Source organism: Aspergillus brunneoviolaceus (assembly GCF_003184695.1).
Source record: "Aspergillus brunneoviolaceus CBS 621.78 unplaced genomic scaffold BO95scaffold_26, whole genome shotgun sequence".
Taxonomy (NCBI): domain Eukaryota; kingdom Fungi; phylum Ascomycota; class Eurotiomycetes; order Eurotiales; family Aspergillaceae; genus Aspergillus; species Aspergillus brunneoviolaceus.
This window is the reverse complement of record NW_020290756.1, coordinates 194,981-438,747: the sequence shown is the minus strand read 5'-3', so window position 1 is coordinate 438,747 and position 243,767 is coordinate 194,981. Positions and strand designations below refer to the sequence as shown.

Sequence of the window (243,767 nt, the reverse complement as noted above, 5' to 3'; positions counted from 1 at the left end):
GGGGGAGTCGGTCGGAAGGGTCGTAGTAGGACGCTGTGTTCTCAAAACAAAGAGGCTAGGGAGAAAGAGACGGAAAGGGCGGAAAAAAGAGTGGCAGGCCGATCAACGGCGTAAAGAACGTGGGATATTGACTTTGCGACAAAAAGAGTGTAATACTCGACAGACGTCAAGTCGTGAAAATTGGAGGCTAGGTCATACAAGAAAGAGAGCGCACGAGAGGAGAGAAGAGGAAAGAAGATGAAGAGGTTTAGATGAGCGAATGACTGTTGGCGGAAGAAGATTGGGTGGGAGATTGGCAGGCAACAACGCGCATAGCAGAATGCAATGAATCCAAGTGGAGCTCCCAGGCTTGGGGCAATGGGAGTGGGTAGGATACTTTTTTCCCCTCCCAGTCGGAATGTCTGCAAGTCACGGAGTAGTTACGGAGGAGACAAATCTGTAACGTCTGGGGAGGGACCACGCGTGGTGGCTGCCAGGTACAGAGCAGACGGAGCCAGCGCAAGTGACAGGGGAAAGTCAGGGGAGAACCGTGGGATGCAGGTTAGGAGGAAGTAAGGTAGGAGAGAGAGAAAAAAAGAAGAAAAGAGGAAAAGAGGGAAGAGAAGGAGGAAGCTGGTAAGATAATCAAGCAATCAATCAATCAATATTTAATGAGAAGAATTGAAGAATGGATAAATTAAAGAGACCGACAAGGAGATGGAGAGGGAGGGGGGGGGGGGGGGGGGGAGAGACGGAGAGAGTGAGATTGTGAGAGTGAGTGAGAGTGAGTGAGAGCGAGTGAGAGCGAGTGAGAGCGAGTGAGAGCGAGAGAGAGAAAGAGAGAGCCAGACCTGCAAGTACGGGTGGGAGAAGCGACTAAGCCTGAAAGAAGAGGGTGTGGGTGGTGGGTGAGTGGGTGAGTGCGGGCGGGAATTGCGTTGGTTGGTGAATCGGGGGGCTGAGTAGTAGTAGTGACACCCACTGCAGTCCACTCGGCAGTCTCCGCCTTATTCCTGCCGCGTTATCTTAGTACTAGATAGTCTAAGAGAAAGACTCCAGTTGATGGATGGATGGATGGATGGATGGATGGATGGAGTAGACGGAGACCATTCCGTGGACAAGAGAGCCATTCCCAGCATACACTGCATACACTGCATACAACTGCAGTATCATTGCACAACACCTGAACACCCGACTACATTTACAATAATCTGCAATCTGCAATCTGCCACCCCCCTGACACGGACCCAAAAATATCGAACCAAAGGATCGTGTCTCAGGTGCTCAAGTGCAGGTCTCGACCGTCGCTCGGTCCACGTTGCTTCCGTTGTCTTTCTTCGCCCGGAAATTAACACGGCTGGGCCTGGAGACTAAGCACCCACCGGTGTTTTGCCTCTCTACTCAAAAGGCATGGATCCTCTGGACCTCTCTATAAAATCAGTCGACTGACACTGCACTAGTGGAGTAGTTTGATGGGTTGATTGCTCCATCTGCCGAAAATCTGGTCAAGTTGAGTTGTCAGAGATGAGAGAGATCGGGGCCAGTCAGGGTCAGGTGACCTCGCTCCCCCCTCCCTCTCCCTCCCCTGACGGACGGGCCGTCGGCCGCTTTTGGTCTGGTTGCACCGCCTGGCCGACTCGTGTTCTCTCGCTGCAGGAGGCCGCCATGGTGCCGTGCCTACTGTGTACGCTATCGATGGGATGGTACTCCGTACAGTAAGTAACCTTCGAAGTGACTTGTCTATCATATGCTCTAGTACTAGTAGTTCAAATGTGTAATCTTCCATATGGACACTGATCACTACAGCTGACAAGATGCAACTACCTAGTACTGTGCACTCTCGAAATGACAATACATATATTGCTAGCTATAGTCGCACACTCTCGTGCTCCAAGTCCAAGATCATCGTAAGACGACAATTCATAAATTAGGAACGCAACCACTCCAACTGAAGGCTGGATCATCAGCCTGAAGTAAGCGAAAGGGCCCAAGCACGTGCATCGGATGGGTGTGATGTCTACCCTACCTCATCGACCGCACTTCAACAACCCTGACCCAATAATGATGACGATTGAAGCTTTCTGAGTCAAACAAGATGATCGCCAAAGAATACATCTTCCTCAATGGTCTCCTCGGCCCCAACATCGTCGTGCGCGAGAGTAAGACCCCAAGATACATACAATGCCCCTTCGAAAACCCACCAAGACCGGCAAGCCCGTCCGACAGGCTGTACTGAGCGGACGGGTCACTCGAGCACGCAAAGCTGCCATCACTAGCAGCTACAAGGAACCAACTCCACCAGAAGCTTCCCGTAGCGAGGATGCGATTTCGGGGGAGAGCGATCGCCAGAAGGACCTTCCGCCGGTTATGGGAAAGCCACCGGCTTGGGCAGAGGTTTGTCCCATGTAACCCTCATAGAACCTCATGATGAAAGTCCTCTAATGCGAGAGCAGTGCCGGCCTGACCTCTGTGATGCCCTCCCCTGGTTCCGTTCCGCCCAAGGAGGCTACTACTACAATGGCAGTCTGTGCTACGGCTGTCTGGTGGATGCGGACTCGGGAGTCCGGGCCTACATCGATGACGAAGTTGTCATAACTCGAATGCAAGTATCACCGAGGCCACAGCATGCTCAAATTACCTAGCGAGTGCACTCAGTCGACACAACTAACCTCGCAACTAGTGGCGGTGGGTGCACCAAAGACGCAGAGGGGAACCTTGTGCTGCTCAAAGATCAAGACACTGATAGCGCCATCTTAAGCAGCGTGATGAACAGCTGGAGGATGCAGAACCCGGTCGGACTCATCATTGGTACGTAGACGACCGGCTTGACGTGGACATCTCGTGTTAACCCCTTGACAGGAGATCGAAACAAGCAATTGAGCCGGAACCCCCCCCATCGATACAACGTGATGGCCTACTTCCGCATCACAGACGTCTGGCACGAGCGGATCGGCACGAAGAAAGGCGCCAAAGTGCGCTTCGAGAAGCTGGACCTCGCCGCGACAAGCTGGTGGGCGGCCCCGGGCACCACCCCATTGCCCGTGGAGCAACGGGACTTCACACTCGGCCCCGCCACGAAACGCTGCTCGAGCTGTGACCGCGACAGCAAGCAGGTCTACAACGAGGGCTGGATGTGCCTGACGCCGTCCTGCGCCCGGTTCTGGAAGGTCAACGGCGCCACGGCGCCGCCGGGGCACCTCAGCTTCAACGCGGCATTTCTCCGCGCCCGGCTGGCCCCCGACCCGCAGATCCAGCCTCACTTTGACCTGGTCCCGGACCTGCTGGCGACCCTAGCGGAGGACCAGGGCGACCTGGTCTTCAAACGCATCGCCTGGAAGGGGATCGTGTGTCCGCTGTGCTCCCGCTGCATCGCGCGGCGATTCTGGCGCGGATGGAAATGCGCCGACGAGCTCCTCCACAACCCGTCTCAGCAATCGCAGCGGTGCAGTTTCGAGCGATACCTCAAGGTGTCGCCGCTCTCGGTCCGGTCCGTGATTGACGAGTTCGAGATCCATCCCGCCAAGCGGGCGCTATACTTCGACCCGAAGCTGCAGCTCCCGAGCGTCGACGACTCATCCTTATATCCGTACCGAAAGTTAGTGTACACTCTGCCCGGTGTAGGGTCGGTGACGCATCTGGTGGCCAACCGAGCGATCAACACCCGCGCCAACGGGCCGGATGATCTGTTCAGACGGCTTCAGTCGGTGGATCTGGGACTCCAGCGGTATCCGCTTCAACAGAGTGTTGGTGGGTGCGCCCCCCACCCTCGCGGATTCAACGCCCGATCATCACGCTGACCTCTTGCACAGTCCGCGGCACTCTGACGTCTCACTACGCAGTGAACTATGTATGCCCTCCCCCTCCGTTCCTTCTACTATCTATTCCACTCCCAATCCGTCGATCTAACCCTCCACAGGGCTGCCCATACAAATACGTCGTCTCCGTCGCCAGCAAAGGCTTCAACGAAGCCAGCGACGAGGTCCTCCGGGCATTAGGCCGACTCACCTGGGCGACTCAGCAAGCGGTCACCAGCGCGGGAGACGCATTCCTGCCGCCCAACGAGCTCCTCCTGCTGGGATACATGGAGGACATGAAGATCGGAGTAAGCCGAATCCCTGACCCCATACCCCCTTCTCCGCTCCCCCACCCCACTTCTTGGGAACCCCAACGGAGTCATCCCCCCTAACCCAACTCAGTACCACGACGACGGCGAATCCTCCCTCGGCCCCACCATCGCGACCCTCTCCCTCGGCGCCCGCGCCACCATGCTCCTGCGCATGAAGTACAAATACTACCACGGGTACACCAAAGCCAAGCGGCTGGTAGACGAAGACCCCGCCCTGGACGGATGCGCCCACTGCCCCGAGCGGCAGGCGCTGAAGCAGACTCTCGACGCGGGCGAGATCACGCGGGAGGAATACGAGGCGCAGCGCCGGAGACTGCCCGCCCGAAATCGGAGGGGGGAGGCGCCGCCGTGCCTGAGGATGGAGCTCAACCATGGGGATCTGGTGGTGATGCATGGGGAGGGGTTGCAGCGGTTTTATGAGGTATGCTTTTTTTTCCCCGGAGGACACAGAGGGAAGGGCTCATGCCGATGTTTGACGATTACTACTGTAGCATTCGGTGGTCCCCGAGAAGAACCTGCGGTTCGCGCTGACGGCGCGGTATATCAAGCCCGAGTTCGTGGAGGAGGCGGACAGGCAGAAGGGGGTGTTTGCGCTTACGGGGGAGCAGGTTTATGATGGGAAGTGAGGTCCCAGAGGAAGAGGAGTGTGCAGTGCAGTGCAGTGCAGTGCAACGATGGGCGTGCTGGATACCACCCTCTATATAGCTTTGCTGGTTGCTACAATATATCCAATCACTGATCCCGCCAATTCTCCACCCCATAGTCCACCGGGACCGGATGGTAGAAACTGAACCGCTCGAACGGATCCCACTTCCGCTTCAACGCCGCCAACCTGACCAAACTCCTCTTCCCATACCACACCTCGGGCCCCTCGTCCCCATGCGCATAGTTATTGTAGAGCACCAGCTGCCCCCGCCCCTCCGGGTCAACAAACCCACTCGTCCGCGCAAACCACTCCCGACTCTCCACGACCCACGCATTGACCCGCTCCTCCGCCTGGTCATCCTCATCCACAAACGTCGCCTTGAAGAGCACATGCGTCTCGATGTCCCGAAACGCATACGCCATGTCCTCTCCCCCTTTGTCCCCCAGCCTCACCGCCTGCGTCGGAAACCGCGAGAAGACCACCGACGCCGCGATCCGACCATGATACTCCCTCGCAAAGCCGGCAAAGGCATCCGTGTACTCCACAAAAGTAGCGACATCGGTGCGCCTGAGCCCGGCGCCGCCGTAGATGAGCCGGAGGTCGTGCTCGCAGGGGGAGGGATCCTCGCTGAAGAACAGCTTGGAGTAGAGTTTGTTCCAGGGCAGGACCGGGGCGAAGCGGGCGCGGAGCGGGCCCAGCGCGCGGAAGCGCTGGAGGTAGGGCTCGGCGGCCTCGGGCGGGCCGTAGTAGATGAAGTTGACGAGGATGGTCGCCTATGCTTGTTTCAGCATGCACGCCCTTTCCCATCCTATACTAGCAGGCGGGTACGAGGTGAGAAAACATACCATATCCAACCCCGGATTCCACCCCAAAACCACCGTCAACGCCAACACATCCGGCAGATTGTCGTCCCCGTCAAACTCCCGCAACGTCTCCCACACACTCGCGTTCGCGCTCGCCGCAAACAACATATCGCCCTCCAGCACCTGGCCCGCGTTCGTGGCCTCGTACACCTGGTAGGTGGCCTCGACCACGACCCCGAAGTTCCAGCCGGCGCCGCGCACGCCCCAGAAGAGGTCGGCGTTCTCGGTCGCCGACGCCGTCACCACTTCCCCCGCCGCCGTGACGAGCGTCGCCGAGGTCAGCGCGTCGATCATCAGGCCCCGCCGGCCTTGGAGGGGGCCGATCCCCGCCCCCAGCGTGGCGCCGATCGTGCCCACGCATTGGGCGGCGCCGGTTTCTGGTTCCCCTCCCGCCGCATCGCGGTATTAGCTTGGCATTGGGAAGGTATGGAGGTGGATGGAAGGGGAAGGGAAGAAAATAACGTACGAATCTCCTTCCCAGCAGCATACAGCACATCCCACATCTCCTGGAACTTGGTGCCCCCGCCGACGGTGAGGCGGTCGCCGGCGGGATGGAGGCGTGCGTACCGGAACCCGCTGAGGTCGATGTTGATGCCCGCCTGCATGTGGGCCAAGGTGGCGGAGACGCCGTGGCCGGCGCCGGTGGCCAGGAAGGGGATGTCGTGGGCGTTGGCGGTTTTGATCTTGGCTTGGGATTAGCTCTGCTCGTGGGAATACTTGGAAAGATCCACTGGGGTACGGGGGGAAGAAGAGTACAATGTTCTGCACATCCGACACAGTCGCTGCCCGGATGGCTGCCCTATACGACGGGGCCTGGTACGCGGACCAGCGCTGCTGGATCCGGTCCGTCCAGTTCGGCCACGTCGGGTAGATGATCTGCGCGCCGGGCGAGAGGACGGGGCGAAAGAGGGATTCGAGGTCGGGGGGGTTGTGGGGTGCGCTGTCAGTAACATTCTGGGCGTGGGCCGCGAGGGCCAGCGCCAGCAATAGTATGAGGGCAGAAAGGCACGGCATATCGGTTTCGCATGCTTGAACGGTCAGATATGTCAGATTGGCGGGACAAAGTCGGAAATATAGCCTCGTGGGAGGGCATCTGTTGGGCCCAGCTAGTCTCTGCCGCTAATCGATGCTAAATATCTTGGCTGCATTAACCGTTCACGTCGCAAGCCCTAGCCCCGGGTCGGAGATGCTCGTGTCCGAACATGGTGAGATTGCATGTCTGTTCTGTGTTGCTGATAGCATATCTTATACTTGCGTAACCTAGGCGAGGAGACTTGCTGCTGTGGCGCAGAAATACTTATAACTAGTTAGTCTCCACGGTGCTGTCGATCAACCTTGAAGGTAGAACGGCGGCCGTGCGTAAGGCTTCCCGGGGCTATTCAGCCCCCCTTGAGGCGTCTACACCACCCTCAGTAAAGATCGTATCTCATCAATTAAATCTACCACTACCATGTATCAATACCGATGTGCATACATCCCACTCCCCTCAAAACTCCAACTCCTCCACCTCCATCCCACAATCCACACACGTCTTGACCCCGATCCCCGTCTCGGGATTCTCCACCGACCGACCCCATTGATGCACATGCCGCCCGCCATTTCCCAGATCGTCGCCGAACGCCCCGCCGGCCGCGCCCATCCGATTCCGCCGGTACGCATCCACGCGCGTCCGCTTCTTGAGGTCCTGCAGCTTCGTCTTGAACTTGGCCTCGCGGCGCCGCTTCTTCTCGCCCTCGCGCCGCTCGAACTCCGCATCCAGCGCCTCAGGCGACCCCCACTTCTTGTCGGAGAAGGCATACTCCTCGACCTGATACCGCAGGTAGAGCATCATGTTGTTCCACGTGGACTTGTGGGGGTTCGGCCGCTCCAGATGCGGCAGCAACTCTTCGTCGCGGAGCTCAGCTACCCACAAAGGTCAGCATAACCCATCCCTAACCCCCGCCTATATATCCCATACCCTCCCAGAACCGGGGAAAGGGAAAGGAAACACTCACGATCCGTCAAAAGATAATCCTCCTTCGCCTCCGTCTTGGTCAACAGACTGTACCGCTCCGGAAACCGCTCCTTACAGGCATGGCAGATTCGACACCGCAACTCCTCCTCCCACTTCCAATCGATCTCCAAGCTCCCGCACTCGCGACACGCCTTCTGCTTCTCCTTCTCCTCCAGCACACTCAACCCGGGCTCGAAGGGCCCCGCGCGCTCCCGCCGCAGCGCCTTCACCAGCAGCTGCCGTTCCCACTCCTTCTGCGTCATGCCGGCGGGCTTCTGCTCGGCCTTGGGGTCCTGCACGTTCAGCGCCTTGTTGTGGGGGTCGTCGTCCACCGATAAAAACCCGCCTTTCGTGTCCGTCATCTTGCTGAAGTCGTAGTCGACGAATTTCGTGAAGTTGCGCGCCGGGCGGATGGTGTCGAGGGGTCGGGTTGTAGAAGTGGTGGCATCGCGGACGGTGGAGGGGGTGGGTTGCGCGGTCATGGTGGTGTAGGTTCTTTTGACGCCTTTCGTTGCGGCGGCTGCTGCTTCGGCATCACGCTGTTCGCGGATGGCTTTGGCTTTCATGCGGTTGATTTCCTACCAGATTCCACAAATGTCAGGAAGGCTAGAGCGGGGATGTGGAGAAGAAGAAGGAGGACGTACGATCCGCCGCAACTGCTCCGGAGTGAGCGGGCCCCGGGGGAGCTCACCGGGCTTGGTGGTGCCCGTCTGAGGCGGAGGGGTCGAGGGACGGTCGGCTGCCATTTTCTCTGGCCCTTTTAAACTTGTTCGGATTGTAGGCTTTGGAGTGAGGAGGTGTGATGTAGATGTAGAAAGAGTAGGAGGCGTCGCAGTCGCGGTCGAGGCCGTCGCCACATCACGTGCCGATAAGCATTTTAATTGACGGGCGATAAGACTTCCCCCCTAGAAAATGACGTAGGACTACTTTTCCTCTGCCTCGGACTCGTCGCTGCCCATGTGAAGTCAACCCTAACTTCGATTTTCTGGAGTCGGGGGGAAACTCTACTGCCAGTTCATGGTTGGGCAGGCGAGCGGGGAGAAGAGTAGAAAGCTTGTTCTGAGCTGTCCAGATGTTATGGACTATGCTAATTCATGCAAGCTGGGTATCTCAGCTGATGATGAATCATGATCTCCGGTCCTCATGTCAACGACTACGAACTCATACGTTGGATCAAGGAAATGGAAGAGGTGAGCATCGACCCAGAAACAACCATGATCCTGAAACCAGGCATATTGCCTCCACAACAGGTTTAATGCCTAGCGACTCCAGATCAATTACCACAGACAACGGATCAAGTGAACCCCCCCCTCTCAGCCCTGACCAGCAACTCCTCCAGCCGCACAAACTCCATGCCAGCAAAGAACTCCTCCTTCTGCCGTAACGTCTTCTCCCGGGGGCAGCAAATCGCCCCTTTAATCGTACACTCCTCCAGCTCCGCCAGCGCGATATTCGGATCATCCGGGGGTGTCGGATGGTGCTCGACATCGTACTCGATCTGCTCGACGGACCGATACTCCCTCTTGAAGGGACGGCCTGCCATCTCCCGGTGATCAGCACACAGCCTCCAACTCCCTTAGACACAGAATATGATACAAGGCAGACATACCGTAATACTTCTCCAACAACCCCACCGCCTGATTAAACGTGCCCCATTCCCCAGCCACATAAGTCACCGGTTCCTACCACCCCAACAATTAGCATGCATACTAGGTACACCATCCCATCCCATCACCCCCTAACCCCACTCCCACAACCCTAGCCCTTCCCCACTCCAAACAAGGCAAGAAAAACATACCCACCGCTCCCGCCCCAACAACCGCACCACCGCCCTGGCCAAATCCCTCGACCACGTCCACGACTGCGCTTCCTCCCCCGACCCCTTCACATGGTACGTCCACGTCTGCGGATCGACCGGAAACTCGCCGGGGATGTACGCCATGTACGACTTGTGGTCCGGTAAGAAATAGTCCATGAACCAGCCGTGGTGGACCAGCGTCCACTCGACGTGGTGGCTGGCGGCCCGGGACCGCAGGATCTCGCGGAAGGGGGCGCGCGTGCCGCCGTAGGAGCGCGGCAGCAGCGGGAAGTCGTCGACGTTGCCGGCCCACTCGGACGGGATGAGGCGCTTGCAGGTCTGCGAGGCGATGCACGCGTCGAGGAGGTGGGTGTGCAGCGGGAGGTAGGCGTCGTTGGGGCAGCGGATAAGCGAGAGGAGGGTGGTGGCCTGCGTGGTGTTGAGGATGGGGAGGAGGGAGGTCGGGGTGTAGTCGGTTTGGTGGGTGGTGATTTTGGGGTGGTCGGTCCAGGGTGGGGGGTTCTTGTTCTGGTTCTTGTATCAGATAGTGATTGTGGATTCTTGTGAGGGGGGTGGGAATGGGAGATGTGGGGGAGGAGACTTGGAAGAGATAGGGTCTGTACCGATCGAGTTAAGATGGCAACGGCGTAGTCTGGGCTGCTGGTGATGGCTTCGGCGAGATACCGGCCGAATCCGCCGGTTCCGCCGGCGAGGACGATGACTTGGGGAGCCATGATGCAACAGGAATTTCTGGCTTCAATTGTGATGGTGAACGGCGGGATAAGATGCGTGAGGATGAGCTCAATGCTGCAGTGTGCATGTTGGTTGGGGCCGGTATTTATGTACTTTAATTTTCAAACACATGGGCGACAGTTGCTTTCGTCAGTGGATCGACCTCGGATCTAGCTGCGGTGTTACAGTCTCTGACTCAGAGATAATGCAGTCGACTTAACTTAGATGTCCTGTAGGTCGCGCTGAGTCAGAACGTTACTGTCGAGGATGTGAAGTCTCAGCAGTTGCTAGTGATACTCGTGTTCGGGGCACCCTGCGAGTGGGGTTGTCACTGATTTAGGGTAGACATCGAGTTGTGCAACTTGTTTAGCTCGCCGAGGAATTGGAATCCCGAGGCGATCAAGGTTGCATCGATGCGACATCAAGTCAGCCCAGAATGGATTGCCAATGCTGACACACGTTACATCTTCTCAAGATCATGGCTGGTGACCCAAGTATGGTCGAGGAGGCGTGGAAGGGATATCCCAACTTACCAGTCTATGAGATCGTCCGGACTGCCGAGTATAGACCCTGAGAACTGCCATATAATAGCTCCATCCGCTCGTGCCCGCCCAAGTGTCCACCTTGGCAAGACCATGTCCCAGCTGTAGGATTCATCACTGCCTGCACAACAATGACAGAATCACCAACCATGGAACCACCAAGCAGCAAGGGCGTACAATGCGTCCCCAAAGACACGCCCCTCCCCGAGATCCTCGCCCACATGAAGCGCGACGGCGGGGTGATCATCAAGAACCTGATCGCCGAAGAAGACATCGACCGCACCTACGAGGAAGTCAAAGAACGGCTCGCCCAAGACCCGGAGTGGGATGGGGTGTTCTTCCCAAGTGCGCCCCCTAATCCAACCCATCTCTCTGACAACCACTCACGCGCATCTAGAGGAAACGAAGCGCGCCAACTCCATGATCGCCATCAGCCCGACCTACACCAAGACCCAGCTCATGAACCCCATCTACCAAGCCATCTGCACCCACTTCCTGACGACCCGTCACTGGTTCTGGTGGGGCGAGCAGCGCAAGGAGTCCATCTCCAAGCCCTACGTCTCCACCTGCACGGCCATGGAGATCGGGCCCGGGGCCCAAGCCCAGCCGCTGCACCGGGACTCCTTCGTCAACCACACGTGGCTCCCCGAGATCGCGGAGTGGGAGGACGAGCGCGACCGCCACCGCGAGACGGAGATCGGGATGATGGTGGCCGGGTGCAGGGTGACCCGGGAGAACGGCGGGACGGCGTTCATCCCGGGGAGTCATCTGTGGTGCGTACCTAGCCAGCTCCTTACCATACCATCCACCCCCATCTACAAACTAAATAAATTCCCCATCAGGGCCACCGACCGCCCAACCCCGCCGCTTGTCCGCGACACCGTCTCCGTCGAGATGGACAAGGGCGACGCCTTCGTCCAATTCGCCTCCACCTACCACGGCGGCGGCTGCAACACCACCGCCGACCAGAAGCGCCTGTGCTATGCCACCTTCATGGTGCGCGGGTATCTGCGCCAGGAGGAGAACCAGTTTCTGGCCGTGCCGAGGGAAGTCGCCCGCCGGTACGACCGCCCCGTCCAGGAGATCATCGGGTACTCCCTGAGTGACCCGGCGTGTGGGCATGTGGAGCAGCTGGATCCGATCTATGTGCTGCGGCCGGAGTTGTTGGGGGAGGGGAGGCCGAGGGATTGGTGATTGCCCTGGTGTTTGGTGGGATTGGGGCTGTGGTTTGATTCGCAGGGGTAGGACTTGAGGTGTGTTGTAGTCTGTTGTGGTCTGTTGTTTGGGTATGCAAGAAAGTGATCAGGTTATCGGCTGAAGATTTGATTGCTGTGATGAGGTAGTGGTTATGTCTGGTTGGCTGGGGAGTATACTACGCTTGTCATTGTGAAATTGACGCTTCTGAGGTCTGGTAGAAGCAGCGTCCTCTCAGCTTGTCTCAGCATTAGCCTGGTAGCCTTGCGCGGAGAGCGCGAATCAGACCTAGAGGTTGTAACAGTGGCTGTGGTGGTGACTGCTGGGTAACGCTTGATATCTGCGTCATCCCGGTTCATGGAGGCATCCATTACTGTGTGTGGAGTACGGTCAAAACAAGAGTGTTCTTTCGATAAATGCGCTCACTGAGCACCAATGACCGAGTCTACTACAACGAGAGGCATTTACCCCTTCAATAAACTAGCAGATGTTCTCAGATCTGGTACACTATACGCAGATAACTACATAGTACATCTACCGAATACCGCCCAACACATCCCACATAGAAACCTCTACAAGCAAAGAAAAGCAAAGAAACACAGCTATCCCTGAACTTCATTTTCAGACAAACCATCCTACAAAGCACCCACGTCACACAAGGGCTGACTATCTCCAAAAGCAAAAGGAGACCTGCTGATGCAGGTTCCAGCCACCCGGCTCTACCACGCAGCCGGCACGAACCTCACCCCCATCGCCCTGTTTTCAGACTCATGCATCCGTATCCACCCGGCTGACCTGCAAAGCCACCCCAGATCTTGACTGCTCATCCGTGTACCAACCAGCAGAGCAGCTACCGGTGTTGCCGGTGCCACCATCCCCAAACCCAGCCCGAAGGGCGCTTCTCCATCCCAGCCCGAAGGCTCCAACACCCCTAGTCAAGTCCAGGAAAACTAATCCTAGACCCCGCGACCCCGCATCCAGCCCCTGCAAACCAACCCTTGGAACCATCCACTCAATGTTCCCCCAGAACAACAAAGGTCCCGATCGCCATCAGCAAACAGAAGATAGCTATCCCAAGGCAAAAAAGCAATCAGCGCATCCGGCCCAATTGAAACCGACCACAACCCAAGAATAGACAAAACGTACCCAGAACCAAGTTCATGTAGAAATAGCCCACCGCCTCAGTCAACGCCCCGGAGACCAAGGGGCCGACGAACATGCCCCCCTTCCAGGTGACATTGGACAAGGAGAAGGTGCGGGAGTAGCCGCCGTTCGAGCCGAAGATGCCAGGTTTCTCGTCGGCGAGCTCGTTCGCGCCGTCTGCACTCATCAGCATCCTCCTCACTCGCCATAGAGCAATCCCTTGGGGACTGTCGGAAGGGTAAATGACACTAGAACCGCGAGGAGGACGGGATCAACTCACTCAGAACCTCCACCCCGCCATACCCCAGAATCAACGTCCTCCACACCCCAATCGCCACCAGGCTCACCAGATACACCACGGCCCCGCTCGTCCCCAAGAACCCCTGGTGGCCTGGGAGACCCAGCAGCACCAGCGACGGCGCCAGCAGCCCGAACCCCAGGGAGACGGGGTACCGCAGCCCGACCCGATCCTTGAGCCCGCCGACGGGCACCACCAGGAGCAGCGTCGGCGCCTGCAGCAGCAGGAACAGGAGTCCGGCGTGGAAGCTGTCCCAGCGGAAGACCTCGCGGATGTGCAGCGGGATCGTGGCCTCGAAGCTCGCGATGACGACGGCCAGCAGCGTGTCGCCGAGCAGCCCGGCGGCCACGCGCTTCTTGCGCAGGATGAGCCAGTAGATGTTCGCCTTTTCAGGGGTGCTGCTTCCCGCCGGACTTGGGGGGTCGGTGTCGGCGGCGGCGGTGGTGGTGGTGGTGGTGGGGGTGGTGGTTGTGTGGTATGTGTAGGAGCGGGCTTCTGCGGCCGGGCTGGACGGGAGGAGCGGAGCGGTGGTGGCGTCGAGGGTCTGGGCCTCGCTGTCTTGCTCCTCGTCTCGCGTGCCCCGGTCGTTGGGAGCGGTGATGGTACTGGCGCGCGCTCCGTCCCCGCGCGGTTCGAGGACGAGCAATTGCAGGATTAGCCCGGTCAGCAGGACGAGGAACGCGCTCGACCACATGACACCGTAGGAGACGAACTTGTACAGGGCGGCCGACACGGCCGGACCGGTCAGCAAGCCCGCGGAGACCAGCAGGACCGCGACCCCGAACGCCTTGCTCAGGTGCCGCGCCCCGGCCGCGTTGGCGAGCATCGCCATGCCGACGATCCAGATCACCGAGCCCGCGACGGTCTGGATGAGGCGGCCGATGATGAGTCCGGTTACTGCGGGGGTCTTTGCATCAGCTCGGCTCTATGCCTTGGCGGTGAAAATGAAGGGAGCTACCTACGTGTCGTCGACCACGCCGTCACCGCCGTCCCGAACATATTCACCACCCACGCGGCGATCAGCAGCCAGTTCCGCGAGGACAGTTTGTCTGCCACGTAGCCCGTCACGGGCGCGAGGATGATCGAGACCAGGGCGTTCATGGAGAGGATGATGGAGGTCAGCGCCTGGATGCGTGCGGCGGGCTGCTGGAGGCGGCTCTCCAGGATCTCCGGCAGGATCGGGATGATGAAGGTGAAGAGGAAGTTATCTGTGGAATCCCCTGTTGTCAGTATTCCCTGGAAGAACCCGATTGTCCGCAAGGTTTTTGGAGAGTTGGACCAACCTGAAAACAAAGCCACTGATACTATCGCAATGATGTACAGTCCCGAGGATCGCCATCGATGGCCGAAAGGCTTGGACGGTCTCGCAGCGCCCCGTGCCATTGTGCGCAGTCGCCGACGATAGTGAGATAATTGCTCTCTCGACTCATCATTGGATGCTTTTCGGTATAAATGGAGGGTCAGATACAAAGAACGGCTGGAAGTTGCTTCCCATCCCCAATTCAGCAGGTAGTTCCATGGTTACTCAATGGCCGTAACATTGCATATGCTGTTGCATAAGTTCGCTCCGGTGTCTGCCGGGGAGCAGGAATCCGGGTGATACAGTCGAGTTGGGTATACGAGGCTCGCGCCACTCGCTCGGGTGTGCTGACTGGGCGGGATGCGAATGGGTTTAGTGATGAGTAGTGTTTTTTCTTTTTGCTCAGCTTGCGTGATGGGCTCTAGTTGGGTGGGACTGGCTGGTTGTTGCTTGGGAAAGTGTGGATAGTGGTCTACGACTGGCTCTCACTGGAGGACGGACTTTTCGGAGCATCGATGTAGGAGCCCGAGTCTGATATTCGGATGAATATGCTTGCTGCCTTGTGCTTAGGCACCTTAAGCACGTCCGAAGACGTCACTTCTCAAGCTTCATTGTCGTCACCAAGTACAATGTCGGATATGCATTCTATTAAACCCATGTCTATGCTATGAGCCGGAAAGGAAAACGGTGATGTAAATATATCCTCAGAACAAGATGCAGTGTTGCAAAGGCAGGTCAGACCCGCAGCGAGCGGTTAGTGTAGAATCCCGGGCCAGCAGTCTTTCTGTCACCTCTAACTTTTTTTCGACGATCATTAAGCATGTACTCCACATATCTAGGCAATCACAGCCTCCAAGGCCTGCTCGAAGATCTTCAGGCCCGTCTTGAGCTGCTCCTCGGTGATCGTCAACGAAGGCACGAACCGGATGCAGCCCTCACCGGCGGTGATGATCAGCATGCCACGCTCGCGAGCAGCCGCCACCAAGTCTCCAGCCTTGGCGCCGAACTCGGGGGTGAGTTGCACACCCAGGATCAGACCGCGACCGCGGACCTGTGAGATGACGTTCGGGTGCTTCTGCTTGAGGGCAGCAAAGCCGGCCTGCAGCACGGCCGACTTGTCCTCGACCTGCTTCTGCAGCTCGGGCGAAGCCAACCGCTTGACGATGTGGTGGGCGACGCGGCTGGCCAGGGGGTTACCACCGAAGGTGGTTCCGTGGTCGCCCGGCTTGATGTGCGACGCAACCGTCTTCTCGGCGATTATGGTGGCCCCGATGGGGAAGCCGTTGCCCAGCGCCTTCGCGGTGGTCAGGATGTCGGGGTGAGCGGCCTCGCCGGAGGCGGGCGCCAGCGAAGGGTGGCCGTGCGCCCAGAGGCTGCCCGTCCGGGACAGACCGCACTGGATCTCGTCGAAGATCAGGACGGCGCCCACCTCGTCGCAACGCTTGCGCAGAGCAACCAGGAACTCGGGGGTGGCAACGTTGACACCGCCCTCACCCTGGATGGGCTCGACGATCACACCGCAGGTCTTGTCGGTGATGAGAGTCTGGAGCTGCTCCACGTCGTTGTAGTTTCCGTACTTGAAGCCCGGCAGCATGGGCGAGAAGGGGGTCTGGTACTTGGGGTTGGGGGTCGCGGACAAGGCACCCATCGTGCGGCCGTGGAAGGAGTTGTGGAAGGAGACGAGCTCGTGCTTGGCGCCCGAGGGGTCGCGCGAGCGACCGACCTTGCGGGCGAACTTGATGGCAGCCTCGTTGGCCTCGGTACCGGAGTTGGCGATGAACACCTGGGAAGCGTCACGCATGGCACCGGACTCGCGGGTGACCTCAATCAAGAGTTTGCTCAGGGCTCCGGTCCAAGCATTGTAGTACAGGTTCGAGGCGTGGATGAGGATTTCAGACTAGAAAGGCCCTCACCGTTAGTATTTCGGGAGCCAGCATATGTGGAGACTCTGGGTGCACACCTGTTCGGCGATGATCTTTGCGATCTCAGGGTCACAGTGACCAAGAGAGTTGACAGCAATACCAGACGTCATATCAAGGTACTTTCTGTTCTCCATATCCCAGAGATAGCTGCCCTGACCCTTGACCATCACCGGAGGTGGCCGGACGTAGGTGGGGACCATGAACGGGGTTTGAGCATTGATGAAGGAGGAGGAAGCGGAGTCGGCGGTGGGATCGGGGTTGGGCAAGGAGCTTTCATCCTGGAGATTGAATTGATCACACGTCAGTATAGAGTACGATACTCAAGGAATTTCCAATCAGCACATCAGGAAATTCACCTTTGCTTGGGCAGCAGCTGTCGCGCTCAAGGATCGCACGGGCACTGCGGTGAACCGAGGCCGGAGCACGGAGTTGATTTCAGGAACCAGCTTCCTGGCAGCGGGCAGACGCCGCGAGGCAAGTTGTAGAAGAGCCATTGTATGAACAGACACTGGGGAATTGACAACGTGTCGACCTCTGGCAACCGGGGGAACTTTATACCTGGCGGAGGAACTAGGTACTAGGTAGGCAGGTAGGTAGGGAAGCGCGATTTAATGACTCGACGGGCACGCTCGCAGAAGAAGAAACACCGCACCGCAGCCCGACAACCTATCGGAGCCGAGAATCGGAGCGGCAGGCCACGCCGTGAGTCACCTGAGTTTGCCATGTTTGCACTTGCCAAGAGCCGCCCATTCAATGTTAAAGCTAACCCGACAGGGTAAGAACGCGGTGCGGGTCCTCGGACTGCACCGCAATCAATCTTTCAAGCCTGGCCCCGATGTCCGTGTTATCTTCCCACCTGCATGTAACATGATTGAACAGTCACCCCCCCCCCCAGTACGAAAGAGAAATCTGAGGCTATGGAAATGGATCTGGACATCCCTTAAGCAGTGGATTTCAAGATGCTTGAGGTCTTCAGGCATCTCCTGTATGATTGAGTCACAGAAGAGTATCACACGAAGTTGCTACAATACAGCCAAATTTCACTGAGTAGTACTGAGTATTTTGCATAACAGGCTACTCCACAATCGTGTCCACTCCGATTAAGCGATTGTACCACGTACCCACCTGCCTACCCATCAATCATGTCCTTGGCTCTCTGTGGAGGATGCACTGCAGCCGGGTCGTCCGACGAGCACCGCGACAGGTTCCCTGACTCTGTCGCATATTCCAGATAACGGTGAGCCACATCCGAAACACTGTCCACTGCCGTCATACTTGTTGCTTCGCTGGCTTGACTGGCAGTTCGGGTGTTGATCTGAGTTTCTGGCTTGGGTTTGGTGAAGGGGTCTTCTCCCGGTTGCTGCTGCTCCTCTGGATGGATGATTCCCATCTCAACATACCGGTCCATCTCGTCCGTGTCTTTCTGGGTTGACTGTCTCCTAATCTCCCGAACAAACGAACGGCCCTTTGTCCACCAACTGGGTTTCCTTTGGCCAACGCCCATGTCGTCTGCGATGGCACTATCGAGGTCACCGCGACGAGCGATTAGAGCCTGGTCGTCATTCAACTCACAGTGACCACAGATGTTGAACAGGATTATCAGGAGGAGCGGGGGTGTATAACCCAGTCCGTAGATCCAACCGCCGCTGACACCATATCTCAACGGTGACACCGTCCAGTCATACGCAGATGCAATCGCATATCCGACTTTGAACCCGAGTAACACGAGGGCCACGAGGAATTGGGAGGGTGCGGCATTGAGGTAGAACATAAGCTGGCCCCAGGTACTCGTGGGGCGGATGCGGTAGCGGTACAAACTGTGCTCCAGGCTATAGCAGATAACGAGAACGCCACCCATGGCTAGGAAGCTGGCGATGCGCCATCGGATGTCCGTCGCGGCAGGTTTCGCATCCGCCATCTGTTGCTCCAAGCTTCGTTGCCTTTCGATCGGCCCCCAGGAGCGCGGAACGGTCAGGAAGAAGTTCGCGAGGGCTAAGCCGTAGAAAATCATCGGCAGCACGAATTCTTGGCCTCGGCGGGTACTGGACTTGCTGAATGCGTAAGGGTCTCGATCGATGATCTGTCGCTCCTGCCAAGAGCCCCTGGGGGTTGTCGCGGGTCAGAAAAGGTCCGGGAGAGATGGATTCATAGACGAAGATCCTGCTTACCAGTGCCGAACAGCTTCCCACACGACTGCCATCATCACGGGGGTGAGAATGGTATAAAAGACACTCTGCAGAATCAAGGGACTGTTCACCACATAGTCCCGATCCACATCGATGCTCATGAAACAACTAATCGCTCCGCAGCCGGCCAGCACGAGCATCCAGATCCATTTGGCTCGGCGACCCAAAAGTCTCCACCGTCGATCATGCGGTAAGTATCGTCGCCCGTGTTTGCGCAAATTGATCAAGGTGAAGAAAATGGAGATGGAGAACATCAGGGCGAAGGCCAGGCCTGCTGCTGCATGGGAACCCATATCCCGGACGGGCGCATAGCACGAGACTCCCTTGATGACCGTCCCGTTCTCCGTCTGCATATGGGGCTTGAACTGGTTGAATGCAAGATAGCAATCCGTGCCATTGGAGAGCGTCCCGTTGCTGTAGAGCTTGTAGTGGTAAAGATCGAGGGCGGTGCGATTGAAATGAACCTCGTTGATGAGTACATCGGTGGAGTTGGCGCCGGCCTCGAAAGGCACGACAGTGCGAACGTACAGGAGCGTCATGGCGTGGTCGGTTCAAGATAGGATGGCCCCCAGGCGAGAAGGCGATCGGCTTGGAGACTTGCAAGTTCCCGAGCAGGGAGTGAGGCCGATGATCACCATCAGGATAATCCAACAATCGGATGGAACTGATGAGAGCAGATGGAAGAGCGAGCTACAGCTGTTCGGGACGCGACGGAGCCATGACGGCGGGACATCAACGACAAGGTCGCATCCAGGGACGAGTCGATGATGCGCCGAGGACCCAAGCAACCCAATCAGAGTCTGGACCCTGGCTTTTGGGTTCGGGTCATGATCCGTCGAGCGAGGATATGTAGTGCATCCATGGCCGAATTGGAGGGGTGATGAAGATTGCAAACTCAGTATACTTAGAGGAGGGAGAATCAATACTTGATGAAGGACAACGGGGTGGAGGCGAAGGCACTGGCCGCGACTGGAGGAAATGCGACCGGTCACCGGTCTCCACCACGGGAGCACTGGACATCAACCACTGCATACCCCATTCGGGTCTACATGGGGAATCAAAGAGCCCCACCATGAATACTCACATCTGCACCTCGAGATATCACACTCATAGATAGCATATCCAAGAATTAAGAATCAAATGCGAAGGAACGGAAGGCAAGCTAAGTAAGCCTCACGATAATCAGAAGGGCTACTACCAACGACAACCACCATAAAAACCACAAAAAGCTCACAACTGTCAGGAAGCAGCCCGCTTCGCATCGATTCTACTTTTTAAGGCATACTCCCCAACAGTGCTCACGAAAACCCCTCAGTCTAACTAAACAGTCCCCGGGATTTTCATACCAGTTCTTCATCCCGATGGGTGGAGGGCTACTCTGCCTTTTATCTGCTTGCGTCAAGCTAAGGTTCGCCCTCTCCACGGTTCGAACGCAGGCCGGCGGCACCACAACACGTCACCATCCCCGTTGCACCACTCGGCCTGCTGGTTACCGTGCCAAGACCGCTTTGGGGTCATAGCCCAACAACGACTAGCCGTTTTGACCAGAATATTCACGAGATATCGCCGAACCCCAGACTCGGGAGGCTTGGCATGGTTTGCCAAGAATTTGCCCATCCTCGGCGTCTTTCGCTTGTTGTATGCGTAAGTATACCGAGTAGTCGTCTATTGGGCGTAGTTGTCATCTTTGCTATCACCAAGTCGGTTCTATTCTATTCAGAGCGGGAGAGATGATCCAGTAGTCTATTGTATGGGAAGTAGCATGCTCGTGCCCAGTCAGTGTCTTCCATATTTACCCTCTAGCAAGTTCAGAATGGTACGCTACGGACATATCTTGTACTACTTGTACTACTACGGACGGAGGTAAGGTTTCAAAAAGATTCCTTAGCAATTGCCTGATGTTTTACAAGAGTGACTATAGAAGAGAATCGCTTAGAGTTACGGTCGCTGTGGTGGCAGAGCAGACCGATTTCTCACACACCCCGCCCGGTCGGATTGCGCAGTTGAGAGATCTTCCTGTTGCCTTGCCTTGCAGGCATCATAACCAACCAATCTTGAAAAAGATGTGACGGAAGAAGTTTGTCCGGCTGTGTGGAGTTAATTATACTAAAGATGTACTAAAGATTGAAGAAGCACTGTCGGGTTGGAACCATATTACCCCCAAGCCAGCCAGCAAGCTACAATGCATGCACGGTTGTTGGCATTGCGTTCCAGGCTGATTGCAAGCCCCACTCAAGCGGGCTGTCAGAGTGCTAGCCAAACCTGGGGATTGATTGCTTATGCAGTGCTGCAGGAATGCCTCCGCATGACGAAGCTTGTTGCTCACGTGGTGTCCGTGCGCCATGCCTTGCTGCAGACTTGGTCCAGGAAAAGGGGCCCTCATGGAAGGGAGTGCTTCGCTTTCATTCTCTCTCAAGCTCTTCTGCCGCTCGCATTGCATGGCATGATGTTTCTCACAAGGGTTCGGCTGGACGGAAACGGTGCAGAGTAAATGACAGGGACCAATGGGCAAGGACAAGATCGAGACGAGTTCATTCCACCAATTGGTAACTACATTGCATGAACGACCATTATGCCGTGACGAATACATCCAAGCGAGCTGCAAGCTGCCCTGCAAACCTCCTCATCTTGCACCGGATCACTCTAGCTGCAGAGCTGCCGAACGGCGAATCAAGCCACCAGCCCCTCACTCAATCTTATTACTTTGGGTGGTGGAATCGTCATCAGTCCGAGCCGTCTCCGACCTCCTCGTACTGCTAGAGCCAATCGCCAGCAATGCGCGTGCCGCAGGGGTATCTTCATCGCCATCCCAATCCTCCTCGAGACGAGCCCTGACCGCAACCCCGACGGCCAGCCATGATTTTCCCACCATTTGGCATGTATATCGTCAAATCACAGAGGCACAGACGAATCTCCTAGCCTGGCAGGGATCCTGTCCTCGCGCCGGCAAATCATGCTGAAACTGCCGGTTCATGGGGTTTAATCTAAACAATAATCCCACCACGGAAATTCACGCCGCGAGTTTAGGAACTACATCCGTCGCTCCCCAGTAGTATTTAAGGCCAACACCCAAGCCTTTGTCCAAGAAAAGCCAAGTCGACTAAGGACGGGCAATCGAAAGCTTGGTTTTTCTTGTTGTCACTCACGTTGGCTCTTGCGACCATGCTCGTCAACTCGGCCGTTCTCCTTTCGCTGGCCCTCGGGGCCATCACCGTCAGCGCCAACCCGGCCCCTGAGCCCCCTGCGATCACCGCAGCGCCCAAGGTGGGCGATTTGGAGAAACGGGCGACCACCTGCACGTTCTCAGGCTCCAACGGCGCCTCCTCGGCGAGCAAGTCGAAGACCTCCTGCTCGACAATCATCCTCTCCAGCGTGGCCGTCCCATCCGGCACGACCCTGGACCTGACTGACCTGAACGAGGGAACCCACGTACGTATTCCGCTCCCTTTCCACCCTTCCTCCGTACCCTAAATGGATGTCACGCCAGGTCATCTTCGAAGGCGAAACCACCTTCGGCTACGAAGAATGGGCCGGCCCGCTGGTCTCCGTCTCCGGCACGGACATCACCGTGACCGGGGCCAGCGGGGCGTACCTCAACGGCGACGGCAGCCGCTGGTGGGACGACGAGGGCTCGAACGGGGGCAAGACCAAGCCCAAGTTCTTCTATGCGCACGATCTGACCGACTCGGTCATCAGCGGCATCTACATCCAGAACTCCCCGGTGCAGGTGTTCAGCGTCGACAACTCCAACTACCTGACCCTGGAGGACATCACCATCGACAACACGGACGGTGACGATGACGGCGCCGCGAACACGGACGGGTTCGATATCGGCGACAGCACCTACATCACCATCACCGGCGCGAACGTGTACAACCAGGATGACTGCGTCGCGATCAACTCGGGCGAGGTACGTCCGAACGACCCCCAACCTCCCGCTTCTTTTCCAAGACAAGATCGAACAGCAAGCTAACCCACACGCTACAGAACATCTATTTCTCCGGCGGCGTCTGCTCCGGCGGCCACGGCTTGTCCATCGGCTCCGTCGGCGGCCGCAGCGACAACACCGTCAAGAACGTGACCTTCTACAACTCGGAGATCAAGAACTCGCAAAACGGTAGGCCTCTCCCTGCCCAAAAGACAAAAGACAAAAAAAAAAAAAAAAAGTCAAGCTCCGCGTAAGCTAACAGCCCCAGGCGTCCGCATCAAAACCATCTACGGCGACACCGGCTCCGTCTCCGAGGTGACCTACCAGGAGATCACGCTCTCCGAGATCACCGAGTACGGGATCATCGTGGAGCAGAACTACGACGACACCTCGGAGGCGGCCACCACCGGCGTCCCGATCACGGATTTCGTCCTCGATGGCGTGCAGGGCACCGTCGAGAGCACGGGCACTGATATTTATATTGTGTGCGGCTCGGGCAGTTGCTCCGACTGGACGTGGACGGATGTGAGTGTCTCCGGTGGGAAGACGAGTTCGTCGTGCACGAATGTGCCGAGCGGGATTAGTTGTTAGTTTTTGAGGGGGTGGAGAGGGTTGGCGCGTGTGGTGGTTGGGGTGGATGGGATGGTGTATGTACTGTAGCAGAGAGATATTTTTCGGGGGGGGGGTGGTGGTTGAATTTCAGGTCGTGCGTTGAGGATTCTGCCTTCGTTGCGTATTGGAGAGTCTTCGTGGGAAAATATTGATGGGTGGCAATTGACTCACTAGTAGATGATAAGGAGACAGCATCGATCGGTGCGTAGAAGACTTTGGTCTGGGAGGGAAGGTGGTTTGCGAATCCACGATTTGACAACGACCCTTTCTCTGGTGAGCTGCGAGGATTGAGTTAGTCATGGGACTCCTTCGCTTTACGCATATTCTGCAAACCGCTAGGACCGGGGTCTCGGCCAAAACCATTCCAGCACATCTACACACATTGCGCTTACTCTTCGAGCCGCGACGGCGCTACTCTTCCAGCCGAGCATACATCATTATCATCATCATATTTCACGGTCCTGTCAAACTTTTATCTAAGCCCAACCCCCGACCCCAATCTACTGCAACCGCTGAATGACCTTGATCAGATCCGCCGACACGCCCATGGCAGTGACATCGCCACCGGCACCAGCACCCTGCACGATCAAGGGGTTGGCGCCGTACCGCTTGGTGTAGAAGCTGATGATGTTGTCGCTGCCCTTGAGGCCGGCGATGGCGCTGTCCTTGTCGAACTTCTCCAGGCCGACGCGGACCTTCTTGGCGCCGACATCGACACTCCCGACGAAGCGCACGACCTTGCCCTCCTTCTCGGCCCCCTCCTTGATGGCGGTCATCTGGCCATCGAACTCGGGCAACCGCCTCATGAACTCGGCAATGCCCTCCGCCGTCGACGGCACATCGGCCAGCTCCTTGGGGATGAGCGACTCGATAGGGAAGGAGTCGGGGCTCTGGACCTCCAGGCCGGCAATGCGGGCGAGGATGGTCAGCTTGCGCGCGACGTCCATGCCGTTCAGATCATCGCGGGGATCGGGCTCGGTGTAGCCGAGCTCCTTGGCCTGCGCGACGACCTCGCTCCACTTGGCGGAGCTGGCCGCCCCGACGGGCGCGAACGTGTTGAAGAGGAAGGACAGCGTGCCGGAGAAGACACCCTCGATGCGGGTGACCTCGTCGCCGGTGGCGACCAGGTCGCGCAGCGTCGAGATCACGGGCAGGCCCGCGCCGACGGTGCTCTCGTGGTAGACGAGGGCGTTGCCCTCCGCCGCGGCGGCGAAGATCTCCTTCCACAGGCTCAGGTCCGACGAGAAGCCCTTCTTGTTCGGGGTCACGATTGAGATCCCCCGGCGCAGGAAGGTCGGGTACGCCGACGCCAGCGCCGGGTCGCTCGTGTTGTCGACAAGAATCGACCGGCCCGGCGCCGAGGACAGGTACGCCGCGATCTCATCGGGAGTCAGCGCCCCGGACTTGGTCAGCTGCGCCTCCGCCGAGGCGGTCTTCCAGTCCGCCGCGGGGATGGCCGGCGTGTAGGAGGGCGTCGGCGAGAGGAGCGTCTGCGTCGACCGCGCGAGGAGGATCAGTTGCGGGGCGTTGGGCAGGCGCGCCAGCTGGCTGAGAAAGGAGGTTCCCACGCCTCCGACGCCTGGTTGTAGATGGGCTGGTCAGTATGGGTGGGCACTTTGCTTGTGGTGAGGGGGAGGGGTGGCCGTGTTGGTGGGGGAGCAGCAGGGAACACAACGTGCAATTGTCGTTGTGAAAACACTTGTGATTTGCTTTCCAGGCTACTTACCAATAACACCGAGATAGATAGGAGCAGGCATGATGAGATGGTCAATTGGTCTGTTTCTGGTTGATACCTTATCCTGAAGCAGCAGGAAGAGGGGAAGAGGAGAAGACCGAAGCAGCTCAGCTTCAAAAGCCGCTGCGGGGCAGCGCTGACTCATCGTCCTATATCGGCGCACGCCATGTGGCGTGGCAGTTTGAGTGGTGCAGGTACATTCAGCAGTAACAGTACGTACATGATGTCTTATATTTATGAGAAAGCCTGTGTATCAATACTATGCGCGACCTTCACTCTTAGAATCACTTCGTATACTTTTATTCTGGATAGAATTTGGAGGTATGGTGTACACTTGTACCGTCGGAGTCATTGTCCTCATCAGAACAACATATTTCGAGCGCTCTTGGCATGTCTCGCGCGGCTAACCGGCATTGAGTGGTTACGCATTAAACAACAAAGCCCTTGAGAGCAAGAAGCCCCAGCCTAAGTATCTTGTGCCCCAGGATCTCTTTGTGGTCGATTCTATTCTGAGCGCATCTTGTTCGACGGCTTGGGGTGCCATTGTTATGACACAAACAACAAAGACACACATGATATACCATCGAACCAACGAGCAGGTTTATCTTTGATCATATAACACCTGGAGAAAGCATTCTGTATATGCAATCCTTAAGTATTGCATTGTAAGATCATACCTTACAATGTCTACAGCCACAAAGCAATGTGTGAAACTAGCGTTAAAGGACTCGAGCTGTACTTATCCTTCATAGTTGCCCGCAGTGACTACTAAGACCTCTCGCAAAGCATTCACTGTGAACACCACTATCTGCATCTTTTACTTCCCATAGAGAAATTATACTTCGTGCAGAGATCCTATACTAAAGATATTATACTCAAGCATGACCCAGGCAACCTGCAAGACGAAGCAAAGTGCAGCAGAAACCCCACCCACGAAGGTAAGCCCACGTCGCGCACTGCTCTACGCACAGAAACTCAACGATCCCTCGATAACTCCCTCACCATCATTCCTAACCATCACCTAGAAACGACGAACCTCCCCACGGCAAGAATATACAGTCCCCCCACTGGAAGTACCCCCGAGCAGCATCCCCTTCGTGACCCGACCCTGGTGCGCCATCAACGGCGGCAAAGGCACCCCCCTCCCTCGACAACCCCGAAAAGAAAACCAGAGTCTGCTGTGGACCGTCCCATTCGGCTACCGCCCGGATGACGGGGCCTTTACCGTGACCGATGAGCTGCTCCAGACACATTTGACGAGACTGTACGCCCAGATCCAGCGGTTCCGGGAACAGTACTCGTGCAGCCCGGAGGAGATCACGCAGTTAGCGCCCATGAAGAAGAAAGCGATTCTCCAGCATCTGGGATCCTTCTGTCGGTGTAGGGACTGGCCCTCTATCAACAAGATGCTCAGCGCTAGGTCCTACGAGCGGTTTCTGCACAAGTTGCTGGAGACGGTGCTGGTGAAGCAGTGCTTTGAGAAGGTCATCTCGAATCCGTTCTTCTATGTGGCGCCGTCGGTGGCGGTCGACAACGCTGGATGTTCGTCCTGGTCGTTTGGCGCGGAGATTAGGGGGTTGTATGAGATGCTTTTGAGGGGTGAATTTGTGCAGTGGTTTGTTTTGTGGTCCAAGAAGACGTATATCGGGGACTTAGGCTGACTAACGGTTGGTGATGGTGGCAGTGAATCGAGCCAAGGCACACGAATGGCGGCAGATGCTGACGCACCTCCTGCAGGCGGATTATCATGGAGGATCGGACGATTGGCGGGTGGCGTTCGCGGCTGGCGAGAGCTTAGAGGCGGCCTGTCAGAGCTTTGCCCTGAGCATGCTGGAGGAGTGTGAGGCGTTCCGCGTGCTTCTGCGGGACCTTGGGGATAGCGAAGGCAGCGACGAGCGGTGTTGTGATTTGGTGGGGATCTTTCGAGTTGCGGCGGAGCTGTCGGTGGGGTTTGCGGCAAGTAAGGACGGGTTCGTGTTCCATCCGGATGTTGAGCGTGTTTCGCATACAGTGGCGCTGATGCGTGAGAGGGTCCTGACCAAAGGTGGGGCTTGGAGGGGAGTTGACGCCTTCAAAGGCCGGCGTCCGGTTCTCGTTCGGCATCCGCTCATCGAACGTTCAGTCTTGGTTGGGGAAGCTCAGGTGAGCGACCGGGGGAGGTGTAGAGAGGAATGGTGGAAGGCGAACGATTACAGCTTTGATTCAGAGGAGGAACTCGATCGAAGACTTGATTGGCATATGCCGATGTTCGGCGTGGGTGACTCGCACCTTACCCCGGTCTATCATGGCGATTACCATTTCGTGAAAGAATAGGGGCTGGACGAGCTTTTGATATGATTAGCCTACAGATTACATCCTGCTCAGCTAGAGCTCCGTGCAGCCTTCTTCAGCGACGTCTTCGATAACCGTCAAGTGGCTTGTGTGTATAGTAGTCTATGAAATGTAATCCATCTGAGCGAAACTCATAGTACGAACAGTGGATCTCGTGTCGTACGACAGCTGTTCGGTTTCCTCGTCAGAGAAAAGGACTGTAGGATTTAGTGCCTTCGCGAAATCCCGAACGCCAACAGGTCGTATTAGTTGGAATGGAGCCAAGCCTGCAACTCGAGTCCCATACACAATGTCGGAGAGGTCTAATTCAATTGCCCTATCGAATGACGGAACGTGCTTTTTGAAGCATTGTCCCTATATCGATTGTGTGGCAACAGATTTCATTGTCGAAGACGAACTGTCGAAGCTGGGGTTGCGCCAGAGGCGCGGTTTGGTGTGACCTCGAGTGAACAGAGATATCAAGTTCTGCGACTCCTCATCACCTCATATCCATATCCTCATTCTCCTGTCCATTACCACTGCTATCCCCGCCTCGGGCACCTGCATCCTTCCCTCCCAACGTCGCCGCCCCGGGCTGTGCTTGTTGCTGCTGCTCACCAGCCGCAGCCGAAGCCGAAGGGAAACTCAAATACTTCCAATCCTCGATCTCCTCGATGATACACTTGAGCCGATCCCGGATACTCTCCACCGCATACGTCCCCAAGATCAGCCTCAAGGGCGGGTACGAGCAATGCCCAAGCTGCCAGACCAGATGCGCCGCCTTGACCGCACTCGCCGGCTGCTTGTCGCCCAGCCACATGAGCATCCTCTTGGCATGCGCCGCCGGCGAGGTGGAGACATTATACGGCTCGCTGGGCGGCTTGACCAGGAAATGCCCATACAGCGGCAGCGGGGACGCCAGATTATGCTCATTGGTACCCATCCCACCGCTGCCACCAAACAAACCCCGATGCATGTGATCCGAAACCAAGTCCCCGGTGTCATCCCGGCGCATATGGCCCGGCTCGACCAGCGTGGTCTTGATATTGAAATGGTCTACCTCGTACAGCATGCTCTCCATCAGCCCCTCGACGGCGTACTTGGAGGCGCAGTAGGGCCCCAGGCCGGGGACGCCCAGCGCGCCCGAGGTCGAGCTGAAGATGAGGTAGCGGCCGGCCCGCCGCTCGCGGAAGTGCGGCAGCGAGAGCTGGATGATGTTCAGGGTGCCGGTGAAGTTGGTCTCGAACTGGTCCCGGATGTCGTACTCGTCCTGGTCCTCGCAGGCGCCGATCACCCCGTACCCGGCGCAGTTGGCGATGATGTCGATGCGGCCGAAGCGCGCAATCGTCCGCTGGATGACCTGCTTCACCGTCTCGCGGGCGCGCACGTCGCACAGCAGGCCCAGGCAGTTCTCGTGCTCGGCCTCGAGGTCGCGCATCGCCTCGGGGCTGTTCTCGAAGGTCCGGCCCACGGCGGCGACCAGATCATCACGGCTCAGGGCCGTCTTCACGAGGGAGCGGCCCATGTGGCCCGTCGCGCCGAAGATGAGCCATACGAGCGGTCGCGGCGGGTTCTGCGGACCGGGCGGGTCGGTGGTCGAGGGGAGTTGGAGCTTCGGCTCGCGGGTTCCTGGGGTGGTGGCGGCGGAGGGGGAGATGGGGTTGGTAGACGATTTCGGAGGAGAGGCGTAGAGATCCATCGAGGAGGCAGGAGGAGGTTGTCGCACTCCGCGTGTTGACAGGGACGAGCGCCGTCATTCGGTCGCATTTTCCCCAGACGCATTCCCCGCAGCTGTCCGACCGGGCACGTGACACCTTTTGCTTATCGGTCACTGATAAAGAAAGTCCCTTGACAGTACTGCTTAATTATATGATACAACATAATTAGCAGGATGTTTGACACACTTTGAGGAGCATTGTTTACATCCCAATCAACTATAAAACGATGCAACAGGGTGATACGAGACTAGGTGTTATACTATTCTGTGAAAAGTGGGATGATGAATAGGACAAACAGCTGTTATATGCCATAGAAACCTTAAGTCTCATCAAAGGCAGTTATGGAAGCCAGACTGCATTCGAGTATTTTGTTGAATACGGTCCTAATCCACTAAGGGGGATTAGTGCTTCGCAGTACCCATGAGTCATGATCACTACCATAATTACCTTTCTGGCACGCACTTATTCAGCCCCCTGTAGCCCTCCTTGATGCCTAATATCAAGCACATTTGTAGAATATAGACTCCAGTAGGTTTTACGTAGATTCTGTGACTGAGAGTCAAGTTGACACTACGTCACGGCCCGCGGCCCACACTGCCTTTGGGCCGCCACGGGCCATGGCCGCCAGCGCATGCATGACTAACTAGCTTGGCCAGTATCTCGTGTATAAGAACGAGTGCGTCTCTGTCTTCTCGGGCATTTTTCTTTCTACACTGACATCGTCCTTCTGGAAAGGCTGTGGTCTCTCGTTCGGTACCGAGGTTAGTACCTGTGTATAAGGAAGTGGATACTGAGACTAGCACGACGCTACGAGGTTCGGAACGGGCATCAATACTGTACATACACCAACAGTACATCGCGCAATATGACATTAGTTTCTCAAACAACTCTGATTCCATGGCTAGAGAAAGCTAAAGGGAACAATGGTCCGCGGAAGGTGCTGAAGGCTCGCAGCAGGAAGCAATCGCGAGCCCTGGGTAAGGGAACCCGGGAGAAGTGGAAATGGAAGGTGAACGCGAAGGTGAACGCGAAGGTGAACGCGAAGGTGAACGCGAAGGTGATCGCGAAGGTAAACGCGAAGGTGAACGCAAAGGTGAACGCGAAGATGAACGCGAAGATGAACGCAAAGGTGAACGCGAAGGTGAATGCAAAGGTGAACGCGGTGGGCAAGCGAGAGGGGGAGAAAGAAGCGGAGAAAAAGGCGGAGAGAGAGGAGATGAGAGAGGAGATGAGTACCGAAACAGTCAATGTGGAAGAAGACGAGGGTCGGCATAGATGGGCTGATAGTCAGGAAAGTTTTGTGCACGATGATTCTCACTGCGGCTACAGTAAAAACCAAGCGGATCCCTCCAGGTATTCCCCGGGAGTTGAGGACGGACGGTTTGAGGGTTAATTTGGGTTTTGAAGGTATCGAGTCAATAGGCTTGATAACTACTCCATTGTCAGTGATGCTCGCTTTGCACTGAGTAGTAAGCGAGGGGTTCTTTGAACGCGTTCAATTGTTGTTCGACGCGTTGGGGGAAGTGTCTGTCGATCGCGAAGCGCACTTTATTGGTTGAGGTGTCACAAATCATGGATCCTCAATCATGGATGCTTGCTGACCTTGCTGATGGTGGTTTAAGTTGATTTGGAATCGTGATGTTTCTGTTTGACACTTTGTTTTTTTTATGCTTTGACTTATCGGGATCCTTACGTGTTTTTTGTTTGCATGCTTTTGATTTGTATACAGATTGGCAATAGGAATAGGACTCGCTTCGTATTTGTCCACGGGCCACATATCCCAGACTATTACTCCGAGAGGCACTTATATCATATACAGTGAAGAGGACTTGAGCTCTAACGAGTGGTCTAGCCAGTACAAGCTGAAGACAGACCGCCCAACTCTTACCGAGGACAGTACATAAGAGCATCAATCACTATCGCCGCGCTCTCGGCTAGACCCGCTCGGAGACGGCCGACGTGGGGACCACCACCGCGCGGCCGCACGAGTATATCAGCATCTGATCTGGATCGGAACGCCGTCTTCTATTTATCTGTATCAGAAAAAGAAACCAACCCAACCCCCTCTACACCCACCTTACCCCAACCGTTTCCCTCCACACACACCCACCATGTCCAGCTCCCTCCCCCCACTCGCAACCCTGACGTCAGAGCCCCAAGACCGCCAATTCCAAGTGCTGGACACCCTCTTCGAGCCGTCGCCCGAACTACACACCCTCATGGCGCCCGTCCTCGCCCACCAAACCTTCGACAGCTACGCGAGGCTGATCGACGCCGTCGGCGGCCGCATGTCAGCCCTGTCCGCGGCCGACTCCTCCAAGGACCGCGAGATCCTGTACGGGATCCTGGGCTCGCATCCCCGGCTGGGACGGCCCAAGGCCGGCCCGACGGAGCATCTGAGCGAGCTCAGCAGGAAGGAGCAAGCGCAGCTGAACACGGGGGCGGACGAGCAGGCGGAGCGACTGCGGGTCTTGAATGCCGAGTACGAGGAGAAGTTCCCGGGGTTGCGGTTTGTGTACGTTTATTTTCTTTTTCTGATGGGGTTGGGTTTTCTGGGGCTGAGGGGGGCTAATCGATGGTTTTAGGACCTTTGTTAATGGGAGGGATAGGGATGTGATTATGGAGGAGATGCGGGAGAGGATTGAGAGGGGGGATGCGGAGATGGAGGTTGAGGAGACTATTCAGGTATGTTGGCGGGGCTAATCTTGTGGTGGAGGGATGCTAATTGCATGCTTTAGGCTATGTGTGATATTGCGAAAGATCGGGCGCGGAAGTTGGAGTAGGGTTGATTTATATTGTTGAATATTGTTGAAATGCAACTCAGTATCGGGCCACCGATCATTTCTCAATTTGAGATACGCCTATGGCTTTTGCACTAGGATAATGCGACGACGTGACTAAGAATGTATTGGGTCGTTCAACGACTTACAACAGCAATGGGGATGACAAGCTCTCTTCAGATCTATATACACGCTGGTTCCCAGGTCCCACCAGAAATGTGGACAACCTAGTCCGTCATTCTTAACTGTGGCATCTTATTTTCCGAATGCCTCCTTCTGCTCCGGCACCAAGGTGATCATCTCACCCTTCTCAACCGCCGACCGCAGGTTATTCAACACCAAAAGCTCCATCTCCCGCTGCGTCTCGTACGTCATGGTACCGATGTGCGGCAGCAGCATCACCTTAGGGTTGCTGACCAAGCCCGGCTCAATCTCAGGCTCGTTCTCGTAGACATCCAGACCGGCAGACAGAACCTGTGATCATCAACATGCAATCCAACCTTCCTTTTCGAGGTGGTATCTTACCTTGCCAGATTCGAGCGCAGCAACCAAGGCCTTCTCGTCAATCAACGCTCCACGGGCCGTGTTCACGATCACAATCCCGTCCTTCATCTTCTGGAACTCCTTCTCCCCGATAATGTGACGGGTCGACGCATTGAGCGCCAGGTTCAGACTCAAAACATCGGAGGTGGCCAGCAACTCATCGAAGGAGACATACGTCGCGTCTCCCTCGAGCTCCGGAGACAGCCGTGACCGGTTGTGGTACTGGATCTTCATGCCAAAGGCTCTTGCACGGTGGGCCATTTCCTATCCTCCCAGGTCAGCAACCCCAACTCGTCTCGTCTTCCCGGTAATGGACAGCAACTCACGCGACCGATGCCTCCCATGCCCAGAATCCCCAGAACCTTACCCTGGGGGTCACGGCCAAGCCCCGTTTGTCCTAGGAATTTACCTACTCGAATTAATATCTGCATCAACCCTCACACCCCTCGAGTGCAGAATGACCTACCCTCGCGCAGCGAAGAAATGGGAATATAAGCCTGGCGCAGCGCGCCGATCATCAAGAAGATCCCCACATCCGCTGTGGCGTTGTTGACCGCGACGGGGGTGCTCGAGACGGCGATTCCTAAGCCCCGGTCTTTAGCAATTGATGCCTACCAGCAAGCATGGGAAAATACCTTTCTCTGTGCATCCCTTGACATCGACGTTATCGTAGCCTGCCCCGTTGTGGCAGATGTATTTGAGGGACTTGGGAAGGACGGAGAGCAGCTCTGCGTTGAAGGGGCCGGTGAACTACCCAAGCATTAAACGTTGGTATGTTTCATGGAAAGATCAGGGGGGGGGGGGAAGATCGTACCTTTGTGGAGGTATTCGAGCGGTAAATCGCGACCACGTCGTCGTATTGGCCCTCCTTGCAATTGCGGATGAAGTCGTCGCGGGTGCCCTCCGGGAATTCCTAGATCGAACGCATTAAATCCGTGGTCGCCTTGGTGGTTGCATGCGCTCGCTCATTCTCCTCACCTTGAGGGTAAGAATGGAGGACAAATCTTCCCATTCCTTGCGGGAATGGGTGATTGCACCGATCAACAATGCGGCGGGCATGATGTCAGAGTTGGAGGGGTGAAAGAGGGGTGTGCGCGGGGTAATTCAATCTTGGTGGGAGAAATTGCGAGATGCGATTGAGGATGAAGAGAAGAGAAGAAGGAAGGAAGGAAGGAGAGGAGGAGAAATGCAAGATTAGAAAGTCAACTTAACTACTACTGAACTTAAGAGCCACATGTGATTATTCATTATCTATCTCGCAATGACCCCATCGCAGCTTTGCCTATTTCCTTCCTATTCAATCAAGTTCCAGCGACTGGCTGTTTTGATTGTGTCTTGCTCCAGCGATCGCGTGGGGGTTGTGTTGCGTATTACCTGCGGGTTACAGCACTGGGACAGAACTGTATTATACTGGGGTCAAAGGCGGTCCTTTGTCCGACAATCCGACAAGATACTTCAAATGGCTTTCGCACTTGAAGGGCTGAGTGAATATAGCTGTAGCTAGGATTTGATGTGCTTGTCTAGCTATCTTTTATCTGTCCCATCTGTTCATGCTAGACTGTCGTGTATTTTGCCAGTGTGTCAAGAAGATACTGATACTGTACTGTACTATACTATACATCCTCTATGTGCGGATAATACGTCGGCTATTGAAGTAACGGGATCAAAACCCGACGCGGAGAAAAGTCCGGGCTGACCCCACGCCGGGTACCGCTTCAATTCCCAATCCCCTCATCCCTCCACCTGAGTCAAATTAAAACATGAGTGCTCCTCCCCTCCTCCCATTCCAGTCTAGAGACACTATCACGTTCCCCAAACAAGTCTCTGACTGAGCTCACCATGGCTACCCCTACAACCACCACCGCGCTCGTCCTCCACGGCGCCAAAGACCTTCGTCTAGTAAGTGCTACCAACTATATCCAACCCCACATTTCCCATCACAACAACACCGACCACCCATTTGAACCGCAGCTGACCATCACCGCAGGAATCCCGACCCCTCTCTCCGCCCCAAGGCAACGAAGTCCAAGTCGCCGTGCGCGCCACCGGCCTCTGCGGCTCCGACCTCCACTACTACACCCACGGGCGCAATGGCGACTTCGTTGTGCGGGCGCCCATGTGCCTGGGCCACGAGTCCTCGGGCGTGGTGACGGCGATCGGGCCCGAGGTGACCAGCCACCAGGTCGGCGACCGCGTCGCGATGGAGGTCGGCCTGCCGTGCCGCCAATGCGCGCTCTGCCGCCAGGGCCGCTACAACATCTGCCTCAACATGCAGTTCCGCAGCAGCGCCAAGGTCTTCCCGCACCTGGACGGCACGCTGATGGAGCTGACCAACCACCCGGCAGACATGTGCCACAAGCTGCCGGAGAGCGTCTCGTACGCCGGAGGCGCGCTGGTCGAGCCCCTGGCCGTGTGCCTGCACGCGATTCGGCGGTCGCGGCCCCCGACGCGGGACGAGGTTGCGCTCGCGCAGTCGGTCGGCGAGAAGACCCCGGCGCTGATCTTCGGCGCGGGGGCCATCGGCCTCCTGCTGGCCGCCGCGCTGGCCGTCTCCGAGAACTTCTCCTCCATCCTGGTCGCCGATATCGATGCCTCGCGGCTGGCCATCGCCGAGTCGCTGGGCCTGGGGCTGAAGACCGCCCTGATCCCCAAGGCCGATCCCGCCAGCTCGCCGCCGCCGCCCCCCAAGGACGCGCCGCACGCCGAGCAGACGACGTATGCCCTGCAGAACGCGCAGCGGGTGGCCGCGGCGCTGAAGGAGGCGGACGGTGCGACGTCGGGATTCGCCCGCGTGTATGACTGCACGGGCGTGCCGGCCTGCGTGCAGGCCGGCATCTATGCTGCGGCTTCCGGTGCGGTGCTGGTGCAGATCGGGATGGGGAACCCCATCCAGACCCTGCCGGTGGGCGCGGCCGCCCTGCGCGAGGTCGATATCATCGGGGTCTTCCGGTATGACGGCTATGCGTACCCCGCTGCTATCGCGCTGATGGCTAGCGGGAAGTTTGACACCGTGGAGCAGCAGGTTGTGACGCACCGGGTCAAGCTTGCGGATGGGGATCGGGCCTTCTCGCTGGCGGGTAAGGGTGTCGATGAAGAGGGTAAGCCTGTCGTTAAGGTCGTTATCGAGAGCTGAGCGGGCATGTTTCTTTCCTGTTTGATTTGTTGTATGTTCTATTATGATTATACCCGGGAGATGGTGGGGCATGAAAAATTTATGATGCGGCGAGCGATTATGGTGTTACGATGCATGGTGGTGTAAATGTTTGCATGGAGATAGAGATTATCATAGCTGTCAATCAGTTTGGGATTACCCAGGTGAAGATAGAATGAACCAGAATGATTTGACATTTTCGACCGACTCAAGATGTCGTGGATTCGTATTACTGCCCAAATGCCTAAATCGCTAAGGCTGAATACCATCAAAGCACAACGAAGTGGAGAAGAAAAGGCAAGTGACACGGTCGTGACCGTGTTGAGGCCTTGTTTACTGCCTGAGGCGGGAATGACAGGCAGCAGATCGTCAAGTCTATACGCGGCTGGGTTTCCATAAGGAGATCTGGGTTCAAATCCTGTTCCCGGCAGTCTCGCGCCCCCCCCCCCTCCCCCCCTTTTCGAGGGATTTGTGTCATTGACGTGATATGGGAAGGAGGGATGCGGAATGCGTTGGCGTGACGAATGGGCTGCCTCAAATCACAAGCCCACATAGGCTGTGTACAGTCGTGTGACGTTTCGAGGCTAGCGATCCCCATCGAGGATCTCCCCAGAACGGCACACTTCGAGTAGGTTGTCTCGTGCTCTCTTCACCACATGCCAGTGGTAACAGTGATACCCGATTTGCGTCTTCCACCATCTGATTTGCCAAGCCCTTACGTTCTACCTGTCGCAGCAATTGAGTGGTCATCTTACGCCCTGGTCACCAGTCCGCAATGCTGGTCCCCCAAGAGCACTCGCGAAGGCCCCTGAGAATGCTCTCGCATCTAGCCCTGGGCATATCCCCTCTACTACACTCGTACCGCCCTCGTCGATACAGCACTGCCAGAGATCTGCATCGACCGACCGAGGATCCCGTTATTAGTTCAACCTCAATGTAAGCCCGATAAGTGTAGCATAGGCCCCGATACTCAAGGCCGTGAGGATCAACACCGCATTCCCACTGGTCCGAAATTTGTGCCGGTTGATCCCATCCTCGCCGAGCTCCGAAAAGAACTGCTTGTTGCCCTGCTGGCGGCGGTAGAGGCCGATCATGAGCACGCCGGTGCCGTAAATGGCGAACAACGCGCCCGTGCTGTAGAACTCGCTGGTGAAGATCTTCAGGACGACGAGGGCGAAGGAGAACTGCGAGAGGGCGGTGCGGACGTAGGCGCCTTCAAAGGTGCGCTGGGCGGCGCGGACTTCCACGATCTCGTCGGAGGTAAGTGCCACCGTGCGGGCACGGTGCATTCGCAGGCGGTAGCGATCTGCGGCGCGACGCTGTGAGTAGTCCTTGGAATCAGCATGCGACCAGCAACTTGTCATCGAGGACGAGGATTGAGAGGCCCGGGTTAGTTCTTTGGCGCACCTCAAACATTGCGACGCGTCATACAGGTGGTGTCTGATGTGGTTCGTCGATGGAGCAGGGTGAGGCACGGATAAGAGTGAGTTGTGCCAGCAACAGCTTCCCGACGTCAGAGTCGTCTCTTGTTGTTGGCAGACCGACTTTCTCAAGGGAATTTTAAACGCATTCTCTTTTGAACTGGAAAGAGTGTCAGCTGGTTGACCGCTGAGTTTCTTTTTCTCTTGTTGCCGCTCACGTGGACCTGCTGCAGCTGGAAGTGGCTTAGTTTGGAAGACGCGATATTGCATCAGACCATCTTTAGCTGACAGTGTTGGAGATATTTGGCGAGTCTCGGGATGCCACACAGTTTTTGCAGAACATAGCTCAAGCTGGTATAGAGATTTTTGACAAGTTACATCGGTAAGTAGCCCTGTTGGAGTTGTGTAAGTCAGAGGAAGGACTGCACTGCAGTAACAAAGTGCAGTGAACCTTGAAGGGAGTGGGAAGCGATGATATCAGCCCGCGGCCTACCGGGTTTCTCCACCAATGACGACCCTCCCTTCTCTAATCCTCAACGCCAGAACCCGTCGGCTATCGAGATTACCCAACTCGGTCAGAGAGCCACCGCCTCCCCCATCTTTTGAACCTTAGAACGCTTATCAGCCCGCTGCTATCGGTCTTCAATGAGCCGATTAACCGTACTTCCATCTTCCTGCTCGGTTACTAAAATGGGGGTCTGGACATTGCATTCATCCATCCATTGCTTGGCCTGCAACTGCATGTCGGTCCGACTCTCACTCCTTGCCTTGGCTACGCTGCCTTTTCTCCTCACTTCTCCTCTTCTTCTGCTTCCTCCTCTCTTTCCTTCTCCGCATTCTGCTCATTTCATTGTCTCTCATTCTCAATCCGATAGCTGAGCTCTGCGATCCGTCAAGATGAGCAAGATATTCGATGCGGCGGAAGGTATGTTGGATAGCGACTAGCAACTCACCACGATACACTCCATCGTGCTTCACATGAGCAATAGTTCAATGAAGGCTAACGTCCCTTTAGTCGCAAAACACAACACCGCAGAGAGCTGCTGGGTGATCCTCTACGGAAAGGTTTACGATGTATGAGCAGCCCCAATTGTCCTAGTCAAGGCTCATGGTTCAAAAAATTGACTTTATTTGCGAAAGGTCACCAACTTTCTATCTGATCACCCTGGCGGTGCCAAGATCATCCTCAAGCTCGCAGGCAAAGACGCCACTGAAGAATACGACCCAATCCATCCTCCAGGGCTTCTGGAGGAGAACCTCAAGCCCGAAAACTTCCTGGGGACTATCAACGCAGACACCCTACCCAAAGTACAAGCAGAGCCGGCACCAGCAGCCGCAGAGACAGAAGGGCCGCCACCAATGGAGTCCCTCCTGAACATGGACGATTTCGAACAAGTCGCCACAAAAAACATCAGCAAAAAGGCCTGGGCCTATTACTATTCCGCCTCAGATGACAAAGTCACCAAACACTTTAACACAGAAGTATACCGGTCAATCCTTCTGCGCCCCCGCGTATTTGTGGACTGCACGAAGTGTGACCTGGATACGAAGCTACTGGGCCACAACCTGGGGATGCCGATCTATGTCTCCCCCGCCGCCATGGCGCGCTTGGGCCATCCCGCTGGCGAGGCAGGTATCGCGGAAGCGTGTCGCAGCTTTGGTGCGATGCAGATCGTCTCCAACAATGCATCGATGACCCCAGAGCAGATTGTGCAAGACGCCGCTCCGGACCAGGTGTTCGGATGGCAGCTATATGTGCAGGTGGATCGCAAAAAGAGCGAGGCGATGCTGGCGCGCATCAAGAAGCTCAAGGCCTTCAAATTCATCGTTCTCACCCTGGATGCTCCGGTGCCCGGGAAGCGTGAAGACGACGAACGCGGGAATGCTGTCGGGGCGTCGGCACCGGTTGCCAGCGCCGCGATGGCCGCCGACAAGAAGTCCTCGGATGACTCGGCCCAATTAGGCGGCGTGGGCCGACAGCTCTTCGCTGGTACCGATCCTTCGTTGACGTGGAAGGAGACTCTGCCGTGGTTGGCCACGCAGACCGATTTGCCCATCATTCTCAAGGGTCTCCAGACGCACGAGGACGCGTACATTGCCTCCCTTCACACCCCACAAGTTAAGGGTATCATTCTGTCGAACCACGGCGGTCGCGCGCTGGATACCGCGCCTCCGGCGGTGCACACATTATTGGAGATCCGCAAATACTGCCCCGAAGTGTTTGATAAGCTGGAAGTCTGGGTTGACGGCGGCATCCGCCGTGGCACAGATGTTGTCAAGGCTCTCTGTCTGGGTGCAAGAGGAGTTGGAGTTGGCCGGCCAGCACTCTGGGGTCTGGGTGCCGGTGGTGTTGAGGGTGTGAAGCGTACTTTGCAAAGTAAGACTATCCATCGATGCTTGGCTACATTGGTACTAATCATCGATTCTAGTTCTATCCGACGAGACCAAGACTTGCATGCGCTTGCTCGGTGTCGAAAGGGTCGAGGACCTGGGCCCTCAGCATGTAAGTCCTTCTGCTTTCCCTTTCGCCGCATGATTCTAACTCACAATTTCAAAACAGATCAATACCCGCATTATTGAGCAACAAATCTACGATGGTCCCTCGGGGCTCGACAGTGTACGAAATGTGTTCCGTGCCAAGTTGTAGACATATCATATAATGCAGCATGAACTTTCCACTTCGAATTTGTATAAGCAACTTCATAATTGGTCACCATGACCCATTTGAGCCACTGATCAGTCTGCAGAGCCGTCCAGAGTCTAGAAACCAGGTAGGTTAATGATAATCGCCGATCTGTGTGCTTTTGTTCTGTCTATCCTGAAACATATCAGTAACAAAGCATATTGTGATATTCCCTGTTATGTTTTTCCAGTATGGCCTATGTGATCAATTGTACTAAACACTGGCATTGTTATATGCACAATGACATACACAGAGGCTTTGTCTATGCGCAAGTTTTGTGGTTGTGCTGGCTGGATTAACAGAGCCGGCGTGACTCCGCTTGCTTTGTCCACGCGAGGGCAAAGAGACCTTCCTTCCTTTTGCACCAACCTCCGACTCCTACCCATCGGACAACAACTCTCCGTCTTCCAAGTGGGATCTCACGTTCTTGCATTGATTTAGAGGTCAAATTATCATCAACTCGGCAATCTCTCAATCTCCCGGTTAACTTCCCCTGGAGACACCGCCTGTCTTGCTGCAGAGTCCGAGTGTTGCTTCAGGATGCTGTTCCCTAACACCTCTCGACTCTGAAAGTTATATCATCGTCTAAACTCTCAAGCGACCCAGCAACAGACTACGCTCCGCTCCTTTCAAAAGTCTACAGGTGCAAGAAACAATAACAATGTCTTCGAAAGAGCAAACTCTGGCCAGCGTCGTTGCAGACGCTCGTTTGCCATTGTCGTACAAGTAGGTTTTGTTTTTCTTTGTCTGAACTCACAATGTGAGTCACCGTTCAGCCCAAGATTCTTTGTCTCTTTTTCTTCCGCCTTCCACAAGGCCATTATCCTGATCACCTTTTCATAACGGGAAGTCTCAACTCATTTAAGGTGGTCAGTCCCCAGATAGCAGACATATTCCTCATAATTTCTGCATTGACAGAGAAACCCCGGCAGTTACTACCGCTCTGACAAAGACAATATCAAGCACTACTGCTAAACTCCCACAAACGACAACACCGATGTCGGAAGCGAAGAAAAGATCCTCGAGCCAAGCAGGGCTCAGCGATGAGGACTACGAGAACAGCGACTTCACTGTCCACAACGACAGCGACAGTCACTCAGACCCGGACAGCGAGGACCAAAATGATGAAGTGGAGACTCGGCTGATCACCGCCCTGCGCGTGGTCAGCGGCAACCGCCAGAAGATGGCCTCCTCGACGCCGCCGTCGGAAGTCGATGATGCAGGCATCACCGACGGACGACCGGGCCGGGAGGCGGACCGTGACTCCGCGGGTGAGGCGGATGATGAGAGAGAGTCCTCGCCATCATCACAAAATGGCGACGAGAGCGACGATGACAAGGGGAGTCGGCGCCCGGTGGAGCCGGATGACGAGTACGAGGAGCACCAAGATGGTGAAGATGAAGGCAAGCATCCCATGAACAGAAACTCAGCCTATGCGGTCGAAGGTAGCGGAAAAGACTACGTCCCAAAAAGAAAGATCAAAAGACGCAAGAAGTATGAAGCAGAGGCCGATCATTCTGAGGCGATCCGCCAGAAGTACATCGAGATGCGGAAAACCCGCACCCCGATCGCTTGTGACCGTTGCAAGGTGGGTTCACTCCGTTGGTGTTGTTTCTTTCACTCCACTATAAGATAGAGTGATTAAGTAGGGTTGGCTGACCGTTTTTTTTCTTTTCGTGGGAGCAGAACCTGAGGAAAGAGTGCACAATCGATGAGGAAGGCTGCATCCAATGTCAGACCATCAAGATGCCGTGTATGCACACTGACCCAATCACCTTGATAACCGAGCGACGGGGGGCATCCAAGAAAAAGGATAGAACGATCCACGACCTGAAGGCTTATATCCTGAAGCTGCAAAGACAGGTCGCGGTTCAGCTGCACCCATATGGCCCCGTAAGTGTCTTATTCCTCACTCGATCAAGGAACCAAAGTCTAACATCAACATATATCCGCCGCTAAAGCCCGTGGGTCAATATCACTTTCCACAGCATAGGCCGAACGCTTCTCCCAACCCGCGTTCTCTCAGTCCACAGGGCAATTCGGCACGATGGGGTCATGCCAGTAGCGGCAGCAGCGCAGAGAAGGGCTTGGCGTATGCCAACAGCAACATTTTTGCTTCCTCGAACAATCAAAATAACATAGCCCCGTCCAGGAAACCTGGAAAGCGAAACGGGGATCACCCCCCAGTCACCAAGCCTCGTCCACATGACAGTGGTAGCTCGGGCAGCTCTGGGGGTAAATCCGGGTACCTGGCCGAGCTGGACAGGAACATGGGTCCCGGTGGACGGGCCAAAATCAACAGCAACATGGAGAAATTTCTCGAGCGCGACCTGGATTACCAGAAGAAGGCTTATTTCCATTCGAGCTCTCCTCGACCGCGCCAGATGTCTAGTTCCGGCTACGGTTCTCTCTACCAGGATTACCACGAGTTCACCAACAACGCACACTATCCTCCGCCACCCCCCCGGCCGATGAGCACCAGTGCACACCGCATGTATGACCCTCCCTATATGGGTGACCCACGATATGGCTACCCTCAGCCGGGCTATGTCAATCATGCCCCCCGATATCCTACGCCGCCGCCGCCGCACTTCCGCCCGTACCCTGAACGCGCCAACCCAGAGTATGAGCACATGGACCCTCGTCATCACTACGATGCTGGCCTGCGTTCGACTCCGGAGGCGGACAAGGATCCCTATTACGGCTTACCCGACGCCGGGCCGAGCGATTTCGGTGACGATGAATTGATACAGGCCTATAGGACTTTCTATCCGGAGGGTGAGTCGACTTCTGCGGGAGCGGCCGAGCAAGCCCGGGCAAGCCGAACTCGGCCCAAGTTTATACCTCGGGGGATGCCGCCGGGGAATCCGCCTCCCAGGCCAAGAAAGAAGTAAACAGAAGTTGGTTAATGCTTATGATGTTATCTAGATTTTTAGCTCTTGGATCTGGTACGCTGCGCTAGGGTTTCATCGTGTTTTTGGATTTATATACACTGAGCAGATACAATATCTTATTGATGCGTTAATGATTACTGCGTTTAATGTACCTGTACTTTTCCACCTCAAAGCTGCTAGACTACAATTGCATCGGGGACGAATCCCAGGCACCAGAAACTGCTGTAAAGTCGGGAATTTATGGTGTTGTATATTTAACATACGAAGGTATATGCAATCCAGCGAATTCACCCATCAGTGGCCACGCAATCACCAGAATCACGCCGAGCCAAAGACAGACTTGCTCAGCTCATCCATGACCTTCAACCACGTGTTCACCCAAGTGGTAAACTTGTCCCCCTTCTCCTCACCCGTCGTTCCCTGCTGCCAAGGCAACTTGACCAGCTCCAAAGCCGCGACAGCCCTGTCCTTAGTCTGCCCCAGAAACCGGCCTGACTTGTCCGGGTTCGCCTCGTACAACGCCCCCGCAACCTCATCCACGAGCTCCGGAATCAACCGAAGATTCTCCGTCAACGCCTCCAACTTGCCCACCTCCGCCACCGCATCCGCCGTCTTCTTGAGCCGGTGCGTCACGATCGCCGGATACACCTGCGCGATAGGTTTCAACACGCGCAGCGTCGACTTTTTCTGCGCATGCAACGCCTTCGACTCTTCCTCATCCTCATCCTCCCCCTTTTGATCTTCGGCATCATCAGCATCATCATCACCGTCATCATCACTCAACAACTCGTCGAAAAACTCATCCCCCTCCTCGTCGGGATCCCACTCCTCGATCTCCCCCACAGCATCCCGCACCAGATCCCGCCACTGCTCCACCCGCCGCACCACGAACCCCACCACCCCCTTGGCTGCCAGATCCACCAGCGCGTCGCACGACTCCCACGCCCGCGCCGCCGCCAGCGTCACGGCGTCTTTGGCGGGTTGCGCCAGCTCTTCCCCCTTCTTTTTTGAGGTATCACTCCTGCTCGCGATGCTCTGTACCTCCTTGAGTAGCACGGATAGCTCCGTCAGCGCGAGTCGGGTGAGCGCGTGCGCCTCGGTCTGGAAGGCTTGCGTGTGGTCCGTGGCGGTGATGAGGAGGGCGGCGGTCACGAGCGAGGGGAGGACGGATTCGTTGAGCGCGGTTAGGATTGGGATGGCGGCCGTCGGGGTGAATGGGGCCGTGATGGAGACGAGCGAGAGTTTGGTGATTTGGGATTTTAGGGTCAGGGAGGAGGCGGAGAGGAGGGGGAGGGCGTCTTTGGTGGTGATTGTTTCGGTTGTTGTGGTGGTTGGGGAGGTGGAGGATGCGTTGGAGGTCGTGAGGGCGGTTTGGAATTGGTCGAGGAGGGTTAGGGTGGTTGTTAGGGTGAGGTGGAGCTTTTGCGCCATTGTTGTGGGTGTTGTGGGTGTTGTTGGTGTTGTGCTGTTGCGGTGCTTGCTACTGTGGGTTTTGGGCGGTTGGTTGGAGGGTAGGGAGGGCGGTGGATGGGGGGTTTTAGTAGGAGATGGAATTGGGTGTAGGATTCTCCGCGTCCTCGGCTCGGTGAGATATTGTAGAGAGTGGGAGGGAAACACGAGGAATTTGTAGCGATGGTTCAGGTTCCAAAGCTGTCTGGGCTAATCGTATATGAGGCTGAAGGCGTGGAGGGGAAAGTTTTGCGGTGGTGGGGTGAAAGTCCGCGGAGGGATCACGTGAGAAGATTTCCCGCCCATTGACACCTGAGGCAGGATCTCTGGAAGTATTGTCGGCTGGAAGCGAGCGAGCGGCCCCGGTGGTTGTTACGACTACAGGTACATTATGTATAACTTTGCCTTTTCTACTGGACTTGTGTCTCCTGGCAATGGAATTTGACTGCATGGAACGTGTAGCACAACCTAGCAGTAGCAATTATTCAAATCTTTCGTTGCTTGCTGCATCGAATCAATTGAGCCAATTCTCAACTTCTACTACGGAGACATCCACACCCTGTGGCAGCGCATGTACTAAGCTCAGCCTGCCTGAAAAGCAAGATATCACCTCCGCACCAGCATGCCAATCTCTTACTGAAATCTTGGCAATTCATACAGCTGACCGAATAACCAATTATGTCGAGTCGTCAATACTTCCATCTAGTCTCTCGATCTTTCCATTCTGCAACACACAGCCCACGTCCCGAATGAGATAGGATCTCTGATACCCGTCCTTTTTCTCCTGGGCAACTCGCGCCCTGTGGTGCTCCCCCAAGTAGTAGCACCAGTTGTTCCCCGTATGATTCGACTGCGCCTCGAGGGCCTTTTCCACCTGAGAGGTCAGCCCCCCATACTGCAGGTATTCCCCACCGTGCTGCTGGTAGGCATATTTCTACGACGATGTCACAAATCTGATCAGTTTCGGGATGGACTCGCGGCCGTTGCCGGTCACCCAATAGGTATTGCCTCCTTTGACCTCCGCCCCAAGCGTCTCGGCGGTGTGTTGCTGGTCGTAATTCCATGCCTGGTCCCAGGTCTTTTTCACGTCGGCGTCGTAGTAGCACCCTTGCTCAAGGCAGACACTGTCAAGTATCTGAGGCGGTGCCTACAGCCCCATGTACCGGTAGGCAGCAGCACGAGAGGAAGAGTCCTTATATATCTTGAAGTGTTGACCATGAGCCTTTATCACATAGTAAGTGTTCGACAATTTATGAGTTGAGAGAGTGCGTGTTTCCATATTTGTGGATGAATAGGTGAATCTAATTAATCTCTCAAGAGGTTCGACAAGCAACGATGACAAGTCTCAGTCTTTCGGGAGAACAAGCCCAGCGTCGCAGTCAATATTATGCAATTTATCTAGCATATTTGCGAGATATGGCTGGTGGCGATCGCTAGGCTGTTGAGCATGACAGGATCACCGCCTCTTAGGGCCGAGGGGACAGAACCTAGGAACAAAATTAATGTGTTATTGAGCTCTCGGTTGGAGCATGATTTTTGTAGAGCTGGTACGCTTACTACTATATGGAATAACTCCAACATAGTTACGTGGTAGTGGAATATTCACTCGATGGGTACGCTCATAGACTGATCGAGCTTAGAGCGCTTGACTAGACTAAAATCTCGGCAACCCACCCGTTTTCGGTCTAAAGAAGAGATGTTGATAAGAAAAAGGTTAACGCTGCGACAAGGAGCCAATTAGTGTGAATGAGCTTCAGTTTAGGAATGGTCAATGTGAGGGTGGATAAGTACGTAGGTCATCATGCCAGCATGCAAATATGGCACAGTCAAATCAAGCAATGGCTAAGTTGAAATAAGGAAGGATTATGCCCATTACCGGCTTGGCCCGACTTAGCGTGAGATAAGGGCATTAGTAGAGAGTGTTTCTCCCCCCACTCCAACCTGTCAACCATCAACCTTTTCGCCCACTTCAAACATTTCATGCCACTCGAACCCAAGAAACCCTGAGAGCTAGAATGTCCCCTCCAGAGGCAAACGAGCCAGTAATACCCCATGAGTCTCCAGAAACCGAGGTAGGGGTCACAACCGAGCTGGTCAAGCTCCCCAAACTGCTTTTGGTCGCGATCGTCCTGTGCTTGGCCACTGTGTGCGTCGCAGTAGACAACACCGTACTATCCACTGCGGTCCCTCAAATCACCGACGCTTTCGACAGTATTGACGATGTGGGTTGGTATGCAGCGTACGTTCTGCCAATTCTTGCATCGCTTACCCAGCGGGGATCGACTCGAATAACGAGGAAGATTGTAATAGAATATACCCCTTAACCTCGTGTGCATTCCAGCCGTTCTTCGGCAAGGTCTATTCGCTTCTTTCCAACAAAGTGGTCTTTCTGGCCGCACTACTGGTCTTCGAGGTCGGGAGTGCTATTTGTGCTACAGCACCGAGCTCCAATATCTTTATCCTTGGACGAGCCCTGGCAGGGCTGGGGTCCGCTGGGATCTCCGCCGGCACCACCCTGATTCTGGCCGAGTGCGTCCCGCTGCCGCGGCGACCGACATGGAATAGCATCATCGGCAGTACTTTTGCCCTCGGCAGTGTCGCTGGACCTCTGCTGGTATTGCCCTATGTGCTACCAGACATTGATAACTGTTACAGCACACTGACACCGCAAGCAGGGCGGAGCCTTCACCGAGAAAACAACCTGGCGTTGGTGTTTCTACATCAATCTGCCTATCGGGGGCGTAGTCATGCTCTTTGTGACCTTCTTCTACCAGAGCAATCCCAGCGTCACACGAGCCTCGACTGGACTATACAGCCAGATTGCCCGATTCGACGTCGGCGGCACCATCACCTTAATTCTGGCCACAATTTGCCTTCTCCTCGCACTCTCCTGGGGCGGAACGAAGTATGCCTGGGACGACACCTATATCATTGTTCTGCTAACAGTCTCCGGGATCCTCTTCTGCGTGTTCGCCGGCATTGAGCGATGGATGCAAGATAGCGCTGTTATCCCTTTACGATTGCTACACAGGCGAAGCATGGGTGCTGCGATCCTGTTTAGTCTCTGTCTTGGTGGCGTGTTCTTTGTAGGTGCTCGATACGCAACCCTAAGATCCTCCTGGCTGACTAAGATCTCACTACCGTTCCAGGTCAACGTTTATTACATACGTGAGTCACAAAACTCGCTCAAGTGCTCCACTACTATCACTAATCCAAGCCTCCAGCACTCTGGTTCCAACTGGTTGACGGAATCTCAGTCGTCGAGTCGGCCATCATGTTCATCCCGTTCATGTGCAGTGTCGTCGGCGGGTTTGTATGTGCCGGCTTCGGGACCGCCGCCACAGGATACTACACGCCGTTTGTCTACGGGGGCTCGATCCTCATGTCGGTTGGGACGGGTCTGATCGCGACGGTGCGGCCGCACCAGACCCCGCGCGCCCGCTGGATCGGGTATCAGATCCTGTGCGGCGCCGGCATCGGCCTGGGCGAAGAGCAAGGCCTCTACATGGTGCAGACCACTCTCCCCGAGGCGGATGTTGCCACGGGTCTCGGGATCGTCCTCTTTGCGCAGACGTTCGGGGGTGCCGTCTTCGTGTCCGTGGCGCAGGCGGTGTTTTTGGAACATATAACCGCAGCCCTGCGGACGCTGGCGCCCGATGTGGACCCTTACTCGGTGCTGGGGGGCGCGTTGACGGCTACGTCTCCCGCGCTGCAGAGTGTGTATGCCGTGGCGATTAAAGATGCGCTGCGTGTGGGGCTGGTTCTAGCCACCGTGTCGAGTCTGGGGGCTTTGCTGTATGACTGGCACAGTTTGAAGGGGAAAGGTGAAAATGGGAGTAGCGGTGGTCATGAGATGGTGCTTGTAGCGCAAGGGTCGGATGGAGGACAGGGGAAATAAGGACCGACAATGCGACATTGTTGGACAGGAAGCTTGTCTATGGTTGGCTCGGGGGAGGGACTATATTCGCACATAGAGACCAAAGCTGAGCAGCTGGGTAGTAGTACTTAGAACATGCTAACCAAGGTGAGAAGCTGAGATCTAACCTTGAAATGCTGCTGTTCGCTACTTGTTGTGCTCTGCAGAGATCTGTAGACTATGGATTATTGCACCACTGCTTATCCTGAATGCCCTTCAGCTACTGGGAAGTCGGTCCGGAAAGCCCGTACGTAGTAATAATCTCTACATGAGCGAAGCTGTAGGGGCTATGAGTGGATATTGCAGATCAATGAAGCGACTGAGGCTAAGCTCATTAGGGTGCCCGATGTCTGTACCGACTCACCATAATGAAGCCCTAAAGCATCTAGGAAATTTCAACTTTACCAACCACATCTGACGTGAACAAAACCTCTCTTGCATTCAACTCACTGTTGACGCCTCTATCTCATCAGATTCTTGTTGCTTCAACCGCCTGAATACTCACAATGGCCCTCTCGACTGCCAACTTCACCACCACCGCAACCCATGTCATCCAAAGTGGCCACCCGATCTCCCTCCGATCCGTATATGCTAGGACCCTTCGACCACCTCTACCACTTCGCAACCCCCGTCAACGCCGTGTAGATCTACCAGTCCTCGCCCTCCGTCAACTTGCTCCCGGTCGAGCGACTACGCAAAGCCATCAGCCGTCTCCTGGACTACTACCCCCACCTAACCGGCCGACTGCGCATCGATCCCGCGACCGGCGTCCGGTCCATGACCCGACTCGGCACCGGGATCCATCTCTTCGAAGCCCACTGCGACGCACCTCTTCGCTCTTTCGCCCGCAGCCCCTCGGCACCAGACACAGAACTCAGCGTATTCGACTTCCCCAACGTAGAAAACCCGCTGTTCGCGCCATGGGACCTGACCCTCGAAGGCGCGCAGCGCGATTCCGTCCTCACCATCCAACGAACAGAGTTCGCATGCTCCTCCGTAGCCCTGGGGGTGAGGATCTCGCACGTCCTCTGCGGAGCCGGCAGCTTTCTGGGGCTATATCAGGACCTAGCGGCGATCTATCGCGCCATGGCCGACCCAGCCACAGCAGCCGGAAAGAATTGAGTTGACGTCGCCGCCGCACCACCCGCCATTCATGGTCGCCGAAATGCTGCACATGGAAGATCACGAGCGAAGACAGGCACTCGCCGACCCGCTCGCAGCCTACAGCCTGAACGACCCCGACGCGGGGGCGCAAACCCACTCCCAGAACGAAACGGACTTCCAGCACACCCTAGACACAGACCCGATCGTGGGACGAAGCTTAGGCTTCTCAGCGGCAGCTGTGCTCAGTCTCAAAGCCCAGGCGGTCAATCCTGATACACCCAGCGCCCGAGTATCCGGATTCACCGCGCTGACAGCACACATCTGGCAGCGGGTGCAACGGGCTCGTCTGCTCGCCGATACCGATACCGAAGAGAAAACCTTGGGATCCTCCGTCTTCGGCACCAGCGTGAACTTCCTCCCGCACCTCAGCCTGCCCGACCGAACCTTCGGAAACACGGTCGTAACCCCCGTGATAGAGCTGGAGTCAACCGCGTTGACGCAGGCACCCCTCTGGCAGATCGCGGGGCTCATCAACGACCGCATCCGACACGTCTCCCCGGCGGAGGTGCGTCAACTAGGGAGGTGGATCGCCGCGCAGCCCGACACGTCCCGGATCCAGCTGAACTTTCCAGTGGTGGCGGCGGCCCCGTTCAACGCGACGGGGTGGCATCGGTTCCTAGTCCGGTGTTCATGGACGCGTTGCTTGATGGGATGGTGTTTTTTGTGGAACCGAAGGTCAGGGATGGTGGGGTGGTGGCGGTGGCTTCGCTGCGGAGGTCGATCTGGGCGTGTTTGGAGCGGGATGAGGGGTTTGGCGGTGCGTGGGATGGGGTGTAGTTGGTGTGTTGAGGGGGAAGGGTTGGCCAGGTGTTGGAACGAGCCGTTGTCTGACTCTTGTTAAACATCTTCTTCCATCTGGTGCAGTTAGTTTCTTTGGTTTTGAGAGATGCGGTACGGAACGTGCCAGGCCTCGCATTGGACAAACACCTTAACGGTGTTATTGAGGAACTTGTTAGTTGAGATGTTACTGGCTATGAAAAAGAAATACTACTAAGTAGTAGTGGTAATAGTTGTCCTATCAGGTGTAGTATCTGTAATGGTATATAACAGGTAGCCTTCCACTCATCGAGAAAGCTAATCTTTTGGTATCCAAATATATCCCTGGATCTATACCGTGTATCTTGTATTATCTTCACACAAACATGCGAAAGAGCTGCATCTACCCCAGTATACCCCAATCCCAGACATCATGTTACTGAAACAGAAGTAGACACCCTTGGTAGCCACGTAAGCAAAGCCTTCAAAATCTGTAAAAGTTTCTGGTGGACATGGCAAGCTCCCAGGGAGTATCAAGATCAACCACCTTATTCAAGTATACCCATTTCTTGTGTCCCCCCAACACCCTAACCCCTCCTCCGGCCAGAATCTCTCTAGCAAGCACGGCGCCGGTTACCACGAGACACACGCCACCCCTCCACAAAAGAGAAACCCGACGTCCCTCACACAGCATCGTCAATCGCAAAGCATCCTCCACGCATGATTGTCTCGGGATCGATCTACCGTCTCCCCCACCGAGCATCCTTCACCCCCCATCCTATATCTACCGCGACCGCCGTGGTCGTCAGCCCCGCCTCCGCCTCCCCGGCCATCCCCGGCCAGCCCCCCACCTCCAGCGTCCGGCCCACCAGGTTCACCGAGGAAGTCGGCGTGCTGTGCCGATCGTGTCCCGGAGCCCGTCGCCACCGTGACAGTTGGGAGACCTGGACATACCCGGCGGGGTCGCGTTCGGCAACGAGGATCGCGTCGTGCTGGCTGCTGTGGCAGGGCGGGTGGTCGAGGCTATTCCAGTCCCCGTGCAGGATGTGGCAGGAGCGCAGGTGTGGGCCATCCGGGATATCGAGACGGTGGAAAAGGTTGAATATATTGCTGGAATCAATGTTGAGGGAGTCGTTATTGGCAGGCCCTTGGTCGGGGCGCGGGACAGACTGTCGAGCAGGGAAATTCAGCTCCAGATGGTGGAGGTGCGGGAGACGGCGGAGCGGGATGAGGAGGCTGTCAATGTCACTGTCACACTGCGAAGAGGGGAGAAACAAGCCCAGAGACCGGAGGTTGGGAAAGTCCTCGGGGAGTTGATGCAGCTGGGCCGGCGCGAGAGTCGCTGGATCGCGGGATGATGATGATGATGTCCTCAGGCGCAGATGCTGCAGGCCCGCCCCGTGCGCCTCGGCCACCACCGCAACCACGTCCGCAGGCAGGTCCACTCCGATAAAGGTGCGCAGCGAGCGGGGCTGTGTCCGGAGGAAGGCCTCCAGCAGCCCGGCGCGTTGTCGCGCCGCCTCCGGATTGATTCTTCTTCCCCTATTCGTGAACCGCGGCATGCCCAGCTCGAGCCAGACCAGCTCGCGCAGCTGAGCTCCCCCTCTGAGAGCAGGCAAGAGGTGAATCCAGTCCACTGCAACAAGCGAGAGGGACCGCACGCCCTCCCAGCGCAACTGCGTCGCCCAGAGACGACTCTGCGCAGCGCCGAACCGCATCCCCCGGAACGCGAGATGCGCCAGCGTCTCCGGCAGCCGATCTCCGTCCTCCAGCGTGATCAGCCCTCGCTCCTCGATCTCGGCCGCTGTTTCTTCCTCCTCTTTCCCCGGCGCCTCGTTCGCCCAGCGCTGCCCCCGTCGCCACGTCGACCGTCCCGTCAGCGACAGATGCGTCAGCCGCGGACTCCGAACAATCAGTTCCTTCAACGACGCCGGCCGATGCACGCTTCCCCATCCCCTCCCCCGGCCCCGATCTGGGGCCGGATCATACTCGCCGCGGAACCACTCCGCCGCGACAGACCGGAGACACGCGAGCTGCGGAGGCCCCCGGCTCGGCTGATGCAGGTGTATCCTCTGGGTCAGCGCGACCTGGGAACTGAGGATGTGCACCTCCGTCGCCGGGGAGACCTCGTAGAGGCGCCGGAGAATCACCCCGGGCATGTACGTCTCGTACCACCAACTACAATCCCCCCAAAAAACGTAGTCAGAGAGCAGGCCCACCTGAACAAGACGGAAGAGACTCAACTAAAACCGCCGAAGCTCCCTCGCCGCCCCAAACAGATAATACAGCATCGCCTCCTGGGCATCCGACATAACGTCGATGCCATTACCAAGCCCCGCATTCCACGGCTGGTGGCCCGTCACGACGATCGCCCGCACAAAGGCGCAGCACCGCACGGGCGGTTCGGGCGCGGACCACGGGCGTTTCGCCTCCTCTCGCGCCCAGTGATCCATCCCGCCGTTGAACTCGAAATGCAGGGTCCGGAATAGGGCTGATGCGGCGACGGGGTACAGCGCTTGGTTGGTCTGCGCGAGGGCTTTTAGGGCGGTGCGGTCGGTCCAGAAGAGCTTGTGGTTTGGAGGTTAGATTGGTGAGGGCGGGTCGGGGAGAGGGGTAGGGAGGGGGTTGCCTACGACGTTCACGATGTGATGCCAGATTTCGGGGGGAAAATTCCCTGGTAGGGATGGGGATGCTGGTTCAGCGTCCATGGTGTTTGTGTTGGTGTTGGGTGGGTGTGGGTTGGATGGGGCGCGGGTCGGAGAGAAAGGGGAACGGGGAACGGGGGAGCAGAGGTGATCTTATAGCGGGAAGACAAGGCGGGTCGAGCCCTAAATGGTGTTTCTGGCGGGGAGGCATTCACCTGAGGATAATGGGGACGGACCACGAGTGATGTCATGAATCCTGATTCAAAGTAAATCGGATGTGTAGATTTATGGAGTCAAGATTCTACGATCGCGAATCTCATGTTCATGAGTCATAGCACCCCTTGGCCACACGAGCCAGTCATCGTGTCTAGGACCAGAACAACGGCCATGTCGCTACGCTGGCATATGAGATATACTGAAATACTCGGGTGTCGGCCGTTCCGTATGGAATAAAGGTTCTTAATTTCTCACTAATACTAGAGATGTATACCGAGAGAGAGGGAGGCCAGCCACAAGTCCATACCTCTACGGCGCCGCCGCCGTCGTCACCGTCATAGTGGTCGTCCCCGTGGTCATGACACACAGCTTCTCACACTCAATCTGCACATCCGAAGAAGCGTCCTCCATACACTCGGCGCGGGCCTTGGGGGTGCCGGGACACGAGGCGATGCGGAAGTTGAACAGGAAGGTAACGCACGAGTAGTAATTGCCGGTGACGCACAGGTCGCTGAGGGCGGTGGTGGTGATGACCTCGGTTTCAGTGGTGGTGGCGGTGACCAGTGTCGTGCTGGAGCCCGCACACTCGGTCAGCTCATAGCCCGCGACGTCGTAGATGGTGGTGGACTCGCAGGCGATCACGTCGCTGAAGAAGTCGGTGAAGGTGTAGGGGTACGGGTTGTTGGCGTAGTCGATGGAGACGGTGGTCGAGGCGCCCGCGCAGCTGGTGACGGTCGTGCCGTCGCTGACCTTCTTGGTCGTCGAGGCGCACGCTATCTGGTCGCCCAGCGAGTCCGTGAACGTGTACGGGTACTTGTTGGTCGAGGTCGAGGTCGGCAGCACGGTGTAGCCGCACGGGTTGCTGCCCGTCATCGTCGGGATGTTGCTGGCCGCCCCCGTGCAGACGCAGAACGCCCCGCTAATCCCCGCGTCCGGGTCCTCGCCAATCACGCACAGCGGGTCGCTGGAGGCTGAGGCGCTGGCTGTGGTGGTGGGAGACGAGCTGATGGTACACGCCGCCGCCGTGGTCTCGGTGTCATCGTCGTCGTCGCGCCGCTTTAGCGCCGGGTTGGCGTCGGCGGTGAAGTCCCAGGTGATACTGGTGGAGCACACGCTCGAGTACTTGCTTTTCAGGGCCGCGTAGCCCGTGAGCATATCGTTGGCTTCGTCCAGCGCGTTGGTCAGGCCGGAGTTGCCGGCGATGGTCGTCAGCAGCGCCGATTCCGCGTCCATCACCGTGATCAGCGTGTCGATATACCCTTGCACCGTCGTCGTGACCGTCGAGTAGGTGTTCATGAAGTTGGTGAACTGCACTGCAAACTTCTTGGTGTCGGTGTCGGAGTACGTGCTATCGAGGTTGGCGCTGATCCAGTTGTCCAACGCAAGCCTGGCAAGGGAGAGTGATTCCCCGTTAGTATGACTACAAAACACACACCCGCATAGCGAAGACTCACATCTTGTTGTAGATCCGTGCGTTGGTCGATTGCATGTAGTCATTGACGTTAGTATCGGTGATGACCACACACGAAGCCGCCATCTGCCAGAGCAGCTCCATCTTGGAGCGGAACTTGGTGCGCGCTCCCATCGACTGGAGGGCATTCGTCTCGGCGGTTCCCACCCAAGGCGTGGTTGCCTTGATGGCTCCAACTCCCTTCGTGTTGGTCCAATTCTTGAAGGTCTTGCCTCCGTAGTCCTTTTTGGCAATTGCCGCCTTGAGGCGATTGAGTACCTTGCTGATTCCAATGAACTCAAAGTAGTCATCCGATGCAATGGCCGAGTAGATCTACCAGAGAGAAAAGGTCATGAGAGTCAGCGGGAGAATGTACTTGGGCCTCGACGGATACTCACGCTCTGCAAGCGATTGCCGCAGCCGAAGAAGATGACTTCGGCGTCGGCGCACGAGAAGGTGCTCGTGGTGGCACCGGTAAACATCTGGCTGAAGAAGTCCTTCAGCCATCCCATTTCCCCTGTAACACGTAGTCAGTTTCATGTCGATTGTTCCAAGGTAAGCTGAGGCGAGGAGATACTCACAGGCATGGTCCATCGTGGCCACATCGCCAAAATCCGTCGGCAGGTCAGCGACAGCCACCTGGGTCACTTCCACCGCACAACCAGCGGCCGTGGTGGTATGATACCACCGCGGCATGTCCGTCTGCGAGCCCACAATCAGACCATCCGTCTCACTGTTGTACCAGTCGTATCCGTTGGTGTAGGGGGGCACGGTGACGGTGGTATCCGCGCCCAAAGCGCATTTGCCCACCGATTTGATCGTCTCGCGCTTGGCTCCGTCGCGTTTCTCAATGAATCTGCCATGTGCACCTGGCGCCCTGGCCGGCGCGGTGGTCATCCTTGCGCTCGCGGGCTCAGTCCTTCGGAGTCCGGTCACAGTCGCAGTTGCTCTTGCTGTTGACGTCGGCATCATCACGGTGCCGGTGCCGGTTCCGGTCATCCGGGGAAGATCCGCGGCCACTCCACGACGTCTCAGGTCGATGGACGGCCACGCGTACTCGGATTCCGCCAGCATCGGCCAATCGTCCTCGTACGAGGCGTCATCGTCGCCGTAGAACGGGATAAAGTGCCACGCACATGCCTGGCAGCCCGAAAAGCTATCATAGTTGAGCGCCAGATCCGCCCCCGTCGCCACGGCGGGACAGGCGGCCGTGGTCTCCGAAGTGAAGGTCTTCGTTGTGGCGGTCATATCGCATCCGGTCACCGAGTAGCAGGTGGTCGAGGTGCAATCCGTGGTCGCAATGGCGGATTCGGTTGCAATGGTGCAGTACACGTCGCAGTTCGAGGTCGTGGTCGTGCTGGAACATGTCGTCGTGGTCGAGGAGTCGTCGTCGTCGTCGCCATCGCCACTGCCTCCACCAGTGATGTCTACCCCGATAGGGCAGATAGGGCAGTCAGAATCACAGAACAGTACACCTACCACGCAGGTTTCAGAAGTTAGCTTCTCTGTGACATGAGGAGGAAGGGAGAATAATCACTGACAGCCAGTGCCACATCCCGCACAGCCCGCTGTTGCCGTCGGGCTTGGAGGCTTGCCACTCGTCCATTTGGTGGTCTTGCTGTTGAGCTTGGTATCGTGAGTGGTGTCCGTGGTGCTGGGATAGACGACCGGTGTCACCGTCGTAGTCACGGGAGGCAGAATGGTTCCTGAGATCACCGTAGTTGAGCCACCCAGAGTCTCGGTGACAGCCGGCTCCACGTAGGTGTAGTCGCCCCAGACGACAACGTTAGAGGTCTCGGTGGCGGTGGTAGTGGCAGCCGACACCACGGTGGTGCCTCCGATGGTACTAGAATCATGGTCAGTCACATCCAACAGACGGGGTTGAACGGGGGTTGCGAGCACTTACGGAGTCCAAGTAACAGCAAACGGTGATGGCTCAACCGAGGAAGTCAGCCAGATTGTTCCAGTGGTGCTGCCATTGGGGAGATTGACGCCCCAGACAGGAATTGCGGTCGTCTGCACCGGCGGAATGCTGATGATGGTTGGGAACCAGTAGCTAACGTGAGAGGTGACTGCCGTCACATCCCCGCCACTGGAGGCGGACGTTGTCTCAGTCACCACGGTAGTGTAGGTCAGGGTGGTAGTCCAGGGGGGCAGGGTGATGGTTGTCGTGCTGCTGAGGGGCTGAGGGGGCCAAATCAACGAACATCCGGGGACAGCCGTCACAGATGGACTGTCTTCGTCCCAGATCGATGGATCAATGTACACTTCGCAGCTCGATCCCTCCGACGTCGAAGTCGACCCGTTGGAAGTCAGCAGGTCGATCGCCCAGTCAGCAATTCCCAAGAAGTTGTAGCCCTCGTAGAGCTCGGCGCGGCTGGCTTTGATATCATCGTCCATATAGCCCGCCCACTGGGTGTCGTTCCAAACCATGATGTTGGAGTTCGAATCTTCGTCAATGTACGTATAAACCTCCACTTCTTCCGCAATTCCTGCGAGCTCGGCGTTGGAGATATACCCAGCAGTGTCCGTGCAAGCGCCTGGAACCGCTCCCGAATCCGGGCCGGTGAAGGTGCATTCGGGGCCGTAGCAATCGGCCTCAGTCATTTGGAAGGATCGGGCGTAGCTCGCTACTCCCACAGCCACCATGTTCGAGGGCACGCCCGCCTTGGTGATCATCGATAAGGCACTGACAGTCTCCGTCAAGTTCACATGGGACCGCAAGCAACCGCCTTGGGTACAGCCCGGATCAGCATACGTATTGTTCCAGTCCCACTGCCCGTGTAGATCGTAGGCCATCAGGACAATATAATCCACCACCTCACTGATGGCCATAATGGGAATACCCTTCAAGTACCAAAACGAGGAAGGTGCCGTCGTTGAGATAGTCTTATCCGGGGCATCAATTGCCATCTGCATCTGCAGCTCCAGAAGAAAGAGGAAGAAATTGGTCCCGTCATCGGTACTGTCGGCAGGAATATCTGGAATATCCGGCTCAGCAGGATACTCCCAGTCCCAATCCACACCGTCGAGATCGTAGGTGGTGAGTAGATCAATGGTATTCGTGATCAGGGTAGCCCGGTTAGTGCTATCGGAGACTGCAGACCGAAAGATGTCGTACGTGTCCGCGTCGGTCGAGAAATCCCATCCACCCACAGTGATGATGCGCTTGACTCCATCCAACTCGACAAAGTCATTCCATTGATCTTCCAGGCTGGAGATGTTATAGGACAGATCTGCATTCAGCGTGGCGAAGGACATGTGGATATGGGTGTATAGACTCGTATCGATATCCGCAATCATGGTACGCATACAGGCGCGCTCCACATCGTAGCCCTCGAAATATCCAATCTTAAAGACCTCGCTGGGAGCGTCACTCTGTACAATCTCGGTTCCACAGTTCGAGATACAACCATTCGTGTTGTTCGCGGCCGTGCCCGGGTTGCCTGTGGTTGACTCGGTGGGGGTACAGAACTCTGCCGTGATACCACATTGCCCCCAGATATCACAACAGGCGTTCAGCGGGCACTCGTTCAGGGTACTAAGATTTGTTCCATATGGAACACTGACTGTCCCGTTGACTTGCGGCCCGCAGACGGCGTTGGCGATCACCGCAGGCATTGGAGGATAACCCGAGCTCAGACACATGTATTCACCGACGAGAAGATCACCGCAGCCCAACCATCCCCATGTCTCGGTATTGTAGCTCTCAATCTCGTCCTTGGTCAGAGTATATGTGGCGGCGAGGACGTCGCAAGAGTCGCCGGTCTGAATCAGGTATGAGTAACAATAACCATCTGCATCAGGCGAGGGGGCATAATCTGGAGCGGATCCCTCCGTGCAACAGATATACTCGCCCACAGTCAGGTTCGAGCATAAGGTGGAACTGGGGTTGTAGGTACTGAGCTCAGTCGCTGTAATGCCACACTCGGTCGCTAGTGTCGCACACGTATCGCCGGAAACCACCTGCACTGCCGTACAAGTCGTGCTGTCATCGTCATCGTCATCGTCTCGCGAGCGAAGCTGGCTGGGGGCATACCGCTGACGAGCCCACAGGCTGGTGGTGTTGGTTCGGGCGTGTGACACAGTGGGGATCGAATAGGTGAGGTTCTGCCAGATAGTGCTATCATCCAGAGTGGCTATGCAGCTACTGTTGCGCCACGTCTGCACCGCGGTTTGAGCGACCGACAAGTCTCCGCTGGCACTGACGATAACGCCGAAGGCGTACCGGGCACTGTGCTGACTGCTGCAGAGCTGCACCATTAGAGTTTCGGAGACCCCCTTGTCTTGAATCTCTTCAATGAGCGACTCGAGAATGGGAGCAAGAAGGTTCTGGCTGTGCAAGCTGCTGCCCATATACAGACCCACCGTGGTCTGTCCCGCGAGGGCAAAATTGATGGTCTCATTACACGCAGCCGACGGATTGAGTGTCTCGTAGGCCAGCAGTTGGGTCAACGCGGCGACCGCGTCGCTATCAGAGGCTGCTGCCGACGAGGCCGTGTCGCGGGAAATCTGCAGAGACGAGACCACGGAGGTCATGTTCGTAGGCATCTGACACGAAGTACTTCCAGTTTGCGCGGCGGTATCAGCAACCAGGTCCGCCGTGCAGCCACGAAGACCGACTCGACTCTGAGACTGATTGACAGTGGTGTATAGAGCGAATTGCAGTAGCATAGCCTCATCACACAGAGAGAGCCGGTGGACGCCGGAGTAGACCGGCCAGGCCGACGAATCGAGTCCCAGGTCAGTACAACTTCCTGGACAAGCAGCGCGAAGGAACTCCCATGACCGCGACGGAGTGTAATTTCCCGCCACTACGGCAGCTTTCAGGGTCTCCAAGTCGACCGTGGCCTTTGGCTCGGAAGCTGACCGTGTACTGATTGGGTTGGCACTGAGAAAGGCAGACAAGGCCGACTGAGCATCGACACTGTCTGCGACGACCCCTGGACCCAGCAGGGCTAAGCCAGCCGTGAAGGCTTGGGTCATGCGAGGGAGCTTCATGGTAGCTCAGACCCCGAAAGCAGGGTATGTCGTTTAATCAAGAGAGAAGATTGAATAAATGAAGGTATCCGAAAAACAAAATAAAGAAATAGAAAAGAGAGAGAGAGAGAGAGAGAGAGAGAGGAATGAGTGACAAAGAGAGAACGTGTGAGGCTATAGGAAATTCAGGGTCAACATAGCGACTGTGAAGAGCTTGATGCAATGACAAAAAGTGCAGCGGGCAATGCGCTCGCTTTATACCATCCTCAAAGTCGCCTCATCTCGCGCACCCCCCTCCGCCGTCAAGACTGTAAATACTAACACTGCCTCAGAGGACATTACTCGAAGCATCGCTAAAGCACCACACAACCACACCAGACGCCATCGTCTGTAAGTTGACTTACGCAACACAATCAATCTATACTGGACCAACGCAAGGCTATCCTCTCTTTTCATTTTCCAGGTGGAACCCATGCTTTCGCTACTAGTGCAGGAGCAGACTTGAGCCAGCGGCATGCATGTATCTGCCCCGCCTTCACGCCACTTCTGCAAACCACGAGGCATTCGCCAAGTCAGAACGAAGTTAGACCGAAAGAAATTTAGTCTTTAGCCCCCAAACTGCCTATTCCACGTGCCGTGAAAAATTGAGAGATCAGACAATCTATCAACCATATATCGCTAGCTCTGGGACTAACATTGAGGCTAGCTCCGTCCTGCAGGATGGCCAGGATGGCCAGGATGCTTTTGCCTCCTTGTCATTCTAGCGTGGACTATGGTTGGCTCTTGGCTGCCGTTGGGGCTCCGCGCTTAGCGAGCTTAGCAGAGCTTCGCTTGCTGTATTGAGGCTTGGCAGGGGGAGACTATGCCGAGTCAGGCAGTCAATGCCGGCCCTGAGTGCCAAGAAGTTACCTATTATATTGTTCCTAATACTGTTCCAAGTGACAGACCTAGTAACTGACCTAGTAATTTACCTACTACTCCGGCCATCCTTTAGCGGTGGAATAGTGGGAAGGTTCGCATATTGAATAATTCTAGCAGGTGTAGGATGTCCTTGACCGAGCCTCCCTCCCTTTTAGGCTCTATATAAACGATACGCCGGTTCATCTCTTTGTTCGGCAGTCGATCAAGTCTCCTGCACCCTTGCTGGTCGCTTTCTCAACTAAAATGGCTTTTATCACACTTATCGCATCAGTCCTGGTGGCGAGCCGTCTCACTACTGGATACTTGATCGCCCCCTCTGGCACCGCATTCCCCGGGGCGAACTCAGACTGCAGTGAATGGGTCACCTACACGACCGGTTTGACCTGTGCCGACATCGAGGCCACATACTCGATCACTGAAGAGGATTTTCTTGCATGGGTAGGTCAACTCTTGCATCCCGCGACGTGCAGGGTCTGACACATGAAAGTAGAATCCCTACCTCTCGCTACTGTACACCGACTGCAACTTGGTTGCGGGCTATGACTACTGCGTGGACATCAACTTTGAGACCTTCAAGACCACGTCGTCCTCATCAATCTCGTCGACCTCGTCCACAACATCGCAGGCTTCCACTCCATCTGTCGCGAGTACTTTGATTACAAGCACCATCTCTGCTTCCACGACCGGATCTGCGACCGTGGCGAGCGCGGGAATCACCACACCCTCGCCCATTCAAACAGGCATGACGGCCACATGCGACGAGTTCTATCTCGTGGTCTCCGGAGACACGTGCGCGGCCATTGCCTCTAATGCCGGTATTGCACTGTCCGACTTCTACGCCTGGAACCCTGCGGTTGGTAGCAGCTGCGCGGACCTCGACATCGGTGATTATGTGTGCATCGGGGCAACGGGGAGTGCAATCTCCTCCACAGCAGCAACAGCCACGGCCACCAGCAGCGGTACGGGCATTGTTACGCCAGCCCCGATTCAGACCGGCATGACCGCCACCTGCGACGCGTTTCATCTTGTGGTCTCCGGAGACACGTGCGCAGCCATTGCGTCCGATGCGGGAATCGCACTGTCCGACTTCTACGCCTGGAACCCTGCGGTTGGCAGCAGCTGCGCTGATCTCGATGTCGGTGATTATGTGTGCATTGCAGCGACTGGGACTGTAACCACAACCACGGCCACCAGCAGCGGCACTGCCATCGTCACGCCCGCCCCAATTCAAACGGGCATGACCGCCACCTGCGACGCGTTCCATCTCGTGGTCGCCGGAGACACGTGCGCAGCCATTGCATCCGATGCGGGAATCGCACTGACTAATTTCTACACCTGGAACCCTGCTGTCGGCAGCAGCTGCGCTGACCTGGACGTGGGCGATTATGTGTGCATCGGAATTGAGGGAAGCACCACCACTGCTACTGCGACGACAACATCGGCAACGACAACCGGCAACGGAGTCACGACTCCCACTCCGATCCAGACGGGCATGGTGTCGGACTGCGATTCCTTCTACTATGTGGTCACTGGGGACGGCTGCTCGAGCATCGCGAGCACGGAGGGGGTCACCGTGGCCGAATTGGAGGAGTGGAACCCGGCCATTGGGACGGATTGCACGGATTTGTGGACCGAAACCTATATTTGCGTGGGAATCTTGTAGTTCGATCCGGAAGTTCTTGTACCCACATCTAATGAATAGGCGAAGAGGTCATTCGGGCACGCGGCTGAATCGTTTTCGCATTTTGGTCTATATGTAGTTTCGAAGTTGGTTCTTGAACATGTTTATATTGTCATAAGGGACTTTTTGCTTAATTGACCCCTTGTGTAGAATATCCTACTCCTGCGCCATCAGCATCAACACAGGACCCGGCAGCACTAGAACTTGTTTTTCTTGTTTTTTCCCCTTCGACTATCAGCCAGCTGGATTATCCTAGCTTTAGCCTTCAAGCTCTTCGATTTTTTCGGAATCAGATGCCAAATCCGGACAGATAGTACTATCCAATCTAACCCTCCCGGAAAGTGTCCGGTCTTGCACTATTGAAAAATCATGGTCCCTAAGTTAGTCCCGGCTGGCCCCTCTTTGTCGGAGATTAGATTAGCGTAATTAGCACCTCGTATCCAGCCGCTCCTCGTGGCTCGATCCTCAGTTTGACGTTCCTGCAGGACTCCTGCATCCTGCGTCGGAACCGAGGTGTTTTGGCCCCCATACACTAGTATATCCAAACTATATCTTAGCGGATCCGAACAGACCAATCCAAACCGAGGCCTGGAAACTAAAACGGTGAGGAGTGCAGAGATTTATCCCGAGCTATGGGACATGCGGCGAAGGTAATCTTACTCTTAACTCGGTTGCTCAGAGCTTCCGCACATTGACGTTGGTGCATGCGACATACGTTCTCGTCAGGAGAGAAATATGAAATGCTCTTTGGAACACTGACCCCCTGCAACGAGCGGGAGACCATAGCTTGCCCTAATAAATCCCCTGTTAGCCGTAAGTTACGGATAAAGAATATTACCGCCGCTGTACTATACTATACTGTACTGTACTGTACTATATCTGTCAGCGGTCCACTGGTCATGCTGCTGCTCACCGCCCACCCCGGTGGTTCTTAGCTCTGGGTAGCCTGACGTCCCTGAATTGTCTACCTATTCACTTATCCACGTCCCCGACAAACCCTTATCCACCGTCCTGCGCTGCTCTAGTCCACTCATCTTCCTCAAATATAGATGAACTGGCCATTATCATTGCCACAAGCACCCAATCTTCTAATCCAACTTCTTTTCCTCCTTAGTTCACGGAATGTGACCGCTCTCCGATTGCGCCCAACCATACATACCCACAAGAATGCCATTCTGGAAATTGCAGTTCCCCGACTCTTTCGTCGGATGGCTCCACCTCCTCACCCTAACCTACGCCATCTTCATAATCCTATCCCAATGGCGCCAAGAACGTCTCCAAAACCGCCTTCGGGCAGCTCCCATCCCCCACCCCCCCGAACCAGACCCCTCAAAGCAAGACGAAGCAGACCCCGCCCAAGACATCCCCGCCCCGCGCCTCCCCTACAACGAAACCACCCTCGTCGCCCTCATCACCGAGATCTACCGCACCTACCAGCAACTCAACTACATCACCCCGGACGAACTCATCTGGCCCCCAGCCCATGGAGCCGGCCACGCGATCAACGAGCCCCTCTGCGCGGCCCTGCACCTCGACCCCGCCGTGATCTCGCTGCTGAAGCGCCTGCCCTACCCCCGGACCCCGCGGCTCGCCGAAACCGTCCCGATCACCCCGCTCTCGCGCGCCTTCGTCTACCTCGAGGACGAGGAGATCCGCGGCGCTCGGGACCCCAAGCGGTACGGGCATGTCGACGAGCTGCGGGGGGATGTCTTGCGCCCGCAGGAGATCGCGCTGAGCTGCCCCGCGGATGAAGGGGAGTGTTGGGTTTTGGATGTGGCGGAGAGTAAGTACCCCCCTCCCCTTTCCCCTTTCCCCTCTCTTTGTTCCTTTTTGGGTAGAGGCTGTATTGGGAGAGTTCGAGCGGTTGATGTGGATATGATACGTAGATACCATCCGAGTCTGGGAGTGGGATGGGCTCCAGTCCAGCGGCAGCGGCGACGACGCCATTGACTTGCGCGCGTATCACGCCCACCACGCCCCGACGTTTCTGTCGGATCATTTGGAGAAGCTGCGGGCGCTGCAGATGATTCCCTGTGGTCACAGCGGGGCGCGGGGCTACTGGGTTCTGGATTCGGGTGAGGTGGTGTGTTGCCCCCCCCCCCCTTCCTTGCTTATTCCTGCAATCGCAATGCTAAGTTGCACGGCAGTATCCTCGGATCAAGAGAACGCTGCAGGAGCAGTACGGCTGGCCGTATGATTTCCGGGAGGCGGAGTGGAAAGCGGCGTCGGAGGAGACCTGGGAGCGGCTGTTGCCGTTTTGATCCGGCTTTTTGCATGAGGGGTTTCACCTGCATATATGCACGGGGATGATGAAGAAGGATGATGGTTTCGTATCGTTGTTAGGCTTATTCTAAAGTGTAACTTACTGGGCTACACACTTGGTAAGAATATAGTCTGGCCCGATATACACACCGAGGGCAGCTGACCTACCACACTTACCCACGCATCGCATCGTTTAAGGTGCCCATCCTGTCCCCGTCGAAATGTCGAAAACATCACGAAAATCTACATTTAAGGCTGAACCCGCCCCTGGACGCGTTACTTGGTACGCGACGACAGGGGTTCATCTGGATTCATCCAATCACATCGCTGCCTCCGTCGAGATGTCAACTGATCACGAAAATCCACTTCTAAGGCTGAGACTCCTGGACGTGTTATTTGGTACGTGACGACAGGGGTCCAAGTCTGGAGGGGTCCAATCACATCGCTTCCTGCGTCGAGATGTCAAAGCAATCGCGAAAATCCACTTATAGGGCTACAGGAGGCTAGACGTGTTGGTTGGGACGCGCTAGGAGGGCTGCACGTGGCCTTTGATTATCTTGTGTTATCTGATGTTTGGCTCAGTTGGGCAGTGGGTTCGAGGGGACTGCGGGCATTTGCGGTCCGGGCGAAATGCCAGCAGGCATTGTTATGGTAATGAGTCAAGCACAAACAGGTGGTAACCACGGCTTCCAGCCGGAATAACGAAGCTACGTATAAGGCTCGAGTTCCAGCCGCTTATCCTTGGATGTATCGCTTGACTTCCTCAACTAGTGCTCTCGAGGTTTACCCTACAACGGGAGTAGATTTTAATCCTTAAAAGGCATATTAATGACCCAGCACCCAAAGCGAAATGTTCCGGACAAAAATAAATATAAAAACCACACAAGATAATGTTCCCCAAGGACTATTGTATGACTGGTCGAGCCGAATTGTCGGCGTCAATCAAGCAAGATCTCGAAGACAGCCCGGGATCATTCCCGGAGCACAAACTTAAGTACCCGACCTAACTTGCTCCCAATGTAAAGTACCCTTCCATGCACAGCCCAGACCCCCCGATCCTCCGGCGGCAGCCATAGACGTCTCCGTGCACGGGTTACTATCCAATTATCACGTACGGCCAGGAAGGCGGGACACTCGACTGTGGCTGGCGCCGAAGAACCGTCCTGGCCTGGAGTTGAAGCACCCGAGATCGGGAAGGCTCCTCGCTCGGTCAACACATATCTTTCATTCTCGGACAACCGAAGCAGTTGGGTCGGACCGGGGGCCTCGATAATCTGTAGCTTTTCCTTAGTAGCTAGCAACGTCCCAGAGAGTGATCTCGTTGATGGTTTCAGAACTACTGAGTATATACCGACCGTCGCGTGAGAAAGCCAGCGCGCGGACTGGATCCCGAGAGGAGGTCGCAATAGAACCACGGGATCCGTAGCACGGGACAGCGATGTCCGTTAGTTCTGGAAATATAGGACTCAATGTCACGTGCAGCGTGTGCAAGCAATCGACCGTCCGCCGAGTAACATATCGACGTTATGTCTCCCGAGTTATCCCACAGCCGGCGTACAACGATTTTATCAGCCACGCTCCAAATGTCGACTCCTGGTCACTAGCACGGGCTATATATTGACTGTCCGGTGAAATGGAGAGACACCTCGTCGGGGAGGGCACGTCAATCGGCAACGTGTCCAGCATGGTATCCGCGCCGCTGCTCTCCACCTGCCAAAGGTGGATCTCCTTCTCGTTGGAACTGTAAGCCAGCCTCTGTCCATCCGGGGAAAGCGCAACGCTCGTCACTTGGCGAAGGGTGCGAATTCCCGATCCGCGCCAAGAACAGGTCTATTCTTTCGAGGTCCCAGACCTGGACAATGCCATTCCTAAACCCACACGCAAACCGGCAACTAACATGTGAGAAAGGGACGGCACAACAATCCCCGATAAGTGTCTCAATAACCTTAGGCCGCAGATCCACGGTTTGCTCATTCAGGTTCCAGAGCTGAATTGAAGCAGCCTACCAAGCCGCCAGCCACCGGTCATCCCGTGACAATTGGAGTCCGTCGAAGGTCGTTAGATGGGGTCTCAGTCTCCGAATGACTACGCCTTGATTCATCGTGATGGTGTCCAGATTTAGAAGCTTGATCACTTGGCCTTTTTGAGCAGAGTATGCTACTCGCTTGCTGAGCGGCGCAAAAACCATAAGCCCTTCGTCTGACTTCCCCTTCCATATCGGAATGATTGCACTGCGAGAATACGAACCATCATCGCCTTTGTTGCAAATTTTGATATGAGTTCCTATAGACCACATGAGCTGTTGGTCGTTATTTGTGAACCCGATGGCCTCAACGGTTGCCTGCTCGACAACATTAAGCATGGGCGGGCCTCCAGGCTTGGTCAAATCCCACACTTTGATCTCGCGGAAAAATGTGGCCGTGGCGACCATCTGGCTATTGCAAGAAAACCCCATGACTCTGATTGTCGGGCCGCACGATGGGAAATCGGTGTCAAACTCCCCTCGGTAGTGTATACCTGACCTGGGCAACCGCACCATTGGCTTCTCACTGTCAAATACACGCCATATCTGGACTTCGCCATCAAACATGGCGCAGGCTACCAAGCGACCATCCGGTGAAAGGGTAGATGTCTCGACCCAGAGGTCTGGACAATCGAAGTAAGTCTGCACTCGCTGTGACCCCGTCCCCTCGGTATTCCAGAGCTTGGCACTTGTCCTCTCGCAGCTAAAGGCTAGCAAGCAATCATCTGGCCCGAAAGCAAGGGGGCGAACTGGATAAGGGCCTTGAGATGTCTGCAGCTGCGCGCCCCTGTTCATTTCGGACTGTGGTAGCACGGCAAAATCATTCGGCACTTTGCTCTCAAACATTTTCCGTATGAGGGAGATTTGCGGCGTAAACATGATCGCGGACGAATACACTTGAAGAGGACTTAGACTGATTGGTTCCATCGCTCTCCTCACAAATTGGACTGCATCCGGAAGCAGTCTAGCAAGAGGAGTCTCTCGCGTTTTCTAAAATGAGCCATCAGCATCAGACGACCTGGACCATCTCGGGTCGGGCCGAAGGTCTGGATTCACTCACATCTATCAGGTTTTGCGTGCTCCTGAGCTGCGTCAAAACCTCAGATGTCAGACCAAGGATGCTCATTACTTCCAACCATTGCAAAAGGTGTTCTTGAAAGAATGAGTACATGTCTCCTTGATCACTTGGTTCATCTCCATCTAATAGGTGCTTTGACCAGTACCGACAGGCATATTTGAGCACAGGGCTGATTGACCCTGTAACGTCACTGATCTCGCTTTGTAGAATTCCGTCGTTTTCAAGATTGCAGATATTCCGGCGAAGGCCAATCTTCTTGTCAGACATAACACGCAGGCATTGCTTGCCCTTGATTCCTCGCGACCGTGCTGATCTTAGAAGGGATGTCATCGAACGTGCCATGACCTACCAGGAAGTCCGGGAAGGATTGTTGCAGAGGTTCTATTGGGGCATCGGCCTCATTCCCGTCCGGTATGATGAGCACGGATCGGAGGAATTTGAGTCTCAAGTGCACGTCATCTTCCTCCATGTCAAGCAGCAGAGCTAAGGAAGTCGCTGGAAGAGGGTCGTAAAGGGTGATGACTGAGCCAACAATATACCAGAACTCCGTGAGAATCTGCTGTCTGTCAACGTCCCTGGTATCGATGATCATTTGCTCTAAGATTGTCTGATAAGTCTCGACGAGCTGATCGCCAAAATGCCGGTGCTGGAGAATCACACTTGTGCGCTCTACGGGGCTGAATCGTTCATCGTCAATGAATAGGCATATGGTTGAAACGACAATAAACAGCGGGCTTGCACGTTGGGCCAACTCCTTGATGGTCTTCTCTTCAGGCTAAGCGGGAGGAGAAGGGTGATTGGCAGCGATATCGTTGAGTCTAGCATCCAGAAAGGCGGCGATATCACGCTCCACGCCCTTGGTTTATGGAGGGATACTTCTCGACATTGTTTTGCGCCAAGCTGCTAAAAGCCCTCGCAGACCTTCGGCTCTGGTCTCCTTGTGATGAAGAATCGCAGATCGAGTGCTCCAACACCTCGTACTCTGACTAGATTCCTCAAAAGCTGCTTGGTGTCTCTCTTGTCTCTACACTGATCCATGGCATCAATAATGAAGATCAGGATTTGACGTTGATCCACTGGCAGCTTCTTTAGCAGCTCCACGAGGACGCAGTCGATCTGCTCTCTAAGCGTCTTGGTAAATAGGATAGAGTCCTTTTCAAGTACCGCTTGGATTTCAACTTTCAGTGTTGGTAGCAGGGTTGTTAGCTGATATAAAATTGTCGGCACGAGCTGCTTGGGTGAGACACACTCCGTCCGGCGCCCGTCGAAAAAGAAACTTGCCCCTAGAATGCCTCGCGCAGTGAATAACTTAGCGAGGGAGCGAGAAATTGTGGACTTTTCAGTGCCCGCCATGCCGTTCAGCCAGAAGAATTGCTCTCCCTCGGGATCATCCACCCAGCTTACAATCTTCTCCAACTTTTCGATTCTTGTGCCTTCAAAACATAATTCTTCATACCGCCTCTCAAAAGAGCCATAGATAGCCTCTGCGGCAACCGGTAACTTCGAAATTTGGAAAGCTTGGTAGGCCTTCTGGATCTGTGCTGCGTTGCTTTAAAAGCCAGCAAGCGATGCCTCCGCCTGTTCGCTCAGACGAACATTCTGGTCAAGATTGACCCAACTGTTGATGGCCTGATCTTCTTTTTCAATACTCGTTCGAAGCAGCAACAGGCGGTGGCTGGCAAGGTCGGGAACCGAAACACTGGTCCATATCCTCTCCCCAAAGGCTGAGTTGTCGAACACGATCCATCTCGATGACATATCGAAGGATACTGGCGTACAGGTGAATAATGCTCCCTTCCATCCCTTTGCTGGTATCCGCATGGCTTGCCCGCGAAAGCTTCTCCACAACAGTATAACGAGCGAGTATCGCGGACAGAACTTCGGCGGATTCGAACAAGGCGTTCTGAAGTGCGATATCGTTTTGGGCCATCTGTTTACACACTATGGATCAGTATTGACTTGACTGGGGATAGGATGCCCGGAACTTGAGCCCCAGTGACACTATTACCCAGGCGGCAGATGCATGTCCTGTGGGATCAGCGGCAACAATGCCACTAATAGCATCCCGCACTGAGATAGCAGAGTTCAAAGTGCACTTGGCAGCCCTTCTGATTCGATGCTCATCGTCTCTCAGTTTTCGAATCTGGAACTGCGTCTCAACCACATGGACAGTGCCTTGCAGCACTGCCGCGAGACTTGTATCATCGGGCCCATCATGAACCGATCTCAGCCGTGACTGCTCATTCTGATCCAGCGACCGAAAAGCGATTTCCCAGAAGTCCTCAGCAAAGGCAATAGAAGCATGCTCAGCCTTCTGGGTCTGAACGATGGGAGAATTATCTGGCTCGCCGACATGGTTGGTTTGATTCAAGGACTGCTCGGGTGCGTCAACGGGGTTCTCTGAGGCAAGTGTCTTCTGCTTCCTCTAACGCCAGCGCTCGATCAGTCAACAGTTCTTTCCTTTCCGGGAAGACATCCGGTAGTGTCGAAGGCAAGAATATTCTGGTTCTGCCGCATCACTGACCCCGGATAATGGAGGCGCGGGGTAGAGGCTGAGCGGGGCCTTCTTAACCCTCTACTGAAACTGCGTAAATTGCTTTCTGGGAGGCTCTTATCCTACCTTTGAGCTCAGGTAGGCGCCATCGCAAACCGCGGTCAGGGTCTACCCCTCATCTTGAGGCCAATAGAGGCAGGACACGCCAGATTCGCGTAGCACAAAAGCTTCAGTGCTGACGTGCTTCAACGAGTAAAAAGCGCGCAAGACCGAAGAAGGTGACATGCTGGACAGATTTTGACGACAAATCAGACGCCGTCCGTTACCCCAGGTGCTGTGATTGTCTTTGGACTCGCTGAAAGTTTATCTTGAAGATGTTCGGTGTGCCAAGTTGCGTGTGTCAGCTGTGTGATGGTGATGACTGACTACTACAAGAGCGAGCGGCTGGTGCAGGCGCGATGAATGGTCACATGACTCGGCCGGGCTATCGCATTATCTCGTAAAAGTTATCCTCAATGTGGTCTCAACAGCATATCTACTTAGCTCACACACCGAGAACCTTCCCATGATTCTTCTCCAAATAGACACAGTGACTGCTGCATACGGGGGGCACCCTCCATCGAGTGTAGAGCTTGAGAACCGCAGTTAGTCTGCTCTCGACTGGTGAGGTAGCATACACACCGGGCAACACGCGCCAACGTACTTCTACTCTCCCACCACCACACTCAGGCAAGTAAACTCTTACCATGAGCGTAGTCTAAAGAAGCCGAAAAGAAAATGCGTCAATGTTCATGACATAAAAGTTTTTTGATTCATCTCTATCCAATATACTCCACATGCCGCGCCCAGTGCCGATCCCGCCTCAACGCCCGGACATCCCCCTCATTTAAACACGCCATGACGCCCAGATCGCCGTTCTCCGTGCGCGACCAGAAGTACACACACCCCTCGAACGGCGCCGAGGTCGGCCGCCGCACAAGCGAGGGGTGGCCCAATGCATCCCCAAACCCACAGCTGTACAGCTCCGTATGCGCCAGCGACGAGACCCCGATGTCCGTCTCGGGGTCGAAGTCGCCCCCGAACATGATGGTCGACTTGTCGGGCTCCTGTGCAATGAAGGTAGCCCAGCTGCGCACGGCGTACGCGTGGTTGACCTCGCGCACCTGCGCCCGCAGCACGCCCGCCGTCTCGCCCAGGGTCATCGTGTCGAGGTCCCCGTAGGCGACCCGCGTCGTCGCGTTGTACCCCATCTGGCCCATGTACTCCGGGGAGACGTCCATGGCGCGGCGGCTGTCGACGGCGCGCGAGAATTTCGTGCGTCGGTGCGCTGGCTGCGGCCTCTGGCGGCGGCGGGCCGCGGCGATGCGTCTCCAGAGGAAGGCGCAGAGGGCGTCGTTGGTGGAGACGAGGGGGATGAGCTTGTGGAGGGAGGAGGAGGCGAGTTCCGTGTTGGCGCGCTGCTTGATCTGCGCCATTTGTTTGGCGGGGACTTGGAAGAAGTGCCAGCTGGCTGGGGCGCGGGGGGCTGGCAGGGACCTGGGGATGGTGGGGCGGCGGAGGTGGGAGTGGTCGAGCATGGGCTCGGAGGGGTGGAGCAGCGGGATGATCGTGCGGCGGTCGCGGTTGCCCTGGCTCAGTTCGGTGGCCGTGAAGGGCTCGTGGCGCAGGGCTTTGGCCAGCAGCCGTGCGCATTGGAAGAGACCCCCGCCGTCGATGAAGTTGTGCTGCGCGGCGAGGTCAAGGAGGAGCCCGCCCTCGATGAAGTTGGCTTGCATGATGAAGACGCGCGCCGGCTCGATGCTCGAGTCTTCGTATCGCTCCGGGAACGAGACCACGGGTCCCAGCGCGCTGACCGGCAGCATTGAGCATGGCCCTCGCGCGGCGCAGATCTCTTGGTAGGACGGGCAGATGCTCGAGGCATCGCGCACGATGACGAGGTCTTCCGGCTGGCTGAACTCGGGACACGACTGTAGCCGGAAGGTGCCTGAGTTGCCGGGGGTCCGGCCCTCGTGCACGACCTCGGCGGCTAGCCAGGGGAACTCGGAGATGAGGGTCTCCGTGGCTGTGTATAGGGCATTGATGGCTGCCCTTTGGGCGTGTCGGTCTGGGATGGGGAATGATAGTAAGAGGTGGGTGTAGGTTTTGAGGCCGGCCAGCTGGCCGATGTCGTCTTGGAATTTGGAGAGGTCGAACATTGTGAAGTTTGGGTATATGTGGCTCGGGTTGGTTCAATGGAAATCTATGTTCTTGATCGAAAAGTGAAAGGACAAAGCAGTGGGTATAATTCTATTGACGACAATAATGCTAACAGGACAAACGCTGGAATGAGAAGACAAGTCGTAGATTCATGAGGTTTGTGAAGGATATTGAGCCATTATCGTGAAAGCAACCTCCGGCTTATATACTTGCGTCAAGAGTATGAGCCATCGCAGCATCTATACACCAAGATTGAGGTTGTACTTGGGAGCATTGGGGGCCATGGCAGCCGCTTAGGGCTGCTGAGAGTCGGTTCGGGAACGCGTGCATTAGTGCGCCCCTAACACGAAACAGGATCGCAAAACTCCGAGAGGACGTGCTCACAAAGTCCGCTACTCCGAAATGTGCAGGCATCGTGAGATGGGAGCGGGGACGACATGCAGATGAAAGTGAAAGTCAAGTGGTTATGAGGCACGAACTGCAGTCATGGGCCAATCAGGGACTGTTGACTCACGACTTCGCACAGGCACTCTGTTGCCGAGATGTTGAGCTGAGACTTGGCTCAACGAAAACAAGACATCCAGAACTTTCTTCCATTTTACAGATCAGAGCACCATTGGGTCCAGAACTTTGTAGAAATGGTGCCATTGCCGAGACGGACAAGCCGCCTCTCCGATTGAGGCATCTACAGCCACATGGAGACACGTGGAGATACGTGGAGACAACGACGCTGTAGGTCAAGAAGGCTACAACCTTGACTGAAGATGATAAGGTCTAGATGCCAGCTCAGATTATTCGCAAAGGATATTTTTGCATACTCGGTCGCGAGACCATGCCTTGAGATTCTCTGTGAAGACGTTGACTGTTCATTCGGCAAGCCATTTGGGGAGTAGAGATAAAGAATCGAAGAAACGTAGGACTGTTGTCAATCTAGGTACGAAGGTGACTAGACCCAAAATGACAGCTCACTGTAACTTAGATACTGCCCAGTAGGTTCCAGCCCCGTTCGACCCCTTGCCCAGGCATCCAATGGCTGCCTGCTTCACTGCAAGGCTCTGCGAGTTTGGAGAACATCATTGGCTGACGAAGCGCCGGAAGACGGATTAACTTTACCTCACCTTCGAAGTAAATGCTGTACATAAGATGCCAACAATTCAAAAGATCCCTTCGATTAATAGCGCAATTGCTATTCCTACCCCTCTCTGCATGAGCCCTCGGTATCTTTGCCAAGCATAGACTACAGAAATCTCAGTCCGCCTTTTCCGGAACACTATCCTAGCATGGCTATCGAATCAGACGACATCACCTGGTTCGATGAGGATGATCTCCTTGGCACGGAAATGTCCTTCCCATCTGGTTCAGCATGGAGATTGGAAAGCAAAATCTACGAACATAGTTATTATGAGGAACAGTCTGAATGTGAGGCTTTGGGGATTCATTCCGAGGCCCGTGGGGTGTTCTCTTGCTCCAAGGTGTCGGGGAGTGGGCCACCCACTGCAGTCATCAAAATTCGTCAGCAGTCAGTATCCTCCAACCAGTTGGAAGAAAAGCACATGTTGACATTTGATGGCCAGGATTCCGTGGTGGGAAACCGCGACGAAGACGCCCCAAATTCGTGCCAAGCAAGCTTCTTCGGAGATTCCTAGGGCCTTCAGTTCAGAGATCGAGGCCTTGTCCCATCTGATGAAGGCTGGCTGCTCCAGTACCCCTTTCTTGGCTGTCCTGGAAGAAAGACCAACAGACAATTGATGAATGGGTCCCGGGAGGGTACAAGCTGAGTATTCTGATGGAGAAGCTACCGGGATCTAATCCGGGGGACTCGCTTTTTTTCAGGTCAAATGCCTCGTGATGAGCGAGACGCTTTGATGAAGGCCTTCAAAGCAGCATGGCTGTAAGTTGTGGCTTTCGATCAAAGGCTCAAAGAACCAGTGCCGCTGCAATCACCACTGTCCAGGTTATACGGAAAGGCTGACAGGAATTTCAGAGAGACAGTCCGTTGAGGGGTTATCCATGGAGATGGATCGATAAATAACCTTCTTTGGGACAGGGAAAGTGAAAGATGGTCAGTTCACCCACTAAATAATCTTGTGTCTTTATTCACCACTCCACCTCTGAATCTAAGCGTCTAGCTACTTGGTTGATTGGGAGTATTGGCGCTTCTCCAAGGAAACAACTCGCTAGGAAGATCGCCTCTACGTTCGTTGGAATCCGGCACAAGATGGACCGTCACACATCCTTTTCGATATGTCTGGCTGGCGGCTCTAAAGTCGGCATGTAGTTGTTATTGCGCGGTACGCGACTGAAGTCAAGTCGCGAGCAGCAGAGGTTTTCGTCTCCGAAAGACCACTAACTGAGAAATAGGATTATATGCCTCAATTTGTCAGACCTTCTAATAAGATTCTTGTTTCACTGCATTAGTGCATTCCGACCTCCAATGTGCTCGTACTATCTCTCATGGTTGTAATACTCAGTCTGGGCCAAGTGCTGTGCTTTAAAACTCATTTCTTGCCGTTCGTGGTATTGGTCCAAGCCGAAATTAGGAAGAATTGCAAGCCTTAAGAGAAATGAGGGGCAGTTTGACTTATCGGTTATTTTTCATTTGAATAGATAGGGTCCAGTGTTGCCAGCGAAATGGCAAACTTCAATTTCTTCGTTAGTAACGTTTGATGGTTGGTACACATTCCACTAGACACTTTTGCTTGGTAAAGCTGATGGAGAAGGTGCTACGTGTTACTGTTGCATGCGTGAGTTTCTGGTAATTAACTTCTCAGAGGTCAAATGCTTGACTGCTAATCAAAGCATAGAAATTGCAAATAAGCAGGACAAAGAATTGTTACTGTCAAGAAGGTGAGCGCAACATCTGAGGCTGACTCGTCCGGCTCACCTTCCCAAAGCGGCAACAGCCGAAAGAGGCAACAAAGGAGTGAATCATGATCCATGATGAACAACCCGTGACTTACCGAGGTATGAACATGATGGAACACCACCATCATCAGAGCTTAATCATTTCTACCCACTCTGAGAGGTTCTGACTCCAGAGCATCATACTCTGACAGCTAAACGCCCCAATTTTCATGAACAACAACAACACGCTACCAGGCGAACCGGGCGCTCCGTTCTATCGTTGAGGAATGTGTAGCGCTTCATGTAGCCGTTTCCGGCCTACGGGCCAATCCTACCGCGGAGCCCTGACCCAGACCAGAGAAGACGGGTGGCTGCAAAAGAACCATGGACATATTGCGACCAAACCGGAAGAGCAGCGTGGATGGACGAAGACGATGGGCTGCGCGATCGGGATTCGCACCCAGTCGACAACAAAACCAACAAGGCCCCCTCCAACCCGTCGAAGCAGCGCAATGGCCTAAGTTAAGTACTTGAGCTTCACCAACTCCCCAAGCACCACGAGCAATCGACATATACAGCAGCCATGATCCGCCCCGGGTCCGGCTGCCAATGGTTCACGCGGCGGCGTCTGCAACTCTCCCTCGCCTTCGCGGTTGTCCTAGCCTGCATCTACACCATTCTCCCAGCGTCCAGCCGGCAGGACAGCTATGCGAACACCGACAAGGAGCCCCCGCAACACCACAAACTTCCCTTTACCTCTCCCTCCTACGCCCGCTCCCTGTCCGCGAGGGAGCTCATCTCGCGGCCGCGCTCGTCGGACCTCGTCTCCATCCCCAAGCTCATCCACCAGACCTGGTTCCCGGCCGGGAGCAACATGAGCGAGAACGCCCAGCTCTGGGTCCAGACCATGCGGGCCCAGAACCCGGACTGGGAGTACGTCCTCTGGGATGATGAGACGAACCGCCTGCTCGTGGAGACGCATTTCCCGTGGTTCCTGCAGGACTACCTGCGTCTGCCCAAGGAGATCCTTCGGGCGGACGTCGTGAGGAATCTGTACATGTTCTTGTTTGGAGGGTGAGACTTGACTTTTTATCGGGGTGTTCCTGAGCCAGATTACTGATGTTTGATATATGAATAGAATGTACGCCGACGTCGACACCGAAGCCCTCCGACCGGTGGACTCGCTCTTTGCCGGCCACGACACCCCCCTCCGGGCGGCGCACAGCAGCCTCCTCGGGTCGTGGACGGGGAAGGCCAAGGTGCCATCACCGCACGACGCGTCTACGCTCACGCAGCGGGCGTTCCTGGGCCACATGTCGCACCGGGCGGGACTGGACGGTCCTGCGGCCGTGCCTAACGGGTGGATGGCGTCGCCGCCCGGCCATCCGTTCTGGCTGCTGCCCGTGATTCACGTCATCGAGAACCCCAACGGTAGTGAGGATGGCTCGGTGGAGAGTCTGACCGGCCCCACGGCCTTGGCGTTTCTACTGCACCGCTACTTCGAGGACTTTGAGGGCGACGAGAAGACCGTCCGCAAGCATGTGTGCCAGAAGGTGCGGCGCTGGTCCCCCGGGTGGGAGATGTACTGTGGACCCGAGGGCCACGAGGACGATGTGCCCGAGTTGCAGACGAAGGGCAGCAGCGCGCCTGTCGTTGTGCAGGACAAGATGGTGATCCTGCCGCGGCAGCAGATTTACCCGTACAGCTGGGAGGACGACAAGAAGCTCCCCGCGTGCTTGGCGGCGTTCGAGAACCCGCAGTTCGATCCCGAGGCGTGTAAGCGGGCAATCGACGTGGAGGCGTGGCCGAGTTACTTCATTACGTATTGTACGCATTCGTGGTGAGGGTGGAGCAAGGGAGGGCTGTGCGATTATTCTCATCGTCTTTATGTCAATAGTCTTTATTCTGCGATATTTTATTTTCTAGTTCAGCACAGTGTCACATAGAATGAACGCCTTGGTTTTCTGCGGGATCCAAACCAACCACAAACTAGGGCTGCGGGCTGCGGGAGATGCACGCAAACGGAAGGGGATTCCGAGTGAGTCCCAGACCCGTCCACGGTATCCGCGCGAACCGAGACATCCCTGAATGCAATGCGTCATATTCTGTTGGCAGTTCGTATGGGTAGTGGTCGCTCAGGGCCGCAAACAAGCTTTGGGCCCTGAAAATAGGGTGCAGAAACGCTGGTGCCTGGTTCTGGACCCCACAATGTCTGTCACCACTCACCACCCGCCAGTGAATGACCGCTACTCCGTGTCAATTTTTTTTTTCTCGTTTCTTTTTTTCTTTTTCGTAAAGACCTATAAAAAGCGGGGGGCCCGTTTGCGGTCAATGTTGCAGTCGCATCGCCCGCCGAAAAACTAATGACTCCAACCCACGGCCGCAGCCCAACGGGGCCGATACCCCCGCCCAGCACCATCACCAGCACCAGCACCAGCAATCAACAAGCTGCCCGCGGCTCTTGGCGCGTAGACTCGGCGGAAGACCAAGACGGGCTGGTATATATCCCCTCGCAGCAGCCATGTAGTATGACGGGTCCCTCCGAGGAGAAGGGGAGTTTTGGGTCTGATTCCTTGCATCGGGGGTCACTGTCGCTATCGCTATCGCCATCGCCATCGCTCTCCGCATCTTCGCCGTCTCCTTCATCCACGTCACCCGCCTCCCCGAGCAGCATCGACTATCCCTCCGAGGCGAAGATGGCCTACTCGGAGGCATTAACCGCTGCCGCTGCGGACTCGACCAAGAAGCCGATATGGCCGGTGGTATTAGGGGTGTTGTACGTAGATTTCTTTCTCTCCGGGAGAGTATAGAATCAGCCAATTGACATTTTCCCCGGGGGGTATAGAGCCTGGGTATTCTGGTCGAACCTGACCATCCTCTTCAATAAGTGGTTGATCGAGTCGACCGAGTTCCGTATGTTCTTTCCTTCCTTCCTCAGCTTCCTCTCCCAATCTCCCGTATACTGCATCGCGCTACTGAAAATCACCACTAACCTTCCCATGGCAGATTACCGTGAGCGCTTTTCCGAAAGAAAACCCCAAGAATACTAACAAAAACAAAAAGCAATAATCCTCACAACCTGGCACCTCCTCTTCGCGACCCTCGCCACGCAACTCCTCGCGCGGACCACGACCCTCTTGAACAGCCGCCACACCCACCGCATGACGCCCCGCACCTACCTGCGCCAGATCGTCCCCATCGGGCTCCTGTACAGCGGCAGCCTGGTCACCAGCAACCTGACCTACCTGTATCTGAATGTGTCCTTCATCCAGATGCTCAAGGCCGGCGGCCCCATCATCACCCTCCTGACCAGCTGGGGGTGGCGCGTGGCGCGGCCCTCGCTCGAATCCTTCCTGAATATCTTGGTCATTGCGTTCAGTGTCGGGCTGGCTGTTGCCGGTGAGGTGCAGTTCGTCTGGACCGGGGTGATGTTTCAGGTCGTGAGCTTGGTGTTTGATGCCAATCGGTTGGTCATGATTCAGATTCTGTTGAGTGAGAATGGGGATCCGGGGCGTGGGGGGGAGGGGGAGGAGGTGGCGAAGGAGCAGGGCCACGGCCACGGCCACGGCCAGGGGAAGAAGATGGATCCCCTGGTCACGCTGTATTATTCGGCGCCGGTGTGTGCGCTGACCAACGCGTTGATCGCCCTGGGTAGTGGCGAGGTGGCCGGGTTCGAGTGGGGGGTGGTTTGGAGGACCGGGTGGGGCGTGTTGCTGGCCAATGCTGGGGTGGGGTTTATGTTGAATGTGTCGATTTTCGTGCTGGTGGGTTTTTCCCCTATCTTTCCAGTTTCCCATCGGGGGGAAGGGGGGGGATTCGGCTCATGCTAACGTTTCTAGATCGGGAAAACGTCCGGGCTGACGATGACGCTGGTCAGCGTGCCCAAGAACATCCTCTTGATCGTCTGCTCGATCGTCATCTGGGGCTCGCCGGTGAGTGCGCTGCAGGTGGTCGGATATGGGATTGCGTTGCTGGGGCTGTTGTACTATTCGCTTGGGTGGAGGACGATTCAGCCGCTTTGCGACGCGGCCGTCACGAAGGTGAGGGGCTGGCGGCGTGGGGAGGTGTATAAGTATGAGCCTGTCTAGGCTGCGTCGTCATTTGCAGAGATGCATATGTATGATGAGATATAGATCATGAATACTAGGTGTTTAGACTTTGCACATTGTCGTGGTAGCTCAAGCTGGGTATACGTAGTGAATGGTTTTCAACAAACGGAATGCTCGACTTGATTATAATTGTACGATACCAGTGGGAAGGAATACACAGTGTAGTAAGCAATAAGACGACAGCAAAGTTTGTTCATCTAGTATACAAGCTGAAAATTCTAAGCTCTCCCTGCTCACAGAATCTTGCTCTTGACTCCCGGTACAACCCAGGCCACCTTGTCGAGAATTCCCTCTTCTTCGAAGGTGCTCCGAAGGTCCTTTCCAAACTCAGTGAAGTGATGCCACGATTCGTAGTGCACGGGGACGATGCGCTCAATGCCGATCTCGCGGACCAAGCGCGCGGCATCACTTCCGCCCATTGTAATTTGTATTCAAGCTCAAGGCTCTGGCAAAAGCTATTTTCCCGCCACCTGGCACTTTGTCAACGGCTATTTGGTCACACTTGGTATGGATGTCGCCTCGCTCGTTCAACGTTACTCATTTCTGACTGTTCTTCCCTACAGCGCTCTTGACTACAAGTGGGCCAAATCTGGAGGTCCTACGACGACGATGGAGAAGTGGATCGTAGGCGTCAATGCCATTGCCGGGGTGGTCTTTGTTGGTGTCCAGTACTTCAAGGCTCGCCTCAACGTTGCTCTGTCGGTGCTATGGTTAGCGCCTGGTCTTACCATTGCCGCCGGACTTCTCCAATCCCGTTGAGAATGTCCTCTTGTTGCTCCCGAAACAATCAGTAGCGACGGCCAAAGATAGGATTGCTGGTAGATGGTAGATTTAGTCTGTCATGCGGAATCATTAGGGTAGGCAGCATCGTCCGTGCATTGGAAGCCATGCGATCTTTGAACCATAGCCGCTTGATGTCCAATCAGAGCTAGTGTTAACAGAGTATTCTCGACGGCTCCTTAAATTCGAACTAGTATATGTTGGTCAGGGTAACCCATCTCGTGCATTAATAAGGTGGGCCCGGTCCGAATATCAGGACGTGATATCTCGTCGGAGTAGGGGGTGGGGGTGTGGACCCTCAGTAAGGCCCACCACTGCGTGACATCTTTTAAAAAGACCTTTAATCCCACCTGAAGGTCCCGTCCGGATCCCACAAAACCTCAGATTGATTATGTAAATAGCTTTTCACCGAGTCTGTCGTCTTTGTCGCCGCCCCATGGTCCGCATTCAGTCGAGGAACCATCTACATCTTCACCCAGTCGGCGGAACAAGTGTTCAACGGGCTCTACGGCTGGAACGCAACGCAAGCCGGCTACGTGCAGGTGGCGATTGTGATCGGGGAACTGTGCGGCTTCGTCCTCTGCCTGATCTGTAACCGGTGGTATTTCGCTTCGGCCTCACGCAACCACGAGGTCCCCGGCAGGCCCATCCACGAGGCACGGCTTTACGCAGCGCTCGTGGGAGGTCTGCTCGGCAACACGGGGGGCATGCTCATCTACGCTTGGACCGCCTATCCGTCGATTCCCTTCATTGCCCCCACTATCGGACTCGCAATGGTGGGAATGGGCAGCAATGCCATCGTCATCAGTATTGTAACCTACCTACTGGACGCCTATGCGCATTTGGCCGGCAGTGCGATTGCCGCCGTGGGACTGGGCGAGAATCTGTTTCTGGCCTTCCTTCCCTTAGCCAGCAGAGCATGCATACAAGTCTAGGCTACCACTGGGCGAGTTTCCGCTTAGGCATGAACTCCTTTATGTTGGCTCTCGTCCCCCTGATCATGTTCCGGTGGGGGCCTGAGATCCGGGGCCGAAGTCCACTGAATATTATTAATAATAATTTTTTTATAACTCTTACAAAAATAGTAGTTTATAAAACTAGTATCTAAGTTTTTAATTTCTAGATATTATAAGATGTAAAAACAGATAATATAATAGATATAAAAAGATTTATTAAAAAATAATATATTTTTTAAAAGCTATTTTATATTATTAATATCTTTTTTTAATTAAAATAAAATAATAGTTTTTAAGCTTATATACAGGTTTTAAAAAAGATTATTTTCTATTATTAATTTTAAAAAATAAAATGTTTTTTTTATAAGTTAAATATAAAATAATCTTCTGATTTTTTGCAACCCGCGTAATCTGGAGATTTAAAAATAAACAAAATCTAATTTAAAAAGCTTATCTTAATTTAAGTATTATTATAGTTTATAAAAATCTAAAAAATAAAAAAAATTTAGTAATATTCTCTAAAAATAAGCTAAATAATTATAATTAATTTATAATTCTAAGATTATTCTGTATATAATTATTAGGAACTACTTGACACAGTAGACATGCTGGTTAGATAAGACAAGCAAGATAGTCAAAAGTAGTCTTCTATTAATTTTAAAACTAATTCTTAAGAAATCTTCTTCTCTAAAGAATCTTAGAATAATATATTATATAAAAAAAAGAGGTAAATAATATAATAATATAAATATCCGGATTAAAATTCTAATAAATCTGTATTAATCCTAAAGCGGCTATTATAATAATAGATATAAACTATTATAGCAGTAGATATTATATAATAATTATATTCTTTTGTTAAGCTAAATTATTTAGTATAGTAATATAGCCGTAAATAGTTTTATTATTTATTCTAATTAGATATTTCTACTAATAGTATTTTCTAAATAGTAGAATTTACTATTATAATAATAAAAAAATTATTTAATAGGCTGTATATTCCGTAGATAAAAGATTCTAGGATAGTAAATAAAGTATATATTTTATTAATAATCTGATTAGAATCCGATGTAAAGCATGTATATAAACAAAAAAGATTAATATATTTTTATTTATTTTTATATTTTGATTTTTTATCAAATCTTTTTTTTTATATTTTTTTTTCTTATTATTTTTACTTTTATTTTTATTGTTTGTTTTATATCTTGTCTGTTAATTTAGTTTTTTTAAAATTTTTATTTTTATTATTTTTTAATATAATACTAATAACTACTTGCTGTTGTTTAGCCAATATACTTATTATATTTAAAATCTTTTTCTATTTGTATTATTTAAGAACTAGTATTAAGAATTTTAATATTATTAACATAGAAAATTTTATATCTAGCTATATTTTTAATACTGTAGTATTTATAGTATGTAAATATTATTCTAATAGGAATTAGATTTATTACTAAATATATTTTGATAATTTTTTAGTAAATTTCTTAAGCTAATAAGAACTAGACTTTAATTAATATATTAGAAAATATTCTTAAATTTTTATAAATTCTAAATTAGAGCTAGAAGTTTTTTGTTAATTATATTACTTTTGACCAGAATTTAAATTAGAATTTAATATTCTATATTTAGATTAATTATTTAATTCTAGTTTTAACTACCGGTTTTAAAGTAGTTGAACTAGTTTATTATTATAAGTATAGACTAACTAGTACTAGTAAGTCTAAGATTATTATATATTTTTTTATTAATTTTTTGTTAATTTATAGGCTAATTTACTAGTTTAATCTGGTTTTTTATTATTTTTTTATTATAGACTGTTATTCTATCGCGAATAATCCGACTATATTTTGTTTAATATCCGAAAATAATAGATTTTTTTTATAAACTAAAACTAAGTAGATATTTTTTAAGAAGATTTATTATAAGATATATATTATATATAGTAATAAGACCTCCTTCTAGAGTTTTTATATTTAAAAGATAAAATAAATCTGGTTTTTTGCTGCTTATCTTTTATAAGAATAGTACTAATTAGCTAGATTAATCCGGTAGTTTTATAATAAAGATCCGGTTTATTTATAGAGATTTTTTATTTTAATTATATATTTTAGTATTAATCTTTAAATATATCTAATATAATAATTTAATATAGATTTGGTTGTTTTTTTTATATTTAAAAATAAGATATTTTCTACTGTTTTAATTTTTTTTTTTATTTTTTATAACTTTAAATAGCTTGCTGAATATTATTTATAAATTTTTCCGGGATTTATTTATTATATTTATTTAGTTAGTCTGTTTATTTAACTAGAAAATACTATTTATTATTAAAAGTCTGTTTATTTTTAATATTTTCGATCTTAAATTTTTTTTTTAAATTTAAAAGATAGAGTTAGTCTTGTAAATCTATATTAGATTTTTATTATTCTAATAATAATATATAAAAAATATTATAAATTCGACTATAGCAGTCAGACAAAAAAATTTAATATATCTATTTTTTAATAGCTGCTAGAATTTTTAAAAATTTAATATATCGAGAAGCTAGCTTCCGAAATAAAATTTTAATTTTTAAATTTTTAGTAAATAGCTTTACGAGATCTTTTTTTTTAAAAATTATTAGCTGGTATTTTTTATTATAATATTTTTTTATTACTTTGTTGGCTTTTCACTAGTAATTTTATAGATTTTTTTATAATATAGCTAGCTTATTAATTTAATTTTTAGCTGTAAAAAATTTTTTTTTTTTGGTATTAATCTTAGTATAAAAATAAAAATTAGATAAATAGTCTAAAAGAATCTTAAAAAAAGAATAACCAGTAGTTAAATTTAAAATATTATTATAAGTAATTTAAATAAAAAATAGTAAAGTAGACTAGTTTAGATGATTTTTATTAATAAAATATTAAAAATATTATTTAAAAGTCTGATTTATCTTTTTAGTTTAATTATTAGTCTGGAGTTAAAATATTATTAATAAATAAAATTTAATTTAAGTATAATAGATAACTTAGAACCAAAATTTACTAGTAAAAAAAGAATCTTTATTTAAGATTATATTTTAAGATAGTTTAAACTAGAGTTTAATCTTTCTATAAAAAAGTTTAGCAAGTTCTAAAGTAGTTATAATATATAAAATAGATAAAAATTAATACTACTTTATAAATCTATCTATAATAATAAGAATTAAATCTAAAATATTGTTTTTTATTATAATAGAAGATAGATTTATAATAAAGTCTATAAATGATTTAATAAAAAATCGGCTAGAAATCAGTAGTAATTCGAGCTTGCTATATAATTTATATTTAATAAATATAACTTCTTAATATATAAAATACTTTCTAATATAGATAACTATATTTTTATAGAGGTTTATCTAATAGAACTTTCTTTTAAAAAAAGCTTTTATTTTTAATTACCCAAAATAGCCTATTAGCTGATTATTATAATAAAGATTTAATAAATATTACCGAAGGCTTTATTTTATAGAAATATATAAGTAGTATTTATATATAATAAGATTATTCTTATTAATTTTCTAATATTTAGATTTAGAATTATTTTTTAAAATAATAAGTTTTTAATAATATGTTTTTATATCTCCGTTTTAGATTCTTCTGATTAGAGAATATAATTTTTTATTAATTTTAAAATAAAATAAGTTTTTATTTTTATATGCTTGGAATACTACTAATATACTAATATATTTATTAGAAAACAAGCTTATTCTAATAGTTTTAGAATATAATAAGTTTTTATATTTATATACTCGGAACACTGCCGATATATTAATATATAGATTATAAAATATTTTTATTTTAATAGTTTAGTTAACTATTTTTATACCAGTTCGATTATATTTAGATTTTAATAAATTTAATATATACTGGCAGATATAGGATTTAAGACTTTTTTATAAAAATATCTTATTATATTTTAACTAAAGCTTTTCTGAGACTAGCTATAATCTTATAAAAGATTTATTAATTATTTAATATTATATTAATTTTAGAATTTTTGTATTAGACAGGACTAGAGTGGCTAACGGCCAGGTCAGGTCAGGTTAATTGGAATTTTTATACCTGACCGCCAGGTTATGGCCAGGTTAAAAAAATTTTTATACCTGACCGCAGTATAGCTAAAAAAGAGACAGTTAACTATCTTAACTGTTCTTAGTACTAAGACCTGCCCGCTATATCTATTTAGACTCTAGTATAGTTAAGATATATTTAGATTAAGCAGTTATTAATTTAACTATCTTAACCGTTGTCTAAAAGTATATAGAAACAAGCTTTTAAAATCAGAAAAAAATAACTAAGAAAAGTATTAGTATCTTTTTTATCTCTATTTTAAAAAATTAATCAGAAATTCCTGATAATATTAATAAAATTCAGCTTTTTATAAAATTATAGTTCTTATAATAAAAAATATATATAAAAATATATAATTACAGCTTAGTTTAAGCTGTATATTTTAATTATAATATATAATATCAGAAAAACTATATATTTACTAATAATCGGACTACTAAAAATAAATATACTGTTTTTATTTTACTATTCTTCTTCTTACTTCAGCTTAAATAGTCTATTATATTCTTATTTCTATCTAAAAGAGCTGAATTATCTGTATAATAAATTAAACTTAAAAAGAAACCTGTATAATATTATTTATATAATTTTTCTCGGCAATCGTACTTAACAACAACTATTTTATTAAATATCAGATACTGTAAGGGCAGTTTACTATTTTTATTTTTTTAATTTAGTTAATTTTTTTTATTCTTTTTATCCAGTTAATTTTTTTAATCTATTTAATCTTTTTGATTCTAAGCATCTTAGAGACCTGCTATTAACTATATTAATCTTATTTTATTTATTTAGTTTAACTGACTTTTTTATATAATAATAATATATATCTTAAAGTTTTTCCGTATTTTTCTCCTCTTTTCTTTCTTTTTCTATACTTAAAATTCTTGTATTTTAGTACTAAATAGATTAGTTTTTAATTATTTAAACAGCTCTTACAGATACTATATTTTTTATAAAAAACTCTATATAAGTTTTTTTTAGGCTTTTTTTATAAATATTAGAGCGATCTGACCAACCTAATTAATCTAATTAACTAAAATAAATAAAATACGGCAGGCGCCTTAGCTGTATTTAAAATATAATAGATTATATTTATATAAAAGCGTGTTTTAAAGTAAAACAAACTATTTTTATAAAATTTTCTACTTTTTTCTTTCTATATTTATTATTTGCAGAGTAGTCTTAGAATTATAAATTAATTATAGTTATCTAGTTTATTTTTAGAAGATACTATCGAGTCCTTTTTTTTTATTTCTTAGATATTTATAAATTATAATAATACTTAAACTAAGATAAGCTTTTTAAGTTAGATCTTTTTTTTTAAATCTCTAGATTACGCGCGTTGCAAAGAATCGAAAGATTATTTTATATCTAACTTATAAAAAAAAGTACTCTACTTTTTAGAATTAGTAGCAGAAGATAATCTTTTCTAAAACTTATATATAAACTTAAAAACTGCTATTTTACTTTAGTTAGAAGAAGATATTAATAATATAAAACAGCTTTTAAAAAAATATATTATTTTTTAATAGAATTTCTTATATCTACTGTATTATCTGTCTTTATATTCTATAATATCCGGGAATTAAAAATTTAAAAACTAATTTTATAAGCTACCATCTTCGTAAGAATTATAAAAAGAAAATACTATTAGTAGTATCTAAATAAATAATCAGTTAGATACTAAGTAAAGAGCTATTACAGATATTTATTTATTTTTTTAATATAAAATTTTTTTAATTATTATTTTTTCTAGGCCTCTACAGCCTACAATAAACAGAACTTTTAGAATTAAATTTTATATTTTATAATTATATATTATTTATTATTCCGAACTGTCGAGTATATTTAATTTAAACAGATAATTAATTTTATAGCTTTATTTTTCTACTAAAAATTAAGTCCTTCTAATCGAGCGCAGATTAAAGAATATTTTTTAAAGTTATTAAAAAATATATATATACAGCTGTTATTAAAGTTCTTAGATATTAAAAGAATATTAATTATAGTAGACTACTAAACCAGTTCTAATTAAAAAATATTTCTTACTTTAACTGGATATTTTTTAATAAAAGATATAAATTATTATAAAGTTCTACTGGGCTTCCGACCGGTATCTAGATTTTATATTAATAAAAATCTAATTATAATTATTTTATTAGTTTTATATAAATATAATCTATTCTATCGATTATTAAATATAACAATTAATAATACTAATAATAATAGTTTAATATTTAGTATAATTTTATTTAAATTTTAAACTCAGCTTAGTTAAAATATTTAGTTTTATAATACTTTACTTAACCCCGATCTTACAATAATTATTTAAAGCTAGTATTATATATTTTATTTTACTTATATAATTCAGCTTATAATTAATACTCTTCTGCAGAAACTTTAGATTAAGATTTTAAATAATACTATTAAATATATATAAAAAAATTATAATAAAAGTTTTAAAATCTTTTCTGGTATTTTAAAAACTCTTAAAAAAATATATTCTAGGAGCTATTTATAAAAAACTAATATAAAAAGCCTCTATTATAATAAAGATTATTTAAATTAGTCTTTTACAGACAGATTCTAAAGATCTTTTTTTAATAATAGCTAATAATACTAATTTTTAATTATAGATTCAAAAAATTATATAATTTATAAATATAAGCTTTTAATACTATAAAAAGTTCCAGCTTACTTAACAACTCGAATCAGGCTTAATCTACTATTTTTTTCTTAATTATAAAACTTACTAAAACTTAATCTATCTTATAATTCGCCGGGTACTTAATTTTTGTTAAATAATTAATAGTTTTATTTAGTATTATAATTATAGTAATATTAATTATCTTTATTTTACTATAATTAAGTAGAAACAGATAAAGTATTTTTTTAAACTTTTATACTTCTTTTTTCTTTTTATATTTTATTTATCTGAGAATAATAGGCCTATTATTTCTAAAATCTATAATATTTATAATAATTTTTTTAATTATCTAGATTACTTAATTAACCGACTGGTAAGAAAACGGGCATTTTAAAAAAAAAGATTTTTAAAAATTTATAAAATATATATTAAAAACTCTAAAAATACTACTATTGTATTTATCAGGCAGAAGGCTATATTTATATAATTATAACTATTTTAAACCCGATATTAAAATTTAAGAAGTTTAAAAAGAATATCTGACTGGATAATAATACTAACTAGTATTTTAAGTACCGAACTATTTTTAAAAAAATATTCTATTTCTATTATAGTTAGAATCCGATTATTAATATACTATTAACTATCTCCGGATTACTGTTAGACCTGGATAAAATCTTTTATAATATTTTTAAATACTAAAGACTCTCACCGGCAGCCGAGATATTTAAAGAACTTAAGATATATTTAGATATTAAAAATATATAGTTTATTAAAATATCTTTAATTAAACTGATATTATTTTAAATATTATAAAATATATTAATATTCTTACTTACTAGAAGTCCCGCTGTAATTAGTTTTTTATTTTTTATTAGATAGCTAGAGATTTTCTTTTAGTTATTACTAATAGTATTAGTATTAAATATCTATTTAATAGTTCTTAAAATATCTACTACTATTACCGGAGCCGTTTTTATTCTAATATAATTAAAATAGTAATACTTCAGATATATACTAATTATTTTATTATTAGTAAAAAGTACTAGAATATTTTTAATAATCTTAATTCAGATTCGATCATCTTTATATTTAAAATATAAGAGAAGAATAAGATAATTATTATCTTTTATATTAATAAAAATAAAAATATAAATAATCTTAAAGATAATTTAAAAAATAGATTATTATTAAAAATAAAAAAACTAGTTTTATCTGAGTCTTCGAATATTACATATACTTAAATAAAAATAGAAATCTGGTTTTCTTAATTTTTTTGCTATTATAATTATCGTTCTAGACAGTATAAAAAGTAGTATAATCTTATTAGTTTATTTAATATTAAATTTTATATTTCTTATACTAGATTCTATAAATATTTTTTTTAAAGTATAGTATATTCCTCGGGACCACAGAAGAAGAGGTCGAGCAGATTAAATAAATTAAATAAATTAAATAAATTAAATAAGTTAAATAGATTAAATAAGTTAAATAAATTAAACAAATTAAATAGATTAAATAGATTAAACAAGTCGAGTAGATAAGCTAAATCTAGATAATATTACTATATTATAATTAAAAGTATATTATATTTTGTATATTATCTGTATAAAAGAAATATATATATTATTAATTAACCTGCAGTTATTAATCTATCTATTATATTTAATTTTTCTGACCGGCAGGTATAAATAGTTAAAATAATAGTTATATTTTAATCTAACTATAACCGTACGGTTAAAATTTTTTTGTACCTTAATCTAACCGCTAGGTTATGGTCAGATTAAGGTTAAGGTATAACGGTCAGGTTAATCCACTCTAGACAGGACTTCTAAGTCTTTTTTTATTTTTAATAATAAATTAGTAGAATTACGTCTACCGGATCAATATTAAATAATAAAATTATAATTATTAAAATATATATATTATTAAGCCTAACAGCTGTTCATTTTGGGCTGTTTTATAAAAATCTAAAAATTTTAATAATTTAAAAAAACTTTAACAGTATATAATAGCTCTTTAAAATATTAATATTAATACTTAAATAAATAAATAATAGTAAAAAGTTTTTGGTCTAGGATTAAATAATAAGTTTTAGTATTATTAAACTTCTTTGACTAGAATATAATAGAATAGTATATTTTATAATTACCCGGCTGGAATAATATTCCTGTTATATTCTATTAAGAAGTATCTGTTTTTATCCGGATTTTCTATTAAAAATTAAAATATTTTAATAAAAATATAGTTTTAAAACTATAAAAAAGCTGTTAGAATATTATTATTTTTTTACTAGTTAATACTACTCTTCCAGACTTTTTTCTATTCTAGGTGTCTTTCAAAAGAGAGATTAATAGTAATATAATTAAAAAATAATTTTTAATAAAATATTAATAAAAATTATAAAATTTTAAGAATACTTAGATCTTATAATATATAGTTAATATTAATTATATAAAAATATTAAATATCTGTCGGAAATTTATTAATATACTATATAAGAATATAATATATTCTAAAAATTTAATATAATCTTAGTAGAAAATATATTTTAATAGTTTAATATAAAGATCTGCTTTTTATAAGCATTCTAATACTTAATATAAATAAAGAATATGCGTAGAACAGTTCTTTAAAAAAAATAAGAATATTATTTAAATAAGTAATATAAAAAACATCTAATATATTATAAAAAACTAAATAAATATAGTTTTAAAATATAGCCGGAGTATTAATTAATCTAAAAAATATAACTAGATATTTAAAATATTTATAATAAATTTGAAAGACTGTTTTTTATTTATTTTTCTATTTAATACAAATTTGGTAATATATATTTTAAATATTTAGTTTAAAAAAATATTTAGCTTCTGTAATCCTGTCTAGAATTTTTAAAATTAAAAATAAAGAATAATAATTCTTAATTAAAATCTTATTAAGTCTTCTGTAATCTATATATAATTAAAAACCTTTATTTTTCTTTAATATAAAAAGAATAGAAGCTTTTACAAAACTTTTAAAAGATTAAATTTATTCTAATTAAATATTTTTATTAATATAATAATAAAAGGATTGGAGCTTAACTTAAGATAAAAAATAAATAAATCTATATAGTAGAATTTTGTTATTTTTTAGATTAATAGCATAGTCCGAGAATCTATAAAAAAAAAGTTATTAAAAGCAACTAAAAGAGAATATATTTATAAAATTTTAAAGCTTAAAAAATAATATGATTTTATTAGATTTAATTTATAAATAATTTAAGAAGACTTTATTTTTTAGTAGCTAGATATTTTCTGGAAGTTTAATAATAGTATAAATATAAACAAGATTTTAGTAAGTTTTTATAAATTTATAAAAAGATAAAATCTTTAATATTTAGGCCTTATACTACTACTGTCGATTCTATACAGATAGGTAAATATATAGATTTTTTAAAATAATTATTAAAAATAGAATAGGGCTTTCGGAAAGATCTAGATTATAATTAATAATTATATAATATCTTATGAATAATTATATAGTTCCTCTTAAATCAGTAGCGGTAATAAAAATTTTCTATATATTATAGATATTTATAGTAAGACAATTAATTATAGTAACTAATAGGACTATAAAACAGGCTGTATTTAAATAGAATTACTAAATAAATTAATAGCTAATAAGATTAATCTTAGCGCACGAATCTAAGTCCGTATAGGTTTCGAGTGTGTTTCTAAAGCAAATAGGCATATTAAAGTAAGTAGCAGTCTTTATTTTAGGCTAGTTTATTAAAAATATAAAGACTTATTTAATTATTATTCTTTTTCTATTAGTTCTGGTTTAGTCCTATTTTTATTTCTATTAGAGTGGATTAACCTGACCGTTATATCTTAATCTTAACCTGGCCATAACCTGGTGGTCAGGTTAAGATACAAAAAAATTTTAACTATATGGTTATAGTTAGATTAAGATATAACTATTATTTTAACTATTTATATCTACCGGTTAGAAAGATTAGATATAGTAAATAGATTAATAACTATAAATTAATTAATAATATATATATTTTTTTTATATAAATAATATATAAAATATAATATACTTTTAATTATAGTATAATAATATTCTCTAGATTTAGCTTATTTATTTAATATTATAATATAGTTCTAATTCTTCCAATTTATCTACTTAATCTGTTTAACCCGTTTAACTTATTTAATTTATTTAATTTATTTAATTTATTTAATTTATTTGACCTCTTCTTCCGTAGAGCTAAGGGGTATACTGTACTTTAAAAAAGATTTTTATAAAATTTAGTATAAAAAAATAATATCTAATATTAGATAAACTAATAAGATTATATTATTTTTTATACTGTTTAAAACAATGATTATAATAACAGAAAAATCGAAAAAACCGGGTCTTTATTTCTATCTAAGTATATATAATATTTAAAGATTTAGATAAAGCTAGTTTTTCTATTTTTAATAATAATTTATCTTCTGGGTTATTTTTAAAATTATTTATATTCTTATTTTTACTAATATAAAAAATAGTAATTATTTTATTCTTTTTTTATTTCTTAGATATAAAAATAATTAATTAAAATTATTAAGAATATTCTGGTACTTTTTACTAATAGTAAAATAATTAATATATATCTAAAGTATTATTACTTTAATTATATTAGTATAAAGACAGCTCCGGCGATAATAGCAGATATTTTAAAAATTATTAAATAAATATTTAATATTAATACTATTAATAGCAACTGAGAGAAAATCTCTAGCTATTTAATAAAAAATAGAAAACTAATTACAGCAAAACTTTTAGTAAATAAGAATATTAATATATTTTATAATATTTAGAATAGTATTAGTTTAATTAAAAATATTTTTATAAGCTATATATTTTTAATATTTAAATATATTTTAAGTTTTTTAAATATTTCAGCTGCTGGTAAGAATCTTTAATATTTAAAAATATTATAAAAGATTTTATCTAGGCCTGACAGTAATCTAAAGATACTTAATAGTATATTAATAATCGGATTTTAATGATAATAAAAATTGAATATCTTCTTAAAAATAATTTGGTACTTATTATATTAGTTAGTATTATTATTCAGCTAGATATTCTTCTTAAATTTTTTAAGCTTTAATATCGGATTTAGAATAGTTATAATTATATAAATATAGCCTTCTATTTAGTAAATATAATAGTAGTATTTTCAGAGCTTTTAATATATATTTTATAAGCTGTTAAGAATCTTTTTTTTTAAAATACCTGCTTTCTTACCAGTCGGTTAATTAAGTAATCTAAATAATTAAAAAGATTATTATAAATATTATAAATTTTATAAATAATAGGCCTACTGTTTTTAAATAAACAGAATATAAAAAGAAAAAAAAAATATAAAAGCTTAAAAAAATACTTTATTTATTTTTACTTAGTTATAGTAGAATAAAAATAATTAATATTATTATAATTATAGTATTAAATAAAACTTTTAATTACTTAATAAAGATTAAGTATCTAATAAATTATAAGATAGATTAAGTTCCAACAAGTTTTATAGTTAAAAAAAAATAGTAGACTAAATCTAATTTAAGTTATTAAATAAGCTAAAACTTTTTATAGTATTAAAAACTTATATTTATAAATTATATAATCTTCTGAATCTATAATTAAGAGTTAGTAAAATTAGCTATTATTAAAAAAAAATCTTTAGAGCCCATTTATAAAAGATTAATTTAAATAATTTTTATTATAAACAGTAGAGGCTTTTTATATTAATTTTTTATAAATAACTTTTAGAATATATCTTTTTAAAAGTTTTTAAAATATTAAAAAAGGCTTTAAGACTTCTATTATAAATCTTTTATATATATTTAACAGTACTGTTTAAGACTTTAATCTAAAGTTTTTATAAAAAAATATTAACTATAAGCTGAATTATATAAGTAAGACAGAATATATAATACTAGCTTTAAATAATTATTATAAAATTAGAATAGAATAAAGTATTATAAAGCTAAATATTCTAGCTAAACTAAATCCAAAGTTTAAATAAAATTATATTAAATATTAAATTATTATTATTAGTATTATCAGTTGTTATATCTAATAACTAATAAAATAGATTATATTTAATAAAACTAATAAAATAATTATAATTAGATTTTTATTAGTATAAGATTTAAATACCGGTCGGAAGCCCAGTAGAACTTTATAATAATTTATATCTTTTATTAAAAAATATCTAGTTAAAATAAAAAATACTTTTTAATTAGAACTAGTCTAGTAATCTACTATAATTAATATCTATTTAATATCTAAAAACTTTAATAATAACTGTATATATATATTTTTTAATAATTTTAAAAAATATTCTTTAATCTGTACTTGATTAAGAGAACTTGGTTTTTAGCAGAAAAATAAAGCTATAAAATTAATTATCTATTTAAGTTAAATATACTTAATAGTTCGAAATAGTAGGCGACAAGTAATTATAAAATATAAGACTTAATTCTAAAAATTCTGTTTATTATAGACTACAGAGACCTAAAAAAAATAATAATTAAAAAAAATTTATTTTTAAAAAATAAGTAAATATCTATAATAATTTTTTATTTAATATCTGGCTAATTATTTACTTAAATACTATTAATAATATTTTTTTTTATAATTCTTGTAAATATAGTAGCTTATAGAACTAGTTTTTAAGTTTTTAATTCTCGGATATTGTAAAATATAAAAATATATAGTATAATAGATATAAAAAGTTCTATCAAAAAATAATATATCTTTTTAAAAATTATTTTATATTATTAATATCTTCTTCTAATTAAAATAAAATAATAGTTTTTAAGCTTGTATACAGGCTTTAAAAAAGATTATTTTTTATTATTAATTCTAAAAAGTAAAAAGTTTTTTTTTATAAATTAAATATAAAATAATCTTTTAATTCTTTGTAACGCGCGTAATCTGGAGATTTAAAAAAAAAAAATCTGGCTTAAAAAGCTTATTTTAATTAGAGTATTATTATAGTTTATAAAAATTTAAAAAATAAAAAAAAAAACTTAATAGTATTTTCTAAAAATAAGCTAAATAACTATAATTAATTTATAATTTTAAGACTATTTTACAAATAATAAATATAGAAAAATAAAAATAGAAAATTCTATAAAAATAGTTTATTTTATTTTAAGATATACTTTTATATAAATATAATTTATTATATTTTAAATACAGCTAAAGCATCTACTGTACTTTATTTATTTTAAGAAGTCTAGTAAGCAAAGAATTATATTTTAAGCTTAGAATTATAAAAATTAGATTAATTAGATTAATCAGATTATTTTTATATTAATAAAAAAAGCTTAAAAAAGGCTTTTATAGAATCCTCTAAAAAATATAATATCTAGTATTTAATTAGATAATTATTAGAAAATACAGTTGCCGAAAAAGACTATATAAATAGTATTATATAAATATTATAGTATAGTTTTAACTTTTCTAACTTATCTGTTTAATCTGTTTAATCTATTTAACCTGCTTGACCTGCTTAATCTATTTAATTTATTTAATCTATTTAATTTATTTAATCTGTTTAATTTGTTTAATCTGTTTAATCTACTTAATTTATTTAATCTATTTAATCTATTTAATCTACTAAACTTATTATTTCTAACTGCTTATTATATAACTCCGAATCTACTTAAAAATCTTTTTGTTTTTAAATCTCTTTATAGCTCTTTAAGCTACGTTTTGTTTATAAATTTAAAAATAATCTAACTCAATAGCTAGTTAAAAATAAGAAAATAAATTATTAAAATATTATTAGTTTATTATTTATTTTACTATTCTGTCTGCTGTTATTTATATCTATTAGTTTATAACTTAACAGTAGGTTTCTTTTTAAATTTAATTTATAATACAGATAATTCAGCTTTTTTAAATAGAAAATAAGAATATAATAGACTATTTAAGCTAGAATAAAAAAAATAATAAAATAAAAACAGTATATTTATTCTTAGTAGTCTAACTAGTAATAAATATACAGTTTTTTAGCTATTATATAATATAACTAAGATATATAGCTTAAACTAAACTATAATTATATATATTTATATATATTTCTTGCTGTAAAAGCAATAGTTTTATAAAAAGCTAAATTTTATTAATATTACTAGGATTTTCTAATTAATTCTTCTAGATAAAGATAGAGAAGATACTAATACTTTTTTTAGTTATTATTTTCTAATTTAAAAAGCTTGTTTTTGTATATTTTTAAATAATAATTAAAATAGTCAGATTAATAACCGCTTAATCTAAGTATATCTTAACTATATTAAAGCCTAAATAAATATAGCAGAAGAATCTTAATACTAAAAATAATTAAAATAGTTAATTATCTGTTTTTTAACTATACTATGATCAGATATAAAAATTTTCTTAATCTAGCCATAACCTGGCGGTCAGGTATAAAAATTCTAATTAACCTAATCTGACCTGGCTGTTAGCCACTCTAATTTCTATAAAAGTATCGGTTGGCTAAATAGTATTTACTATTATATTTATAACAGCAAAGGATTTTCTTTTTTTAATTTCTTTTATTTCGAGGGGATTTAGACAGAGAGAACTTATTATTAAACTATAAAAATCCAGATTCTCTAAAAGTCTTATTTAAATAATATTTTTAGTTCTTTAAATCTTGTTTTCTCTTTCGGTTTAATATATTCTAATAATAGATAATAATAAATACTATTTTCTCTCGGAAGTCCGGTATTTTTAATATATATTTATAAATATATTAACTAAGTTCCGGTACCAGCTTTAAAAAAAAAGTTAATATATATTTATTATCTTATTTAGATTCGAAGTAATATTTTAAAATATTTAAATAAAAATAAAACTTTTTCAGATCTTAATTAGTTTACTAGTAGGTCTGTTTAAGCTGTCTCATAATATTAAACTATAGAATAACTATATTTTAAATAAAAGAAAAAGTCTATTAGATAAAATAATCCTATAATTTTTTAGTATTTCGGCGGTCTTCCGAGGATTTTTTATTAATATATTAATACTATCTTTGTTAATAAATAGAATTTAAATAGCTAATTACAGCTAGAATTTTTTAATTTTTTATTCGATACTTTCGAGAGGCTTTCTTAAAAGTATATAATAGATTATAAATCTATTCTGTTTTCTGTTATAAACTGAATTAAAAAAAAAATAAAGATTTTTTTAAATTTAATTTTTTTCTTTTTTTATTTAGAAAATAAGATTAAGCTAGTACAGTGTTGTTATAATTCTATTAAAAATTTAATATCTTTATATTCTATTTATAATACTTAAATCTATTTTTTTAATTACTTTAACTATTTTAATTAGTAAATAATAGCTTGTACTTTTTAAATATCTGTTTAAGTTAGATAATATAATTTAAAGACAGACAAAATATCTTAAAATAATTCCGATAAAGATTTGTTAGATAATATATTACTTTTTCTTAGGTAACTAAAAAAAAAAGAATTAGAAATTATTAGAAACTATTTAACGTAGTAGATATACTGATTAGATAAAATAAGTAAAATAGTTAAAAACAGTCTTCTATTAATTTTAAGACTAATTCTTAAGAAATCTCCTCCTCTAAAAAATCTCAGAATAATATATTATATAAAAAGAAGAGGTAAACAATATAATAATATAGACATCCGGATTGAAATCCCGATAAATCCATATCGACCCCGAAGCGGCTGCCATAGTGGTAGATATGGGCTGCTGTAGCGGTAGGTATTGTATAACAAATAGATAATAGATAATTATAAAATATAAAACTTAATTTTAAAAGTTCTATTTATTATAGACTATAAAGGCCTAGAAAAAATAATAATTAAAAAATATTTATAATAGTTTTTTATTTAATATTTAACTAATTATTTGCTTAGATATTATTAATAATATTTTTTTTATAATTCTTATAAAAATAGTAGTTTATAAAACTAGTTTCTAAGTTTTTAATTTCCAAATATTATAAAATATAAAGACATATAGTATAATAAATATAAAAGATTTTATTAGAAAATAATATTTTTTTTAAAAACTATTTTATATTATTAATATCTTTTTTTAATTAAAGTAAAATCGCAGTTTTTAAGCTTATATATAAGCTTTAAAAAGATTATTCTTTATTATTAATTCTACAAAAAAAAGAGTTTTTTTTATAAATTAAATATAAAATAATCTTCTAATTTTTATAATATATATAATCTAAAGATTTAAAAAAAAGAATCTGGCTTAAAAAGCTTATTTTAATGAAAATATTATTATAATTTATAAAAATCTAAGAAATAGAAAAAGAAAACTTAATAATATTCTCTAAAAATAAGTTAAATAACTATAATTAATTTATAATTCTAAGACTACTCTATATATAATAGATATAAAAAAATAAAAGCAGAAACTTTTATAAAAATAATTTATTTTATTTTAAAATATATTTTTATATAAATATAATTTATTATATTTTAATATATAGCTAAGGCACCTACTATAGTATTATATTTTATTTATTTTAGTAGATCTAATATTAAAATATAGATAAATTAAAATAGTAGATATAATAATTTAAGCTGGAAAGTCTTAATAATAGTTTTTTTTATTTTTTACTAGCAACTTGGATTAGGCTATTTTTAGATATATAAATAAAATATAGCTTAAAGAGCTACCAATAGAATTAAAAATAAATAAAATATTAAGCTGGTTATATATTATATTTAAAATAGTTAAATTAAGCAGATTTATTTTTAGTCGGACTGTAGAATTTAAATATTATAAGTTTTAATATTTCGTTTTTATATCTATTTTTTTAAGATGGTCCAGATCCAACAGATTAAACTGGTTAGATAAATAAAAAAAATTAATTAAATAGACTAAATATTCTAAATCTATACTATAATATCTAATTAGCAGATTAGATAGTAGTTAGAAAATATAATTACTAAAAATAACTAAATAGATAATATAGTACAGGTTTTTTATTAAAGATTTAATTTATAAAATAGATAATCTAGCTTTTTTAAATAAGAAATAAAAATATAACAGACTATCTAAGCTTAATTTAAATAAAAAATAATAAAATAATAGTAGTATATTTATTATTAATAGTCTGATTAATAGTAAATATATAGTTTTTCTAGTATTATAAATTATTATTAAAATATATAGTTTAAATAGAGTTATAATTATATATCTTTATATATATTTTTTATTATAATAGTAATAAGCTTTAAGAAAACTAAATTTTATTAATTTTATTAGAATTATTTTATTAATTTTTAGATATAGAGATAAAAAAGGTACTAATATTTTTTTTATTATTTTTTTCTGATTTAAAAAGCTTTATTATATATATTTTTAGATAATAATTAAAATAATTAGACTAATAACTATTTAATCTAGATATATTTTAATTATATTAAAATCTAAAAAGATCTAGTAAATAAATCTTAATATTAAAAATAATTAAAATAATTAATTATTTATTTTTTAGCTATATCGCAGTTAGATATAAAAGTTTTCTTAATCTAATTATAATCTAATAGTTAGATATAAAATTTTTAATTAATCTAATCTAATCTGACTGTTAGCTATTCTAATTTTAATACTAAAAATAATTAAAATAATTAATTATCTTTTTTAGCTATACCACAGTTAGATATAAAAACTTTTTTAATCTAATTATAATCTAATAGTAGAATAACTAACAGCCAGATTAGATTAAATTAATTAAAATTTTTATATCTAACTGCCAGATTATAACTAGATTAAAAAAGATTTTATATCTAATTATAGTATAGCTAAAAAGAAATAATTAATTATTTTAATTATTTTTAGTATTAAGACCTGCTTGTTATATTTATTTAAATTTTAACATAACTAAAATATATTTAGATTAAATAGTTATTAATCTAACTATTTTAATTATTATTTTAAAATATATAGAAATAAGCTTTTGAAATCAGAAAAAAATAACTAAAAAAAATATTAATATTTTTTTTATTTTTATTTTAAAAAATTAATTAAATAATCTTAATAGTATTAATAAAATTTAGTTTTTTATAAAATTATAGTTCTTATAGTAAAAAATATATATAAAAATATATAATTATAGCTTAGTTTAAGTTATATATTTTAATTATAATATATAATATTAAAAAAACTATATATTTACTAATAATTAGATTATTAAAAATAAATATACTGTTTTTATTTTATTATTCTTTTTTTTATTTTAACTTAGATAGTTTATTATATTCTTATTTTTATCTAAAAGAGCTGAGTTATCTGTATAATAAATTAAACTTAAAAAAAATTTATATAATATTATTTATATAGTTTTTTTTCGCCAACTGTATTTTCTAATAATTATTTTATTAAATATTAGATACTGTAAGGACAGTCTACTATTTTTATTTTTTTAATTTAGTTAATCTTTTTTATTTTTTTTATCCAGTTGATTTTTTTAACTTATTTGATTTTTTTAATTTTAAGTACTTTATAGACCTGCTATTAATTATATTAATTTTATTTTATTTATTTAGTTTAACTGATTTTTTTATATAATAATAATATATATTCTAAAGTCTTTCTGCGGCAGGCGCCTTAGCTGTGTTTAAAATATAATAAATTATATTTATATAAAAGTATATTTTAAAATAAAATAAACTATTTTTATAGACTTTTCTACTTTTTTTTTATATCTATTATTTATAGAGTAGTCTTAGAATTATAAATTAATCATAATTATTTAATTTATTTTTAGAAAATATTATTAAGTTTTTTTTTTTTTTTAAATATTTATAAACTATAATAATACTTAAACTAAGATAAGTTTTTTAAGCTAGATTTTTTTTTAAATCTTTAGATTACGCGTGTTGCAAAAAATTAAAAGATTATTTTATATTTAATTTATAAAAAAAAATATTCTATTTTTTAAAATTAATAATAAAAAATAATTTTTTTTAAAGTCTGTATATAAGCTTGAAAACTATTATTTTATTTTAATTAAAAAAAATATTAATAATATAAAATAGTTTTTAAAAAGATATATTATTTTTTAATAGAATTTTTTATATTTATTATATTACCTGTCTTTATATTCTATAATATTCGGAAATTAAAAACTTAAAAACTAGTTTTATAAGCTATTATCTTTATAAGAATTATAAAAAAAATATTATTAATAATATTTAAGTAAAGAATTAGTTAGATACTAAATAAAGAATTATTATAAATATTTATTTATTGTTTTAATATAAATCTTTTTTAATTATTATTTTTTTTAGATCTTTATAGTCTATAATAAATAAAATTTTTAGAATTAAGTTTTATACTTTATAACTATCTATTATATACTATTTTAAACTATTAAATATATTTAATTTAAATAAATAATTAATTTTATAATTTTATTTTTTTATTAAAAATAAAATTCTTTTAATTAAGTGCAGATTAAAGAATATTTTTTAAAATTATTAAAATATATATATATATAGCTGTTATTAAAGTTTTTAGATATTAAATAAATATTAATTATAATAAACTATTAGACTGATTTTAATTAAAAAATAATTTTTATTTTAACTAGATATTTTTTAATAAAAAATATAGATTATTATAAAGTTCTACTAGACTTTTAACTAATATCTGGATTTTATATTAATAAAAATCTAATTATAATTATTTTATTAGTCTTATATAAAAATAATCTGTTTTATTAATTATTAGATATAATAATTAATAATACTAGTAATAATAGTTTAATATTTAATATAATTTTATCTAAACTTTAAACTAAGTTTAGTAAAAGTATTTAGCTTTATAATACTTTACTTAATTCTAATTTTATAATAATTAATTAAAATTAATATTATATATTTTATTTTATTTATATAATTTAGCTTATAGTTAATATTTTTCTATAAAAACTTTAAATTAAGACTTTAAATAGTACTGTGAAATATATATAAAAAATTATAATAAAAGTTTTAAAGCCTTTTCTGGTATTTTAAAAATTTTTAAAAAAATATATTTTAAAAGCTATCTATAAAAAACTAATATAAAAAACTTTTATTATAGTAGAAATTATTTAAATTAGTTTTTTATAAACAGATTTTAAAAATCTTTTTTTAATAATAGCTAATAATACTAATTTTTAATTATAGATTTAGAAGATTATATAATTTGTAAATATAAGTTTTTAATACTATAAAAAATTTTAGCTTATTTAATAACTTAAATTAGGCTCGGTCTACTATTTTTTTAATTATAAAACTTACTGGAATCTAATCTATTTTATAATTTACCGGATATTTAATTTTTATTAAGTAATTAATAGTTTTATTTAGTATTATAACTATAGTAATATAAATTATTTTTATTTTATTATAATTAAAAAAAATAAATAGAGTATCTTCTTAAGCTTTTATATTTTTTTATATTATATTTATTTAAGAATTATAGGCCTACTGTTTATAAGATTTATAATATTTATAATAATTTTTTTAATTATTTAAATTATTTAATTAACCGACTGGTAAGAAAGCAGATATTTTAAAAAAAAGATTTTTAAAAACTTATAGAATATATATTAAAAGTTCTAAAAATATTATTATTATATTTATTAAATAAAAGATTATATTTATATAATTATAACTATTCTAAATCTAATATTAAAGCTTAAAAAGTTTAAAAAAATATCTAGCTGAATAATAATATTAACTAGTTTTTAAATACTAAATTATTTTTAAAAAAATATTTTATTTTTATTATAGTTAGAATCCGGTTATTAATATATTATTAATTATTTTTAGATTGTTATTAGATCTAGATAAAGTTTTTTATAATATTTTTAGATATTAGAGATTCTTACCAGCAGTTAAAATATTTAAAAAACTTAAAATATATTTAAATATTAGAAATATATAGTTTATTAAAATATTTTTAATTAAATTAATATTATTTTAAATATTATAAAATATATTAATATTTTTATTTATTAAAAGTCCTACTATAATTAGTTTTTTATTTTTTATTAAATAGCTAGAAATTTTCTTTTAGTTACTACTAATAATATTAATATTAAATATTTATTTAATAATTTTTAAAATATCTACTACTATCGCCGGAGCTGTTTTTATCTTAATATAATTAAAATAATAATACTTTAGATATATACTAATTATTTTACTATTAATAAAAAATACTAAAATATTCTTAATAATCTTAATCCAGATTTAATTATTTTTATATCTAAGAAGTAAAAGAAGAATAAAATAATTATTATTTTTTATATTAATAAAAATAAGAATATAAATAATCTTAAAAATAATTTAGAAAATAAATTATTATTAGAAACAGAAAAACTAGCTTTATTTAAATTTTTAAATATTATATATATTCAAATAAAAATCTAGTCTTTTTAATTTTTTTGCTACTATAATAATTACTTTAAATAATATAAAGAATAGTATAATTTTATTAATTTATCTAATATTAGATTTTATATTTCTTATACTGGATTTTATAAATATTTTTTTAAAGTATAGTATACTTCTTGGGATTATAAAAGAAGAGATTAAGTAAATTAAATAAATTAAAATAAATTAAACAAATTAAACAGATTAAGTAGATTAAGTAGATTAAATAAATTAAATAGATTAAATAAATTAAGCAGATTAAGCAGATTAAATAGATTAAATAGATTAAGCAAATTAAATAAATTAAATAGATTAAATAGATTAAATAAATAAAATAGATTAAATAGATTAAGCAAATTAAATAAATTAAATAGATTAAATAGATTAAATAAATAAAATAGATTAAATAGATTAAACAGATTAAACAGATTAAATAGATTAAATAAATTAAATAGATTAAATAGATTAAGTAGATAAGCTAAATCTAGATAATATTACTATACTATAATTAAAAATATATTATACTTTGTATATTATATATATAAAAAAAATATATATATTACTAATTAATTTATAGTTATTAATTTATTTATTATATCTGATCTTTCTAACCAGCAGATATAAACAGTTAAAATAATAATTATATTTTAATCTAATTATAACTGTATAGTTAAAAATTTTCTGTATTTTAATCTGACTGCCAGATTATGGCTAGATTAAAATTAAGATATAACAGTCAGATCAATCCACTCTACCTGGTGGTCAGATATAAAAATTCTAATTAACCTAATCTGACCTGGCCGTTAGCCACTCTACTTCAAATACCCCAAGTATTCTGAATATCCCAGATATTCTAAATATTCTAAATATTTTAAGTATTCTAAATATTTCAGATATTCCGAACACTCTAAACACCCCAGATATTTTAAATATTCTAAATATTCCGGATATTCTGAATATTCTAAATATTTTAAATATTTTAAATATTTTAAGTATTCTAAGTATTTTAAGCATCCCAGATACTTTAAATATTCTAGATATTTTAGATATTCTAAGTACTTTAGATATTCTGAATACTCTAAATATTTTAAATATTTTAAACATCTTAAACACCCCAAATATCCCAGATATTTTAAGTACTTGAAGTATTGTAAGTATTCCAAATATTCTAAATATTTTAAGTATTTTAGATATTTTAAATACTTTAGATATTTAAATTATCCAGTTAATCTGTTTTATCTAGTTAATCTATTTTATTTAGTATATTTAATATATTTAATATATTTAATATATTTAGTATATCCAGCAAACCTAGCTAGTCTGCTTATTATAATAATAATATTTATTTTATTTATTTGTTAAGCTGTTCTGCAACAGATAAGCCGCGAACTTATATTTTTTTATACTTGAAATTCTTATATCTTAGTATTAAATTTATTAATTCTGATTATTTAAATAGTTTTTATAATTTTTATAAAAATCTTTTTTTAAATTATAGTATATTCTTAGAATTTTTAAAAAAATTAAGCAGATTAAACACATTAAAGAGATTAAATAAATTAAATAAATAATCTTAATCTATAAGAATATTGTAATATTATAATTAAATATATATTATATTTTATATTTTATTTTTATATTAAAAATATATATATTATTATTTAACCTGCAGTTATTAATTTATTTATTATATCTGATTTTTCTGACCGGGAGATATAAACAGTTAAAATAATAATTATATTTTAATCTGACTATAATTATATAATTATAAATTTTTTATATCTCAATCTGACTGTCAGATTATAGTTAGATTAAGATTAAGATATAACAGTCAGGTTAAGCCACTCTAATTATAATTATAAGACCTGTCTGATCCTTGCAGCGTTTCGGGATATTCTTTAAATATATTATAAATATTATATTTTTTTTATTATATACCTTTTTGTCTAACTTCTTTCGTGAGTATTTTCGCCGGATTAGTTAGCTATTTTATTTATTTAATAAATATTATAGATACTAGATTTACTTCTATACTGTTATTTATTATAATCTTAATTTTTTTTATAAAATTTTTCTATAGAAAATCAGCTATTCTTTTAGCCTCAAGGTGAGATAAATCGCGATATTAATTTAATTTAAAATAAATATTATAATTCTATCTGCTAGTTATTTCGCAACCGGTTTATTCAACTAGTATTTTTTTATTTAATAATCTATTTTTTTAAATTTAAAATAAGCTTTCAATCTGAGGACCTCTGCGGATGCTTATAATATTAAAAAAAATTATTTTAATTTTTATATTCTTCTTACAGGGCTGTTATTTAGATTTCTGATTTTTAGATCTTATCCGCGAAAATAATAAGCTGGTAGTTTTTTCTTAAGATTTATTTATAAAATATTTTATTTTTTATTTATTTATATTATTAGTTTAATATTAGATATAACCTTGCAAGTAATATAATAAGATTTTACTTTATTATAAAAAAATATGCTGCTTGCGAATTTTCTACTAAACTATAAAAAAAATAATAAAAAAAATAAATATAATTATATGATATTAATGTCTTATATTTTGTGGTTCAATTTAGTCTTTATTTATTTTATTATTATAAATATATAAACTTAGATTTTTTTTTATATAGCTTAGTTTTAAGTATTCTTAATTAAATTTTTAATTATTTATTTGCGGTATCTTTTAGCTGCAGCTTAAAAAACTTATAAAAACTAGTTTATTTTCTTTGCGGTAGGATTCGGCTGTTTTATTTTTTTATAGATTTTTTAAAATATAATTTAGGTAGGCTACTACAATATACATTTTTTGGTTTTTATTCTAGCTATTTATTTTCGTAGTTGATTTTTATCTAGTAATAAATATATAATAAACAATATAATTGTAGATATTATATTGTTTTTTGTCCACAAATAAATTAATATACATGTTAGTTTTTTTAATTTTATAGTATCTGAACTGGAATCTTTTGATTATTTCTATAAGTATTTTTTTATAGTATTAAATCCTAATTTGTTTTTAAAATTCGCGATTTATTTAAGTAAATATAATTATTCGCGAAACTTATAGATAAAGATTTATACTTTTTTTGGTATATCAGATTTCTTTTTATAATTAATATATAGTCTTTCGTAATCAAATTAGAAAAATTATTTCTAGTTTAGTTTTATATATTAAATCCGGCTATTATTTAACGGGCTATTTCGCAGGGTATAAATAACAAGATTATAAGAACTAGAATAATAAAATAATATAATAAATAAATAGCTTTTTACAGAGCCTAAAATACTAATATATTATTTTAAGATATTATTACTAATCTGTTTAATTTATAAAATAGCTGTTGTTTTTTTAAATAGCCGCGGCCCGCTCGCTTAAATATTATATAACTGGTGTCTGAGGCCAGCTATATAGATTCCCTTCGCGGATAATCGCGAAGGTTGGAAGGACTGGTTGAGTCCTTACAGATAATCTATATATAATCTAGAGAACTTATAAGTTGCTTGAAGAGTATATATTCTATTCCTCAATCATACTCATCATCACCCTCTTCGTCTCCGAAACCGCGCCTATACGATGAATATGTCACATCCATGTTTCCAGCTTCATACTCATCATCACCCTCTTCACATCCGGAACCGCGCCTATACGATGAATATGCCATATCCATGTTACTAGCTTCATAATCCTCCTGCTCCTTTGCAGGCGCACTTTCGCCAATACCATTGGGATATTTGGCCCACATCTCCGCTCTGTTCTTCGCGTCCGCTTCCTCCTGGGCTCTCCAACGATCGTTTTGTTCCTTTTCTTCCCGCTGGATGATGGCCTTAATGAGAGTCAAGTAATACTCCTTCTCATCGCCGGTCAGCTCGTAACCATTCCACCAGCGGGAGAACTCGACCAAATCGTCCCTCGTGCATCGCGCATCGGGCCCCTTTTCCTGCCAGGTCGACACATAAAGTACGGTAAACTGGGCATCTGAATCGCGTGACTTGACCATCCAGTCCTTCAGTAAGAAGTGCGCGCCGCCGGGAGCAGGATGGAGCCGGAGGTACCCTGCGTGATAGCCCTCGGTTTTGAGAAAGATGAGATCATCAGTCGCTTCGTTGATCGCAAGGCTCCAGCCCGCCAGCAGCGGGCCAGCTTGCTCTTGTTTTTCGAACTCCGATGCGGGAGGACTCAGCCAGTTGCCTTTGCTTTGGTTACTTTCGGGAATCAAAGAGGGAAATAATGGAAGCCGCCCCACTCACAGAGATAGTAGATTCCAGTCCCAATGGGCCCAAGTTCCACCTCGGCTTCCTGTCTTTCCGAGTCGCTCATCGTTGGTAGTAGGCGTGAGAGTTTGCAATCAAGTCCAGATCAAGGTACGCTGGGGATCAAGATTTGAAAAAAGGTGTTTTCTCTGGTAGTATCAGCAGTACTTATAGCTCACTGTGGGGCCCTGCCCCTCTATCACTAGTACTGTACATGGTAATTAATTCAATCGACGATCTGGCGAAGACGTCCTAATTATTCTATGATCGGCACTGAAGGCGTTCGTGATCGTCTTCAGCTAGTCAGCTCCCCTCGGCTCGTGCCTGTCCGGCACAATGATTCGTCGACCAGCGACGTCTCCACTTTGCCTCCTCACTAAGGCCACGTATCGCTCAAAGATCTGGAAAGAGTAGGGCGATTCCTGCTGCAAGCTCTGTACACAATCCCCACACAATTGACTATAGTAGGGATATCTGCGATCGGCGCAAAATGCCCGAGGCATATGTTACTCAAAAGGCACGAATGGGCAGCTCTATATTGACAGCGAACATCAGACAGCCAATATCAAATAGTTCTGCTTTAAACAAAAAGACACTTACAATTGATCCCATCAAGGGAAGAAGGCTTCTCAGCCGACGCTCACCGTTAGCTTAGAGGAAGAGTGGTGAATTTCCAGATGTTTTGTCTACAGAAAATTGTGCAAAACCGGTGGATGGTAAGACTTACGGGGTTGGCTTTCTGAAAACAATTTCTCCACTTCACAAGTCAGTCTATGTATTTATTTTCCGCAGTAATCTGCGGAGTAGAGGGCCTATTAACATATACCGAGTGTTAAACTCTGCTCCAAGAACGTCAACGCTATATATCCTGCAACTACTCCGTAATCACCGGGACTTCACGAATCATACAGATAAGCAGCAATCACCCCGCCCCACCCCCCAGCATTCTCGCTCTGCCGCGCAATAACCGTGCCCCCCTCCACGACCATATTCGTCGTGCTCTTTGTATTCGTCCCGTACAAATATATCGCCGACGAACTCTCCACCTTCACCGCCGTCTGCTGACAGTCGCCCTTGGGACAGTCGCCGTTGTCATTGAAGAAGACCCAGTTGCACCCGCCGTACAGGAACAGGTCCGACGACCCGCTGATGCGCTCGAACAGCGCCATCCGGCAGAGTGCGTCGTCGGCCGCGCACTCCGCGAAGTCCGGGTCGCTGCTCGTCAGGTGTTCGTCCCAGGGGGCCGGGGCCAGGGTGCTCCCGACCCCCTGCCAGTAGGGGGACTCGCTCTGCTGCAGGGCCGAGAAGACGTTGCGCGCGTGGTGGAAGTTGTACTGGTACAGGGTGTTGTGCTCCATGCCGGTGCCGATCAGCCAGGTCGCCGCCGTCGCCTCCACCAGCATCCCCCGCCCCGTCGCGATCGCCTGCGCGTTCTCCCCGTCCAGGTCGTGGTCCGCCGTCCACCCCCACATGTTCTCGATGTACGCCGACGCGGTGCTCGTCAGGTGGACCAGCCCGTACGCCGCCTTGCAGCTCTCCGCGCCGCCCGTGCACTCACTCTCTACGAGGCTGCCCACCGCCCCGCCGATCCGGAAGTGCGTGTTCCAGAATCCCACGTCGCCCGGGTTCGTGCCGGCGATGTTGACTTCGAGCTGTTCCTTCGTTAGGGACTTTCTTGTTTGGATGTAGTACAACGGGGTGAAGGATTGAGACTCACCAATTGACAACCAGGCAGGATATCTGCAACAGTCAGAACCATATCGCTGACTTGAGCCACGCCTGTATCCCCAGGGTATCCGACGCGGATCATCGCCCGCGGGGAAGCCTCGCTCTCGAAATTGTCGCCCACCGCGCTGATGATCGAGGCGAAGGAATCGCCAATGATGCGACTGCCGCCGGGGACAAAGATGGTGTCGGTCACGATGTAGGTGCCCGCGGGGAAGTAGATCAGCTTGCAGTCCTTGTTGCTCGAAAGGATGGCGTTGATGTTGCGCGTGTCATCCGTCTCCCCGTCGCCGTACACCGGCTTTCCGGCGACGTTCTTGATGTTCAGGACCTGGTTGGCCGTATACTCTTGATACGTCGGGGGTGCCTTGGTGAAGTACTTGTTCCCGGATAATAGTGCGGAGGCACGGGGGGTTTTGACGAGTTGTCCGTTGGTGCTTTGCATTTGGTTCGAGCCGGAGGTATACTGTTCGTACGGAGGTTAGTCGGTTGCTGGAGTGGTGGTAGAAGCAGGAATACCTACCATGTGTCCATGTACCCAGGTGTCCGAAACGCCCCCACTCAGCACAATCGTGTCGCCGATCTTCACCGTGTTGCCGTAATTGCTGATGTTCTCCAGAATGATCGAGTTGCCAGCCGTGTCGGACGTGCCGGACGTGATGAAGGTCCCCACGCTCGTCGCGCTGGTATCGATCACCGTCAACGACCCAGATGTCCCGTGCGCGTCAATACCGGTCTGGCATTGCTCGAAGCGGCATCCTACGAATGTGATGTCGGTGCCCCCTGCAACCACGCCGGTCGTGGTCCCGAGGAAGCTGAGGTTCTTGAACACCCACTGCTGGCCGTTGAGCTTCATCCCCACCGCACCGCCTTTGAACCACAGGTCGTTCTGCAAAGGTCAGGTTTCCATTGTTTGGATTCCACAGAAGGTATTTGGGGAACGTACCATGATCAGGTTACTGTTGTAATCATACTGCGTCGTCAATCCGACATGTGTCGCAGAACCAGTGGGCATGTTAAATCCCACATTCGTCAACTGCGTCGCCTGGCTGACGGTCCAATCGAGCAAGGCAATATTCTTACTGTATCCCACGCCCGTCGAGTCCAGAACCACATTCTTCATGCCAATGTAGAAGTTGATGGTGCCCCCGAAATTCGGGTCCTTGGCGTAGATGATGTGGTCATCCGGGAAGTTGGCGGCGGCCTTCAACACGGGCGGGTTGGTCGGGTCTCCGATCAGGACCGTTCCCACGAACAGCTGCAGAGAACTCTCCAGAAGGTAAGTCCCGCCGGGGAGATAGACGATGGCCGGCTGGCCGGTCGTGCCCATCGAGTGGGAGGCGCGATCGGGTCCGTTGGAAGGTCCGGCTATATACAGCGAGAAACCAAGTGTCAGCTTCCGGTCTCAGACTCTCCAGCAATTAGGGCTTCCCCCGTACCGTGAATGGCGGCCTGAATCGCCAGCGCCGCGTCCCGGCTGCCCGTATTATCGGCGCCGTAATCTTCGACCACGTTCCGGAAGACCTTGTACGCCTCTTTGTGGCCGGAGTCGAGGAAGGACGATTGGCCGTTGTGCTCGATGTTCTCGTACCAGTATCCGCCGGAGTTGCTCGAGCTGGCGCAGAGGGAGGGCGAGGCCGTTGCGATGGTCTGGTGCACCGGAGGCCCGTTGAGGCTCACCCATGGCTGCGCGGTGCGGTTTTGGATCACGAAGGGAATGCCACTGTCGCTGTCAGTGGGTACTTCTTTCGAGTATTTTTTTCGGGTGGGACTCACGTCGGATCAGGGATGTAACTTCGTTGGGGGATGGATACCGCGCTTGAGGTCGGAAAAGGCGCAAGTTTCTGAGCGGAGCCCGAGTTCTTCATCCGCGGCATCGAGGTGTTGCGCCATCCATCTTGCGGTCTCGCGAGCACCAGTGAAAAGAGTGATAGCCACGATATGCAAAGCAGAGCGAATGTCGAGTTTGCCATCATAACGGCGCGCGTGGGTTGAAGCGAATGCAATTATACAAGCATCAAAGAAAAAGACCGAGGAGAAAAAAAGTGACCGATCAGGGGGAAACAAAGAGTGAAAGTTCCCCTTGAGTCGGAAATACAAACCTCGATACCTGTTGCTTCGAGAAAAGGCCTAGTCGGACATTGGAATTTCGCCCAGGGATGGCGTATCACACGGTCGGAAAGTGTCAGGGGCCGGGGGGAGGGCGCGCAACGAGTGGAGGCATGATTCTGGGAGCCTCCTCTATTTATGTGGACATTTATTAGTGCATACCTGGACTGAGTCCAGACAAGGATTGTCCAGGTTTGGGAGGAATCTCGCGCGGCGGAAACTTACATACTGGCATGCCTTAGGGCAAGACTTAGAGTAAGGAAGTCAAGCCCATAGTTAAGGTTAGGGCCATCCATCTATTTGTTGATCTTCCGCAGAAAGGGCGGTCGATCAGGGGTTTGACAACAACCACTTGAACTCTACTTGACCAGTCCACTCCTGAGCCCCCAAAAAAGCAGTATCTGTGTGTCTATCTTGCTGTGATCTCATCTACATTTTGAAAAAGTCATCCTGCTCATCCAGACCATTTTCTCAATCGTTGAATCTCTTCTGCCTGGCGGCATTATCCCTTGTCACCACCCCCGCGCCGCCACCGCTGCCAAACCATGCAGAAAACCCAGTTTCGAGACCCTCGTGATAGCAGCCACAACCCTCAAATCGGGAAATACAACCTTGAATCGGTCCATCCTCGGACCAAAGTGTCGTAGGTATCGTCGATGGCATTTAACCCCAAAGACAATTGTCCGAGCCATGCAGCTCTGACGTCTTTCGCGACAGCGAGCTTGCATTCCGCAAGGCACATACCAACCAAGGTTGAGAGCAAGGGATTGCCCGCGCAAGAACCGGCCAACAAGTGCGTGGCACGTTGTAGGGCAGTTTTCTTTCCATGTTGCGATCAGGACCCCTGTGTTTCTTGCTCTGCAATAGCTTGCAGGTTTTTGATGGCTTTTGGCAACAGTAACAAAACCACTAACCTCAGCGGGCCCTGAGTGCTAAGATGGCAGTATTGTGCTATCCTAACACAGTATCTTAATTCTTCTACTATTTCCTGTAGACAGACACACTACTTGCGTCATACAACTTCCAAAGCATAGGTTTCTACATCGCCCATTCAACTTATGATCCCCCCCCCACTGGCGCCCGCCTTGGAAACAATCTGCAACACCACCCCACTCCGCCCACGCGTATCGGTAAAGCTCAAGGATTTATTTGACGCAAGATGCAATCGGTTTGGAAAGCATGAGAAAGATGAGAGTAAGGGTGCAGGCGGTTGAGTATGGTAGTAGTAATCCTCGCGTCTCGCAAAGAGATTCCGCTGTAAAACAAGATGTTCAGTCTTAGGCATAAATCCCGCGGTTTCTACAAAAGCTCAGATATGAATACACGGATCATGTTTAGCATACTGACAGGATATGAGTATACGTATACTGTGGTAGACATATGATTTTGATATCTGCTGTAAGGTTCAGTTTGTGGACGTTGGGGGTCCTCGGGTCGTTGTTACCCGGTAGACGATGGAGTTTGAATGCGACAGTCTGGTTGGGATGGGGATATCTATTGCATCGCAATACTAGACATCATCATCAAATTGCTTCTGAGGGAAGGTAATGATTGAAAGAGGGATAATCTGGATGTTCGCCGGTCGTAAAGCGAGCTTCCTTTCGGTTCTCTCGATCCTCTGCTCTACATATATTTGTTCGACGTTGCTGACAGCTTCTCGGTCCGCCCGCCAGGCATCCTGTTGCAGCTATGTAGAACAGATGTGCAAGATACACTGGACAACCAGCGGGAAAGGCTGGTCGGAGACTTCAAGGCTTACAAATTCTAAGATCGTTGCTAACAAAACCTTGTAGTACAAGATCGAAGAGTCTCGTGTCAGTAGTTGGTCGGTCGGTCTCCTGCAACCACCGAGCCAGCGTTTTCTTATTTGGGTAAGGTCTGCGCGGGCGGGCCGTGGGCACCGCGGGAACGAGAGCACACTATCCCCGAAATGGAATGCGCTGAGACCCCGGGCCCCCGGTCCCGTCCCCAGTCTATGGTTTAGATTGGAGATTCGTGAAGAATATCTGGCCAGGGCTGCGAATTACAAACACGAGATTGATGACGGGATTTGGAGTTGTGCATGGCACTCTCACGAATTATAAATATCGCTTGAGTGTCGCCTTTCACTTTCCCTTCACCGATTCTTATCTGCCGTTGTCATTACAGATCTATAGTATCGAGTCTGTTCGCTCAAAGAATAATCCATTGATCGTACCCTGTTCTCAAGCAGAATTATCTTTGCATACTGCACCTAAAAAAATCTACAGTCCCACACACCTCCAGCAGAATGAAGGCGATCCTTATCGAGAAGTTTGGAGGCCCAGACTCCCTGGTGATCAAGGAGATCCCCCGACCCGAACCCAAGACCGGCGAAGTCGTCATCAAAGTCAAAGCCTTTGGCGTCAATCACGCGGAGATGCACATGCGCAAAGGGGAATGGGCCGAGTGGATGCCCGTGAGCGGGATCGAATGTGTTGGCACAGTCGTAGACTGTCCCGGGGGCCAGTTCGCAGAAGGGACCGCCGTGGCAAGTCTGATGGGCGGACTTGGGCGCACCATCAACGGCAGCTATGCTGAGTACACCCGCGTGCGGGCTTCCAACGTTGTCGAGCTCGGCTCAGGGGCATCGACGCTGGGGTGGCATCAGCTGGCTGCAATCCCGGAATCCTACGCCACAGGCTGGACGTGTCTGTTCCGGAATCTCGATCTGAGGAGCGGGCAAACGTTGCTGATCCGCGGCGCAACCTCGGCTTTCGGACAGGCAGCATTGAATCTGGCCGTGGAAACGGGTGCACGTGTGGTCGCGACGAGTCGCAGGGAGAGTCGCTTTGCGCGCTTGAAGGCGCTGGGCGCCGAGCGTGCAGTGGTCGAAGGACCCGATCTGTCGGAGCGGTTGGCGGAGAGATTCGACGCTGTCTTGGACCTGGTGGGCAACAGCACCATTGTGGACTCGCTGAAAATGGTGCGACGGGACGGAAGGGTGTGTCTGGCTGGGTTTCTGGGGGGTCTAGCTCCGATTCAGGACTTCAACCCACTCCTGCAGATGGCCAGCAGTGTACATTTCAGCTTCTTTGGAAGCTTCGTATTCGGTACCCCGGAGTTTCCCCTATCTGATGTCCCCCTCCAGTCCATCGTGAAGATGGTTGCCGATCGAAAATTCACAGCAGAGCCGTCGCGTGTGTTCCAATTCAACGAGATCAGGGAGGCGCATCGAATGATGGAAGCCAACGAAGCTACTGGAAAAATGGTCGTGATTGTTGACAACTGAAGTTGTCTTGGTCACGGAAAGAATAGCTGGTCCTCCAGCGCATCCAGTGAACAAAACAAAGCGTCGGGAATCCGGAGGAACTGTCCAATAAGATCTTGATAGTCAGTAAATTCAGCCACTCCCATGAATACAATCATTTTCCCAAGCAAGCCTACAAACGTTCCTTGCAATTCTTCACTTAGACATGAAGCACAAGACCCGACTGTCAATGCCCAGACAAGGTAGATCTGATGACTCGTCGAGAGCAGAGAGAGCTCCATATCATGCAAGAGTAAATGTAACCTAGATCCGTATAACAGGCCAGGGATGGTGTCTAAACCAAATCTCCCACGAAGCTCTGTGAGATACACGACCGTAGCTAGCCGGAAGCATTCCATCACACGCGACTCTATGGTATCGTGGACTGTGGCACGTGGGTGTGACAGCAGAATGTGTAGAATCGGTGAGATGTGAAAACCGGGAAACAGAACGTCAGACCAGAGATCCCGTTTCAATAACTCGGACAGCATGATCATATGTAACTCGGCAAGGCTCTGACGGATATATGAGACAAAGACGTGGCGGTTCGTTCCGCTCTCAAGCGATAAGTCGAACCGATACGAGGCTATGGTGAGCTTACTGCGACCGGCCAGGATCGCTAGAGGTTGTTGGTATCGAGGCATACTGTCTTGAATATATGCGCCATTGACATCCACCCTGCACATACATTAGTCAAGGAAACAGCTGCAGGGCGGTATGTGCTCACCAATACAGCATGGTCCTCAGCAGCGGGTTAGAGTCGAGAGACTGGGCGCCACCTCTGCAGTCAAGGATACGGGATAGACCATCCATGTGGACGTTCAAAAGCTTTGGATCCCGCGTCATGTTCTTGATGGGCCGAGTCAGCCAATTGAGCATTGGTCGAGGGTGACTGCAGTATCTCACAGCATAACAACAGAAGGCCAGCACAGCAACGACCACCTCGTCGGAAACACAAGTTGCGGGGTCTCCTAGACGCTGCTGCAGGAGAGTTGTCGCATGAACGGTGTATCTGTAGTGATCCGTGCTGCTATCGTCGGCGTATAGATGTCCCAGGTGTTTCGACGAGGCTGATAACAGTTGCGATAGAGCGATGGTTTCACGGACGACATCGAGGAAGCCGATGTCGAGCATGGTTCGAAACATGGAACAAGTTCCATCGTACACTATTCTCACAGTCAACTGCTGTGTAGACTAGTGTGACTCCCAATCAGACAGGTAGATCGTACTATGGTCCCAGAGCCGACGAGCTCGGCGATCGCGATCGATCGGAAATGTTTCGAAGGGGTCCGATCGGCTTGCATCCAGCATTGAGAGCGGAGCTAACGCGACAGAGCCATCTGTGCAGGACTGCTGCTTTTCATGCAATGGCGGAGAAAAAGGCAGAGGTAACGAAGCAGAGCCCTGCAGCAGCGGGTTCGTATCAAACTCAATAGCAATGGTTTCCTTTCGCTTGGGTTTAGCGGTTCGTCGGCGATAGTCGACCATCGCGTGGCTGCGAACGCGTCGCCGCGTGGCTGCATCTCCGGCTACATTGTCACCCATGACGGAGATAAACTCGAAGTGTGATGCACAAGGTCGATCTCTGCTTCTGGCTGGCTTGCTTGTTATCATTGTCACAAGAACTTCTATCTGACTCGGTGCTGTACCCAGTGCATTGCGACAATGAAACTGTTTCATGGCAATCTTGGCCAGACGGTCGCAGCGGGAGCTTATCTCATCGGTTCCCCGCATGATGCTGGACTCCAGGATACGAAATGCGTAGGCTACCAGAACGTAATTTGTTTGCCATTAGGATCCACTTTTGACAGGGAAGCAGTTGTACGTTTACTGCAGTTGTATGTTTACTGGAAAAAGGTGCATCATTACAAGCAGGAGAATGCAACGATGCCAGCCACATCACAACACAATCTCTAACAGCATAATGCTCATAATGTTTCACAGCACTGAAAACCAATTCTATATCCGACGGACACACTACAGTACCAACACCATTATTCGAGTCGTATTCTAGCCTTCAAAACTGCCATCCAAGTATCTCCTCAACACATCAGCCCTCCAAATACAGGTACCGTATGTACATCCCTCAAGACCCCCGATACGTCGAGTAATTCCACGGCCCCAACAACACAGGCACATGGTAATGGCGCCACCCTTCCTCGCCCTCCTTGCCCCGCCCCTTGACGGTGAACTTGACCTCGACCTCGGGCCAGAAGCTCTCCACCCCCTGGGCCTCATACCAGGGGCCCACCTCGAAGCGCACCGCCCAGTTGGTCTTGCTGTCGGGCGCGGGGAGCGCGGCCAAGATCGCCGGGACGGATTGTGCTTGGTGCGACGAGGCCGTGGTGGTGGGTAGGAGTTCCCAATTCGCAACGCGGCCGTCGGTGTTGGTGATCGCGCGGAACGTGGGGGTCTCTTCTGTGGCTGCACTGCCCGTGCTGCTGGAGAGGAGCGTCAGGGTCACGGGGAGGTTGGCGGCGGGCGTGCCGGTGAGGGTGTTGAGGACGTGGCAGGTAATCGGATCGCGGGACATTGTTGCTCTTGGGAATTTGGGGGTTGGGTTTGTTGTCTTTGTTTGGGTCTGGGAGGAGGAGGATGGGGAGGAGGAGTGTTGGGTGTGGTTGTTGAGCTGGTTGCGGATGAGGTTCAGACGCTCGGTGGGTTGGGCTTGATGGGTTGGTATTGGGCCTGTTGACGGCTGGTGAGGTTGTGGGCTGTTGTCCATGAACTGTTTCGACTCAATAGTAAGGTGCAGAGTGATTGAGGAGTATGGCTGTAGAATCGAGGGGAATGGTGAGCGATAAGGTAGTGAAGGGGGGAGTGGAGTTTAAATGATCATATCTCCGGTCCCGCATTGACTGCTCTATCGGAGAGCACCGATACCCCGCCCGCGGAGGATGCCACCACCACGCCTGGCAGCCAGCCTGGAGCCAGGCTGGGCCCGCGGCTGGTGAGCTTGTTTCCTAATCCGGAAACTTGTCTTGGCGCCGGACATTCGGGTCCTCAGGCACAACTCGCCCGTCATTTACTTATTGACTGTTTGTTTACACTTATTGTATCCGAGCTTAGACTGTAATCCTGCGTTGTTCTCACTTTCGTCTCTTATGCTCGATACAAATCGAAGAGACATGACGCATTCACTTAATCCTATAATCACACAGAAGACCATCACCGAGAAGCAATCACACGCTCCAGGAAATCAAACCCCCGTCTCTGCAACTCCCACGTCGGAGACCCCACCTTCATACTCATCGCAAACGTGTGGTCCTCCCCGGGCACCTCAATCATCTCACACCGCACCCCCTGCTCCTTCAGCACCCGGAACAACTCCCGACTCACCTCGATGGTGACCTTCGTATCCGCCCCACCGTGCACAATACAGGTTGGCGGGAACTGCGCATCGACGTGGTGGACCGGGTCGATCTCTTTGACATCCCGACCGGGATAGCACGCCTGGATGACCGACCCGTTGGCGACCTGCGTGAGCGCGAACCCGTCGCGCGGGCGGCTGAAGTCCGGGCCCGGCACGACGCCAACCTCGGTCTGCCCTTCGAGGGAGATCGAGCTGTTCGTAGGCACGGGCTTCTCGTCGTAGATCCGGTTGAGGAACGCGGGGTCGAGAGGCGGCAGCTTGCTGGCTACCTCGGGAAGCGGTTGCGTCCAGAACATGTGGGTGAGGTAGGCCGGGGCGTAGAAGTCGAGGATCGCTGCTACTCGGCGCGGGACGTCCCATCCCTACGGTCCAACAGGGTACAGGTAAGTATCATCTTTGTTTGCTGACTGCCTATTGGGAGAGGAATAAGGCGGGCGCTTACCAGTGACAACGCCAATGTGCCTCCGGACGATGTCCCAAAAGCCATGACTCGGTCCTTATCGACGCGGTACTGCGATCCATGCAAATGCGCGGCTGACTCCCCGGCAAGAAATGCATCGAGGTGGCCGTCGTAGATCCATGCCAAAAGATCCCGGCAGTCTGCCATCGGACCCTCGAGGATGTTCACCTGCGGACAAAGTCGGTGGTTGGGACTGACCACGATCCAGCCGCGGGCCAGGCAATCGTCTACCTGGGGCATGCAGACCATTTTGGAATGGCCCAGCATGAACGAGCCGCCATGGATGTCGATTACTGTGGTTCTCGTTCAAAGGTCAGCGATCTCATTGATCTGGGTAGTTGTCATTGATGTTGCTGAGAACCTTGAGATCACATACACACAGGATAATCTCTCGGCTGTCCGTTGTCAGAGGCTGCTAGTGGTGGGAGATAGACATCTGTGTCGATTCTGCTACCGTCGATCTCCTTGTATTGGACTGTGAGGGGCGTCGGGGGCATGTTGTCTGCTCTATCCACAATTTTCTCGTAGAAATAGCTTTGACCTTTTAGTCAACAATTTGCAATAGATCGTATACTCCACGAAGCGATCAACAGAGCTGGCTGTCTATAGTATGTATGGTGCACAAGGTTAGATGAAGTTGGAGGGGTCCTGTAAATTGGCTTCTAGATGCAAGATAAATCTAGGCGCGGGTCCGTCCGGAAAATCCGACTGCGGGGAGGCGACCAGGGATATCCGGCCATGGGAATGGGGGACCCAGATCGCAGAACAGCATTTACCGAGGATGCATATCTCGCCGAGTCAATCAAACCTTTTGGCTCAACATCGGTTTAGTGCCCACCGACGTCTCTACAAATATTTAGGCGAACTTTATGATCGAAAGAAGATAGATAGCTTTGATGAAGTCCTCAACTGGCGACGGACTGGCACAGAGATTAGCTTGTAAGAAGCAAACGAGTTAAATAATGCAAACGGCGGCTCCGGCCGCGTTCCTCAGAATACCTACTCATATTTCGTGCCAGCGTGGCTGCTGCATCCTGCAGGTACCGCTCGTCATGCCGCATTTTGAAAAGTCGTCACTTGCTGAGGCCACACCTCTGCTTGTCCTCGGTATGCTTACAGGATTACAGAATATCCACGTAGCTGCAGTAGTGTGAGTCATTGGAACACATTAAAGTTGCATTGAGTTTTCTGTACAACTACTTGTGGAGGAATTCGTTGACTACTTGGGTGAAGGCAGGAGCGTTCTCGACCATGGGCAGATGTCCGGCCTTGGGGATGAGCTTGAGCTCCGCATCGCCCTGGAGGTCGGCCGCCATTTGCTGCATGGTCTTAGGAAGCACACCATCGCCCTCGCCGGCGACAAAGAGACCTGGAACCTGCGCCTGCGCCATCTGTTCCCGGACATCGTATGCGCAGAGAGCCTGGACGCTCTGGCGGAAGCCTTCAAGGCTGTTGGTGCGCACTAACTCCTTCACCTGAGCAGGCAGGTGAGGCTGGGTCTCGTAGGACTCCGGCGTGAACCACCGACGAACTGTGACCTCGGCAAGCTCCTCACCAACAATCGTCTCCTGGGTGGTAGCAGAAACAGCACCCTCGCGCTCGGCCACTGCTACGCGATCATTCCAGGCCTTGCGGTTAGACTCGGGGCTGGAGCTGTTAGTATCGCAGGCGATGAAGCGCGTCACCCGAGTAGGGTAGCGCAGTGCGGTGTTGAGAACCGTAACACCTCCCATGCTAACACCGATCAAGGTGGCTTGAGGGATGCGCAGTGCATCAAGCAAGGCGATGATGTCGGAGGCGAGCACATCGATGTTGATCGGCTGCTTGCCACAGGCCTGCAGACGGCCACGGGTGGAGTAACGCAGGATACGGAAGCCCTGGTTGCGGGGATCCGCGAGGAAGGCGCTGACAAATTCATCCCAGATGGCGTAATCCACCAGAATCGAGTTACTCAGAACAATGACGGGGCTGTGAGGGTCAGTGCTGCCCTCCAACCGGTAGGGCAGGTCGACACCGTCCGCGGTGGTGACAAATGACTCGACGGCCGGGCGGGTAGGCGAGGGGAGAGTACGGGTGCGGCCGTCGTTGGACGACCACGGCCCAGCAACATCCTTGGAGGCCAGGGAAGAGAGCTCGCGGGGAGCAGGTCCGAAGGTGTAGGCCCACTCAAAAACACGACGGCGCTGGCTGGTGATCGTGTCGGTCACAATCCGAGTGCGCCAAGGGGTATCCATGGCAGCCTTGTGTTCCGGACCCCCCAGGCCATTGGTGGCTTTGTACTCGTGGAGGGTCAAGTATTCGCGGGGGGCCTTGGGGTCGATGGCGGCTGTAACGAAGCGACGGGAGCAGCGCCAGCCAGGCACGCGGGAGAGCATAGGGATGTGTTCTTCGGTATACCAGCGGTTGTAGTCGGCCTCCTTGTCGGCGTCGTCGACAAGAGTGGTGGAGACAGCGACAAGCACCGAGCCGGCCACAGTGGTATCAGGTTGATCCTCGAGCGGAGTGTAATCGGCGGCTTTTTGTTCACCCAGGAAGTCGTAGAGGCGGCGATCGACGGCAATTTGAGCCATAGTCGCTTTCTCGCGGGGAGTCTTGATACCATCTCCCCGGAGAGCCAGGTAGGTCTCGCGCGTCAACTCCTCCATCTCCGTAATGTCATACCAAGCTACCCACTCAGGCTCCTCGCCATCGACAGCACGATACCGGAAACCGTTGGTGACGAAAGGCAAGCGTAGACGCAAGGGTCCATGTTCCGAGTTGTACCAGTCGTGGAATTGAGCGGCGGGGAGCGAGGGACGCGGGTGCATCGTCACGTAAAGCAAGCCAGGAGTCGCCATTTTGGAGGGGTTGTAAGGTACGACACAGGGATCAATTGCAGCTGTTGAGTCAATGAGTCAATGAGAAAAACACCGAGCAGGAGACCTTGCAATAGATAAGTGAAGGAGGGGCATCCGACAGGAAGGAGGGGCGTAGCACGGCCATATTTTTATTGTTCACTTGCCGCCTCCGACTTTCGACTGCCGAACACACAGCCGATGGACGGGGGGAAAGCCATTTACCGGAGGTTCGAAATCCCTCCGGAGCAAATCGCCCAGAGTCGTGCCGGTCTGGCACGTGACATGCGGAGGATCGCGGGTGTTTGTGGTGTTTGCTGAAATGGGTCTTGGTCCCCGCTTCCCCCACAGATTCCAAGCTACGGAGTAACTACAGTACCTTATCAAGCTATCATCATCTATACCGCTGCATTGGCTTGACGCAGAAGAACTGGGATGGACTGACCTACTAGGTATTGTCCTCCCCACCCCCTTCGCCTTTCTGACAATGTCTTCAGGCATGGCTCGCTCTAGACGACCCTACTTCGATCAAGACTTGTACCTGCATTGCGATACGTCGATCCGGGGGAGGGCGACATTCCTGCTCTCGGCCCCATCCCTTCTTATCATCCGAAAACGGAAATCCTGAAGCACGCCCCTGGAGGGCTGAAGTAACATCAGAGTGCAACCGGGAAGAATGTTCCCTGGGTCAAGCCTCTGGATCCTCTCTCAACGAGGGTATTTCAGGGTCTGAATGTTTTCATCCGTGTCACGTCTTCAGTTGGGTCCGCGGTCGTATCGACTGGTCGCCGGCGTCATGCTCCTCGCCAGTGAGACTCTACATGCGGACAAAGTGGCCCGGTGGACATAATCGTGTTGCATTGAAAATCTTCGGTCGCCTGTATCAGTCTGCAGGCCTTTCAGTGATGTCCTAAACACCAGGACAGCTTCAGCTACGCAGCAATCGCGCCCCAATCCTCCACAATGGCCACCACAGCACCGAAATTAGATGAGCGAAAGAATGAGGAGAAGAACCAAGAAGAGAGCTCGATTCACGAGCTATCCTGTTCCTCTACCACTCCTTTATCGCCTGGTAATGCAGAGTCAGAGGTAGTCTACACAATTGACGACGAAAAGGTCCCAGACAAGACACATTCGGAGGAACAATCAGGATCAAGCCTTCGTCTTCTAGTCTGGATGACAATCAACATTGTGTCTACTGTAGCCATCGTAAGGCACCAGAAACTCCTCATCTGAAGCAATGTGAGGCTCACTTGGATACCACAGGTTTTCACCAACAAGTCTGTCCTCTCGCATGCCATGCTTCGAAACTCCCAGGTATCATTTGCTGCATATCACTTCACGATCACTGGAGTGACCCTCTGGATCACCTCTCGACCCTGGTGTGGCTGGTTCGAGCCTAAACATGTCTCTGCATATCGCATCCTCCATCTTGTTGCAGCCATGTGCATCCAAGTGATATTCCAGAATCTTGCACTCGCACACTCTTCTGTTATCTTTCACCAGCTGGCGCGATTACTTCTTACGCCTGCAACTGCGCTGCTGAACTACATCCTTTATCAATCCAGTATCCCTCGCGCCGCATTCCTGCCTCTCATTGTACTCTGCACTGGCGTGGGGGTTGTCTCGTACTACGATTCTGTACCAACCTCAAAGAGCACTGAATCGACCTCAGCGCAGGGCATTTTCTTCGCCCTCTCCGGTGTCTGTGCCAGTGCCATGTACACCGTGCTGGTGGGCCGCTATCATAAGAAGCTGCAGATGAGCAGCATGCAGCTTCTGCTTAACCAGGCGCCTATCAGCGCAGCTGTTTTACTCTGCATTGCCCCTTGGATGGAGACTTTCCCAACCGTCTCATCTGTGCCGGAGTCCCTGTGGCTGTCTATCTTGGCGGTATGCATTCCATCCTTCCCTTGGCTCTATACATTCAGCTAACTCATCACTTTGCAGAGCGGCATTATGGCATGTCTGGTCAACCTCTCTCAATTTTACATCATCGACGCAGCAGGGCCAGTTACCAGTACTGTCATCGGCCAATTGAAGACCTGCATAATCGTAGGGCTAGGTTGGATTCTGTCAGATCATGTAGTGTCACATCAGAGCGTAGCAGGAATCCTGATGGCCTTGACGGGAATGAGTTTGTGAGTTCGCGCCCTTTCATTCGAAGATCAAGGACTAATGTTGTGATCAGGTATATGAAAATAATTCTCAAGCATCAGAAATGATGCTCAATTGAATTAGTAATGGCGCACGGGAAGAGGTAAAAAGGCTTTATGTATAGTAGCATAATTTTTAATGCAGGGGATATGATTGAAGCAAAATTATCAAACATGGCTGTCTGATGTCGAGTCTGTGGTTTATTCGTTCCCTCAATGTCAGATACTAGATTTCCTTGTTTTAGGCCTACTAACTCCACCGATTTCGAAATTTCAGAGCAGAATTATAAGCCAACAGAGGTGGAGATGAAACAAAGCAGGACCTCGGCCAATGCACACGTGACCGACCAGCTTGCAGGTGTTTGTCACATTTGTCCCCGTTCTGTCCGCGCCCTCCGCGTTTCCCTTATCGCCAACGACCCGTGTTCCTCGCCGCGTCCGTGACACGAAAATGACTTGATCTTGAACCCAACTCCCTCATTGGACCCCAACCTGCGCCAGTCGTATCCGAAAAAGCCAGGCGCTATGACAGGCCGAAGTCGAAGACCCGGCAAGATCGCATGATGTCACACTGGTTCACGCTTCAGGAGTCTGATGACGATGAGAGCGTGGTCGAAGAAGCCGAGAACCTTCTGGCGCAGTTCTTGGGACCTTCCAATCTTGTGAAACGCGAAGCCACACAGTCCGTCGATCGAACCGAAACCCCGACGATCCAAGACCGATCCCCCGCCACCGGCAGCACTCGCTCGTTGACCTTACCCCGCACGCCAGAGTCTTTGAGACCGAGATCTCAGGATAAGCTGTCCATCACGGATCACTCACAAGTATTGGACTCGACCAAGGCGGCGCGGGCGCGACGGTCGGGTCGTTCGCGGAAAGGCCCCGCTAACTATTACGATTGCTCCAACTACGAAGGCTTCGGGTCGAACAGTGAAGTTAGCCAAGACCACGAAGAGGCTGTGGTGAGGTCTTCGCGACCGCGAAAAGGTCCTGCTAAAAACTACGATGGGTCGAACGATGAAGGATCTGGGCTGAATCGTGAAGTTAGCCGAGGTCGTGAAGAGACTGTGGTGAGGTCTTCGCGACCACGGAAAGGTCCCGCTAACTACTATGATCGCTCGAACTACGTAGGCTTCGGGTCGCACGGTGGAGTTAGCCAAGGTCGTGAGAAGACTGAGTTACAGTCTTCACAACTACGGAAGGGTCCTGCTAGATGCTATGATCGCTCGGATTCCGAAGGCTTCGGGTTGGACGGCGGAGCTAGCCGAGGTCGTGGAGATAATATGTTGAGGTCTTCGCGACCACGAAGGGATCGCAGTGATAGCCTGGTACCGAAACCCCCCCGGCGCAGAAGAGGTCGCAGCTACGCATCATCACCATGTTCGAGTGTCCAGCACAAGCCCGAACGACCACACCATGACCCATGCCTAGCGACCCCTCCATTGCACGATACACATTCCGGCCCAGCCAGAGATCCATCGAATACATTGACGGCACTTCTACAACAACGTCAGCTGGGACGTTCGACAGCGCGCAAGATCCGTACCCAGGCCTCCGACAACTTCGAGAAATCTTGGACTTGGAAAGGCGCTTCCGGCGATGTGATTGTCTCGGGGTGGTCGCCCGATGGTACCAAGTTCGCAGCCGGGGCAGCTGCCCAGTGCGACGAGCACAATATGGCATATAATCGAAACAACAATCTGCTATTTGGAGATCTGACCACGAATACTTTGCAAGAGCTACCGGATCACTGGGTACCCCGACCGCGGACGAGGGCCGCCAATAACCTGAACCTTCACGATTCTCGACTCTTCATGAGTGTGACCGCCCTTGAATGGTGGGATGACGCTCTCTTCACGGCGAGTTACGACAACACCGTGAGACTGTGGCATTCATCTAGCAAGGGGACAGGGTGCTTCGAGCGGTTGTGGCATGATACCAGGGTTGAAGTGATGGCCCGCTCCAAATACGTGCCCAATTTATTGGCAACGGGGACGCGTGAGATCGGCCTCTGGAGACTGGACGAACGCACTTACACATTCCTCGAAACCCGCAAATCTCGTTCGAACAAGGCTATTGAGATGGTGCCTTCCTCTCTTGCCTGGGGCACGATTCAAGAAACTGGCAATATCCTCCTTGCCGGATTGTGTGAAAAGGGCCATGATAGCCTAACGCCCGATGGCCAGTTGCTAGCTTGGCAAGTGAGCGAAGCTTCAATCACGCCCCTCAACCTCTTACCCGGCTCCCAAAACGTCTTCGATATCAAGTGGCACCCGTCTTTACCAGTTGCTGCCGTGGCGAACTACATTGCTCACTCCCCATACAAGGCCTTCAAAGAAAGCAGATCATCCGTTCGTATCTATGAGCCGCTGAGCTCGAAAGTCAGTGTCATGGAATTCGAATGCCCTGCTTTGGATATCAACGATGTGACATTTTGTCCTACGAACACGAACTACCTCACTGCTAGTTGCACCGATGGCGCGACATACGTCTGGGACTATCGCAACCCAGCAGAGATTCTCCACAAACTTCAGCATGGTGAAGTGCTGAATCCGATAGATCAGAATCAGAGTCGCGAGCAAGCAGATGTTGGCGTGAGAACGGCTCTGTGGGGCAATACGGTTTGCGAATTCTACAGTGGAGCCACCGACGGGGTGGTGAAAAAATGGAATATTCTCCGAGCTCCAGAAGATGTCCTCGAGAAAGACCTTGCAATTCTTGACGAGGAGATCATGAGTCTCTCCTTCTCACCTGATAAAACCAATCTCCTAGTCGGGGATGCCGCTGGCGGAATTCACATGCTGTCGTCGGGGCCCTTCTCGCGCACGGAGGATAATGCTATTGAATACAAACCTGCATGGGAACCATCAAGGACCGAGTCCCCCGATAAGCCAGACTCTGGAGTCGCTGCAGGCGCCGAGTTACTGCGGTCCGGCCAGCTTGAGCGGCATCCTATCTATGGGGTTGGAAAAGGCCCGTACTACGATGGTCCATTCGCGGCGTGGGCGCGACCAGAGAACACGCCAGCCGATGAGCTTGCTTATACGAGGTTGGCAGACAAGTGGCAGGCTCTGCAGCTCGATGGACTTGACCCTAGGTATCGGTTTGCACTGGAAGAGAAAGACCAACAGCAGGTGGAATTGCAACGGAAGATCGCGCAGGCGCGGAACCAGCGGGCTGGTTACAAGAAACGGATCCATATGGATGCCAAGGGCATCATCGACCTGTGCAGCGACGAGGAGTCGGAGATCTCCGAGCCACCCTTCAAACCCAAGCGGCGACTGGCGGGATCCCATATGAATGTGGCAGGGGTCGATGTGATTGACTTAACCTCGGATCCGGTGCAGGCCCCAGTCCCCGAGCCTCCTATCTCAACTGCACCCGCTGTCTCGTCCACACCGGTTCGTCCCCGTTTGTCGAGTCCTGTCGATGAAGATCTTTGCGAGGCGCTGGAGGAAGATTTCTGGTGGCCGCCGAACGAAACGGTGGATCCAAATTTCAAAGATGACTGAATACAATATGCATGGAACGTTGAAGATCTACACGTTCGGTGCCCTGTGGGTAGCTAGCCATGCCTTCATATGCACCTTGATTCACGATCCGGAACTATGTTTCATGTTACATAGCATCATTTAGAAAGTGAAGCTGTATTAATACAACATTTAAATGGGCAGTGTTTCGAAATCTCTTCTTCTCATATTACTGTTCTTTATTGCAGATCTGCTGGTCTTATCAGACATCGACATACCCAACATTTACATAGTGTAATTAAATCCACCATAAAGATGCATACTTCCCACAGATACGACTCGGTATTCGCCCCGAAGAACAAACGCGGTTCCCCTCCGATGCCGACATCTCCGCCCACCGTCGGAAAAGCTTGCGACGAACCGGAAAAGCCCTCCTCGGGATGAACTTACCCCGCAATATCCGGGGCCCTATATATAAATAATTAAAAAGCGTCCTGCAGATGCAACTACCCCAACCCTTCCCCCGCACTGTCCACTTGAAATTCAATAAACCCCACCACCTTCTTCCATCACCCGAGGAGGGCACCCCAAAATGAGCAAACCCGAACCGACCATCCCCTTCGAAGCCCTGCCCGTCGACCCCGCAGGCCCCCCCGGCAACGCCTGGGGCCGCTTCGGGGCCGCCGACCAACTTGGCACGTTGAACCTGCTCACGCCGGAGGTGATCGTGGCCGCGGCCAAGGAGATCCGCACGGGGGTGCGCATCTCGCTCGACTGGCCGCTGAGCATGCCCACCTACCCGAGCTTCGAGCGCGATCCGTTTCACCAGCGGATCGTGCACCGGCGGCCGAATTGCATCAATGATGATATCCTGACGTTCAATACCCAGGGGTCGACGCAGTGGGATGGGTTCAGGCATTACGGTGCGTGATTCTTCTCTATCTGGGGGCGGGGGGATGTGCTGTGGCTACGGATGATGGGTGCAGGGTGAAGTGCATTGTCATTTTCAAGCTGACTGGGGTTTGTGGGTGTGGTTTGGGATGGGTGATAGCCCATCAGCAGAGTAAACGGTTCTACAACGGGCATACGCAGGAGGAGATTGAGGGGACGGATGTTCTGGGGTTGCATGGTTTGTCTCTTTCTCGATGTTTTTTTGTTGTGGCAGAAATTGCCTAGGGCGAGAGGAGCAGGGGGGAAGGAGACGACTAACCCTGGGTTGTCGGTAGTGGTCACCGAGGCCGGCGGCATCACCGGCCGGGGCATCCTGCTGGACTACGCCAGCTGGGCGGACGAGCACGACATCCCCCTCGCCCCGCTGACCTCCTCGGCCATCCCCGTCGCCCACCTCACCCGCCTCCTCGCCGACCACGGCGTCCAGCCCCGCCCTGCCGACATCCTCTTCATCCGCAGCGGGTTCACGCGCGCCTACCACGCCCTCTCGGACGCCGAGCGCCACGCCCTCGCCCGCCGCCCGGCCCCGGACTTCATCGGCCTCGAGGCCTCCGAGGCCGCCGTGCGCTGGCTCTGGGCCCACCAGTTCGCCGCCGTCGCGGGCGACGCCCCCAGTTTCGAGCGCGCCCCAATCCGCGGCGCCCACGCCGACCCCCGCTTCAACCTGCATGAGTGGGTGCTGGCCGGCTGGGGGTGTCCCATCGGGGAGCTGTTTGATCTCGAGCGCTTGGCAGAGCATTGTCGCGAGACGCGGCGGTATGAGTTCTTCCTGGCCAGTGTGCCGTTGAAGGTATGTTTTTTTTTTCTCTTTGCTGCGCCGGGGAGGGAAGGCATTGGTCGGGATTGGAAGGATTCCAAGTCGGCTGGAGTTCGTTGGGCTAATTCTTGGATTTTCTTCTTTTTTCTTTTTTTTTTAGGTTGTTGGAGGCGTAGCGACCCCGCCTAACTCGGTGGCTATCTTCTGATCCTGGAACACGGGATGGATTCCATAAAGATCCGTGTTTGGTGGTTGAATGGTGTATATGAATGGCAGGGTATCAGAAGAATTGCAAGTTTGTACATAGTGGAGTGGAATGATTCTGGTAAGTTCGTCGTTTATGAACGTGTATGTGGATATTAGAGATTATGAGATGTTGCCGGGTGGCAAGGTATATAGCATAATAGTACAGATTGAAGTAGAAAGACCATTACTGTCGTTATGTGCCTTCTTCAATGCATGGAGAACATCCCGCTCTAGAGTCTCCGTGGGTTCTCGTTGTGCAAGGCTTCAGGCGAATCGACGTGCCCGTGGGGATCAGGGATGTCGCAAGTCTTGATCTCTGCATTCTCTTTGTGGTGGTAGCTTCGTAGGAGATGGGAGCAACCTATTACCCTGCAGTCGCTACAGTCGATCGCTCAAGGATTGACCGCGGTCGCGTTTCATCCATGTTGTTTCACGCTGAGGTCTGGTCCGGCCCGGGTGTATAGGTAGCGCGCTGTTGTGGATCGGTATGAATGCACTGTTCAAGCGATGGAAAGGCTGGCCGAAAGTCCGACCTTCGTGAGTAAAGCACCGCAGAGCGTGCTGCCACGACCGGACGATGCGTTGCACGGACTTGGATTCAGAATTCCAGGTCAAAATGTTTGAGCCTCAGTTATGCAAGAGCCCCTTGGCCGACCGGTTGCGACTGTAGGTGGTTGCAACCGAGTGCGAAAAGTCTTAATGGCGGACGGTGGTGAAAAGCCATTCTTCGAATAGGACAGCAAGGGGATGTGATGTATAACAGGCATGGCTGCAGCAATGGCAGTCTGCCATCCACGGTCGCATCGCCTACCCAAGTCACGGCAGTCATGCGCGCCATGTTAATTGATGCCTCAGGGACGGATGATGCTGTTTCTGTGTCGCTTTGAGGGGCCTATATCGCTGGGAGACGCTTCGTATGCGCTCTCCGTTGTGACTTCGATCGTCGTATGCTGCATGACCACGCCCATGGGTGCCAGCTCAAGGCCCCCTTTGCCAATCATCTCCTCGGTGGAATCACTGCGGCCTCGGGTAATTGTCGTTGACGTCGGTCCCTTCGGGTCCGCGCTCATAGCATATTGATTTGCGGCCGATGACTTGTTTCGCCGACTGGAGAGCTTGTTGCTGCTTCCTCGGGCCTCGGATTCCACCACCACACTTCGGCGGGTCACGACGTACATGAAAGAATCGCAGAATCCTGAGCATGCCATGATAGAGCCCGCGAAACAGAAGTAAAGCACGCTTGGCGAATGACCCCCCGCGGACGCCATGCGACCGGCCGCCAATGGCAGGGTCAGGCAAATGTAGACGACGGGATAGACAGCCATGTGCATGATGACCCTTTTCAACCGACGCAGACTCTCGGAATTGTGCTCGCCAAGGACGGCCGCTTCAGACATCTTTTGGCGCAGTTGGATGAACATGATGGCGTAGAGTGAAACCGTGAAGAATTCGGAGGCGAAAATCCAGACATAGTGCGTCCACAGTCGCATATTTTCGTATTCGGGAGTCATCCAGCACTGTCGAGAACTCAGTTAGCCATTAATTCGCGCCGGGCTATCTCCACATAAAGCAAAGACGCAAGAACTGACCCAGGCCACCGCAGGATACCACACGTATCGTCCGTGTGCAGCAATAGGAATAATGGTCATTACCACCCCAAAGACCCAGAGACCAACGACCATGCTCACAAAAACTCGGTGTTCCATTTGATAGTTGAGGCAGACATGCAGGAACGTGTGCACCGCAATGGCGAGGACGAAAAGACCACTCATTGGGTCGCCGATCTGAAGCCCCACCCCTTGCAGGAAACACGCGGCATCTGTCGCTCTCACCGCATCGATCGCAATCCAGCGGAGAGACATAATGAACCCAAAACTCTGCAGGAAATCGGCCAGAATCAAGTTGAACATGAGCACGACATACTGATTGTAACCAATGTATCGCCGATAGTACTGACGCCAGAAGATGAATCGATATGTAATGAAGCTCAGAAGCGCGAAGGTCGTGACCATAGAAAGCAAGGCGAGTGCAGAAATCACGATCAGGCCTTTTTGTTGCAAATTGGACAGTGGACTGATCACTGCCGAGCCTTCTTCCCCACGTGAATGCAGGGAAGGGCCGTCTCTGGCCGGGCCAGCCCCCAGAAACGATTCAAGTGCGATGGTCAGCATGGCAAAAGACGTTGAAAAGGCAGGGGTTTTCCCGCTGCACCATTTGGGGCGGCGTTCGGGCTATATAATCAAGGATTTGCCCCTGGGTACCTGGCATTGGCCATGGCGCTGTGTGGTGGATAGCAGGAGCTTCACATAGAGCAATGATCGGAGGCATAGCGCACCATAGTAGGCTTGTCCAACCCACACGTCAAGGTTTGCAATTGCCGATACGGGCTCGGGCGTGGACCGAAAGAAGTTATCATCCGCGACGTGCTGCGCGTGGAATCTCCACCCCGTCCGCCTTCATGTTACCTTGGCCCATACTGTTGGATTAGCCTCTGGCATGAAGCGAATGGGGATCCGGAGCAGTTAGACTAAGCTTTGGGCTTGCCAATCTGGGACTCTAGCCCCTGGGACATTCGCCATTCCGACAGAAAGGGCGGACGGTGTGCAGGCAGGCAGCACGTTCTGTCTTTCACTAGTACTACTCTAGTATTTTAGCCAACGCCACGCGGCTCGCTTTGAAAAGCTTGACAAGCCCTTGTTGATCCTCGTAGGTCAGGGTCTAGGCTAGCGCTTTGGTGGCAAGTTGCAATAACTCTTCGACTGAAGCTCCCGTGTTTATGAAACATGACTCGGTCAGGGGCAACGTGCTCAGCCTGATTGGAGGAATCTTGCTAGGCTGCAGGTGGCAGAGCTCGAACTTCACGCCTCGTCGTCTAGTTCGTGGGCAGCAGAAGTAGCAAATTTTCACCTCCCTTTCCAGAAGGGCCCAACTTACGCTTACTCCACGTGCGGGGCGCCAGCCAAGGTACTGTACGGAGTAGTCCGTACTCATGGGTATTTTGGCACCACCCACAAACCGCGTGCTTTCATCAATCGTAGTAAATGGTTGTAGAAAGGTCTGGGGTCTGGGTTTTCAGTACCATGGCATGCGTGAGATAGGACAGGAAAAGTTGAGTAAATGAGGAATGGAGATGAAGAGGTTGGTTGGTGTTTGAATTAGTCACCGTTGGTTTGACTGGGTTTCAGTTGCCGAGGATTCTGCCCGGAATTACCGCCCCAAATGACTCGACGTTTCTTTGGCCACTTCAATGTTTATGATGTTAGACAGATTTATTTAGTTCATTTATTCGCCATCATTATCTTGCAGCCTCTGTCTATCGGTCCATCTCATTTGACCTTTGGGCGAACGTGAACATGAATATGGCCAACTTGACTTGGACCAAAAGCAATCTCCCACACCCGCCCGCACAAGAAAGAAAGGGGAAACCTCGTCACGGTTCATTTCTGAAAGGAGCTGGCTTGGCATGGGCGCTTCCCCGTGCGATGGCAGTGAGAGATAGTGGAGCCTGGAAAGATTGACTTGTCGATCCTTTCGCCGGGATATGAGCTCCGGACATCCCATTCCTCCATGCCGCCTAAATATGTACAGTCGGAAAGGTGGGATGTGGAGTCAACGATCATGACCCAAACAAACACGGCTTTACACGAGCACATGGCTCTCCGCGATACTTCCCAGATCTTCTCCATGGACCATGAGCCGTCCTCCTTCAGCCCTATCACGATCGCAACCAGGGTTTCCAGCTACAATCCAGTACCACGGAACCACTGCCGCAGCGAGTCAGCTCTATCGAGATCAGCAAATGGTGGATTCGATCCCAACCACGAGCCAAGGCACCAAGCGGGAAAGAGAACCAACCATGAGCTTATCACCTTCCCATTTGGTAGCCATCCACGAGGTCTAGGGTTCGCACTCCAACCGATCGGCCTTTGATCACTCTTACTATGCAAAATACGGCCGCTTGAACTTAGGACCCCCTGCATGATATCTGCACAAGCTTTTGACTTCACCATCTGTGGCTTGCACTAGGGCCCCATCGGTTTCTAGTCTGCAAGCCATGCTCTGAACACATTCAGGCTTCAGGGGAGGGGGCAGCGTGGAGGGAGTTTGCTGCTAAGTGGTCCAAATCAGTTACTTTTGATGAACACCATCGTCATTCTTCTTTGAAGTCGTGCCTTACGTTGCGTACAAGACACTGAATTCAGAAGATAGGGGCGAAGTCAAACATAGCTAGTAACCCGAAAACCAGATATGTCCTTATCTCATACCTTGGATCTCAACGCTTTCCAATGTTGCTACAGCATTTCCCCGTTTTGGAGGCCTAGTGCTTACAATCAAAGTTACTGGCTGGTCAGCCGTGGCCCGTGACCGGGGCTGAAGCAAGTCACCATGGTTCTTTATTTTATCAAATTATTGGATTTCAAACTAAAATATCTGAAAGGTATCGAAGCCTTGGGCTTGAGAGTAAGATGTCGCCTCAGACCCGGGGCAACTCTGGCGGATCATCTTTGTAGCTCTCTCGTAGCAGCTCTCGGTCAAAACCATCGACATGAGTACCTTGCTCGTACTGTTGCATCCAGTCATCAACGAACCCTTTGATCGCACTTCAAGAAGTCATATCTTTATGGGTATATCTAATACGCCCTATCAGACTCCAAAGGAGAAAGAACGAACCATTGACCTTGGCCAGGAAATGTTGTTCCAGTTCTTCCCTTTCCAGGGGCGACGTATTTCTGACAAATCGGGGCCCCCAATCCTCGTCCTCGTGCAACAGTGCCCAGCGGATGTACCATAACATATCCGCTTGACTCACTTCATGCATGATGAAACCGGGATAGGCCTTCAGACCTTCCTGAAACTCCGCCTGTCCGCGACTTGAGATGCAGATCTTGACATCAAGCGGCCGGGCGGACATCAGGTGATCCAGCATCCCCGAAAAGCCTTGCTTGAAGTGGCTCAGACCATCCAGGTATAGCACAAACTTGTTGTCCGTGTAGATGTCGTCTAGCGTCACAAGCCTATTCCAGGCGTGAAGCACCTCTTCATCGTTAATAACACAAGGGTCATGGAAGCCGCGCGGATAGGAATCGCACTGCCGTGAAAAAAGGCGCCGGGCCAGCTCTGGCTTGTCGACGATGAGGGACCAGAGGATGGCCCGAAGCATTGCTTGTAGGTTCCACTCACATGATGTCTCCCGCGTGCCGTCCGTCCTCCGGAAGAAAATTATCGTCTGCGTCAGGCGCTTGGTCTTGCACCACGTCTGTAGGTGCTCGCGGGCGACCTCCGAGTGGGCAATATAATACACCATCTGCATTTTCCCGGAGCGAGGCTTGCCGGAGATGTGAAAGATTCTGTTATCCGAGTACTTGAGCCAGCTGGCCAAGGCATTTCGCGTCGGCTCCAGAGCCCAGTGGTGCTCCAGGGACATCAGGGATGGGCTGTAGGCATCCAGTAGGCACGACCTTCGCTCGTGATACCTTGGATATATGAACAAGAACCATTCCGGGCGGTAAGGCCTCCTCCCAAAGGGGAACCCACCATAACTCCTGTACCCAAGCTCCGGCTTTCAGTCCGTCACAAACCTCCCGCCGAACATCTAGAAGAGACGTGCTCTCCTAATGAGAGGGTGATGATGCCGAGGACATTATGTTCACTCTGTTAGATAGCCCTCTACCGATCTTTTGCGCTTCAGGTTCTCGCGAGATGTGCTCGGTCGGATGTGAATTGAAGAATATCGAACTTCCAGGTGTCTACAGCTCTATTTATGGACGACGACTCGCCGTAGGCAGTATATTGACAACGTTCGAGCTGATGACAATTCCCGCAGATTGATAAGGGGTTGGTGGGATTCCCTTGCTTGTGGATTCTTTCATTGCCTCATTGATGTTTACCCCCCTCCCCCAAGACGCAGATGGAGGAGGTAAAGAGGGCGGCGTCATTTCTCTGTGCGCCTTCAGCAGTTCCTCTGTTCACAGTCAATAAAGGCATGCACGCAAGTAGACTGCCCCATGATGCATACTAGTATGCACAGTTGTGTATCGAGTTCGTGCCATACAACAGAATCAAGACACCAAATCTATTAAAGGTACCCGGTGTAATTTTCGATCACGGATGTACCTTTCCAGGGCTTGAAGGGGTTAGCCGGCCTTGGCTATACCAAAGGATTAACTTACATCCTACTTACCACTACCTTAAGACGCAGAAGGCGCTTAGGGGTACGAGACCATTATAGTGGAATGTATTGGGCTTCAGCGGCCGAAAATATTGCTATTACATGTAGATGTTTTGAGGGCCTATTTCCCAGAGGCAGCGAAGTAAACATTTTGCTCACAAGTGATATTCTTAGATTGAACTTGTCACCCCTGGCTTATTTAGAACAATATATTGGGACAATACATAAAAGTACGGAGACAGTGTCCCACTTGTCCCTCTCGATAACTACAACACCTGTACGGTTCACAGCCCTACCCCCTTACCCTCAGGGCCGTTCTGCCTTACTCTGCATGGACAGACTGCGTACTCCGTAGGAGGGCCAATGGTTCCCCCGCTCATAATTGTATTAATCATTCGGTGTACTGTAACTACTTTACTATACTCGTACAATAAGTTAGTCGGCATTTCTAAGTCACCGTCTCTGCTTCTACCATAGTGTACGAAACTGGCCACTTTGATATCCTTTCTGGTTTGCACTCTGTTGTTGCGCTTATTGACTACCTAGTACTCGTTTCTGGTCTCTTGGGTCGGGATCTGCTCTGGAGATTCACTTTCGATCATTCACCATCTCAGCCTGGACCTTGTCCCATGAGGAATCGGGGACTGCTGAGCAAATGACACTACGTACTGCTTTCCATAGAAGCCAGTTAGTCTTGTTCTGGTAGAGAAATCGGTTGCCTTTCTTGGCCGGGGGTAGAGATAGAGGTACCTCCATCACTACCATTGTCATTCCTTACGGTGTTATATGTCATCAAATAGGATGAAATCTCTTTCCCTAACAGACGAATTCCAAGACGTCCCTGTCTCGCAGACTGGTGTTCCAGACTAACGATCTTGACCTACGCTTGTAGAAATAATTCATTCAGCCCAGCCATGGCAGCATCCCGTCAGAATTCCTCACCAAGACCCTGAGCGATGAAGACCCCTGCAGTCTTTGGTGCTGGCAGTGACTCCTTGAACAAGCACGCTTGCGCTTTCCCCATGGTCTTGCGGTCAACAATTCGTTGTTCACATATGCATTGAATTGCGATCGAATGTCTTAGCCCGGCTGAGACAGCTGGCTACCTATGGCCGGTCTGCACTTTCATTCTCGTCACCCTGCCCCTCCTTCTCTTCCCACAGTTCTTATGATCATCATCATCCTCACCACCACCATCACCACCATCATCACCATCGCTATCACTTTACGCCTTATCTAGATCAGCCACATCACTTCCTACCTTCTATCCGATCGTTCTAATCTGGCCCAAACCTTCATCTGTCTCTAACTCCAACCAGCCTCAGTGATTCCCGTCCTCGGTATCCCAAGGTCTTGCCTCCAATGTTGGAGTTAACGATAATCAGCAGGGTGGCACCGGATCTCAGAGTCGCCGTTGGCTTAGGCAAAGTGCCTGTAAAAGGTTCCCGAATTTGGCCGACAAGGAAGGAGCTTGATGAGCTTTGGCAGATGAATGCCGCCTTAAAGAAAACACTGGACGAAGGCAGGGAGAATGTGAAGGTCAGCTCGGAAGGCGACAATTTATAGAGGGTATTCGATCTTTGCTATGGGGCTGCAGAAGAGATGGAAAATATATTGAACAGGGCAAGACCCAAGGACGGCACATGGACAACTAAAGCTAGGTTTTGCCTGGTTTTTGAAGGTCCTTTGTTTGTTTACCGTTGGAGCAAGCGGAACCACATAATGTCCGACCAGCGTAATGCTCTGACCCAGTGTCTCCAAGTGTTAAACATGTGAGTGGAATAGTCAAGCTTCCATTTCTACTTCATGGGTCTTGCACCGTCACTAAAGACCCTCTGTAACCAGGAACCACAATTTGGGACTCCGCGGGAAGATCGAACAGCTCGTTCGAGATGCGCATGACACCAAAACAACGCTCGAGAGCTTGGCGGTACTGATTAATTCTCTACACGACATGTCGAATCTAACAACGGACAACACTCCTCTTCAGAACCGGATCTCGAAATGTCTAGAGAGGCTGGCGCAGACCACTTCTCTCATACCAGCCCATTCTATCCTCGACACTCTACGGTTCCAAGAAATGGAGGAGAGATATAATTCGTTGAATGGGACACACAGAACAACCCTCAACTGGCTCTTGAGCACGGAGACTACTGAAGCTGTTCCAGACCTTGAGAAGAGCTCAATTTGTCAGTCCGAGGAACGACAATTCTTACTGCAGGCTAGAGAGAAATTTATTCGTTGGTTAGAGACAGGGACTGGGATCTTTCACATCTCGGGAAAGCTGGGATCAGGAAAGTCTACTTTGGTGATATATGTTTGCGAACATCTGAAATCTCAAACTCATGTGGATGTTTGGTGTGAATAGACTCTCACAAGGAGGAAACTTGTAAGCGCAACGTTTTCTTTTGGGACGAGGGAAGTCCTGCCCAGAGGAGTCGTCTTGGTTTCATTCGGGCGATTCTTTACTCGATCCTCACTTAGTCGCCCGAGCTAGAACCGTTGCTTTTTGGCTCCACTCATGGCGAAGACGTTCTTGACTTCGACCATGCCTTCGGCCGACTAATGACACTCGACAACATATACGCCGACCACAGAATCGCCATTTTTATCGATGCGCTAGATGAGTGTGGCAGTGGAACGGACCGTGAACAGTTGATCAAAGAACTGGAAGTCTGGGCTTCTTTGAGGCCACACGACCTCAAGATTTGTGTTTCTTGTCATGCGAGCTACCCCGCACTGTGTCCTGCTTCTATAAAGGTGCCACCGCGGCACTTGAGAACTGGTGTACCCAGATCCTGTCCCTGGATATCTTTTTGTCGATCCCGAACAAGGTGTTAGAGAGATTCATTCAGAATTTCAACATCCCTAAAGCAAAGACGAAACTCTCTGCCGATAATGCTGGAGGAAGACTTTTCCCGTCGAGAAGTACTAAAAACGATGCAGCATCCAATTCTCGAGTCGACCAAGGATTTCCGTCCACGAATGACCCTAACAGCTTCTCGGTCAACGTGCAAGCAAACGCGAACGCCTGGAATTCTTCTGTCAGAAGGTTCGCGAAAAAAAACCCCCGACAAGAAACTGTTCGCGTTCCCCATGAATAAGGACGACACTGACGAAGATGTGAAAAAGAAAATGATTGACCGGGAGGTTATCTGTGACTGAAAAGTTCGTTGCATCGCCCGGCTGGCTGTGGGTTCAGAATTACGCTTTACAATGTTGTGTGATTAAGTGGCGCTGTCGTCGTCGTCTTCGGGGTGCTGCCCTGAGAGGTGCAGTGCCGATATAACCGTTTTGGTGTATCCTCTTTTCACTCGCCACCATATTTTCTGGAACTCCCTTTGTCAGTTCTCAATGGCAAGCAGCCATAGGGTCGCTATACGTCAACTGTTGAGCCCCATGAAGGCCCAAAGCAAGTTTATTGGCTTGCAATAAGCAACCTGACAGCCAAACCATCCAGAGACGTATGATTGATTGTAAATGTCATTAGTATACAATCTGAAGGTAGCTTGTCTGGGCTGTGATTAGTCCTGCCAGGAGGGGTACAGTACCTGCCACAGCCACATCTGTCGCCGTAGTCCCATGCCGTAGGCTGGGGCCGGCGAATTCCCTCGGGAGGCCTTTAGCCTCCCGGCTTATTCTTGCATTGCATCTGGTCCGTGGGCCCGTTATCTTCTGTCATCGTTGAAATGCCTTCTCAGAAGCGGTTGATTACACATGTATGTACGCCACGGCGAGGGGTAATACGAGGATCGCTTCTCACCATATAGTCACTGTACCTAGGTTGATAGAATTGAATAGCACGGGCACCCGTTGACGTATAAGTATGGTAGAATGCTCCATCGTCGCCCATTCTCCAGGTCTGCATTAAATCCAAACCTTGCATTCATAGTGAGTCGATTCGCCTGAAACTACCCTCTCCTCAAGCCAAAATGTCGAACCTAGCGCTGGTGGTGCATGGGTCCGAGCTCCGACAAGAGTCGATCGCCATCCCCTCGCCAGCCCCGCACCAAGTCCTCGTCCGTTTGTCTCACGTTGCTCAGAATCCGACCGACAGTGAGTAGTCTCCCTTCCCCCACCTTCGTATCTATCATACCTTTACCCTAGTGGCATCTCTACTGAAACCGAATCCAGTCCAAGCCCTCGATGGAAAAGCCTTCGGGGATGGAGCCGTGCTCGGCTGCGATTTCGTCGGCGAGGTCGTGGCGTTGGGCGATGCCGTGACGCGATTTGCCAAGGGGGATGTCGTGGCAGCCTTGATCTGGGGTGGTGAGTCAACTTCTCTATCAGACCCTCTCATTTCGCAGACCCACAAGACCTGGCGGTGGAGGCTGATGAGGGGGGATCCGCAAAAAACCAGGCGAAATCCCCGGTCTCGGCGGGTACAGTCACTACACGCTGGCCGACGAACGCATCGCCTTCAAGCTGCCTCCGGGGGATAGGATCTCCCGCGAGGAAGCGAGTACCGTGCCCCTGGCCGCCGCGACGGCATGGCTGGCTCTATTCGCCAAGGGGTGTCTGGATATTGATCGCGATCGGTGCCAGGGGAGGAGTGTGCTGGTCTGGGGTGGTAGCTGTGCGTGACCTCCCTCTTTCATAGCGAGCAAATCTTGACAGAGACCTTGTGCTTACTGATGAGTGGACTGACGACCATGGGTAGCGAGCGTCGGTCTATACACCGTCCAACTCGCCTCCCTGTACGGCCTCGAGGTAGTGACCACATGCAGCCCGCGCCACGCCGATCTGGTCCGCGCGTCCGGCGCCGCGCACGTCTTCGACTACCGGGACGGGGACGTCGTCGACAAGATCCGCGCGGCCGCGCCCGCCCTGCACTACGTCTTCGACACGATCGGCAACGAAACCTCGTCCGTGATCGCCTCGCGGGCGGTCCGGGCCGGCGGCAATGTCTGCACCGTGCGGCCAGGCAAGACCTACAGTGAGAATGTCGCGTCGGGGGTCCAGGTGACGAGTGTGTTGGTGTTCACGGCGTTCCTGAAGGACCATTCGTATGGGCCGTATAAGTGGCCGGTGAGTCTGCTTGTTCGATGTGGTTGCGGCAGGGGAGAATGGATTTGAGGGGGCTGTTGTTTGTGGATCGATAGACTGATACTTTGTCGCTTTGGGGACGGCAGGCATCCCAAGAGGACCATGAGCTGGCCAGTGAGTTCTTCGACCTTGTGCCGGATCTACTGGCGTCGGGGAAGATTAAGCCGAGTCGGCCGAAGGTGCTGGGAGGACTGGAGGCTGTGCCGGATGGGTTCCAGGAGTATCGGGATGGGAAGATCTCGGGGTATAAGATCGTCTATCGGATTTGATGGCACGTGAATCTAGGGTTGCAGAGAAAAGTTGTGAACGGGAGCTGTAGATACGAGAAGCATGCGCTAAGCTTTAGGGTCAAAGAGAGGCCAAGCGGCCAAGCGGCCAAGAGGAGATTGAAACGTGAGGCCGAAGCGGAAAAAGCAAAAAACGACAGCAGTCGGATTTGAACCGACGCCTCCGAAGAGAATAGATTTCTAGTCTATCGCCTTAGACCGCTCGGCCATACTGTCTTGTGTGATAGAACCAACAACAACGCACAATATGCAGCTTGCTCAGTATGACATCCCACTGAAGTAACATTTGATGTTTAATTTGACTTTAGCCGGCGCTCAGTTGGCGAGTGCGTGTCTACCCCGCAATGGTGATCAATTTAACTACCATCCGGCTTGTGACGGAAAATATCGAGCGTGGCTTAACGCGAAAATGAGCAGTGTCATGTGACGAGCCCTGAATCGGGCCTCGGCAGGCCACTCGACGACCCAAAAAGCAAGTAAGCAAAAGCAGTTCTATTCTATTGCAAGCAACGTGGAGGAGGACCAAATTCGAGGCCTTCTCTTGAGCGGGTCAAACAATTTTACGGGGTCGCTCTCCGTTTCAACCGGTGGTTCTGGATTTTCGACCTGAGCTATGTTCACTGGTTGTTCTCCTTAGCCATCTCATAGTATCGTGCAACATTTCTTCAAGCACCTATCAGCACAATAAAAAATGCTGCATCTATTGGTGAGGCCTCGCCTTGAATGTCACCCTAAGTTTATGGCTAGCTCAGTTCTAGCCTATGGTCTGAAGACTCAAGCTCGGATAGACTTTTGACCCAGGATCGTCGTCCGTACCACTTTCTCGTCCCCGGAACTCCAACCCAAACAACCGAGGGTGGTGATCCCCAGAATCGCAATGGTTGCCCGTTTGAGCGACTGCGAGGGCATGTGAACTGGTGGCGATGTCTCTTTTAATGGGCGCGCGTAGCCGCTGGATGTGATCTCGTCAATCAAGGAACACTACAGCCTGCGTCGTTACCATGAATTTCCAACAGTCGATCTCTCTCGTCCAATCCTGGTCTCTTTCGTTTTGGGCTCAGCTGCCTGAGCCTGTACGGACTGCCCTTGACCGTCATCCAGTCGTCCCGCTAGCCCTGAACTCTTTGCTCGCTATTGTTGTCCTGCGGTATTTGAACCGCGCCCTCACATCGTGGTCACTGGGGAACTGCTCCGCCAACAGATGGAACCCAGATCGTGAGCTGGTCCTCATCACCGGTGGCAGCAGTGGCATCGGCCAGCACGTCGTCCTCCAGTTAGCCGAGCGGAGTGTGAAGTGCATCGTCCTCGACATCCAGGCACCTACCTATACTCTGCGTACTGAGCCCCTAGTCCTCATCGAATCTGCTCTCTAGCTAATATTCTTCTGCAGCCAAATCTGCTCATTTCTACAAGACGGACATCACGTCCACCGACGCGCTCCATGCCACCGCCGAGCAGGTGCGCGCCGACCACGGCCACCCGACGGTGCTCGTTAATAACGCCGGCGTGGGCCACGACGGGACCATCCTCGACGAGCCCGAGAGCAAGATCCGCCAGACCTTCGAGGTCAACACGCTGGCGCACTTCCTGACGGTGCGCGAGTTCCTGCCGGCCATGCTGGAGCGCAACCACGGGCATGTGGTCACGGTGGCGAGCATGGCCAGCTTCGTCGCGCTCGGCGAGATGGTGGACTACTGCTGCTCCAAGGCCAGTGCGCTGGCGTTCCACGAAGGCCTGGGCCAGGAGATTCGACACTGGTATAAGCGGCCTGGTGTGAAGACGAGGTATGCGGTTTTTCTTTGCTCGTTTGATGTCTCCCCCTTTTTTTTGTCGCAATTCTCCCTCGCATGGCTAATGACAACCTCGCGTGTAGCGTCATTCATCCGTATTGGGTCCGGACACCCATGATCCAGCAACTGACCGACGCTGGAGATCTGTTCAAGCAGCCGGTCATGACGGTGGAGCGTGTGGCTACGGCGATTACGCGCCAGGTGGTGTCGGGCAAGAGTGGGCAGGTCATTCTTCCTGAGGCCTACTCGGTTGCCAGTATGGTGCGGGCATTTCCGACATGGTTGCAGGAGCACGTACGAGGGCTCTCTTCGAAAGACATTCGACGGCTTCGGGAAGCGCAGAAGTGAGAACAAATTGCTGGCCAATTGCTACGGTTAGAGGGCCTGAAGGCGTCAGTTCAATGTGTGGTCGAGAGGTGAGGTCGGTTTCGAAGAAGATCTTTGTGTGACCCCGATCCTTTGGCTAAATCGATCGATTATCTCCCGATCAGAAGGAGATATGTTGCCCGGGACTACTTGGGATAATATGCCTGCAATGGTAATAGTGAGTCTGTCGTAAGCTGTAAGGCAGGGTTTTCTCTTCTCCGCTGTCTCGACCAAGCCTCTATTTCCTTTTCTTTTTTTTCAAACGCTTTTTCGCAATTGTTAATAGTAATGAAGATCATATCATCACATAATTTGACCATCGGCGAAACCATACAAAGGCGGTGTCCGACCGGGGAAGGGATGGTCCGATGGATGGATAACTAAATAATCCATTCATTAATACTGCGTGCTGAATACTTCCTGATTGCTTAATCAGGGCATGATCGGTTCTTCGAGGTCCCGTCCGTGTCTTACCATGACGACAAGTTATCCGGTTTCGTCTCGCTCTTTCCCTGACTGACCCCCCGATTTAATTGGGGAATGTGTCAGTCACAACACTGTAGATTTTTGGTATTCTGTATTCAGTATGTTGTTCCATCCACTATCTTTCCACCTTTCTGATGAGAAACTGTACCTGAAATATCCACACTCATTTAAATCGCCATGGCCAGTAATCACTATTCATTATCAGGAGATGATCTAAGCCGATACCCCGGAGCCACAACCACTCAACTTCCCAAAATCGACTTCGACGAACCCCTTCACCACGCCGGACCACCACCGCCCGCAGGCGCCGGCGAAGGGCCTCGCCGCAGCAAGAATGCGCCCGTGCTGGAGCATCGCTGGTACGACCCCCGGGGCTGGTCGACCCGCAGGCGCCTCCTCGTCGCCGTCGGCATCGCCATCGTCATCATCATCGCGGTAGTCGTCGGGGCCGTCGAGGGCACGAAGAGATCGAGCAGCTACCCGGACTACTCGCGCCTGGACTACGAACTGGTCGACACCTACGCGGGGGCCTCGTTCTTCGACCGCTTCGACTACTACTCGGGGGTCGACCCGACCGACGGCTTCGTGCAGTACGTTAACAAATCCACCGCGCAGTCCCTCAACCTGACGTACGTCACGGCGGACGCCTCGTCGGCGGTGCTGCGCGTCGACACGGCGGACCGCAACGCGAGCCACGGCCGTCGCTCCGTGCGCCTCGAGTCCACCACCAGCTACGACACGGGCCTCTTCGTCTTCGATATCCGGCACTCGCCCTACGGCTGCGGCCTGTGGCCCGCCCTGTGGCTGACCGACACGGTCAACTGGCCCGCCAACGGGGAGATCGACGTCGTCGAGACCAACAACCTCGCCACCGAGGGCAACGCCGTCACCCTGCACACGGATGGCGGCTGTAACATGAAGAACGTCAAGCGCAAGCAGACCGGAACATCCAATTTCGTGACCTGCGATAACAGCACGCACAGTAACGCCGGGTGCGGGGTGCAGGGTCCGCCCAACACCTACGGGCAGGAGTTGAATGAGAATGGCGGCGGGGTATGTTGCATGCACCATTGCATCTTCCTTTTTTTTTTTTTTTTTTTTTTTTTTTTTTTTTTTTTTTTTTTTTTTTTTTTTTTTTTTTTTTTTTTTTTTTTTCCCCCCCCCCCCCCCCCCCCCCCCATGAAATGCAGAGAAAGGAAGATGAACTAATGAATAACAACAGATTTACGCCCTCGAACTCCGCGACGCAGGCATCCGCACCTGGTTCTTTCCCCGCGCCGCCATCCCGAACGACATCACCTCTAGTATCAGTACCTCCACCAACACCTCCACCTCCACAACCCCCGACCCGTCAACGTGGGGCACCCCCCTGGCCGACTTCCCCAGCACCCACTGCGACATCGCCGCCCACTTCCGCAACCAGAGCATCATCGCCAACATCGACCTGTGCGGCGAGCTCGGCGCCCAGAAGCAGTTCTACACCGACCTCTACCGCTGTCCCGGCCGGTGTGTGGACTTCGTGCGCACCCATCCGGACAATTTCACCCAGGCGTATTGGGAGTTCGCGGGGTTTTGGGTTTTCCGGGCGACGTAGTAGATCATATATATTATAGATTTGACTGGATGTGTTATGTAGATATGTAGATAGACTGGGTTGGAGTGATTTGGGACTAGCGGAGTTATGGGATGGGGTTCGCACGTTCATTTTATGTTGAAGGGTTCAGTGCTTGCTGGATGAGCGCTTGAATTATGAGTATTCTCATGTTTGTGGAGGAAAGACATATTGCTTGTTGGGGGGAGATGTGATACTGCGAATGAAGTCTACTCACTACAATCGGTAACACCTGAAGTCAGACAGGTGGAAGTGAGGTGGCATTAGAACATCCGTATACTTATGCTTTACTGGCCGACAAAAGGTCCAACTTTCACATCACGTCGTTCATACATCATAACGCACAACACGCACAACAAATCACCCGATGTCATACCCGGGGTACCCCGACCCCGCCGAGACCATCGTCGAGTATCCCGGCATGTACGCCCCCGGCCCGGCCCCCGCCATATACGTCGCCGGCGACGAGATCAGGCGCCGCTGGATGGTCTCCGACAGCTGCTGCATCTCCTCGAACACGGGTTCGTCGCCCCATTTGCGTAGTCCGAACCGCAGAATGCAGTGTATATCTGACAGGCAGGCCGTCGCCCGCGCGTAGAAGTTGAGGCAGTCTTCGCCGTCGAGGACCAGCGCCGACGGCGTCTCCGGGGGCACCGCCGGTAAGACCGGCACCGAGGGACTGAGCGGCAGGTCGTGGTTCTCGGTCAGTTCCCGCGTTAGGCGGCGGATCGCCTGCAGCGCGCGGTGCATGTCCCAGAAGGTCAGGAAGGGGGACCAGGCCGGGTTGCGCAGCGCTTCTTGGATTTGGCCGAGGTACTGCATGCAGCGTTCGAAGAGGACGACGTTGCGGTACTCTCCGATCGCTGCCGGGGGTTCGTCATTCGGCGAAAGAATTATGGCCACGGTGTAAAGGAGTTCCAGTTTGTAGAGGACGGGGAAGTGGCTGGGCGTGGTGTTGGGGGTTGCGTCGAACCATTCGTAGGCTTCTGCGCCGAGGGCCCAGGTGGATTTCGCGTACAGGGGGCAGGAGTCGTGGTCGTGGAAGTAGTTCCTTGAGTACGCTTCGGATAGAATCTGCCGGATCTTGACCAGATGCCAGGCGGGTTCGGAGCTGCGCAGGAAGAGATGGCTCTGCTCGCTGAGCATGGAGCCTGCCGTGCTGGAGGGAAGGGCGACATTGACGGACTCGTCGGAGAAGGAGAATGGCCGTTCGAAGACGGTGCTGGCGCCTCTGTCGAGAAAGTCAGTAACCTTTCCGTGCGTGTCCGTGAGATTCATACGAACCTGTCCAAAGAGTAGAGGCAGTGTAATATGCGACGACGCAGGTCTAGATGTTTGGTCGACGACTGGACTTCGACCGGAGGATCTTGGTGTAGACCGAGATCCACCATCACTCGAACAGCCATCCCGACCAGAAACCAACTCCGAAAATGTTTGGGGTCGTATAACGAGTATTGCGCCAGTAACATAATCGCCTGGACCCCCTGAATGGATCCTGGACGCAGGACATCTTCCGCCCTTTGCAGCGCCTGGGTGACATATGATAGCGCGTCCTGGTGGCTTTCATCGCCAATCTCGTATGATAAGGATGCAGAGGAGGTGGCCAGGACTGTGTATAAGATCCAGTGGTCGAACGGTTTGGCAAACCGACCGCCGGACTGATAGACCGCATCAACCGAGGTCCAGAAGCTTGTTTCAGCGAAGAATGGGAGTTGAATGTAGAGAGTGTCGAAGTAATGTTGAAGGAGGTGGGTGATCTCGTGGCGCGGTGGGAGTGGTCGTGAAGATTGTTTGGGTAATGGGTCGGCGAGGGAAAGTGATAAGAGAAGGTTGGCAAAGGAGGTGCTCGAAGTGATACCGTGGAAGTCTCTGGAGGTGGCGTTCACAGACCTGTTGATGAGGAGGTGGTTAGTCAGTGAGTGGGTGGATTGCATTGGAAGACGACGCACAAGAATCCAAAATCCCCAACCAGATCATCAATATCCGAGACTTCTTTGTTGGGACCCTGGACCGCCGATTCCGACGATGTTATCGAGGTGATCGAGTTCTGGTGCGCAATCCCCCTATTGTCGACGGACAGCGAGGTCTTCAGATGGCGGAGCTCCGCGATCTTCTTCTCCAGCCTTTCGCAGTACCCCTCTAGGGAAGCAACATAACTTCTTTCTTTGCCTCGAGCAAACTCGTCGCTTGCGCCGGAGCAGGTGTCGGACTTGCCCACCCTTTCACATGCGGAGCAGGCAGGAAGCTTCCCGTCGCACTTGATCTTGGCGGTTCGACATCGTGAGCAAGCAGCGACCGGCCGACTAACTTTGAGGAGTGGCTTGTCAAGGAATAGCGTAGCCGACATCTTATCCGTACATGTTACACCGATGATATGACGGAGAGCAGGAGGTCTTGGAGAGAAGGATCGGGTCGAGTATATAGTCTGCTGCGAGAGCCACCCTGATGATAAAGCAAGGGTGAGCGGCGTTACACAGGTTCAATAGCTGGATTGGCGATACTTACCTAGAAAGCTCGAGTAAGGGCCGACTGATGCAGTGCCCTATTTGAAACGAGAGAAGTCCATGTATGGGGGACAATATGAGGCGTCAGTTGTCCGATTAGTTGTCAGACAATCGACCATTGAGAGACACTGATAAGACATGGATTGGCATGATCGAGGGCGGCGACTGTCCAAGACCAGCGCAGTGTTTGCAGTGTTTGCATTGGGGGGGGTCATGTGATGGCGTGCTTGCACGGGTGCACCTCGACCCTTGCGGGGAAGTCCTCGTATCAGCCGGAGACATGCTCCACACACTTCTTTGTTCAAAAGAACCGAGCTGGAGATTTGGTGAGGATATCGGAGTTATCAGACAGATATGCGTCTATCGACAACCACTTTTACCACATATCTTTCCATTTTACAGGATTGGTAATACCTGGCCCCTGAGACATCATCCTCTTTCACCTGTGGCCCAGCGGGAAATCGTTCCCTTTCGGTTCTCGGAGGATTGCCGAGGCACTCATTGGCCGCTGTGGCTTGGAGTGGAACAGCTTCTCCCCGCCTCGAGATCACAGCCTGCCTATCAGACATTCTCCATCACTTCCCCAGAACAATCCCCCAGCCCAGACAAAGCCTATAACGGCACTAGTGAATCGTTCCTCGCTAGTCAGTGCGGTGTGTGACTGCCATCCATCGTCTCCACCAATTCCTGTTCGCTGTTCCTTCGTCATTCGTTTTCTGCTCCATTACAACACATTCGGTGCCCTCAGAGAATCATGCGCGCTCTCACCAAGTCTACACCGGACACTGGGTGATCAAATATTTCACTCCCGGCATCATTCTTGATCGCCATACTGCTGCTAGAACGCAGAATCCAAAGAGACCCCGCCGTTCCTCCCTCCATAAATTCTGCGCAAACCCGACCGGCAGATTCTACCACCATGCAGCCTCACCAGCTGGAGAAGCCTAAGAGGGCCCCTCGAAAGCACGTCACCACGGCCTGTGTCGCTTGTCGAGAGAGTAAAATCAGAGTCAGTGATTCCGACACCGTCCCAAAAAACGAAACTCCTAGGTTCAATTACGCATGCGCTGACGATTTGCTGTTTAGTGTGACGGCTCTACTCCGCATTGCCAAAATTGCCAAAGGAAAGGGAAGGAATGCAAATATCAGCATGGAGATGACAAACGCAAGTATGTCCTCCTCAGGCGCTCATCACACTTCGTTCACATCACAAGGCTTGGGTACATGTCATGCACCCATCATATTGGGGAGCGGAGAGAAAGATGGATCACTTCTTAGCGCTGGGACAGACACACAGAATTACCGTTCTTCCGATACTGTAGCCTGGTCGAGCTGACCATTCTATTATCAGAGTATCCTTACGTGCTGCGACAGAGCTTTTCTCTGCCAGGATTGATCAACTATGCCAGTTCATTCACGATCACGGTCTCGAGCCTCCCCCGATGAAGGAGGAGGATGAGTCGGGTATGAACAGAGTCCTCGACACTCTTCAAATCCCTCGCGCATCTACGAAGACCGGCAATTCACTCGCAGCCAGTGCGCAGAGCGCGCCGACTCTACCGAATACTACTGATTCCCCTGCTCAATCCACAACCTCCCCTTTGTCGACATCAAATCGCCAGCTCGAGATCGAGAGTGCACCTGCAGTTTCACCGTCCTCACAAAACATAATTCCTCACCAATCGTCTCTACCCGTTACCGATATCACTCGGGAGGCCATGGCTCAGTCCAATGTCAACTTGGGACTGTCCAGTAACATGAAGACTGCATCGAATTGGGGGTTTGCTCTTCCAACAGCGGAAAGCCTGGATGCGCTCTATGCCAACATAGACGGTAGATCGAACGGGTCACAAGACACCAGCCTGAGTCCGGAAAGCCTGCAATTGTCGCAAGACATAGCTCAGCAACCGGGTGTATTGTTGAATCTGGGTTGGAATGATAAGGACGTGGATTCGAACAGCGGCGAGGAAGATGAAGCTGAGAAGGATGTCATTGAGCAGATCTCGCACCGCATTGGGACCCTCAAGCTTTCGGGTGATGGTCACCTACGATTCTTTGGCGCGACCTCAAATCTCAACCTGGTTGATGTTTCGGCTACACAACAGCATCAACGTCCAGATGCCCGTACAGTCCGTCATGATGGTCAAGACATTCTAAACCATCTGCGTGTAGGCCAGCCTGTCATTCAAGCGCTGGAGGATCATCTAGTCGAGCTTTACTTCACCTGGCAGAATCCCAGTACCTATGTGGTTGACAAGGAAATGTATTTGAACGCTCGGTCGGAATGGAGAAACGACTTGATAGATACACCATTCTATTCGGAAGTTCTCACCAATGCTATGTATGATTGCTCTTTGGGTTGCCGTCGCAACGTATTGCTGATTATACTAGGTGCGCGATCGGAAGTGCCTTCGAAGCCCGATACCACCCCACCTTCATCACATTTCCGAAGTCGCTCTCGGAGTTCTTCGCAGACAGGGCGAAAGCTCTCCTGGAGATCGAACTGGATTCTCCCTGCGTTGCTACGGTTCAGGCCCTTGTTATACTGAGTTCCCACGAGGGCTCATCGAACCGTGATGCTAGAGGTTGGCTTTACAGTGGTATGTTGACCGCACGAGAAGAAAGAATACCAGTCTGACATAAGTAGGAATGTCGATGAGGCTTGCCTTTGACCTTGGATTGCATCTTGACATGACACCCTACGTAGAGAAAGGCGACATCAGTGTCCACGAAGCCGATGTCCGTAAGGTAGCGTTCTGGGGAAGCTACACTGCAGACCAGTAAGTGATTCTGATCCTCGAGTCGAGCTACTGGTCTAACATTCTTGGCAGCTTCTGGGGATTTTACCTCGGAAGACCGTTCCGCATGAGTACCGGAGATATTACAGTTCCCAAGCCCGCCTCCGACTTGGGTGCTGAGAAGGAAGCTATGTGGCATCCTTATGGTCTTTCAAACAAGTCAGAAGGACTTCAGGGTGGGCTGAAGAATCCCAACGAGTTGATCAGCCGCCAGTTCGCTGTGCTGTGGGAGATAATCTCCCCGGTTGGCCACATTTTGTAAGCTGCCGGTACCGTACGACTGCACAAGTTACTGACTCGGGCTAGATATGGATGCTCAGATATATCCCGCCATGACCTCCAAAGACTGTGCCACCGTGTCACAGATGATCTATTCGCCTGGAAGGCAAATCTACCTTCCAACTTAGATATCGACATCTCAAATGATGCTATCCCCAAACTGCCCCATCTCCTGGTATTACAGTAAGAGCTTTTCTTCTTGCTCGCTTCAAGTTGAACAGATACTAAACCTTTCTGCGCAGCATGCAATATCACCAAATAGTCATCTTCACCCATCGTCCCTGGGTGTCGAAAAGCTACATTCAGCCGCGTAGCCCCCGCCAGGGGCCCGGCTACCATCATGCGCGACGCATGTGCATCGAGTCTTCTACGGCCATCGCACAACTCCTCCACATCTATGAGAAATACTATACATTTCGTCGCATGAATAGCCAGGTTGTGGCTATGATATTCAGCGCTGCGCTGATTCTACTCTACGTTACCATCTCGAATTCCCGACAAGGGAGCGACAACGGCAATAATGCCGAAATGGTCGCCTACCTGAATCTTTGCTTCCGTGCCCTCGATGAAATCGGTCAGTCGTTTGAGAACGCGAAGCGCACGCGGGACTTTCTCGTCAGTCTTCAGCGGCGTTGGCAAGCACATATGCGTCGCTCGGGGTCTGCCGTCAAGCGGCAGATGAGCCACCGAACACCGTCACAGAAACCCATGGGACGAACAAGGGACGCGGACGTGTCGAGGAAGAAATCGCGGACCACAGCGGCTCGGAACCAGGCCGCGATGCCTCTCTCGCTGCCGACAGCGCATGCACTCACTGGTGCCGGTTTGCCATTCGGCCAACCGCAGGTTATGACTCGAGCAGCCCAGCATCAGCCACCATTGGATCCTGCCCAGCAATCCATCGCGGTTCAACCAGGGGATTTCGACTGGATCCGCGATTCGGACCTGCAGCTGCTTTCTGACAATCTTGGCGAGGACGGTTTTCCACCCCTTAGGAACACAAACTTGTATGCCGAGGACACCGCCCTGCCCTCGCTCAACGACATCGAATCTTGGTGGGGTTCACCGGAGGGGAACACATTTGGGGGTTCTTCGTTATGACCATAGACTAGATATGATTTGAAGATTTGTAATCTCTTTTCTTCCCTCAAGCTCCATCTTTCAGCGACGCCTTTATGCAGATAGAATATCTCACATGTTCTCCAAAAGAGTTGACACGATGGCCATGGCATGAAAGCCTATTAGAAAAGCATGTCGCTAGATCCCGTTTAAGATATCCCGAGAGAACCAGCAGCGATGCGATTGAGAGACCTTCACAGTTGAGAGCGATGGTATACCAGCACGTCAATCGGTTACGTTGTGGGACAAAATCTACACGAGCAGCGCAGATCGGTAGTTTGTAGCTTAGTACGCGGCATGGAAAGCAGCGGAAATTGGCGGGCGGGGGAGATCTCGGAAGTGGCGCCGCGGAACCCTTCCGTCCCCGCACAGCCAGCGGTCTGTGTGCAGTCCCTCCTACCAGGGGACCATTCGGCCGTGATGACATAGGGTAGTATAACTAGGGAAGGCACACATTGATACACTACTTGTAAGGATCTGTAATGGAAGCTGCTTCACAAGGTATGCGACCACCATTGCTATGGATTCCTTTGGCTTGGAGTAAGGAAGAAGGATGCGGACGAGAAGGAGTGATTGTCGCGAGACAAGTAAATCTATACCTAGCGAGACATTGTTCCAGATGAACTTGGAACCTTACCCTTGTACAGTACACTATCACAAATCCAGTCAATACTCTCCTACTCGGCCATGAGGCAGTTTGAGTCAAAGTAATCCCGCATCTCCGCGACTACCCTTTATTGTAATCTCCTGGAACCGTAGATATATATTCGAACCATATACGGGGTACAGCAGCCCCCTGCCCTTCCACCACACACAGCAGAATAGTACCCACTGCATACGATTCAAATCCTTGTACTCAGACCCTCAAAACCACACACTCCACCCATCAATACCATATCACAGACCCGAAAGAAATGCCCGAAATAACCCTCTACACCTACTTCCGCTCCTCCTGCTCGGCCCGCCTGCGCATCGCCCTGCACCTCAAAGCCCTCCCCTACACGCCCGTCTACCTCAACCTGCTCGACGGCGCCCAGCGATCCCCGGACAACCTCGCCCGCAACCCGTCCGGCACTGTGCCCACCCTCCTCATCGCCCCGTCCCCGCGTTCCTCCCCCGCGGACGGCCACACCCAGGACACTATCAAGATCACCCAGTCCCTCGCCGCGCTGGAATACCTCGACGAGGCCTTCCCAGATACCTACCCCCTGCTCCCGCGCGACCCCGCCAAACGGGCACTGGCCCGCACCCTGGCCCAGATTATCGCGTGCGATGTGCAGCCCGTTACGAATCTGAAGGTGTTGAAGCGCGTGGCGCCGTTGGGCGTGGATCGCGCGGAGTGGTCGAGGGGGGTGATTGTGGATGGGCTGAGGGCGTATGAGACCATTATCAAGGAGGAGGGGGTGGGTGGGGCGTATAGTGTGGGCGATGAGGTGACGGTCGCGGATGTGTGTTTGGTGCCGGCGGTTTGGGGCGCGGAGAGGGTGGGTGTTGATGTTGCGGGGGCGTTCCCGGTGGTGGCCGGGGTGGTGGAGAGGTTGGAGGGGTTGGATGCGGTGAGATGGGCGCATTGGGCCAGGCAGGGGGATACACCTGCGGACTTGAGGATTGAGTAGATTGCTTGGTTGTGTATCTACGTTGGGGATCGATTGTTTGGTTTGCTGGAGGATAGGGGCACATTGTTTCAATTTTATCTGTACGGTACGCAAATTAAACCACCGGGACTGCTAGGTTACTCGGGGAAAGAAGCTAGTCAAAGTTCAACCGAGGCGCAGCAAGGATCTTGCCTACGCAATCGCCAAATCCAACATAATTCCCCTCCGTGCCTGCTTTCCCGCGCAGGATCACCGTGTCGCCGTCCTCCAAGAAGATCCGGTCCGAGCCATCCGCCAGCTGGATCGGGTTCTTCCCCTTCGTCTGCTCGATCAGACTGCCCTCCATGCCGGGCTCCGGGCCGGAGATGGTGCCGCTGCCCAGCAGATCGCCCGTCCGCAGGTTGCAGCCCGTGATCGTGTGGTGCGCCAGCATCTGTGGGAAGGAGAAGATGAGGTTCTTGGCGTTGCTGCGCGAGATGGTCGTCGGCTTGCCCCCCTCGTTGGTGAGCTCGAACTCCAGCGGGATATCGAAGACGTTGTCCGCGCGCTTCTCGCGCAGGTACGGCAGCACGTTCTGGTTGTTCTCGGGCTCCAGGCTGGCGGTGCGGAAGGGCTCCAGCGCGTCCAGCAGCACCACCCACGGCGAGATGGTCGTCGCCCAGTTCTTGGCGTTGAACGGCCCCAGCGGCACGTACTCCCACGCCTGGATGTCCCGCGCCGACCAGTCGTTCATCAGCACCACCCCGAAGATGTGGTCCTCGGCTTCCTGTACGGAGACCGGCTGGCCCAGCTCGTTGGGCCGGCTGACGAACGCGGCCAGCTCCAGCTCGATGTCCAGGCGCTTGCAGGTCGTGAACGTCGGCACCTTGGGCACCGCGGTGGGGTTGGCCAGGATCTGGCCGTTGGGGCGGTGGATCGGGGTGCCCGAGGGCACGATGGAGGAGGCGCGGCCGTGGTACGCCACGGGCAGGTGTTTGTAGTTGGGCTGGAGCGCGTTGTCGGGACCCCGCAGGAGCACTCCCAGCGTGTAGGCGTGGTTCAGACCCGCGTAGAAGTCCGTGTAGTCGCCAATCTGCATCGGCAGGTGATTGGTCACTTCTGACAGGGGCAGCAGGGCCTCCTGCTGGAGCGACGCATTGTCTTTGAGGATCTGGGGGAAGGGGGTGTCGGCGCGGAAGATCGACTGGATGTACTCGCGAACCTGGCGATGCACTGGCCGTCCCAATGCTGCGAATGCGTTCAGCGTGGGTTGGTCGAAGACATTGAGGTGAGGCTCGAAAGAGGGCAGCTGGGCGAAACCGCCCGACGAGGCGAAGGCATTCAGGTTCAAGGCGTAGTCGCCGATCGCAATGGCAGGGACCCGCGAGGCAGCTTTGGCTGTGGAGATGATTCCGAAGGGAATGTTTGCCAAGGAGAACGGCGAGTTCTTGGGGATCTGTAGCCACGAGGCCATGTTGTGTGATGGAGGTAAAGGCTGAGAGGATACTGAAAGGTGGAAGAGGAGAGAGAGATGGTGACTGGAGAAAAGATTGAAGAAAGACGAGCAAGCAAGAAGTATGTTATGTCTTCATGCGACGGATGAACCGCGGGGTTGAGCGCCCACCTGCGGAATTCACTCCGTCTCCGCTTATCCCCGGCAATTGCATTCCGCGTCTTTCCCCAACCGACCGGAAGCTGCTGCATTTCCGCTGCCATCTTCCTTTCCACCCTCATTCCCGCTGAATATTACGTCCATTAACGTCCATTATTATTAGTAACTTCGCAATATGCTGGATATGTCTACTCTTCAACTCTTTGTCCTGAAAGATTGCTCACTCTAGTCGAAGGCTGCAGCATCTTCTCGTTCAAGCGGGATTCTCGACCTCGCACCGCAAGAGCCGATCCAGAACGAAGGCCTTCCATATGTTTTGTCCTCGAATGCTTGAGAATTTGCAATGACTTGGAAAGATTGATTATGAGTCCCGGGTCCATCTCTGGACTTGCATAACCATCTGTTTTGAGCAACGACCCCGAAAAAGAGATCTGTCGAATTTCTGTGGCATCAAGACAATGCTTATTCAGCTGCGACCGCTGCGACCGCTGCGACCGCGAGCCTTGCAAGTTGATTCGGGCAAGAGGCGAAGAACAACAAAGAACAACTCGGACATCCGCGCCAGCCTGTCAGCCTGCTTGGGGCTCATGATGGCGGCGATATCAGCCACTGTTAAGTCCGCACTACCGTCGGTCAAGCCTGGTGTAGTGGAAGGCTGGCAAAGTGACTGCTTGTTATCTTGTTAGCCTAGTAGCGCGCCTGATCTTAGTGCCAACACTAGCTGGGCTAATAAATTGGCTCCTGGCTGCACTCCATTTCAGCCTCACCTACGCTCACCAGACTCTTTCAGGGGCGCATTGGTCGCAATCCAGTGCAGGTATCATGACTGAGAAGACGGTTATACCTTCCAAGCGTCAGAAGGCGTTTCGCTCGAGATCGAAAACGGGTTGCCGCACCTGTCGGTAGGTATAACACGGCAGTACCCGGACTCATGGCTGACCACTCCAGTGTGCGCCGTGTGCGATGCGATGAGTTCCCGGGGGCATGTAACAACTGTACCTCTACCGGTCGGAAATGCGAGTATGACTTTCATCGGCTTCCTGCCAGGCGTAATATGGGTCTCCCACGCATCTACCTCAGCCGCTTTCATAGCCCGGCTTTGACCTCCGATGAGCAAACCTGTTTCTCATACTTCCAATACCACACAATCTCAGGTCTCGTGGATTTGTTCGACTCGCCTCTCTGGGAATGCTACATTCTTCCGCAGAGCTGTGCCGAGCCTGCAGTCTGCCATGCGGTCATCATGTTTAGTGCAATCCACCAGGACGCGGAGACAAATCGTATGCGACTGTCGGGTAATCGAACAGATGACTCCCATTTGAACTTCGCTCTGGAACATTCCACCCGATCCTCCGCCCTGCTGAGAAGAAGAGGCGCGTCCAACGACCCACAAAAGTATCAGGCTGTTATCACATGCTGTCTGCTGTTTGTGATGGGAGAGCTATTGCGGGGTCATTATGGCAGAGCAGCCATGCACCTTCACCATGGGGTGCAACTGATTAAAGAGGCGCAGGCACAGGGACAGATAATAGAAACCGTCCTTGTCGACTTCTTCGACCACCTCAATGTTACCGCCGCCTTATATGCCGCCGAGGGACCTACTCAGAGCATTGACGCAGTAGATAAGCCTGAGTGGGTATTGAACGTATGTCCTATCGTTGTAAATAGCGTCGGTGAGGCACGGCAAGCTTTCACGGAAACGCTCAATTACTCGATTCTCCTGATCGCGTACCTGATGCGCTCAACGCAGGCCGAGATTCTGGCAAAATATGACGATCTGTGGCTCAAAAGACAGAGAATCCTTGCCCGATACGCAGATATTGCGCAGGCCTTTGATTCCTTCTGCCAGGAACGCGGCTGCAAGTTCACTCCCAAGGAAGAACGTGGAGCGCAGGTGCTTCGTCACCTCCTGCTGGTCCAATACGTCACCCTGAAGGTATTGTTTCCCGGAGATTGCAGCACCAGTCAGATAACTGCCGAATGTGCTGCGGTACTTTCCAGTAGCCTCGCTATTATGGACCAAATCTCGAGAAGCACGACCTTCACAATGGAGCCGGTGGTGTGTCCCGGCTTGCACATTGTGGCCACTCTATGCCCGGATCTCCGCTTGCGGGTACGAGCTATTGAAGCATTGCGTGCCTGGCCGCACATGGAAGGGATGATCAATTCCGAGGTCTGTGCCAGCATTGCGATTGAGGCGCTGAAGGCAGAGGTACAGAAGATGAGGAGGGACGAAAGCTGGATTGCTGCTGAGTATCCCGAGCAAAGGGATCGGTTTCTGGTGGAGGTTCTCCAATCAAGCCAGAAGGCTGCCGATTGGGCGCCGATTCGCATGTCGCAGTTAGACATCGGTGATGCCGTACCTTATCCAGAGGACACTGTCGTATTGAATGATATACTCTAACGTTCATTTTAATAGGCTATATGTTAGTGAAGGGTATGTAGACAATACTATATTGCATATTCACCTTGCTGTTCCTGCTGAACTTGTCCGATACTTGACGGCGTTGTTGCATCACGCCATGACTTCATTGAGTATCATAGCGAATTCGACGAAGTTATTCTGAGGTTTCTTCTTGTGCCATGATGCTCGAATTGATTCCATCAAGGACCACAGCGAGATATGACATACTCTACACGAGTGTCTGCTGTACCGTGATACTCGAACTGGTCTCAACCAACGAGACCATGGTTGAAGCTATTCAGAGACTTGGATGGCTATAGGAGCGAGTCAACCACCCATACAGTCATAATTGCATAGCAATGATGGTAAGACCACCGGAAATGCATTTCCTGATGCTTGATACGATGATGCATCTGAGTCACCATCCTAACTACCTGAATTCTCCCGTTGAATCTTTCCATCTGCTGAATCTATCCACAACACCTCTTTTGCACCGTTCCTGCACCACCTTAGTATCATCAAGTAGCATCCTCAACATCCACTACCTCCACTACTATCAAGCACCTTCACTACTATCAAGTACTTTCCTCCCATCGAGAACCTTTCCTACCATCAAGCACCTTTTCTACCATGAAGTATTTCATCCCAGCCCCCATTTACTCGATATCAGTATCGTATACTAACCCATCCACAGCACCGCGACAAAGCAACACTACGGAGGCGGACGGCTTCCCTGGCCTGCAACCTCCACCAGCACCAGCAAGCCACCGACCACCGACAAGAACAAGAAGAAGAAGTGGCTGCGCTGGGCCATCCCTCTGGCTGTGGTGGTTATCGCCATCACCATCCTGGGTGCCTGTCTGGGCACTCAGCTGAACAAGCACCCGAAGGCGACGCCTATGCGCCTGGGTAATGGAACCAGTGAGTCCACCACAGATCCCGAGGGCGCAGGGCACCAGGCTGGGGTTGGCGATAACCACAACCACGACCACAACAAGAACTACACTTCCAGTGATGGGGTTCCTCGTGTGGGACTGCCGAATCGTGGAGTTCCGTCTGGCTCTTCGCTGCCTCAGTCTGGTGGTCCTGTTGTGCCTGTTAGCCCTGCGCCTGTCAACACTATTGCCCCTGTCAACCCTGCGCCTGTTTACCCTGCGCCTGTTAACCCTACTGCCCCTGTCTCTCCCACTGCCCCCGTCAACACCATTGCACCAGCCCCTCTTACACCTATCATCCCCACCATCCCTCCCAACCCACCAACCACCACATTCCAAACCCACCCAAAAGACCCCACAACCAACCTGAAACCCCCAAACACCCCCCCAAACCAACTCTACACCATCCTCCCCATGCCCCCCACCCCCCGACCACCCAACCCAGCACCCAACCCAGCACCCACCCCAGCAAACCCTAACCCTAACATCCCACCCCAACCAGCACCTACAACAAAACCACTAACGCCCCTCCGCATAACCACGCCGGAAGACCAATGCACGACCCTGCACGGAATAACCTACACCTTCTACGGCTACCCCGACAACGACCCGCCGGGGGCCGCCATCGCGTACGAGTGCCCGCACCGCAGCGGCAGCGGCACCGCCGGCGGGACCGGCACCTACGATGACCCACTGACCTTCGCGACCGCGCCGGGCGAGTTCGAGCTGTGCGAGGTCATCTACTCGCCGTACCTGCAGAAGTACCTCATCCACGAGGACTACTGCGAGAGCTGCACGCGGCACTGGCCGCACATGTGGCATGTGGACGTGTGGTTGGGCGGGGACTCCGTGGGCGCCGCGGCGGAGCAGCTAAGCTGCGAGGCGAGGCTGACGCCCGAGCTGGAGAGTCAGAGTGTGGTCAGGGGGCCGAGGGGCGATTTGCCTGTTGATGGTGGGTTTCCTTTCTTTCTTGGGGGGGTGGGGATAGGGGTTGGGTTGGGATGGGTTAGGGTATGCTAACGCTCGACAGGCACCACGTTCTACGCCGGGGGGCATTCCGCCTGTGGCGTGGAGCATGTCTACCATGCGGCTGGGGCGGAGGATTATTGTTGATGGGGGCTTGGCGAGGACCACTTGCAACAAGGCCCAGGTCCTTCTGACCAGGGAACAACGGGTCCAGTCCAGGGAACGGGCCCGACAATGGGGTTGTGGGTTGGTGGCTTGCTGGGGGTTCTGTTTCTGGGGGACAGCTTGGTGGCTGCGTGTCTTGCGGGGTTGTCGCTGGTGGCGCCGACGCGGGTGCCTGTTCACCTTGTTCTGTGGGTTTTGCTGGTGGGAGCGGTGGTGCCTGTTTTGTTGGGTGGGGTTTGGTATCCCCAGCTGCTTGGGGTTATGTTTTGATTGATTGCTCTGGGAGCCTTGCTTTGCTTGTTTGATGTTTTCTGGGGGGTTGTATTGATTGTTGCATTTGCATTCTTGCGTCTTTGCTTCGTTGTGTTTGGCTGTAAGTGATTGGCATGTGGTGAAGGTATAAGTCTGGGATCTTGAATTGTGTTTAGCTATAACTGATGCATGCGAAATGAAGATTGAAGTTTGGGATCTTGCATTGCGTTTGGCTATAACTGATGCATGCGAAATGAAGGAACAAAGTCCACAATCTTGAATTGTGTTGATGGTAAATTCCTGTAGTGCACAAGTAGGGCTGCTCGTAGACCACGCTTATGACCAAGGTAATTACGTGAAGATCGTCTGGCGTACTTCAAATCGAAGCAGGGTATTGCGGTTTCTTGCGTGTAAGGAAAGTGCATTTCTCGCTCTTTCCGAATAAAAGGCTAGTCATAAACATGATCTATTCTCTAAATCTATAATTTTGCTTCCATGAGTTACGTGCCAACGATATCAATCAACCATCACTCAAAACTCTCCAACAACACCTTCCCCCCCTCAACACCCGACACCACCTCCCGCACCGTCTCAGCCACCAAATCCAGCCACCGCTTCACTTCCTCCTCCTCGCTGCCGACAACGCCCAACTGCAACTGGCCTCCCTTGACAAACGAAACAACCTTGACCGGGTACGCCGCGTCCCCATGCGGGTTCAGAATATCAACCGCACACTCCCGTCCAGCGAAAGGCATGGTGTCAAAGTCCTCAAAGTCCTGGTGATGCACGATCGAGTCGAACGACCCGGCTCCCTGCCATGCGGGCGCACATTCCCGTGCGATCTTGCCGAAGCCCACAAAGTCGTACGCCGCCGACTCGGCGCTCTGGCGCTGCACAGCCCCTAGAAGATCCACCGCGGTCCACTCGCGCTGGATGTTGATTCGGATCGGCGCGAGCTGGTAGCAAGGACCAACAACGTTCTCAACTCCGATAAGGTCGAGGGTACGGCCGGTGGTGACGCCGCCGAAGGTGACGTCGCGTGTCTGCAGGAGGCGGGCGAGAGCGAGAGCCCACGAGGCGGTAAGAAGGGTTGCAGTCGTTGTGGCGGTGGTTTCCTGGACAGAAGTGAGGTCCAGGTCGAGGGATTGAGTGTGGAAAGTGGATCTGGAGGCGGGCGATTTCGGACTGGTGGAGGGGAGAACGGCGAGCGTCGAGTCGTGGAGGAGGTTCTTCCAGTAGGTGAGAGCAGGAGTCTGGGTCTCCGGCTTGGTGATGTGTGCCATGTACGCGGAGAAGGGAACCTGATCGGTCGCTTGCGAACTGGTGTAAAGGGTTTCGAGATCGCGGAGCAGGTGGGGCAGAGACTCGCCGTCATATTGCGCGTGAGAAAGACCGAGGACCAAGGCTTCGCGGCCGTCCAGGGCTTCGACGTGGAAGAACTGGAGGAAGGACGAACCGAGAGGGAAGTCTGAGGCAATGTGGTTGTTGCACAGCTCGGTGATGTACTGCTGCAGGTCTTCTTTGTCGGCTGTGTGCTGCGTCAGGGGGGTGGCGAGCTCGTTCAGCACAACCTGATAGAAGGCCGATTCGTGCTCGACAAAAACGGTCCGCAGGATGTCGTGGGTTTTGACGAGGTCGCTGCACGCGCGAAGCAGTCGCTCACGATCAATCGCCCCCTGGTCGAAGATGAGCATGGTGTATTGGATCGAGGTGCGCGGGGCATGCACGGTCGCGCGGATGTCCAGCGCTTGGGAGTCGGTCACGGGAAGAACATCCTTGATTGACCAGGAAGATTCTGCCAGCTGAGGACGGATGATTTGAGACAAGAATTGCTCAACATCCGAACGACCAAGAGTGGAGAACGGCTGGTAGGGCTGAGCTTGCTTGGCCTTAGAGGCTTGATCGACCCTCAACACTCGGGCCGCGTCACCCAGGCGCATATGCTGGAAGATGTCGGCCACGGACAGGTTATGACCCTGGCTACGAAGACTGGAAACCAGCTTCATTGCCAGGACGGAGTCACCACCCAGGCGGAAGAAGTTGTCGTCAACATCAATCTCTTCCTCGGGCAATCGAAGAATCTTGGCCCAAGCGGACCGCAGAATCTTCTCGGGAGCCGTCAGGTTTGTATGAATAGCAGTCTTTGCCCATACCTCCCTAATCCCGTTGCGGGTCTGTTCCAAGATATCCTGAGGGATCTTAGAGGCCAGCTGATTGAGAACACTGTGGTCACTCTGTTCGCCCTGGGTAGGCAGCTTGTCAACCACAATGTATGCAGACGGAGACATGTAAGAGGGAAGCGAGTCGCGAATGAACTTGTCGAGCTTCTTCAGAGCAATAGCAGCACTGACGGGAACCGTGGCACTGAGAGTGGCCGCCGACTCGCCGCTAATCACCTGTGAGGCTGGTAGGATGGAAAGGCTCTCCTCATCGGAAGACGGCCGTTCTACTAGAACGACCAACTCCGGTCCAGTTTCGTTGAGCGACTGTCGAATAGCCGCAGCGGCGCGAACTGCAGCGGGCAGCTGTCTGTTCAAGTGCATTTCGATATCGGCAATATCCACAGCATGTCCCTGAATTGAAACAACATTCTCCTTACGGCCAACAAACACCAGGCTACCATCCTCGCGCAGCTGGACCATATCACCAGTCGATTGCACTGTGCCACTGCGACCAGGGCTAGTCGAACTTCCTGCAACCAGCCAGGCCGGGTTCTGAACATTTTCGCCGGAGACAAAAGCGCCTTCGAGCCAGAGCTCTCCGACACAGCCAATGGGAGACAACAAAGCTGGGTTGCGAGCATTGACCACCCAAGGAACAACTGCAGAGGGGTACTGCGCTCCCTGCTTGATAGTGGCATCGGCACGAAGTCGTCCCGAGGATTCATCCCGCGTCAGAGGAGGGGTCTGGTTCCATTGCCAAATCTGGTTCAGCTCAACCTCAGGCAGACACGAAATTTCTTCAATGCGCCGCTGCAGACCCTTAGTCAACTCGACGCAAGCCACTTCCAGCTGCACTAGCATACGCTTCATCTGTGCAACTTCGATCAAGCTGCCGTCGAAGCTAGCACAGATCCGGAAGCCACCCTTGCGCACAGCACATCCCAGCATAAGCGGATAGGGGTTGAAGTGCAAAGCTTCGCGAACAACATCACCTGTCTCAAAGCCCAGGTCACTACCCAAATACTCCGGTTCCAGCTGGACGACCAAGCCGGTGCCAGCCTCGCATGCGTGTTGGGCGTCGTGGCTGACTTTGCGGATGTTCTGCATGCCCATGTGCTGGTAAGGGACACGAGCCAGAATGGTCTGCTGCACGGCTTGCAGATAGGACTCGACCGTACTGGTACGGCTGACATGAATGCGAACGGGAAGTGTAGCAATCAAGGGGCCGATGATGCTCTCGACGCCCGGCAAAGCAATATCACGACCGGTGAGCGTTTCACCGAAGACGACGTCATCACTTCCAGAATACTGAGAAGCCACCAGTGCCCAGGCACCGCGAATCAGGGTCGCCATGGTGAATGGCCACTTCGCAGCGGGCTTAAGCGGAATCATATGTTCGATAAAGGCGTCGGGAGTGGGCATAAAATCTCTGGACGGCAGGCGGGGAAACTGGGGACCAACCGCGCCCTGTAGTTCGCGTCTCCAGAACTCGTTCATAGCGGCCGCATCCGTATCGTGCACGTACTTGACAAAGTCTCGCATCTGTGCCTGTGGCTCGATCTGCTTAGCGCTCAGCGCGTCACTGACATCCTTAAGCACCAGTGGCTCAGACCACCCGTCGTACACAACATGGTGGATTGTCCAGACCATGTGTTTGCCCTCCTTGGCGTCATCCACAATCGCATAGCGAGCCAGGCTCTCTCCCAAGTTCATTCTTTCCTCGCGATCGTTCTCCAGGTACTGCGCCAAGTCGATTGCATGCTTCCAGGTAATGTTCTCCTTGAGCACCACTTGCTGGAGACCGGGATCCTGCAGCTGCACCAGACGAGTGCGCAGAATAGGTTTGGCGGCCACGGCTTCCTCCCAGGCTTTTTTCCAAGCATCGAGGTCGATGTGCGATGGAATGCGCGCAACTCTCTGTGCCACGTACAACTTGACAGATTTGAGCGAGAAGGTAAAGAGCGACTCCTGCGTGGGCGTGCAAGGATAGATGTCTTCAACTGCCGCTGGGTCAACTCCGCAAGCGGCAGCTGCCTCGCGACAGGCGCTTTCGACATCTTGTGATATCATCGAGAAAGGGGGCAATTCAGCGCGGGCTTCAGTGGCGCAAATCTGAACAACACCGGCCATTCCCGAGAGGGTAGGGTGACCAAAGGTGTTGGCGACGGTGAGGTCAAGACCTTGCTCGCGGCACACCGACACCAGCCTCATCGCCATAACAGAGTCACCTCCAAGAGCAAAGAAGTTGTCCTCAGCCCGAATGCCCTCAGCATCCTGCTTCAACACCACACTCCAAGCCTGGCGAAGACGCTGCTCGAGGTCGGTCAGTTCCCGACCGGCGCCGTTTGTCTCAGCCCCTTGGTCGAGCTGGCGAATGTCAACCGTGGTAGCAAATTGTCGGAGTCTCTTGCGATCCGTCTTGCTGGAAATCAGGACTGGGATGTAGTTCACAGGGATATAGACCGTGGGGACCATGTATCGCGGCAAGACCTTGGCTACGTCGGCATTGGCTTCGGAGAGCGTCTTCTGCTGCTCATCCGATAGCTCAACCAGGCTTAGGTCGCCCTGCTCATTTGCCTTGGCGGACTGGAACGTAACGAACGCAACTAAAGTAGCCTGACCACCGGTTCCCTGCGGCACAACCACCTCAGCGATCACATTAGCATCGGAAGGCAACCTATCCTTGAGCTGACTCTCAATCTCCCCGAGCTCAACACGCTGACCGCGCAGTTTGACCTGGGTGTCCTTGCGTCCAACGAAGACAATACCACCCGAGCCGTCCGGGTCGTACCGTCCCAAGTCACCCGTCTTGTAGAGACGGCCGCGACGACCCTCGTAGCCATTGTGGCCCGCAACAAGCCATTTAGGATCCTCAATGAACACGGTGGCGGTCTTCTCAGGGTCATTGAGGTAGCCCTGACCGACGATCGGGCCCTCAACGAGCAGCTCGCCAACAGCGCCGACGGGCATGAGGGTATCGTGGTCGTTGGGATCGGTGATCCACATTGCGGCACCGTTGCCGGGTCCGATTGAGATATAGTCTCTGCCAGTCGCTGCGCTGCTGTTGACTGTGCATCCAATTGTACATTCACAAGGTCCGTAGCCAATAATGATGCGGGTGTCCTGTCCCCACAGCTTCACATCTCGCGCCGAGACAGCCTCACCGCCAAGACCGAGACCAGTCAGCGATGAGATCACATCCGCATCTAGAATGCGCGCCACTGACGGCGTCAATCCAGCATAATTGATCCTCATCCGCCGGAAGGCTCCGTTGATATCATTGAGTCGATCTTCATCCGAAGGAATGCACAGACAGCCACCGTTGCTCAGAGTCAACAGCATGCTGTCGATACTGACGTCGAAGGCATAGGAGGCGAAGTCCAGTACCCGGGACTCGGGTGTATATCCCACGGCCTTGGCACGTGGAATGGCGCTACTCGTGTAGGTTTGGTGGGAGATGGTTACGCCTTTGGGAGTACCCGTACTGCCCGAGGTGAAGATGATATACATCAGAGTGGTCGGGGGCACGGTGGGAAGCGCTTGAAGCTCCTGGTTCAGATCGAAACCCTGGAAAGTGTCTTCTTCTACAACCAGGACGGGACCGCCGGGCAAAATCGAGGTCGCTAGATCGTGCTGCTTGCGCGACGAAAGCATCATCTTGCCCCCGACCTGTTGCGCCATATTCTGGAGACGGGCTAGCGGAAGCGTCGGGTCCATGAGCGCAAAGGTTGCGCCAGCCTTCATCGCCGCGAGAACTGCCACGATGGTCCACCGTGACTTCTCAAAGCAGATGGGCAAGATATCATCCAGTTGAAGCCCCAACTCCTTGAGCTTCCAGGCGACGTGTGTGGAGTAACGGTCGACCTGTGCATAGGTGAGGTTGCCGTCCCAGGACGCAATGGCCTCGCTCTCCGGAGCCTTTTGCGCCCATTCCGTTACCATTTCATGCGTGCAGAAGCTGTATGTTGGTGGTAGCTCATGGTTCCAGCGCCAGATCTCATCCAGATCGGATGTGGTCGCTCGAAGGCACTCTTCGATGGAGCTCTCGGGATTGCTCAGGCATCGCTGAACCAGGTCCGCTAGCTTGGTGACATGTAGCCCCACGGTGAATTCCAGCACGCTGGGTGAGTGCCATACTGGCCGAATCTTGAGGTTTCCGCTCTCAAAGCCAACCTCCACATGGGTGACACCCTGGTTCACGGTGGTTCGTTAGCTTGAATTCGCAGACTCTCGACCAATGGTTCACTGTATCTTTTACCTCTTCGGGGGCTTGTGACAATGTGCCCGTGCTCAATAACAGCGTCGTGGGTGTCACAGGCGATTGATCTTGCGTGGCTGCGGCGATGTGTTGGGCGACTGCGGCCGAGACCTGACCGATAGTGCTCTGTAATCCCGGCATCACTTGTGGTGTCGAAAGCGACGATTTCTCGGCGCCCGAATACGCCCATTCGAAGCGAACCTGGCCGTCTTCGCAGGACTGCAACAGCAGAATGATCCATGATACTAGCAGAACTTCCTCTCTCGTCCCTGTCGGAGTAATAGTGGAGATGGAGGTGGAGGGAGCTTCCAGGCCGGCAACCTGGAAGAGGTGGAAACCGTCGGCATCGACTTGCGACTGTTGTTGTTGTTGCGACATTATGACTCTAGCTTTGAAATCCCTTGTTAATATATTTGTCAAGGGGGGTCATATAAGTCCTTCGTCTCCCAGCAGTCCAGCTGAAGGTTTGTGTCTGTCTGGTGAGAAGGATTGAGAGGAGGAGGTGGTGGTGGTGGTAGTGGTGGTGGGGGAAGGAGGGGAAGGTGGATTTATTAAAGATGCAAGTAGTAAAAGTAGGTTCCTTCTTTGCCCGCTCTCCGACCAAACCGGCGAGTCACCGCTTGCGCGAGTTCGGCCCTCTGTGACCAAACGGGTATGGTGTGGAATTATATAGTAGGCGCTGGCCTGCCAGCCAAGATTTTGTGGATGGGGAATTGTGCAAGATGCGAAAGGAAGATTCCCCACCAAGTGCAGCGCGAGCCGCGCGCACCGGCTGTGTGGTGGAGATTATCATGTTTCCCTTCATCACATCTGCGGGAAGAAGGAACCTGCAGATTGGCGCTATGTGTTTTTGAGCAGTGGACCGAAAAGGCCGGACGGAGACTTGGAGAGCAATTACGGATATTGCAGACTAATTGTCGACTGCAGAGTGCAGACGAGTAAGTCGCTGACTGTAGGTACCCGATCTCTGCAGGTTGAAAGTCTACCTGAGTCCTGACTCCTAAGGAGAGCAGAGAGGGGCTGGGAAAGTTCACAGCAAGCTGTGAGTGAATGGGCTAGAGTGCCGCTACCTACCCAGTACCCAATTCCACCACCACCACCACCACCACCACCACATCCTAATCCACTCTCGGTTTCAACCCACCACAGAGCATGCCCATCCCTTCCGACGTTCGGCGGGGCGGAGGAGATTGATAAGAAGTCGCCTGACCCAAGACTAGTCTGCTGCAATTTCCTTCGCGCGACTTTAGACTAGGGACATACTCAATTGAGAACTGAGCACCGAAAAAAATGTGCCAATCGAGTTCAGTGCAGCAGCAGCCTTTGCCCACCTCGGTTAGAGAAAACTGGGTTTGGGAGTGGAAGAAATTTTTATCACGGCAGGGTGGGGAAAGACAATTTTATCAATCAGTGATAAGATGAGGTTTTGCTTTTTCGGGTACCGTACCGTATTGTGTGGTGGGGGGAGGGGGTGTCGAGTGTGACCGTACAGTACGCGGTCCAATACATCCTGCGCGGTAACTTATGGGGCTGGGCAATGAAGAGGGGATGAGGAGGGGGTTTTGAGGGTCGAAAGTTGGGACCTGGTTCGATGAGGTGGCTTTGGGAGAGGAGTAAATTGTACAGCATAGAGAGTGGTGATGAAGTTGAGACAATTTATTTTTCCAGTTTTATTTTCCTGCTATAGTCAGTCTGTTTTGCCCACACTTGATGGTGGGCTGGGGGGATTGCGCCAGCTCCAGGTGCAGATTGTCCGCACTTTCCAAGTACAAGCCATTCCCAGTGAAAAGTCAAGGTCCAACACCTTGCTTTGACATACAATGATGAAGAATGTAGTCATCGTCTTTTATTCACAAATCTATGCTCTAATTTGAACCGTTGAATCTTTAACATTGCACGCTAAAAACAAAACTAGATCATAATCATCTCAGTTTCCCTTGACTGCATTCAGATAGCTGATGACCTTCTCGGCCAACAGCCTTCTCGGCTCCGCCTGGTCGTCATTGCTCAGCGCGTGCGAGGCATTGGGGATGATGAAGCTGTGCTGGTCATCCCAGATCTCGGCCTCGCCGTTGTGGTTCGCCGCGTTCCTCCACCGGGCCATCAGCTTCTCCTTGTTGATCCAGTCGGGCACCGCCTGGTCGGCGCCGGAGAACATGACCATCAGGCGACTGCGGAGCAGGCCCGAGTCGCGGATCTTGCCGAAGGTGGTCTGGAGGTGCTCGTCGCTCAGATCGGAGCTGAACAGGTCGTCCTCCTGGGGCGTGGCGGGGCTGTCGGGGCTCACGAGGCTCAGGAAGCGGCGGGCGCTGATGGGGACGTTGGCGCCGTAGCAGATGTTGGCGGTGACGTCCAGGGGCAGGACGGTGTCGAACTTGGGGTCCTTGTCGCGCACCGCCTCGCGCGCCAGCGCCTCGGCCTTGTCGTACACCGCCCGCACCTGCTCGGGCGTCTTGCCGTTGAACCCCCAGTGGAGCACCCACTGGATGGCCTCGCGGTCGGAGACGGGCGCCTGCATGATGGCGCCGTCGAGGGCCATGCGCTGCAGGTGCTCCAGCTCGCTGTCGAACGGGTGGGCGACCGTGAAGGGGTTCGGCCGGTAGAGGTAGTGCAGCACGCACTGGCTGCCCGTCGAGTGGCCCATCAGCACGATCTTGCCGGGGCTGCCGTACTTCTCCGTCTTGTAGTCGCGGATGTAGTTGAGGCACTTGGTGATCTCGTTCGTGTCGCGGTCCAGGTGGCCCAGACCCCAGGAGTTGTAGGAGGAGGTGAGGTTGAGCATGAAAATGGACCAATCGCTCTTCTCCATCATTTTCGCCATGTCGGCGACGTAGGACGTGGTACCGATCCCATCACCCAAACCACCGACGAAGAGGAGACTGTGAGGTTGAGCAACCTTGCCGGTTGTGTATTCGAAGGTGACGAGGGATTCAGTCTGTCAGTTATGGGAGGTGAAATGGTCAGTTGCCTTCTTGCTATGTCTCTTCCTCTTTTCTCTGCGGATGCGGAGGGGTCAATCGTCGACGTACGTAGTGGTGGAGCATGCCCGGGATACCACCCTTGGGCCAGAATTTGGAGTACAACATGATCTGTGTGGTGGTGAAGAGCTGATATTGTCTGTGGTGTGGAAAGTTGGAAGGCGACGACGGGAGAGAGGGAGTTTTCCAGAAATCCCACGGAAGCTTTTGCAATGGCAGGTTCTCGGGTTCTCAGGTTCTCTCGCAAATGATGGGATGATGCCAGCGGTGGCCTTTAAGAAAACAAACCCCTCTGTTATCGCGTAATTGTGGGGAATGAATTCATAGGCCACGTTCTCCTTTTCCCTCGGCTGAAAGTATTTCTGAGACCGGCAATTGCTGTGTGGGTATTTTTGCTGTTTGTCTTGCTCTTTTCAGTTGGGCCACTCTGAGGAGTAGTCTTAACATACAGTCTGTCCACTTCTGCTCTGACCCGACCTGATCCGACCGACCCGTTGTTGTGAAGGAGCCGGTTCCCTGGGACCAGGAAGCAGTGGCTTATCAATCAGTACACACAGCTTCGTACAGTAACCAAGGTACCAGACACACTCGGGCTGGATGTGCGAGACACTGAAAGCGGACTGAACCTTGTTACTCGGGCTTGTTAGTCCGAGTCGAGTGGTGCTTTTGAACCTCTTGAACAAACCGTGCTGAAAATGCGTATCCAGTGAGGGGTAAGTCACATCGAAACACAACCAATTTCCTGCGACCGGTAACGATGTCTGAGACTAGTCCGTTACAGTGTCCTTACCACGTCAGGGTACGTAATTCATTTCCAGCGGTTCCGGTGTTCGGGCCTCACTATGGATCTAATCAGATTCTCCGGTTCAGCACCAGACAAGCCACCCTTCAGCTATCAGATCCGCTATTGTCTAATCTGATCGAAACTCACCGTTGCGTTTGGGTCTTGACTACTCCGTACACTAGCGTCCCTATGCGCTGTTGGGAGATTCCGACGTTGTTGCAGTCGAGGGATATTTAAGGGGCTGCTGATGAAGGTTAGGTAACCTCGATGGACAACCAAACTACTTATATAGACTGATGCTACAGTGTACGCGGGGTTTGTACGACAGGGGAGCGAACACTGGCAAAGATGGCATCGCCAGCAGCAATTGTACCGTGACTGTACCTGCAGCATGGTGAGGAGCCCGCGAGACCCCCCTGAGCAATTCTCGGAGCACGGAGCTAGTCTAGCAGAAGTCGCTCGAAGCCGTGGCAAACGTTGAGCTGGAGCCCACATTATTTCCTGACTGCCCCCGATTCTTCCCTTGGCATCATTTCGGTGAAAGAGCCATCATGCCGTCTGCCATTGAACCTCTTGCAGTGCATTGGGAAAGTGAATAATGACATGAGGCTACATAGGAATCTTGCCTAGATACAGTACATACTTATCTAGGTAACAAGTACACGCAATCTACAGGATCGAGACATGTGCGATTAATGCTTGGGGGCTCACAAACACAATGCACACCGCCTAAATTTGAGGGGATCGGCAGGCACGGAACAGAGGTGTAAACATTGCAAACAGGGACCATTCTGCGCACACCTTAGGCATTGAATAATTCTTCTGACTGAGGCTATCAAATCACCATCGCTATCACCATCACCAGACAGAAAGTGAGAGACCAGATCAGAAAGATCCACATCACTGAACATACAATGAGTGATCAACGCACCAACTTTCCCTTACAAGACAAAATGTACTCTATCTTCCCGCTCTCTATCTCTTCAATTGATTGATCTCCCTACCACCCTTGCGAAGAAAAAAAAAACATAATCTAGATCAAGCTCACTGTGAGCGGTGGATTAGCTATCTTGCCAATCCGACCGCGAGGGACCGACCTACCTCGAACTTGATCTGTTCTAGGAAGACCACAAAGCGGCGAAGCGTGGTTTCGACCACCGACTCGCAGGGGTGCAGCACGGCATGACCCATTGGCGGCAAGGCCGGCTCAGTGTCCTTCCCCAGGGACTGGAGCAGCTTCTGCAGACTCTCCAGCAGACCCAGGAACTGCTTGGCGTTGCGGCCGATCAGCGTCCGGACCAAGAGTGTGGCTTCCTTCTCATCGAGCTCCATGCGGCCCAGCTGCGACGGGCTGCGCAGACAGATGTACTGCGACAGCGGCTGCTCGAACGCCAGCACCGTGGGGTCGAGGAGCGTGCTGCCGCTGGTACTCGTGATGCTGTAGGCCAGACTGCCGGCCTCGAGGAGGGTCAGGCACTGCTCGGCCAGCGCGGGCAGCATCGCAAAGGACGAGTGCGGGCTACTGCGGCAGCCCTTGCACTTGACCATCGCTTTCCCGTGGGTGACGACCTGGTGGACCAGGTCTAGGATGGTGGCGAGCTCCACGACCGGTTGCAGGTTCCGGCACTCGGTCATGATCTGCAGGAGACGGATCGAGCAGGAGCAGTTGCTGCTGCTGCTGTCCATGACTGCGTGGCGGAGCTCAGAGAGCGAATAGAGCGTTCTATCAGCCGGGTGGTCCAGTTTGCTCCGAACACAGGGTCATCGTTGTATCGAGAAAGATAAGATAGAGACTGCATCTTTGCTGTTGGTAGGAGCTTCGAGCCGAATAGGATCACGATTCGCGTACGCAGTCGCCGCAGGCCTGGGCTCCTGAGTAAGACTGGTTTGCCCTTGCGCCTGAATTCACATGCCTTGCGGCGACTCTACATTGCAGCCCAATCACGCCGTCGTGCTGGGGAGGTACTAGAATAGCCTCACCTTATATCACTTCCGGTGGAAAGGCTCTGTTGATCTGTTTCCTGCGCAAGCCAGTTCACTGTGCGACGTAGCATGCTATGAGATCCGCGCACTCGTCACACAGCTGATTCTCGGCCATGCCCCAGCGCGCAGGCAGCAACCCTGATGCTCCTACTTTTTTGGGTCTAGTACGTAGCATATGCGACTGCCCAGATAAGGCACTTAACACAGGTCTAGTCTGCTACATTACCTTATATGGACTGTGATGTTTTGGGAGAGAATCAATGGAAGCGGAGGAATTTCTCTGAGCCGAAAGTGATGTACGATTGAGATAAGCGAGTATAAATCATGACTGTGCTAGCAATTTAGTCTTCATCATAATCAGCTCCAGCCGCTGATCGGTCTCCATTATCATTCCCAGCCTGCCCCGGGCAGCAGGAACTGCCAAAACTTCTTGCGTACATAGACGGATGCGACGCACGGTCATCTGCAACTCTGATAACCGGAGGTACAGCACCTGGGCTATGAAAAGAAATTTGTCCTCAAATGGAACACAGAATCCTCCTACCACTAACGGACAGGCATCCACCTGTGTCTTCAGATAAAGGCTGCTTGCCCGGCATCGTCCAAAGTTCGCGCTGGGAATGTTATCGGGCCTGTTACTTGTAGGGAGTGGCTCAGGGTTCTCCGCGAACAGCCTTTCTGCAAGTCCGCTGTCCAGGGATATAATGGCCTCTAGAGCGGTCACTAGGCTGTCAATGCTGACCACGACCATCATCAATAGATTGATCCAGGTACGGGAGCATAGGTTGCATTGAAGGATGGTGTGCGAAAGTTGCTGCAGCACGCGTTGACAATTCAAGATGGAGTCAATCGTAGCTGCAGGTCCCGCACGCGATGCAAAGTTGTTAACCTGAATCAACTCGCGTATCGTCGGTTCGTGGCATTGGCACTGGTATTGGAGACTAGGCATGGTGGAATTTGTCTTGAAGTGTTCTGGCACATAGCTGTAGGCGTTGTTAAGCTTCGGAGCTCTCGTTGGGATGAAACTGCCGAAAGGCTCCGTCGCTGACATCGCTCTTGTTACCGTTGGTGGAATACTATCGATAGACGAGGTAGCCGGCTGTAGCCAGGCGAGAGAGTCTTTCTTCAAAGCTTCAAGGTCAGAGGTCCGGCTGTCTGCAGGTCCGTGGGCGTCATCCGCAGGGGACTGGCTATGGCTAGGGAAGTTGCTCGGAGCCAGATAGTAGCACTCTGGGGCTTGGTCTTGAGAGTCCGTCGTAAGGAAACTTCTTGATGGGCTTGTAAAGTGGCTTGAATGAGAGGGACTCGTGTTGTTGACGCTCTCGGTCTTGTTGTTGCTCGGGCCGAGGGAGTCTAGCAGTTCGCGCTCCTGCACTAAATCCGCGACAGAATTCGACATGAACTCCTGCAGCCAATTATCTGAAGATAGGTCGTTGCCGTCGGAATCTTTCGGATCTTGTAAGCAGGTAATATTGTGTGAGTAAATAATAGGTACCACAGGGAGTCATACGATTAGGATCCATAAAGCAGTCTTGGTGTAGACTTGCATCATTCACACCAAGGTTTTCGAGGCTTTCGCTTGCATTGTTGTCAAGCATCGCTCTCTCATTGACACACTGGTAGCTTGATAGATTCGCCCTGACTTCGTGCACCGGCTCCTCTATAATCCTCTTCTTTCTGGGGTACCCACGGAATCTCTTGTCCAAAGGACCTCGGGCATGCTTTGGCATGTTGAAATGGTTTCCATTCGTTGCAGTATCTTTTTTCTTGGCCGGTCTCCCTAATCGTCGAGAAATGCTGTAGATACAGCTGTAGTTGTGCTTTTGGCATCGTAAACATGAGGGTTTCTCATGGCTGCATCGAATTTTCGCCTGCTGGCAAGCATTGCAGGTCGTTCGCACCTTTACACTCTTGGGAAGTGGACCAGTGGTGACTTGCGAAGACTTGTCTTGATTCATTGTAAATACTACAACCCACAGGTTGAGGACAATGCAAAAGACTGCAGTTCAGTTCCAATCGACGTTGGTAATATACTGGTAAGGAAAAATGCAAAGATGAACACGGGCCCTGGTGCCAAAGATAGGGGGAAAGAGCAGTATGGTACATCCGCCTCTACCACCTCGATACTACTGTCCAGGTCCAACAGCGTATAGACCGAGGCAGAGCACCTGAGGTAACCATGATGTTGTAGGTTACATAGCCATGTTTCACGGCTTAGTCGGGAGCATTGACCGGTCAGCTTATCATCGCGTCTCCTATAACACTAGAGTTCTAGGCTGGCGAATCGTGCAGTACGCTTCCGAATGTCGTAAGACCAGGTCGGTAGACCGGGAAGTGTCACTGGAATGTCGTCTAATGAACTTGTTGACATTTTCTCGAAGTAGATCGCGGTTGAAGCTCTCTCAATGCCGAGGAACAGAGATGCTCGGACCCGAAGGGCGGAACTACCGAGCCCTATCCGCCTGTGATCGTCATGTTCAGCGCCAGTCGACAAACCCGCTCAATCGAGTGCTAAAATCGTGCTACATACCTAATTGGTATCATCAGCCCCAAGTCTCCCAGTCCCAGAGTTAGAGCCCCGTCAGAGCCACTCACTCACAGGGCGTTCCCTACCATGTTCCCCCGCGGTGGCCTCCGTCGGAGCCTGTCTTACACAACGAAGATCATTTCACCCGCCACCGGCGCCCCGAGCCATCCTGTGAACGACTCAAAGCTACGGAATATGCGTAACACCGAGTGGCAAAGAAGAAGTATGGGTATGCGAGGACCTCGATTAGAGCTCCGAGATCATCCGCCCTGTTTCCGATGCTGCGGTCAGCCGCTGGGTTTCATGGTTATTTTTCTGCTCAGGAGCCGCCTCACAAGGCGTGATTGATTGTCACAAAATTGAAGGTCTGTAACCATTTGCATTTCACATCTTCGAGCTCATCTTATGATAGTCATGTGTTAGCAGACGTTGCATATTTCGCATGTGTAGAGTGTCAATCACAGCAAGGAAGGCACATTGAGCAGCATTCCAAGCGTCATGGAGCATTTTCCAGCAATTCCAAACTGCGAAGGCGTGCAGAGCCTCTTTAGGTCGTCGAGCGAAGACAGTCTCTGTTATTCTGGCATATGTTCTGTGACATCTGAATCTAAAGAGAAGCAGGAGAGTGTGTCGTATTGTGCAGATTGTTTCACACGCTGATGACGGCTGAGAATGCTTTGGCCCTATAAGTTAGTCAGTGGTCGATCATATTGCTCTTCATCGGGCCTTTAAGACAAAGTAGAAGAATGGAGGAGAAAAAGAAGCAACTGGGAGGCCGAATTGTAGTCACGATGTTGATGCCGACATCAGGAACCTCGTCTCAATTAGGCAAGTGCAGATAAGCGGGGCGGGGTCGAGTGACGTAGTTATGCACCTTAGTTACATCTTGCTGACTCATTTCCATACCGTCTTTTCCGGAACTGCCGGACATTCTCACCAGGTACAGCTGGAGTTCCAGTTTGTCAGTCTTCCATCTTCTCAGGAACGTCTCAATGGCTTCAGTTCCAGGCCCTGATCCCCTCTCCGATGGGGAATTTTCCTCACGTCCGCCGCGCTACGCCGGTGAGGATACCACCCCGACCAGCCGGCAGGAAATCTGGGGCTGGTATGCTTACGGCATCGCTGCCGAGGTCTTCGCTGTCTGCGGTGTCGGTACGTTTCTGCTTCCCTTCTCCCTGTACACCTCCCTGTACACCTCAATATCAGCACAAACTTACTAGTCCCAGGATCATTCCTTCCGCTGACCCTTGAGCAACTGGCTCGCGAGCGAGGATTACTCCAATCCAGCCATCAGCCATGCGTTGGGCCGAACGCGCCATCGGGCGACTCCAATGAACAATGCGTCGTCCATTTGATGGGGTTGGAGATCACCACCGCCAGCTTCGCCATGTACACCTTCTCCCTGGCGGTGCTTGTGCAAGCATTGACTCTGATATCGTTCAGCGCGCTGGCAGATTACGGTATGACCACCCGATTCTCTCTCTTTCGGTGCCTTGCTCCATACATCAGCACTGACCATGATGCTCCACTTCTGCAGAGAGTAACCGCAAAACCCTCCTCATGACCTTCGGCTTCGTGGGATCCGTAACGAGCATGCTGTTCATGTTCATTTCCCCGTCCGTCTATATTCTTGGTGCGCTCCTGGTCGTGGTAGGCGTTGTATGTCTGGGGTCCTCGTTCGTCGTGCTCAACTCGTTTCTGCCCGTCCTCGTTGCAAACGACCCGTCCATCGCTTCACCAATCAAAGAGACACCGGAAGAGCTTCACCAGCTACACCCTGATGGAGAGGAGGATGACGATACCTTTCGCACGCATTCCGCCCGGTCGCATGGTCATGATCAGGGCGAATCCGGTCAGTCCTCTACAACGAAGGCCGTGTCTCCCGAACTACAGCTGTCGACGCGCATATCGTCCAAAGGAGTGGGGCTTGGTTATTGCGCCGCAGTGCTCGTTCAAATCCTCAGCATCGGGCTCCTCTTGACTCTCTCGAAGACCTCGATTGGTAAATCGGCCGGCACGCTGCCGCTGCGCTGCGTGCTGCTGCTAGTGGGTCTCTGGTGGTGCGCGTTCACACTGGTCAGCCGGCGGTGGTTGCGCACCCGCCCCGGCCCGCCGCTAGAGGAGGCCGGCGGCGCAACACACAACGGCGGCCCACCCCGCGCTAGATGGCGGCTCTGGCTAAGCCTCGTGGGATTCGCCTGGAAATCGCTGTGGAAAACCGCGCGGGTGGCGGTGGGCCTGCGCGAGATGCGCCTGTTCCTCGTGGCCTGGTTCCTGCTCTCAGATGCGCTGGCGACGGTGTCCAGCACCGCGATCCTGTTCGCGCGCACCGAGCTGCACCTGAGCACCACCATGATCGCGCTCCTGTCGATCACCGCCACGGTCTCCGGCATGGCGGGCGCATTCCTGTGGCCGATCGTGTCGCGCCGGCTGGGTCTGCAGTCGCATCAGACCATCATGCTGTGTCTTGCGCTGTTCGAGCTGATCCCCTTGTACGGACTGCTGGCCTACTTGCCCTTTGTCCAGCGCTGGGGCGTCATCGGCCTGCAGCAGCCCTGGGAGATCTATCCACTGGCTGTCGTGCACGGCGTGGTAGGAGGCGGATTGGCCTCGTACTGCCGCTCTTTCTTCGGGCTGCTGATTCCGCCCGGCAGCGAAGCAGCCTTCTACGCCCTGTACGCCGCCACGGACAAAGGCAGCTCGTTCATCGGCCCGGCCATCGTGGGCATGATGATCGACAAGACGGGCCAGGTGCGAAGCGGGTTCTTCTTCGTCGCGGTGCTCATCCTGCTCCCGATCCCGCTGATCTGGATCATCAACGCGGAACGGGGCCGCGCCGAGGGGCTCGCGGTTGCCGAAAGTCTGGCCGATCGGGATGGCGAGGAAGCGGAGGGCTTGCTTTCTCGACGAAGCTGAGCATGATGATGTTGATGCAAGCATGGTGTTATATATATTACTAGTATAGACAGATGGATGTATTAGTCTAGATGATTCCCCACGAATAACGAATTATTGTACACCGAACACCGCCCCCGGGTCCCGCCCCCTTTATTCTTGAAAAGTCCAAAGAAAATAACCCCGCTCAATCGTCGTCCACAACTACCACCATCCATACCCCCACCTCCCCGTTGCTCGCTAGCAATGGCGTGCAATGGACCCATCGATCGCGTCCTTGGGTGTTGTACCTCGTCACCCACTTGATACGTGCGGTGACGCTCCGCCCACCTTTCAGGGCTTCCAGCAACTCCTCACGCACGGTCGAGGTACTCCCGATCCGCGAGAGGAAGGAGGACTGCAACATGCCGGGGATTTGGAGCGCGGGGGAGGTGAAGAGAATCCGCAGCGAGGGGTACGGTCGTACCAGGAGGTACTGGTTTTAGTGTCAGTCGCAAATCGCTTGCCAGAAACGCAGATAGGAACAAGCGAAGACGGAAAAGAGGAAGGAAAAAAGAGGCCTACATTTTCATACACCCCGGTCAATGAGCCTCTCCACATGGATTCCTTCACCTCTCGCTCCCGGATGGCCTCATCCTCGACCATCGACCACGTCCGACTCATCGCCTGCCAGCTGCCCCGATCCAGCATCCCGGCCGTACTGGACACCGCGCTGGGGTGGAAGAGCGTCCCGCCGACCTCGTGCGCGACGGTCAACTCCCGCGGGCTGAACAGCTCGGTAAGCTGCCGGAATTCGTCCTTGGGACGGTCGGTGTCGTCGTCCTCGTCATCTTCGCCGTCGTACCGCTGGCTGTACACTGATCCTAGTGAGCCCAGACTCTCTCCGGCCCGGTGATGTGGGTGACGGTCATTTTGCATCACTGCCTGCGACGGTTCGTGGTTGAGTGGTGGCTGAGTAGGAGGGTATGTGAAGGTTTTTGTGGCATTATCATTGTCGTCGAAACGGACCTGCACCCCGCCTTCCTCTTCTATCCCTTCCTCTGGCTGGATGATCTCCATGGAGTCCTCGTCCCGCGCATCCTCCGCCGCCTTGGCCTCGGCTCGCCGTTGCTTTGCCTGCAGAGCGCGCAGGGATTCCATCTGTGCACCGTCCATGGCCAGCCCGGAGACGTCGATTTGGGCGCCGATGAAGTACCGCACCGTGCCACGGCTGTCGCACAGCGGGGCGCACTGTAGTAAATTCATGAACGGGGAGCCATCGCGGCGGCTGTTTTCGTGCGCATTAGTTTGTCTCTCCTCCCGTGCAAATTCTCGATACTCTGGCGGTCCGGGTCGTAAGCAACTCACTAATTCAGGAACAGCTCGGAATGATGCCTTCCATTCTCGATGCCCTCGCGAATGCGTCTCACGCTGTTCGGGTTGGTCTTCGGCCCCTGTAAAAACCGACAATTGCGACCGAGCACATAGTCCATGCCGTATTGAGTCGTGCGATGGAATTCTACACACCATTGTCAATAGGAGAGTCAACACTTAAGCAGTAGAGCCGGCAAGCTCGAGAGAGCACATACCCTCCGAGGCGAAAATGATAGGATTGTCGCGTCGTGACGGATCGGTCAGGCAGAACACCTCTGCCAGCGCATCGGACGCGCCCTGGAATTTGGGCGGGAGAGTCCCGCGCACGCGCTCTTCAACCACCCTACTTGTCAAGCTGATACAGCGGGCGGTGATGAAGGCGGGAAGCTCCTCCGCTGTGAGGGCCTGCAGAGCCTCTGTGACGCGCTGGTACAGCACCGGGTGGGAGATTTGGCCCACAATTGGGTCGGGCGTCGCGATAGTGACTGGAGGTGTGTCGATGACGGATCGAACGAGCGCATTGGCATAGTCAATAGCTAGGAGAGCCTTGCGGGCTGTGAGGTAGTATGTCAGGAGGGCGAGCGAGCGCGGACGCTCTTCGAGCAGAAATTCGCGAAATCGCGCAAGATAGCGTGGGTTATTGAGAATAGAGAGCATGTGTTCGGAAGAGAACATGAGGTCGGCGAGACGCTCGAGGCTGTGGAGGGGAGCAGCGTCGTCGGATGCGGCTGGAGCAATCAAATCATATGAGAGGCCTGGTTCTTGAAGCGGATGGAACTGCTGCTGGTCGCTATCATTGTTGTAGTAGGGATTGGGCTCGTGGAGAAGAGGCAGCTCGTGGATCATATAGTTGCGACGGAGAGTTTTGAGGGATGGCTTGGGTGTTAGATTGGGATGCTCCTCATCCTTGCGCGCCCGGCTAGGGGGATGAGGAAAGCCAGCGATGAGTGCCTCTGGAGGTCTGCACACCGGTAAGCAAGAGTTGAATCCCTTCGGAGAGCAGGTATGGCTCACGGTGAGGCTGGGTAGTTGTCGAGCGCGACGGTCGACGGCTCGGAGCGCAGCGACTCAGTATCCATAAAACTGGTGTATTGGTCCATCACGGCGTCGCACAAAAGTTTGGGTGTCTATATGGCTCGTGAAAGGAATCTTTTCTCTGCTTTATAAATCCTGCCCTCGGTTGCATTTTGATATATAAGATCCGATCGATCGAGGCAGCAGAAGGCAACCAACACTGGATGTATCGCATAATCGACAGAACCCAGAGGCATCACAGAAGAGCGAGTGATCGATCGATGGCCTTCAGCTGTCAAGTTGTCAACCACGCGATCGGACCAATTTAGGATCAATGATGCAATGGTGCAGATAAAACCAAGAGTTTGAACCGGTTCGTGCGATCTGTATGCTGCCGAGCCGCGAGTCTGGAACGGCAGACTGCGGACACGACGAACCTGTCATAGATCTGCAGGGTCGATCTGCCGCAAAGTCGTCTCCCCTGAACTCTGGCTACCTTGACTGTTTGCGGAAGACGCATAATGGATCTCTATTATACCAGATCTCTGAGGAATTCTTCTCCGCGGCCAAGGAGACAAGATTGGGGCTCCGAACCAGTGAGTTGACGAACCCCTGCAGTGAGAGGGTCAGATTGCAGTCTAGGTTGGAAAGGGGAAAGGGGCATGCTCACAGGTGGGCAGTGATGAAACGCCGGTCAGTGTGCGTGTACCAAGCTTAGAGAATTTAGATCACCATTGGTCAAGACGAACAACCAAGTCCACCCAGCCACAGCATGATCTGTACTTGATATGTTCATAGTACAGAGACTATGACTGGGGATACCAGCCACAGCTGTCAGCCATAGTTGGCACACTAGCCACATTTCTGCATTGACCGAAACCGGCATGTGAAGGCTTGGCATAGTCACCAGTCATGACCAGTCATGTGCCCACCATCCCCCTCCCGAGCCCGAGTCCCTTCGATAAGCAATCTTCCTGTCGTCCGTTGCTGTATCCTTGGACAGATGATCATCAACACGGTCACGATTGACTTCCGCTCACCCGGTGCCATTGACCACGAGGAGCAACACGCTTGGACATTGTCTATAGTGTTCTGTCAGAGTTCTGACTTCATCGGGCAGCTATGACGATGAAATTGGGAAGTGCCAGTTAATCCGTCACTAAGTTAGTTCACGTTACTTACTGTGTAGTTATCACTCACGATGAGGTGCCACCCACCGTCGCTAGGCAGAAGACGGTAATGACCTCGGAAGGATAGGCCGCGACTGACCCCTGTTCTCGGAGCCATATTTGATCCGCATGCCGAGCCGAGGTTCCCTCCTCCTCCCCGCGGCCTCGTCACAATCCCCAGATTAGCTTACTCCGGAATACCGACCGACTGACCGATCGCTTGTACTTGTGGTCTACTGTACTTAGCTCTGCTGGCTGTCTTTTCTTTCCAGTTCTTTTCCTCGTATTCTTTCTCAAGACCCATCCTTCTGCTTTTTTCGCTGTCCAGACGATCCTCCCCTCTCTTCTTTCCTCCCCTTACCACCCTCTCTCTCTTTTCCTTAGCCTCAGCCTTTCACTCGAGCGTCTGTCTACCTTTCTACCATGTCGACCACATCCACATCCACATCGGCCTCGCCTCCGGTCCCAGAGAGTGTTCCCGTCACAGAGACCAAGCCTGTCAACCAAACAATCGCACAGATCCGCTCCCTCGTAGCGGGCGGTGTGGGTGGTGTGTGCGCCGTCGTTGTCGGACATCCTTTCGATTTGGTCAAGGTGCGGTTGCAGACGGCAGAACGGGGCGTCTACGCTGGTGCTATAGATGTGGTCAAGAAGACGGTCGCACGCGAAGGTCTTGCGCGTGTAAGTTGGGATGTTGCCTACGGTCTTGTGCAGTCACGCTAACTTGCCGCAGGGATTGTACGCGGGTGTTTCAGCTCCCCTGGTGGGAGTGACGCCTATGTGTAAGTGCGCGAATTTCCCCTGTCAAGTCTTTGGCTAACGATGCGCTTTTGAATCAGTTGCTGTTAGCTTTTGGGTACGGTCTATCGCTTGTAAAGCACTTGGAATTTCTCAACTGACCATCGCAGGGTTACGACGTCGGAAAAACGCTTGTCGGCAAGTTGTCCACCGTAGAGGTGAAGCACAACACCCCCCAATACACCATCGGCCAGATCTCTGCGGCGGGCTTCTTCTCGGCGATTCCCATGACTCTTATCACGGCTCCCTTCGAGCGCGTTAAGGTGCTACTACAGATCCAAGGTCAAAACCCGCCTCCGCCTGGTCAGAAGCCCAAGTACTCGGGCGGCTTGGACGTGGTGCGCCAACTGTACAAAGAGGGAGGCATTCGCAGTGTGTTCCGTGGTAGCGCGATGACGCTGGCTCGTGACGGACCCGGTTCCGCGGCATACTTCGCCGCGTACGAGTACATCAAGCGGACGTTGACGCCCAAGGACGAGCAGGGACGCGTCACGGGCGAGTTGTCGATGACCGCTGTGCTGGCCGCAGGTGGAGCTGCTGGAATCGCCATGTGGATTCCGGTCTTCCCCGTCGATACCGTCAAGTCTCGCCTGCAGAGTGCCCCCGGTCGGCCTACCATCGGCGGAACCATTCGCGCTGTCTATGCCAACGGCGGGTTCAGGGCGTTCTTCCCCGGATTTGGTCCTGCTCTGGCCCGTGCTGTCCCAGCCAACGCAGCGACTTTGTGAGTCCTATGTTCTTTCTCTTTGATAACCTAATACTGACGTGAGATAGTGCTGGTGTGGAATTAGCTCATAACCTTATGAAGAAGTACTTTGACTAGACGACGTCTGGCGGATCCTGGTGATCTACACAACAATCTTCATGACATTTTTTTGGCTGCAGTTTCGAACTTCTTCCGGACGTTAGATGCAATCTAGCGGGTATACCATTTTGGATCTCGTAGTCACTGCGCCAAGCGGGGCTATAGAATGAATGCGATAGAATAGCTGTGTCTGAATAGAAACAGTGTGAATCGTGCATGCCTTCCCGGGCAGCCCATGCCACAAAATTCTCTTGGTAATTGAAGCTGGCATAGGGACAACGGCCTTGGCAGCTAAATTCCAATACAGATGAAGACTTTATAGGTCAATTTGAACTTAGAAATAGTCAGGTTGATAAGTGTTGGATTTCTAGCAAATCTTGACTCATTTTGCTGAGAGAGGTAATTGTACCAAGCCGGGGAGAAAAGAGCACGCGAGCAGTTCGTCCTCAATTGAACCTCATTTCCAAACTCTATTTCGGCCCAACATAAAGAATAGCGCACCTGGGCTTACAGTGTATACTCGTATTCTTCTCTATCTAAACTTGCATTTCATTTTTTCCTAATCCCCTTTTCGTTTGCACATGATCTGGCTATGCATTCTTGTGCCGGTGCCGTGCAAGAGCTTCCCGCGTGAGGGATATATAGATCAATCCGTCGATGGCACCACACAAGGTCCAGACCACCCATTATTTCTACTCAGGTATCTCGTTGACATCGTGCTACTAATTTTCAAAGAGACAGAACTATATATGGGGATAGAGGGCTTCATGGAATGCAATCAGGTACGATTCGTCCCCATTGGATACCCTTTCAATTACACAGAGAACTACTAAGTGATGCTGCGACAGATATCGGTCGCATTTCTTGGCTCTGTGTGAAATTATTTCGTGAGATAAGCGCATTTTACTCCCTCTCAAAGACATTTATAAAACCATTTCCCAGTGCTGTACTAGCTTCTGGGAACAAGTACGAATAGACTCGACCTTCTCCAGGCAAACTTCCATCGCATAGCATTAGGAAAATTTCAGAGTATATCAACAGTGCAGACATGAGTATGCTTGTCTGCTTAGATCTGAATTACCATTAAGAAGGATTAACAGCTCCGCCAGGATTCTTCCACGGCCCTGCACCCACTGTACCGATCCGAGAATCTACATCAGGAACTAAATCAGACAACCACCCAAGAGATAATACTATATGCATGAAACCCCCACCACCAGGACGACAATCCCCCAGATTCGATCCTTCAGACACGCGGAGTATCCCGATAAGCCGGCGGCAAGACCCCTTCCAGAGCGGCCTTGATCTGCAGCGCCAGCGTCCGCGAATGCCAGCGATGCTGCTGCGTGAACCCGCCCATTATCCAAAAGTTGTCCAACTGGCGATGCCGCTTCCACATGCCGCGGATCTCTCCCTCTGCGTCCACGCCCCAGGTTGCTTCGACACGGGCGGCGATCTCCTCGGGACCTAGGATAGATTCACCGACCGCTTTTGTGAGGTCGTCGTCGCCGCCTGTCCCCGACGCAGCACGAGCGGCCTCCCCACCGAGCAGCGTCGCCGTGGTGCCGCGGACATCCCGATCGGCGAACCCGGTACACCAGACCACCGCGTCAGCATCCAGCGAAGATCCGTCCGAAAAGGTCAGTCCCGTGGCCGTGTATGCAGTTGGTTCTACGTTGGCTTTGACGCCGGCTTTGCCCTCGGCTAGCAGTTTGGTGCCGCCGACGTCGACGTAGTGGCCGCCGGCGCGCTCGAGCAGGTTGTGCATGAGGACGGACTCGAAGTGGGAACTGTCGCGCACGGGGAAGCCGGTCGCGGCGAGCGCGTCGTAACGGTTGGGTTCCTGGGATGAAAAGAGCTTCATCAGGCCATCGCCCAGTTGGCTGTCGATCACGGCGGGCAGGGAAAGGAAGAGTCGGTCGGCGGCTTCGACGCCGAGGTCGTAGGCGCCGAGACTGCGCTTGTCGAGAAGGTACTCGATCGGGACGATGTAGGTTGGGGAGCGCACGTTCATCGTGGCTTGTAGTCCGGCGGCATGGCAGTCCTCGAGGATATCGAAGGCTGTGTTGGCGGAGCCGATGACGAGAACGGACTGGGGTGGTGGAGTTAGCTTGGCTGAAGAAGGAGGAGGTACTAAGCCGGTGCCTACCTTAACGCCTTGATCCACCAGCTTCCTGGCATTCTGGTATTGAGTTGAGTGGATGTTGATGCCCTGGTAGGCGTCTTTGTTGGGAATGGAAGGCACGAAGGGTTGCTGGGATGCAATGCCAGTAGCGAGGACGAGGTGCTTCGCAATGGCCGTGCGTTGGGCAGTCGGGGTTTGGATTTTGATCTGCCATTGCTGTGTCGCCTGGTTGTACTGGGTTGACTGGATCTGAGCCGACGTGATGACGTTCAGTTGAAAGGTCGCAACGTATCTTCGAACTTGCTCTGCCAGGTCGTCGCGCGAGAGTAGATGGGGAGATTGGAGTTCGGGGCCGTAAGCTATATAGTAGTTATAAAGCCACGATGCCAAGTCACCTTGTCAGACAGACATGGCTTGTACCTGCTTGGGAAAAGAAATGACTTACGCATGAACGGGAAATTGCAGAAGGAAGTGGGGATGTGAAAGCGCATGCAGTCGTAGCGACGAGCCCAATTGTCGCCAACCTGGGAGTTGCGTTCGGCCATGACACTTTCCACTCCCAGCGTCTTCAGGCGCGCGGCCAACGCGGCAGCTCTGGGAACCACCACCACCTTCCATTAGCCTCGCTTCTCCCATTCTTGCCATCTTTCTTTCACTTACGCATTTCCGCCTCCGATGATAAACACATCCGTTTCGAATCTCTCCGCATCGCCATACTCTTTGCTCAATCCCTGCAACAGCCCCTGGTCCTCCGGATGAAGATCCAAGCTCTCCAGCATGGTGCTTAGAACCCAAATCTTCCACTCGATCGTCTTCTCTGCAGTCTGTACCGGCAAGAGTACTACCTTGCCCTTGCCTGTCGCTGCCGGGGAGCTCGTTCGGAACCGGATTCCACAGTCGATGAATTGCTAAGATATGGTTATCCTCGGTCAGCATTTGTCGCACCATACATTGTGTGCAGAAACTAACCAAGGTGGGTGTCGCAGGAATAAAGACTGCGCCTCCGTCTACAGACACATCTCCTAGCCCTCGCAAGGGAGCTGTTTCCAGCATCGCAGCAGCAATCACACCCGGTCTATTGAATGTGCGGAGGTGGTATGTGAGTGCCAGTTGGTCTTTCCAATAGGCCTGGCTGGCATAGAAACAGCTCTGAAGCGCCTCCACGTTCTTGCTGGACAGGGCCGTGTTGAGCCGATTTAGCACGGCATGCGCCTGAACGGTCGGTGCATCGCCAGTCATTGTCTCGGGGTCGATGAGGTTGGGTTCTAGAGCAGGCAAGGGTTGCTGAGCCATCATTTTGCGCAGGTCAGCCTGACCAGGATACTCGCCGGCCCTTGCAGGCGCATGAGAGCTGTGAGAGACTAGGAGTTCCCATTTTCTTGTTTCAGTCGCTGCGTCGCAAGAACAACTGAATCGACTACAAAAGGATACTTACCGGTCGCCATAATGCTTGAGAAATCAGGGGCTGTGCGATTGAGATGCAGAGGAGGGGTACTGCAACGCCTATAAGTAGGCTAGCCCCAAGATCGCCGCGACGAACCGCCATGAGGGGGATGGTTCCTCCTTCTCCTCACAAGCCGTTCGGCTTACGATATCTCGACTAGTCCTTGGAGGAGGTACCGTTGTCTCTGATTGGAGCTCCAAAGGTGGTTCTTTGAGGCCCAGCCGTTTCGAAGGAATTGTCAAGATAGTCCGTCACCTGCTAATCACTTGGCACTAAAGTGGGGAAAGGAATAAGGATCTGTGATCAGCTGTCACCCTTGCATTGCTGCTGTCAGCCTGTCCACTCAATTCAACTTAATGAACGCCTGGTCCCCAGATCAACAATGGATAGATAAACAACACAAAGGACTTTGTCTAACTTCCCCCGGGTCCAGTGCGCACAGATCGACCGATTTTCCCGCATTGTTGGCTATTACTGTGCTCATCACTTGGGAGTGTTATCCCGTCTTGCAAATCGAGCGCCAACCCTGAGTGCCTCCGCGACAGGGATCGGCACGGCCAGAGTGGTAGTGGCACCGCAGTGGGCTCAATTCTCCAAAAATTGGGCTGTCAAAATTGAACGCCGTTGGCAAGGAGGCCCTTCACCACCACGGCCAGTCCCCACCCGCCCGACAGCGGTTGGTTCGGATGCCTTCCTAGCATCTGGCGAACGGGCCGTGAGTGGGGAGCAAGGCGAATGCAGATACGCAAACGGAATCTGTCAGAAAGTCTGATTTTCAAGTACTTGATAGAGGTCAATCGCCAGAGAGTGGGAGGCATAGACGATCCCCGGTAGCCATGTGGTTTTGTTCCCGATCCTCGTACTTCAACACTGACCCCCTTTCGACCTGTCATACTCGACGAACAACTTATATTCGATGGAGCCCACCTTGATCGAGGGAGGGTCTCATCCATCGCAATGTCTACCGACGAGTTAGTCACGCTGTTCGCCCAGCCGGCCCTTGCGGCTCCAGAAGGCGTCACCCCTGATTTCGACAATCCTCCGAACCACAACAGCTTGGCTTGGGGCATCATTACGGTTTGCACCGTCGTTGCGACCCTGTGTATGTGCCTGCGCATCTACGTGCGGGTCTGGCTGGATCGCTCCATTCGTCTCGAGGATGGTGAGTTGGCTAGACATCCCATGCTGCTCGGCTTAACGCAGTTCCAAACTGACAACTGGGTTCAATAGTTTTGATGATCGGTGCCTTTGTACGTGTCTCCTTTTCATCCGGCCTACCGCTCAGTGCTTATCATACCTAGGGTTCCTACTGGGGTACTGCCTATGCCGGTTACGAGATGATCCATACACCGGGTTATTTCGTCCACCAATGGAATCTCCACATGGGCGATCTTGTCAGACCCCTCTATGTAAGGCAGCCGAGCTCCCGGGTCTCTGGTACTGCAGCTGATATGACCTAGCTGATTTTGATCTACGGCTGCTGCTACTCGGCCGTCCTTCCCCTGATCAAGACGGCCATTCTCCTCGATTGGTGTCGGATCTTCGTGCCGGTCGATGGCGCCAAGACCCCTTTCTGGTGGGCATGCATGGCAGTTTCCGCACTGCAGTGCCTATGGGGCTTGCTGTGCGTGATCTTGCTGAATGCACAGTGTCGCCCGCATCGAGCGATCTGGGAGTTCTACCTCCCCAGCAAATGCTATTCCTTGCCGGACGTGATGCTTTGCTCAGCTGCTGTGCAGGTCTTCTCTGACATCACCATGTTCTTGCTTCCGCAACGAATGATCTGGGGTCTGCAGATGAGCTGGCAGAAAAAGATGGGCATCTCTGTGATCTTTGGTGCTGGTATTCTGTTCGTCTCTCCTCGCCCTCATTCCTCTTCACGTCCATCGTCTGCCCTTGCATTCCTGTCCTCAAATTCCAACCGCCCCATCTATACTGTACTAACCCAATCTCACCCAGCGCATCTATCGCGGCCTGCTTCCGCCTGGCCCATACTGTCTCCTTCGCCAAAACGGCTGACCAAATGTACATGATCGCGCCGCTGCTCTTCTGGGCCTTTGCCGAAATGGCCTGCGGGTTCTTCATCTTCAGTATGCCCTGCCTCTCGAAGCTGCTCATGGACAGTGGCCTTCGCCGCAAGCTCAAGATCAGCGACTACTGGCGTAGCCGCACCCGGTCGACGATCCAGAACCCGCAGTTCCGTCCCGCGGCCGCGGGCCAGCAGGTCGCGAAGGCGTGGCGCACGTCCGAGAGCTCCTATTCTCGCCTCGAGGAGGGCGAGATCGCTCTGACTAGTCCGGTCAAGGACCAACATAACAGTATTCAAGTTCTGCAGCGGACGGATGTCACGGTGACGAGCACGCCGAGCCCCTCGTCGGAGACGGCGCTGGCGGACAGCCTGGGGAAGTGGAAGCATTCGCAGGCGTGAGGGTGAGGTATGCTATGCTCACGAACCAGAGTCTCTGGTGAGTAGACTTGCTCATTCTCTTCAATGAGACGTGTCTGCCACTCGCTCTATCTGGGAATGATCGTCAATACTGGAACTGGATCGGCGATCTGGTATTGATGGGCGAAAAGTTACTATGTAAGTATCTGCCTTTGTATGTCCTTCTTTCTGGAAGATCTGCCCGACGAAAATCTTTTTTTTTTCTTTGGGACTACTGTCTTCATCCCATTTTCTCTTCACTGCTTGCTGGTCGATGCCCTCACGGCGGCGAGCTATTTCGGTTGCACTTTATGACATGTAATCTATCAACATAAGCAAAAACCAAAGAAGTGTAATACTCCCTTTTTGACTTTTGTGATGTATGTAGTGGGTTGACTTTATCCACTTGTGCAGAAGTATCCCCGCTGAGAAGGGTAAAACAACGCCACTGAACTCACACACCCACACGAGAAAAGAAAAAGGCAGTAAAAGCGAAAGGCGAACCCAAAAACTGACCAGTCACTTCTATGAGTATTCAGCCACCCAGAGTAAATCCCCTACTCACTTACCGAATAATGATACCTCACATCAGCCCTCCACCAAGCAAACCCACCCCCCCTCCACAATTCAACCTACTACTCAGTACGGAGTACTAACTATTGAAGAGCATCCTCCCCAACCTCCACCCCCAACTCCCTCAAATAAGCCCCCAAGCCCGGCTCCCTCCCCAACAACCCAGTAATCAACCCCCACTCCTCCCGACTCCCGCCATGCTCCAAGATCCCCCGCCGGTACGCCAGCCCCGCCTCCCGACTCATGGGGTCCGCCTGGAAATGCGACTCCCAGATCTCGGCTGCCAGCATGCGGGTACTTTTCACGATCGAGTTAGCTTGCGCATTCAACCCGCCTAAGCTACATCCCACAAGGAAAATGTTGGGAGGGAACGTACAAAAGATACGAATAGTAATTCGCCTCCTGGCTCCAGACGTAGTGCGCGGTGGTGACGTGGCCGTGGCCCCAGGTCCAAGACTTCTGGTCGGGGGAAGGTGGTGACGGGCCCTGCAGACCAGTCGTCTCTTCGAGGAGGCGGTTGTATGTCGCCGCAATATCGAGGGATTGCAGTGCGGTCGGGGAAGTAGGGTGGTGGACGGCCAGGTCGAAGGTGCTGAAGGCGATCTGGCGGAGGGTGAGGAGGGCAAGGTTGAGGGGTTTGGCGGCTAGGAGGGCGGTGAGGAGGGAGGTGGGGATTTGTTTCGGGGTGCGGGGTTGGGTGAGGGTTGGTGCTGCTGGTGCTGGTGCTGGTGATGGTTGTGATGATGGTGAGGGTGAGGTGGTGGAGGTGTAAGAGTAGTGGCTGCTGAGGCGGCGGAGGCAGTCGGGGACCCAGCACCAGTTCTCAAGGAGTTGGCTGGGGGCTTCGACGAAGTCGGCCACGGTGCGGTGGCCGTGGAAGAGGGCGTATTTCGATTGGCCGAGGAGGTCGTGCATTCCTTTTTGAATCCCAGTTAGTGTCAGGGGGGGATGGTAGGGTTTGGGGCGATAAGAGGAGAGGGGAGAATGCCGCCGGCAGGGGGCATACCATGTCCGAGTTCATGGAAGATGGTGATGACTTCCTGGTGGCGCAGCAGGGCCGGTTCGCCGCCGCGCGAGACATTGCAGACTAACGCGGTCACGACGGGGGTTCGCTTCCCCTCGCTGTTGAGGTAGGCCTGGATTGCCGCAGGGTCAGTTCACACACACAATAGCGCTGCAGTTTTTGACCGGTCGAGGGAGAGGAAAAGCCGCACGCACAGGATAGATATTGAAATTAGCCGCATGGTTGTACTTCCCCGGCCGCGGGTAGATGTCCACATAGAGATACCCGATGAAGGCCGACTTATCGGCCTCCCAGACCGCGAACGCATCCACATCCGCATGCCAGGTGTGCTTGCCGGAGGCGTCGACCTTCTCGAACTGCACACTGAACAGCTCCTCGAAGAGGCCTAGCATGCGCTCGATGGTGCCTCGAGCCGGGAAGTATTCCGCCACGCGCTCGTGGTCGACCTGGTACTGTTCCTGGAGGATGCGGTTATGGTAGAAGTCCAGGTCCCAGAGATGGATGGCGTCTGTTTTGGCGAAAGCTCGCAGCTGCTCCAGTTCCCGTTGCGCGAGGGGTCCCAACGCGGTGTGCAGCTCCTTCAACCATTTCTCCACACGGTCCGGCGATTGGACGAGCTGCCGCTGAAGTTTGCGGTGCGCAAAGGACTCGAAGCCCAGCAGCCGCGAAGCCTCGTCGCGCAGAAGCACGATCTCCCGGAAAATCTCGACATTGGGTTGGTACCGGTTCTGATGGCGCAGGAAGACTTCCTTCCGGGTCTGCGGGACGCTGCATTGAGACAGGATTCTCGTCACGACTGGCTTGGTGAGGGGCACCTGATACCTTGTCGGGGCAGCAGCATCAACGTTGCCTGCCTCGACAATTTCAAATCCCTCCACACCCAACCCCGCCAGTTCGCCCTCGCTGAAGGACACAGACCCCGGGTCCGCGCCCAGGTTCTGCATGAATTCGACTCGCAGGTCGACCAAGCGCCGCGTGATCCACGTAAAGCGCTCCCGACTCGCCCCAGTCAACTTCATCCCGTTCTCGATGAACAGTTGATGAAACCGGCTTAGCAGCTTCAGGTCCTCCTCGTCGACGCACGCGTGCTGTTGGGGATTGGCATGGACTGCGTCGACGAGCGCGAAGAGGTCGTCCCGCTGGAACAGCGCCAAGTGCGCCTGGACCACTTCGTTCTCTGCCGCGGACGAGGCCTGCCGGATCGCGGCGCACGGGGAGACGCCATGGAAGAGCGCGATGTATTGCACGCGGGCGCGGAGCTCATTGTCGATCGCGGCCAGCGGCCGGATGACCTTGTCGAAGGTGCGTTCCGAGCGAGCGACAGAGGCGACTAGTTTGTCGGCGGAGTATTCGAGATACGAGATCAGATCTGCGGCTTCTTCTGCGAGGCCTTCTGCGGTGATGTCGAAGGTTGGGAGGGCGTGGGCGGTTGGGGCGCTCATCGTGGGTTTTCGAACAAAGGTGGATTTCTTATGATTTGTTGCGCTGCATTGCAATCAACCAGGTCGTCCTTTATGTACTGACCCTATTCTCTGACGGCTGTTGTTCCTTAGTGTCGCAGCTAAATTCACTAATGTATAGCAGGCGCTTAGTGCTTATTGCTTGACTCACGTGCCATGCGTGATATTGAATCGAATGATTCAACTGGTGGGCAGATACAACTGGCCCTGGCGCGTGACCTTGACTTCGAAACACATCTTAGACTTTGTCTCAATGGAGATAGAGATCTGCTGTCATGTCTCATACCTTGTCTTAGACCTGTCTGGGATTTTGTCCGCGTGGGACAGCTGCATGTGCGTGGTACACATCCCCACTCGGGCTTCCGACGGTGATGAATGCGTATCATGTTCAATTCTCATGAAACTAGTCAGGTTCCTGGTGCAATCTATGTTGCACGGAAGCGAAAAGCGGCCAACGTTCTGTACAGAACAAACATGTTAACTAGAAGATGGAAGAATATTCCATCGAGGCAATCAAGAAGTTAGCCAACCAATGCTACTGTAGGTAAGGGGATTACTCAGCTCAATTGCGAAACCTGAACAACTCAATCGAAAGTCTCACTCATTCATCAGATTCCGATTCGTAGACATACAATGCTCTTGTAAGCTGAAAAGTCAAGCCTTGATCACTGTGCCAGTGGATAGAGAACTTAGACAGCTGTCAAAACCCAGGGAAGCGCTGACGGTAAGCTTTAAACCTTGGACCTCATAGCATTGGCAGGAAACCCCATGGTAGACGCTTTGAGCTGCTCAACCAATCACCCACCTAGATTGTCGGTGCAAGAATCCGTCAGACTTATGAGGTGGTAGTGTATCGGGTATAGTTTCAGTTTCGATAGCAAGACCGTAGCAAAGGAAAACAATCCTGATATTCTCGGGGAATTCGTGTCTATTTTAACCCACAATATGAAAAGAATCCAGGTAGGGCAGGCAGTTCTGCCGCGACCTGATCAAAGACCATCAATGTCATCAATATCGTCATCATCCATTCTTCCCAGAATTCCAGAACCCGGGAGAAAGAAAAGAAACCCTGGAAGTAAAGGAAATTCTTCCAGAAAGGAAAACAAAATGGCCTGCTCGAACGCTATCGACTGTGTGTTAATACAATGAAGAGATCCCAGAAAGACCAAAAAAAAAGAAGATATATATGCATATACAGAGCAGTAGGACAAGGGCGTGAAGAAGACCAAATCGGATAATCTCCAGGGCGTTTCGCCCTCTGCGTCGGACAAGAAGAGGAAGAAAAACCACAGGCTAATTCATATGCGCTAGCCGAAATCCAAGCAAAGAAGAAATTAGAAAGCCCGTCACAGCTCGAGGCAGATTGTAATGTAGAGGTTGGAGTTCGATCCAGGTGCATGTACTACCCGGTATCGAACTGAAGGGATATTGCGAATCGACTGCCCTTGCCTTCTTCGGAATGAACCACAAGCTGCCCATAGCAGTTGCGGACAATCCGCGAAACCAAGGCAAGTCCCACTCCCAGAACATGTTTCTTGTGCGGTTGCAGCGCGGTCGAGCTTTCTTCGGTTGTACCGCCGTTCTTCTGCTCCATCGAGATTTCCTCCAGCTCGCAGAAAAGCATGTCGAGTTTGTCCGACGACATGCCACACCCGGTATCGACCACGGTGATGTTGATGATAGCCCGCCCCGGCGCAGGGGTGACCGTGTCCCGCCACATCTCGACGGTGATCCCTCCCTCGGAGGTATGCTGAATGGCGTTGGAGATGAGGTTCGAGATCACCTGGCGCACGCGCCGCTCATCACCGAGCACGCCCTTCGGGATACCCGGTTCATGGATGACTTTGTAAAAAAGCCCTTTGCGCCGTGCTTCGGCCTCGAACATCTTGGTGGCTTCATGAAAGCAGGATGAAATATCGAACGCTTCGTCTTTGATAAGGTTGTATCCTTCTTCGTCCTTCGTGAGGTCTAGGAGGTCGTTGATCACGTAGAGGAGGGATTTGGAGGCAGAATAGGAACGGGTGATGCTGTCTTGGAATTCGGAGTCAAATGAGCCTCCCAGAACCACCCCAAGGTTCTTCATGATCGTGTTAAGAGTGTTTCGGATTTCATCGCCTGACTTGGCATGCTGGCTAGACGACGAAGGGGATTTCGTTTCCGTTCGCCAGTCGCTCGACACTTGAGAGCCGACCATACCCAAGACAGCTGCATTATCGGTCTGCGACGTAGTCCACTCCCGAGACCGGTCCACGATTGTCTCTCGCCAGACCCGAAAATCCTTGCGAGGCTGCATGGGCGGCTTTGCATATGGGTTTCCACCCCATCGGATATCTTTCATCTGCGTACGGCGGAAGAAGACGATGAAATTCTCCTTGTGCAGGGAGAGAGGCGCATACATGACACCTGAGACGGCATGAATGCCAGGAGGAAAGTGCAAGTCAGGGAAATCTCGTATGACATAGTTAGAAGCCACGACAGAGTCAAGCTTCTTCGACCGGAAATATTCGACCACAGCGAGGATTTCTTGGAAGTCGATTGACTCGCCGAGTATACTCGTTCGTCCTCGGATAGAAAGAGCTGCGAAATCTGCATCGAACAGTTTAAGTAACGCTTCGGATGTGTGGCTGTCCTGTTTCAGGATCTCGGAAGCAGCCGCCTGGTTGGCGGGACTGCTGGCCTCCAGGTGCGACATACAGGAGAGTCGCTTGATATTCTGATACACCGAATCGCCAATCAACCTGGTCAGGCGTATGACCGGAAAGGGGACTCTCATGCCGTGCTCTCCGTAGGAATGACATATAATCAACCCCCAGAGATCTTCGTGATCGTTGATACTGATAGACATCGAGGAGCGGACACACATCCGAGCTAGATACTTTAGATGATAAGGTGACATCGCCCGCAGGAATGCATAGGTCATATCCAGCGGAGCCTGTGCATGCTCAAGGTCTCGCGATACTAGAGGGGAGTTGATGTGATCGCGATTGTACAGAAGCCGGACCTTGCTCTTCTTGTAGAGATCCCGGGCCTGCTGGGGGATGTCCGCGGCCGGAAACGAGAGTCCTTTGAAGATGTCCTTGGAGAATCGTGGATCGGCCAGTTCTGCGACAACATTCCCGTTATTCTCGTGGTCAAACTGATAGATCATCACGCGGTGGTAACCAGTCAGCTCCTTGATCAGCCCGATGGAGACATTCAGCAGCGTATCCGGGTCTTGCGTCCTACCCAGCTGATCTTGGACCTTGCTAATGATGTTGAGGACTTCCATCGAAGCCATCTCGCCCGGCTTCCTGCGTCTGTTTCGAAGCAACCGTAACGGTTGGCTGATCTTGACGGTGCTGCTTGCTATTTGATCGGCGGTGGGCTCGAATCCCAGGATATCGGTAGGTTTGGCCGGCAGAGTCTGACCGGCTGTGTTGACTGGGTTGAGACGATCAATCTCGCTCTCGAACTCGCAGATAATCAGGTGCCAGTGCGCTGGGTTGCGGTGAACGGCCGACCAGAACCGCTGGGGATGCCCGTGTCGGTCGTTGATGGATAATTTGAAGATCTCCGGCCCGTCCACGGCCGGACTCCACTGGTCGTCCTCGGTTAATTGCACATGATCGCGGAGAATCCCATCCTGGTCGTTGCGCAACAGATCCGAGAAACTGTTCAAGGTGAATAGGTTCTGCGGCGAATGCCCGATGATAGCCTCGGAGTTCTCACTGGCCAACTGCACCATAAACGTCCCCTCATCCACCTGTTCTAAGACCACCAACGCCCCAAAGCATTGCACGGCCCCAGGTCTGTGTATCGGCTCATCCTCGCACGCCTGGAGGGTCTTGGTGGTGCTGGTGGTTGCGAGGCTGTCCTCGTCGGAGTCCTGTGGGTCATATCTTCGGTGTGAGGATGAGGGAGTGAGTGAGCCGAGATTCTCAAGATTCAGATGGTCTAGTCCTTCGGAGCCTGAGGCATGGTCAAATAATTTGGTAGGGGTTATTGATCCAGTCCCGTCGATCTGCTGCTGCTGCTGCTGATGATGATGATAATATGGTGGTGATTGTTGATGTTGTAGTTGTTGCTTTGGAGAGTCACATGACAAGAATCGTTGCTCGGGCGGGGTGCTCGGCTGACTAACGGGCGGTTGCTCATCCCGGTCCTCCAACTCAGGTTTTTCGTTGCACAGGCTGTGAGCATGTGGTGAACTGCTCGACGTTGAAGAGGATCGGTAGGGTAGTGCTAAAGGGTGCGTCGGGGCAATAATCGATCGCAGAGGGTAGACCCTCCCAGGGCCACTGAGGCAAAGATCTGTCGAGCTCGAATTCGCGGCAGTCTCTGGTGGTTGGTGATCGGGATGCGCATCTGCTTCAGGAGACGTCTCTGGCATTCTGGGATGGCCTCAATTCACTTGGATTTGCTATGCAGGAAAGAGAAAAAAAATGATCATATTTTCTCGCAGCCAAACGAGCCCTTAACAAACGATCGAGGTCTGAAAGGTAGACTAACTATGGACCATGGACCAGGGGGTGAAGGGGAATGGATGATATCATACCCAGCGGCGGTGTTTGTGGCTTGCTTGGGCTTGCTTGGGCTTGCTTGGGCTTGCTTGTCCGGGCTGGGCTGGGGGGGTGGGAGTTCAGTCAAGTCTTGACTTGGCCCTGATTGTTGTTGTCGTCGGACTGGCACTGGCACTGACTGAGCCTGGTGGCTCCACCGGATCACCGATTATTCATCAATCCCTCTGACGAGCAATCAGATTCCTCGATTGAGGCTTCTGATTGATCAGATTTGGTCGCGGGGAGGTCGATTCACTCTACGGCAGCCACTGCCACCAATCAGTCGCTGCAAGTCGAATCTAGTGTGAGCCCTCGATTACCTGAGCCGAAGAAGCTAAGTGGTGGTCAAAGTATGGAAAAGTATGGAAAGTATGGAAACATGGAAACCTCAGTTAATGTTGACTGGCACCCTCCGTTGGGGTCATCCGACATGGGCACTGCAGCGTAGCGCAGTACGGAGTTCAAAGTACTGTGCTATCAGCCGGGCTGGCATGCCAATCGATGGCGGATTCGGTCCATTCTGGATGCCACCTTACGGCTTCGTCACAGTATCTTTCTCTTCTATTTTACCTATCATGCTGCTGACTAGAGGCAGGACTGAGGGAGAGGAGCAGTGGATGAAGCTGTGCAGCGAAAGTTTTCGCGAATGTAGGGCTCAGGAACAATCGACCGATGCCCACCCCACTAGACCCCCAATGCTGTCTCCAATTGGCCCATCTGGTCGATGCGGGCCAGGTGAACGCATCTAGAACATTGGCCCCCATTATATCAAGGTTGAGACTCGCTCTTTCTTTCGGTCTTTTTCAGAGTGTACACACTTAATCTGCCAGTAGGAGCTATCTCAGTACTAGAAGTCTCAACAATTGCTCTTCAGAAAAACCCTCGACGAAAGAATGTCCGACGTTTTGACTTGGAAATTGGATGGCGACTGGTCTGATACAGCACTGCATTTCTTCCCCCCCACCTCCTTTCCCGCCAGGAAAATTCCCCTGTTCACCGCCGAGGCAGGCAAAAACCACCGCAAATCATTTCAAGTTGTTATGAGTTGGATTCAGGCTAGCCCGCTTTGGGATCGACTACCGGTCACTTAGTAAGTACGGAGTACGGAGTATACCTAGTTCTAGCTCCAGGAAAATAGTCCCGAGTTTTTGCACATCAGAAATGGAAGGTGCCTAATGTATCCGGGAAGTTTTCATGGGCCAGTTCGATTTCGACGTGCGACATGCCGGGAGCCGTTCTCCATATTCAAGTTGATTGGGACCTTGGTAAAGAGGTTTTCGGCCAACGGAGCGGAGAGGCCACACGTATCTGCCCCGTTCTTTTCCTCGATTTCCTCTGGATATGCTCCTGCGAGAGGGAAGAGGTGGTGAAGCGATGGATGGATAGATGGGTGCACCAGTGGTGTAGTACAGACATATTATGTGAGTATGTAGTACGTGGTACGGAGTAGACGGGAGCGATCCTTCAAGATGCTACTAGCGCCAGCAATACACATTCCTCATTCCAGGTTCTCAACGGTGGATGCGCATAGCCAGTCAAGTTTCGGAAGGGCGGGAGGGGGACTGGACCTCGGACTGACTCACTGAGCGACGTGCGGCCTGGACATTCAAGTCCCGCCAAGCCGGCCTGCAAGGACTCCAATTTCGGGTTTACTCGGTCTTATTTCCTACGCTAAATTTTAGTACTATGAGTAACTTTAACTCCCGATAACTACAACAAGTACTCTGTAGACAAGGCTAACAACAACAATGCTAATGAATGAACAAAATGCGATTAATAATGTACAGATGATGCGACCGCTGTGCGTCCACCACCTCCACCACTAGCACCACCCGAACAGTCAATGTACTCCCTCAGTGGACTCCGTAGCTTCGCAACGAATTAATGCACCAGGTACCCTTGCGGATAGTGGAAATTCTTCCGACTCAGCTTCCACTTGGACCACGGGAACTTCTCTTCGTACTGCGCGTATACGGTATCCTTCCCGGCGACCAGGTTATGAATATTCAACCGGGTGCTATACATCAGGTTCCAGGCCTGGGCCTCGTGCCACTCGTCGGTGCCATTGTGGATGTCCGAGTCCTTGGAGGCGGGGCCCGCCGCCCGGTAGGTGCCGACGAGGTTGGGGAAGGGGGCGAAGCATTCGATCTGAGGGCGGCCGTCCTTGCCGCCGCACAGGTCGCCCATGGAGTTGTCGACGGCGGCGACGATGCGGTCGACGGCGAGGGCCGCCAGGATCCGCTCCGCCCCGCGCTTGGTCACCGCGTACCCGTACGTGCAGCACCCGTACTCCGCCCGGTAGACGAACCGCGTCGACGTCTCCGGGAACTCCGGGTACTGCGTCTTCCACTCCTTGAGCGGTCCGCCCCAGGTGCCACGGTGATCGATGCTGGGCGCCGTCGGGTCTTGCGGAATGGCGAAAAACTGCGTCTCGTTGGCCTTGGCCGCTGACGCGCACCCGCCGATCCAGAGCACGTCCCAGTTGGTCCCGTAGGGCGCCTGCCGCGACCCGTGCGTGTTGCCCGTCAGCGCCCGCACCCCGCGCGCGAACTCCCGCAGTTGCTGCTTGATAAAGATGTCCCAGTCCGCGTCGTCTTCGAGGATGAGGGCAGTGGAGTACGAGTTCTCGACCACTCTGTCGGAGGTGGTTTGTTAGCTGTGCTCATTATTGCTAGCTCCGGAGCCGTGGGGGGGGGGGGGGGGGGGGGGGGGGGGGGGGGAGAGTATTGCGGTTTGCCCAACCGTCCTCGTCACGACCATTCGCAGGCGGAGAAGCGAACCAGGGCACGGCGGGGGGGGGGGGGAAGGAGATGCCGTACTTGGTGAGTGCGTTCATATGTGCGCGCCAGCAGCCGATTTCGGATGGCTTGAGGCTATTTTTCTAGATGTCACAATATGCATCAATTCCAGATCTTCATACGGGGGTGGTCTAGAAAGAAACTCACGTTTGGTAAGGACTTCTGATTGATCTCCGTCGGTCGCACCCCGTCCAGCCATTCGACCTGAAAGCCCGCCATCGAGGCAGCTAATGTGAGGAAATCGCGTTTGTCCGTTCGTTCCTTCAACCCGATCGCGAAGATGTGTTCGAACTAGATAGAGACTCGTTAGCATCGAAGCCTTCAATCTGGGTATGTGGACCGAACGCACCCCCAGCGTTTCGTTCTTGATGTGCTCGAAAGCCTGGTCTTCGAAGTAACTCCGGGCCATATCTACTCCATCCGTGGCCCAAAACCTCCGCGCCGACTGACTGAACAAGAAGATTAAGAGCCCATAGCTGAATAGGGCGGCAATCACAATCCGTGAGATCTGTGTTCTTCCGCGGATCATCCTGTCGACTCGAACGGACACTGAATCTTTGGTGCTAGCTAGGTGGTGGGTTGTCGGAGAGGCCGCGGCGAAACATGGGGAGATGGCAAGAGAAAGACATTTGCATGATGGGATGCGCAGGACAAGTTGCACTCGAACTTCATCTTAGATAAGTCGTTGACTGCAAACGTTTTGACTTTGGTAAAGGGAGACTTGGCCTCTATGGATGCGGGCATGGGCAGCATTCCTCGGGGGGTTGGGGCGGGGGCGGGGGCGGGGGATACAGGGAGGGATGCCGAATGCGGAAGGCCCTGCATAGTTCAAGTTCCATCAGTGACTGGGGACTCGGTCGGAGATGAACCTGGAGATCTCTCCATAAAGTCCGCTGTTTTGGGATTAGTGTGTGATCGGACAAAGAATATGGGTCGATGTGCCTGATGATGTACTTTAGACTACAAACTTGGCAGTCCCTGACTGATGCAGTGGATGGATCCAGGGCGGATCCAGGGCTTGGGTCAACACGTCATGATCAGAGCTATGATGTCATACCACTTCGCTCTCGAACAGTCATGTATATGCCTTAATGTTCAGGCATCAGCTAAGCGGGTAGAACAACGATTATGCAAATATGGCCTTCACCAGGTACTTGAATAGGTACTTGAATGGGCACTTGAAGAAGGTACTCGAGTATGTACATAGATAGACCATCAAGTAGCTGCATAGATCAGCTCTTGAACAGCTCTATAGACAGGCCGTTGTTCCTGATCCACCACCACACCCGCTAAGGAATGCTCCGAAGAGATTGTCCGCAAAGAACTTTCGGCATCCACCTCGATAAACAGAGGCGAGACGCCCTTGCATCCGTTCCAGAGACGGAAATCGCCTTGGTGGATATTGATAAGGACCTCGCAATTGGACACGGGTCCCAAATGCTCCTTCGAATCTCCGAGGACAATAGGTTTTCGTAGGCAGGCGTAAAATATATACATTCGCTGCAAAGCGCCAACCCTCACACGCCCTCACTGCCCCTTCTTTGGGTTTGCCCCTAATCCATAGTCAAGATAAGTTAGTCACAAGTTTGTGGTGTCGTGTAGACTTGGAGGCACTGACCTTAAGAGTTTACAGAAGGGATATGCCTCCGCACAACATTTCGAGTTGTCTCGCGCATCTGACTGGGAGCTTGTTCGTCAATTCTGACCATTTGGAGGGTCTTCATGCGCAATCCTCTGAAGCCCTTGGTTGCAAGTGCTTCCAGGATTATTGGACGTTTGCAAGCCCGGTGATCTCAGATAGATGATCCTCCAACATGAGATCACTTCATTGATACCGCCCGCCGGCGGTGGTTGCATACGGGGCCCAGCTTGCTCAGAAAGAGCCCTAGCAGGTCTGATAGTGCCCAATAACTGAGCCCATCGTGTTCAAATTCTTTGAGCCGGAATGCTGCTCGAGCAGCTGGCCAACGGGGGTCATCTTCTCGGTCGACATTCTGCGGTAGAGCTGGTGCGACGCAATCGCCGCCATCTGGAGAGCTTTCGTATCGCTTAGCTATAGACACAATCGCTTTCACAGAGACACAAAGCTTACTGGAGGCGCACTATGTCCATGTTCATCTGAAGGAGGATGGGCCTGTAGTGCCCTGGGACCCCGTACTGCGCGGACTTGTCTACGACGTCCTTGAGGCACGTAACGATCTGGTCGAGGCACGCAATAATCTGTTCGCAAGGAGACGCGTAGGCCCTGTCGCCATTCAGCCATGGAAGAATTTGTTCAGCCATGGTTAGATGTGCTCGAGAATGCCTTAGATTCCATGTGCTTCTTACGAGGCTGCCATGAATGCTAAGCCTGGGTAGAGGAGAAGACACTTCGCGAATTTGACAAAATATGCCATCATTCGAGCAAACCATCGGCTAAATGGATACTAAGCATTGCTATTCCTCGAGTCGTGAACCGCTCTTGTCGAAAGTACATGGTGCATCAAGGCGCATCGGGGTCAACCGGAACAAACAGATTGGGCCCTTCGCTTGTGGCAGACCGTGTATCCTCCTCATCACTAGGGGTCCACACCGGCTTTAGGGTCTTCATACGGAGGCCCCTGAATCCCTTATCACGAAGGGCATGGACTATTCCTGACAACGTCTTGGGCCTGGTGATCTCTTCCAGATGAAGAAGCTCGAAATGGCCCCAGTAGTACTTGCCCTTAAAAGCCATAATATACTGCATCTCTCCCGACTCGGGAGTGCCCATCAAAACCATTCGGGGATCTTGGATTCCGCAGCAGCGGGCCAGATCGGCGTCTTGACATTTAGGATCATCGTAAATATCCAAGAGTTTGGGGTCATTTGTCCAGTCTTCGGGGATGTCCTCGGCAGAAAGTCCTGGGCCGTCTTGGTTATCATAGTGCCCCCGATATCGAGATTCAGGCTGTGCGGCTGGCTCTTCGCGACTTGTTTGGGACTGACGGCTGTCAGCTTTGGCTCGCAAACTGAACAAAATGTGACCGAGGACACAGATAAAGAAAGAATATTGGTGTTGAGCCAGAACGAAAAGCAGGTGGGATTATTCTAGGGAGGTATAACTTGGTCCAAGGATAACTGCTTCGAGGCATGAGAGAGGGAAGAAATAAACCTAGGTGACAGGATCTCAGGATGAACTGTGTGTGCCATTCCCCATTCTGTTGTAGACTATTGACATATACTATTAGGATGGTTAATTACTTACTCGAGTCTTCACCATATTGGTAGATCATGATGACAGGAAGTAGATTGGAGTTGAAGCAATGTAGGATAGGGTGGGCAGTTGCTAAAGATTGGTGTCTATGAATACCCCGGACTACACTTCCGGGTGAATCGTCAGGGTACGCTCATAGTTGCCTGGATCACAAGGCATATATTCACATGGATATTTGCGATCCAGCAATAAAATACACAATAACCGCTCTCACATAAATGGATTTAATTCACTGATTCGAGGGGGTAATTGTAGTTCTAAGTTCCCGAGTACGAAGTATTATGTAGCTCTAGTAAATAATCCTCTACATTCACCATATGCCCTGTACGATTATCACTATCACTTAGGCGATGAGTCCCATGTTCGCGGACAAATGAGCCTGTCAAAGACGTGGGATGGTGGACGAATTCAGCTACGTGAGGCTACTTGAGAGGAACTATCAATATGCATGGCCGCGAGCAGCCTGGCTATCGAGGCCTCAGGGACGCCGACAGAATCCATATAACAAGTCATCACCCTCCGCTACAGTCGTGGCTATGTTGAAGTGGAAATGGTACCAACTTTGTCGTAATTTCAATTGATGTGCCCTCCGGGTATATTATGATAAAAGAATGGTCATAAGTGGTTGCTATGCTGTATGGTGGTGCTCTGTACATTTTATAGGGAAACACGGCTTTTAAGTCAACAGTGCTCGCAGTTCAGAAGGCTGTGCGTGCATTGTTCATAGAATTGGGGGCGCCACAAAGGAGTCCGGAATCCCATCAAAAACCCAATTCAGGGAATCGAATACCTCGGAGAAGCCTGCCTCGCTGATGAAGGCGCCTTGATCGAAGTTTGGAGTGTATATCAGGTTTGTGCTCTGCAAAGACTCGTCCTGCGGCCGTGAGAGAGGGCCAGTGAGGGGAGCCACATTGGGATTGGCCATGGTAGCTGCGACATATCAATCTCATTGCCCCTGTAAATCCGAGGAAGCAGCAAAAACATACCTTGCGTGTCCTCCACGCTCTTCATCGGGCGGAATCGCTGGCGCCACCGCCACACGGTATCGTAAACATGGCTCATGCTCATGCGACAACGGATCTTGAGCTGCAATGCGTCACCACCGGCGGGATCTTCTGGACTGCCTGCGTTCCACATCTGCGCCAGGATATCGGCCAGGCGGACGGGACGGTCGTGGTCCATGACGCTGATGCGGCGGATAGCCGAGATGGCTCCGTTGAAGAGAAGCTTTCCGTGTTCAAAGTCGATGTGGCGACGGAAATCGCTCTTCAAGAGCTTCATGAGCGCGAAAGCGGCTGAGACGATCATTTGTAGGATGTAGTTGGGAGCGTGGCCGATAAGCTCGCCGGGTGAGGTCTCGAGATCGAGTACTCGTCCGAGGAAGGAAGTGGTTGCGATGAACAGCTTTGTTAGGTCGTCGCTTCGGGCGTTAGAGCCCAGGAATACGAAATACCGTAGGTGCAGTTCGGCCGCTCGCAGGTGGATCATGTTGATGTCTGGAGAATTAGTTCGAACTCAGCAAAGGCGAACCGGGCCATGCATGACATACTGGAAATGTCCCGGCCAAAGTCGACTTCCATATCTCTCAATTCATTCTCGAGAAGCTGTACAATCAGCAGCTTCTCCGAACTGATGAACTCGGCAGGGTCAGGTTTGCTGCTGTACAATGCTTTTGTGACCCGGTCACAGAACTTTTCGATTCTGAGCCGAGTCATCAAGTCATGCGAAGGGTGGTAATCGGCGTCTCGCAGTGAAGCGGGCTCTAGGGCCCAATCGTAAATAGTTGACGGAGGCTGCCCGTAGCCGGTAGCGACACTGGACAAATAGAGTCAATAGTTGGATCCGGCGGCAGGCTTGAAAGCCACTTACTTTTGGGCTACAATATTACAAATAACCCATGTCTGCAAGCGATCTTTGACAGCTTCCCCTTGTACTTCCATGCGGAAGGTTGTGAACTCCTCAGCTTGAACCGGACGATGTAGCCCCAATTGCATGGATATCTGCATCATCAGTCCGCTGAGCATAAAGGTAGCATCGGTCCGTTGGCTGGTTGTTGGCAACGGCCAGGTGCAGAGGAGGCAGAGTGCCTTGACCACACGGTAGTCTTGTGGTACACCAGTAATGGTGGACCAGAGCAGCCGACTAAACGGCCCGGAGAGTGCGCTGAGGAGACCCGGCTCAGAAGGTGCTCGTCGACTAGCAACACAGATGATCGTCCATGCCTGCAATGGACAACGACGCATATATTCGTCTGGGGGCTTCTGTGGATTCAAAAGAGGAAGAAAGGGATGATAATATTTGAAAAACCTTGCCAATCATAAGTAACTTTGTCCAAGATGCTACTGCATGCACAGGGAGAGAATCGTACTGGTCAAACAACCGTGCTACTCGGGCTCGTGATAGCGAGACGTCCTCTAATATCCACGGATTGTCATCCTGGGACAAGATGGAGGCATCTCGATGGATGGTCAGCGGAGTAGCGATGGGTTGCGGGTCCAGTGGAGCCGACAACGGCCGTCCTTTGATGCCAACAGTGGCATCTGGAGAACAGAACACATCCTCCGAACATTGAGACAGCTCGTCACTGGCGTTAGCCTCCCCGGGCTGGGGATGCTCTCCACTGGCAAGCCGACGGCGGAGATCCGCAATTTCTTTTTCCATTTCGGCATTGCGCCTAGACAGCTAGTGTTCAGCCAAGAGATGAACATAGGTAAGACATGCTCGGAAGGCCTTACCGGCGTTTGGAGATCCGTTTGAAAGTGGGCTCAACCTTGCATTCTATTTGGAGCCGCCGGCAGCGTGAGCATGCGTCAGCGGGCGTTTGCACAATATCACACCGAAGCTGCGGGGTCGGGTAAGCCTATGTTCAGCCAGTTTGTCTATATAGAGGGCACGAGAAGGGTGAAGCGCAGTAAGCAATATCCAGTGAACAATATCCTTTAGACGATGTTGAATTTTTTGAACGGATACATCAATATGCACAGCTGGTCGATGGGTCCGAATGGAATGCAGGATGGAATGCGATATGACAGGTATAGCCAGACAGACTAACTTACCTTCTGCTGCTTACACTCATTACAGGCCTTCCTACAACCACCCCGCCGTTTGCTCGGGACGGCGGGGATCTTGTTCATGGCGCCAGGTTCCGAGGGTCTGGGGGAGAAATCAAAAGCTGTCATCGGCCGGGGAAGCCTAAGATTGTTCCGAAGGTCGCTGGTGGTGGCCGGAGGCGTTAAGAGCGAGGCATGTGTAGCCAACCCATTCGGCGCGAGAATCCCTCGGTACTCCAAATCCATCAGAGTATAATTCCAATAACGCCCGATGAAATACCGTGGGACCCGTTAACACATGCAAAGGCGACTCGGGGAGAGAAGGAGGGGTGCAGCGAACGTGGTGAACCAGGCGTTCAGGTGCCGGAAATCGGCAGAAAACTTTTGGGCTGTGGGCGGCCGCGCAGATCGCGAAACTCGGCAGTTCCTGCTGACTCAGCTATCTCTCCTGATGCCTCGAATATCAGGCGACAATAATGTAGAAGCTTTACTGTAACTAAATGTTGACAGCTAATTTACGGCCCACTCCCGATAAGCGATAAGCAGCAATGAATCGCTGGAATTCATCACCGAGGAGATCAACCCCGGAAACCGATCGATATCAATGAAAAGCGACAGTCATTATTCATGTTGCTTCCATAACTAAAAAAGCATAAAAAAGTTGCCTGTTCCGCCCTCCGCGGCCTTTCGATGGTTTCCCCTGTTGTCTGCCTTGTGCTCCTCCCTTCCCCGCAGTACTGTATACCTAGGTAGCAAGTACTACCACTGTCAGTGCCTTGACTACTCGCCCTCAGATCGGTCCAACATTTCACCATTACGCAACTGGCTCCCTCGAGAGTAGTATCTGCACAAGCCCAGTGAGATGGACCATCAAGTAAGTCGCAAGCTATAACATACCCGTAGTACAAAGCGAGGGAAGTGTACTGTCGGCACCTGCGTGATCTCTGTTTATCCTCCTGTCCATTCTGATGGAATCTAGTCCGAAGCCATTCCCGAAGGCTGGACCAATGACCCACACCACCTCGAGCTCTATTTCGACCACAACAGCTTGGAAGCCTACCGGTCCCGATGCTTCGGCATCGTGGACGCTAAGGTTGTTCTGTTAGGTACCAAGGATATGGACTATATCATTACCTCAGGCGGGCGTTACTACTGGGGAGATTTCATGCTTGAAGATCATTTGTCTGAAATCACCAGGCCTACCACCTTCGCGGGAATTCTGAATGCACTCGCAACCAAGGGCTTCAGCGGAATGCGCTTGAAGGCACTCAAGATGCTCAAAATCGACGAAAAACCTCCCAACAAGGTGCCACCAGAGCACGAAGCAAACCGGGTCCTATTTGTCCCCGCGGAGGTTGTTCCAGAATCAAGTCGCACAACCTAAGTACCCTCCCTGGCTACGCCAATCACAACTCACAGTGAGTCGAAATCATTGCTCCAAATTCAACGAAAATGGTTGATGAATTATTCTGTCGGTTTCAACCAATCACTCGCGATTCTGGGGCTCTCTTCCATGTCCTATGGTGTGTAGACAGCACGTGAAAGTCTTGGTGAGTTGTAGTCTGGATGGCCAGGAAGGCTGAGTTAAGAATAGGCTTTCAGCTACCTATACCTAGTAGTTGAGAAGTGCTTATAAAGGTGGAGATACGGGCCCTGCTGGGCGCTTCGACATCACCTCGGCCTCGGGAAGCATCCGCAGGTCAGGCCCTCGAACATACCATCTCCCTGAGCCACTTGACTTAGTAAAGTCATATGTTTACAATTCATGCTCAGATCATTGGAACTATCAAGGAACAGAGTACTCTACTAGGTTGAAGGTATTACTACATCAGCGTCCTTCCTTAGGGAATACTGTACATAACCTCTTACTATGTACTCCGTACAATGGACACACAGCGATTCACTAGGCGGTGAAGCTATTGAGTATTGATTCTGCCACGTGGGAGGCGGTCAGCCTGGCCGGGCCCATTGTCAATCCACCGTCAATCATCCCACGCCCCTTTAGAGAGTGCCAGTTGGGCGATCTGTCTTCCTCACGGAGAACGTGGGCGTCCTATAGATCAGCCACTCCACGATGGCACACCGCCAGATTACCCGGCAGCTCCTTGCCGGCGCATGCATCACTATCTTTTTAATCTTTCTCTTCTTGATCCAACCTCAAGGTCCGCCGAGTCCCGCCACTCGGGCTCCTGGCCACCTCGACAAATCCGCGCCGGCCGTGGTGTCCAAAGATGATCTGATCAAAGGGGAGGTGGTGATGCCCAAGCTTGGGAATGCGACGGCAAAGTGAGAATCAAATGAATCTCTGTTTTGGAATCTGTCATCATGCTAAAAGGATTGTTGTCGGAAACTGTAGGGCGGAATTAGGCCGTGCGACCTGGAAATACTTCCATACCATGCTGGCTCGGTATCCCGAAGATCCGACCGAGGAGCAGCAGGAAACCTTACGCTCTTTTATCTATCTCTTTGCGCGACTCTATCCATGGTATCGTCGCCCTCTTGCACCTCCATTATTGCTGCATACTGACTGGGGTCTCTTCCTAGTGGCGAATGCGCCTCGCACTTCCAAGGTCATTTGAAAAAGTATCCCCCGCAGGTCTCGTCGCGCAATGCGGCTGCTGGATGGGGCTGCTTCATCCACAACGAGGTGAACATCATGCTCGAGAAACCTGAATTCGACTGCAACAATATCGGCGATTTCTATGACTGCGGCTGTGCGAAAGACGAAGAGGACGAGGATGAGGATCTGACCACAAACAAGGATCTGCCCAGTGCGCGGAGGGAGGCCGATAATGACGACGCACTGCCGCTGGTCGAGATCAACAGGGAACCGTTCGTGCTCTCCTCGTGTCCCATGATCATGGATACCTTGCTGATCACATCCCACTATAGGACTACTCGAGGTTGAACGCTGCGCGCTTTTATCTCGACATCTCTGACCCATTCCACTCCCTTGTGACTTATTCTCTTTCTTTCACATTATACATACTCTCCGCCAGTGCCGGATCGCTGGGTGCACTGAGCCGGTTCGTGCACGGTAGTTTCAGTTGTATATACCATTACAACATTCATCTTCAAGATACCTACATACCACGGCCCTGGAGCTTCATCTTGCACAAGGGCCTCAAGTTCGATCCGGGTTGCGATTCATAGTAGTGGTGGCTTGACTGTAACTACTTGCCGAGAAGACGTCGCCTAAAAGCCTTGGGCACTAAATGTACCACAGGTTTAATATCGCATGCGAGGTAGACGGCAAACCGGAGGGATGACGTCTTTGTGTCCTCTACTGCTGGACGAACCAGTCATGGGTCGTCTGAATCCTGATTGTGCATTGCTGCCCTGACATGGGCGCATGGCTCTTGCGAAGGCACCCCCAAATCTCACATGAGAACTGTTTAGTGAGGGCTCACCGATGCTCTACACTGTAGAAGGCAGGCCTGGATAGATGGTGTGGAAGCTGCATGAAAGGGTGTGAAGCATGCACCATGGTGCGCATGACGAGAGTGGAACCCTCATGCCGGCCGCGGCTGACCATTCAGCGCAAAAGTACTGTGCATCTCAGCTCCCACATGGACTCCCGGAGGAATTTCTCCCGAGCCCGTGGGAAGCATTGACTCCAGATGTGTAGTTTTCCAGACAGCGACAAGCAACAGTATCCATTTAAGATGGTGACAAGGCTGAAACCAGCGTCGCAACATCATAAATGCCATATGCTTCAAGCCCTCGTTTTGGCGCTGAGCGCTATATATAGCTAGCCCTTCGTGATGTCCTGTCGCTTAAGAAGCAAAGTTGTAGCTTTCGACCTCGGACTGGAAGTTTATTGCGCTGCATACCGACGATCACTGCGCCCCGATCCTATGAGAGGGGAGGTTTTGAGCACAATCGAGAAGAAAGCCACTCGTATCTTGGTGGATAGGTTTCTTTTATTGTCCGGCAGAAGGCGTCGGCCCCTTGATTGCGGGGGCTAGAGTGACAGATGGGCTGCGAAGAAGGGTCGAGGTGAGCGGCGACTGGCGGATGCGCAGGGCCAGCAGCAAATGTACGGTGTCTCCTGACAAGTCCGTGTTGGTGGTTCGATGCACAAGCGCCACATTCCCCCCCTGTGCGCCCCTTCTCCTGCTTTGATCAAGTGGTCAACTGGTCAAGATATGCATTGCAATGGGTGTCCTGGTGAGATGAAGAGATTGCTTGAGCCGGTCTTGCCATTGCATCCACTACAGAAGTGTACTCCGAATACTTGTTGAACGATTCCATGACATTTGGTGTTGCACTGCGGGGAGGCAGGATCCGTGCCTGATTGGAAAGGCAGCCAACATCTCGAAGAGGGACTAGTCCCCAACAGGCTTAGCCTCTTCCAGACATTGATTTGAGCGGGTTTTGTTTTGGCGGCGCAGCACTTTCTGCTACACATGATTTACACATACTTTTCTTTTTTTAAAAGAGAACGCGCCGGGGAACGAGGACGGCGCAAAAGCTGACACAAAGTCCCCGAGTTTCAAACCACAGGGTTTCAGAATCGTCCCCACGCGATTGCTCAACTATTCTCTTTTGCTTTTTCTTCCCTCTGTCATCTTACATAGTACAATCTCGTGTCTGTCCCGTTGTCCCGGACAACAACCTCAGTGTAACCGACAGTCTGACTACCGACAATACGGAGTGGGAGTGGGCTGGTCCTCTGGGCTTGTTCAGGTCCGTTGCGGGTCCTCCGAAAGTCTGTCTAGCTTAATTCTGCTGGATCCCCATCCACTTCATCCACCGGACTTATAATTTTCCTCTTCTTTTTTTCCTTCTCATATCGGCGCAGGTCTCAAGTCGCATATCGAGACTTCTCCAACAAATCGCGGTGTAATCCAGCGGATCTTCACAAGATGGTTTCATTTTCTTGCGAGGTGAGTCGCGCAACATCGCCGCCCACTCTCATCCCCTTTGGAGAAGGCCATTCTGGTCACTGAACAACGGCGTGTGCTAATATGCGACGATCCCAATAGGCGTGTGGTGATGTCCTCACCAAGAAGAAGCTCGATCCCCATCGCAACCAATGTCGCGGCGCTTCCTACACCTGCATCGACTGTATGGTGCATTTCCAGGGAACTAGCTACAGATCGCACACGGTACGACCATCTTTTCCCTTGGGATTGCCTTTCAATACCTCCTCGTGGACTGGATTGCCCACTATTCCTCTTTGTCGCTGCGTCTACACCTGCAAGACATCGTGCTTTCCTCTCTTGTCGCAATCTGCCATACATTTGTTGATTCATGTGAACTAAAACTGACTCACCGTGATAGTCCTGCATGTCTGAGGCGCAAAAGTACCAAGGCGCGCTGTACAGAGAGAAGCCGGCCAAGAACCAACGCAAAGGACAGAACAACGGCCGACAAAACCAGAACCAGAACCAGAACCAACAACAGAACCAAAATCAGAAGCAGACCCCCCACGGTCACCGGGCACCTTACGTCGAGGATGGCACCGACACCGATAATCTTCCCCCACCTGCGCCTAGCCCTCCTCCCGCTGGCGTGGAGAAGACCCCGCGCGCCGAAGGAAAGACCGACAAGCCGGTAAATGTCTTCGACTACCTTGTCCCTGAGGGCACCCCCAATGCCTCTAAGGTTTCTGTGAACGAGGCTAAGGAACAGATGAAGATGGTCGCCAACGCGCCTTCGGTCTTCGAGTCAAGCAAGTCGCTGGCTCGCGTTGACACGGATGGCGATGACGACAACAAGACCTACGACGTCGCGTATGAAGAGAATGGATTCTCGTACGGCTCGGGCCCGATCAACCAGTCCCCCTACGACCGCAAGGCCCCCAACGTGTCCATGGAGTTCATGACCCCTGCGCCCAAGAAGAAGAAGGACCGCGCCTCCAAGGCCGAGGGTGCCACGAGCGAGAAGAAGCGCAAGCGCCGCACCGAGGACCACGACACCGAGACTGACACGCCCATGCTGGATGCCCCCTCGAGTGTCGTCAACCACCCCGGCACCCCGATGTTGAACCACTCCGGACTGACAGGAGGACTGAACCGTATGCTCCGGTCCCCGTCGCTGGACGACGAAGAAGGGAACGAGAACTCTTCCCGCCGACGCTATCAGGAAACCTCATCCCCGATCAAGCGGACCCGCCGCGACGAGAAGGAGAACCAAGCCGACGCGGGCCTGGGTATCTCCATGAAGAACCGTGCTGAACGGTTTGTCTCGTCGATGTTCGGGGGCTCCTCTGTCTCTGGTAGCAGCGCCAACGGCCAGCTGGAGACTCGTCGCGCGAAGAAGACCCACAAGATCCGCGAGAATGGCGATGCCAAGGCCGCCGAGTCGGCGGATGCCCGCAAGTCCAAGCGCAAGAGCAGCGCCCAGACCGAAGGGGACCGGCCCTCGCGCCGTCAGAAGCAGATCGAGTACCCCGAATCGCACCACGATGAGGACGGCCGGCAGGTGACGCTGTACCCCAAGAGCACGGTCCCGGATGGCTTGCAACGGCAGATGGCGAGCCACTTCCTGTCGCTGGTGACCAAGGGCCCCGAGAGCTCGCGCGGGTTCTCCGTGAACAAGGTGCTGAAGCGGTTCCACAAGGACTTCACCGATGAATTCGACGCCGACCGGGGCCGCGACCAGGGTCGCAGTCGCGCAGACCGCGAGCGGAGAGTCGATGACGAGAAGGAACTGTGGCGCACTTTGCGCCTCAAGATGAACGAGCGGGGAGAGATTGTGGTCTTTTTCTGAGTCCCCCCGGGTTTCGAGGCCCCACCCACTTTCATATACTTATGATTATTCTTTTATTCTTTTCTAGTGCATGGCGATCATGGCATGGAGGTTTACTGAAATATCGACGGCTCATTGCATATTTTCTCTATCATGCTTGGCATTATCTATTGGTTTCTTGCCTATGTAGCGTTTTGGACCTCGCAACTGGGTGCCAGTATTGACGTAGTGGCGTTAATAGACGACGCGTGACTAGTGACTAGTCCATTATGAGTATGTCATTGGTGGTATTCGCTTCTCTGACCAATGCGACAACTAGATGTGTCCTGAAACATAGGTTTGTTGGCTCTGCGGAGGCATAAACCGGGATGACATCGCCAGGCCTGGCATCAAACATCCAAAAAGCTGGATCGGTCAGAACCATTTATCTATATCGACCCCCCCCAAAACTCATACCAAAGTTACTCCGGCTTCGTCAACATAAGCACATACTCCCTGGAACTCAACCCAAACCGCAAGACATCCTTATCCATAATCTCCACAAACCGGCCCGCGGGGATCCTGTCCCCATTGACCGTGGTCCCATTCGCGCTCTCCAGATCGATCACGTAGGGCTTGACGCGCCCGATCCGATCCCCGTACTCGTTCTTCTTCTCGACGAACCGAAACTGGATCGCCGCGTGCTGCTTCGAGCAGCTCGGATGCTCCAGCGGGAAATCTACGACGAGGTGCTCCCGCCCCACCAGCCAGCAGCTCCGGACATTCAGCTCCACCATCTCCAGCAGGTCCCGGCCCTTGAACACATACAGCCGCCAGCTGTCCTTGGCCGGCGGTTTGCGGGCCTCCGGCGGTTCGTGGTATTTGAGCACGACGGTCGTGGGGCCGTTGCCGCCGCCGCCGCCGTGGACGGTGACGGTGTTGCTTTCGGCGGCGAGGCGGCCGGTCGTGCCGAAGTTGGGTTTTTCTTTTTCGACTTCGGCGGCCGGGGCTTGGGAGTCTGAGGGGGTGAGGTCGGTGGTGTAGGCGGTTTGTTGGGAGGGGAGGGGCTTGGAGGAGCGGATTGGGGCTGAGGGGGCGGCGGTGGTGGTGTGTGGACTGCGGGAGCGGGAGCGGGAGCGCGAGGGACTGTCGCGGTGTCGGCGGGAGGAAGAGGGGGGCTTGGTTCTGTCTTTGCTGGTGTCGCGATCGCGACGGCGGCGGTGCGAGGATCGGTGGGAGGAGTCTTCATCGTCGTAGTCCCGGTGTCGACGGCGGTGGCGGTCTCGGTCTCGATCTCGATCTCGGTCGTGGTCTCGCTCGTCCCGGGGGCTTGTTGCGCGCTCTCTTCGTTCCCTGCGACGGTGGCTGTCGTCGTCCCGGCGGCTTTGCTCACGGTCGTTGGGACTGCGCGACGAGCGACGTTGTTCGCGGCGGCGGGAGCTGTCTCTGCGTGAGCTGCGGTGGCTGTCGTGGCGGTGGGATTTGTTGTCGCGCGAGGAGTCGCGGAATCGCTCTCGCTCTCGCTCTCGGTCGCGGCGGTCGCGGCGGTCGCGAGGTGGAGCGGGCGAGCCGGAGGGCGAGCGGTGGCGCCTCTGCGGGTGAGTATCTGGTGAGTCTGGCATTGGTGTTGAATTGGTTGCTGTGTTCAATGAAGGAGATGGAGGTGTTTACAGATTGAAGATGAGCGGAGCTTGTTGAATGCCGCTGCACGTGACGGTCAACTGTGGGTCTCCGCACCGGACTGTGCTCGTCACTCTGGGCCTCACTAGCCCCGAACTTGCCGCGGTGCTTGTATCTCTTCCACTACCACTGCATACACTACAGTCATATACAGAGTACAGTACACCCACCAACCCACCACTGCAGGAGAGAAGGAACATCCCGTCCTTTCTCTCCTACGAAACCATGCGGCCATGCCCAGGAAACCCAATCTCCTCAACCAGAGCGGCCTACAGTTCCTGAACGCAAGCTATTGCTCGCACTTCCCCGCTCGGCGGCACCATTGCCAGCGCTACGCCACCAGCAGCACCAAGTCCAACCCCAACTCTCACGACCTAACATGGCCAACAAGCCCAACCTTCACCCCCTACGACCTCTTCCATCTGGACCGAAAAGCTCCCTACACGAAAACACGATACTATGAACTCGTGAAAATCTACCACCCGGACCGCTCCTCACCGAGCAGCCCGAGCAGCGGCAGCGGCAGCACCAGCAACCATCAACCACACCCCCTCCTCCAAAACCTCACCCCGGAGGTCCGCATCCAACGGTACCACCTCCTCGTCGCCGCGCACGAGCTCCTCTCCGATCCCGCCCGACGAGCAGCGTACGACCAGTTCGGCACGGGATGGAACGTCCACCGCCCGGACCGCCACCACGCTGCCGCCGACGAGCACCCCGAAAACGAGGTCCCGCCGTGGGCCCGCCCGGGCTCCAAGGACTACGGGCCCATCTTCGCCAACGCCACCTGGGAGGACTGGGAGCGGTGGCACAACCGCCACCAAGGGCGGCAGCAGCACATGGTGGACAACCGGACGTTCATCTCGTTTGTGGTGCTGCTCACGCTGCTGGGCGGGGCGCTGCAGGCGTCGTGGATCAGTCAACTCAGCAGTGGGTATGAGGAGCGGTTGTGGGAGGTCACGGAGCAGTCGGAGCGGTTCCTGAATGGGCGCCGGGAGAAGTCGGTCGTCGCGGAGCGGGGGAAGGGGCTCGAGGAGAAGGTGCAGCGGTTCTTGTTGGATCGGGATCCCACCGGGGTGGGGTTGAAGGGGGAGGAAGGGGAGGTTTATCGGGGGGTTTTGGGGGGGAATGGTGGTCGTGGGAAGGGAGATGGGGCGAAGGTTGATGCTGATCCTGCTGTTTCTTCTGGTGGTGGTGGTGCTGCTACTACTGCTGCTGTTGCTGTGAAGGACGGTGATGGGGTCCAGGATCAATCGTCTACTTCTCCATCGGGGGAGCCGGAGACGGCTCCATGAGTTAGACTTATTGTTGAGTATTTGGATATGTCATTGGAGCAGCTTGTGGACGTTTACCGTACATGTGGCGAGCCTTGGAGCATTTCTCGCGGCCCGACGGGAGCAAAGCTCGCCATCGCAGGCAATTAAAAAGTAGTCAATTGGTCTCTTAAGAGAGAACACAAGACAATATTTCCGGTTGCTGAAGAGTCTACTGTCAACAATTCAAACCAAACAATCACATTCAAGCATAGAATAGGGACAGACTGGAGAGTTAGTAGGAGAAGACCCGCCTGGTACCAGGATCACCACTGGCAGCTTCCTAACCGCGGATGTCTAGTTTCAGACTCGGAGCATGCCTGGACCTGAACCTACAGTTCTGCGAACAGTATGTAGTCCTGGCATAAGACTTTATCAGTTCTCCGTTGGATGATTGTGCTGAATTATGTGTGATCAGAGCGGACCTAGACTTTTTGTTCTACGTATTAGTATTGATTTCTACAAGTTGAGATCAACTAGACGGGGTATTCTCTTAAAGTCCATCAAACTACTCCTCATAACAATAAGTTGTCTATACTTAATGAGGAGTACTCATTGCTTCGTCATCACCACCTAGCATAACTAACTTAACTAGTTAACTAAGTTATGAGTACTAACTACAGCTTGACCTCAGTATTAATCGTCCTTCTACCGAAGAACAGCCGTTTCGGCCGGGGCTAAACCCGTTCCGACCACAACCGAGTTCCACACCGTAGCCTGGGCCTGCCTGATTGGGAGGTGGTCAACGATGATTAAGGGTGCGGAGACCATCTTCCGACCGTCGTGGAACAGTAGTCTAGTGTGTGTGTGTGTGTGTGTGTGTGTGTGTGTGTTCACTGCAAATCCCCAGTCACTGGTGCCCGATCCTGATTACCTATTCAATGGCAGCAGGATTTTCATTTCTCCTCTTCTCCTCAACTTCTCCCCTCTCACCCAGGCGGTACCCGGTTCTGTCTTTCATTCTCATATCCTCCAGGTGAGGTCTTACGAGTCATGGCTGGCTGCCCTCTGCAGGACTTCGCCACATATCTTTGACGGGGAGTGATGTCTCCCTGATGATGCAAGTGCTACGATAGTTCTACGATGAGTGAGTCACCAGTACCAGGTGTTGAAACGTTGGATGAATTATTAACCCAAGATATACAGATTCCTTCTCGCTCGCCCTCGCCCTCGCCAAACAACCGAGCAGTTAAATACAACAAATATGCAAAACCCCACTTATCGCTGAAATGAACACGACACGACCCACGACACCATCTCTGAACCCAGAGCGCAAGAACCAACACCGAACCTCCCAAATGTGAACTCGCAACCGAGTCTAGACGTCGGTCTTGAACGAAGTGAGACGCGCCTTGATGGCCTCCTCGGGCTCATCGGTATCCAACTCCCGGAGCACACCGCTTCCGACATCATAGATCAAGCCGTGGACGCGCAGGCCCCGCTCCTGGATGGCATCCAGCACGACACTCTTCTGCTTGAGCGTCTTGACACCCTCGTGGACGTTCAGCTCGACGAGCTTCAGGTTGGCCTCGTCGGTGGGAAGCGAGTTGAGCAGGCTCAAGTGCTGCTCGCGGAGCTGGCGCAGGGGCATGAGCCACGGGTCCAGAATGCCGAGCTGCTTGTTGCCCAGGGCGGCAGCGACCCCACCGCAGCTGGTGTGGCCGCACACGACCACGTGCTTGACGCGCAGGTGCTTCACGGCGTACTCGATCACGGCCGACGAGCTGAGGTCGCTGGCGTGCAGCACGTTGGCAATGTTACGGTGGACGAAGACGTCGCCAGGCTTGAGGCCCAGCAGGGTGGTTTCAGGGCACCGCGAGTCGGAGCACCCGATCCACAGGATCTCGGGCTGCTGGCCTACGGCGAGCGTGGGGAAGAGTTGAGGGTCCTCCTTGGCGATCTTGGCTGCCCAGTCCTTGTTCTGGTGCAGAGCCGACATGAAGCGATCTGATGGGGAGGATGGCATGTTAGCACAGGCTTGTCGCCGTGTGGTTGAGAAGCAGCGGGCCGGTCGGGTCGGCGCCGCCGGGCGGGGGTGTGCAACGCGAAGGAAAGAGGAACGAAACATGCTGGCTCCCAGACGCTGTGGCATTTTTGATGTGGAATGCGATGATAGCGATCGAGGAGCTAGCCGGGTGATTTTTGTCAAGGTGGAAGGGAGAGAGTGCATTGAGGAAGACATTTGTTGGGATGGGTGGGGAACGAGGCCTGAGTCACACTCGATGCCCCGACGGTAACCAGGAACGACCGAGAGGGAACAAGGAAAAAACGATTTCGTCGATGTTCAACCCTTGAGAACAGGATGTTACACCGACTTTCGACTTTCAGGATGAAGACTGCAGCGTGGATACAAAATGAAGCAGCGGGTGCAGAGTTCCGCAGGGGAGGGGAGAAGGAGGTGGGAGGTGAAAAGGCAAAATTGGCGGGCGGTCGCCGATTTCGCAGGGCACGTTGAGGATGAACTTCGTTCTTGGCATCTCTGTGGTACAAGGGTTTTGCACTCACCTGAGGTGGAAGCCATGGTTGTTGGTGCTACTCAGGGTAACTGATGAGAGGACTGGCAAGGACTGGGATCGCAAAATGAGGAGTATATGAGGATCTTGAGGGAAAAAGCTGACGAGGATGTGGTCGCAATTTGCTTGAGGCGCGGCCAACTCAGTCTCGTCTCCTTTCGGGTATCCGGCCTGCAAACCACTCAAACCGGGTCACGTGGCTCACCGGGCCACCGGCAATGTCCGCTGTCAGATGCTCCCTGCCCTCGCTTGCGCTCACTTGCAATCACTTGCAACCACTGTGACACTGTCATAAACCTTGATCCTGAGCAAGGTCAGGCAACGGGGCGTCGACGGGATGTCTTTGCAGGGGAGGATATTGCGTAGTTGTAGGGGTTGTAGGGGCTGTAGTGTCGTAGAACAATCACCCTTCTACTTGCTAACCGAGACCCGTATCTGGTGTGGTCTGATCGGATCTCAGATTCACCAATGGCGAGCCCCCATTACTATGCACGCCACGCCGGGGAAACACTGTTCTCGAGGGGATATATCCCTCATGGCCATGCGCTTGGGATCTGATACTGGATCAGGAGATCTAATCTATTCGTGTGTATCTCCAGCAAATGGCCGTTCGAAGGGTGACCAGGTGCTTTGGAATGAGGGTTTTCTACGAATGTTCTCCTTTTTGCGAGTACCCTTGGCTGTTACGTATGAGATTGATTGAGCGGTTCATCCGAGCCAGCGGAGTCGGAGTCACCCACCCACGGGCCCACTCCAGAAGAACGCCTGTTCTCGCTACGGCACGACGGCCACTCTACTCCGTGAGCCCTTCGAAGCGACTCTCCTTAGGAAGCTTCGTAAATATTCAGCTGTGCCCAGTGAACGTCTCAGCTGTATGGTCCCAAAATGCAAAATAGTATCTACATCTTGCCATTCGCATCGAAGCCATCATCTCCCAGCTCAGGTAAACCCCTTAGTTGTTCATAATGGTCGATAGCCAACTGGCGACCCCTTCGGTACGAGTCCGCAACGGACCGCTTCACCGCCCCCGGCGATAAGCGGCAATAAGCTCTGCACACGTGATGCAAAATAATCACTGGGGGGCGGCGCTTTTTTCTCTTCCGGGACAACAAACTTGCAAGCCCGGCGCAGCACCACATCACCATTTCTTCTCAGGCTGTCCCACTTTCGATACACGCCATCACCATGGCTTTTCGGGCAAACTCTGGAACTCTCCGGAGATGGGGCCTGGGGTCCCGGTCTCGGTGGGTGGGGAGTGTTCGTGGATTGGCGACTGTGACAGATGCCGCGCGGTATGGGTGATTTTCGATCAATTTTGTTCACCCGCACTTGCGTTCGCATACTAATCTCTTTTTATCTGGGTGTAGAGGATACGACGTCGTCGTCATCGGTGGCGGACACGCAGGCGCGGAAGCGTGTGCGGCGGCGGCACGCTCCGGCGCACGAACGGCGTTGATCACCCCCTCGCGCTCGAATATTGGGGTTTGCTCGTGCAATCCGAGTTTTGGCGGCATTGGCAAGGGCACGATGATCCGCGAGGTGGACGCGATGGACGGTGTGGCCGGGCGTACCATCGACAAGGCCGGAGTGATGTTCCGGACGCTGAATCGGTCGAAAGGGCCCGCCGTTTGGGGCCCGCGCGCGCAGATCGACCGCGACCTCTACAAGAAGTATATGCTGGAGGAGCTGAGTTCCACCCAGGGGCTGAGCATTGTGGAGGGCAAGGTGGGCGATATTGTGGTGTCGAAGGAGGGTGTGGAGGATGTGCCCGGAATGGCGCAGGGGAAGATTGTCGGGGTGCGGTTGGAGTCCGGCGAGGTGATCGCGACGAGTCGCGTGGTGATCACGACGGGCACGTTCCTGGGCGGGGAGATTCATATCGGGCTTGAGGCGTATCCCTCGGGGCGGATGGGCGAGGCGGCGACGTTTGGGCTGAGCAAGTCCCTCCGTGAGGCGGGGTTTCAGCTCGGTCGGTTGAAGACGGGGACGCCGCCGCGGTTGGATCGGAAGACGATCGACTTTGCGCCGTTGGAGGTCCAGGAGGGTGATCACCCGCCCCAGCCTTTCTCGTATCTGAATGATGCGGTGCAGGTTGGCGATGAGGGCCAGCTCAACTGCTGGATGACGTACACCAATGAAGCCGTGCATGATATCGTGCGGGCCAACCTCGACAAAACGATTCACATTCGCGAGACGGTCAAGGGTCCGCGCTACTGTCCCTCGTTGGAGTCGAAGATTATCCGCTTCGGACACAAGGACCGGCACATGATCTGGCTTGAGCCGGAGGGATTCGCGCCCAACGATGTCATCTACCCCAACGGTATCTCGATGACCATCCCCGCCGACGCGCAGTATGCCATGCTCCGCAAGATCCATGGGCTGGAGAACGTGACCATGCTGCAGCCAGGCTACGGGGTGGAATACGACTACATCGACCCGCGCAACCTGTGGCCGACGCTGGAGACCAAACTGATCAGCGGGCTGTATCTGGCCGGCCAGATCAACGGCACGACGGGGTACGAGGAAGCCGCCGGTCAGGGTATCATCGCTGGCACGAATGCGGGCCTGTCCGCGCAGGGCCGCAAGCCGCTCACCCTGCGCCGCTCCGACGGGTTCATCGGCATCATGATCGACGACCTCATCACCAAGGGCGTCTCCGAGCCCTACCGCATGTTCACGACGCGCAGCGAGTACCGCATCTCGACGCGCGCGGACAACGCCGACCTGCGCCTCACGCGCATGGCCCGCGAGGCCGGCGTGGTCTCCGACACGCGCTGGCGCCAGTTCACTGAGACGGAGGCGCAGATCCAGGAGCTGCAGTCCCTGCTCACCAACACCCGGCTGTCGTCCTCCGCCTGGGCCCGGCTTGGCTTCCCGTCCCGCATCGACGGGTCTGTCCGCTCCGCCATGGACATCCTATGTCTTCAGGAGACGGGGATTGACTCGCTGATCCCCCACATCGAGTCCCCGACGGGCACCGTCTACAATGCGAACTCGTTCGCCCCGGAGATCCGGACCCGTGTCGCCATCGAGGGTCGGTACGCGCCCCACGTCGCGCGCCAGGAGGCTGCCGCTCGCAAAGCTCTGCAGGACGAGAACCTGCTTCTTCCGCCGGACATGAACTACAAGGCGGTCCATGGTCTCAGCGCGGGCGAGGTCGAGGTCCTGACTCGCATTCGCCCGGTGAGCGTGGGGATGGCGCGGCGACTGGAGGGCGTGACTCCTGCGGGAGTGCTGAGGGTTCTGATGTATGTGCATCGGTCCGGGACGGTGGGTCGCACGCCTGTGGCGGCGGAGGGGCTGGAGGAGACGCCTGAGGATGTCCTGACGCAGGCTCCTTGATTGGGGGGGTGTTTTGGGCATGGGGATATTAAATGTACATTTTATGGGTTTGTAACATAGATAGCGACTTCACTACGGCATTTCAGGATGGAGTTGGGTTTTGCATGGCTGGGAGGGTTATTAAGCTTTTAATGGATTTTTCTCATTGTTCTATCCTTTGTTTGGGCAGGATGTATGCCCAGGGCGTGTGGGCTTCTGGGTTTAGTTTGTCTGCCCCCTCCCGAATCTGGACTAGAAGGCAGCCGACATCAACATCGCGCAACCCATCTATCCACCGCGTAAGTTCTCACATTGAGGGTGTCAGTCAGCTATACCAACCATTAACCATCAATCCAGCGATGCACTCAGCGAGTCCATACGTTTGGAAGTCAATTAGCTATGCTGACCATCAACCACCACGGATTCAAGAAATCGTTTCCATGTCGCATACCCCTGAGCTTTATCAACGGAAACCTGGTATAAGTTTTATCCATTATCCCGCATGCACTGCCGATACTCTATCCAACCTTTCCTGTCCACCTCAATAATCCGGCCTCTCCATCAAGAACGCATTAACCGACTGCAAGGTCGAGCGCGAGGGGTTCGCATCCGGCTTGCACAGGGTGATCCAGGCCAACCGCTGCCGAATGAACTGCTTGCCGATACTCTTCCTCTCGGTGGGGGTGAGGTTTCCTAGCACCAAACATGGTCAGCCAACCCCCCATGCAACCCATCAATACAATGCAACCGATACAAAACTCACCCTCGTCATCATAAAACAAACACAGAATCGCCAACAAGGCGCCAACCGACAGATCCCGGCCAGACTCGCACACCACCAGCACCGACGCCTCCGGGTTGTGTAACAGATGCTCCCTGACGAACTCCCGCACGCGGTCGAGGCTCTTGCGCAGATCCCGACTGCCCAACTTCGCCGGTCCGCAGCCCAAATCCAGCCTCCTGCCTTGCGCAGCCGTCGTCTCCTCGTCAGCCGGAGCGTCAGACTGGACGGGTCTGGCATTACAATCCACCACCAGATCGAACCCAACCCCACCCTTTGTGTCTGCAAAATCCCCCGCTCGCCCCAGAAACAGATTCCTCGTGGGAGCAATCCGCACCGCCTTCCCTTCCGCCCCCTGCTCGTGCCCACCGGGAGGAGACCTCCCCTCCTTCTCCCGCGCCAGCAACTCCGCAATCAACCCGGGAATATCCTCCTCATTCCGCCGCAGGAGCTCGTCCTTGTGCGCCCAGAACAGCGGGGCCGTGAGCCCCAGCGCCCAGCTCTCGCTGTCGTCTCCGGCGCCCTGGATGTACCCGCCGGCGGAGATCTCAGCGCCGTGCACGCGCTTTGAGGCCGAGCACAGCACGAAGAGGTTGTATTCGCCGTCCGGGGAGGCAGTGAGCGTGGTCGGGTGGAAGTAGGCTCTGTTGGCCCAGGCGAGGCGAATGGGGCGGGCGAGTTGGGTGCGGAGGGTGGGGAGGGAGAGGTTTAGGTTCTTTTTTCTGGGTTAGTATACCCTACTTTCATTGGGTGGGGGGGGGGGGGGGGGGGGGGGGGGGGGGGGGGGGGGGTGATAGGAGAGGTAGGTAGGGGAGGGAAGCAGAAGACGAACCAGCAAGTCCCTAACGAAGCCGTCGATTCGCCGCTCGATCTGGGATTCTTCCGAGGCCGGCAGGAAGTTCGGGGGGAATTGCACGGGGTGGTAGGCTTGGGCGTCGGGGAAGAGGGCGCGGTTGAGCACGGCCGTCCAGATGGGGATTGTTTTCGACAGGGCGTCGGGCATTACTATCCTTCATCATTACTCTATTCTCTCGTGACGGGTGTCGTGGTCATGCTAGTGTCTGACTCGACTTATGTAGAGGAAAGGGGGGTGGGTAAAAGGGCAAGGCAACGCAGGGGCACTTACATTTACCCCGCCGCGTCGAATCTACGATTATGCATCTATACCCCTCCCCGCGAAGGTCTTAGCATCCATCTGCACCAGAACACGATATCTCTAGTCCAAGGGAGGGTAGACTAACCCCCCATACTGCCCCGCCACGCCCAACACCTGCAGATTGAGTCTACGCGAGCTGAAATCCCACACCCCGGTGTGTCCGTCCGTGCTCTTGAAGTACACGCTGCCCGTCTTGTCGCGCGGCGCGATGTACCAGCTGCCGCACCGCTCGTTGGCGATCAACGGGAGGGCGTAGTGGTCGCGCACCTCGGCCACGAACTGCGCGTCCGTCGCGATGCTGGTCAGCCGGTTGGTCACGGTTAGGGCGGAGCGGCGCAGCGCCGTCAGCGTCTGGCTGATGGATTGCTGCTCGGAGGAGGGGAAGTGGAGGGCGGCGAGGGAGGAGGGGAACGAGGGGTCCATTTTGTGGTTCCTTTTCTGTTTGGGGAAAAGAATGGAGATGATATGGAGGATTGGAGATGGAGGGGTTGAGCTCCGCGGTTTGCGACGGGGAGGGGTATTTTTCTCGGTGCCTGAGTTTCAAGGTGTTAGTAGGTCACGTGGGATAAGAGATAAGCCGTTACAGAAAGCTTGGCTGTTAGTAAAGGTCAAGATGTGCAACTGGAACAGTGCAACGAATTTGGGACGGGTAGATCGGCATGCCGAGATACGAAATGCTTGTTTGATCGGGTAGGCCGGATAAATGTAAGGCTGTAAGGGTATTCATTGTACTTATGAGTTAAGTAGCAGGAGTCCGTAACATTAGATCATTACTATAAGAAGTCTGGAAAGATTATTAATTGATTTTTCTGGGTTAATCAATCTGTCATACCTGACTATTCTATCCTGCAATTCCAAACAGTTGATAACTGTTAAGAAAATTTCTTAATCTTGACCTGACCGCCGGTTAACGGTCAGGTTATAGTTGAGGTATGACGGTCAGATATAGCCACTTTAGAAGTTACCTGTATAGCTAACATTCCAATTAGCGAGCTTGATCAGGTATAAGAGTATGAGAACTGAATTGGATCTTATTAGAGCGACGACGCGGTAGCCACTAGTCAATGTGGAGATGGGCCCCAAGAGAAGCCATCCTTTATAATAATCTTAAGATTCTATTGACAACAGACTGTGATATTAGGCACTTCGTCCTCACCGTTGAGAATGCGCGTGCGGTACCAATTCATCGGGCCGTGCAGACCCGTCCGGGAGTACTCTTGGACTGTGTCGTGTCAGTTGAGCTGGGCAGGTCACACTGGGGGAGGAAACCAATGGCGGCTGAAGTCTCTACCATAAAAAGTCCACTGGGCAGCATCTCCTCCTCCACCAACAGGGAGGGTCCGACCTGTGGCAGGCGCTCCGCGATCACGCCGACGCAGCATGGAACCCCGGCTCGCCCCCGGACGTCAACCCCACCGAAAATGCTGCGCAGGAATCCACGGAGGTGGGCGGGTGACTGGGACGCGGCTGCCTCAGCACTGCCTGCTCGATCCCAAGATCCTCATTGAAGGCCCGGCCGAAGATGCCGTGAAAGTGGGCCGCCATCGGATCGATGTCCACGGCGGCCCCCGTGGCCCGCCTCAACAGGGTCTGCACCAGCGATCGGGTGCGACTGTGCACCCCATCTGGCCCAACCAAACATCGAAGATCACACGGGGAAGACCCCGCTGCACGTGGCCAATCTCGGGGGAGACTCAGCTCTTGTGGAGATGCTGCTGGAGGGAGGCGCAGACATATATATAGATATCAGAAACTGAGGCTGTACATCTTGCCATGCCTCCGACTGCATACATTCACACATACCCATCCCAAAGCTTTCCTCCTCCCTCTTTGACACGTCATTTTGAGAACTGCTGGGTTAGGAAGACCCATGGTCCTATTGCTTCGTCGCCCGCATCCTGAGCGGGTGGCGGGCGTCAAGCACTGGAGTGACTGGCTTACGTTCCATGACACCACTTAGCCTCAATTCCATCAACTACTGTATGGTTGCCTGCCTGTATCACCCGTCAGCATGACGGCCCAACAACAAAACAGGGGAGCAGGAGGTAAACAGTGCTTGCCCGCCTTAACTCCGGCCGCGGTTTGGGGCTAACCAGTTTATATCGCCGACATCTCCCCATAGCATTTCTAGACTAATACTTGACTATATGATATTCTCTTCCCTCTTGTTACATCCACGTCGACATACTTTTATATAAAATTCTTCCAGTTGGCCTTATCATGTCCAACTTTACCCCGCTGCTATTGAAGGACGGGCGATACAGAAAGCATTCTTAAAATACCAGCTTTTTAATAAACCGCCCGCTATCTCGCGCCAGCAGGTCGATCTTATAGAACAGACTATTATTATTATCGGAGCTAATACTAAACTAAACTTAGAATATAGTAAATAGCTGCTGAAGCTAGAACTGAGCCAGCTAATTCTTATAGTTTATAGTATAATTAAGAAAAAGAAAATTAAGCAGCAGCTGCTAAATTAATACTATAAATAGTAAAATAATAGTAGTAAAGTTCAGATAAAGATATAGCTGCTGAATCTAGCCAGCTATAAATTAGTTCTAGTCTTTATAAAGTATACTAAGATATTAAACTAACTAAATATAGTAATTAATAATACAGAAATCTCTAAGTAAACTTTTATATCTAATATTTTTACAGCCAATAAAAAGTCGGTTTAAATTAATTTTATTTCTATTATACTGCTAATTTTTTTTTATTTCTATACTACAGGCAAAGAATTTTCTGTACTAATCTAACTATATTACTATTATTAGCTCTAATATCTTTATATAAGTGAAGTTTAAAAAGCAGAATATTTATTTTTTTTTGGCTGGTTTTAATAATAAGATTTTCTTTTTTAAGAATTGCTATACTATCTCGAAGCTTTTAGACTAGTTCTTTATCTATAAACTTACCAAGTATATTTTTTTATTTATTATTATTATTAATAGGCCTAATTTAGGTTTATACAAGTCGGGTCTTATTTATAAGTACCGCGGTATCTTCATCAGCTTTATTTTTAATATTATAAAAACTATTTTTATTTAAAAACCTGTTATTAATATATATACTCTTACCGACGCCGTTATTAACCACAGACCTGAGAGCTATAACTAGTATATTAAAAACAGCAACCTTACAGTATAAATAATTTAATTCTATTTTTTTTAGTTTAAGTAGATTTTTAGCTAACTAATATATTCAGCTGGACGCCTATCTTATATAAGTCTAAAGATAAAAAGATTCGCAAGCAACTGTGGGAGGAACTGATAGATAAACTGGTATTTACTAAAATAAAAGATATTCTTAGAAATATCAGTATATAGTTTATATTTCTTGCTTTGTCCCCTTGGTAACCGGTAGGAAAGCAGTTGCGCGCCTACCCAAACATCATCAAAGCATAAAATCTGCTTGACGAAACTTCACCTTAATGCTTGTAAGTCTCAAAAAATATGTTTATGTCTAGTTTTGGGCCAAATAATCATCAAAATACGACTTAGTATTTATAAACAGTCAGAAAAATCACAGGTACTCCGGCGGTGTTGAAGTAAAATGTGTAATTTTATATATATACAGTTCGAATAGATTGTATAACCAGTACTAATAAGCTCACATAAGCTTATAAAATAACAGTTACTTTCTTCAATGTTTATTTGCAAGCAATTCGGGATCGCTTCGAAATTACTTCAAACATGCACTCCGATGCTTTTTCTATACTCCGGGCCGCTCGGTAAGCAAAAAGCGGCGTCAGCTCGATTTCCGCAGGAATCCAGTTTAATAGTACCATTACTGGAATGTTTTGCTGCGAGTCCCGTCCGCTTGTCTTATACGGATACCGCTGCTTTTATAAGTACAGTATATAACTATTTATTCTGTGCTTCTGTATATTTACTAATCTTTTATTAAATATATACCAAGTGCTCCGACCGCTCTCGGATTATACTAGATAGTTTATTAAGTAATTACAGATTTCTGGAGCAGCTTCTAGTTCGATTAAAACTAGATTTTATATAACTAATACCAGGCCTCTAAACTGTATACAAGCTAAAACCTGAGAATATAAAATAATAACTTATTACTTTTATAAAGATACTATAAAGAAGAAAATCTAATAATTTTATTTAACTATAATTTAATATAAATAATAATTATTTCTTAGTTTATAAAATGGAGAAATAAAAAAAGCTGTTAGTAATAGTCTAATATTTATTTACTTTATTTTATTTTTTAATATAAATATAGACTTCTTACTGGTATGCTTTTAGTTTTTTTATTATTAATTTATATATAATTTCTTTTTATTTTTTAAATTTTATTCTTATAATTCTAATCTTTTTAAATTTATAGTATATATAATAACTGTATACTCTACTGTATAAAAAATATTTTAGACTAAAAAAATAAGAAGCCTGCCGTAAGCTTTATTAATAATAAGATTATAATACTAATACTTATATTTAGAAAAATATAAAAAGAACTAGAGGTAGAACATCAGCCAAGACAAAAAAAATTATAAACAAAGAATATATAAATATAAAAAGTAAGTTTATATATATTTCTAGATATAAAACCTATATTAATACTACTAACTAGATTTCTTATCAACTAACAAAATATATCTAAAGAATATAAGATTGGAGAAGACTATTTAGTTTTTATTTTATAAGATTTTAAAGTTTTTATTTATGAACTTATTGCATCCACAAAAAATCAAATTATTTTTAACAAATAATTTATTATATATATAATCTTAATTTACATATAAAAATTTGTTCTAAGCTTTTTTTTTAAAACTAGAAATAAGATTTTTAATTAGAACTAAAAAGACTTTTATTATATAAATACTATATTCTACTTCTATGATAATTCTACTAACAGTATAATAGATTAAGTATAATCTAATTAAAGAAGATCTTCTCTTAACTATTAAAAACCCAAAGTTTAATTTTAAATTAGAAAATTTTAAATATATTATAATTATTTTCTAGTCTGCAGATAACCTCTTTTTTATATTCAGATAATACTACATCTAATTTTATTTTATTATTCTTTAATTTTTTATACTAGCGCCCGAGTGTTTTTTTTATTATTTTTTTAGTAGAAAAAAAGAGCAAGAGGCTCTATTGTAAAATAAGTTTCTAATAATCTTTTATACTTAATCTTAGCTTTTTTAATATAAAGAAGAATATTCAGCTTATATTATTTCGTGCTTGTAATATTCTATAATAAGTTAAATAATAAATTAAGTAATAATTTGTTAAAATAATAAAAATCCTAAGAATATAATATAAGCAGCTGTTTTATACTTCTAATCTATATCTAATAATAAAATATTTAGTATTATGCTTTAAAAATATAATAAATCTATATATTTAGAAGTCTTATATTTTATAATTCTGGTTTTATAGATAATACTCTTTTTAGCTTTTCTATACTAAAAGAATTTTTCGAGTAGAGAATTCTAAAAAAATAAAATAAGTTAGTTTTTTAATAGAATAATAAGATTAAAAACTAATATATTATTCGAGCCGCAACCGCTAAAAAAATTAGTAAAAATTTATTAACTAAAAAAAGCTATTAGATTAATTTTAGAAGGATTATAACTACTATATATTATTATATTACTATTATAGTTTATATAATATACTATATTTTAAATACAGTTATTAAAAATTAATTATTTTTATTATTTTTTCTGATTTAAGTTTATTTTTTACTGTTTTATTTACAGCTTAAATAGAAAAGTACTTTCTGATATATACTATTCAGATTTTAATATAAATATTTATAACTGTTTTTAAAAATAATTATTTTATTGACTATTTTAGTATAAATACTACTAATATTATTAGATAGAAGCCTGTTAAATATACTTATATAAAATATTTTTAAAGTTTTGATTAGTTTTATAAAACTGGTTTCCACATTAACTACTATTTAAAGAAAAATAGAATATTAAAATAAATCCATATCTATAAGCCAAAATAAAAGAGTTTTATAATATATTAAATAATAAAAAGTCTAAATATATATATAAAGAATATATAATATCATAAAGAAAGATTTATTCTAAAAAGCTATAACAATATTAGAGTAAATAGATTTAAAGTTAATATAATTAGAAAATTCTGACTAGAAATTATAGGTAGTTTAATTAAAAATAATAGATTACAGAAAAACAGGTGCTGTATAAGCTTATATCTAAATTAAACTATTTAATAATAGTTATTTTATCTAATGTATTTTTTTTATTTAATAAAAAAATTAGTATAATAAGAAATTTTTATATCTAATATCTTCGTAATTTTACTGTAATTTATTATTCGAAAAAAAAGCTTATTTATAGCTACTATTTAGTAGCTAGTTACGGTATATTATTAAAATTATAAACTATTTATACTAATTATTTTAAATAACTACTAATATTTTATAATAAGTTAAGATATCTAGTTTAAAAGAATATTTAGCTTTTATAATTCTATTTAGAATTTTAAAAATTAAAAATAAAAAATAGTAATTTTTAACTAAAATCTTATTAAGTTTTTTATAATTTATATATAATCAGAAGTCTTTATTTTTCTTTAACATAAAAAGAATAAAAATTTCTATAGAACTTTTAAAAGATTAAATTTATTTTAATTAAATATTTTTATTAATATAATAATAAAAGGATTAGAGCTTAACTTAAGATAAAAAATAAATAGATTTATATAATAGAATTTTATTATTTTTTAGATTAATAGTATAGTCCGAGGGTTTATAAAAAAAATTATTAAAAATAACTAAAAAAAATATATCTATAAAATCTTAAAGTTTAGAAGATAATATAATTTTATTAGATTTAATTTATAAATAATTTGAGAAGACTTTATTTTCTAATAACTAGATATTTTCTAAAAGTTTAATAATAGTATAAATATAGACAAGATTTCGATAAGCTTTTATAAATTTATAAAAAAAAAAATCTTTAATATTTAAATTTTATATTACTACTGTTAATTTTATGCGGATAGATAAATATATAAATTTTTTAAAATAATTATTAAAAGTAAAATAGCATTTTCAGAAAGATTTAGATTATAATTAATAATTATATAATATTTTATAAATAATTATATAATTTTTCTCGAATTAGTAGCAGTAATAGAGATTTTTTATATATTATAAATATTTATAATAAAATAATTAATTATAATAATTAATAAAGCTGTAAAACAGACTATATTTAAATAGAATTATTAAATAAATTAATAATTAATAAGATTAATTTTAATATATAAATCTAAGTTTATATAAATTTCAAGTATGTTTCTAAAATAAATAAATATTAGAGTAGATTAACCTGACTGTTATACCTTAACCTTAACCTGGTCATAACCTGGCGGTCAGGTTAAGATACAAAAAAATTTTAACTGTACGGTTATGGTTAGGTTAAAATATAACTATTATTTTAACTATTTATACCTACCGGTCAGAAAAATCAGATATAACAGATAGATTAATAACTATAGATTAATTAATAATATATATATTCCTCTTATACAGATAATATATAAAGTATAATATACTTTTAATTATAGTATAATAATATTTTTTAAATTTAGCTTATTTACTTAATATTACTAGAGTGGCTAACGGCCAGGTCAGGTCAGGTTAATTAGAATTTTTATACCTGACCGCCAGGTTATAGCCAGGTTAAAAAAATTTTTATATCTAACCGCGGTATAGTTAAAAAATAGGCAGTTAATTATTTTAATTATTCTTAATATTAAGACTCTTCTGCTATACCTATTTAAACTTTAGTATAGTTAAAATATATTTAGATTAAGTAGTTATTAATCTAATTATCTTAATTATTATTTAAAAATATACAGAAACAAGCTTTTTAAATTAAAAAATAATAACTAAAAAAATATTAGTATCTTCTCTATTTCTATCTAAAAGAATTAATTAAAAAATTCTAGTAGTATTAATAAAATTCAGCTTCTTATAAAACTGTTGCTTTTATAGTAAAAAATATATATAAATATATATAATTATAACTCAGTTTAGGCTATATACTTTAGTTATATTATATAATAACTAAAAAACTATATATTTATTACTAGTTAAACTACTAAAAATAAATATATTATTTTTATTTTATTATTTTTTTTCTTACTCCAGCTTAGATAGTTTATTATATTCTTATTTTTTATTTAAAAAAGCTAAATTATCTGTATTATAAATTAAATTTAAAAAAAATCTATTATTAAGTTATAGACTAGTAGGTACAGACAATAATAAATAAAATAATAAAATAAATAATAAACTAGTAATATTTTAATAACTTATTTTCTTATTTTTAACTAGCTATTTAGTTAGATTATTTTTAGATTTATAAACAAGATATAGCTTAAAAAACTATAAAAAAATTTAAAAACAGAAAAATTTTTAAGCAGATTTAAAGTTATATAATAAATAATTAAAAACAGCAGATTCAGTAGATTAAGTAGATTAAATAAATTAAGCAGATTAAGTAGATTAAATAGATTAAGCAGATTAAACAGATTAAGTAAATTAAATAAATTAAATAGATTAAATAAATTAAATAGATTAAGTAGATTAAATAAATTAAATAAATTAAATAAATAAGTCGGAAGAATTAGAATTATATTATAATATTTATATAATATTATTTATATAGTTTTTTTCGGCAACTATACTTTCTAATAACTATCTAATTAAATATTAGATATTATATTTTTTAAAGAGTTTTATAAAAGTCTTTTTCAGATTTTTTTTATTAATATAAAAATAATCTAATTAATTTAATTAATCTAACTTTTATAACTCTAGGCTTAAAATATGATTTTTTACTTACTAGATTTTTTAAAATAAATAAAATAAAGCAGGCGCTTTAGCTGTATTTAAAATATAATAAATTATATTTATATAAAAGTATATCTTAAAATAAAATAAACTATCTTTATAAAAATTTTTATTTTTATTTTTTTATATTTATTATTTACAGAATAGTCTTAGAATTATAAGTTAATTATAGTTATTTAATTTATTTTTAAAAAATACTATTAAGCCCTCTTCTTCTATTTTTTAGATTTTTATAAATTATAATAATATTTTAATTAAAATAAGCTTTTTAAGTTAAATCTTTTTTTTTTAAATCTTCAGATTACGCGCGTCGCGAAAAATCGAAAAATTATTTTATATTTAATTTATAAAAAAAAACTCTTTACTTTTTAGAATTAATAGTAAAAAATAATCTTTTTTAAAATCTGTATATAAGCTTGAAAACTATTATTTTATTTTAATTAAAAAAAAATATTAATAATATAAAACAGTTTTTAGAAAAGTATATTATTTTTTAATAAAATCTTTTATATCTACTGTACTATATATTTTTATATTTTATAATACCCGGGAATTAAAAATTTAAAAACTAGTTCTATAAACTACTATTTTTATAAAAATTATAAAAAAAAATACTATTAATAATATCTAAATAAATAATCAGCCAGATATTAAATAAAAAACTATTATAAATATTTACTTGTTTTTTAAAAATAAATTTTTTTTAATTATTATTTTCTCTAGGTCTTTACAGTTTATAATAAATAGAAATTTTAAAATTAAATTCTATATTTTATAATTGTCTGTTACCTACTATTCCGAACTATTAAATATATTTAATTTAAATAAATAATTAATTTTACAGCTTTATTTTTCTGCTAAAAACTAAGTTCTTTTAATTAAATATAGATTAAAAAATATTTCTTAGAATTATTAAAAAATATATATATACAGCTGTTATTAAAGTTTTTAGATATTAGATAGATATTAGTTATAGTAGACTGTTCGATTAGTTTTAATTAGAAAATATTTTTTATTTTAATTAGATATTTTTTAATAAAAAATATAAATTATTATAAAGTTCTACTAGACTTTCGACTAGTATTTAGATCTTATATTAGTAAGAATCTAGCTATAATTATTTTATTAGTTTTATATAAATATAATCTATTCTATTAGTTATTAGATATAACAACTAATAATACTAATAATAATAGTTTAATATTTAATATAATCTTATCTAAACTTTAGACTTAGCTTAACTAAAATATTCAGCTTTATAATATTTTACTTTATTCTAATTTTACAATAATTATTTAAAGCCAGTATTATATATTCTATTTTACTTATATAATTTAGTTTATAGTTAATATTTTTTTATAAAAACTTCGGATTAAAGCCTTAAATAGTATTATTAAATATATATAAAAAATTTATAATAAAAGTTTTAAAACCTCTTCTAATATTTTAAGAATTTTTAAAAAGATATATTCTAGAAGCTATTTATAAAAAACTAATATAAAAAGCTTCTACTGTTTATAATAAAAACTATTTAGATTAGTTTTTTATAAACAGATTTTAAAGATTTTTTTTAATAATAACTAATTTTACTAATTCTTAATTATAGATTCGGAAGATTATATAATTTGTAAATATAAGCTTTTAATATTATAAAAAATTCCAGTTTATTTAATAACTTAAATTAGATTTAGTCTACTATCTTCTTTTTAATTATAAAACTTATTAAAACTTAATCTATTTTATAATTTACTAGATATTTAATTTTTATTAAATAATTAAGAGTTTTGTTCAGTACTATAATTATAATAATATTAATTATTTTTATTTTACTATAACTAAGTAAACACAGATAAAGTATTTTTTTAAATTTTTATATTTTTTTTTTTATATTCTATTTATCTGAAAATAGTAGGCCTACTATTTATAAGATTTATAATATTTATAATAATTTTTTTAATTATTTAAATTATTTAATTAACCGACTGATAAAAAAGCGGATATTCTAAAAAAAAAAGATTTTTAAAAATTTATAGAATATATATTAAAAGCTCCGAAAATACTACTATTATATTTACTAAATAGAAGACTATATTTATATAATTATAACTATTCTAAACCCGATATTAAAGTTTAAAAAGTTTAAAAAAAATATCTAGCTGAATAATAATATTAACTGGTATTATAAATATTAAACTATTTTTAAAAAAATATTTTATTTTTATTATAGTCAGAATCCGGTTATTAATGTATTATTAACTATTTTCGGATTATTATTAGGCCTAGATAAAGTTTTTTATAATATTTTTAAATATTAAAGACTCTTACCAGCAGCCGAAATATTCAAAGAATTTAAAATATATTTAGATATTAAAAATATATAGTTTATAAAGATATTTTTAATTAAATTAATATTATTTTAGGTATTATAAAATATACTAATATTTTTATTTATTAAAAGTCCTGCTATAATTAGTTTTTTATTTTTTATTAAATAATTAAAAATTTTCTTTTGGTTGCTATTAACAGTATTAATATTAAATATTTATTTAATAATTTTTAAAATATTTATTATTATCGCCGGAGCTGTCTTTATATTAATATAATTAAAATAGTAATACTTTAGATATATACTAATTATTTTACTATTAGTAAAAAGTACTAAAATATTTTTAATAATTTTAATCCGGATTTAATTATCTTTATATTTAAGAAGTAAAAGAATAATAAAATAATTATTATTTTTTATATTAATAAAAATAAAAATATAAATAATTTTAAAAATAATCTAAAAAATAGATTATTATTAGAAATAGAAAAGCTAGCTTTATTTAAGTTTTTAAATATTATATATATTTAGATAAAAATAAAAATCCGGTTTTTTTAATTTTTTTACTATTATAATTACTGTTTTAAACAGTATAAAAAATAATATAATTTTATTAATTTATTTAATATCAGATATTATTTTTTTTATACTAGATATTATAAAAATTTTTTTTAAAGTATAGTATACCCCTCAGCTTTATAAGAAAAAAAATTAAATAAGTTAAATAAATTAAGCAGATTAAGTAGATTAAATAAATTAAATAAATTAAACAGATTAAATAGTTAAGTCAGAAAGGTTAGGACTGTACTATAATATTAAACAGATAAGCTAAATCTAGAGAATATTACTATATTATAATTAAAAATATATTATACTTTATATATTATTTATATAAAAGAAATATATATATTATTAATTAATCTATAATTATTAATCTATTTATTATATCTAATCTTTCTAACCGGCAGGTATAAACAGTTAAAATAATAGTTATATCTTAATCTAATTATAACTGTATAGTTAAAAATTTTTTGTATCTTAATCTAACCGCCAGGTTATGGCCAGGTTAAGGTTAAGGTATAACAGTCAGGTTAATCCACTCTAAATATTACAGTACAGTCCTAATCCTTCCGACTTATCTATTTGATTTATTTAATCTATTTAACTTACTTGATCTGCTTAATCTACTTAATTTATTTGATTTATTCGACCTCTCCCTCTATAAAACTAAGGGATATACTATACTTTAAAAAAGATTTTTATAAAATCTAGTATAAAAAAATAATATCTAATATTAAATAAATTAATAAGATTATACTATTTTTTATACTATCTAAAACAATAATTATAATAGCGAAAAAATTAAAAAAATCAGATTTCTATTTTTATTTAAATATATATAATATTTAAAGACTTAAATAAAGCTAGCTTTTCTATTTCTAATAATAATCTATTTTCTGAATTATTTTTAAGATTATTTATATTTTTATTTTTATTAATATAAAAAATAATAATTATTTTATTCTTCTTTTACTTCTTAGATATAAAGATAATTAAATCCGGATTAAAATTATTAAGAATATTCTGATATTTTTTATTAATAGTAAAATAATTAGTATATATCTAAAGTATTATTATTTTAATTATATTAGTATAAAGACAGTTCTAATAATAATAATAAATATTTTAAAAATTATTAAATAAATATTTAATATTAATATTATTAATAACAACCGAGAGAAAATCTCTAACTATTTAATAAAAAATAAAAAACTAATTATAGCGGGACTTTTAATAAGTAAGAATATTAGTATATTTTATAGTATCTAAAATAATATTAGTTTAATTAAAAATATCTTTATAAGCTATATATTTTTAATATTTAAATATATTTTAAATTTTTTAAATATTTTAACTGCTGGTAAAAGTCTTCAGTATTTAAAAATATTATAAAAAACTTTATTTAGGTCTAACAGTAACCCGAAGATAGTTAATAGTATATTAATAATCAGATTTTAATTATAATAAAAATAGAATATTTTCTTAAAAATAGTTTAATATTTATAATACTAGTTAGTATTATTATCTAGCCAGATATTTTTTTTAAATTTTTTAAGCTTTAATATCGGGTTTAAAATAATTATAATTATATAAATATAGTCTTTTATCTGATAGATATAATAGTAGTATTTTTAGAGCTTTTAATATATATTCTATAAGTTTTTAAAAATCTTTTTTTTTTAGAATACCTGTTTTTTTACCAGTCGGTTAATTAAGTAATTTAAATAATTAAAAAAATTATTATAAATATTATAAATTTTATAAATAGTAGGCCTACTGTTCTCAGATAAATAGAATATAAAAAGAAAAAAAAATATAAAAACTTAAAAAGATACTTTATTTATTTCTACTTAGTTATAATAAAATAAAGATAATTAATATTATTATAATTATAATACTAAATAAAACTCTTAATTATTTAATAAAAATTAAATATCCGGCGAATTATAAGATAGGTTAAGTTCTAGTAAATTTTATAGTTAAAAAAAAATAATAAACTAAGTCTAATTCAAATTATTAAATAAGCTGAAACTTTTTATAATATTAAAAACTTATATTTATAAATTATATAATCTTCTAAATCTATAATTAAGAATTAGTAAAATTAGCTATTATTAAAAAAAATCTTTAGAATCTATTTATAAAAAACTAATTTAAACAGTTTTTATTATAAATAGTAGAGGCTTTTTATATTAGCCTTTTATAAATAATTTTTAGAATATATTTTTTTAAAAGTTTTTAAAATACTAAAAAAGATTTTAAGACTTTTATTATAAATCTTTTATATATATTTAACAGTACTATTTAAAGCTTTAATCCGAAGTTTTTATAAAAGAATATTAATTATAAGCTGAATTATATAAACAAAACAGAATATATAATACTAGCTTTAAATAATTATTATAAGATTAGAGTAGAATAAAGTATTATAAAGCTAAATACTCTAACTAAACTAAGTCCGAAGTTTAGATAAGATTATACTAAATATTAAACTATTATTACTAGTATTATTAGTTATTATATCTAATAACTGATAAAATAGATTATATTTATATAAAACTAATAAAATAATTATAATTAGATTTTTATTAGTATAAGATCTAGATATTAGTCGGAAGTCTAGTAGAATTTTATAATAATTTATATTTTTTATTAAAAAATATCTAGTTAAAATAAGAAATATTTTTTAATTAGAGCTGGTTTAGTAGTTTATTATAATTAATATTTTTTTAATATCTAAAAATTTTAATAACAGTTGTATATATATATTTTTTAATAACTTTAAAAAATATTTTTTAATTTATATTTAATTAAAAAAACTTAATTTTCGGTAGAAAAATAAAGCTGTAAAATTAATTATCTATTTAAATTAAATATATTTAATAATTTGAAATAGTAGACAATAAATAATTATAAAATATAAGATTTAATTTTAAAAATTCTGTTTATTATAGGCTGCAGAGGCCTAGAAAAAATAATAATTAAAAAAAAATTATTTTTAAAAAATAAGTAAATATCTATAATAGTTTTTTACTTAGTATCTAGCTGATTATTTATTTAAATACTATTAATACTATTTTTTTCTTATAATTTTTATAAAGATAGTAGCTTATAGAACTAGTTTTTAAATTTTTAATTTCCGGATATTATAAGATATAAAGATATATAGTATAGTAAATATAAAAAGTTTTATTAAAAAATAATACATTTTTTTAAAAATTATTTTATATTATTAATATCTTCTTCCAATCGAAGTAAAATAACAGTTTTTAAATTTATATACAGATTTTAAAAAAGATTATTTTCTACTATTAATTCTAAAAAATAAAAAGCTTTTTTTTATAAATTAAATATAAAATAATCTTCTGATTCTTTGTAATATGCGTAATCTAAAGATTTAAAAAAAAAGAAAAAATCTAGCTTAAAAAGCTTATCTTAATTAAAATATTATTATAGTTTATAAAAATCTAAAAAACAAAAAAAAAACTTGATAATATTTTCTAAAAATAAGCTAAATAACTATAATTAACTTATAATTCTAAGACTATTCTATAAATAATAAATATAGAAAAATAAAAATAGAAAATTTTATAAAAATAATTTATTTTACTTTAAAATATACTTTTATATAAATATAATTTATTATATTTTAAATATAGTTAAAGCACCTGCTGTATTTTATTTATTTTAAAAAATCTAATAAATAGAAAATCATATCTTAAGCTTAAAATTATAGAAATTAGATTAATTAGATCGGTCAGATTACTCTTATATCAATAAAAAAGACTTAAAAAAGACTTTTATAAAATTCTCTAAAAAATATAGTATCTAATATTTAATTAGATAGTTATTAAAAAGTATAGTTACTAAAAAAAATTATATAAATAATATTATATAAATATTATAATATAGTTCTAATTCTCTTAACTTATTTATTTAATTTATTTAATCTGTTTAATCTGCTTAATCTATTTAATCTATTTAATCTATTTAATCTATTTAATCTATTTAATCTATTTAATCTATTTAATTTACTTAACCTGCTTAATCTGCTTGATTTATTTAATTTATTTAATTTATTTAATCTGTTTAATCTATTTAATCTGCTAAACTTGCTGTTTCTAACCGTCTATTATATAACTCTAAATCTATTTAAAAATTTTTTTATTTTTAAATCTTTTTATAGCTTTTTAAGCTATATTTTATTTATAAATCTAAAAATAGCCTAACTAAATAGTTAGTTAAAAATAAAAAAATAAATTATTAAAATATTATTAATTTATTATTTATTTTATTATTTTATTTATTATTATCTGTATCTACCAGTCTATAACTTAACAGCAGGTTTTTTTTTAAGTTTAATTTATAATACAAATAATTTAGTTTTTTTAAATAGAAAATAAAAATATAATAAACTATCTAAACTAGAATAAGAAAAAGAATAGTAGAATAAAAATAGTATATTTATTTTTAATAGTATAACTAGTAATAAATATATAGTTTTTCGGCTATTATATAGTATAACTAAAATATATAATCTAAATTAAACTATAATTATATATATTTCTATATATTTCTTATTATAAAAGCAATAGTTTTATAAAAAGCTAAATTTTATTAATATTATTAGAATTTTCTGATTAATTCTTCTAAATAAAAATAAAAAAAATACTAATACTTCTTTTAGTTATTATTTTCTAATTTAAAAAGCTTATTTCTGTATACTTTTAGATAATAATTAAAATAGTTAGATTAATAACCGCTTAATTTAGGTATATTTTAACTATACTAAAATCTAAACAGATATAATAAAAGAATCTTAATATTAAAAATAATTAAGATAATTAACTGCCCGTTTTTTAACTATACTGTAGTTAGATATAAAAATTTTCTTAATCTGGCTATAATCTGGCGGTCAGATATAAAAATTCTAATTAACCTAATCTGACCTGGCCGTTAGCCACTCTAATAAATATATTAAAATAAGTAGTAGTTTCTATTTTAGACTAGTTTATTAAAAATATAAAGACTTCTTTAATTATTACTTTTTTTTATTAGTTTTGGTTTGGTTTTATTTTTATTTTTATAAGAATATTAGTTGGCTAAATAATATTTACTGTTATATTTATAATAATAAAAAATTTCTTTTCTTTAATTTTTTTTGTTTTGTTATGGGACCAAGGCCCTGATATAGAGCTCAGTTTCAGGCACCAATTAATATCTGAGGCCTCGCATGCTATATACTAAACTAGTGCTAGCTTAGTATATATATAAAAAAATTTTATATAAAGAGATAAAATAGCTTTCTATTATATAATACCTACTGCTACAGCAGTTTATATCTACTATTATAATAACTGCTTTAGAATTAATACAGATTTATTAAAAATTTAATCCGAATATTTATATTATTACATTATTTATTTCTTCTTTTTATATAATATATTATTCTAAAATTTTTTAAAGAAGAAAATTTTTTAAGAATTAATTTTAAAATTAATAAAAAACTAACTTTTAACTATTTTACTTGTCTTGTCTAACTAGTATACTTATTATATTAAATAGTTTCTAATATTTTCTAGCTATTTTTTTTATTTTAAGATATATTTTAATTAGTATAATCTATTTATTTTATAATATTAGAAATAGTTTAAAAAGACTCTAGATAGAGCCTGACTAGGTATATAAATAGAATAAAATAAAACTAGAAAAATTATTAGAATAATAAAATAAATAAATTAGAAAAAACTATAGCTGATTATAATATTTGTAGCTATATATAATAATATATAACTTTTTTTATAAAGCTAATTAGTTCTTATATAAAAATAATAAAATAAAAGCTAGTTTTTAAAAAATAAATAAATAAATTATAAAATTATAATATAACTTCTATTATTTATAATAAATTAAAAAATAAATTTTTACAGCAACTGTATAAACCGAATCATAAATTTTATTTTTAATATTTTAATATAAAATTATTTAATAAAAAAAATAAATATAATTATAAACTATTTAAATTAAATATATATATAAAATTTATAATTAATAAAAATTACTATTTTATTAGACTAGAATAAGTTTTTTATATTTATAGTCGACTTTATAAATAAATTATATAATAAATATTTTTTTAAATTAAATTTTAAAATATTAAGTTAATATAACTTAAAAATATATTTATAGTAATAAATAAGATATTTAAAAATTTTAATATATAATAAAAAGTTCTAAACCGGATAAATATAATAAAATAAAAAAGAATAAAACTAAAAGACTTTTTAAATAATTTTAATAAAGCTTTACTATAAGTAAAAAAGTATAATTAATTAGATAAATAGAAAAAAATTATACTAAATACTATAGTAAACTAAAAACTTATTAAAAAATTAGTTAAAATTTTTTAAAAGCTTATATATAAAAACTATTATAATTAACTATATTATATAAATTATAATCTAAATAAAATATTTTTTTTTAAAAAAAATTATATTAAAACTATACTAGTACGACGCAAACCAAGCTTTAAATTAATAAAATAAAAATCTATTTAAATAACTATTATATAAGAAAAAAGATATTATTTTTATATAACTACTAATAACTTCTAAAAATAAGTCTAATAAATAATATTTAATAAAATATAAAAAATATAAAGTAGATTACTATTTTTATTATAAATAGAATAAATATCTTATCTGCTAATATTTTTTAAAATTTATTATATAATTAATAAGTATAGCCGCTGCTATATCTGTTTTTTAATAATAAAAAAAATAATATATCTCTTTAAATAAAAACTTCGATTTAAAAAAAAAGAAAGTCTAGTATAAAATTATATATTTAAATAAAAATCTTTAAACAAAGCTAAAAGAAAATAAAAAAGTTTTAAAAAAAATATATAGTTATATACTTTTTTTTAATAAAGACTATTTTAGATTTTATTATAACTATTTATATTCTTATTAATTTAGAATATCTGACTTATAATATTATAAATAAAATATTTATTCAAATAAATAATCTATTAATTATTAGTATTAATCTAAGACCGGTATAAGAAATCTTAAATAATAAAATATTAATCTATTTTATTATATAAATAAGAATAAATATAAAATTTTATATAGAAGAAGAAATATATTTTTATATAATATTTAATAATCTTAAATATAACTTAATTTTAAAAAAGAACTGGCTATTCTATTATAATAAAATATTAAAACTAGATTAAGAATAATTATTCTTACGTATAACTAGAATAAGATTAAAAAATTTATTATATTTATAATATATAAATCTAAAATTTTAGTTAATTATAAAAATAAAACTTAAAGACTATTTATAAAAAAAATCTAAAAAAAATATAAAAATATTTATTATTTCTTTTACTAATATATAGAAAATATTTTAAATAAAAAAAACAGTTGATTTGTATATAATATTTTCTAAATATTATTAAGATTTTTTATTTTTTTTTAATTAAAAAATATAAAGAAACTACTGCTGTATTAAAAAAAAATATTAACTATAAAATTAAATTTATATATTAAAATAAAAAAAAATTAAAAATCCTATAGAACCTGCTTTATAATATATTTTAAAAAAAACTAATAATTTTATAATTTAAATTAATTAAGCTACTAAAAAAGAATTTTATATAAATTAACTATTTTTTAACAGTAATTCCGGTATTTTTTATATAAAAACTAAAAAAAAATTTAAGATTCTGTATAAACTATTAAATATTTAATATAATTATAAAAAAAACTATTATCTGTTTTCTCTAATCTATAAAACTTTAAATCAGATTAAAAAAACTAAATAATTTACTAAACTAGATATTATATTTATTTTTTATAAAATCTGTATTATAGAGGACTAAAAATAAATAATAGTTTTTTATATATAATATAAATTATATAAATAGCTAGTAATATTTTTTAGACTAGTAAATACTTTAAGTATCTTTTAAAAATATATTAATTAAATACTATATAAATATCTTAATAAATTATATTCGGTTTATATTAATAATATATTAATTTATATAAATAAAAATATTAAAAAATATTATAAATATATATAAAAAGTATTATAAAAACTAAAAAAAGCTTGCTTATTTTTAGATATTAAAAAATATAAATTTAAATAAAAAAAGACTTTTTATTTCAGATTTATTATATATACAGAATAAGATATTAAAATAGATTTTAAAAAAATTAAGATAATTATTTTATAAAAGAATTTTTAAGTTAATAAAAACTATTTAAAGCTTTCTAAAATTTATAAATTTTTATTATAAATTTATTTCTAAATTTTTAATTATTATACAACTACTTATTAATTTAATAAAAAAAATTTATAACCAAGCTAATTTTTTATTTTTTTAATTTTAAATATATAATAGTAGTCGAGATAAACTTTTTAAATTATAATATAAAAAAAATACTTTTTTAAATAAATAAAAATAAAAAGCTGTATTTCTATATTTATGTTTTAAATAGAATATATTAGCTGAATATAACTATAAGATCTATAATAAAAAACTACTAGTAATTATATAATATTTAAAAATATAGAATACTAAGTTATATTTAATATTAGAATTTATAATAATAATTAATTATAAAAATTTAGAATATTTTTTTAAGTTATATAAACTTATAGAAAGATATATATAATAAAATTTAATTTTAAACAGATTTAACTTTAAGCTAATTTATCGAAAAAAATAAAAAATAAATAAACAGATATTTTTTTATAATAAAAACAGAATATATTTAATAAATAAGATTCTAAAATATTATTTTATATAATCTAGATTTTTAGTAAAATATTAAAAAAAGATTTAAAATCTAAAACTAGTTTATTTACTACAGTACTAGTATAGTTAAAAAAATTAAATAAAAAATTTTTAAAATAAATTTAATAAATTATTATAGAACTGCCGGAGCTAGAAAATAAATCTAAAAATAATTAGATTTATATTTTAACAGTAGATATAGATTACTAAGATTTAATAAAATTTATATAAAAAAAATATATATAAATTTTTATTCCAGCTAAAACTAAAAGTTTTTTTTAAATAAATATTTAATACAAAAAGCTTAAATATATTTTTAAAAAAAATAATAGATTTCTAATTATAAACTACTTTATATAGATATTATTTAAAATAACTATAATTCTTTTATTATAAAATATTCTAGCTAAAAATAAATCTATTTTTTTTTAGCTAAATATACTTCTGGCCTAATATATTCCGGAATATAAAAAAATATATTTAAAACTATAATATCTATAGTTATATAAAATTATAAAAAAAATTAAAAAATAGATTATTAAAACTACTGCTAATACGAGACTAATTTTAATAAAAATTAATAATAAATTTTATTATTAACTTATCTAAAAGTAAGTTATATATAAATATTTTTATAATTATAAACAGACTAATAAAAAATTAATATCTTATATAATAAAAAAGATTACAGCCGAAATTATAACTAAAATTCTAATTAAAATAATTCTTAAATAATATAGTTTTTTAAAAATTATAATTTTAAATTGGGATATTTAATTTATAAATTATATATAAAAAAAAATATAATCTATTAGAAATTATTAAAAAATTATTTATAATTTATTACTTTTAAATAGATAAAGTAATTAAATATATAAATAATATTATTAAAATATATTCAAAAACTTATACAAATTATAACTAAAAAATCTAAATTAATTTATTATTTTTAATAAAACTAATAATCAACAGCTGTATAAATACAGCCATAAAATTTTTATTATTTTTTTTAAATTATAATTATAAGCTGAATCTAAATAGTTAAAAAATAATTTAAAATATAAATCTAAAGATTACTATCTCCAGTTTTATTTAATAAAAAGATATAATTATATAAAAAATATATAATATCTTAAATTAAACCCAGAATACTATAGTTTATATATAATAAAATATTAAAAAATAGATTAATTAATCTTATCAAGCTGCTTTATTATATTAAAAAAATAATTAAATATAATTAAGTTTTTGATAAAATATTTGTATAAACCGTTCTAGTAAAAAGTTAGATTAAAAAAATATAAAATATACTATTTTAAAAAAAAAGAATTATATACTATATAACTTAATACTTTAAAAAATATTTATTTTATATTTTATATTAATTTATTCTGTCTGATAGTTAATAATATATTATTATTATAAGATTAAAAAGACTTATAACTACTATTTTTAATAGTTAATAATAAAAAAGAATATAAAATTAAAAAAGTTCTCGAAAAATAGTATATAATAGAAAAACAGAAAAACTAATTATAATATTTTATTAAATAGAAAGATTATATAAAACTAATTTAAAAACCAATTTTAATATTTAATAATATAAAAATAGTTATAAAATAATAATTATATTTATAATTAAACTCTAACTAGCCGCTGTATAAATAAAAACTAAAAATAAAAAAAAGCTAATATTAGTATTTTTTTCTTTAATTTTAATTTGTACAGACCTGAAAAAATAAAAAAAAAAAAAAAAAAA

The 243,767-nt window shown here is 47.7% G+C and overlaps 77 protein-coding genes and 1 non-coding gene across 78 annotated transcripts; 36 read left to right on the top strand and 42 right to left on the bottom strand.

Annotated features, from left to right (window-relative positions):
- Positions 1-1,482: 1,482 nt before the first annotated feature.
- BO95DRAFT_441989 (uncharacterized protein) lies at positions 1,483-1,715 on the top strand. The gene has a single exon (XM_025586323.1). It carries the CDS (start codon positions 1,504-1,506, stop codon positions 1,696-1,698), a length of 195 nt encoding a protein of 64 aa, XP_025443300.1. The 5' UTR covers positions 1,483-1,503; the 3' UTR covers positions 1,699-1,715.
- Positions 1,716-2,035: 320 nt separating this feature from the next.
- BO95DRAFT_101909 (uncharacterized protein) lies at positions 2,036-4,921 on the top strand. Its single transcript, XM_025580311.1, has 8 exons — positions 2,036-2,373; positions 2,433-2,581; positions 2,660-2,787; positions 2,839-3,726; positions 3,789-3,826; positions 3,896-4,081; positions 4,176-4,526; positions 4,597-4,921. Exons 1-8 carry the CDS (start codon positions 2,161-2,163, stop codon positions 4,729-4,731), a joined length of 2,088 nt encoding a protein of 695 aa, XP_025443299.1. The 5' UTR covers positions 2,036-2,160; the 3' UTR covers positions 4,732-4,921.
- BO95DRAFT_472917 (FAD-binding oxidoreductase) lies at positions 4,713-6,693 on the bottom strand. Its single transcript, XM_025589687.1, has 4 exons — positions 6,371-6,693; positions 6,081-6,297; positions 5,597-5,991; positions 4,713-5,524 (listed from the first exon to the last, which is right to left on the bottom strand). The coding sequence occupies exons 1-4, from the start codon at positions 6,626-6,628 to the stop codon at positions 4,838-4,840; spliced, it is 1,557 nt and encodes a 518-aa protein (XP_025443298.1). The 5' UTR covers positions 6,629-6,693; the 3' UTR covers positions 4,713-4,837.
- Positions 6,694-7,041: 348 nt separating this feature from the next.
- On the bottom strand, positions 7,042-8,373 carry rad14 (DNA repair protein RAD14). Its single transcript, XM_025586322.1, has 3 exons — positions 8,252-8,373; positions 7,609-8,185; positions 7,042-7,516 (listed from the first exon to the last, which is right to left on the bottom strand). The coding sequence occupies exons 1-3, from the start codon at positions 8,351-8,353 to the stop codon at positions 7,101-7,103; spliced, it is 1,095 nt and encodes a 364-aa protein (XP_025443297.1). The 5' UTR covers positions 8,354-8,373; the 3' UTR covers positions 7,042-7,100.
- A 528-nt stretch (positions 8,374-8,901) lies between these two features.
- Positions 8,902-14,697, bottom strand: BO95DRAFT_360649 (MFS general substrate transporter; the record flags this gene model as incomplete). The annotated part of the gene is made up of 7 exons (XM_025582491.1): positions 8,902-9,178; positions 9,381-9,451; positions 9,496-9,933; positions 10,029-10,212; positions 13,016-13,193; positions 13,297-14,211; positions 14,277-14,697. The coding sequence occupies 7 exons, from the start codon at positions 14,695-14,697 to the stop codon at positions 8,902-8,904; spliced, it is 2,484 nt and encodes an 827-aa protein (XP_025443296.1).
- A 752-nt stretch (positions 14,698-15,449) lies between these two features.
- Positions 15,450-17,030, bottom strand: BO95DRAFT_462856 (acetylornithine transaminase; the record flags this gene model as incomplete). The annotated part of the gene is made up of 3 exons (XM_025588946.1): positions 15,450-16,511; positions 16,575-16,814; positions 16,893-17,030. The coding sequence occupies 3 exons, from the start codon at positions 17,028-17,030 to the stop codon at positions 15,450-15,452; spliced, it is 1,440 nt and encodes a 479-aa protein (XP_025443295.1).
- A 457-nt stretch (positions 17,031-17,487) lies between these two features.
- Positions 17,488-18,830, bottom strand: BO95DRAFT_441979 (uncharacterized protein). The gene is made up of 2 exons (XM_025586321.1): positions 18,705-18,830; positions 17,488-18,638 (listed from the first exon to the last, which is right to left on the bottom strand). The coding sequence occupies exons 1-2, from the start codon at positions 18,821-18,823 to the stop codon at positions 17,666-17,668; spliced, it is 1,092 nt and encodes a 363-aa protein (XP_025443294.1). The 5' UTR covers positions 18,824-18,830; the 3' UTR covers positions 17,488-17,665.
- A 3,054-nt stretch (positions 18,831-21,884) lies between these two features.
- On the top strand, positions 21,885-23,263 carry BO95DRAFT_513749 (glycoside hydrolase family 28 protein; the record flags this gene model as incomplete). The annotated part of the gene is made up of 4 exons (XM_025591628.1): positions 21,885-22,151; positions 22,210-22,632; positions 22,710-22,839; positions 22,919-23,263. 4 exons carry the CDS (start codon positions 21,885-21,887, stop codon positions 23,239-23,241), a joined length of 1,143 nt encoding a protein of 380 aa, XP_025443293.1. The 3' UTR covers positions 23,242-23,263.
- Positions 23,264-23,697: 434 nt separating this feature from the next.
- Positions 23,698-25,062, bottom strand: BO95DRAFT_441976 (homoserine dehydrogenase). Its single transcript, XM_025586320.1, has 2 exons — positions 24,989-25,062; positions 23,698-24,841 (listed from the first exon to the last, which is right to left on the bottom strand). Exons 1-2 carry the CDS (start codon positions 25,017-25,019, stop codon positions 23,763-23,765), a joined length of 1,110 nt encoding a protein of 369 aa, XP_025443292.1. The 5' UTR covers positions 25,020-25,062; the 3' UTR covers positions 23,698-23,762.
- An 816-nt stretch (positions 25,063-25,878) lies between these two features.
- Positions 25,879-27,310, top strand: BO95DRAFT_462852 (uncharacterized protein; the record flags this gene model as incomplete). Its single annotated transcript, XM_025588945.1, has 3 exons — positions 25,879-25,935; positions 26,023-26,596; positions 26,682-27,310. The coding sequence occupies 3 exons, from the start codon at positions 25,879-25,881 to the stop codon at positions 27,308-27,310; spliced, it is 1,260 nt and encodes a 419-aa protein (XP_025443291.1).
- A 22-nt stretch (positions 27,311-27,332) lies between these two features.
- BO95DRAFT_441973 (SDR family oxidoreductase) lies at positions 27,333-29,041 on the bottom strand. The gene has a single exon (XM_025586319.1). The coding sequence runs from the start codon at positions 29,004-29,006 to the stop codon at positions 27,807-27,809; it is 1,200 nt and encodes a 399-aa protein (XP_025443290.1). The 5' UTR covers positions 29,007-29,041; the 3' UTR covers positions 27,333-27,806.
- A 786-nt stretch (positions 29,042-29,827) lies between these two features.
- On the top strand, positions 29,828-30,755 carry BO95DRAFT_441972 (uncharacterized protein). Its single transcript, XM_025586318.1, has one exon. It carries the CDS (start codon positions 29,891-29,893, stop codon positions 30,416-30,418), a length of 528 nt encoding a protein of 175 aa, XP_025443289.1. The 5' UTR covers positions 29,828-29,890; the 3' UTR covers positions 30,419-30,755.
- Positions 30,756-31,008: 253 nt separating this feature from the next.
- Positions 31,009-31,931, top strand: BO95DRAFT_441970 (2-oxo-4-hydroxy-4-carboxy-5-ureidoimidazoline decarboxylase). The gene is made up of 3 exons (XM_025586317.1): positions 31,009-31,540; positions 31,611-31,710; positions 31,764-31,931. The coding sequence occupies exons 1-3, from the start codon at positions 31,137-31,139 to the stop codon at positions 31,806-31,808; spliced, it is 549 nt and encodes a 182-aa protein (XP_025443288.1). The 5' UTR covers positions 31,009-31,136; the 3' UTR covers positions 31,809-31,931.
- Positions 31,918-33,506, bottom strand: BO95DRAFT_441968 (D-mandelate dehydrogenase-like dehydrogenase). The gene is made up of 7 exons (XM_025586316.1): positions 33,327-33,506; positions 33,163-33,261; positions 32,984-33,098; positions 32,815-32,931; positions 32,675-32,757; positions 32,331-32,612; positions 31,918-32,279 (listed from the first exon to the last, which is right to left on the bottom strand). The coding sequence occupies exons 1-7, from the start codon at positions 33,405-33,407 to the stop codon at positions 32,061-32,063; spliced, it is 996 nt and encodes a 331-aa protein (XP_025443287.1). The 5' UTR covers positions 33,408-33,506; the 3' UTR covers positions 31,918-32,060.
- Positions 33,507-34,083: 577 nt separating this feature from the next.
- BO95DRAFT_411782 (NAD(P)-dependent alcohol dehydrogenase) lies at positions 34,084-35,481 on the top strand (the record flags this gene model as incomplete). The annotated part of the gene is made up of 2 exons (XM_025584222.1): positions 34,084-34,247; positions 34,336-35,481. The coding sequence occupies exons 1-2, from the start codon at positions 34,188-34,190 to the stop codon at positions 35,479-35,481; spliced, it is 1,206 nt and encodes a 401-aa protein (XP_025443286.1). The 5' UTR covers positions 34,084-34,187.
- A 938-nt stretch (positions 35,482-36,419) lies between these two features.
- BO95DRAFT_462846 (uncharacterized protein) lies at positions 36,420-36,915 on the bottom strand (the record flags this gene model as incomplete). Its single annotated transcript, XM_025588944.1, has 2 exons — positions 36,420-36,818; positions 36,907-36,915. The coding sequence occupies 2 exons, from the start codon at positions 36,913-36,915 to the stop codon at positions 36,420-36,422; spliced, it is 408 nt and encodes a 135-aa protein (XP_025443285.1).
- Positions 36,916-37,504: 589 nt separating this feature from the next.
- Positions 37,505-39,705, top strand: BO95DRAFT_101649 (FMN-dependent alpha-hydroxy acid dehydrogenase). The gene is made up of 5 exons (XM_025580310.1): positions 37,505-37,845; positions 37,936-37,994; positions 38,061-39,297; positions 39,350-39,423; positions 39,481-39,705. The coding sequence occupies exons 1-5, from the start codon at positions 37,818-37,820 to the stop codon at positions 39,565-39,567; spliced, it is 1,485 nt and encodes a 494-aa protein (XP_025443284.1). The 5' UTR covers positions 37,505-37,817; the 3' UTR covers positions 39,568-39,705.
- Positions 39,706-40,600: 895 nt separating this feature from the next.
- BO95DRAFT_462844 (uncharacterized protein) lies at positions 40,601-42,497 on the top strand (the record flags this gene model as incomplete). Its single annotated transcript, XM_025588943.1, has 3 exons — positions 40,601-41,191; positions 41,290-41,496; positions 41,565-42,497. 3 exons carry the CDS (start codon positions 40,601-40,603, stop codon positions 42,495-42,497), a joined length of 1,731 nt encoding a protein of 576 aa, XP_025443283.1.
- Positions 42,498-42,722: 225 nt separating this feature from the next.
- Positions 42,723-44,164, bottom strand: BO95DRAFT_441965 (uncharacterized protein). Its single transcript, XM_025586315.1, has one exon. It carries the CDS (start codon positions 43,926-43,928, stop codon positions 42,816-42,818), a length of 1,113 nt encoding a protein of 370 aa, XP_025443282.1. The 5' UTR covers positions 43,929-44,164; the 3' UTR covers positions 42,723-42,815.
- A 458-nt stretch (positions 44,165-44,622) lies between these two features.
- On the bottom strand, positions 44,623-45,363 carry BO95DRAFT_513737 (uncharacterized protein; the record flags this gene model as incomplete). Its single annotated transcript, XM_025591627.1, has 3 exons — positions 45,110-45,363; positions 44,941-45,070; positions 44,623-44,880 (listed from the first exon to the last, which is right to left on the bottom strand). Exons 1-3 carry the CDS (start codon positions 45,223-45,225, stop codon positions 44,623-44,625), a joined length of 504 nt encoding a protein of 167 aa, XP_025443281.1. The 5' UTR covers positions 45,226-45,363.
- A 598-nt stretch (positions 45,364-45,961) lies between these two features.
- On the top strand, positions 45,962-47,844 carry BO95DRAFT_513736 (MDR family MFS transporter; the record flags this gene model as incomplete). Its single annotated transcript, XM_025591626.1, has 5 exons — positions 45,962-46,185; positions 46,257-46,560; positions 46,622-47,032; positions 47,096-47,114; positions 47,171-47,844. 5 exons carry the CDS (start codon positions 45,962-45,964, stop codon positions 47,842-47,844), a joined length of 1,632 nt encoding a protein of 543 aa, XP_025443280.1.
- A 524-nt stretch (positions 47,845-48,368) lies between these two features.
- Positions 48,369-48,984, top strand: BO95DRAFT_462840 (uncharacterized protein; the record flags this gene model as incomplete). Its single annotated transcript, XM_025588942.1, has 2 exons — positions 48,369-48,446; positions 48,508-48,984. 2 exons carry the CDS (start codon positions 48,369-48,371, stop codon positions 48,982-48,984), a joined length of 555 nt encoding a protein of 184 aa, XP_025443279.1.
- Positions 48,985-50,150: 1,166 nt separating this feature from the next.
- On the bottom strand, positions 50,151-50,581 carry BO95DRAFT_441964 (uncharacterized protein). Its single transcript, XM_025586314.1, has one exon. It carries the CDS (start codon positions 50,474-50,476, stop codon positions 50,267-50,269), a length of 210 nt encoding a protein of 69 aa, XP_025443278.1. The 5' UTR covers positions 50,477-50,581; the 3' UTR covers positions 50,151-50,266.
- Positions 50,152-51,941, bottom strand: BO95DRAFT_513734 (uncharacterized protein; the record flags this gene model as incomplete). Its single annotated transcript, XM_025591625.1, has 1 exon — positions 50,152-51,941. One exon carries the CDS (start codon positions 51,939-51,941, stop codon positions 50,523-50,525), a length of 1,419 nt encoding a protein of 472 aa, XP_025443277.1. The 3' UTR covers positions 50,152-50,522.
- Positions 51,942-52,914: 973 nt separating this feature from the next.
- Positions 52,915-54,610, bottom strand: BO95DRAFT_441963 (uncharacterized protein). The gene is made up of 3 exons (XM_025586313.1): positions 54,492-54,610; positions 54,098-54,426; positions 52,915-54,030 (listed from the first exon to the last, which is right to left on the bottom strand). Exons 1-3 carry the CDS (start codon positions 54,603-54,605, stop codon positions 52,953-52,955), a joined length of 1,521 nt encoding a protein of 506 aa, XP_025443276.1. The 5' UTR covers positions 54,606-54,610; the 3' UTR covers positions 52,915-52,952.
- Positions 54,611-55,054: 444 nt separating this feature from the next.
- BO95DRAFT_387357 (class V chitinase Chi100) lies at positions 55,055-59,094 on the bottom strand (the record flags this gene model as incomplete). Its single annotated transcript, XM_025583518.1, has 4 exons — positions 55,055-55,568; positions 55,635-55,939; positions 56,000-58,081; positions 58,133-59,094. Coding segments are annotated over 4 exons (3,861 nt in total), but the record flags the coding sequence as incomplete, so codon positions are not given.
- A 1,143-nt stretch (positions 59,095-60,237) lies between these two features.
- Positions 60,238-61,657, top strand: BO95DRAFT_452467 (uncharacterized protein; the record flags this gene model as incomplete). Its single annotated transcript, XM_025588149.1, has 2 exons — positions 60,238-60,432; positions 60,485-61,657. 2 exons carry the CDS (start codon positions 60,238-60,240, stop codon positions 61,655-61,657), a joined length of 1,368 nt encoding a protein of 455 aa, XP_025443274.1.
- Positions 61,658-62,842: 1,185 nt separating this feature from the next.
- Positions 62,843-63,936, top strand: BO95DRAFT_462834 (uncharacterized protein; the record flags this gene model as incomplete). The annotated part of the gene is made up of 3 exons (XM_025588941.1): positions 62,843-63,458; positions 63,562-63,758; positions 63,823-63,936. The coding sequence occupies 3 exons, from the start codon at positions 62,843-62,845 to the stop codon at positions 63,934-63,936; spliced, it is 927 nt and encodes a 308-aa protein (XP_025443273.1).
- A 1,452-nt stretch (positions 63,937-65,388) lies between these two features.
- On the bottom strand, positions 65,389-69,817 carry BO95DRAFT_481503 (WD40 repeat domain-containing protein; the record flags this gene model as incomplete). Its single annotated transcript, XM_025590214.1, has 9 exons — positions 65,389-65,805; positions 65,944-66,950; positions 67,021-67,326; positions 67,388-67,813; positions 67,960-68,574; positions 68,635-68,785; positions 68,817-68,968; positions 69,047-69,461; positions 69,705-69,817. 9 exons carry the CDS (start codon positions 69,815-69,817, stop codon positions 65,601-65,603), a joined length of 3,390 nt encoding a protein of 1,129 aa, XP_025443272.1. The 3' UTR covers positions 65,389-65,600.
- A 533-nt stretch (positions 69,818-70,350) lies between these two features.
- BO95DRAFT_494551 (putative trichothecene 3-O-acetyltransferase) lies at positions 70,351-72,011 on the bottom strand (the record flags this gene model as incomplete). Its single annotated transcript, XM_025590793.1, has 1 exon — positions 70,351-72,011. Exon 1 carries the CDS (start codon positions 71,725-71,727, stop codon positions 70,351-70,353), a length of 1,377 nt encoding a protein of 458 aa, XP_025443271.1. The 5' UTR covers positions 71,728-72,011.
- A 942-nt stretch (positions 72,012-72,953) lies between these two features.
- BO95DRAFT_481502 (uncharacterized protein) lies at positions 72,954-73,542 on the top strand. The gene is made up of 2 exons (XM_025590213.1): positions 72,954-73,247; positions 73,303-73,542. Exons 1-2 carry the CDS (start codon positions 73,009-73,011, stop codon positions 73,475-73,477), a joined length of 414 nt encoding a protein of 137 aa, XP_025443270.1. The 5' UTR covers positions 72,954-73,008; the 3' UTR covers positions 73,478-73,542.
- A 1,613-nt stretch (positions 73,543-75,155) lies between these two features.
- On the top strand, positions 75,156-78,703 carry BO95DRAFT_472899 (TPT-domain-containing protein; the record flags this gene model as incomplete). Its single annotated transcript, XM_025589686.1, has 8 exons — positions 75,156-75,646; positions 75,711-75,831; positions 75,868-76,020; positions 77,320-77,348; positions 77,418-77,485; positions 77,579-77,584; positions 77,636-78,336; positions 78,412-78,703. 8 exons carry the CDS (start codon positions 75,156-75,158, stop codon positions 78,658-78,660), a joined length of 1,818 nt encoding a protein of 605 aa, XP_025443269.1. The 3' UTR covers positions 78,661-78,703.
- Positions 78,704-107,787: 29,084 nt separating this feature from the next.
- Positions 107,788-110,493, bottom strand: BO95DRAFT_462827 (glycoside hydrolase family 55 protein; the record flags this gene model as incomplete). Its single annotated transcript, XM_025588940.1, has 6 exons — positions 107,788-108,543; positions 108,609-109,082; positions 109,140-109,505; positions 109,563-109,984; positions 110,056-110,339; positions 110,393-110,493. 6 exons carry the CDS (start codon positions 110,491-110,493, stop codon positions 107,788-107,790), a joined length of 2,403 nt encoding a protein of 800 aa, XP_025443268.1.
- Positions 110,494-112,891: 2,398 nt separating this feature from the next.
- Positions 112,892-114,345, top strand: BO95DRAFT_101515 (alcohol dehydrogenase zinc-binding domain protein). Its single transcript, XM_025580309.1, has one exon. The coding sequence runs from the start codon at positions 112,995-112,997 to the stop codon at positions 113,973-113,975; it is 981 nt and encodes a 326-aa protein (XP_025443267.1). The 5' UTR covers positions 112,892-112,994; the 3' UTR covers positions 113,976-114,345.
- BO95DRAFT_360957 (uncharacterized protein) lies at positions 113,987-115,607 on the bottom strand (the record flags this gene model as incomplete). Its single annotated transcript, XM_025582497.1, has 4 exons — positions 113,987-114,671; positions 114,721-114,842; positions 114,900-115,159; positions 115,223-115,607. The coding sequence occupies 4 exons, from the start codon at positions 115,605-115,607 to the stop codon at positions 113,987-113,989; spliced, it is 1,452 nt and encodes a 483-aa protein (XP_025443266.1).
- A 311-nt stretch (positions 115,608-115,918) lies between these two features.
- Positions 115,919-116,802, bottom strand: BO95DRAFT_441959 (hydroxyisourate hydrolase). The gene has a single exon (XM_025586312.1). It carries the CDS (start codon positions 116,716-116,718, stop codon positions 116,080-116,082), a length of 639 nt encoding a protein of 212 aa, XP_025443265.1. The 5' UTR covers positions 116,719-116,802; the 3' UTR covers positions 115,919-116,079.
- A 281-nt stretch (positions 116,803-117,083) lies between these two features.
- On the bottom strand, positions 117,084-118,443 carry BO95DRAFT_387347 (uncharacterized protein). Its single transcript, XM_025583517.1, has 3 exons — positions 118,203-118,443; positions 117,809-118,119; positions 117,084-117,728 (listed from the first exon to the last, which is right to left on the bottom strand). Exons 1-3 carry the CDS (start codon positions 118,321-118,323, stop codon positions 117,162-117,164), a joined length of 999 nt encoding a protein of 332 aa, XP_025443264.1. The 5' UTR covers positions 118,324-118,443; the 3' UTR covers positions 117,084-117,161.
- Positions 118,444-118,751: 308 nt separating this feature from the next.
- BO95DRAFT_441957 (putative alpha/beta hydrolase) lies at positions 118,752-120,871 on the bottom strand. The gene has a single exon (XM_025586311.1). It carries the CDS (start codon positions 120,661-120,663, stop codon positions 119,023-119,025), a length of 1,641 nt encoding a protein of 546 aa, XP_025443263.1. The 5' UTR covers positions 120,664-120,871; the 3' UTR covers positions 118,752-119,022.
- A 752-nt stretch (positions 120,872-121,623) lies between these two features.
- Positions 121,624-122,885, top strand: BO95DRAFT_360786 (TPT-domain-containing protein; the record flags this gene model as incomplete). The annotated part of the gene is made up of 4 exons (XM_025582492.1): positions 121,624-121,869; positions 121,927-122,553; positions 122,611-122,801; positions 122,852-122,885. 4 exons carry the CDS (start codon positions 121,624-121,626, stop codon positions 122,883-122,885), a joined length of 1,098 nt encoding a protein of 365 aa, XP_025443262.1.
- Positions 122,886-124,294: 1,409 nt separating this feature from the next.
- Positions 124,295-126,322, top strand: BO95DRAFT_346804 (WD repeat protein; the record flags this gene model as incomplete). The annotated part of the gene is made up of 1 exon (XM_025581994.1): positions 124,295-126,322. A coding segment is annotated over one exon (2,028 nt), but the record flags the coding sequence as incomplete, so codon positions are not given.
- A 499-nt stretch (positions 126,323-126,821) lies between these two features.
- BO95DRAFT_513721 (uncharacterized protein) lies at positions 126,822-128,202 on the top strand (the record flags this gene model as incomplete). Its single annotated transcript, XM_025591624.1, has 4 exons — positions 126,822-127,209; positions 127,338-127,415; positions 127,513-128,027; positions 128,155-128,202. The coding sequence occupies exons 1-4, from the start codon at positions 126,879-126,881 to the stop codon at positions 128,200-128,202; spliced, it is 972 nt and encodes a 323-aa protein (XP_025443260.1). The 5' UTR covers positions 126,822-126,878.
- Positions 128,203-128,637: 435 nt separating this feature from the next.
- BO95DRAFT_101430 (uncharacterized protein) lies at positions 128,638-130,684 on the bottom strand. The gene is made up of 2 exons (XM_025580308.1): positions 129,830-130,684; positions 128,638-129,757 (listed from the first exon to the last, which is right to left on the bottom strand). Exons 1-2 carry the CDS (start codon positions 130,409-130,411, stop codon positions 129,092-129,094), a joined length of 1,248 nt encoding a protein of 415 aa, XP_025443259.1. The 5' UTR covers positions 130,412-130,684; the 3' UTR covers positions 128,638-129,091.
- A 2,030-nt stretch (positions 130,685-132,714) lies between these two features.
- On the bottom strand, positions 132,715-133,833 carry BO95DRAFT_481493 (uncharacterized protein; the record flags this gene model as incomplete). Its single annotated transcript, XM_025590212.1, has 3 exons — positions 132,715-132,830; positions 132,912-133,675; positions 133,820-133,833. 3 exons carry the CDS (start codon positions 133,831-133,833, stop codon positions 132,715-132,717), a joined length of 894 nt encoding a protein of 297 aa, XP_025443258.1.
- Positions 133,834-137,217: 3,384 nt separating this feature from the next.
- Positions 137,218-137,856, top strand: BO95DRAFT_441953 (uncharacterized protein; the record flags this gene model as incomplete). The annotated part of the gene is made up of 1 exon (XM_025586310.1): positions 137,218-137,856. A coding segment is annotated over exon 1 (221 nt), but the record flags the coding sequence as incomplete, so codon positions are not given.
- Positions 137,857-138,341: 485 nt separating this feature from the next.
- BO95DRAFT_411742 (zinc-binding alcohol dehydrogenase family protein) lies at positions 138,342-139,765 on the top strand (the record flags this gene model as incomplete). Its single annotated transcript, XM_025584221.1, has 5 exons — positions 138,342-138,465; positions 138,544-138,678; positions 138,770-138,985; positions 139,070-139,437; positions 139,542-139,765. The coding sequence occupies 5 exons, from the start codon at positions 138,342-138,344 to the stop codon at positions 139,722-139,724; spliced, it is 1,026 nt and encodes a 341-aa protein (XP_025443256.1). The 3' UTR covers positions 139,725-139,765.
- A 111-nt stretch (positions 139,766-139,876) lies between these two features.
- On the bottom strand, positions 139,877-139,958 carry BO95DRAFT_t121. The gene has a single exon. It is a non-coding gene; the product is annotated as a tRNA-Ser (tRNA).
- Positions 139,959-140,252: 294 nt separating this feature from the next.
- On the top strand, positions 140,253-142,199 carry BO95DRAFT_387329 (SDR family oxidoreductase). The gene is made up of 3 exons (XM_025583516.1): positions 140,253-141,077; positions 141,133-141,526; positions 141,616-142,199. Exons 1-3 carry the CDS (start codon positions 140,744-140,746, stop codon positions 141,878-141,880), a joined length of 993 nt encoding a protein of 330 aa, XP_025443255.1. The 5' UTR covers positions 140,253-140,743; the 3' UTR covers positions 141,881-142,199.
- A 141-nt stretch (positions 142,200-142,340) lies between these two features.
- Positions 142,341-144,299, top strand: BO95DRAFT_441951 (glycoside hydrolase family 16 protein). The gene is made up of 2 exons (XM_025586309.1): positions 142,341-143,437; positions 143,607-144,299. The coding sequence occupies exons 1-2, from the start codon at positions 142,562-142,564 to the stop codon at positions 143,976-143,978; spliced, it is 1,248 nt and encodes a 415-aa protein (XP_025443254.1). The 5' UTR covers positions 142,341-142,561; the 3' UTR covers positions 143,979-144,299.
- Positions 144,255-146,617, bottom strand: BO95DRAFT_441949 (Zn(II)2Cys6 transcription factor). Its single transcript, XM_025586308.1, has 4 exons — positions 146,502-146,617; positions 145,946-146,438; positions 145,281-145,886; positions 144,255-145,227 (listed from the first exon to the last, which is right to left on the bottom strand). Exons 2-4 carry the CDS (start codon positions 146,341-146,343, stop codon positions 144,357-144,359), a joined length of 1,875 nt encoding a protein of 624 aa, XP_025443253.1. The 5' UTR covers positions 146,344-146,438; positions 146,502-146,617; the 3' UTR covers positions 144,255-144,356.
- A 627-nt stretch (positions 146,618-147,244) lies between these two features.
- BO95DRAFT_101342 (transcription factor domain-containing protein) lies at positions 147,245-150,701 on the top strand. Its single transcript, XM_025580306.1, has 8 exons — positions 147,245-147,509; positions 147,587-147,669; positions 147,852-148,841; positions 148,892-149,100; positions 149,148-149,280; positions 149,332-149,556; positions 149,605-149,760; positions 149,820-150,701. Exons 1-8 carry the CDS (start codon positions 147,420-147,422, stop codon positions 150,676-150,678), a joined length of 2,745 nt encoding a protein of 914 aa, XP_025443252.1. The 5' UTR covers positions 147,245-147,419; the 3' UTR covers positions 150,679-150,701.
- A 909-nt stretch (positions 150,702-151,610) lies between these two features.
- On the top strand, positions 151,611-152,312 carry maiA (maleylacetoacetate isomerase MaiA; the record flags this gene model as incomplete). Its single annotated transcript, XM_025590792.1, has 1 exon — positions 151,611-152,312. One exon carries the CDS (start codon positions 151,611-151,613, stop codon positions 152,310-152,312), a length of 702 nt encoding a protein of 233 aa, XP_025443251.1.
- A 57-nt stretch (positions 152,313-152,369) lies between these two features.
- On the bottom strand, positions 152,370-153,852 carry fahA (fumarylacetoacetate hydrolase FahA). Its single transcript, XM_025586307.1, has one exon. The coding sequence runs from the start codon at positions 153,742-153,744 to the stop codon at positions 152,446-152,448; it is 1,299 nt and encodes a 432-aa protein (XP_025443250.1). The 5' UTR covers positions 153,745-153,852; the 3' UTR covers positions 152,370-152,445.
- A 961-nt stretch (positions 153,853-154,813) lies between these two features.
- On the top strand, positions 154,814-158,884 carry BO95DRAFT_494522 (Zn(II)2Cys6 transcription factor; the record flags this gene model as incomplete). Its single annotated transcript, XM_025590791.1, has 4 exons — positions 154,814-156,222; positions 156,302-156,319; positions 156,981-158,173; positions 158,781-158,884. 4 exons carry the CDS (start codon positions 154,814-154,816, stop codon positions 158,882-158,884), a joined length of 2,724 nt encoding a protein of 907 aa, XP_025443249.1.
- Positions 158,885-159,091: 207 nt separating this feature from the next.
- On the bottom strand, positions 159,092-165,402 carry sidD (nonribosomal peptide synthase SidD; the record flags this gene model as incomplete). Its single annotated transcript, XM_025590790.1, has 2 exons — positions 159,092-164,957; positions 165,013-165,402. 2 exons carry the CDS (start codon positions 165,400-165,402, stop codon positions 159,132-159,134), a joined length of 6,216 nt encoding a protein of 2,071 aa, XP_025443248.1. The 3' UTR covers positions 159,092-159,131.
- Positions 165,403-166,861: 1,459 nt separating this feature from the next.
- Positions 166,862-168,571, bottom strand: sidJ (putative siderophore biosynthesis lipase/esterase). The gene is made up of 2 exons (XM_025586306.1): positions 168,054-168,571; positions 166,862-167,959 (listed from the first exon to the last, which is right to left on the bottom strand). The coding sequence occupies exons 1-2, from the start codon at positions 168,108-168,110 to the stop codon at positions 166,952-166,954; spliced, it is 1,065 nt and encodes a 354-aa protein (XP_025443247.1). The 5' UTR covers positions 168,111-168,571; the 3' UTR covers positions 166,862-166,951.
- A 1,248-nt stretch (positions 168,572-169,819) lies between these two features.
- BO95DRAFT_513709 (uncharacterized protein) lies at positions 169,820-170,624 on the bottom strand (the record flags this gene model as incomplete). Its single annotated transcript, XM_025591623.1, has 2 exons — positions 169,884-170,624; positions 169,820-169,833 (listed from the first exon to the last, which is right to left on the bottom strand). Exons 1-2 carry the CDS (start codon positions 170,470-170,472, stop codon positions 169,820-169,822), a joined length of 603 nt encoding a protein of 200 aa, XP_025443246.1. The 5' UTR covers positions 170,473-170,624.
- A 425-nt stretch (positions 170,625-171,049) lies between these two features.
- On the bottom strand, positions 171,050-172,950 carry BO95DRAFT_101114 (Zn(II)2Cys6 transcription factor domain-containing protein). Its single transcript, XM_025580305.1, has 2 exons — positions 172,280-172,950; positions 171,050-172,215 (listed from the first exon to the last, which is right to left on the bottom strand). The coding sequence occupies exons 1-2, from the start codon at positions 172,725-172,727 to the stop codon at positions 171,092-171,094; spliced, it is 1,572 nt and encodes a 523-aa protein (XP_025443245.1). The 5' UTR covers positions 172,728-172,950; the 3' UTR covers positions 171,050-171,091.
- A 1,320-nt stretch (positions 172,951-174,270) lies between these two features.
- BO95DRAFT_441943 (MFS transporter) lies at positions 174,271-176,313 on the top strand. Its single transcript, XM_025586305.1, has 3 exons — positions 174,271-174,448; positions 174,523-174,756; positions 174,834-176,313. The coding sequence occupies exons 1-3, from the start codon at positions 174,289-174,291 to the stop codon at positions 176,210-176,212; spliced, it is 1,773 nt and encodes a 590-aa protein (XP_025443244.1). The 5' UTR covers positions 174,271-174,288; the 3' UTR covers positions 176,213-176,313.
- A 65-nt stretch (positions 176,314-176,378) lies between these two features.
- Positions 176,379-178,673, bottom strand: BO95DRAFT_481479 (uncharacterized protein; the record flags this gene model as incomplete). The annotated part of the gene is made up of 5 exons (XM_025590211.1): positions 178,559-178,673; positions 177,760-178,505; positions 177,539-177,689; positions 176,756-177,458; positions 176,379-176,666 (listed from the first exon to the last, which is right to left on the bottom strand). The coding sequence occupies exons 1-5, from the start codon at positions 178,642-178,644 to the stop codon at positions 176,379-176,381; spliced, it is 1,974 nt and encodes a 657-aa protein (XP_025443243.1). The 5' UTR covers positions 178,645-178,673.
- Positions 178,674-180,150: 1,477 nt separating this feature from the next.
- On the top strand, positions 180,151-181,348 carry BO95DRAFT_462801 (carnitine:acyl carnitine antiporter; the record flags this gene model as incomplete). Its single annotated transcript, XM_025588939.1, has 5 exons — positions 180,151-180,408; positions 180,461-180,509; positions 180,567-180,583; positions 180,636-181,249; positions 181,300-181,348. 5 exons carry the CDS (start codon positions 180,151-180,153, stop codon positions 181,346-181,348), a joined length of 987 nt encoding a protein of 328 aa, XP_025443242.1.
- A 984-nt stretch (positions 181,349-182,332) lies between these two features.
- BO95DRAFT_441940 (putative flavoprotein) lies at positions 182,333-185,105 on the bottom strand. Its single transcript, XM_025586304.1, has 6 exons — positions 184,891-185,105; positions 184,425-184,816; positions 184,116-184,363; positions 183,901-184,049; positions 183,480-183,814; positions 182,333-183,422 (listed from the first exon to the last, which is right to left on the bottom strand). Exons 1-6 carry the CDS (start codon positions 184,898-184,900, stop codon positions 182,577-182,579), a joined length of 1,980 nt encoding a protein of 659 aa, XP_025443241.1. The 5' UTR covers positions 184,901-185,105; the 3' UTR covers positions 182,333-182,576.
- Positions 185,106-185,856: 751 nt separating this feature from the next.
- Positions 185,857-187,327, top strand: BO95DRAFT_431040 (uncharacterized protein; the record flags this gene model as incomplete). Its single annotated transcript, XM_025584991.1, has 5 exons — positions 185,857-186,061; positions 186,130-186,149; positions 186,201-186,308; positions 186,360-186,748; positions 186,859-187,327. 5 exons carry the CDS (start codon positions 185,857-185,859, stop codon positions 187,325-187,327), a joined length of 1,191 nt encoding a protein of 396 aa, XP_025443240.1.
- A 320-nt stretch (positions 187,328-187,647) lies between these two features.
- Positions 187,648-190,459, bottom strand: BO95DRAFT_101024 (M3 family metallopeptidase). The gene is made up of 4 exons (XM_025580304.1): positions 189,116-190,459; positions 188,904-189,033; positions 188,274-188,814; positions 187,648-188,194 (listed from the first exon to the last, which is right to left on the bottom strand). Exons 1-4 carry the CDS (start codon positions 190,361-190,363, stop codon positions 187,981-187,983), a joined length of 2,133 nt encoding a protein of 710 aa, XP_025443239.1. The 5' UTR covers positions 190,364-190,459; the 3' UTR covers positions 187,648-187,980.
- A 1,197-nt stretch (positions 190,460-191,656) lies between these two features.
- On the bottom strand, positions 191,657-194,976 carry BO95DRAFT_101000 (uncharacterized protein). Its single transcript, XM_025580303.1, has one exon. The coding sequence runs from the start codon at positions 194,748-194,750 to the stop codon at positions 191,784-191,786; it is 2,967 nt and encodes a 988-aa protein (XP_025443238.1). The 5' UTR covers positions 194,751-194,976; the 3' UTR covers positions 191,657-191,783.
- Positions 194,977-195,242: 266 nt separating this feature from the next.
- On the top strand, positions 195,243-195,905 carry BO95DRAFT_100991 (uncharacterized protein). The gene has a single exon (XM_025580302.1). The coding sequence runs from the start codon at positions 195,282-195,284 to the stop codon at positions 195,666-195,668; it is 387 nt and encodes a 128-aa protein (XP_025443237.1). The 5' UTR covers positions 195,243-195,281; the 3' UTR covers positions 195,669-195,905.
- A 716-nt stretch (positions 195,906-196,621) lies between these two features.
- Positions 196,622-198,490, bottom strand: BO95DRAFT_387278 (putative LPS glycosyltransferase). The gene is made up of 4 exons (XM_025583515.1): positions 198,067-198,490; positions 197,865-198,008; positions 197,739-197,800; positions 196,622-197,554 (listed from the first exon to the last, which is right to left on the bottom strand). The coding sequence occupies exons 1-4, from the start codon at positions 198,244-198,246 to the stop codon at positions 196,801-196,803; spliced, it is 1,140 nt and encodes a 379-aa protein (XP_025443236.1). The 5' UTR covers positions 198,247-198,490; the 3' UTR covers positions 196,622-196,800.
- Positions 198,491-200,172: 1,682 nt separating this feature from the next.
- On the bottom strand, positions 200,173-201,021 carry BO95DRAFT_100972 (uncharacterized protein). The gene is made up of 2 exons (XM_025580301.1): positions 200,944-201,021; positions 200,173-200,679 (listed from the first exon to the last, which is right to left on the bottom strand). Exons 1-2 carry the CDS (start codon positions 200,956-200,958, stop codon positions 200,200-200,202), a joined length of 495 nt encoding a protein of 164 aa, XP_025443235.1. The 5' UTR covers positions 200,959-201,021; the 3' UTR covers positions 200,173-200,199.
- A 582-nt stretch (positions 201,022-201,603) lies between these two features.
- Positions 201,604-203,836, bottom strand: BO95DRAFT_100944 (transcription factor domain-containing protein). The gene is made up of 6 exons (XM_025580300.1): positions 203,688-203,836; positions 203,321-203,626; positions 202,822-203,259; positions 202,502-202,767; positions 201,939-202,448; positions 201,604-201,882 (listed from the first exon to the last, which is right to left on the bottom strand). The coding sequence occupies exons 2-6, from the start codon at positions 203,611-203,613 to the stop codon at positions 201,674-201,676; spliced, it is 1,716 nt and encodes a 571-aa protein (XP_025443234.1). The 5' UTR covers positions 203,614-203,626; positions 203,688-203,836; the 3' UTR covers positions 201,604-201,673.
- A 1,028-nt stretch (positions 203,837-204,864) lies between these two features.
- On the top strand, positions 204,865-205,579 carry BO95DRAFT_513698 (uncharacterized protein; the record flags this gene model as incomplete). The annotated part of the gene is made up of 2 exons (XM_025591622.1): positions 204,865-204,876; positions 204,982-205,579. The coding sequence occupies 2 exons, from the start codon at positions 204,865-204,867 to the stop codon at positions 205,384-205,386; spliced, it is 417 nt and encodes a 138-aa protein (XP_025443233.1). The 3' UTR covers positions 205,387-205,579.
- A 414-nt stretch (positions 205,580-205,993) lies between these two features.
- BO95DRAFT_100752 (flavin-linked sulfhydryl oxidase ERV2) lies at positions 205,994-207,367 on the top strand. The gene is made up of 5 exons (XM_025580298.1): positions 205,994-206,288; positions 206,359-206,487; positions 206,547-206,834; positions 206,895-207,171; positions 207,229-207,367. The coding sequence occupies exons 1-4, from the start codon at positions 206,077-206,079 to the stop codon at positions 206,908-206,910; spliced, it is 645 nt and encodes a 214-aa protein (XP_025443232.1). The 5' UTR covers positions 205,994-206,076; the 3' UTR covers positions 206,911-207,171; positions 207,229-207,367.
- Positions 207,368-208,419: 1,052 nt separating this feature from the next.
- BO95DRAFT_441926 (LYAR-type C2HC zinc finger protein) lies at positions 208,420-210,946 on the top strand. Its single transcript, XM_025586303.1, has 3 exons — positions 208,420-208,891; positions 208,991-209,113; positions 209,289-210,946. The coding sequence occupies exons 1-3, from the start codon at positions 208,871-208,873 to the stop codon at positions 210,717-210,719; spliced, it is 1,575 nt and encodes a 524-aa protein (XP_025443231.1). The 5' UTR covers positions 208,420-208,870; the 3' UTR covers positions 210,720-210,946.
- BO95DRAFT_100842 (putative FHA domain protein SNIP1) lies at positions 210,914-212,444 on the bottom strand. The gene is made up of 2 exons (XM_025580299.1): positions 211,155-212,444; positions 210,914-211,103 (listed from the first exon to the last, which is right to left on the bottom strand). The coding sequence occupies exon 1, from the start codon at positions 212,297-212,299 to the stop codon at positions 211,160-211,162; it is 1,140 nt and encodes a 379-aa protein (XP_025443230.1). The 5' UTR covers positions 212,300-212,444; the 3' UTR covers positions 210,914-211,103; positions 211,155-211,159.
- Positions 212,445-212,476: 32 nt separating this feature from the next.
- On the top strand, positions 212,477-213,817 carry BO95DRAFT_472870 (J domain-containing protein). The gene is made up of 2 exons (XM_025589685.1): positions 212,477-213,472; positions 213,587-213,817. Exons 1-2 carry the CDS (start codon positions 212,591-212,593, stop codon positions 213,650-213,652), a joined length of 948 nt encoding a protein of 315 aa, XP_025443229.1. The 5' UTR covers positions 212,477-212,590; the 3' UTR covers positions 213,653-213,817.
- Positions 213,818-214,358: 541 nt separating this feature from the next.
- Positions 214,359-214,852, top strand: BO95DRAFT_100660 (uncharacterized protein). The gene has a single exon (XM_025580297.1). The coding sequence runs from the start codon at positions 214,419-214,421 to the stop codon at positions 214,713-214,715; it is 297 nt and encodes a 98-aa protein (XP_025443228.1). The 5' UTR covers positions 214,359-214,418; the 3' UTR covers positions 214,716-214,852.
- On the bottom strand, positions 214,852-216,355 carry BO95DRAFT_100657 (carbonic anhydrase). Its single transcript, XM_025580296.1, has 2 exons — positions 216,176-216,355; positions 214,852-215,617 (listed from the first exon to the last, which is right to left on the bottom strand). The coding sequence occupies exons 1-2, from the start codon at positions 216,189-216,191 to the stop codon at positions 214,989-214,991; spliced, it is 645 nt and encodes a 214-aa protein (XP_025443227.1). The 5' UTR covers positions 216,192-216,355; the 3' UTR covers positions 214,852-214,988.
- A 1,013-nt stretch (positions 216,356-217,368) lies between these two features.
- Positions 217,369-219,801, top strand: BO95DRAFT_481465 (tRNA modification protein MTO1; the record flags this gene model as incomplete). The annotated part of the gene is made up of 2 exons (XM_025590210.1): positions 217,369-217,475; positions 217,551-219,801. 2 exons carry the CDS (start codon positions 217,369-217,371, stop codon positions 219,523-219,525), a joined length of 2,082 nt encoding a protein of 693 aa, XP_025443226.1. The 3' UTR covers positions 219,526-219,801.
- A 210-nt stretch (positions 219,802-220,011) lies between these two features.
- On the bottom strand, positions 220,012-221,898 carry BO95DRAFT_472867 (initiator tRNA phosphoribosyl transferase family protein). Its single transcript, XM_025589684.1, has 6 exons — positions 221,527-221,898; positions 221,412-221,446; positions 221,118-221,290; positions 220,515-221,000; positions 220,268-220,487; positions 220,012-220,197 (listed from the first exon to the last, which is right to left on the bottom strand). Exons 1-6 carry the CDS (start codon positions 221,862-221,864, stop codon positions 220,046-220,048), a joined length of 1,404 nt encoding a protein of 467 aa, XP_025443225.1. The 5' UTR covers positions 221,865-221,898; the 3' UTR covers positions 220,012-220,045.
- Positions 221,899-222,806: 908 nt separating this feature from the next.
- On the bottom strand, positions 222,807-223,283 carry BO95DRAFT_462784 (uncharacterized protein; the record flags this gene model as incomplete). The annotated part of the gene is made up of 2 exons (XM_025588938.1): positions 222,807-223,156; positions 223,277-223,283. The coding sequence occupies 2 exons, from the start codon at positions 223,281-223,283 to the stop codon at positions 222,807-222,809; spliced, it is 357 nt and encodes a 118-aa protein (XP_025443224.1).
- Between the last annotated feature and the right edge of the window lie 20,484 nt (positions 223,284-243,767).

What these genes read in the sequence shown, in the direction of transcription:
- BO95DRAFT_441989 (XM_025586323.1), top strand. Translation starts at nt 1,504, where the DNA reads ATGAGAGAGATCGGGGCCAGTCAGGGTCAGGTGACCTCGCTCCCCCCT.
- BO95DRAFT_101909 (XM_025580311.1), top strand. Translation starts at nt 2,161, where the DNA reads ATGCCCCTTCGAAAACCCACCAAGACCGGCAAGCCCGTCCGACAGGCT. An exon ending in CCCGGTCGGACTCATCATTG is followed by an intron (nt 2,788 to 2,838) that starts GTACGTAGACGA and finishes ACCCCTTGACAG; the next exon opens with GAGATCGAAACAAGCAATTG. An exon ending in GGTTGCAGCGGTTTTATGAG is followed by an intron (nt 4,527 to 4,596) that starts GTATGCTTTTTT and finishes TTACTACTGTAG; the next exon opens with CATTCGGTGGTCCCCGAGAA.
- BO95DRAFT_472917 (XM_025589687.1), bottom strand. Translation starts at nt 6,628, where the DNA reads ATGCCGTGCCTTTCTGCCCTCATACTATTGCTGGCGCTGGCCCTCGCG. An exon ending in TGTCGGATGTGCAGAACATT is followed by an intron (nt 6,298 to 6,370) that starts GTACTCTTCTTC and finishes TCCCAAGCCAAG; the next exon opens with ATCAAAACCGCCAACGCCCA. An exon ending in GGAATCCGGGGTTGGATATG is followed by an intron (nt 5,525 to 5,596) that starts GTATGTTTTCTC and finishes AAACAAGCATAG; the next exon opens with GCGACCATCCTCGTCAACTT.
- rad14 (XM_025586322.1), bottom strand. Translation starts at nt 8,353, where the DNA reads ATGGCAGCCGACCGTCCCTCGACCCCTCCGCCTCAGACGGGCACCACC. An exon ending in CGGAGCAGTTGCGGCGGATC is followed by an intron (nt 8,186 to 8,251) that starts GTACGTCCTCCT and finishes GGAATCTGGTAG; the next exon opens with GAAATCAACCGCATGAAAGC. An exon ending in GGATTATCTTTTGACGGATC is followed by an intron (nt 7,517 to 7,608) that starts GTGAGTGTTTCC and finishes CTTTGTGGGTAG; the next exon opens with CTGAGCTCCGCGACGAAGAG.
- BO95DRAFT_441979 (XM_025586321.1), bottom strand. Translation starts at nt 18,823, where the DNA reads ATGAGCATCGATGTGGATCGGGACTATGTGGTGAACAGTCCCTTGATT. An exon ending in TGGGAAGCTGTTCGGCACTG is followed by an intron (nt 18,639 to 18,704) that starts GTAAGCAGGATC and finishes GACAACCCCCAG; the next exon opens with GGGCTCTTGGCAGGAGCGAC.
- BO95DRAFT_441976 (XM_025586320.1), bottom strand. Translation starts at nt 25,019, where the DNA reads ATGCCTGCTCCTATCTATCTCGGTGTTATTG. An exon ending in TATCTATCTCGGTGTTATTG is followed by an intron (nt 24,842 to 24,988) that starts GTAAGTAGCCTG and finishes ATCTACAACCAG; the next exon opens with GCGTCGGAGGCGTGGGAACC.
- BO95DRAFT_441973 (XM_025586319.1), bottom strand. Translation starts at nt 29,006, where the DNA reads ATGGATCTCTACGCCTCTCCTCCGAAATCGTCTACCAACCCCATCTCC.
- BO95DRAFT_441972 (XM_025586318.1), top strand. Translation starts at nt 29,891, where the DNA reads ATGACATTAGTTTCTCAAACAACTCTGATTCCATGGCTAGAGAAAGCT.
- BO95DRAFT_441970 (XM_025586317.1), top strand. Translation starts at nt 31,137, where the DNA reads ATGTCCAGCTCCCTCCCCCCACTCGCAACCCTGACGTCAGAGCCCCAA. An exon ending in TTCCCGGGGTTGCGGTTTGT is followed by an intron (nt 31,541 to 31,610) that starts GTACGTTTATTT and finishes CGATGGTTTTAG; the next exon opens with GACCTTTGTTAATGGGAGGG. An exon ending in AGGTTGAGGAGACTATTCAG is followed by an intron (nt 31,711 to 31,763) that starts GTATGTTGGCGG and finishes TGCATGCTTTAG; the next exon opens with GCTATGTGTGATATTGCGAA.
- BO95DRAFT_441968 (XM_025586316.1), bottom strand. Translation starts at nt 33,407, where the DNA reads ATGCCCGCCGCATTGTTGATCGGTGCAATCACCCATTCCCGCAAGGAA. An exon ending in GCTCGAATACCTCCACAAAG is followed by an intron (nt 33,099 to 33,162) that starts GTACGATCTTCC and finishes ATGCTTGGGTAG; the next exon opens with TTCACCGGCCCCTTCAACGC. An exon ending in CTGCGCTCGAATCTGGCAAG is followed by an intron (nt 32,280 to 32,330) that starts GTAAGATACCAC and finishes TGATGATCACAG; the next exon opens with GTTCTGTCTGCCGGTCTGGA.
- BO95DRAFT_101649 (XM_025580310.1), top strand. Translation starts at nt 37,818, where the DNA reads ATGAGCAAGATATTCGATGCGGCGGAAG. An exon ending in TGTGAAGCGTACTTTGCAAA is followed by an intron (nt 39,298 to 39,349) that starts GTAAGACTATCC and finishes CATCGATTCTAG; the next exon opens with TTCTATCCGACGAGACCAAG. An exon ending in AGGACCTGGGCCCTCAGCAT is followed by an intron (nt 39,424 to 39,480) that starts GTAAGTCCTTCT and finishes ATTTCAAAACAG; the next exon opens with ATCAATACCCGCATTATTGA.
- BO95DRAFT_441965 (XM_025586315.1), bottom strand. Translation starts at nt 43,928, where the DNA reads ATGGCGCAAAAGCTCCACCTCACCCTAACAACCACCCTAACCCTCCTC.
- BO95DRAFT_441964 (XM_025586314.1), bottom strand. Translation starts at nt 50,476, where the DNA reads ATGCTGTGTGAGGGACGTCGGGTTTCTCTTTTGTGGAGGGGTGGCGTG.
- BO95DRAFT_441963 (XM_025586313.1), bottom strand. Translation starts at nt 54,605, where the DNA reads ATGGGATGGCTGAAGGACTTCTTCAGCCAGATGTTTACCGGTGCCACC. An exon ending in GCGGCAATCGCTTGCAGAGC is followed by an intron (nt 54,427 to 54,491) that starts GTGAGTATCCGT and finishes TCTCTCTGGTAG; the next exon opens with ATCTACTCGGCCATTGCATC. An exon ending in GCACGGATCTACAACAAGAT is followed by an intron (nt 54,031 to 54,097) that starts GTGAGTCTTCGC and finishes CTCCCTTGCCAG; the next exon opens with GCTTGCGTTGGACAACTGGA.
- BO95DRAFT_481502 (XM_025590213.1), top strand. Translation starts at nt 73,009, where the DNA reads ATGGCTATCGAATCAGACGACATCACCTGGTTCGATGAGGATGATCTC. An exon ending in GTCATCAAAATTCGTCAGCA is followed by an intron (nt 73,248 to 73,302) that starts GTCAGTATCCTC and finishes TTTGATGGCCAG; the next exon opens with GATTCCGTGGTGGGAAACCG.
- BO95DRAFT_101515 (XM_025580309.1), top strand. Translation starts at nt 112,995, where the DNA reads ATGAAGGCGATCCTTATCGAGAAGTTTGGAGGCCCAGACTCCCTGGTG.
- BO95DRAFT_441959 (XM_025586312.1), bottom strand. Translation starts at nt 116,718, where the DNA reads ATGGACAACAGCCCACAACCTCACCAGCCGTCAACAGGCCCAATACCA.
- BO95DRAFT_387347 (XM_025583517.1), bottom strand. Translation starts at nt 118,323, where the DNA reads ATGCCCCCGACGCCCCTCACAGTCCAATACAAGGAGATCGACGGTAGC. An exon ending in GCCGAGAGATTATCCTGTGT is followed by an intron (nt 118,120 to 118,202) that starts GTATGTGATCTC and finishes CGAGAACCACAG; the next exon opens with TAATCGACATCCATGGCGGC. An exon ending in GCACATTGGCGTTGTCACTG is followed by an intron (nt 117,729 to 117,808) that starts GTAAGCGCCCGC and finishes GTTGGACCGTAG; the next exon opens with GGATGGGACGTCCCGCGCCG.
- BO95DRAFT_441957 (XM_025586311.1), bottom strand. Translation starts at nt 120,663, where the DNA reads ATGGCGACTCCTGGCTTGCTTTACGTGACGATGCACCCGCGTCCCTCG.
- BO95DRAFT_101430 (XM_025580308.1), bottom strand. Translation starts at nt 130,411, where the DNA reads ATGCTGACCATCGCACTTGAATCGTTTCTGGGGGCTGGCCCGGCCAGA. An exon ending in GGTATCCTGCGGTGGCCTGG is followed by an intron (nt 129,758 to 129,829) that starts GTCAGTTCTTGC and finishes AGTTCTCGACAG; the next exon opens with TGCTGGATGACTCCCGAATA.
- BO95DRAFT_387329 (XM_025583516.1), top strand. Translation starts at nt 140,744, where the DNA reads ATGAATTTCCAACAGTCGATCTCTCTCGTCCAATCCTGGTCTCTTTCG. An exon ending in GGCACCTACCTATACTCTGC is followed by an intron (nt 141,078 to 141,132) that starts GTACTGAGCCCC and finishes ATTCTTCTGCAG; the next exon opens with CCAAATCTGCTCATTTCTAC. An exon ending in CGGCCTGGTGTGAAGACGAG is followed by an intron (nt 141,527 to 141,615) that starts GTATGCGGTTTT and finishes CCTCGCGTGTAG; the next exon opens with CGTCATTCATCCGTATTGGG.
- BO95DRAFT_441951 (XM_025586309.1), top strand. Translation starts at nt 142,562, where the DNA reads ATGGCCAGTAATCACTATTCATTATCAGGAGATGATCTAAGCCGATAC. An exon ending in TGAATGAGAATGGCGGCGGG is followed by an intron (nt 143,438 to 143,606) that starts GTATGTTGCATG and finishes GAATAACAACAG; the next exon opens with ATTTACGCCCTCGAACTCCG.
- BO95DRAFT_441949 (XM_025586308.1), bottom strand. Translation starts at nt 146,343, where the DNA reads ATGTCGGCTACGCTATTCCTTGACAAGCCACTCCTCAAAGTTAGTCGG. An exon ending in GTTGGGGATTTTGGATTCTT is followed by an intron (nt 145,887 to 145,945) that starts GTGCGTCGTCTT and finishes CCTCATCAACAG; the next exon opens with GTCTGTGAACGCCACCTCCA. An exon ending in TGCCTCTACTCTTTGGACAG is followed by an intron (nt 145,228 to 145,280) that starts GTTCGTATGAAT and finishes CTTTCTCGACAG; the next exon opens with AGGCGCCAGCACCGTCTTCG.
- BO95DRAFT_101342 (XM_025580306.1), top strand. Translation starts at nt 147,420, where the DNA reads ATGCAGCCTCACCAGCTGGAGAAGCCTAAGAGGGCCCCTCGAAAGCAC. An exon ending in GTCGAGAGAGTAAAATCAGA is followed by an intron (nt 147,510 to 147,586) that starts GTCAGTGATTCC and finishes TTTGCTGTTTAG; the next exon opens with TGTGACGGCTCTACTCCGCA. An exon ending in GGAAGCTACACTGCAGACCA is followed by an intron (nt 149,281 to 149,331) that starts GTAAGTGATTCT and finishes CATTCTTGGCAG; the next exon opens with CTTCTGGGGATTTTACCTCG.
- fahA (XM_025586307.1), bottom strand. Translation starts at nt 153,744, where the DNA reads ATGGCCTCGTGGCTACAGATCCCCAAGAACTCGCCGTTCTCCTTGGCA.
- sidJ (XM_025586306.1), bottom strand. Translation starts at nt 168,110, where the DNA reads ATGTTGTACTCCAAATTCTGGCCCAAGGGTGGTATCCCGGGCATGCTC. An exon ending in CGGGCATGCTCCACCACTAC is followed by an intron (nt 167,960 to 168,053) that starts GTACGTCGACGA and finishes CATAACTGACAG; the next exon opens with ACTGAATCCCTCGTCACCTT.
- BO95DRAFT_101114 (XM_025580305.1), bottom strand. Translation starts at nt 172,727, where the DNA reads ATGAATCAAGACAAGTCTTCGCAAGTCACCACTGGTCCACTTCCCAAG. An exon ending in CTGCTTTATGGATCCTAATC is followed by an intron (nt 172,216 to 172,279) that starts GTATGACTCCCT and finishes AAGATCCGAAAG; the next exon opens with ATTCCGACGGCAACGACCTA.
- BO95DRAFT_441943 (XM_025586305.1), top strand. Translation starts at nt 174,289, where the DNA reads ATGGCTTCAGTTCCAGGCCCTGATCCCCTCTCCGATGGGGAATTTTCC. An exon ending in CTTCGCTGTCTGCGGTGTCG is followed by an intron (nt 174,449 to 174,522) that starts GTACGTTTCTGC and finishes TACTAGTCCCAG; the next exon opens with GATCATTCCTTCCGCTGACC. An exon ending in CAGCGCGCTGGCAGATTACG is followed by an intron (nt 174,757 to 174,833) that starts GTATGACCACCC and finishes CCACTTCTGCAG; the next exon opens with AGAGTAACCGCAAAACCCTC.
- BO95DRAFT_441940 (XM_025586304.1), bottom strand. An exon ending in TTCCTGCGACACCCACCTTG is followed by an intron (nt 184,364 to 184,424) that starts GTTAGTTTCTGC and finishes ACCATATCTTAG; the next exon opens with CAATTCATCGACTGTGGAAT. An exon ending in ATCATCGGAGGCGGAAATGC is followed by an intron (nt 184,050 to 184,115) that starts GTAAGTGAAAGA and finishes GGTGGTTCCCAG; the next exon opens with AGCTGCCGCGTTGGCCGCGC.
- BO95DRAFT_101024 (XM_025580304.1), bottom strand. Translation starts at nt 190,363, where the DNA reads ATGAGCGCCCCAACCGCCCACGCCCTCCCAACCTTCGACATCACCGCA. An exon ending in CTAATTTCAATATCTATCCT is followed by an intron (nt 189,034 to 189,115) that starts GTGCGTGCGGCT and finishes GCGGCAATCCAG; the next exon opens with GCCTACCTCAACAGCGAGGG. An exon ending in CTTCCATGAACTCGGACATG is followed by an intron (nt 188,815 to 188,903) that starts GTATGCCCCCTG and finishes GGATTCAAAAAG; the next exon opens with GAATGCACGACCTCCTCGGC.
- BO95DRAFT_101000 (XM_025580303.1), bottom strand. Translation starts at nt 194,750, where the DNA reads ATGCCAGAGACGTCTCCTGAAGCAGATGCGCATCCCGATCACCAACCA.
- BO95DRAFT_100991 (XM_025580302.1), top strand. Translation starts at nt 195,282, where the DNA reads ATGGAAAGTATGGAAACATGGAAACCTCAGTTAATGTTGACTGGCACC.
- BO95DRAFT_387278 (XM_025583515.1), bottom strand. Translation starts at nt 198,246, where the DNA reads ATGATCCGCGGAAGAACACAGATCTCACGGATTGTGATTGCCGCCCTA. An exon ending in TCAAGAACGAAACGCTGGGG is followed by an intron (nt 198,009 to 198,066) that starts GTGCGTTCGGTC and finishes GTCTCTATCTAG; the next exon opens with TTCGAACACATCTTCGCGAT. An exon ending in ATCAGAAGTCCTTACCAAAC is followed by an intron (nt 197,801 to 197,864) that starts GTGAGTTTCTTT and finishes TGTGACATCTAG; the next exon opens with AAAAATAGCCTCAAGCCATC.
- BO95DRAFT_100944 (XM_025580300.1), bottom strand. Translation starts at nt 203,613, where the DNA reads ATGGAAAAAGAAATTGCGGATCTCCGCCGTCGGCTTGCCAGTGGAGAG. An exon ending in TGTAATATTGTAGCCCAAAA is followed by an intron (nt 202,768 to 202,821) that starts GTAAGTGGCTTT and finishes CTATTTGTCCAG; the next exon opens with TGTCGCTACCGGCTACGGGC. An exon ending in GAGCGTGGAGGACACGCAAG is followed by an intron (nt 201,883 to 201,938) that starts GTATGTTTTTGC and finishes GATATGTCGCAG; the next exon opens with CTACCATGGCCAATCCCAAT.
- BO95DRAFT_100752 (XM_025580298.1), top strand. Translation starts at nt 206,077, where the DNA reads ATGGCACACCGCCAGATTACCCGGCAGCTCCTTGCCGGCGCATGCATC. An exon ending in CTTGGGAATGCGACGGCAAA is followed by an intron (nt 206,289 to 206,358) that starts GTGAGAATCAAA and finishes CGGAAACTGTAG; the next exon opens with GGCGGAATTAGGCCGTGCGA. An exon ending in TTTGCGCGACTCTATCCATG is followed by an intron (nt 206,488 to 206,546) that starts GTATCGTCGCCC and finishes GTCTCTTCCTAG; the next exon opens with TGGCGAATGCGCCTCGCACT.
- BO95DRAFT_441926 (XM_025586303.1), top strand. Translation starts at nt 208,871, where the DNA reads ATGGTTTCATTTTCTTGCGAG. An exon ending in TGGTTTCATTTTCTTGCGAG is followed by an intron (nt 208,892 to 208,990) that starts GTGAGTCGCGCA and finishes CGATCCCAATAG; the next exon opens with GCGTGTGGTGATGTCCTCAC. An exon ending in CTAGCTACAGATCGCACACG is followed by an intron (nt 209,114 to 209,288) that starts GTACGACCATCT and finishes TCACCGTGATAG; the next exon opens with TCCTGCATGTCTGAGGCGCA.
- BO95DRAFT_100842 (XM_025580299.1), bottom strand. Translation starts at nt 212,299, where the DNA reads ATGCCAGACTCACCAGATACTCACCCGCAGAGGCGCCACCGCTCGCCC.
- BO95DRAFT_472870 (XM_025589685.1), top strand. Translation starts at nt 212,591, where the DNA reads ATGCCCAGGAAACCCAATCTCCTCAACCAGAGCGGCCTACAGTTCCTG. An exon ending in AAGGGGAGGTTTATCGGGGG is followed by an intron (nt 213,473 to 213,586) that starts GTTTTGGGGGGG and finishes GTTGCTGTGAAG; the next exon opens with GACGGTGATGGGGTCCAGGA.
- BO95DRAFT_100660 (XM_025580297.1), top strand. Translation starts at nt 214,419, where the DNA reads ATGATTAAGGGTGCGGAGACCATCTTCCGACCGTCGTGGAACAGTAGT.
- BO95DRAFT_472867 (XM_025589684.1), bottom strand. Translation starts at nt 221,864, where the DNA reads ATGGACCCCTCGTTCCCCTCCTCCCTCGCCGCCCTCCACTTCCCCTCC. An exon ending in TTCGACGCGGCGGGGTAAAT is followed by an intron (nt 221,291 to 221,411) that starts GTAAGTGCCCCT and finishes GATGAAGGATAG; the next exon opens with TAATGCCCGACGCCCTGTCG. An exon ending in TTTGTTTTATGATGACGAGG is followed by an intron (nt 220,198 to 220,267) that starts GTGAGTTTTGTA and finishes GTTTGGTGCTAG; the next exon opens with GAAACCTCACCCCCACCGAG.